The sequence below is a fragment of the Triturus cristatus genome, chromosome 2_2 (assembly GCF_964204655.1).
Source record: "Triturus cristatus chromosome 2_2, aTriCri1.1, whole genome shotgun sequence".
Classification (NCBI taxonomy): domain Eukaryota; kingdom Metazoa; phylum Chordata; class Amphibia; order Caudata; family Salamandridae; genus Triturus; species Triturus cristatus.
Window position 1 is genome coordinate 799,569,598 of NC_140582.1, and position 288,358 is coordinate 799,857,955.

Consider the following 288,358-nt stretch of genomic DNA (forward strand, 5'->3'; position numbering starts at 1 on the left):
AAAAGTAGCAGAGAGGCAGGAAGCTCAGTTAGCGCAACAAGCGAATAGTACAGGCCCGAGACAAAAGTTAATTCCTGGGAAAGGTAAGGGAAATTTTAATATAGAAGAAGCTAAAAAGAAAATCCCATGTCATAATTGCAGTAAAATAGGGCATTGGAAATCCGAGTGTAAATTTCCCCCAAGTACTAAGAATGAAAATGCATCATTGAATCCACAGGTGCAGAATGAGGTGAGTGGTCAACCGCAGCGACAGCAGCAGGTTGTAACCCAACAGAATCAGGTGCCAAAACCGCCTTTTCCACAGAGCAAAAACTCCCAGAAATATAGTAACGAAACAGGATTCTACAACGAAGAACAGGTAAATAAGCTGCCACGCGGTAGCGCTGTTTCGCAGTATTGGCTACAACGCGGTGAGAGTGATTCAGAAGAAGGTTATTGATGGTGCGAAGGGAGGAAGAAGAGTGCGTACTTGGTGCAACTCTAGAAGTAGACCAGACAGGCCCATTTGTAGATGGGAAGATAAATAATGAAAGTATTACTTTCCTAGTTGATACTGGTGCTACTCGATCAACTGTCAGGTCAGCTGATGTTAAGAACCTTCCTCTCTCGGATGAAACGATCCAAGTAGTTGGTGTATCCAACAGACAGATTAAAACTTATCTTACAGAGCCAGTGAAAGTTAGCATAGGGAAATTTTCTGAAATGCTCCGCTTTGTCGTCTGCGATATCAGTCCTGTGAATTTATTAGGTAGGGATTTGCTGTGTAAGATGAATTGCACTATATTCTGTACCCCTGATGGGATAGCTTTTGAGACCCCGGATGAAGATGTGTTGTATAAAATGACAATGGCAAACAGGGAAAATGAAGTTACTGAAACCTATGCTGTAGTTAACCCTGATGAATTAACTAAAGAATTGAAACAGTCTGTAAAAGCAGAAGTTTGGGATTTCACAGGAGAAGATGTGGGATTAATGAGAAATGTAGATCCAGTAAAAATAACAGTGAAGGAAGGAGTAAGCTATCCAAATGTCCCTCAATATAAATTGACACCTGAAATAATTGAAGGATTACTCCTGTGATTGAAAAAATGGTAAAACAAGGCATTCTGAGAGAAATAACGAGTAGTCCATGTAATTCACCGATTATGGGACTGAAAAAGCCGAATGGGAAGTTTAGGATATTACAAGATCTGAGAAAGATAAACAAAATTGTTGTGTCTTGCTGTCCTATTGTACCAAATCCATCTGTGATTTTGTATCATATTCCCCATGATGCAGAATGGTATACAGTGATTGATCTATGCCATGCTTTCTTTTCCATCCTATTGCACCATGACAGCCAGCAAATTTTAGCGTTTCGTTTTGGCAAACGTATTTTGGCTTGGTGCCGAATTCCCCAGGGGTATACAAAAAGCCCCTCAATTTTTAATCAGCTATTGAAGAAGTCTTTGGGAAGTCTAGAAATGCCCGAAAATTCAGTGTTAGTTCAATACATCGACGGCCTACTTGTGGCGTCGAAAACCCGTGAAGCTTGTGAGATAGACACTATAGCCTTGCTGAATCATCTGGCAGATGGAGGACTTAATGTGTTACCATCAAAATTACAATTTTGCAAGAAAGACGTACAATATTTAGGCCACAATATCGAAAAAGGACTGAGAAAGATAACAATAGACAGAATCAGGATCATAAAAGGAATGAGAGCACCCATGACCCAAAGAGAGGTGAGAATGTTTCTTGGAATGGTTGGATACTGTCGTCAATGGATCAGCAATTTTTCGTTGATTGCAAAACCTTTGATACGATTGACAAGAAGTGATGTGAGAGATCCCATTGATTTGAACAAAGAAGAATTGGCAGCTTTTAAACGATTGAGAGATGGGTTGTGTGAAGCATCTGCATTAGGTATGCCTGATTATGAGAAAGAGTTTGAGTTGTACTGCAGTGAGAGGAATAGATGTGCACTCTCTGTTCTAATACAGAAGCATGGAAAACTGAGGAGACCAATTGCATATTTCTCATCAATGCTGGACCCAGTAGCTGCAGCCCTGCCTGGGTGTTTGAAATCAGTGGCTGCTACCTGCCGGAGTTTGGAACAGAGTGAAGGAATTGTAATGGGAGATCCTGTGAAAGTGTTTGTACCTCATGATGTGGCAATCCTTTTAACAAGGAGTCGCACTCAGTGTATGACAGATAGTCGGCTGACTAAGTATGGGAAAGTCATATTAGGTGCAACAAATGTAAGTCTTGTGAGATGTTTGAATGTGAATCCTTCAACATTGCTGCCTGATGCTGAGAATGTAGAAGTCAGAGATGAAGCAGATCATGACTGTCTAGATGTACTCGATTTCTGTACAAAACCATGACCTGACATAAAAGATGTACCTTTACCAGAAAGTGATTTCGTCATGTTTGTGGATGGGTCTTGTTTGAGAACAGATGATGGAGTGTTGAGTGCAGCATATGCGGTATGCACAGTTGCAGCAGTGATGGAAGCGTCCTACCTGAAAGGAGTAAAATCGGCCCAAGTAGCTGGACTTGTCGCTTTGACTAGAGCATGCAAGATTGGGAAAAGTGTGAGAGTGACTGTGATAACTGACAGCCAGTATGGCTTCGGAGTCGTACCCGACTTCGGTCAGATATGGCTGCAGAGAAGATTTTTGACATCAAGTGGAACTCCCATTAAGAATGCTGAAGTGGTTGGAAAATTGCTTGAGGCGATACAGCTGCCTAGGCAATTGGCTGTTGTGAAGTGTGCTGCCCATAGTCAAAGTGGTGATTACATCGCCACTGGCAATAAATATGCCAACGACATGGCTCAATACTGTGCACGTAATCAGAATTCCATTAACAGGGCCAAGGAGAAAGAGGTGATTTCTTGTTCTTTGATGTTTACTAACATTGTGGGTACCTGGGAAGAAATGAGACAATTACAGGAAGAAGCAGGAGATGAAGAAATGAAGCAGTGCGTAAAAGCAGTATGTGCACCAAGAGTGAAGGATCATGTGTGGGTCTATCGGGATGGAAGACCAGTTATGCCTGATAGCATGATGTCTGCCATGGCACGGATGTATCATGGTCAGGGACACATAGGGAGAGATGCTATGATCAGGTCATTTAAGCAGACCTGGTACAATGCAAAATTCTGACTTGTAGCAGAAAGTCTTTGTCTGAGATGCCTAATATGTCAGCAATACAATCCTGGAAGAAAGACAGTAGTGAGCCTATGAACAATAGGTCGAGAAGGAGGGCCTTTTACCAGAATGCAAGTGGATTTCATTGAGATGCCTCCCTGTAACAGGTTGAGGTATGTTCTAGTTATGGTCTGTCTGTTTTATAGATGGGTGGAAGCATTCCCAATAAGAAGAAATGATGGAATGACAGTGGCAAAATTACTTTTGAGGGAATTTATCCCTAGATTCGGATTCCCAGTAACAATTGAATCAGACCGAGGAGGACATTTCCATAATGAGATCATAAACTTGTTTGTGAAGCATTGAATGTACGGCAAAAGCTACATTGTGCCTACCGTCCAGAAGCTTCTGGTGTGGTGGAACAGATGAATGGTACTATCAAAAACAGGATAGGGAAAATGTGTTTAGCCACAGGTATGATATGGCCTGATGTCTTGCCTCTGGTACTCATAACTATTAGATCAATTCCAGACAGAACTACAGGGTTGAGCCCCCATGAAATTATCAAGGGATGGGCGATGCGACATGTATTCATACCAGTCAACAAGCTGATGACTATTACTGATGACATGGTGTTGGAATACTGTAAAAGCCTGGCTGACGCAGTCATTCTGTGTTTCATCAGGTTGGAGCGGATGTCACCACCCTTGAAGAGAAGAAAGCCCACGATCTGAGCCCAGGGGACTGGGTGAGAATAAAAGTACACAGAAGAAGAAACTGTTTGGTTCCACGGTGGGGAAAACCACGACAAGTCATCTTGACCACAACAACAGCTGTAAAGTATGCTGGACTGAAAAACTGGATTCATGCAAGAAAACCCTGAAAGGGGGGAATCAGAACCAAGTCTAACATTTGTCCCCAGAAGTATTTCCTTGAGAAGAAGGTTACAGATTTCTGATACCAGCTCAGACTCAGAGACTGAACACGGAACTAAATGTTCTAGGAAAAGACAAGGAAAAGACAAAGAAAAAGACAGTGAAGAGACAATATAAGAAATTACTGAAAGAGAAGTTCCAGATGAAAGATTGAGAGAAATTCCGCCGGAAATAACACATTTAGATGGACAGGTGCCAGATACAGAGAGAGAGGGAAATATTACTGTGGAAGACCGCAGAGGAGGTGTAGGGAACTCTAACATCCAGTTAGAAGTAGGGACAAGAAGTCAGCAGGAAGATTGCGTGCCGGAGATACGAGGAGGGACAGAAGTAGGGAAAACAAAAGAAGTGGTGGAAAAAGAAGCTGTTGAGAGTAAAAAGCAAGTTGAAACAGAGTCAGAGGAAAGCAAAGACGAGGTACCTGAAGGTCGAGTTCTAAGAAAGAGAGCTTGGAGAACTGAAAAGAATGATAAAGGAAGTAAATTGAAAAGAGCAGCAAAGGACGCGGTTTAGCCGAATAAAATAAAAAGATTGAGATATCGACTGACACGAGTAAATTCGCCAAGGGCTGAACAGGTGAATGACGTGACGAGTCAGGAGAAATCTAGAGACGAAGAAACCATTGTAATTAAAGAAAGCAAAAGAACAAGAAAACCTAACAAGAAGTATAAGTCACCAGATTGGACATATGTGGCCCTGCCTGAAGTAAAAGAAGAGGCGGATAGCCAAGGAAATCCGGAGGTGATTGTACCAGAAGTGGTTGAGGAGGACGAAGAATCGGAAATCCTGAGAGTTAACTTGTCCGATATTGGAGAAGAAGCGGATGTTCAGGACATTCTGTATTCAGATCACGCAGGAAAAGTGAAAGATGATGAGATGCCAAACTGAATGAGACAAGAAAGCTGCTAATGAAAAGACAATAAAATACGGAAAAAGACAAAAACTGGTAGAACCAAGTAGGTGTTTAGAGCCTTGCGTTAGAAAAACTAGTTGTGAAGTAGAAGAGGCTAAGTCAAAAGACACTGTCCATTTTAACAAAAATGGCAAACACAGATAGTAGAAAAGGTAGATGTATATTTTTGAGAAGATGGTGTAAAATGTGTTGTTGTTGTACAGGATTACTAATGCTTCTGTGGAGCATACTTGCTCTCCTGATCTCATTTAAGGTTACTATAGATACAATAGAAGGACATAGTGAAAACAAAACTAATATAGAAAAGATTCAAAAGGTAGTTCCGACTAGAATAGATAAAAACTCTTTACATAAAGACAGGTCTATAACCGATTTTTCAAATAACGTGTTTTCGAAATTGTTGTAAGAATATGTAAAGACAATGGACGTAAGGGACTGCTACGTTTGTATGCAGTTACCTGCCTCTGTATCAGAGGGAGTGATTTATCACCACCTTCCAGTAACTTATGGAATAACATGTAGTGTAATAGCTAGTTTATTTTACCAAACAGGGAAATTAGAGTATTATTTTTCAGATGTAAATAACATATTTTCACAAGTACCATCAATTAACAAGCTAAACAAGGTAAAACCTTCATAGGTATTAGGGGAATTTTTCTTAGAGACTAAAGAACTAACATTATAATATATATTTAAAAACAATTTGACTTGCAGTTTAAAGAAAGAAAAAAAGACATTTTTAGATATGGTTGAAGAAAGGAGACTGAAGATGCAAAGAAAGGCATCTGAAGGAAAGGTGGAAAAGACAGTCTGGGATGTAGAAATGGAAAAACACGTGAAAGGAGAAGCTAGTGCAACTATGGCTTTAGATTGGCCTCAGAAAGGGAAATTGTGTATTAGAAGGAATCAAACTGCATATGATAATTATTTTGTAGGTAATAGTGAGTGCCATGATACATACCGAATCATGGGTGGATGGGGATTTACAGGTGGAAAAGATCCACTTTTTCCTGGGTTATATTTCATTTGCGGGAACAGGGCATATTATCGTTTGCCAGACCATTGGTATGGCACATGTTATGTAGGCCTGGTTTTCCCGAAGATTTTTCATATGGATAGAGGAGAAGATGGTGTACATAATTTAGGTCGTTATTTAGCATGTAGTAAGAGAGATACTTGGTCAGAAATTGTAGGTGACATCTTTGGAGCATTGATACCAGCAGTGGGAATATCTCTGAATGCAAACAAGATTAGAAGGCTTTCAACAGTAGTGAATCGCTTGTCAACAAGCACCGCTGGAGGATTTTTATTGGTGAACACTGAAATGGTTGCCATGCGTGCCATGGTAATGCAAAATCGACTTGCCCTTGATATATTATTGGCAAAAGAGGGTGGAGTCTGTGGAATGCTGAAAGTTCAACATTGTTGTACTTACATTCCAGACGAAAGTAAAGATTTGAAAATGTATATTAAAAATATAACTGAACTGCATGACGAAATTGCACCACTGGAGGTTGAAGGTGTTTGGGAAAAGATTGGAACGAAAATATCAGCTATTAAAGATTTCTTAGTAAACTTAGGTAGTACCTTTTTAGGTAAAATCTTATTTCCATTAACATGCGTGATTTTCATAGTATTAATAATAAGATTAGGATGTATCTGTCGTAAAAGAATAAAAGTCAGAAAAAGTTAAAAAGGGAAAATTTAAGGAGAAAAGATAAGAAACAAGAGAGAGAATTTGAAGAAATGGAATTAGAGGAAGTTAAGGAGAGTATGTATAAGTCAGCGAAAAGAGAAGAGACAGGGGAAACTGAGTTGTGAATAAAAGCAAGAAATCACTTTGAAACTCCATAAAAGAAATACAAAATTTTGATGGTGTGGTGATATAATCACCAAAGGGAGGATTGATGGAGCGGGTAGTACACAATTTTGTATACCCCCCCCATTTTTGCATAGTCATACTAATTAGAATAATCTATTAATTGTAATAATATTAATCTATTTGAGTGATACCTTATCAACCTTACTAATGTATGAATTACACGTGGGATTTGCATTTTGCATGGCTAATATAATTTGTAAACTAATATACGTAAGCATACTAATACTAGAGAAATAGAATATTGCATGATATATGTTGCTTTTGCGACATAATTGTAAGTTGCACCAGATGACATCATTGGGTGAATATAAACGCTTTAAATGTCGCTATTATGCTAGATAATTACATACACATAGGGGAATTAGTGAGGGTTAAACATTTTATTCGTTATTTCCATGTTTTACTTTTTGTGTTTGTTTTACTTAAGTTGACCTATTGGGCCTAAGACAAAATGGCCGACCGACGTACACGACGAGACAGCTACCATTCCATGAGGTTTCAGACCAAGTACGCATGTCCCAGGCTCCTGTACAAGTGGCCTCAAGAGGACCTACACGCTTTGACAATGGACAATTTTTATAAGCGGATGGATCATGCCTGACAGTGTGACATCATAGACTTTGGGAAACCGAAACGGACGATCTTAACCAACCAATCAGAAGAACCCAAAACTAAGCAAATGTTACATTTTGACATCAATTTTATTATAAAATGATTGTAGACTAGTGAGTTGCACGAACCTTTTCCTTTTCCTGACGTTATGCTGATGGAGAGGAAGGTGACACTGCTGGACAGCTGTTTCCCTGAATCTTTGACAGACTGAATTTCCTGCCCAATTTCCTGATGAATTGAGGACTCTCGAACTGATGGGAATTAATTGATACGTACACGCTTATGGTCCAGACCCAATCTTTGGGACTGTAGCGTGCTGCATGACGACTTGATTGACTTACAGGACGACTAATAGCCAGATTAGGTAAATATGGTGTTCTGTGGTTTGAATAACGATTTATTAAAATTTGCATTATTTAGATAAACAAAATTATTGAGTAACAAGAAAATGTGTTGGGTTATTTTTTGAAAGGAAATAGATTAAGATTTGAATGTAGATTAAAGGGGATTAAAATCACTTTTTCCAACTCAACTAATTTGATCTATCGACCAAGTGGAAGGAATATCTCGAGATTCAGGTTTTAAGATGTGCTGGACTAAGGATATTTAGTATATGGTTATGTAAATAAATTTCCTTTAGGTAATAAGGTATTCCTTTCATGTCAGCGTTTGGAACACTCATCTCTCCTGTAAGAGCAGATCAATGAAGGTTGAAGTGGTAGTGTTGGTGTTATGGGCCCCACCAATCAATGCATTGAGTAAATGTGTTAGTGTGAAATTTGGTCGGTGACGAAGGGAGGATTTGAAATTCCACGCTGCATCAGTTGTGATGGTTGAATGTCTAACACGTTCTTGGAGTCTGGACATGGTCCATTAGCTGAGAAACGATACCCGAAGGACTCTATGTTATCAGTGAGAAACTCACACTTTGCTTTGTGGAGTGTAAGGCTCTGGATTAGTTCTAGAAGCAATCAGAGTCTCTCATTGTGCTAGTCTGTTGATGTGCCATATACCAAGATTTTGTTCCTTACATTGGGCACCCCGCCTAACCTAGATAACATCTCTGTTATGCAATTATGGAACACTTTGATGGTGCTGGAGAGGCCAGAGTTTAGGTGATCATAGCGTCTTAGTCCCACATGGGTGATGTTGGAAGGGGCGTTCTCCGGGGGGGCTTCGGAATACGTTCCTGACCACCCGTTGACCCACCTCTCCCAGAGTTAGGCCGAGCACTGGCGGGGAGGCCCTTCCGGGAAGGGTCTCGTTCCTAGGATCGTACACGCTGAACTTACACTCTCTGACAGAGGGACACCACACAGTAGTTCTTAGTATACTTTATCGAGAGGTCAAGGGATATTTATGATCCGTGATAAAGCCGTTAGATCAATGCTGCAAGCGATGGGGGTATTGGGGTAGCGGGACAGTCTTTAAGTTCAGTGTCTCTGTAGAGTATCCTTCGCACAGCTCTCAATCCTCGAGCTGGGGGATTTGGGTTCACTCGGCAATCTCCGCCGATCTTTCTGAATAGGAGCGCCGCGAGTCTCTCAGCAGGCACAGGTGGTTTCGGGTTCTCGGGAGCCGCAACAGCGTCAGCAGGGCTCAGATGGTTCAGAGTTCGGGGAGCCGCTACAGCGTCAGCAGGGCTCAGATGGTTCAGAGTTCGGGGAGCCGCAACAGCGTCAGCAGGGCTCAGATGGTTCAGAGCTCGGGGAGCCGCGACAGTGTCAGCAGGGCTCAGATGGTTCAGAGTTCGGGGAGCCGCGACAGCGTCAGCAGGGCTCAGATGGTTCAGAGTTCGGGGAGCCGCGACGGCGTCAGCAGGGCTCAGATGGTTCAGAGTTCGGGGAGCCGCGACAGCGCCAGCAGGGCTCATGTAGGTCCAGGTCTTCTCTGCCTCCCGTCCCTTCAGCACCCCTTCTTATACTCCCCCTCCTCTTTGAAGTCCGGAGTCCTCGCGGAGAGGGGTCTTGGTGCCTGGGGGCGGTGTGTCGGGATTTCCGGCCGCTCGGCCCTTTGATCTATTCAGGTTAGTCTGGGAGGGACTCCAGACGCCCAGCATGCGAGGCGCCCGCTCACCGGGGGCCTGGTGGCCAATCGAAACCCTCCTTGGGGAGGAAATCAGAGGTGTGACCGTGACGGCGTCTCCTGGTCTTGCTTAGGGGTTTCCCGCTCCCTTGGCGGGCATGCGTGGTAGTGTTGTGGGTTCGGCTGGGGCCCCGGCCGGCCATCGGGTTTGTTGGGCCATGGTGGACGGAAGTCTGTGACATCGGGGATCAGGTGCGGTTGCAGGGTTGCTTGCTGGTCGGGAGGGCCCACGCCACGAGGCCGGTCTCACAGGTGAAGAACTTTGTGAGATGCCTGGATCCTTTATGAAGCTTCATTTTGTGGTATCCTGATTTTAAATCAATCTTGGAGAATCACCTGGTGCTATTTTTTTCTGAAATTACATTGCTTACAGTTGGTGTGATATGATGTTCACTTTGATTCAGTTTATTTGGCACTCTCATATCTACTCATATACGTACTTTGCCAGGCTGCTTTGGGTTTCTGGTGACCACTATCAGGGATGCACAGGGTGTGGGTCTTTCGACCTTCTCAATAATTCCTGTTTCTTCCAACTTGTTCAGCTCTTCCTCCAATGAAGTATTTGTCGGTGTCGCAGAGCACAAGGTTGTAGTGACAAGTCTACATTCGACTTTACTGTCCCCCCCTGGAGGCAGCCAATACCTTTAAAAATGTCTTCATGCTTTATTAACATGTGTGCAACTGTTTGCTTCGGCACTCCAAAGGCAAAACTGATGAGTCTCAGAGCTTCTGCTGCTCTACGGCTAATAAGGGCAGTCCCCTTTGCTTTGGTGACAAAGAACTGGCCAGATATTGAACAATCTTCATGTGCTACTTATGTGCTAAACACCCCTGCAAGCAGGATGGGCGGAGGAACTCCCTTATGAGTAGATCCGGATATTGGTGAGTGTAAAGGCTTGGATGGGGTACATTTTCGTGTAGTCATTCCTTGACATGATGTACGCAGTTGCACCATTGTCAATGAAGCTCATAACTCTTCGTCTGTGGATGATTTGCTTCCATTGAGGTTGCAACTTTGTGTTTTTTGGCTGTTGCATTTTCTACTACCGATATCAGAACGAGTTTGTGATCTGAAGATGTGGTATCATCTGAATAATCAAATGTTTCTTGGCTCTCCTTGGCTTGCACTTGCAGGACCCATCTTTTTGATTTGGTGGGTAGTTTCTCAAATGTCCTTGTAGACCAGCATACTTGGGCAAAATGATTCACTTTGTCACAGCAAGCCCAAGCTTTTCCTTGGCTGGGAACTGACAACCTTGGTGTTGCTATTTTCCACAGTACCCACTGGACCTTATGGGCTTCTTCTTCGTGTTCTTCTTGACGACTGTATGTACGTCTGCTCCTGGTTCATTCAGTTTGGTCTTGATAGTTTTGGTATCCAGAGACGATTTCATGTGGGCAACCTGCGTATTTGTTAGTTCCTGGGATTTCCTCCAGTATAGCATGTCCTTCAGAGGTTTTCTGGCAGTGCATATAATGTACTTCCTTGAGTGCGAAGCGTATAAACTTTTAATTATTTGAGCTTTCATCTCTTCAACGACATCTGCAAATTCACACGTGCTTGCTTGGCCATGTATCTGGTCATAGAGTGTGTCTATGAATTCCATTGGGTTTTGTTTTACATGGTATAGTATGAAGCACTTGTAAACTTGTCTTGTTTGGGTGCAGAATTGGCCTTCAGTGATGCCTGGGCTGCATTGTCTGTGCGGACGCCGGTGTTGGACAATATCAGGAACTTCTTATGTACTTCTGCGCCAACCAAATGCAGAAGGATGGACCTTTTCACTGCATGGTTGGTCTCTTTGGTGGTAGCGATGTATTTTACAAAGTTTGTCACCTACGACATCTGCTTTGCAGCAACTGACGAAGGTGCTGAGAGCATGTTGAATGGCTGGACGCGCAGGCAACATTGTGATGCATGTTTGCCCTCTGTAAGGTTTTCGAGAGGCTGGTGTTGTAGTCGAGTGTGGGGTCCCAGTTTGGGATTCTGTTCAGCTGGTGAGATTTGCAGCCACTTGCATCTATTCAGTGCAGGGTTTTGCACGTGGTCTAACCCCCCCTTCTCTTGTTCTTGCTGTTTATGTTTCTATTGTTAGATATGGTAACTTTTATCAGGGCGCCAGTGGCACGTGTAGTGCTTTGTTGTTGATACGTTTTTTGGGCTATCAGGTTTCTTACATGTAGAATCCTCAGTCTTTGAAGACATTTATCAATATTTTGTATTTCACATTGTTGCCTGTTCTGGCTTGGCCTCGCACCTACTGGCATTTGTGGTGCGTGGCACTGGAGACATACACTTTTCCTCTCATATGCCAGTTGCCACTAGCCTCTGCTCTTTAGTCGATCAATCGGGACAGCTGGCCTCACATCAGCTTTTTACAGGTTCCCGGGCTGCCCATCTTGAATGCAATGTGGCACAGGCCTTTGTCCTTTGGGGCATTCTATTTGCGCCTTCTTCCATCGCGATGACTGTTCCACATGCACCGACCGTCCCTGGGGTAACATGGCAATGGTGGGTTCCGGTCTTGCATCTGGATAACTGGCTAGCATTCTGGGGTCCTTATCAGCCGGCTCTTGTTGGGTGTGCTGAGGAGAGAACCTCTCTTCATTTTCACAACACGCAAGGACGTGATGTGCCTAGATGGTCTAAACCCAGCCTTAACAGACAGGGACCGTTTATTTATCCGCCTCGCTACATTGGTGCAGTTCGGGTTATTCAATTACCCCTTGCTTCCACGGACAGAATGATTTCTCAGTCACACGCACATACACACATCACACGCTGGTGGGGCCCATATCACCAACATTCATTCTCTCAAACTATCCGTGCCTACAAAGGGACATCAATTCCGAACCACAACTGTTCTCTTTGATAGAGGAAAACCACTTCTCCTGAATTACCCTAATACTTCCTCCATCAAGAGGTCGACTGAATCATTTAGTTGTTTATTAGTTCAATGATACCTTAACACTCTAACGGTTCAATAAACATTTCAATGAAATAATCACCCGACACAATAATTCAAATAATGATTTTCTTTTATCTAATTTAAATGCATGTTAAATCTTAATAATGCAATATTATCTTTTGTCATATTTACCTATTCTGGCTAATTGTCGTTTTCTAAGTCAGAAACTGGTCCTTAGTAAATCGTCAGAGTTCTTGGTCTATCATGTAGAGTCACCGTCCTCTCCATCAGCATACCATCAGGATACTAGAAATGACGTTCAAGAAGTGGCGCTTTTACCTCTCTAGTCTACTAATATTTATACTAAAATTTACATATTATCTGTTACATTTCACATTTTCTCGTCCGATGATTGGTTGAAATCAAATATATCTCAGTACATTAGGAAACATTTTCAAATTCTCTCATGGGGAAAAAGTCTCCAAGCATATGTATGGGAACGAATGTTCATGGTCCTAAATGTAACAGTTTGTTGAAACAGGTTGGGTTCGATAGTTCATTTTCCTTCTTTTACAACATTTGCTGCACGTTCAGGGGCATTGGCACCTCGCCCAGAGTAGTCTTCATGGGCATGGTCTGACAGGTCACACAAAGGACACGAATGAAGTCAGTGCAGGCACCTTTCTCCATTGTTCAAATGGTGAAGTAATGTACTTTAGTTAAGCTTCAGTCGGCGGCCATCTTTTGGTAGGCCAGAATAGTCAACTTTAAGCAAAGAAACACAAAATCGTAATTAATAGATATAAATGATTAAAAAAGTGTTATTCCCTTGCTAATACCCTTATGTGTATGCATTTATCTAGCCATATGCAACATTCAAAGCAGTTAATGCTGGTTTATTTAAGCGCAAATCACAATAACATTACTCAAGCAACATTTATAGTTTTAATATGCATACAAACTTAGTTCACTTATTATTTTAGCCATGCAAATGCATTCCCACGTGTATTCTCTCCGTTAATAAGGTTGGTTTAGTACTTTCACATCACACTATTAATTATTATAATTATTCATTAGTTATTTTAATATAAACATATAGAAATGGATTGGGTATATAAAAAGAAAACATTTTACCCGCTCCATCAATATCCCACCTGGTCTGTACCAAGTGTGCGACAGGGTAGGTGTTCCCCAGCAGACGACACTTTAGGGGACCAGATGCATACATACAAACATTTTAAATTTGGAAAGTGAGAGATTTAAAAAAAAAAAAAAGTCACAGTGATGTATTTTCCTCATTGAATATGTAGAAGCAGAGGCACTTTTAAGCAGGAGCTAACTAAAATAAAGATTTTTTGGCTTCCAAAATTGTGCGTCTCCCACACGAATCAGGTCTGAAGGCATTTGTGCAGTTGGAGCCTGTTCCCTAGCAGTTTTCTCTGGTCTTCCCTTGGGCCACACCACCAAAGCCTTTTGAATGTACCAGGTGGTGACACAGAACTGCACCTTGTCAGATACATTCATTTGTCTAACTCATTTTCACTGTAAGCGCTATTTTGCTTTTAATGTATAGAGCTGATTTTGTGTGTGTATATATATATATATATATATATATATATATATATATATATATTCACTGAAAAAACCAAAGGTTTCAGGGGCGTTATAGTTAGGAATTGGCATTTAAAAAACCTTAGAAATTCACCAAAAAAAACATAGGTTTCAGGGGCGTTATAGTTAACTGGACATTTCCCTCGTACAAAACCCTAGAAATTCCCCTGTTATAGTCAGTTCAGCTAACTATAACTCACGCCCCCGCAATGCACTGCTGATGACGTCACATATTACATCACGCATGACATGGTCAGTGAAATCACTGATAACATCACTGATGACATCTCAAATGACATCACTGATGACATCACTGATTACATCATCCAGTGAATGTGTGTTTTTCTAAAAAGTTTAAATATGTTTTATATATTTATAGTGAAAGGCCTATGGAAGAATGAGTGGGTGTATAAGTGTATGAATGGGTGATTTTCTAGCTGCGTAACTGACTCTATAAGTGGATTTGGATTTTGGATTTGGATTTGGATTTATAGAGCGCATAGCTACCCTTGGGCATCCCAGCGCTGAGAGGACTTAGTTTATTCCCCGTGGGGTCGGAGCAGGGAAATGTTTAGGGGAAGAGCCAGGTTTTTAATTTTTTCCGGAATGCCAGTAAATTCTGCTCACTCCTCAAGGGTAGTGGGAGGGAGTTCCATAGTTTAGGCGCGTTATAGGCGAACCTGCGGCCACCCGATCTTGCCTTTTTTATTCTCGGGATGGATGCCAGTACAAGTGAATCAGATCTTAGTTGACGACTAGCTTTGTGAGGTTTCATCAAGGAACGGAGTATTGGGGGGCCTTTATCTTGCAGAATTTTGTGCGCTATGCAGAGCGTTTTGAATGTGATGCGCTCTTTTACTGGGAGCCAATGTAGGCTCTTGAGGGCAGGTTTCGCCGAATTCCGTGCTTTAGTTCCCGTGAGGACTCTAGCTGCGGCGTTTTGGGCGACCTGGAGTTTTTGAGTGACTGATGCAGGGGCTCCCAAGTATAGGATGTTACCATAATCAAGTCTTGAGTTGACCAGTCCCTGCATCAGTAGCTTCCTGGAATGGAAAGGGATCAAGTGGAGGATCTTACGGGCCATACGGATTAGGCCGAAGCAGGTCCCTGATGTTTTCCTGGCCTGGGTTTTGAAGTTAAGGTCCTGGTCAAGCCAGATGCCTAGACTTTTAACTTCTGTTTTGGGAGTAGGGTAGGTGCCCATGCAGGCAGGCCAGGAAAGGTTGACGGGTAATTTATGTTGATTGCCCAGTAGGAGGATTTCGGACTTGTCGCCGTTAAGCTTGAGTCTAGAGTCCGACATCCATTGTGAGATCTCTTCTAGGCAACTGGCCAAGTTTCCTAGGCTAGAGTCAGAGTGGTTAATGGACACAACCAACTGGGTGTCGTCAGCGTACATCACTGACTTGACACCAAAGGGAGTGATGATGTCTTCGAGAGGTGCCATATAGACATTAAAAAGTGTGGGGCTAAGGGAGGAGCCCTGAGGGACCCCACACTGCATCGGTAGGGGTTTGGACATGGAGAAGCCGTCTGAAACCTGGAATGATCTTCCCTTGAGGAAGGATTTAATCCATGCGAGGGCCGAGTCAGTGATTCCCAGTTGGCTCAGCCGGTGGACCAAGATGGAGTGGTCCACCGTGTCGAAGGCGGCACTTAGATCGAGGAGGATCACTGCCACTGATCCTCCTGCGTCTAAGATGGCTCTCGCCTCTTCGACAACTGCGAGCAAGGCGGTGTCGGTGCCTTGACCCGGTCTAAAGCCAGTCTGGGAGTCGCGTAGTAGGTGATTGGACTCCAAAAAGGAGGATAGCTGTTTGTTAGCTATTCGTTCCGCCACTTTACTAATCCCTGGGAGGAGGGAAATCGGCCTGAAGTTGGCGGGGTCTAGGGGGTCCAGGTGGGGTTTCTTCAGGAGGGCCTTGACCGTCGCCTTTTTCCAGTTGGCTGGCACGGTGCCACTCCTGAAGGAGGCGTTTATTAGATAGGTGAAGGGTTGGGCAATGGTGGGGGCGACCAGTTTCATCTTGCTGATGGGGGCAGGGTCCGCTGGTGAGCCACTTTTAACAGCTTTCAGGGTTTCTAAGAAAGCTTCCGTGGAGATTTGATCAAAGGCTCGCAGGCAGGAAGCCTCCGGCCGACGGAGGGGTGCGATAGGATGAAGAGGAGCAGAGGGTGAGGGGAGTGAGGTGAGTATTTTGTCGATTTTTGCGGAAAAGAAGTTGGCCATTTGATTACATCTCACGCCTTCAGGGTCAGGAAGGGGGGGAGGGTCCTGGATTTTGGTGAGGAGCCGAACTATGCGGTATGTTTCCCTCGCTGAGTTAGCAGCTGCCGCAATCTTTCCTTCGAAGAAGGTGGCCTGGGTGGATTTAATTGCGGCTTTGTAGAGCTTGATAGCGGTTCTGTATTCGATTTTGGAGGCTGTGGACCAATTTTTCCTCCAGGCGCGTTCTAATTTTTTGCAGCTCTTTTTTAGGGAACGGAGTTCCTGGGAATACCAGGGATAGTTGGTCGATTTGTTCCTGCTAGGCATTGGTTTGGGTGGCAGAATGGCATCAAGGGATTGATGGATCCAATCCTGTAGCTGAGTTTCTGCTAAGGACGGGTCTTCGTCCAGGAGAGGGGAGGTGGAGGATAGAACCTGAGCCCAGGCGCTTTTGTGCAGTTTTCTCCACGGGCGATCTGGGGGTTGGGGAGGGGGCTTACCCATAGGTTCTGTGGATAGCAGTAGCTCGAATGGGACCAAGAAGTGGTCTGACCATGGAGTGGGGATAGGGGGCCTAGCTGTGAGACGGGGGAGGTTGGAGAACACAGGATCCAGCAGGTGACCTTTGATGTGGGTCGGGAGGTTGTTAAGTAGTTCGAGACTAAGCGAACCTAGGTCGGCTTTGAGGTCCATTGCCGGTTTGTTGGAGGGGTCGTCGAGATGGAGATTTAAATCTCCCAGTATCGTAAAATTCGGCGTAGTACAGGCCAGGGAGGAGACAGAGTCAATAAGAGACTCGCAAAAGTGGCGGATTGGTCCAGGGGGGCGATAGACTAATAGTCCCGAGAGTGTGAGCGATGGTGGGCGACTCACTGAGAAAAGGATGTTTTCGCAGTCCAGTATGGGACTATCTCTGAATTGACATGCGAAATAGTCTCCGTAAATAACAGCGATTCCTCCGCCGATGCCTACAGGTCTGTTGTGAAATTTAATCAGGTAATCCGGTGGGAGTGACTGAACGATATCAGGCTCTGATCCTGCTGCGAGCCATGTTTCCGTAAGGAATAGGATTTCAATGTCGGAGTCTTTCAGGAGCAGATTAATTTCCGTTTGATGCTTTGGGAGGGATCTGCAGTTAAGCAGGGCCATATTGAGGGAAGTGTGTTTCGACGTTGGCTCTGGATGGAAACTGTACGAGCATGAACGACAGCGAGAGTTCCCTTCAGCGAGCGAGATCGAGTTACTGCAGGAGGGGGTTGGGGGAGTTCGGAGTTCCAGCAAGGTGTCCCTGGAGTAAGTGGTGGTCTGGGGAGGGCGAACCAGAGGTCCGGGCCCTGGGCGCGGTCTGGCGCGGACGGGCCCAGACGGGCTTGCCTTAGGCGCGCCTTCGGCGCGCAAACGGCGCTCCCGCTGCGCTCGTCCGCTGCGCTTCCTGAATAGACACATTTTAGTAGAGAGGGGGGGCGTGGTCAGCGAGGTGGGCGTGGCCTGAGTGCCCGACCAGGTGTCGTCAATTAGGCAAAGTTCCCAGCGTCAGCGCTAGGGTCCGCTGCGGGGGGATGCTCAGGGAGATAGGCAGTGGGTTAAAAACACACACAATATCAGGTGACTCCAATATTTAAAAAACAGGCAATCTCCCGGCTTCCGCCTCAGGAGCAACAAACAGTCTTCTGGGCGCGTTAGTGATCAGCGCGCCTTATGTACTGAATGCGGGGGGCGTGGTCAGCGAGGTGGGCGTGGCCTGAGTGCCCGACCAGGTGTCGTCAATTAGGCAAAGTTCCCAGCGTCAGCGCTAGGGTCCGCTGCGGGGGGGTGCTCAGGGAGATAGGCAGTGGGTTAAAAACACACACAATATCAGGTGACTCCAATATTTAAAAAACAGGTAATCTCCCGGCTTCCGCCTCAGGAGCAACAAACAGTCTTCTGGGCGCGTTAGTGATCAGCGCGCCTTATGTACTGAATGCGGGGGGCGTGGTCAGCGAGGTGGGCGTGGCCTGAGTGCCCGACCAGGTGTCGTCAATTAGGCAAAGTTCCCAGCGTCAGCGCTAGGGTCCGCTGCGGGGGGGTGCTCAGGGAGATAGGCAGTGGGTTAAAAACACACACAATATCAGGTGACTCCAATATTTAAAAAACAGGCAATCTCCCGGCTTCCGCCTCAGGAGCAACAAACAGTCTTCTGGGCGCGTTAGTGATCAGCGCGCCTTATGTACTGAATGCGGGGGGCGTGGTCAGTGAGGTGGGCGTGGCCTGAGTGCCCGACCAGGTGTCGTCAATTAGGCAAAGTTCCCAGCGTCAGCGCTAGGGTCCGCTGCGGGGGGGTGCTCAGGGAGATAGGCAGTGGGTTAAAAACACACACAATATCAGGTGACTTCAATATTTAAAAAAACAGGCAATCTCCCGGCTTCCGCCTCAGGAGCAACAAACAGTCTTCTGGGCGCGTTAGTGATCAGCGCGCCTTATGTACTGAATGCGGGGGGCGTGGTCAGCGAGGTGGGCGTGGCCTGAGTGCCCGACCAGGTGTCGTCAATTAGGCAAAGTTCCCAGCGTCAGCGCTAGGGTCCGCTGCGGGGGGGTGCTCAGGGAGATAGGCAGTGGGTTAAAAACACACACAATATCAGGTGACTCCAATATTTAAAAAACAGGCAATCTCCCGGCTTCCGCCTCAGGAGCAACAAACAGTCTTCTGAGACTTCTGAGTCATTAAATGTATCTTACTGCAGACTAGTGACTAAACTGTGTGAATGTCTGTATGTGTCTGTGTGTTGGTGTATACGTGGCTGCATGGTTTTGTGAAAAGCTATATGAGTGTCTATATGGGTTATTGATTGGTTGTCTGAGTATCTGTATGGGTGCCTGAGTGTTTGTGTGGATAGGTTGTGTGTGACTCTGTGCATAGATGTGTGAGTGGGTGATTCAGTGGGTGCATGGTTTTAAGAGTGAATCTGTGATGGACTGTATGGTTGGGTGACTGTATGTAAGGGTGTGTTAGTGATTGAATGTATATCTCAGTTGTACATGTGTCAGTAACTACATATGTGAAACACAGTGTATATGTGTGTAAGAGTATATAACTATTTATATGTGAGAGTGTGTGATTTTAGGAGTGGCTGTATGGATGAGTGTGTGCTTGTATCAGTAATTGTATAAGAGCGTCAGAATTTGTTAGTATTTTTATGAGTAAGTGAACTTGAGTGTGTTTAACTGTATAGGTGAGTAAATTGGACTGTAATAATTATTTGCATGACTGACTAGGTGTGTCAGTACCTCAATGGATGATTGGCGGTGTGTGAGTGTCTATACAGGTGTATAAATGCATATGATTGTACTGTACTGAGTGACTGTAAGTATGAGTGACTGTACAGGTGAGTGAGTGGTGGTGTATGTAGACCTAAGAGTCAATGAGTGGGTATGTAGTTATTGGTATTGGAGTATCTATGGTTTTCAAAATGGCTGTCTGAAATTTTGAGTCGGTGTATCAAAGGTTATATTAGGGTGTGAGAAGATGTACTAATTTATCACATGGATGACGTCATCAGTGATGTCATTTGAGATGTCATCAGTGATGTCACTGACCATGTCATGAGTGATGTAATATGTGACGTCATCAGCAGTGCATTGCGGGGGCACGAGTTATAGTTAGCTGAACTAACTATAACAGGGGAATTTCTAGGGTTTTGTACGAGGGAAATGTCCAGCTAACTATTACGCCCCTGAAACCTATGGGTTTTTTTGTGAATTTCTAAGGTTTTTTAAATGCCAATTCCTAACTATAACGCCCCTGAAACCTTTGTTTTTTTCCGTGAATATAGACATAGACACATACATATACACACACATATATATATATATTCACTGAAAAAACCATAGGTTTCAGGGGTGTTATAGTTACCTGGACTTTTCACTTGTACAAAACCATTGAAATTCCCCCGTTATAGTTAGTTCAGCTAACTATAACTCGTGCGCCCGCAATGCACTGCTGATGAAGTCACATATTACATCACTCATGACATGGTCAGTGACATCACTCATGACATCACTGATGACATCTGAAATGACATCACTGATGACATCATCCAGTGAATGTGTGTTTTTCTTAAAATTAAATATGTTTTATATATGTATATCTCAAGGTCGGTGGAAGAATAAATGGGTATATAAGTGTCTAAAAATAGATGATATGTTTTTGAAAAATTGATTGTGTAACTGACTGATTAAGTGTATCATAGTGAATACATGGCTTAGTGAGTAATGTTTAAATATGTAAATATCTGTATCAGTCTCTCACTTTGTGTATACGTGGCTGCATGGGTTGGTGAGTAGCTACATGGGTGTCTATATAGGTTATTAGTTGGTTTTTTGAGTATCAGTCTGAGTGTCAGCATGGTTCGGTGGGGGGTATTACGTAGTGCATAGGTGCATGAATGAGTAACTCACTGTTTGTATGTGTTGAAGACAGCATGTGTGCAGGACTGTATGGGTGGATGAGTGTGTGTATGGGTGTGTTAGTGAGTGAATGACTGTCTCAATAGTGTCTTTATGAGTAACTACATATGTTTTAAACTAGTATATGTGACTATTGGTGGATATAAGTGAGTATATGTGAGAGTGAGAGATTGAAAGAGTTCCTGTATGAATAAGTATGTGTTTCTATAAGTGATTGTTTAAAAGACTAAGTATGTGTAAGTTTCTGTAGAAGTAAGTGTGGTGGTGTGTGTATAACTGTATATGCAAGTAAATGTATGTTTGATTCTGTATTAGCATGAGTGACTATGTGTGTGAGTAACTATGGATGAGTGGCATTGTGTAACAGGATGTATAGGTGTATGAGTACATATGATGAGTGAGTACATGTATGAGTGACTGTATAGGACTGTTGGTGAATGAGTGGATGTGTATGTGGATCTTAGAATTACTGAAGAGGTTGTTGTAACTGGTATTGGTATGTCCATTGTTTTGGAAATTTGAGTCTCTATTTTTGAATGTGTGTATCAAAGGTTATATTAGGGTGAGAGGAGGTCTGCCACTCTATCACAAGGATGATGTCATCGGTGATGTCATCAGTGATGTCATTTGAGATGTCATCAGTGATGTCATGAGTGATGTCACTGACCATGTCATGAGTGATGTAATATGTGACGTCATCAGCAGTGCATTGCGGGCGCGCAAGTTATAGTTAGCTGAACTAACTATAACGGGGGAATTTAAATGGTCTTGTACAAGTGAAAAGTCCAGCTAACTATAACACCCCTGAAACCTATGGTTTTTTCAGTGAATTTCTGAGGTTTTTTAAATGCTAATTCCTAACTATAACGTGCCTGAAACCTATGGTTTTTTCTGTGAATTTCAAAGGTTTTTTAAATGCTAATTTCTAACTATGCCTACAGAGATAGGACATGTGAAGAAAGAAGAAAAAATGCACAGAAAGAAAAAAAAGAAGTGCAGAAAGAAGCAACAGAAGTCCTCAAAGACGAAGAAAAGTGCAGGAAGAAGGATAACGTGCAGAAAGAACAAAAAGAAGAGCAGAAAGAAGCCTTGTTGCAAAATCATCCTGTACCCTCAACTTTTTCAGACGGATACTGGTGGTAACTGAGTCTGACTAACCAGTCCTAGAGCCAGTGCTATGAAAAGACACTTAGAATACAGTGGAAACACCTACATACACTAGGGAACATTATGCGTTGGGGTCCCCCTGTGATTAGCATGACCTCCTCTGTAAGCCCCTAGTATATAATAGGGCAGGGGGATTAAAACTACCTCTTAAAACAGGCCACAGGGCGTTTTTGCACACGTTAACTCAGGCCCCGTCCCCTCCCTTCACCACTGTGTAAACACGCCTTGTGTCCATTTTTAGTTGGGAGATTAAATTCATTTGAATCCTGAGGGTCCCTAGGGTCCAACTAGCCCACTAGGTACCTCCAGTAAGTGCCACAGAGCAGCGTTGCAGAGAGGTGTAAAAAGTGGCACGGCCTGGACCACCTCTCTGCAATGCAGCTCAGTGGCGCTTACTGGAAGCACTTGGTGGGCTAGTTAGCCCCCAGGGGCCCTCAGTATTGAAGGGAAATAATATCCCCAATTTAAAACGTGCCATAGTGCGTGTTTTCACACGTCACCTCAGGCCCCGTCCCCTCCCTTCACCACTGTGTAAACGCGCCCTGTGGCTGTTCTAAATTGAGAGATTAAGTCCCCTTGAATCCTAAGGGTCCCTAGGGTCAAACTAGACCACTAGGTACCTCCAGTAAGCGCCACAGAGCTGCGTTGCAGAGAGGTGTCAAAAGGGGCTTGGCCTCAGAACACCTGTATGCAGCGCAGCTCCCTGGCGCATACTGGATATGCCTGTTGGGCTAGTTGGCCCTCAGGGACCCTCAGTATTGAAGAGGAATTAATTCCCCAACTTACAACTGGCCAGGGGGCGTGTTTGCAGAGTGCTGCAAGGAGGGGGCGTGGCCTCCGGCGCGATGCCGGTCTTTTATTTATTTTATTTTTTTAAGAAGGGGGGCTGTGTGGTTCCCCTTCTTCTTCTAATTTATTGGTCCTGATGACCCCATCCCCCAGGGCCTGTCTCCTAATTATATTTTTTTGACCCCAATCCCCAGGGCCGGCCACTGTTTATTATTATTTTTTTAAAATATATATTTATAGACACACCTAGGACATACTGGACAAACCGTACGTACCTATCACCATGACGATTTGCGTGATATTCATTAAAAGACGACTATGCATACAATGAATCCACGTGGAATTTATTTACACCACTAGTGAAGCTCTGACATGTCTGATGCCCTACCGTGCCTAATCCCGGTAGACACCCTTGTCGTTTATTTATACAAACATGGGTAGCTATTGACGGGCACATTTAATACACATGCACACCAAGCCATTCAAAGGGGATTCGACAAAAATTCGACCAAAACTATGCAAGAAACCCCCCTCACGGTTAATAAAACACACATCCACTGCCGGATGTGTAATACTTTTTATTTTACTCTCTGGAAAGGGGACGAACATCACTTGAGAGTCACAGCGCGCTCCTGGCAGAGCCCAATGCTGTGTTACACCCACCATTGCCTGCTGAGTGCCACACACCTCTGTGTTGTATTCCACTAGCTAGTGCATATGCTATGACACTCTCTAGCCCATGTGCACTGTAACACCACCCCGTGAATATGTCATGCCACACTTGTCTTCGCACGGGTTATATTGCCCCATCTAACGTGCCTTCCTCGATGCCTATGTTATAACGCACAGTGCTATGCCATACATATTACAATCTGGGATCCATATCTTTGTCACAGTGCATATGCAACGTTACACTCCCCAGCACATATTTTATGTTACAACTTTAGAGACTAGTTAGGTTACACAACACTGCCCTGTGCATATTACACTCCAAGGCGCATATCACATAGCACGCGCTAGTGCCTGTGCTATCTCGCGCTCTCCAATGAATCTGTCATTGCGCACAATGTATTGCATATTATATTTCCCACCCGGTTCATCTTATATCACACTTTTTGGTGCATAGTTTATACCATACACTATATCTAGTTTTCATTTTCAATCGTGCTCTCAGGACTATGTTCTATATAACACTGTGTTCACCTACCCTTTTCACGGGCATTACATTTTGCGATAGGGGGTGGAGGGTCAGGGGGTGTTTCTGCCAAGTGAGCCCGGAGTCACAGTCACAAACGTCCTCTTCTTCCTGAATAAAAGTGAGATTATGCTGCATACTTGTTCATATTTTAAGTAGTTCGCACAGACACACATTTTAAAAACAATAAAGTTCCTAATACCCGCCTTCTCTGAACAGTTAGCTTGCTGCCCCATCCCTCTCCTCCCTATCCTCTGTTGTGTGAATCCATGGACTAGCCTCCTCCCTCCTGCCATGCATGGTCTGATGTGCTGCCACTGCCCTCAATTTAGTATGATTTACCAGTCTACTCCTCCTGCCCTCCATTGCCCAATTCTATGCCCCATCATTGACCTCCTGCTTAAACTCTGTGCTTAGCTTGCTGCCCCTATTCTCCTTCCCCCTGCCCTCCGATGTCTTTGTGCATGCCCCTGCTCCATCCTTTTTGCCCACCATGTTCCATGGAGCTGCCACTCCTATCTACTCTGAGTGTTCTGTTGAACTGCCACTCCCCTCCCACCTGCCTAGCATTGTCAGATGACTGTAACCTGTCCCTGCCACCTCCACCCTGCCTGTCCACATGCCATGCCCCTATCCTCTTCCTCCTGTCCTACATGGTCCATTGTACTACCACACCCTTCTGCCCTCCCTGGTCTGTTATGCTGCAACTGCTCCTCCTGCCTGCCCCGTGTGGTCTGTTGTGAGGCCCCCTCCCCTGAACTTTCTTGTCTGTGCACAGGTCCTGACCCTCCCTTCTATCCTCCATCGTCCTTTGTGCATGCCCCTGCACCCTCCTTCTTGCCCATCATAGCCATTGTGCTGCCACTAACCCTCCCACTTGCCATGCATGGTCTTCTGTGCTGCCATGGCCCCTCCCACCTTCCCTGTCTGGTCAGTTAGCTGCCCCTGACCCCCTCCCACCTTCCCTCCATGGTCTGTGTGTATGCCATCACAGTCTCACTGTTGCTCTTCATGGTTTGTCTTGCTTCTAGTGCCCATCCTGCCTGACCTCCATGGCTATCTTGCTGCTCCTGCCCTGCCCCCTTGCCCCCAGCCCTCTGTTTACATGTGCAGACCCCTACTCCCTCCCTCCTGGCTTGTCTGTTCCATTGTAATGCCCCTGATCCGTCCCTCCTGCCCTTTATGGCCTGTAATGCTGCAGCTTTCTCTCCTGTCTGTCCATTATGGTCAGCTAGCTACCATTGCCTCTTGCCCCTCTCTTGTTCTCTGTTGTCCATGTGCATGGTCCTGTCCCCTCCCTCTTGCTTTCTATGGATTATTGTGCTGCACTCCCGTCCCGCATGCCCTGTGTGGTGTATGGTGCTGCTGCAAACCCTGATGCCTGCCCTGCAGGGTCAGTTTGGTGCACCTCTCCATGTCCCTCCTGTCCTCTGTTATCCAAGTCCATGTCCCTACCCCATTTCCTTCCATGATCCAATGTACCATACTTGCGAACATTTTGAACTTGGTAAGAGGGAGATTTTGAAAATAAACTGGGGTATTGATTTTCCCCTTTGAGTTACATTGAAAAAGAGGAGATTGTAGACAGGAGACAGATCAAATAAAGCCCATTTGAGCTTAAAAACATTGGACGTTTCCTGGCTGAATCGGGTCTGTTAGCATGTATGGTTGTACTACCATTACCTCTTCCTTCTGCCCACAATGGTCTATTACATTGCCACAGCCTCTCTTGCAAGTCCTGTATTGTTGGTTTGTTGCCCCTGCCCCCCTTTCCACTGCCCTCCATAGTCTGTTGTGCTGCCACGGCCCTTCCTGCCTGCTCAGTGTGGTTAAATTGTTGCCTTTGCACCCTCCTACCTGCCTTCAATTTTCAGAGTCCGTGCCCCTGGCCTCTGCCTCTCAACAGTATCCTAATGAACAACTAGATTGCTAACATTCTATATTTATTACAAAAGTGTGGAACGCCTGACGTCATCTTGATGTAATCAAAACTGTAATACCTAGAGCATTTCCTTTAGAAATTACATATATGAGAGGGTCTTATTGGCATCAAAATTATGGTTAGTGCTCTAAAAGACTAAAATAAGGACATATTTTCTGAGTTTTCAAATAGCGACAAAGCACTTTTAAATTATTTATTATCTTTATGTTTTTTTATCCAGTTGACCACTTGATTAAATGTTGCAGTTAGGGGAGAGGATGTGGTGTTACTTCCAGAACTGCAGACTTTGCAACTGGGGAACCAGGTTGGAGTTTCTGCTTCAGCTCGACATTCTGTGATTCTGGTCAAATCACTTAGTCTCCCCATGTCTACAACCAAAATGAATTTGTTCTTGTGTGATGTACCCAATGCTCATGTAAAGCACTCCAATACCTGACAAGTCTGCACTATATAACACTGCAAAAACACAAAATAATAAGTGTTTTGCACACTTCTGTCATTGGGCTATATTTGGGCTACATCTGGGTGATTTTGGGCTACATTTGGGCTCTTTTGTCTCCGGTGGCCATCTTGGGAGATTTATTTGTTATGAAGTTTCCTAATTTCCTCATGTACTGCAGTCTCCTCAGTAGGAAATGCTTTCAGTTTTTTACTTTGATTCCATCATGAAGGTATTCAGATATGTCACACATTTGCCATAAATTCTGAATGTTAGCACTCTAGTTGCTGATTAGATCACTGTAGTAAAACTACTGTTCACCATGGAAGTCTGCTCCTGGTATTAAAAGCGCATGTTTCAGTCTGCATGTCAGAATGTTTTAATGAAATAGAAGAGGATTTGAGAAGTCACTCAAAATGTGCCCTCATTTTCTTTCTTCAGAATTAATCATAATTTCTATGGCAAAATGAACCCCCTCAATGTGTTCCTTTTTAAATTAAATGTTTTAAGTGTTACCAGTTTATTCCAATCAAGATGGCTTCAGGTGTGCCATACTTTTGTCATAATGAAGACAGTAAGCGCTCTAGTTGTTTTTAGGAACACTCTGGGACATTCTGTCATTGGGCTATACTTGGGCTACATCTGGGTGATATTTGGGCTACATTTGGGCTCTTTTGTCTCTGGTGGCCATCTTGGGAGACTTATTTGTTATGAAGTTTCCTAATTTCCTCATTTACTGCAGTCTCCTCAGTAGGAAATACTTTCAGTTTTTTACTTTGCTTCCATCAAGAAGGCATTCAGATGTGTCACACATTTGCCATAAATTCAGAATGTTAGCACTCTTTTTGCTCATTAGATCACTGTAGTAAAGCTACTGCTCACCAGGGGAAACTGCTGCTGGTATTGAAAGTGCATGTTTCAGTCTGCATGTCAGAATTTTTTAATGAAATAGAAGAGGATTTGAGAAGTCACTCAAAATGTGCCCTAATTTTTCTTTCTGCAGCACTAATCATACTTTTTATGGAAAAATGAACCCCCTCATTTTGTTCCTTTTTAAATTAAATGTTTTAAGAGTTACCACTTTAATCCAAGCAAGATGGCTTCAGGTGTGCCATACGTTTATCATAAGTAGGACTGTTAGCGCTCTAGTTGTTCTTTGGAACACTCTGGGAAGCTGCAATAGAACACAAAGGAATCAACTGACAGTCTCTGCCCTTGTTGGGTGTACATGTTTTACTGAGAATGTCAGATTTCATTCTCACATGACTGAGAAAGATAATGTGAATTTACAGAAAATAAGCTCTCAGTTTAGCTTATAGATCACCTTCCAAACCTCTGTGGGAAAAGCATGAGAAAATATTTTTCTCTCAATCATGATATCCCAGCAGAAGGCTTTTTCACATGATGAAATCACCTTAGAACATACCACAATTCCTAAAATGAGTATGGTACCATCAACAAATGATTTATAATGTAACTAAAGTCTTAAAACCTTCTATTAACTGCAATGCTTTTTAATGAGGTGCTATCATGTATATTGGTCCCAAGATGGCTGCCAACACTTCTTGGATGAAGTGCTGACAGCCAATCAGATCTCAGGATGAGATGTGTGGTTAGGCTCCGCCCACATATATATATGATTTTACTTTTGATTTTCTGAGGAACTACTGAACAGATTGACACCAGACCTGCAAACGGCACATCCCTGACCTGAGGACTACCTCTCTGCCAAATTTCAAGTAATTCTGTTCAGCCGTTCGGGCTGTACCTTGGACTAAAGGTCCCTATGGAAAATTGCATGGGAAAAATGTGTTTTGGGACCCCCCTTTTTTCTCGGCCCCCGCTTAACGAATCACCCCGAGACTTTCAGGGTAGGAGCAGAGCGGAGCGCCCCACCTGTTTTGAAAATTTTGCGAGGATTCGTCAACCGGCGCCAAAGTTATTCCAAATAGAATGTTGTGGATTTCCTCTGGAAACACGGTCCTAACTATAACTATCTACTGGCGACCGCCAGTAGATAATATATAACCTATCTATACATATATTCGTATTAATGAATGCAAAGTCAAATTTAAAACATTTCCAGAATTTTTTTCTACGTGATATATATACAAACACGCACACACTTGGCAATTGTCAAATGTGTGTGCCCCCCCGCCTAAAATTCACTTCGATCCATCCAGGTGTAGAGTTAGACAAGTGGCATCTGCTGTCAAGGGAAAAGCACGGGTCTGTGACCCTTAATCTCGCTAACGCTCAATCGCATCGGATGCAAAACGTGGAGTTGTCCAAGGTGCTGAGTAACTGCACCTTCCATGCTTTAATTGATACTTTCTGCCCCTGTCAGAGCTCGCGCCCGCTGCTTCCGTGACGTCATCGACTTGCGCTGCAGTCGACCCAGCTCGCGCCGTTGCCGGAGTTTCGCTGGTGACGCGGCGGCGCAGGATGTTATTGTTTGCAGGTTCCGCAGATATGGCGGAGCAGAAGGCAAGGCGAGGCAGGGCCATCCGGCGGCCTTGCGCTGCTACCCCTTGGTCCCACTGTGCTTGAGACCACCTTACCGTCGCTATGGCGGACTTCGACGAGATTTACGAGGAGGAGGAAGAAGGCAGCGAGGAGCGTGCCCTCGAGGAGCAACTGCTCAAGTACAAACCCGACCCCGTGGTGGTGCGGGGATCCGGGCACGTCACTGTGTAAGAGAAAGGGGGTTTAATGGATAGAAGGCTACAGTTGAGTGGCGAGTGTGTGGATACAGAGGGAAAGAGGACGAACTCTGGGGGTTTTATAGATGGTTGGCGTGACCTGAACTATAGTTAAGAGGTGTGGGGGAAGGGAGAAAGTGTGAAAAATGGAACGGTAAAGTGTATCTTACATATTTGTATCTGTTAGTGCACTGTGATATCTCGCATTCATGTTTTGATTTCCAAGACACTCGAGATTCTTTGAAACTAGAAGGCAAACAAATGTGTATGTTATGCTAGCTAGATTTGTATGCATGGGGGCGAAATATGTTAATGCAGTTATTGGGCTTCAAGCTGGGACACGGATATTAGTCAACTCCCCCAACACCTCCCCTTTCCAATGTCAAATGTGTTGTTTCATTTCACTTTAGCCTAATAAGACTAGTGCCCGTGACGTGCGTCTCTTGACTACTGCTGCTGCTGACCTTGTGACGAGTACTCTTAAACTGACCACAGAGCACTGGTTCGAGTATTGTAGACTGGTGCTGATACGGCCTTCTCTATATGGCTGATTCATGCCTTCTGCTGCTGTCCCTCTCAGAGGCTAACTGTAATTTATTATCTGTGTTTAGGTCACAGCCTACCATACAGAGCAGCTGTTGGTTGCATAGACATATGGGGGACATGCTGTAAGCTTCCCAAAGAATGTGTTCTGCCCATTGCTGACACTGGCTTTGTCTTTTGTAACTCACATTTGTTTGCTTTCTATTTGCTGGATTAATTTGTTTTAGGCTGCCCAGCATATCTTAGCCCCTCCCGTGTATTATAGCCTGTTTGCGACCTTTGTGACTGGCTCCTTGTATTCTTTCATGACTGTTTGCTGTCTGGGAAATCTTAATATACCTTTTCTTTACTTTTCGAGGCACTTCAGGAGAGTACGAGTGTTTTCAGTTCTCTCCCTTGTATGCTAGTTCAGGAAGCAGTAAACGTGCTGTATTTCTTTGAAAACATTGCCTGCGTCATCTTTCTGCTTGACTGATACTCCTTATCTCTGCCACCATCAATCGGCACATGCCTGTGAGGAATAATGTTCTGTCTAGGAGCCTGTTTGTTTTGGTTATTGTACTTTACTATTAATAGTATAACTTGTTAGGCTCTGTCTTCCCAGGGATGTTGGTGTTTACTTTTCTTTCTCTGACTGCAAAGTAAGAGTATTTATGTAACAGGCTGTGGAATGTCATGCTTTTTCTAGCACACAACCACATTTAAATGCTTGTAAATTAACTACAAACATTTCACAATATATATCGGAATTAGGGTGGTACAACTGTAGCATATTGTTTTGTTATTCTGGTGTGTTGTGGAAACAAATATTTTAATAGGATCAAAACAAATCAATGCACTAGGTGATGCTGATTTTTACACATTATCAGCCACTCTGCGCCACTTCACATTACAGCACTCTACCCCAACTTTAACCTACTCCTCTCTATGCCACTCCACAATACACCGCTCTGACACCCTACTCCGCTCTGACACCCTACTCCACTCTGCCACTCTTTGCCATGCCACTCTGTTCCTCCACTCTACAACACTCTATGCCAATCTATTCTGTGCCACTCCATTCCACTATATGTACCCGCCACTCTACTCCACTCTGACAGTCTGCGCCACTCAACTCTATGCCACTAACTCTGTGGCACTCTACTCCACTATACACCACTTCATTCTCAGACACTCCTCTCCACTGCCCCACTCCACTCTACGCCACTGCACTCTACATCACTCCATGGCACTTTACTCCACTCTACGACACTCCAGTCTACAACACTTTACTTCACTCTACGCCACTCTGCATTACTCCACATCACTGCAGTGGGTCACTCTAGCCTATATCACTCCACTCTATTCCACTACACATCACTTCACTCTACGACTCTCCGCTACTCCACTCTACGCTGCTATATTCCGCCACTCTACGCTGCTATATTCCACCACTCTACGCTGCTATATTCCACTAAATGCCACTCCTCTCTACTCGAGTCTGACACTCAAGTCTGACCCTCCACTCTATGACACTCCAACGCTCTTTTCTTGCCCTGCTGAACAGCAGCTACGCCGACGCACAACATGGCTAAAACACATTGGCAGAGCCATAAGCTCTCACGTAGGTATGACCTATTGGCTTTAACAGTGCTTGTTGTAACTGATCTCGGGGACCTACGACCCAGATGATGTGGGTGTAGCTGTCTGTCTTTGAAAGTACAGAGTTTCATGAACAGGCCGGCTGGCTTGTTATTAAATATTTACTAACTGTGACCATCACTACTAGCTATCCTGTCGCTTCCTACTTCATGGGTTGCCCAGGTCTTGCTGCCTATGCATTTCAGATGTCAATCCCTAAAGCCATGACTGCGCTTGACAGTTTTCATAGGAATGATCGAATTGACCATTTCTTGTTCTCATTAGCCAGGGATAACACATTGTTTAAATGTTGAGGTGCCAGCAGTCCTCTAGCGCCCTGTGTCTGAAGGCTTATAATTTAATTAGTTAATATTTATTACCTTTCAGGGGAAATAGAATCTGACAACTGAGTTCATTCATATATGCAGGAGACATGAAAAGTATGTGTGAACCTCTGCTAAAAAGGAAAATATACATTCTGAGACAACCTACATTGGTGTAGGTTTCCAGAAATGTATTCATGTAGACCTGAGTTAAGGCTCCCTAACCCGTAACATAAAGACTTTCCCAACAACTGTCGATTTTAGCTTTGCTCTTCAGCTTGTTTGAAACCCAGAGCAGCAAAATCACTTCTCAAACAACTCTGCTTAATTGACCAGGTTGATCTATGTAATGTGATATAATTTACCCATAGACACAGTGATCAGCAAGGGACTACGCCACTTTTGGAAATTAGCAATCCTGCTACAACCAGTACTAGCTTTGCCATGACATCTTGAGAGCTATTACTGTGTACTACATATTACTCAAAACTTATTTTTGTAAGCATCAGTCTGCCATTTCAAACTGGTTTGCCTTTATCTAGTCAGATTCATTCTGCCCTTAAAAATCAAATCCACTGTTGTATTTTGCCTGTATGTTGAACTTTAAAAGTGCATTTGGCTCTACTCTTCCCAAGATTGAAGCTGGGTTCTCCTGAAGAGCTAGTGAGGGATAGAGCATTGTTATATATTGCTACATACTCATCATTGTTCTTTGGGGGAGGGGGAAGTGGAGCGAACTACATCCACTGTGTGATTGCTGTCTGAGGAGTAAATCATAGTTGCCTCTTCGCCCCTCCTTTATTCAGTGTGTTCATCTCTAACCATTGCATCTTATTCCTTTATGTGCCATAAATTTCATTCTGATTTAAATGGACATTCATGTCACTTTACCATTAATCATTTAAAAAAATTGACTCATTGCTTACAGGTAGTCTATATTTCGTTTCAAAATATTTACTTGCCCTGTAAGTGAATCCCCATGTGTGATGACTGAAATATCCTCTGCCTTTTTAGGCCTAAACATTATTCTTGCAGGGTTAATGATGTAAGATGGCGAATTAGTTAGACCGAACTGTTGCTTACTGAATCGCTAAAGAAACCGGCTAAGGTGCACAGTGTGCTGTGTTTGCCTTTAATGTGCAAAGGCTCTTTTCAGTGAGATCTCATTCTCCAGCGAAAGGAAGCTGAACATGGTTATAGGTTTTTCAAAACAAAACTCCTTTCACCGTGAAAGTTTTGATTTTGATCTCCCTTGACTTATCAAGCAGTTGCAAGACCACAATGGTTCAGGGATCAATTCAACATACACATTTAAACCAAGCACAAAGTACCCACACATAAAGAATTTCTTCAAAACAAAGAATTTTGTTATTGAAAAACAATAATTAATATGTAGACTGTGTGCTCACCGTGTTGCACTAGAACTAACGCATATAAAGTAATATATAGTGTAATCAATAAACAATGTCAAAGGGATAACAATATAATATGGTTTGTCCGTATTATGACTGGAACATTATGCAACAAATGCTTATTCCTGATTAGCCAGAGAGGCGTCGACGACGTTTCGAAGTTTGTAGTTTATCAGGTCATCATTAAGGCACAAAACAATCGATTTAAGAGCAAACATGAAAGAAATAGCATATACGGTTTCAAGTTATTTTAAAAAAAAAAAGAAATGAGCAACTAACCCTAAAGTAACAATGGTCAACAGGGTTGACAAAATTCGTATCCTTATGGAAAAATTTTTTGTGGCAACGTGTCTAAACTGACTGCAGTTAACCTTGGGGTAAAACTTAAAACTTCCCAGTGCTTGCAGTCTCAACAGAGTCAAAAGAATCAGATTTTTAATGAAATTTCTGGGGAACAGGTTCGCCTCGGACTGGCGCACTATTACAAATGAAATGCCCAAGATTTATCAAGCAGCATAGTCTGTGTTTGCATTTACTGAACTAAGGGTGGAAATGGCAGTCAAAGCTTGTGAACAGAACACCAGATGTTGATGGTACTGTGCATTTTTTAAGGACATTGATCCATTTATGACGAGACATTGATCAAGGCAGCGGGCTGTCTCTGTCTTGGGAGCAGTGCTAGACGTCTGCCAGTTATATCCTGAGCCACTACAGACCCTTGTCAAAGCGTTGTTCCTCCCCTGAACCATCAATATACCTCCACAAATGTTTAACTTTTTTTGTAACAAATAAGAGCATAATTTTTAAGCAAGCATTGACATATTCTATAGTTCTGCCTTTTGTAAGTGTGCAGCTTAAAAAATATATATTTAGGGCACATGCAGTATACAACACATTTGGCTTAATTGATTTTATTGGATACCTGGATATCTGGGCACACAGACCTCGAATCAAACAAATAGGCTGTGAGCAACACAATGCAACTTAATTTAACCCTTGGAGAAACATTGCACTCCAAAGTATAGATATTGTTAGCTCCTGGAAATTTGGGAATATCTTGAGTCCTTTAATTTAATTTCCGTGACGTCCAGAAATGGGGAAAGCACAATGAAAACACGCCAGCAAAGGTTGTGGAAAACTGTCAATTCTAACTCAACCCAAGGTTCAAAGCTATTGGTCATGCTGAAGGGGGACACTGGGGGTTCCAGAATACTGGAAAACTCTATGCCCTTTCAAGACGGGACGACAATACCACCAATAACCCCGTTCTTAAGAGCGGCAGCCATAGAGCATAGGCTCCACAGCCAAACTTGCAGGTCTGTAGTGAGCAGGTATCTCCAGATGTAATTACAGACCACCCTCAGTCTGCAGATGACCGTAATGACGTAGTAGCCGAAAAAACAGTTGAAGTCAGACAATAGAAGGACCTCACTTTAATGCATGACCAATCACAATCTGGGCCACCTAGTTCACATGACTGCTTGGCCTGCTTAAAGCAGAAATCAATCTTAACGTCTATCTGTAACAATTCAAAGCATTCTTTCAACAATGGAAGTACATCATTGATCGGGCACACTGGAGGGGCAGGAAAATCCAGTACCCCAAGAATAAAATCTTGCACTGATATTGATTTAAGATCCTGATCTGATTTTCAAGACGACTGATCACTCAGGCTGAGGTGCATAGAGTCTTCGATATATCGAAACACTACCTTACAGGTTCTGAAAGAGATTCAATTTAGTGGAGAGAGGAGATTAAGGAGTCTCTTTCCCAGGATACTCTGGCCCCGATATCGAGTCATAGCTAAGTCTCTGAACAACTTAAACTAGTTGCTGCCCAAAACTTAAATCCTGTTACAAACGTGCAAATGGAGTTAGCGACTTCTCACGACAATTCAGATCTACTGATTAATATCCCAACAAATCAAACTAACTTTCATTCCTTTCCATCAACAAAGGCCAGAGCAACAGTCTCTGAGTCTGCAGGTCAAGATCATTTATTTGAAAAGGATTCAGAAACAACTCCAGTATATCCTGTTTTCTCTGCTATGGGAACAATTAACACCACTCTTACAACAATGGGGTAGGCCTTGGAATTTCAGTCAGCCCATGTTAGTGAGCAGGTTACACTATTAAAATCAATCCAAAAAAAGTAAACTACTTGGCATTCCCTCAACAAACCTAAATTAGGGTGGACACACAGCTCTCAACATTAATGGAGAGCACTTCTAAATTCACGAGGATTGATGGCTTAATTAGCTTACAACAACTCTTCCCAACAAAGATATGCTCCTGCTTAAAATGTTAATTAATAACAAACAATTTAAGTGAAACCAACTTCACTTGGCTGCATGGCTTAGAATTAAAGTACACCGAGGAATGATGAATTAAGTAGCCTACTACAGCTCCTCTAAAGAAATCTATGCTCCAGCTTAAAATCAGAGTAAAATCTGAATTAATAAAACATTTAATGAAAACAAGTTCAATTGATTGCATTTCTAGTTTCCTCAGCGAGAACGCACACCATTCAAGTAGGTTAGATCTCGACTCCTCAGTGGCGTAGCAAGGGGGTAGTCCACCCTATGCGTCACGAGTTTTGTGGTCGGCGGCCTCCCCCGCTCTTACTTGTGGCTGTGTGGGGCAGCAAACGCAGGATTCCTTCAGCAGCAACCCATGCCCCCCCACTCTTAAGGCCGCAGCTGGGCAGCAAAGACGAGGACCGCCACAGGCAGCAAAAGGCCTAGCTATGCCACTGCAACTCCTCACTCCTGAAGGATTTTACTTTTGGATTCCAGATTCCTGGTTTTCTTCGAACCTCTGAAGGCTTCATCCAACATGGAGGCATTTACATCTTTGACTTTTTCCTTCTGAGAAGGTGTCTGCTTGTCAAGGGCACTTGCCAATTACATATTTGAGTGTGTGGTTTAATCGTGGCTTTCAAAAAAGTAACCCGTACATCAGACAGAGGAAGAACCAGGCAAAAGTATGGGTAAGCATCCAGACTTAAACGGTAGCTGAGGTTCAACAACGACTCGTAAAACTTCAGGCTTTGTCATCTCCATGAAGAAAATCTGAGGCATATTTTATAGATTTGCCCTAAGCTGTTAATTGAACGCAAGGGTTTGCTGCGATGAATTGTTAACCAGAATGGCATCGGGGTCCGGTTCTTCTCTCCTGCCTTCTTCGCCGTGTGGGGAAACGGCTGGACTACCCTTCACAGCAGCCCTGCACACGGTGACGCTGCACATGCACCTGGAGGCGTGTTAATAACACCACCGACCTCCCGCAGCGCGGGACGCTCAGGGCCACGGTTCTTCTCTCCTGCCTTCATTGCCGTGAGGGAAAAGTGCTGGACTACCCTTCCCAGCAGCCCTGCACCCGGTGATGCTGCACACGTGCCTGGAGGCACACTAAAAATACCACCAACCTGCCGTAGTGCGGGCGAGCCCGTCAGCGACCGTCTGAGACCGGACCGGTTTAACTCTCTTTAATTTAGATATCACCATGGGTAAGCGAAAAGACTAATGTTCCGCAGACACGATTAAATCTAAGACAAAGATACCACGCAACTGTGCCTCTATTATCTCCTACCTAACCACAGCAGTGGGAGCCATAACTAATGAGATTCAGGATGTGGAGGCTCGGTTGGGAGTTGATGGTCTGGCGGTCAATGCCACTGACGACGCCTTATGTTTAGATCCTGTCCCCAGCTTAACCATAGATGTGGTTGCAGATAATATTACCAGAGACAATGATCCCATCAGGGACAATTACATTTCTTCTATTTCTCACCCTAAAGGAAAACCGGAGGGCAGGGGGAGCTCGGAACTGTCAAGAGATATGGCTGTACCCATTGCTAAAAAAAAGAGGAAATAATGCCAAAAAACAGCCCCCATTATAAAGGACACATTAACATGGAAGGGGGCGCGCAGATCATCGGACAACAATGGAATCCTCATCCCCTAATCAGACTAAAGTAAATGCGGACCCGGTCCTCTCACACATCGCCTTTGGCTCACTTAAGGAAGACTTATTTAAGTTTGTCAAATCTGGTTTAGATTGTGTGATGGATAGGTTAACTAAAATAGAGTTCAAGCTTGATGAACCCAATGTGGGAAGGAGTCAGGTTCACAATGTAAATGTTGCAGGTAATATATTAGGTAAGGCTGAGATTGGTACGAGCTTACAAACAACTCAGAACAGGACCCCTGAAGGAGGAAGGTCTCTGACTAGGACACCTCCGGGGCCTATAAAAATAAATTAGGTATGTAATGGCCCAAGCGGCGGTATTGATAAGGGAGCTGTGAGCACTTCCCAGGGGAAGCTTAAAAGACCATTTTTGACAGGGCCAAACGTAATACCCGTAGAAGCACCTGTCAAACAAGGAAGGCTGAATCTGCCACCTGAGGCCACTCCTCTCGTAGCGGTTCTGGTAGGAGTGCCCCCCCCCCCCCCCAACCCCCTCAAAAGCAACAATATTGAAACAACTGAGGAACTTATTCGCAAAGTCATGTTTTGGTGTAGTAGGTTTTCTGAGGGAGGCTGTAGAGCATCCACACACATCATAATGGCCAGGCGGGTAATATGGGTGGGAACTCGCCCTAAAACTGAGGATGGTGACTGCATCGTGATTAACTTTGATCGGACCGACGTAGCAGGCTGGCTCTTCCCGTATAGCCCTAACCGGGGTTGAGGAGGCATCACAGCCTTACCCCTGGGCTTCTTCTCTCCGCCAGTAATGGGTGACTGGGGTAGAGATAGCAAGGGGCCACGGAGACACACTGCAGGAAAAGGGCCGTTTAGACCTATTGTTAAAACTGCGTATAATGCCGGTCAATCCCTCTGTGCAAATACCATTGACCCTCCTCAAGTTTGTCTAAATGTCACTGTTAGAGCAAAAAATAGAAATAATGACAGTAGACCTGCGATTTCAAATAGATTTGCTCCTCTGAGTCAGTTGGATAGTAATGACTAACTAGACCCTTGTTCTTCTATCGAAGGGCACAGTAGAGATGGAGATGGAGATAACCATATGAATTGTACTTTTAAACAAGCACAGGGGGAAGAGAATAATTTAGGGCAGCATGTTAAGATACTAAGCTGGAACATAGCAGGACTCAAAAATAAGCTAGATGGCGATAGGTGGAAAGTCTTTTTAAGTGAGTTTGATATGATTGGGCTCAGGAGACCTGGGATACTGAGAATAACCTACGGATGGATGGCTATACCACTTATTTGGAGCAGGCTAAACCACCAGTAGCTGGCAGGGCAAAGGGTGGCTTATTGACCCTGATCTCCTTAAAAGTTGCAGGTAATCATTGTAAACTGGACTCGCGTTCACCAAATTGTCTAGTAGTAACAGATTACTTCCATTAATGCACCTAATTTGCTCATCGTAAATTTTTATACTTCATTTGATAGAACTATCGTAAATGAACATTTGGTCAGTCTGAATCGTTTCATTGAGTTGTACAGTGGGAAACAAATTCTTCCTTATTCGGTTATTGTTTTAGGTGATTTTAACATACATAGATGTCAATTGAACTGTCGTGTTTTTGACAGCCTAGGTCCTGATAATCATTCAAAGATACACTTTGAACACACACCACAGGGTGGATTTTTAGAGGGTACTTTAGCGGATCATGGTTTATTCTATCCCAATACAACGCATGATATTGATGATAGGCTACACCACCACGTGGTCTCAGTTTAGTGACCACAACCCTATACATCTGACATTGGTGGGCGGTCTTAAAAATAACCGAAAAATAAAAAGATGTGCTTGCACTTCTAATATAAGACCTAAAGACCAGGCCCGTAGACTTGAGGGGAATATGGTAGTGCCGGGGGATTTTCTAGCGCACCTGTTGTATACTGTTGGAAGGGAGATGGACCTCTGCTCAGATGACATTAAGGGGTAAGAGGTCCTTATAGCATACACCAAAATCTGCACTCAGGTGGCTTTTGACCTTAAACGCCCTTTTAAGGAACATATAGGGGAGAGGTGGTTCGATCATAACTGCTCAGTAGCCCATCGAAAGTTGCTGGCATCTTTAAAACTTAAACCACAAGATAAAAGTGCTATAGCAGCTTTAAGGAAAAAATTTAAACTGGCAATAAATAAATGTAAAAAAGAGATCAAACATGAGGCATGGAACGATCTACTGTCCACTGATGTTATTAAAAACAGTGCCAACTTCTGGGAAATTGTAAACAAACCCTTTTTTCAAGAATCTATGGGCAGTCCTCTTGAAAGTAATATACAGGAGCAGGACTGGTTCAACCATTTTAAATCTATATATGATGACCAGGAGACCCAAGGGTCTTCAGCTACTGTATTTGATGCCAAGGCATATACTATGATTTTTACAGAGCTTGAAGTAGCAGAGGCAATAACCCAAATGACAAGTAATAAAGCTCCTGGACCAGATGGCGACCCAGCCGATCTTTTTAAATCTAACGTAGCATTTTGGTCCAAACTATTGGCCAATGTTTTTAACATGGCTTGTAAATTAGGTCTACCCAGGTCATGGTCTGAGTCAGTTATTGTGCCGATCTTTAAAAAGGGTAATAGAGAGGACCCAAGCTGTTACAGACCAATTTCACTTGTAGACCCTACTGTAAAGGTGCTTCGAAGGGTGGTACTTAGTAAACTTATGGCTTGGTTAACCGAATCTAATACCCTATCAGACCTTCAATATGGTTTTAGGAAAGGAAGGGGCACCACTGACCAATGCCTGAACCTGCACCTACTAATTGGGTAGTATACCATTGCCAAGAAAGGCACATTGTATTTGGCATTTTTGGATCTTTCCTCTGCCTTTGTCCAAGTGAATAGATCCAAGTTATGGGCTATACTTATCAAATTAGGTGTGGATGAAAACATTGTATTTTTTCTTGCCGACCTGCATAAGGACCGGACCGCTACAGTGAGGTACGATCAAAGGGGGAACTGTACCCAGGGAATATGTATCGCTAATGGTGTCAGGCAGGGATGTATTCTGGCTCCCCTACTCTTTACTTCAATAACCTGGATCAAGTTTTAGGGGAAGCCAGTAAAGATATTCCGCGTGTGGGGGAGCGATTGATCCTAGCACTCCTATACGCGGATGATGCCGCCCTATTAGCAAGAACAGCGGTTGGTCTACATTTTCCAATGCCTGGGAAATCTTTAGCATAGCGAGTTTCCTTACTGCAGCAGTGAGAATAAGGAGGAAAAAAGTGAGCGTGATCTCTATGACCTAGTCAATATTAATTACGTTTTAACAGATGGGGTTCTCGATGTTGTATTTTAAATTTGTTCGTTTTTGTCTATTTTATCTTTATAATATAGTGCAATATTATCGCTGCTAACAAATGTTATATGAATTTTGATATTTTTTGTATAGAATGCTTTTATGGTTTTAATTAACCGAATAAAGTATTTTTTGACTGACTGACTGACTGGCGCAGGATTAAACTGCACCAACTCAAATCTGCGAGAGAACCCCGAGCAATTTGATATCAAGCACACGTGTGTTATAAGATTAAGTAAATTGCAAAAAGTGTTTGAAATTTTTACCATCCGTGGAGGAGAAGATTGCAGCAACCTTGGAAGAAGCGCAAAGAATCAACGCAAATGACCCAAAAGCACCCTCAGAAACCTTTGTAAGCAAACGACAACTGAAAAAGCTGAAAAGAGTAAATATAAAAACAGGGTAACGTAAAGGCTAAAGAGGTGGGCACAGATACTGTCAGCAGTCAATCGGGGGTGCGAAAATCATTTCGGATTTTCAAGGAACATAATGAGTGTCAATACTGAGTCCCCATCTGCTTCACAAAGGCCGGCTAACGAACATTTAAGTATATAGCTACTATGCTTCATAGCAAGGATAACTTTAGTGCTGCTTATTGCCTAGCATCAAGTTACAGTCAAGTAGTAGCTGGAAACACTTTAACTACAGCCAGTCAAACAGTCCTCTCAGTACCACATTTGAAGCAACATGTTGGCAACATGCAGAACTATCAATACAGGTCCAAACATCCTTGGAAGGTCCTGAACAAGTTTCAGATAATACAACGAGCATTGCTTCAGAGGGTATCTCGGAAATTATGTTATAAACATCAAAAGAATTTACTGAACAATATAAACAAACAACAACTTCTTATAAGGATATCAAAATGCTGCTAACACCCAGGATGCAAAGTTAATCAAGGGCGTGGAGCCAGCAATAAGTCAAGTACTGATCCCGCCTATGATGAACTTGTTTTGCCGATTGACAGATGAATTTGTAATGCTGGTTAATAAAATTTGTATGCAAAGTCCCTTCGAGGCCGATCTAAAGGATAATTGTAGCTCTTCAGTTTCGTGCATCCTAAGGAACCCAGACCACTCTCCAATGCAGCTCTGCCCTTACCCCAGGTTAAAGTAACTGGTTCCTGTTACTACTTCAGAAATACAATACATATATAACCAGGTTACAATTTCACCTTGGAGGCAAGATGGCGTCCGTGGAACGGACGTGTGTGTGAGGAGCTTCCCGTTTGCTCATCCTTCCCTGTGGTCTGACGTAGCCTTACTGGTGGTAGCAGTGCTTTCTCGAGTAGAAACCTACCTGGACAGGCTGGCGAGACTAGCGCAACTAGCGAAAACTGCCGAAAGTTATTGCTGACAAGCGGCGTATCGCAGGGGCAGTGCTCTAACTTTTTGGTTCCGTGTGCAGAGGAGGCGGCTTGTTTGATCCCTACGGCGAGGGCAGAGTATGTGCTACTGCGCCGTTCAGGCTCACAGCCAGGGTTCGAACTGTGTGAGGAGGTGGTTTGTTTGATCCCCTACGGCAGCGGAGAGGGCACGGAACGGTGACTTTTTTGATAGTTTTCATCCTTTTTGCTACATGTTTCCAGCGCTGGATTGAGGCTGCAAAAACTGTAAGAGAACAGTTTTTATATTTTCCCGAGTGCCCGGGGAGTGTATCAGCGGCTGGCTCGTTTGGAGAAATTAGCTCTTCATAACAATTAGTTTTTTTTGGGTGGTCGTGGGGGGTGTAGAGGGTCACATGGGGAGTAAGGGGTTGGGTGGGCACTTGTTAACCCCTTCAGCGCTGGGCGAATTCCGCCGCGGTGCTGAAGGGTTCGAGCGCGGGCGGGCTCATGACGGAACGGTTCCGTCATGAGCACAGCTCAACCGTGGCTCATGACGGAACCGTTCCGTCATGAGCATGGAAGGGGTTAAAGGGGAAAAACTCAGTACATAGTATGTGTTGTAGAAATGATAGGACATATCCTTATATATTGATGGCCACGATTTTTACATAGTAATGGCAGATAGGAGGCTGCGTATATGTATTTTTAATGTTTGCGGGTTGAATAATGTCCTCGAGGAAACGTGTTATAGCTGATCTGCGGCTCATAAATCCAGATATTCTTTGTTTGCAAGAGACGCATGTCCCCTGGTCTAATCGAAGGATATTATCTGAGTTGGGCTTCACTTTGTTAACAACTTCCAGACAGTCTACCATGAATAGGGGGGTGGTGATTCTGGCCCGTGGGATGGTAGGCACGGGTAGAGAGAAAGTTGATAATCTGGGGAGGTGGGCCATTACAGAGTGCACTCTGGGGGGACCAAGATCGTGCTCTGTACAGTATATGGCTCAAATCTGGATGAGGTCGAGACTCTGGAGTTTTTGAATGTTGAGCTGGCACTGTGGGGGACCCCATTGATATTATACGGGGATTTTAATATACATGGTGATGGCCAGACTTGGGATTCTTATTTTGCAAAGTATACTGGGCGTAAGCCCAAGGTATTTAGGGCTCTACAACAGCTGTTGCAGAATCATGATTTGTTGATGAATTGACTGCTGTGAATCACGGCAATCCAGGGTAAACATATTATTCATCCCCACACAATAAATTTGTTCAGTTAGACTATATTTTTTTACCTCTGCTGATGACCGTTGGTGCAAAGATGCAGGTATGGCCCCGTATTACATCGGATCATGGACCTGTGATATTTGATCTTGTTAGCCTTGGTCTTTCAAGGGAACAGCGATCCTTTACATTTAATAAAAAACGTCTACGAGATGAGGAATTTATTTGACCTATTCGAACTTGTGTTACACTGTTTATGGAGAGTAACAGAGGGTCAGCTACCCTACCAATAGTCTGGGATTCATTGAAAGCAGGTCTAAGGGGTGAAGCGCTCAGTTATGTATGGGCTAAGCAGAGACGACAGAAGGCTAGAATGCTTGGTTTGCTTGAGGACCTAAAGAAAGCTGAGCAGGAAATCATACAAGCGGTTAGTGCTAAATTTGATAGCCAAGAAGCACAAACTAAGACTGCATGCTGTAAGGCCAAGATCAATGGGGTGTGGAGTCAGGAAATTGCCACTCAATTTAAAACATACAAGGAAGAAAGATACGAATATGGGGAAGCAACTGGCAGATGTTTAGCTCAGAGAATGCATGGTAGACAAGCTGCCCAGTGGATTGAAATTCTCGAAGATGGTAAAGGTGGCACAGTTGAGACTACGGCAGGAATACTGGATGTATTCCATTCTTACTATAAGGAGTTATATACTCCAGATCCAGTCGAGCGTGATAATATATTGAGGTTATTACAGAATTTCAACTTAACTGAGCTTGGGCTAGTAGAACGAGAAGCACTAGAAGCCCCCATCACTATGTTAGAACTTCAGACAGCATTGGATGGTCTAGTGCCAGGGAAAGCGGCTGGGCCGGATAAACTTCCATTGGAGATATATTGGATAATTTTTTCTATTATAAAGGAAGATATGCTGGCTACTTTTTAGAGGCTCAGCATGGGAACCCTCCACCGTCTTGGGACACCACCAATATTGTGATCTTTAAAAAGAAGGACAAGCCTCCTAGGCTCCCGGGGTCGTATAGACCCATATCACTAATAAACGCAGACGGCAAGGTGTATAAAAAAATTCTTGCAACTCGGCTGTTGCAAGTTATACCTCCGTTGGTATCTAGATATCGGCATGGCTTTTTGCCCGGTAGGCGTACTGTTAATCATTTACATACGGTGATAGTGCTGTTAGATTATGCTACCATACAGCAAAATCATATAGGCCTAATTTTCTTAGACGCTGAGAAAGCGTTTGTCCGCGTACCGTGGTCATTTCTATGGGCTACAATGCAAAAGATGGGGTTTGGACCTCATTTTTTTGAAAGCGCTGCAAATCATGTATAAATGTACACGGGCTAAAATCTGTGCGATGGGGATGGAGTCATCTTTTGTATATATAACTAGGGGAACCCGGCAGGGATGTCCCTGTTCGCCGTTACGTTTCGCTATTTATAAAAACCCACTGCTGCAAATGCTGGAATCAACGAATGGCATACAGTCAATGGTAGTGTAGGAGCACTAAGTGTGTGTCCTTGCTTACGCTGATGATACAGCCGTAATAACATCTGATCCCGAGCAAGCGTTAGGGGAGATTGAGAACCAGACACAACATTTTGGGGCAGTGGCCGGGTATAAGTTAAACATCTCTAAAACCAAGGTTGTATGCACCGAGGGACTCTGTCCTGGAGAAGCTTGTGTTACACCAGAAGCGATATATTTGGGTATTAAGATTAAGATGTCACTCCAAGAGACTGTTGAAGTTAATTGGGCAGACATATTGTTATCGACAAAAAGACAATTGGAACCGGTTGAGTGTCATCATTTATCAATGGTTGGGCGCTGTAATGTTTTAAAAATTTGTATTCTGCCTAGGGAAATGTATTATTTTAGGACGGTACCGCTAGAGCTGACACAATCGCAATTATTACAGCTTCAGTCTCTGGCAGATAGGTTTATATAGGGCCAGAAGAAAACTCGGCGCGCTTCAAAATATGTCGTTACCATTGGTTCGTGTGGAGTGCCGAATTTTACATATTATTATTTAGTTTGTTTTTTACAGAATATGCAGTATTTGGTGACCAAGATGGAAGTGCGACCATTTGAAGCTCCCAATATATATCAAATGCTAATGGGGACTCATGCGAGTGAGGCTTTATTCAAGTTTTATGAACCAAGCTACTTTAAAAGAACGCGATTTAAAATAACCTGGGCTGCACGCAAGGCTTGGAAGGCGATATGTAAAAGGATATCTATAAGTCATATAGGTTATTATACGCCTTTCAACTCTACGGAAATATTCCCCTATGTTTTTTGGGATATAAAGATGGCTACCTGGAGGGTTAAGGGGATACGACGCCTAGGGGACATCTATAGTGCAGGGATAATTGTTTCTTTCTCAGATTTAGTCGAACAATATAAGCTACCTAAGAACGATTTCTTTAAATTTTTGCAAATTCGCGATTTTATTGTCAAACATTGTAGATACATGCCTATGACACCCAATGATATAATAGAGGCCTGGATTAAACGAGTTAAGATTGGGGTACTGGGGAGGAGCTTAGCGCGCATCCAAGATGGTCGCGTGAGCACAGGGCTCCCCGGACCCTCGCCACTCCTCGCAATTTATCCTGATGATATCCTGATTTCTTGGACGGGCTTTTGAGGGTGAACCTAGACTGAGTCCATAACTCCTTTCAGAATTTGAATCGGACTTGGGGGACCGAAATTACAGCATTTTGAACTTTCGAGGCCCATCTCGGGGCAGTGCCGGGGACTTGGTGAGCTGTGGATCCGGGACGTAGTTGAACAACAACGGCATTGGGACCTCACCAGTGGGCGTACCCCCACTTTCACTTTCGCTTTTGGTTTCTGGCACGGCCTGATTGAGGGTCTGTTCCGCTCTGCCGTGGACCAGTCCAGTCTGGTGTCATCCCTGCTTTCTCCCTACTGAGTACTGAGTCAAGTCGTGACTTACTCCGGACCCCGCGGCCCAGCTTCTCGGCCGACCGGCGGCCATTTTCACTCGGTCCTGCGGGCCCCTCCGGGGTGCATCTCCCGCCATGACGGGCAGGGGTGAACCCGAGAAGCGGAAGACCAAGACGTCTCTTCGTGGGGGACAGTTCCAGACAAATGTTATGGACCGCTACACTCAAGCCAAGGGATCCCCAGGGCTCTCCAGCAATACCCCGAAGGATGCTAGAGACGGCTCATCTGTCCCTGTCGACTTGTCCCTGCAGGACATTATGGGCGCCATTACCGGTATGAAGGAGACCATCGGCCAGCAGTATGAGGCCCTGGCTCGTAAACTTGACACGGTCGCCATCGATGTCACTTTAATCATGGCTGACCTGTCCAAAACTAACGAGAAGGTGAAGTCATTGGATCTGACAACCTCCAGTCTCACGGCCGATGTGTCGGAACTTCGAACAGACCGTGGCGCCCTGAAATCGGCAAACGACTTGATGTCCCATCGGCTGGATGATTTTGAGAACCTGGCAAGACGCAACAACATCCGCGTCATAGGTGTTCCGGAGAATCCCGAGACTCGTTCTGTTGACCTCCTGATCGAAGAATTGATCCTCACCCATCTTGCCCCGTCTGGACTTAGCAAGTTTTTTGCTGTGGAGCGTGCACATCGTGTCCCGGGCGGTAAGCCTAGGCCTGGCGCTCCCCCGAGGCCTATCATCGCCAAGCTTTTCCATTTCAGGGACCGAGATGCGATCTTGCAGGCCTCGAGGGTGCACGGCCCGGTGAAATTCGAAAACTCCTCCAGTCAAGTTTTTTCCCGGACTTCACTCAACTCGTTCAGAGACAGAGGATGGGCTTTCAGGGGGTTAAGCGACGTCTTCGGGACCTGGTCTTGAAGTATGCGATGCCCTTCCCTGCCAGGCTTCGAGTGGAACATGAGGAGCGGACCTTCTTTTTTGAACGACCGGACAATGTGAGTGACTGGTTGGATTCCCTGCCTGGTCGGGGCGATCGAGCGGGGCACCCTGGCGGTGCCGAGGGTGGTGAGCCTCCACAGAATTGACTTTTCGGTCCCTAACCTTGATAATCGGACATTACTCAGTTGGGTTCTACCTCTCTTGGATACTTTGTTTTATAGTAGCTCTCGTCTGGGTGGCGGGTGGTGGCTGGCCTTCCTCCTCCTCCGGGGTCTTTTTGTAGAATGGGATTGTTAGGGCGACAGGCACACTGCATTTTGGGGTGGCTTTACAGTTTGCAGGGGTACAGGGAAGGGGGAGTTGTAACGGGTTTCGATGGGGGTGTTTGTGTTTGGGGGGGGTTTTTCCTTTTTCTCTCAAGGCGGCATATTAGTTCTTTCTTTGTTTCCTGTGTCCTGTTTTCTGTGGGGAGACTCCTGTTACTTCTGTGGGGATGGGGGGTAGTGGGTTGAGGTTGTTAACTTGGAACGTCAATGGATTGGGGGATCGTATCAAACGTGGTGTTGTACTACAATATTTGCGTCGTCTGGCGCCTGATGTGGTACTCCTGCAGGAAACGCATTTGGTTGGCAATGTGTGTCATGCTATGAATAGGTGGGGATACCGACTGGTTGCACACTCCGGGTTCACCACCGGTTCCAGGGGGGTCGGTATTCTTGTTCGGTCTTCCCTCCCACTAGAGATTGACAATGTCATCCTTGACGACAGGGGGCGTTATGCCGCCCTAACTGGGAGGTGGGAGGGTAGGACCCTTTCTTTAGTCACGACATATGTCCCCCTGGGCCTCCAGACCTCCACTTTCTTTGATGTTGGTCGGATGTTGCTGGAACTCCCGGATGGTCTTCTCTTCATGGGTGGTGACTTTAATTCTGTGCTATCCGGCGCCCTGGATCGTCATCCCCCCAGGGCCCTTCCCGTTTCCCAATCATGGCTTGGTGGGTTCTTGGACATTTTTGGGCTGGTGGATTGTTGGAGGTTGATGCACCCGGCGCAGTGTCAGTACACCTTCCATTCCGGGGCGCATGGGAGTCTCTCCAGGCTTGATTACTTCCTTATGCACGCAGCCCAGGCCACCCACATTGGTGAGGTGCGACACTTGGCCCGGGGCATCTCAGATCACTCCCCTGTGTGGCTGCATTTCGACACGGGGATGCAGGCCGCGGGGCGGATCGCCCCCATTAACCCTTGGCATCTCCGTAGCCCTAAGACTCGCGATAGTTTCCTGAAGTCGCTCAACCACTACTTCTTGGAGAACGAGGGGTCTGTCTTGTCCTCAGTGTCCTTGTGGGAAGCCTTTAAAACGGTCCTACGGGGCCAGGCCCTCTCTTTAATAGCTGAGACCAAGAAAGCTAGGAATGGGGAGGTCGCGGGGCTTGAGGCTGAAATACTGGAGTTGGAGGCTCAGCTAGACTCGGGTGTTACTCATGAGGGGCTTCATGCCCTTAGCTTGAAACAGTTTGAATACAAATCCCTTGTCACTGATGCCGCCAAGACACTGTACAGGGAACAGCAAGGTAGACTGTATGATGTCGGGGATAAGGCGGGTAAACTGATTGCTTGGCTTGATAAGAAGGAGAGAGTGAATCGCGTGGTCCCTGTGCTTCAGAACCCCAACGGGGTGCGTGTGACTGACCCTGGCGAGATTGTGGAGTGTTTTGCTGACTATTTTCGTGTGATCTACTCCCCGGTGTCTGACAAGGATGTTGCTGACTCTTGTTCCCTGTTGAGGGCTATTGCGCTACCTTGCCTGTCTGAAGAGGATCGAGAATGCATGGATGCGTCGTTGTCAGCCGACGAGATCGCGGCCGCGATTCGTTCCCTTCGTACTGGTAAGGCTATGGGCCCCAATGGCTTGCCCATTGAATTGTATAAATTATGCCCTGATAAAGTGGCGCCGTTTCTCCGTGATATGTTTTTGGAGTCGCGTGAGCTCGATTCCCTCCCTAGTGACCAACGTCTGGCTACCATAGTTGTGATTCCTAAGGAGGGCAAGCCTTGTGATCGTTGTTCCTCATACAGGCCCATTTCCCTATTAAACGCTGAACCGAAGATTCTTGCCAAGGTCCTCGCTAATCGCTTGCTCGCTGTTATCTGTGACTTGATTCATCCGGATCAGTCCGGTTTCATTCCCCACCGGAACACTGCTCTCAACCTGCAGCGTTTGCACGGCGTTCTCGCCAGGGCGGAGTTTCTTTCCGAGCCGGCCATCTTGGCTTCGTTGGACGCCACGATGGCCTTTGACACGATCGAATGGCCATACCTCTGGGCCGTACTGGCGAAGTTCGGTTTCGGGCGGGATTTATCAGTTGGGTGAGACTTTTATATACGGATCCGCTAGCTCAGGTTGTTGTCAATGGGAGGGTGTCCCAGCCCTTCGCTCTCGGGAGGGGCACTAGGCAGGGGTGTCCGTTGTCCCCCCTGCTTCTTTGCTCTTGCTTTAGAACCGCTCGCAGCCTGGCTCCGATGGGAACCGTCGATAAGGGGTATTCAGTGGGCCCCTGGCTTTGAGGACAGAGTTTCGTTGTACGCCGACGATATTCTCTTGTACCTCACCTCCCCGCGTGAATCCCTTCATGTTCTTTTTGATGGCCTCACTTCTTTCGGGAAAAACTCCGGGTTGACTATTAATTGGTCCAAATCTTGTGTGTATGTCATTTCCGGTGGCCTCCCCCCCCCCCCCCCCCCCCTGCCGAATAGGTTTCCCATCCAAATTTCGCAATCCGGTTTCAAGTACTTGGAGGTCTATGTATCGTTGGACCCGGCGGTCCGCCATGAGTACAATCTCCTTCCTCCTCTTCGGCGCTTGAAGTCGGATGTGGCCCGCTGACGTAGGTTGCCGTTATCGCCACTCGGTCGGGCGGCGCTTTTCAAAATGATGTCACTGCCCCGATTTCTCTACGCTCTCCAGAACTCCTTTGACGTTTTTCCGGCGGCTTATTTCCGGGAGGTAGAGGGTTTGCAGAGGAGCCTTATTTGGGATGGTCGCGCTCGTATAGCTCTCGCAAAACTGACTCTCCCCTGGTACGACGGGGGCATCGCGCTCCCGGATATCAGGAGGTATTATTGGGTCTCCCAGCTGTCCGCTATCAACCATGCTACTTACGCACCGGGTCCGAATCCGGCCTTCGAGATGGATAAATACCAGTTGCCGGGTGGCGACTTCAACAGAGCACTCTATTCTCGGGCGGCTGGGAGGAACCTAACGGGACCCACTAAGATTGCAGTACGTGTGTGGAGGGATGCTAATGTTGCCATGGGTTGGAACGAGCGCCTGACACGAGCGACCCCCTTATTTGCGTCGGACGGATTGGGATGCCTCTGGACAACAAAAGGCTTTGAGAACTGGGATATGATTGGCATCAGCAGAGTGGGTGACCTCTGGGTGAAAGGTGCGGTCAAATCCTTTGCGGTGCTTCAGAGTGAGTATGAGTTGAGTGAGAGGGAGTTCTTCAGGTACGTACAGGTTCGCCACGCTCTGCTGTCGGCCTTTGGGGCAGGTACCACGATCCCCGCAGCTTTCCCACTCGAGGACCGTATACTTGATGGTCATCTGCCCGATAGTACGATTTCCTTAATTTATAAGAAGTTAATTAATAATCGGGCAGACCTCCTTGTGCGTCTTCGGGAGGCCTGGACCGGAGACGGGTTGGAGTTGGACGAGGAGGACTGGCAGTCTGCACTGTCCTCCCCGAAGGAGGTCGCCATCCCGGCCCGTCTCCGTCTTGTCCAGCTTAAAATTCTTCACCGTGTGTACATGACGGGTCCTCGTTGGTTGTGATGGGTTTTTCTTCGGATGGGCTGTGTAAGCGCGGCTGTGGATTGAGTGCCACCTTCCTTCATATCCTTTGGGAGTGTCGCGAGGTCGCGGCTTATTGGCGCCGTGTGCATGCGGTGATGGAGGATGTCACTGGGGTCGCTCTGTTGCCTGAGGCTCGTCGATGTCTGCTGAATGTATAGGAGCCTAATGATTACAACGTTGCCCAGGCCCGGTGGGCGGCACTTGGGAACATGATTGCAAAGAGGGATATCGCGCAGCTTTGGGGTTCCCGACGGGCTTCCACCGTGTCAGTGTGGAAGGAGAACATGGATTGGTGCATGTTTAGAGAGAAGACGGTATATCTGGCTCGGGGCAAGCCTGGGGCGTGGGGTAAAATCTGGGGTCAATGGAATGCCTACCGAGGGCACATTTGCACGCCCTTTTTTGACGATACTTCTGACATTCCTCTGTCCCCCTGATCCTGGGGTTCCCGGAATACTGTACTTGTTATGTGGATGGTTCTGACTTCCCCGCTGCCTCCCCTCCCCCCCGGGTTGACTTTATTGACCTCCTGATTCTTTATCTGGTATGATGGGTTCCCCCGTCGGCGCTCGGCACCATTTAGATTGTTTCTCGCCTTGAGTTTGTTTTTTGGTTTGTTTTTAGTTCTCTTCAAAATTTAAAAATGTCTGTATCCTGTCTAACTCTTGAGTTGCCGAGAGTAATTTTATATTCCTGCTGTGCCTTTGGAGATCAACTGCTGCTCTGCGACGCTATGTAATTGATTGGCACACACTAGCGGCCGGCCCTGGTGGTTGTAGGCCCATGTCTGTAATTTTGACTCTCTGCACAATAAAGTTAAAAAAAAAAAAAAAAAAAGATTGGGGTACTGTATGATATATTGTTGGAGACTCAACGGGACGATACCGGGATGCATGATGCAAAGTGGCGCGAGCTAATTGGGAATACTGGTTCCTATGTGCAACAATCAATAGCTATGTCTACTAAAGTCATGCTGACCGCAAATTTATGTACCCAACATTATAAAACTGTGTTTAATTTATCTTATTCCCCTGTGAAAATGATTAAGTGGGGTGGGCTCCACGATGGGAAATGTTTTAGGTGTTCGGCGGAGAACGCTGATATTGTACATATATTTTTCGATTGTATAGTCTTAAAACAGCTCATAAGGAGCATCTCGGAATTCTTATCACAAATTACAGGGGTTAATGTGTGTATCTCTAGAGAGATAATGTTAGTAGGTGTGGGTGAGGGGTCTGAACCCACTCAGAGATGTTATCCTTTTCGTTATCTTTTATTTATGGCTTCTGCTGTTGCCCGACTATGTGTCGCTTCCCTGTGGCTCCAATCAGAGGCGCCATCATATGAAATGCGGCGTGCAAAGTTTTACAATGTATTTAATTTGGAATTCAGCTTTTATCGTATAAAATCGCTGAGGAAGAAACAATTAGGGATGCAAATTTGGCAGCCTATGCTCCAACATATGGAGATGTCGTTTTGAAATTAATTGTTTTTTGCTTGCTGTTTTATGCTATCTATGTTTTGGTGCTACCACTTGCAATGGGTGATATTCCTACATTATTGATTAAGAGGATTGATGTATAAATCTTGTATCCTATGTACTGAATAATAAAGTATTAAAAAAAAAAAAAAAAACAGAAATACAATACATAATGATCTGAATCAAGGCTCCGGAAATCAAGGAGCACAATTCCCCAACGTCAATAGTAACCCAGTAATGGCTAGCCTTGTCTTGGGTTTTAAGCCTCTATCAGTTGAGCGGGTCTCAAGGCATTTTGAATCGGGAGAATCTTCTAAAAAATAATAACTTATTTCCTGAATCTCAGGTCGGTGACCTATTGAGCTCACCATAGCAGCTTGGGCAACTGAGGAAATTGTGCTCAAGATCTGGGCCAGGAAAGAAGAAAAAGGGGAATGGGGTGTCCTCTTAGAAGAGATGGTCAAACCTAAATATGGGCCTGTGTTCGCACAGCTGGGTGCAATGTTTTCGAATAACACTAGCTCCTACTTTAGAACAACGTGCTTAACAGTCGGAGTACGCTACCTAACTATGGTTCTTTTCCAAAAGACGAACATCAACAATCCATACAGGTTTGTTCCTGAAATATTGTGGGTATCTTTCGCCAATAAAAAATTCTCAAAACACAATTTAACGTCTTTTCTTAAAATGTTCCATGTAGTATGTCATGGGAAGATGACTGCTTTAGGATATCCAACTTTTCCACCTTCGAGATAAAGGTCACATTCGGTCACCCATCAGGAGGATTGCTTACGTAATTAACCAGTGTAAACTAAGATGCAAAGATATTCCATCTTCCTCCAACCAAATCCTGGTTCTAGGACGGGTAATTATAGGAATGAATGGTTGTACATTATGAACATTTACTTACCATATTCTAGGATTGACTTAGCAGCCTTTACCAGCTAGAACATCTAATAGAACACTAGAGGAGCCACCCCTTCATTGTCACAGGGGACATCAACTAAGACCTCCTTGGAGTATTTTCAGATTTGAGTCCCTCCAAAGAAGGACCAGATGCAGAGTTTTTAATTCCTCCAACCGTATTTTTTAATAAAGTGAGAAGTAACTCGTGCAAATTAAAATTTCTTAGACCTTTCTGTAATGGAATCTGGCCTTCATTGTTCTAATAGTTGCTTCACAAATGTTCAGCCAGCAAGGAAGAGGTTCCTCTCGTCAAACTCAAGTTCTACCAAAGATTTTTCTATGATTCATTTTACTACTTTTCACAAGAGTGAAAACTATTCAATTATCTCTGGAGAGGAAAGTGTCCATGATTCCCAGGCCATTACATTAAGATATGCAGGCTCCAGTTTTCACATGCTACACTATATACCCTGTCAACTCAAATGCCATAAACAACAAAAAAATAGTATGGAACGCCAAATTATCAGTCCAGGTCGGAACGCTAGGAATCTGCTCCATGTTAAAAGAGATGATGGAAGAGTTCAGTCAACTCAATGGGATGAATAGCATATGGAAAGAAATGTGGGACAACATTAAAAACAAGCATTGGCATAGCCAATAGGTCTCGCCTTTGGGATCTTATAAGTGTTTAGTCAGAGCTATTGGCTGTGCCACTGTATTTAAGCTATGTTGTAGAGTAGTGTGGCTGTTGTGCAGCACGTTTTAAAGTTATAATATATAAACCTGCCATGGTTATGTTTTCCTTGAGCAATCCCCAATATAAAACACCAAACGTGTCTGGAGCACGCAGCAATATTGTACAGACAGTATATGACGTCATATGTGCTACAAAAGTTATAAAATGTATTCACAAAACATGAAAATGTACAAAAACCCATGGAAATGTAGGTACGAATCCCATATATGAAAATACAGTCAAATTTGCAGCACAAAAAGAGGCATGGCAAGGGGGTCGGTAGAAAGAGAAGGACAGAGGAGCGAGCAGTTGAGGACAGTGGAGGGGGACTGGTAAAGGGGAGCACTAAGTTGAGGTGAAGTGTGCGGAGCTGGGAAGGGAGAGCAGAGACCCGAGGATGAGATACAAGAGGGCAGGAAGAGAATGGGACTGAGAGAAAGGATCAGAGAGAAGACCATAGGAAAAAACTGATTCGAGAGAGCGAGTGAGGACAGCGAAGGGGCCTTGGGTGGAATAGGAGAGAGTGGGGACTGCCAGGGGGGAGGAGAAGAAAATGTGGTGGGTGGTGAGCACTGGCAGCGAGGATAAAATTCGAACCCATATGTGTAAAGGTGGAGGGGGTTTGTGGGCTGGCTGGGAGAGCTGCCTCAAAGAGAGACCAGAGGGACAGAGAAAGAGGTAGACTGGGGGGGGACCAATAAAGAAGAAGCGTAAGAGCCAGGAGCACCATACAGAGGGATAGGGCGGAAGTAGACGATACAATAAAGGAGGGTGTGCAGGGAGCTGGGATGCGTGAGCATGGGCTACAAGGAACAAATGCAGCGAGATTGGGCTTCAAAGAGTATTATAGGAGAGATGGCAAGTGAGGGACGAAGTGCTGTGACAGGGCAGGGGGGCGATGGGGGGTGAGGGTGAAGGGCAAGAGAGAGATGCGGGCAGCAGAGGAGGAGTGCGGCTGAGAAACGAGTGCTATTAATCCGAAAAAGGAATAAATAATACGTGGTTAGAAAGAGAGGGCTTATGAGTGAGAAAGGAAGAGATGGGGGTGAGAAATAGACACGACAATGTCGAGCGAGCTAATCAATAGGGCGTAGGATCACAGAGAGAGATAAAAGATTTATCAGAGAGAAGGGATAACTGAATAAAATAAAAAATAAAACGACTTCGCTATCGCAAAATACAGGAAACTAGATGGAAGACATGTGCAGCCTGAGCCGTTGGGCTGTGTGAGCTCCTCCCCCAAGCAGCTTCTTGATAGTAGGTCTTGTAAACGCCGAAGCCATGTGCCTTGAGGACTGCCCGCCTGGCTCTTGGAGCTTGACAGTTTCAGTTCAGCCTCAGAGGAGCGGCACCAGTAACATTAACAAATGCAGGGGCCAACCAGGGGAGGTACAGCGCAAGCCATGCTGGAGAGGGAGCCGCGTGGGCGGGCACGCGCGTGTCCCAAAGGTTTAGAGGAGCGGGGACTGGCGCCGCATCAGAGGGTGGCCGGAAGTAAGATAAAGATTTGTTTGAAGCATTCTAATAAAACCTTCTAATATAGCCATCAAATTAAGGGTGATTTATAACCTGTGAAATAAACTGAGGCTTTTCTGATTTTTGGTGCACTTTTTAAATAACTTGATTTAGAAGTGTGTTCAATGTAGATTTGTTTTGCACTAATTGCACAGACGATCAAGCAAACCTCCTGCCACCACAGATATGTTTTTAGCGGTCTCTAAATGAAGCGGTCTGAAAGACGAGAGCCTGAGGTGCACATTAACAGACTTTTCAAAACATGCCAACAAACACTCACCGTAACAAATGTCATACGGTTATGGGGACATCCCTGAGCAGGATGCGTGGAGTATTCTGTGTGGTCGGATTAGGTGTGCAGCAGCTGTGATGACTGCATTCAAATAGGCTCAAAGACAAAAGCCAAAGACCGGTGACGTAAAATGACACGGTCACGCTGATGACGCAATCGGCTCGGTACAGTTGTGGAAAGAGTAGCCGGAGTCTCGAATAAGCACAACACAAACAAGCATGGGGGCGGGCATGCATTGTTGTGGGAGGGGTGAGGTGGTGTGGGGGACGGCACAGGGAGATTGAGAGGTTAAGTGAGGAGGCCAAGCTAAAACAAGCTGTCGCCACGCCATTGCGCAACAAAAACAACCTTTATTCAAAGCAAGCAAGACACGCGGCCTCGAGTCGCTCTCTGTGGTGGGGGAGGGGGAGGAACGTTGAAGCATGCGCTGGGGATAGACAGCGAGAGGAAAGCCAGATGGCGCCTGATCGAGTGATGCGAGTAATGCGCGTTAATGTGCGCGTAACCGCACGCTCTAGGCCAGCAAAAGCTTGTGGTAGGATTTCTTAAGCCCACTCACTAAATGTCTCGCCAGACAGTGCATGCGCTGGCTCAGGCGAGACCTAAAAATATCTCATCTGTCCCAAAGAACTGGGCTAGCACTCAACTTAAGAGGACAAACCTACAAGTTCTCAAGGGAAATATCAGCTATAATGAGGCAATTTAGGAGATCCATGCAACTTTTATTAACGTTTCAACAAAGTATCGAACGATCCAACGATAAAAAGCAAATAAAAGCGACATACAGGGAAACAGTAAGGGGGATCAAAACTGAGAAGACTAATATGAAATGGGCTAAACTACAGAAAATAATTGGGTAAAAAGACACATAAAAGTTCTGGTATTTAGTAGGGACTGCCTCAATATCACATAGGCTGGCAACCAATTATGATATTCCATCTCACAAATGGGAAAAGTATATTAAATTTCACTACACAAGCTGGGACAAAAGAACCTTTGAAGCACATCTGTATGTCAACAAAGAGAAGACCACATCAATAGATTGAATATCTTCACTAATAATAAAAAAGCCAGAGTTCTTGAGCCCCAGATCCCATTGGTATCCCGATTGCCATGAAGAAACGGATCCTATGTTGGGGAGTAGTTAATTGAAGCAGGCGTTCAACCTTGTCTTGCTGTCATGAGAAATACCGGAATCATTACAACCACTTCTCAAAAAGGGAAGCCGAAAAGACCCTTTACATTTTCACGAAAAAGACTTGAGCGCAGTGATAGGCAGCCCTAAAGCAAAGGCTGTTCGCTCCGGCACCCAATCATACCACACTAGACCCACGTGGGGGCCGCCAATCAAACTGCTAAACTAGATATCAGCCTGGCCGCGTCCTATCAGAAGGTGCACCTCACAGCTGAATAGTGCCTAATTGAAGACAGGCGCGTGCCTTCACTAGCAATATCTGCGCTAATGCACAATCCGAATAGAGGCACATAGTAACTAAAGAAACAATTATCCTATCAGATACACTGCCGGCGCATTCTCAGAAATTGCGCATTCCATGAATATTTGGTATTTAAACACCCAAACTCCCAGGTCCAGATTAGCATGCAGACTGTACGAGGAGGATCTCTAGGTGTACCAGAGGGTGAGAGGCCTTGATAAATTAAGGTGGGGTGGATGGGTCTCCTACAGGATTCTTTTAACTGATTCAAGTATTAGCGAGATAGTTAACCAACACTGTAAGCATATTTCTTAGTGTTACTACAGGATCCACCCCCTCGAAGCGATCCATGTTTGAAGAAGCGCTGCACAACAAGTATGTTTTATTTTAGGCACTACACCTTGTTTTAAAAAAAAAAAAAAATGTCACACAGCCATTATACACCCTGAAGAGAGACCTACAATACACCCACGGCATGATTGAAATGCGGTGGAAAAAGTCTAATTAGTGCTGGAGGTTCCAGCATGTATGCAACATAGTGTATGACCTATGTTGCGCCCCAATGTGGTACTGCTTGTGCTTCATATAAAATGTTTGCCTAACCATGATTTTTCTCTTACTAATACTGTCTTGCAAGAAATTCATGCAAAGGACAAACTAAATAAAACGGTGAGTTTGAATCAAAGCTCACCTACGCGTGTCTTAGTGTGCTTGCGGTGATTGAGACGGTCCTAACGAAAGCCATATGGACCCTTCTGGGCACTTGGATAAATGACTAAAACACATTGACTATATTAAGGGGTTCAGGAGACCATTGATATCTCAAATGGCACCCAAACACTGTTTTCAAAACTTGACCAAGGTCTCCAAGATTAAAATGCCGGTTGGGTAGGTGACTTTGAGTCACTTTTAAATCGCTTGCACTTTCACTTCTCTAAAACATGCAGCTCCGCTGTAAACAGCACACCTTGGAGGCATTTGGTTTCCAGGGTGGGAACCCAAAGGTAAAGCATGTCGCCAACTAGGCTGGTGAGTGAGGGTTCTTTTAAAACCCCTGAGGGTCCCTGCCCCCATATGGTTCTGTAAGTGAGAGCCTCCATAGGGTTTTAAGTTAGACAAACAAGTACTCACTCTTGTTTGGTAGATATAGCCGAGGGAAGATGAGCGAATAGTCTTTATCTCTCTCTTTTTCCTGTTTATGATGTTTACTACTTATGCCACCATTGGGTGGCTTGGTAAAAGCTAGAACATGCAGCACTTGAAATGGCTCTCTTTATTCTAGGGCTCTCTTTATTCTAGGGTTGATGGAACACAGGATGACTCAGTACTAATAATGTATTTAAAATCTTTGCTGATAAGTGTAGGGTGCCATATGGCTTGTCTCTTTTTTTCCTCAGGCAAAGCACTTTTTGACTTTTGTATAGCACTTTTACACCAAAATACTATTGTGACTCTTTAAGTTGGAGTATAAACAAAATACATGTGTGAACAATGCAGACATTTTAGACTCTAAAAAGGTCAGGACAGTTATGTGAGAAACAGCAATAAGGGCATTCTTTTTGGAGAAACCGATGGACAGTTGGGTCTAAATAAAGGGTTTGAGTTTTAGGCCAAGAGGAGAAGAGTGCCAGAAAGCAGTTGCTGCTCCTGTCAAGTCTAATTTATTTGCTTGGCATTATGAATTTTAGTACTTCTAAGTACAGAGGTATTGCTCTTGGCTCTTTGTCTGCCTAAGATATTGACTAGGTTTGAGAAATAAACAAGTTTGTTTTAATTCATAACTTCATCTACAAGGTGGTGTATTTTGAATGGGTTTTACGCCTTGATGGGTAGCAAGTGTAAACTGCTCAGTGCTGGGTTGATTTGGTCAAAGCTTTGTATTGGAAAAAAATAGTTCTGGTTGTGAAGTGTAATATAAGACCTTGTTTATATAGGAAACTTGCCAAACTCAGTGTGGAGTAGATTAGGAAAACTGTCAGGGTTTATGATTTTGCACTATTGCCAAATGAGGAGCTTCAGGCTATATTCTTGACAACTAAGATTTCTGTTGTACTTGTTAATTACCTTTAATCATTCATTTGCATTTGTCAAGGATTTTTGACATCCAGTTGGTGAGGACAATTCAGCACGTTTTCACTCAATGGTTGTACTATGTGCTTTGTTTATGCTCCGGTAATATTGTCACACTGCCTTGCTCTAAAATGTGAGTTGGATTGGTTTCTTGGTTGAGGTATAGTAAAGACTTGTGCTTCATAGCCTGATTTACAAGTGTATTGTTGCTGGAGCCATCATACTGCTCCCATCCTCTTTCATTATAGGTGTGTGTGGTATTACATTAAAAATCTCTTGTACCCCTTGATATTCCTGTGTATCGGTAGGGTCCCCCTCAGGGGAGCACATGCTATTGTTTCCGATTGCGGGTTGCCTTGTGGACTTGTTTTTTCGTTATTTATATAAAAATGAAACCGTTGTGTGGGGTCCGGATGGTGTGGCTGCCAACGCTTCTCTCAACTCCTGTGATCTCCCTTCTGTCGCAGCGTGTGTTCTACTGTTTGTATTATATGCTCTTTTTGTTTGCTAGCGGCCGGCCCGAAGGTTGTAGGCCCATCTTTGTATATCTTTTGGATTCTGTAATAAACGGTTTAAAAAAAAAAAAAAAACATCTCTTGTAGCCTAATTGTTTGCAATCAGGAAAACAATCTTCTCATGGGACACTCCTATATTTGGAGGTTGCTTCCTTCTTCAAGAGCCTATTTGTTATACCTTTATCATGAGTGCTTAATTGTATTTAGTCTAACGAGTACTCTTCCTTTCCCCTTTGTTTCTAGATATTTTAGTCAGCAAATTAACTATCGGCCAAATGCACTGTCCATATTTCATTTAAAAAACCTTTGCATCCGAGTGTGGTTCTTTTTAAGGTTCATGTATTTCCCCAAGGTACACCTCTTACAGTGCATAACATCACAAGGTTTAGATTGTGTGATGGATAGGTTAACTAAAATAGAGTTCAAGCTTGATGAACCCAATGTGGGAAGGAGTCAGGTTCACAATGTAAATGTTGCAGGTAATATATTAGGTAAGGCTGAGATTGGTACGAGCTTACAAACAACTCAGAACAGGACCCCTGAAGGAGGAAGGTCTCTGACTAGGACACCTCCGGGGCCTATAAAAATAAATTAGGTATGTAATGGCCCAAGCGGCGGTATTGATAAGGGAGCTGTGAGCACTTCCCAGGGGAAGCTTAAAAGACCATTTTTGACAGGGCCAAACGTAATACCCGTAGAAGCACCTGTCAAACAAGGAAGGCTGAATCTGCCACCTGAGGCCACTCCTCTCGTAGCGGTTCTGGTAGGAGTGCCCCCCCCCCCCCCAACCCCCTCAAAAGCAACAATATTGAAACAACTGAGGAACTTATTCGCAAAGTCATGTTTTGGTGTAGTAGGTTTTCTGAGGGAGGCTGTAGAGCATCCACACACATCATAATGGCCAGGCGGGTAATATGGGTGGGAACTCGCCCTAAAACTGAGGATGGTGACTGCATCGTGATTAACTTTGATCGGACAGACGTAGCAGGCTGGCTCTTCCCGGATAGCCCTAACCGGGGTTGAGGAGGCATCACAGCCTTACCCCTGGGCTTCTTCTCTCCGCCAGTAATGGGTGACTGGGGTAGAGATAGCAAGGGGCCACGGAGACACACTGCAGGAAAAGGGCCGTTTAGACCTATTGTTAAAACTGCGTATAATGCCGGTCAATCCCTCTGTGCAAATACCATTGACCCTCCTCAAGTTTGTCTAAATGTCACTGTTAGAGCAAAAAATAGAAATAATGACAGTAGACCTGCGATTTCAAATAGATTTGCTCCTCTGAGTCAGTTGGATAGTAATGACTAACTAGACCCTTGTTCTTCTATCGAAGGGCACAGTAGAGATGGAGATGGAGATAACCATATGAATTGTACTTTTAAACAAGCACAGGGGGAAGAGAATAATTTAGGGCAGCATGTTAAGATACTAAGCTGGAACATAGCAGGACTCAAAAATAAGCTAGATGGCGATAGGTGGAAAGTCTTTTTAAGTGAGTTTGATATGATTGGGCTCAGGAGACCTGGGATACTGAGAATAACCTACGGATGGATGGCTATACCACTTATTTGGAGCAGGCTAAACCACCAGTAGCTGGCAGGGCAAAGGGTGGCTTATTGACCCTGATCTCCTTAAAAGTTGCAGGTAATCATTGTAAACTGGACTCGCGTTCACCAAATTGTCTAGTAGTAACAGATTACTTCCATTAATGCACCTAATTTGCTCATCGTAAATTTTTATACTTCATTTGATAGAACTATCGTAAATGAACATTTGGTCAGTCTGAATCGTTTCATTGAGTTGTACAGTGGGAAACAAATTCTTCCTTATTCGGTTATTGTTTTAGGTGATTTTAACATACATAGATGTCAATTGAACTGTCGTGTTTTTGACAGCCTAGGTCCTGATAATCATTCAAAGATACACTTTGAACACACACCACAGGGTGGATTTTTAGAGGGTACTTTAGCGGATCATGGTTTATTCTATCCCAATACAACGCATGATATTGATGATAGGCTACACCACCACGTGGTCTCAGTTTAGTGACCACAACCCTATACATCTGACATTGGTGGGCGGTCTTAAAAATAACCGAAAAATAAAAAGATGTGCTTGCACTTCTAATATAAGACCTAAAGACCAGGCCCGTAGACTTGAGGGGAATATGGTAGTGCCGGGGGATTTTCTAGCGCACCTGTTGTATACTGTTGGAAGGGAGATGGACCTCTGCTCAGATGACATTAAGGGGTAAGAGGTCCTTATAGCATACACCAAAATCTGCACTCAGGTGGCTTTTGACCTTAAACGCCCTTTTAAGGAACATATAGGGGAGAGGTGGTTCGATCATAACTGCTCAGTAGCCCATCGAAAGTTGCTGGCATCTTTAAAACTTAAACCACAAGATAAAAGTGCTATAGCAGCTTTAAGGAAAAAATTTAAACTGGCAATAAATAAATGTAAAAAAGAGATCAAACATGAGGCATGGAACGATCTACTGTCCACTGATGTTATTAAAAACAGTGCCAACTTCTGGGAAATTGTAAACAAACCCTTTTTTCAAGAATCTATGGGCAGTCCTCTTGAAAGTAATATACAGGAGCAGGACTGGTTCAACCATTTTAAATCTATATATGATGACCAGGAGACCCAAGGGTCTTCAGCTACTGTATTTGATGCCAAGGCATATACTATGATTTTTACAGAGCTTGAAGTAGCAGAGGCAATAACCCAAATGACAAGTAATAAAGCTCCTGGACCAGATGGCGACCCAGCCGATCTTTTTAAATCTAACGTAGCATTTTGGTCCAAACTATTGGCCAATGTTTTTAACATGGCTTGTAAATTAGGTCTACCCAGGTCATGGTCTGAGTCAGTTATTGTGCCGATCTTTAAAAAGGGTAATAGAGAGGACCCAAGCTGTTACAGACCAATTTCACTTGTAGACCCTACTGTAAAGGTGCTTCGAAGGGTGGTACTTAGTAAACTTATGGCTTGGTTAACCGAATCTAATACCCTATCAGACCTTCAATATGGTTTTAGGAAAGGAAGGGGCACCACTGACCAATGCCTGAACCTGCACCTACTAATTGGGTAGTATACCATTGCCAAGAAAGGCACATTGTATTTGGCATTTTTGGATCTTTCCTCTGCCTTTGTCCAAGTGAATAGATCCAAGTTATGGGCTATACTTATCAAATTAGGTGTGGATGAAAACATTGTATTTTTTCTTGCCGACCTGCATAAGGACCGGACCGCTACAGTGAGGTACGATCAAAGGGGGAACTGTACCCAGGGAATATGTATCGCTAATGGTGTCAGGCAGGGATGTATTCTGGCTCCCCTACTCTTTACTTCAATAACCTGGATCAAGTTTTAGGGGAAGCCAGTAAAGATATTCCGCGTGTGGGGGAGCGATTGATCCTAGCACTCCTATACGCGGATGATGCCGCCCTATTAGCAAGAACAGCGGTTGGTCTACATTTTCCAATGCCTGGGAAATCTTTAGCATAGCGAGTTTCCTTACTGCAGCAGTGAGAATAAGGAGGAAAAAAGTGAGCGTGATCTCTATGACCTAGTCAATATTAATTACGTTTTAACAGATGGGGTTCTCGATGTTGTATTTTAAATTTGTTCGTTTTTGTCTATTTTATCTTTATAATATAGTGCAATATTATCGCTGCTAACAAATGTTATATGAATTTTGATATTTTTTGTATAGAATGCTTTTATGGTTTTAATTAACCGAATAAAGTATTTTTTGACTGACTGACTGACTGGCGCAGGATTAAACTGCACCAACTCAAATCTGCGAGAGAACCCCGAGCAATTTGATATCAAGCACACGTGTGTTATAAGATTAAGTAAATTGCAAAAAGTGTTTGAAATTTTTACCATCCGTGGAGGAGAAGATTGCAGCAACCTTGGAAGAAGCGCAAAGAATCAACGCAAATGACCCAAAAGCACCCTCAGAAACCTTTGTAAGCAAACGACAACTGAAAAAGCTGAAAAGAGTAAATATAAAAACAGGGTAACGTAAAGGCTAAAGAGGTGGGCACAGATACTGTCAGCAGTCAATCGGGGGTGCGAAAATCATTTCGGATTTTCAAGGAACATAATGAGTGTCAATACTGAGTCCCCATCTGCTTCACAAAGGCCGGCTAACGAACATTTAAGTATATAGCTACTATGCTTCATAGCAAGGATAACTTTAGTGCTGCTTATTGCCTAGCATCAAGTTACAGTCAAGTAGTAGCTGGAAACACTTTAACTACAGCCAGTCAAACAGTCCTCTCAGTACCACATTTGAAGCAACATGTTGGCAACATGCAGAACTATCAATACAGGTCCAAACATCCTTGGAAGGTCCTGAACAAGTTTCAGATAATACAACGAGCATTGCTTCAGAGGGTATCTCGGAAATTATGTTATAAACATCAAAAGAATTTACTGAACAATATAAACAAACAACAACTTCTTATAAGGATATCAAAATGCTGCTAACACCCAGGATGCAAAGTTAATCAAGGGCGTGGAGCCAGCAATAAGTCAAGTACTGATCCCGCCTATGATGAACTTGTTTTGCCGATTGACAGATGAATTTGTAATGCTGGTTAATAAAATTTGTATGCAAAGTCCCTTCGAGGCCGATCTAAAGGATAATTGTAGCTCTTCAGTTTCGTGCATCCTAAGGAACCCAGACCACTCTCCAATGCAGCTCTGCCCTTACCCCAGGTTAAAGTAACTGGTTCCTGTTACTACTTCAGAAATACAATACATATATAACCAGGTTACAATTTCACCTTGGAGGCAAGATGGCGTCCGTGGAACGGACGTGTGTGTGAGGAGCTTCCCGTTTGCTCATCCTTCCCTGTGGTCTGACGTAGCCTTACTGGTGGTAGCAGTGCTTTCTCGAGTAGAAACCTACCTGGACAGGCGGCGAGACTAGCGCAACTAGCGAAAACTGCCGAAAGTTATTGCTGACAAGCGGCGTATCGCAGGGGCAGTGCTCTAACTTTTTGGTTCCGTGTGCAGAGGAGGCGGCTTGTTTGATCCCTACGGCGAGGGCAGAGTATGTGCTACTGCGCCGTTCAGGCTCACAGCCAGGGTTCGAACTGTGTGAGGAGGTGGTTTGTTTGATCCCCTACGGCAGCGGAGAGGGCACGGAACGGTGACTTTTTTGATAGTTTTCATCCTTTTTGCTACATGTTTCCAGCGCTGGATTGAGGCTGCAAAAACTGTAAGAGAACAGTTTTTATATTTTCCCGAGTGCCCGGGGAGTGTATCAGCGGCTGGCTCGTTTGGAGAAATTAGCTCTTCATAACAATTAGTTTTTTTTGGGTGGTCGTGGGGGGTGTAGAGGGTCACATGGGGAGTAAGGGGTTGGGTGGGCACTTGTTAAAGGGGAAAAACTCAGTACATAGTATGTGTTGTAGAAATGATAGGACATATCCTTATATATTGATGGCCACGATTTTTACATAGTAATGGCAGATAGGAGGCTGCGTATATGTATTTTTAATGTTTGCGGGTTGAATAATGTCCTCGAGGAAACGTGTTATAGCTGATCTGCGGCTCATAAATCCAGATATTCTTTGTTTGCAAGAGACGCATGTCCCCTGGTCTAATCGAAGGATATTATCTGAGTTGGGCTTCACTTTGTTAACAACTTCCAGACAGTCTACCATGAATAGGGGGGTGGTGATTCTGGCCCGTGGGATGGTAGGCACGGGTAGAGAGAAAGTTGATAATCTGGGGAGGTGGGCCATTACAGAGTGCACTCTGGGGGGACCAAGATCGTGCTCTGTACAGTATATGGCTCAAATCTGGATGAGGTCGAGACTCTGGAGTTTTTGAATGTTGAGCTGGCACTGTGGGGGACCCCATTGATATTATACGGGGATTTTAATATACATGGTGATGGCCAGACTTGGGATTCTTATTTTGCAAAGTATACTGGGCGTAAGCCCAAGGTATTTAGGGCTCTACAACAGCTGTTGCAGAATCATGATTTGTTGATGAATTGACTGCTGTGAATCACGGCAATCCAGGGTAAACATATTATTCATCCCCACACAATAAATTTGTTCAGTTAGACTATATTTTTTTACCTCTGCTGATGACCGTTGGTGCAAAGATGCAGGTATGGCCCCGTATTACATCGGATCATGGACCTGTGATATTTGATCTTGTTAGCCTTGGTCTTTCAAGGGAACAGCGATCCTTTACATTTAATAAAAAACGTCTACGAGATGAGGAATTTATTTGACCTATTCGAACTTGGGTTACACTGTTTATGGAGAGTAACAGAGGGTCAGCTACCCTACCAATAGTCTGGGATTCATTGAAAGCAGGTCTAAGGGGTGAAGCGCTCAGTTATGTATGGGCTAAGCAGAGACGACAGAAGGCTAGAATGCTTGGTTTGCTTGAGGACCTAAAGAAAGCTGAGCAGGAAATCATACAAGCGGTTAGTGCTAAATTTGATAGCCAAGAAGCACAAACTAAGACTGCATGCTGTAAGGCCAAGATCAATGGGGTGTGGAGTCAGGAAATTGCCACTCAATTTAAAACATACAAGGAAGAAAGATACGAATATGGGGAAGCAACTGGCAGATGTTTAGCTCAGAGAATGCATGGTAGACAAGCTGCCCAGTGGATTGAAATTCTCGAAGATGGTAAAGGTGGCACAGTTGAGACTACGGCAGGAATACTGGATGTATTCCATTCTTACTATAAGGAGTTATATACTCCAGATCCAGTCGAGCGTGATAATATATTGAGGTTATTACAGAATTTCAACTTAACTGAGCTTGGGCTAGTAGAACGAGAAGCACTAGAAGCCCCCATCACTATGTTAGAACTTCAGACAGCATTGGATGGTCTAGTGCCAGGGAAAGCGGCTGGGCCGGATAAACTTCCATTGGAGATATATTGGATAATTTTTTCTATTATAAAGGAAGATATGCTGGCTACTTTTTAGAGGCTCAGCATGGGAACCCTCCACCGTCTTGGGACACCACCAATATTGTGATCTTTAAAAAGAAGGACAAGCCTCCTAGGCTCCCGGGGTCGTATAGACCCATATCACTAATAAACGCAGACGGCAAGGTGTATAAAAAAATTCTTGCAACTCGGCTGTTGCAAGTTATACCTCCGTTGGTATCTAGATATCGGCATGGCTTTTTGCCCGGTAGGCGTACTGTTAATCATTTACATACGGTGATAGTGCTGTTAGATTATGCTACCATACAGCAAAATCATATAGGCCTAATTTTCTTAGACGCTGAGAAAGCGTTTGTCCGCGTACCGTGGTCATTTCTATGGGCTACAATGCAAAAGATGGGGTTTGGACCTCATTTTTTTGAAAGCGCTGCAAATCATGTATAAATGTACACGGGCTAAAATCTGTGCGATGGGGATGGAGTCATCTTTTGTATATATAACTAGGGGAACCCGGCAGGGATGTCCCTGTTCGCCGTTACGTTTCGCTATTTATAAAAACCCACTGCTGCAAATGCTGGAATCAACGAATGGCATACAGTCAATGGTAGTGTAGGAGCACTAAGTGTGTGTCCTTGCTTACGCTGATGATACAGCCGTAATAACATCTGATCCCGAGCAAGCGTTAGGGGAGATTGAGAACCAGACACAACATTTTGGGGCAGTGGCCGGGTATAAGTTAAACATCTCTAAAACCAAGGTTGTATGCACCGAGGGACTCTGTCCTGGAGAAGCTTGTGTTACACCAGAAGCGATATATTTGGGTATTAAGATTAAGATGTCACTCCAAGAGACTGTTGAAGTTAATTGGGCAGACATATTGTTATCGACAAAAAGACAATTGGAACCGGTTGAGTGTCATCATTTATCAATGGTTGGGCGCTGTAATGTTTTAAAAATTTGTATTCTGCCTAGGGAAATGTATTATTTTAGGACGGTACCGCTAGAGCTGACACAATCGCAATTATTACAGCTTCAGTCTCTGGCAGATAGGTTTATATAGGGCCAGAAGAAAACTCGGCGCGCTTCAAAATATGTCGTTACCATTGGTTCGTGTGGAGTGCCGAATTTTACATATTATTATTTAGTTTGTTTTTTACAGAATATGCAGTATTTGGTGACCAAGATGGAAGTGCGACCATTTGAAGCTCCCAATATATATCAAATGCTAATGGGGACTCATGCGAGTGAGGCTTTATTCAAGTTTTATGAACCAAGCTACTTTAAAAGAACGCGATTTAAAATAACCTGGGCTGCACGCAAGGCTTGGAAGGCGATATGTAAAAGGATATCTATAAGTCATATAGGTTATTATACGCCTTTCAACTCTACGGAAATATTCCCCTATGTTTTTTGGGATATAAAGATGGCTACCTGGAGGGTTAAGGGGATACGACGCCTAGGGGACATCTATAGTGCAGGGATAATTGTTTCTTTCTCAGATTTAGTCGAACAATATAAGCTACCTAAGAACGATTTCTTTAAATTTTTGCAAATTCGCGATTTTATTGTCAAACATTGTAGATACATGCCTATGACACCCAATGATATAATAGAGGCCTGGATTAAACGAGTTAAGATTGGGGTACTGGGGAGGAGCTTAGCGCGCATCCAAGATGGTCGCGTGAGCACAGGGCTCCCCGGACCCTCGCCACTCCTCGCAATTTATCCTGATGATATCCTGATTTCTTGGACGGGCTTTTGAGGGTGAACCTAGACTGAGTCCATAACTCCTTTCAGAATTTGAATCGGACTTGGGGGACCGAAATTACAGCATTTTGAACTTTCGAGGCCCATCTCGGGGCAGTGCCGGGGACTTGGTGAGCTGTGGATCCGGGACGTAGTTGAACAACAACGGCATTGGGACCTCACCAGTGGGCGTACCCCCACTTTCACTTTCGCTTTTGGTTTCTGGCACGGCCTGATTGAGGGTCTGTTCCGCTCTGCCGTGGACCAGTCCAGTCTGGTGTCATCCCTGCTTTCTCCCTACTGAGTACTGAGTCAAGTCGTGACTTACTCCGGACCCCGCGGCCCAGCTTCTCGGCCGACCGGCGGCCATTTTCACTCGGTCCTGCGGGCCCCTCCGGGGTGCATCTCCCGCCATGACGGGCAGGGGTGAACCCGAGAAGCGGAAGACCAAGACGTCTCTTCGTGGGGGACAGTTCCAGACAAATGTTATGGACCGCTACACTCAAGCCAAGGGATCCCCAGGGCTCTCCAGCAATACCCCGAAGGATGCTAGAGACGGCTCATCTGTCCCTGTCGACTTGTCCCTGCAGGACATTATGGGCGCCATTACCGGTATGAAGGAGACCATCGGCCAGCAGTATGAGGCCCTGGCTCGTAAACTTGACACGGTCGCCATCGATGTCACTTTAATCATGGCTGACCTGTCCAAAACTAACGAGAAGGTGAAGTCATTGGATCTGACAACCTCCAGTCTCACGGCCGATGTGTCGGAACTTCGAACAGACCGTGGCGCCCTGAAATCGGCAAACGACTTGATGTCCCATCGGCTGGATGATTTTGAGAACCTGGCAAGACGCAACAACATCCGCGTCATAGGTGTTCCGGAGAATCCCGAGACTCGTTCTGTTGACCTCCTGATCGAAGAATTGATCCTCACCCATCTTGCCCCGTCTGGACTTAGCAAGTTTTTTGCTGTGGAGCGTGCACATCGTGTCCCGGGCGGTAAGCCTAGGCCTGGCGCTCCCCCGAGGCCTATCATCGCCAAGCTTTTCCATTTCAGGGACCGAGATGCGATCTTGCAGGCCTCGAGGGTGCACGGCCCGGTGAAATTCGAAAACTCCTCCAGTCAAGTTTTTTCCCGGACTTCACTCAACTCGTTCAGAGACAGAGGATGGGCTTTCAGGGGGTTAAGCGACGTCTTCGGGACCTGGTCTTGAAGTATGCGATGCCCTTCCCTGCCAGGCTTCGAGTGGAACATGAGGAGCGGACCTTCTTTTTTGAACGACCGGACAATGTGAGTGACTGGTTGGATTCCCTGCCTGGTCGGGGCGATCGAGCGGGGCACCCTGGCGGTGCCGAGGGTGGTGAGCCTCCACAGAATTGACTTTTCGGTCCCTAACCTTGATAATCGGACATTACTCAGTTGGGTTCTACCTCTCTTGGATACTTTGTTTTATAGTAGCTCTCGTCTGGGTGGCGGGTGGTGGCTGGCCTTCCTCCTCCTCCGGGGTCTTTTTGTAGAATGGGATTGTTAGGGCGACAGGCACACTGCATTTTGGGGTGGCTTTACAGTTTGCAGGGGTACAGGGAAGGGGGAGTTGTAACGGGTTTCGATGGGGGTGTTTGTGTTTGGGGGGGGGTTTTCCTTTTTCTCTCAAGGCGGCATATTAGTTCTTTCTTTGTTTTCTGTGGGGAGACTCCTGTTACTTCTGTGGGGATGGGGGGTAGTGGGTTGAGGTTGTTAACTTGGAACGTCAATGGATTGGGGGATCGTATCAAACGTGGTGTTGTACTACAATATTTGCGTCGTCTGGCGCCTGATGTGGTACTCCTGCAGGAAACGCATTTGGTTGGCAATGTGTGTCATGCTATGAATAGGTGGGGATACCGACTGGTTGCACACTCCGGGTTCACCACCGGTTCCAGGGGGGTCGGTATTCTTGTTCGGTCTTCCCTCCCACTAGAGATTGACAATGTCATCCTTGACGACAGGGGGCGTTATGCCGCCCTAACTGGGAGGTGGGAGGGTAGGACCCTTTCTTTAGTCACGACATATGTCCCCCCGGGCCTCCAGACCTCCACTTTCTTTGATGTTGGTCGGATGTTGCTGGAACTCCCGGATGGTCTTCTCTTCATGGGTGGTGACTTTAATTCTGTGCTATCCGGCGCCCTGGATCGTCATCCCCCCAGGGCCCTTCCCGTTTCCCAATCATGGCTTGGTGGGTTCTTGGACATTTTTGGGCTGGTGGATTGTTGGAGGTTGATGCACCCGGCGCAGTGTCAGTACACCTTCCATTCCGGGGCGCATGGGAGTCTCTCCAGGCTTGATTACTTCCTTATGCACGCAGCCCAGGCCACCCACATTGGTGAGGTGCGACACTTGGCCCGGGGCATCTCAGATCACTCCCCTGTGTGGCTGCATTTCGACACGGGGATGCAGGCCGCGGGGCGGATCGCCCCCATTAACCCTTGGCATCTCCGTAGCCCTAAGACTCGCGATAGTTTCCTGAAGTCGCTCAACCACTACTTCTTGGAGAACGAGGGGTCTGTCTTGTCCTCAGTGTCCTTGTGGGAAGCCTTTAAAACGGTCCTACGGGGCCAGGCCCTCTCTTTAATAGCTGAGACCAAGAAAGCTAGGAATGGGGAGGTCGCGGGGCTTGAGGCTGAAATACTGGAGTTGGAGGCTCAGCTAGACTCGGGTGTTACTCATGAGGGGCTTCATGCCCTTAGCTTGAAACAGTTTGAATACAAATCCCTTGTCACTGATGCCGCCAAGACACTGTACAGGGAACAGCAAGGTAGACTGTATGATGTCGGGGATAAGGCGGGTAAACTGATTGCTTGGCTTGATAAGAAGGAGAGAGTGAATCGCGTGGTCCCTGTGCTTCAGAACCCCAACGGGGTGCGTGTGACTGACCCTGGCGAGATTGTGGAGTGTTTTGCTGACTATTTTCGTGTGATCTACTCCCCGGTGTCTGACAAGGATGTTGCTGACTCTTGTTCCCTGTTGAGGGCTATTGCGCTACCTTGCCTGTCTGAAGAGGATCGAGAATGCATGGATGCGTCGTTGTCAGCCGACGAGATCGCGGCCGCGATTCGTTCCCTTCGTACTGGTAAGGCTATGGGCCCCAATGGCTTGCCCATTGAATTGTATAAATTATGCCCTGATAAAGTGGCGCCGTTTCTCCGTGATATGTTTTTGGAGTCGCGTGAGCTCGATTCCCTCCCTAGTGACCAACGTCTGGCTACCATAGTTGTGATTCCTAAGGAGGGCAAGCCTCGTGATCGTTGTTCCTCATACAGGCCCATTTCCCTATTAAACGCTGAACCGAAGATTCTTGCCAAGGTCCTCGCTAATCGCTTGCTCGCTGTTATCTGTGACTTGATTCATCCGGATCAGTCCGGTTTCATTCCCCACCGGAACACTGCTCTCAACCTGCAGCGTTTGCACGGCGTTCTCGCCAGGGCGGAGTTTCTTTCCGAGCCGGCCATCTTGGCTTCGTTGGACGCCACGATGGCCTTTGACACGATCGAATGGCCATACCTCTGGGCCGTACTGGCGAAGTTCGGTTTCGGGCGGGATTTATCAGTTGGGTGAGACTTTTATATACGGATCCGCTAGCTCAGGTTGTTGTCAATGGGAGGGTGTCCCAGCCCTTCGCTCTCGGGAGGGGCACTAGGCAGGGGTGTCCGTTGTCCCCCCTGCTTCTTTGCTCTTGCTTTAGAACCGCTCGCAGCCTGGCTCCGATGGGAACCGTCGATAAGGGGTATTCAGTGGGCCCCTGGCTTTGAGGACAGAGTTTCGTTGTACGCCGACGATATTCTCTTGTACCTCACCTCCCCGCGTGAATCCCTTCATGTTCTTTTTGATGGCCTCACTTCTTTCGGGAAAAACTCCGGGTTGACTATTAATTGGTCCAAATCTTGTGTGTATGTCATTTCCGGTGGCCTCCCCCCCCCCCCCCCCCCCCTGCCGAATAGGTTTCCCATCCAAATTTCGCAATCCGGTTTCAAGTACTTGGAGGTCTATGTATCGTTGGACCCGGCGGTCCGCCATGAGTACAATCTCCTTCCTCCTCTTCGGCGCTTGAAGTCGGATGTGGCCCGCTGACGTAGGTTGCCGTTATCGCCACTCGGTCGGGCGGCGCTTTTCAAAATGATGTCACTGCCCCGATTTCTCTACGCTCTCCAGAACTCCTTTGACGTTTTTCCGGCGGCTTATTTCCGGGAGGTAGAGGGTTTGCAGAGGAGCCTTATTTGGGATGGTCGCGCTCGTATAGCTCTCGCAAAACTGACTCTCCCCTGGTACGACGGGGGCATCGCGCTCCCGGATATCAGGAGGTATTATTGGGTCTCCCAGCTGTCCGCTATCAACCATGCTACTTACGCACCGGGTCCGAATCCGGCCTTCGAGATGGATAAATACCAGTTGCCGGGTGGCGACTTCAACAGAGCACTCTATTCTCGGGCGGCTGGGAGGAACCTAACGGGACCCACTAAGATTGCAGTACGTGTGTGGAGGGATGCTAATGTTGCCATGGGTTGGAACGAGCGCCTGACACGAGCGACCCCCTTATTTGCGTCGGACGGATTGGGATGCCTCTGGACAACAAAAGGCTTTGAGAACTGGGATATGATTGGCATCAGCAGAGTGGGTGACCTCTGGGTGAAAGGTGCGGTCAAATCCTTTGCGGTGCTTCAGAGTGAGTATGAGTTGAGTGAGAGGGAGTTCTTCAGGTACGTACAGGTTCGCCACGCTCTGCTGTCGGCCTTTGGGGCAGGTACCACGATCCCCGCAGCTTTCCCACTCGAGGACCGTATACTTGATGGTCATCTGCCCGATAGTACGATTTCCTTAATTTATAAGAAGTTAATTAATAATCGGGCAGACCTCCTTGTGCGTCTTCGGGAGGCCTGGACCGGAGACGGGTTGGAGTTGGACGAGGAGGACTGGCAGTCTGCACTGTCCTCCCCGAAGGAGGTCGCCATCCCGGCCCGTCTCCGTCTTGTCCAGCTTAAAATTCTTCACCGTGTGTACATGACGGGTCCTCGTTGGTTGTGATGGGTTTTTCTTCGGATGGGCTGTGTAAGCGCGGCTGTGGATTGAGTGCCACCTTCCTTCATATCCTTTGGGAGTGTCGCGAGGTCGCGGCTTATTGGCGCCGTGTGCATGCGGTGATGGAGGATGTCACTGGGGTCGCTCTGTTGCCTGAGGCTCGTCGATGTCTGCTGAATGTATAGGAGCCTAATGATTACAACGTTGCCCAGGCCCGGTGGGCGGCACTTGGGAACATGATTGCAAAGAGGGATATCGCGCAGCTTTGGGGTTCCCGACGGGCTTCCACCGTGTCAGTGTGGAAGGAGAACATGGATTGGTGCATGTTTAGAGAGAAGACGGTATATCTGGCTCGGGGCAAGCCTGGGGCGTGGGGTAAAATCTGGGGTCAATGGAATGCCTACCGAGGGCACATTTGCACGCCCTTTTTTGACGATACTTCTGACATTCCTCTGTCCCCCTGATCCTGGGGTTCCCGGAATACTGTACTTGTTATGTGGATGGTTCTGACTTCCCCGCTGCCTCCCCTCCCCCCCGGGTTGACTTTATTGACCTCCTGATTCTTTATCTGGTATGATGGGTTCCCCCGTCGGCGCTCGGCACCATTTAGATTGTTTCTCGCCTTGAGTTTGTTTTTTGGTTTGTTTTTAGTTCTCTTCAAAATTTAAAAATGTCTGTATCCTGTCTAACTCTTGAGTTGCCGAGAGTAATTTTATATTCCTGCTGTGCCTTTGGAGATCAACTGCTGCTCTGCGACGCTATGTAATTGATTGGCACACACTAGCGGCCGGCCCTGGTGGTTGTAGGCCCATGTCTGTAATTTTGACTCTCTGCACAATAAAGTTAAAAAAAAAAAAAAAAAAAGATTGGGGTACTGTATGATATATTGTTGGAGACTCAACGGGACGATACCGGGATGCATGATGCAAAGTGGCGCGAGCTAATTGGGAATACTGGTTCCTATGTGCAACAATCAATAGCTATGTCTACTAAAGTCATGCTGACCGCAAATTTATGTACCCAACATTATAAAACTGTGTTTAATTTATCTTATTCCCCTGTGAAAATGATTAAGTGGGGTGGGCTCCACGATGGGAAATGTTTTAGGTGTTCGGCGGAGAACGCTGATATTGTACATATATTTTTCGATTGTATAGTCTTAAAACAGCTCATAAGGAGCATCTCGGAATTCTTATCACAAATTACAGGGGTTAATGTGTGTATCTCTAGAGAGATAATGTTAGTAGGTGTGGGTGAGGGGTCTGAACCCACTCAGAGATGTTATCCTTTTCGTTATCTTTTATTTATGGCTTCTGCTGTTGCCCGACTATGTGTCGCTTCCCTGTGGCTCCAATCAGAGGCGCCATCATATGAAATGCGGCGTGCAAAGTTTTACAATGTATTTAATTTGGAATTCAGCTTTTATCGTATAAAATCGCTGAGGAAGAAACAATTAGGGATGCAAATTTGGCAGCCTATGCTCCAACATATGGAGATGTCGTTTTGAAATTAATTGTTTTTTGCTTGCTGTTTTATGCTATCTATGTTTTGGTGCTACCACTTGCAATGGGTGATATTCCTACATTATTGATTAAGAGGATTGATGTATAAATCTTGTATCCTATGTACTGAATAATAAAGTATTAAAAAAAAAAAAAAAAAAACAGAAATACAATACATAATGATCTGAATCAAGGCTCCGGAAATCAAGGAGCACAATTCCCCAACGTCAATAGTAACCCAGTAATGGCTAGCCTTGTCTTGGGTTTTAAGCCTCTATCAGTTGAGCGGGTCTCAAGGCATTTTGAATCGGGAGAATCTTCTAAAAAATAATAACTTATTTCCTGAATCTCAGGTCGGTGACCTATTGAGCTCACCATAGCAGCTTGGGCAACTGAGGAAATTGTGCTCAAGATCTGGGCCAGGAAAGAAGAAAAAGGGGAATGGGGTGTCCTCTTAGAAGAGATGGTCAAACCTAAATATGGGCCTGTGTTCGCACAGCTGGGTGCAATGTTTTCGAATAACACTAGCTCCTACTTTAGAACAACGTGCTTAACAGTCGGAGTACGCTACCTAACTATGGTTCTTTTCCAAAAGACGAACATCAACAATCCATACAGGTTTGTTCCTGAAATATTGTGGGTATCTTTCGCCAATAAAAAATTCTCAAAACACAATTTAACGTCTTTTCTTAAAATGTTCCATGTAGTATGTCATGGGAAGATGACTGCTTTAGGATATCCAACTTTTCCACCTTCGAGATAAAGGTCACATTCGGTCACCCATCAGGAGGATTGCTTACGTAATTAACCAGTGTAAACTAAGATGCAAAGATATTCCATCTTCCTCCAACCAAATCCTGGTTCTAGGACGGGTAATTATAGGAATGAATGGTTGTACATTATGAACATTTACTTACCATATTCTAGGATTGACTTAGCAGCCTTTACCAGCTAGAACATCTAATAGAACACTAGAGGAGCCACCCCTTCATTGTCACAGGGGACATCAACTAAGACCTCCTTGGAGTATTTTCAGATTTGAGTCCCTCCAAAGAAGGACCAGATGCAGAGTTTTTAATTCCTCCAACCGTATTTTTTAATAAAGTGAGAAGTAACTCGTGCAAATTAAAATTTCTTAGACCTTTCTGTAATGGAATCTGGCCTTCATTGTTCTAATAGTTGCTTCACAAATGTTCAGCCAGCAAGGAAGAGGTTCCTCTCGTCAAACTCAAGTTCTACCAAAGATTTTTCTATGATTCATTTTACTACTTTTCACAAGAGTGAAAACTATTCAATTATCTCTGGAGAGGAAAGTGTCCATGATTCCCAGGCCATTACATTAAGATATGCAGGCTCCAGTTTTCACATGCTACACTATATACCCTGTCAACTCAAATGCCATAAACAACAAAAAAATAGTATGGAACGCCAAATTATCAGTCCAGGTCGGAACGCTAGGAATCTGCTCCATGTTAAAAGAGATGATGGAAGAGTTCAGTCAACTCAATGGGATGAATAGCATATGGAAAGAAATGTGGGACAACATTAAAAACAAGCATTGGCATAGCCAATAGGTCTCGCCTTTGGGATCTTATAAGTGTTTAGTCAGAGCTATTGGCTGTGCCACTGTATTTAAGCTATGTTGTAGAGTAGTGTGGCTGTTGTGCAGCACGTTTTAAAGTTATAATATATAAACCTGCCATGGTTATGTTTTCCTTGAGCAATCCCCAATATAAAACACCAAACGTGTCTGGAGCACGCAGCAATATTGTACAGACAGTATATGACGTCATATGTGCTACAAAAGTTATAAAATGTATTCACAAAACATGAAAATGTACAAAAACCCATGGAAATGTAGGTACGAATCCCATATATGAAAATACAGTCAAATTTGCAGCACAAAAAGAGGCATGGCAAGGGGGTCGGTAGAAAGAGAAGGACAGAGGAGCGAGCAGTTGAGGACAGTGGAGGGGGACTGGTAAAGGGGAGCACTAAGTTGAGGTGAAGTGTGCGGAGCTGGGAAGGGAGAGCAGAGACCCGAGGATGAGATACAAGAGGGCAGGAAGAGAATGGGACTGAGAGAAAGGATCAGAGAGAAGACCATAGGAAAAAACTGATTCGAGAGAGCGAGTGAGGACAGCGAAGGGGCCTTGGGTGGAATAGGAGAGAGTGGGGACTGCCAGGGGGGAGGAGAAGAAAATGTGGTGGGTGGTGAGCACTGGCAGCGAGGATAAAATTCGAACCCATATGTGTAAAGGTGGAGGGGGTTTGTGGGCTGGCTGGGAGAGCTGCCTCAAAGAGAGACCAGAGGGACAGAGAAAGAGGTAGACTGGGGGGGGACCAATAAAGAAGAAGCGTAAGAGCCAGGAGCACCATACAGAGGGATAGGGCGGAAGTAGACGATACAATAAAGGAGGGTGTGCAGGGAGCTGGGATGCGTGAGCATGGGCTACAAGGAACAAATGCAGCGAGATTGGGCTTCAAAGAGTATTAAAAGGAGAGATGGCAAGTGAGGGACGAAGTGCTGTGACAGGGCAGGGGGGCGATGGGGGGTGAGGGTGAAGGGCAAGAGAGAGATGCGGGCAGCAGAGGAGGAGTGCGGCTGAGAAACGAGTGCTATTAATCCGAAAAAGGAATAAATAATACGTGGTTAGAAAGAGAGGGCTTATGAGTGAGAAAGGAAGAGATGGGGGTGAGAAATAGACACGACAATGTCGAGCGAGCTAATCAATAGGGCGTAGGATCACAGAGAGAGATAAAAGATTTATCAGAGAGAAGGGATAACTGAATAAAATAAAAAATAAAACGACTTCGCTATCGCAAAATACAGGAAACTAGATGGAAGACATGTGCAGCCTGAGCCGTTGGGCTGTGTGAGCTCCTCCCCCAAGCAGCTTCTTGATAGTAGGTCTTGTAAACGCCGAAGCCATGTGCCTTGAGGACTGCCCGCCTGGCTCTTGGAGCTTGACAGTTTCAGTTCAGCCTCAGAGGAGCGGCACCAGTAACATTAACAAATGCAGGGGCCAACCAGGGGAGGTACAGCGCAAGCCATGCTGGAGAGGGAGCCGCGTGGGCGGGCACGCGCGTGTCCCAAAGGTTTAGAGGAGCGGGGACTGGCGCCGCATCAGAGGGTGGCCGGCAGTAAGATAAAGATTTGTTTGAAGCATTCTAATAAAACCTTCTAATATAGCCATCAAATTAAGGGTGATTTATAACCTGTGAAATAAACTGAGGCTTTTCTGATTTTTGGTGCACTTTTTAAATAACTTGATTTAGAAGTGTGTTCAATGTAGATTTGTTTTGCACTAATTGCACAGACGATCAAGCAAACCTCCTGCCACCACAGATATGTTTTTAGCGGTCTCTAAATGAAGCGGTCTGAAAGACGAGAGCCTGAGGTGCACATTAACAGACTTTTCAAAACATGCCAACAAACACTCACCGTAACAAATGTCATACGGTTATGGGGACATCCCTGAGCAGGATGCGTGGAGTATTCTGTGTGGTCGGATTAGGTGTGCAGCAGCTGTGATGACTGCATTCAAATAGGCTCAAAGACAAAAGCCAAAGACCGGTGACGTAAAATGACACGGTCACGCTGATGACGCAATCGGCTCGGTACAGTTGTGGAAAGAGTAGCCGGAGTCTCGAATAAGCACAACACAAACAAGCATGGGGGCGGGCATGCATTGTTGTGGGAGGGGTGAGGTGGTGTGGGGGACGGCACAGGGAGATTGAGAGGTTAAGTGAGGAGGCCAAGCTAAAACAAGCTGTCGCCACGCCATTGCGCAACAAAAACAACCTTTATTCAAAGCAAGCAAGACACGCGGCCTCGAGTCGCTCTCTGTGGTGGGGGAGGGGGAGGAACGTTGAAGCATGCGCTGGGGATAGACAGCGAGAGGAAAGCCAGATGGCGCCTGATCGAGTGATGCGAGTAATGCGCGTTAATGTGCGCGTAACCGCACGCTCTAGGCCAGCAAAAGCTTGTGGTAGGATTTCTTAAGCCCACTCACTAAATGTCTCGCCAGACAGTGCATGCGCTGGCTCAGGCGAGACCTAAAAATATCTCATCTGTCCCAAAGAACTGGGCTAGCACTCAACTTAAGAGGACAAACCTACAAGTTCTCAAGGGAAATATCAGCTATAATGAGGCAATTTAGGAGATCCATGCAACTTTTATTAACGTTTCAACAAAGTATCGAACGATCCAACGATAAAAAGCAAATAAAAGCGACATACAGGGAAACAGTAAGGGGGATCAAAACTGAGAAGACTAATATGAAATGGGCTAAACTACAGAAAATAATTGGGTAAAAAGACACATAAAAGTTCTGGTATTTAGTAGGGACTGCCTCAATATCACATAGGCTGGCAACCAATTATGATATTCCATCTCACAAATGGGAAAAGTATATTAAATTTCACTACACAAGCTGGGACAAAAGAACCTTTGAAGCACATCTGTATGTCAACAAAGAGAAGACCACATCAATAGATTGAATATCTTCACTAATAATAAAAAAGCCAGAGTTCTTGAGCCCCAGATCCCATTGGTATCCCGATTGCCATGAAGAAACGGATCCTATGTTGGGGAGTAGTTAATTGAAGCAGGCGTTCAACCTTGTCTTGCTGTCATGAGAAATACCGGAATCATTACAACCACTTCTCAAAAAGGGAAGCCGAAAAGACCCTTTACATTTTCACGAAAAAGACTTGAGCGCAGTGATAGGCAGCCCTAAAGCAAAGGCTGTTCGCTCCGGCACCCAATCATACCACACTAGACCCACGTGGGGGCCGCCAATCAAACTGCTAAACTAGATATCAGCCTGGCCGCGTCCTATCAGAAGGTGCACCTCACAGCTGAATAGTGCCTAATTGAAGACAGGCGCGTGCCTTCACTAGCAATATCTGCGCTAATGCACAATCCGAATAGAGGCACATAGTAACTAAAGAAACAATTATCCTATCAGATACACTGCCGGCGCATTCTCAGAAATTGCGCATTCCATGAATATTTGGTATTTAAACACCCAAACTCCCAGGTCCAGATTAGCATGCAGACTGTACGAGGAGGATCTCTAGGTGTACCAGAGGGTGAGAGGCCTTGATAAATTAAGGTGGGGTGGATGGGTCTCCTACAGGATTCTTTTAACTGATTCAAGTATTAGCGAGATAGTTAACCAACACTGTAAGCATATTTCTTAGTGTTACTACAGGATCCACCCCCTCGAAGCGATCCATGTTTGAAGAAGCGCTGCACAACAAGTATGTTTTATTTTAGGCACTACACCTTGTTTTAAAAAAAAAAAAAAATGTCACACAGCCATTATACACCCTGAAGAGAGACCTACAATACACCCACGGCATGATTGAAATGCGGTGGAAAAAGTCTAATTAGTGCTGGAGGTTCCAGCATGTATGCAACATAGTGTATGACCTATGTTGCGCCCCAATGTGGTACTGCTTGTGCTTCATATAAAATGTTTGCCTAACCATGATTTTTCTCTTACTAATACTGTCTTGCAAGAAATTCATGCAAAGGACAAACTAAATAAAACGGTGAGTTTGAATCAAAGCTCACCTACGCGTGTCTTAGTGTGCTTGCGGTGATTGAGACGGTCCTAACGAAAGCCATATGGACCCTTCTGGGCACTTGGATAAATGACTAAAACACATTGACTATATTAAGGGGTTCAGGAGACCATTGATATCTCAAATGGCACCCAAACACTGTTTTCAAAACTTGACCAAGGTCTCCAAGATTAAAATGCCGGTTGGGTAGGTGACTTTGAGTCACTTTTAAATCGCTTGCACTTTCACTTCTCTAAAACATGCAGCTCCGCTGTAAACAGCACACCTTGGAGGCATTTGGTTTCCAGGGTGGGAACCCAAAGGTAAAGCATGTCGCCAACTAGGCTGGTGAGTGAGGGTTCTTTTAAAACCCCTGAGGGTCCCTGCCCCCATATGGTTCTGTAAGTGAGAGCCTCCATAGGGTTTTAAGTTAGACAAACAAGTACTCACTCTTGTTTGGTAGATATAGCCGAGGGAAGATGAGCGAATAGTCTTTATCTCTCTCTTTTTCCTGTTTATGATGTTTACTACTTATGCCACCATTGGGTGGCTTGGTAAAAGCTAGAACATGCAGCACTTGAAATGGCTCTCTTTATTCTAGGGCTCTCTTTATTCTAGGGTTGATGGAACACAGGATGACCCAGTACTAATAATGTATTTAAAATCTTTGCTGATAAGTGTAGGGTGCCATATGGCTTGTCTCTTTTTTTCCTCAGGCAAAGCACTTTTTGACTTTTGTATAGCACTTTTACACCAAAATACTATTGTGACTCTTTAAGTTGGAGTATAAACAAAATACATGTGTGAACAATGCAGACATTTTAGACTCTAAAAAGGTCAGGACAGTTATGTGAGAAACAGCAATAAGGGCATTCTTTTTGGAGAAACCGATGGACAGTTGGGTCTAAATAAAGGGTTTGAGTTTTAGGCCAAGAGGAGAAGAGTGCCAGAAAGCAGTTGCTGCTCCTGTCAAGTCTAATTTATTTGCTTGGCATTATGAATGTTAGTACTTCTAAGTACAGAGGTATTGCTCTTGGCTCTTTGTCTGCCTAAGATATTGACTAGGTTTGAGAAATAAACAAGTTTGTTTTAATTCATAACTTCATCTACAAGGTGGTGTATTTTGAATGGGTTTTACGCCTTGATGGGTAGCAAGTGTAAACTGCTCAGTGCTGGGTTGATTTGGTCAAAGCTTTGTATTGGAAAAAAATAGTTCTGGTTGTGAAGTGTAATATAAGACCTTGTTTATATAGGAAACTTGCCAAACTCAGTGTGGAGTAGATTAGGAAAACTGTCAGGGTTTATGATTTTGCACTATTGCCAAATGAGGAGCTTCAGGCTATATTCTTGACAACTAAGATTTCTGTTGTACTTGTTAATTACCTTTAATCATTCATTTGCATTTGTCAAGGATTTTTGACATCCAGTTGGTGAGGACAATTCAGCACGTTTTCACTCAATGGTTGTACTATGTGCTTTGTTTATGCTCCGGTAATATTGTCACACTGCCTTGCTCTAAAATGTGAGTTGGATTGGTTTCTTGGTTGAGGTATAGTAAAGACTTGTGCTTCATAGCCTGATTTACAAGTGTATTGTTGCTGGAGCCATCATACTGCTCCCATCCTCTTTCATTATAGGTGTGTGTGGTATTACATTAAAAAATCTCTTGTACCCCTTGATATTCCTGTGTATCGGTAGGGTCCCCCTCAGGGGAGCACATGCTATTGTTTCCGATTGCGGGTTGCCTTGTGGACTTGTTTTTTCGTTATTTATATAAAAATGAAACCGTTGTGTGGGGTCCGGATGGTGTGGCTGCCAACGCTTCTCTCAACTCCTGTGATCTCCCTTCTGTCGCAGCGTGTGTTCTACTGTTTGTATTATATGCTCTTTTTGTTTGCTAGCGGCCGGCCCGAAGGTTGTAGGCCCATCTTTGTATATCTTTTGGATTCTGTAATAAACGGTTTAAAAAAAAAAAAAAAACATCTCTTGTAGCCTAATTGTTTGCAATCAGGAAAACAATCTTCTCATGGGACACTCCTATATTTGGAGGTTGCTTCCTTCTTCAAGAGCCTATTTGTTATACCTTTATCATGAGTGCTTAATTGTATTTAGTCTAACGAGTACTCTTCCTTTCCCCTTTGTTTCTAGATATTTTAGTCAGCAAATTAACTATCGGCCAAATGCACTGTCCATATTTCATTTAAAAAACCTTTGCATCCGAGTGTGGTTCTTTTTAAGGTTCATGTATTTCCCCAAGGTACACCTCTTACAGTGCATAACATCACAAGTTGATGTTAATTACATATTTTGACAATGAAAAGTGTGTCAAAAAGGACACCTTAAATTGAAATATTGGCTATACTGTTGTTGAATAGCAGGTGCAAACTAATTGTAGTTATGTGCTCCAGTTTCATTTCTGTCCTCCAAGTAAGCTCTAGTTTTCCTGCTGTCATTTGTGAAGCAAATGATATACTTCATGCTGCTTACATGGCTAATTAGCATTTTTATTTATGTTTTTGGCAGTATTGCAGTCCTTTTCTTTAATATAACCTCTTGATGTGAGGGAGAAACGGACAGAGACTATCCCTTTGGTGAAAAAGGATAATATACAGGCCTCTAGACTCACTTTTGATTTAGGAGAAAAGGGCTCCAAAGTCAGTAATTGTTGGTGACAATTACAATTTTCTTGGCTCTACTAATTTCAGGCAGAAGGAAGTTTGAACATAAGCTGTGTAAATACAACCTAGTCGTTTAATGGAACAGAAATAACTGTTATCATTTTTCTAGCCTTAATTTGCAGCCGGATTAGTTGAGCTCCCCAGTTCTCTCCTCCCCCAAGTCTGTGTCCTATCCCATTGTCTCTCTCCTGTCTGACTTTAAAAAAATAAAGTTATCCTTGTGTGTATCTTTCATTTCTTTAGAATAGATCTTTTAATTTGTTCAATTATAAAATTCTGATTTGACTTGCTTCCCATCCGTCTTTAGCTGCCCTATTGATTCCTCCCCCATTTGGCGTGAATGGAAATCACAATCCTTATTGCCATTGGTTGGGTAAGCCTAGTCCTGTCTATAAAGCATCAATAGAGCAATAAAACAGTTGTTACGATCATTACACTCTAGTCCATGTTTGACATATTGTGGAGGGTAGGAGCAGCAGCAAACAATTACATTGCGGGGTGTGTGGCCAACCTTCATTGCCATGATCCACTGAGGCTCTGCAAAATGCCCTTCAGACCTATCATATTCTTATGCTATCCATTTGATTTTCAACCTCCCAACGGGATGAAGACAACTGGGGAAGTCGAGTGCTCCGTTTCAGCCCCTCTGTTGGTGAAATTCTACTCTGCTGCAATGGCTCGACTATGTAGCCTGCAGCAGCATAGCAACAGTGTAAACTGTAACGTGGCAGCGAGACTGAAATGCTCCAGGGCATCTAACTGCCCTTGATGGGAGAAGCGATCCCCAACAATGTACACCTTACCGGGAGGGGGGGGGGTAAGGAGAGCGGGTGCGGTCCCTTAGCAGGATGAGCTGCCATTTCTTCCCAGCCCGGTCCCCTCAGCCTACAGCAAGATAGCATCCGGGAATCCTGCACCAGGTTCCGGCTCGTGAGGAATGGCCCGCTGAGCCTGTGTTCCGTTCCTGGAAGACTTGCGTTCCCTGTGTATGGCTCCCATGATGGAAACCCTGTTATGACACTGGATTGATCACAGGTTCCTTGAGTAAGGTCAGAGAAAATTTGACCTTTCTGCATGGTGGAGTAGGCCTATGCAGGATGGGGGTCCGCACCCAGCTAAGGGGAAATTCTAGATGTGCTCCTTCCATATACTTCCATGACACTCCAACTTAGCTGTGGGACAAGTGATCCATCAACTACTCTCAAAACATTGCAGCCCTGAACTTTTGGGCAATTCTTGCGATGGCTGTTACTCCCCTATGACTTTTCACCTTGCAAGCCTCAGCTGCCTATATGCTTCCAAAGAAAACCTAGATTAACAGAGTGTCTAATTACTTCACCTCATCAAAGACCAGGACACCAATTCCAAAGACACCAGTTATTGACCCCTCCCATGATGCACCAATGGCCTTAACCAAGTGCCAGCTCCTCTCTTCCCTACGGGACTTTAAGAATGAACTTAGAGAGGAACTCAAGGACAACATCACCGCCTCCTTTGAGTTCTTCAAAGCCGATATTAACTTCTGTATGCTGTCCATCCAAGCGGATGTCAACTCGGTCGGAACACGCACACTAGATCTACAAATGAAATATCAAGACTGGGAATAACTCTGAAGCCCGATAGTGTGCACGAAGAGAACATCTTCACTCTCAGTTACAAACAGCTCTTCTAAAATACAAAGTCTTAAAATACCAATCCAGGAGACAATATCCGAGTTCGGGGCCTAGAGGAGGGAGCAGAGGGCCCTGATCCAGAGGCCTTTATTGTTGGCTTGTTTTCTTATGTGCTTGGCGGCGACAATCCAGAGGTATGACTGGAGATGGTACATAGATTGGGCCCGCAACTCTCAGCCGGAGGGAAGAGACCTAGAGACATACTCGCCAAAACCAAAGAACTGATCCTCCAAGCGGTGAGACACTATCTCTTTTCAAGGAGCGACATGTTCCTCTACCAAGACCTTGCCCCACCTACTCTAGCACGACACTGGCAATTACTTTAAACCAGTAACAGATGCTCCTTGACTAGATCCGTTAAAATATCAATGGACTTATCCTTTTAACTTCGCTTTTGAGCTTCATAATAAGCTTCACCATTTAACGAATTTTGAGGGTGCAACTTCTTTATTGGGTCTCAGTTTGCCCGCGCCACCTGGCCCTGACTGACGAGGCGAGGGGACCTCATCGGATCCCATTGATAAAACTAATACAGGAACAATGGCACTCACAGAGGAAAGGAAGACACGATGTCAAGAAATGAACTCTACATCCTTGTACTTCTCTTTTGCAATTGACAATTTTGCATTCTGAGAGGGAGCTACTCCTGCCACATGCTTTAACTTTCCCTTCTCCTATTCCGAAACAATGGTTTGTATGCCGTATGAATGTCTGTTGTGGACTATTCCTCAATGACATATTTTTTGCCTTTACCCTAGCTAATGTTGCACAGATTGCTTATCCTTTGCCTGAGCATCAGACATTTTTTGATGATTAGATGCACTCTGTGAGGTGTTTTGGCAGGTTGGTGTCCGTTGTGCCCGCACAATTTGCATTCCAGATAGATTTGCTAGTTCAGAGAGTGCAAACTCCCTAGTTCTTGTTGCTTGTTTTTTTTATTTTTTGTTTTAATTTCAGATTGAGGGTGGGGCTCGGGTTGTGGAAGACTGAAAGTGCACTGGGTGGCATCACATGACCGGGGGGGGGGCCAGAGAGTCGATTGGTTACCCCTTTTGCTTCTATGGAAAGTGACCTATAGAACTCACACGTTTTAAACCCTTATATGGCTCTCAACTCCTTAACATGGAATGTGAAGAGGCTGAACTCTCCCACTAAACGGCGCTAACTCTGGAAATATATTCTTGATAGACGTCTTGACACCATAGCCCTCCAAAAAACACATTTCAAGCAGAACAAAGATCCCAGACTGCACCACAAATCATACCACCGAATCTAAAAATCGTCTCCTACCACAAAACACAATGAAGTCGCCCTGCTCTTCCTCTCCTCAGTGAAATTTCAATCATGGGTAGCAAATCGGATAAACAAGGAAGATTTCTGATGGTCAAGGGACTTATCAAAGGCCGTCTTTTCACTATCGCTATGGTTTACACCCCAAATTCATTTCAATGCGAATTTCTCCTTTCCTTCCTCTCCCTGCTGGGTGGCTTCACTGACGGGATATTATATTGCTTGCTGACTTTAATCTCACTTGGAATCTTAACTTAGACCGTTCTCATCCTCACAGGACACAGGTCAGGGATTTTACAAAAAATACCAAATCGGCTCTCTGACAGCTTGGCATAATAGACGCCTGGAGGGCTATAAATCCAACACACACAACTACATCTTATTCTCCCACTCCCATCGTACCTACTCCAGGCTTGACCACATTTTCATTTGTCAACTCTTACAACCTACTGTTTCAACCGCTTCTATACATCCCATTGCTCTGTCTGATCATTCACCTATGTCAGTGGTACTAGATTCGCACCCTCCAAGCTCCACCTTTCGTAGATGTTTTTTTCCTAAGATACTTACACATGATCGTCTTATTCCGAGATGAGCTTCATAAAACCATCAGAGAATAATTCCAACTGAACAGACCTGAAGATACCACTCTCTCAGCGAACTAGGGTGCCTTCTAGGCGGTTATTCGAGGAAAATGTCTGTCACTGATGACCATCCTGACACACCAGAAAAACAAGGTAAGACTAGCATTGGAAGCTGAACTTCTCCAAGTTGAAAGAGCACATAGTGCCATGCCAAATCTTCTCCTCCAGAGGAAAGTCACAGCCTTTAAGGGAAGAATCAAAGCTATATATGCCAAAAGAGTGGAATTCACTCTCCTATATCTTTAAAAGACTATCTATGAGCAGGGCAATATAATTGGTTCACTCCTAGTGAGACAATTGATATCTAAGCAGGAAAACAAATACATAGGTCAGATACAAGAAAGGCTTGGAGATATTTAGCATACAGAGGAAGGGAAAGCTCAGTATTTTCGAGATTTCAACAAAAAAACTATATCTCAGGTCCTGGGGATACTGAAGAACGTCTAGCTTACCTAGATGAAGTTGTCTTGCCTCAAGTTTCCAGACCTCTCCGTGAAACCTTAAGTTGCCCCGTAACAAGAGAAGAGGTACAAACACCTATAGACACCCTCAAACTCCAAAAAGCACCTAGCCCTGACTGATTTAACGCCCACTTCTATAAAACCTTCAGTACAGATTTAGTCCCTCATGTAATGGGCCTCTTTATCCATATTGCAGATTCCCACGCTGTAACTCCCTCAATGGGAGAGGCCCTGATCTCGTTGATTCCAAAGCCAGGGAAAAATACACAACATTGCGTATTCTATTGGCCAATTGCCCTACTTAATCTCGATCTAAATTATACACCAGAGTACTCTCCTATAGACTAGAGGATATTATGCCAGATGTAATGCTTCCGGACCAATCTGGCTTTATTTAAGGGAGGCAGACTCATGACTACTTAAGACGAGTGGTGTGCTTGATTGTGAAAACTACAAGAAAAGAATATCCCAACAATTCTACTGGAGCCATAAGCCGAGAAAGGTTTTGACCGAGTAGACTGGTCCTTCTTTGCTCGCACATTTCGCAGTTTTGGGTTTCGAGAACGTTCTATTACTAGGATACAGGCCAATTATGCATGCCCCCACTCTAGGGTACTAGTGAATGGGATGGTCTCTGAATACTTCAATTTAGCTTGAGGAATGAGACCGGATGCCCTCTCTCCAGTATTGCCTTTTGCCCTCCGCATTGAACACCTGGCTGCAAAGGTCCAAACTATGCCCTCTATTCATGGTCTTTCCATCAGCTCAGTTGAACACTAAATTTCTCTGCGGATGATAGCCTATTGGCACTTACTTCTCCCCAGACATCGCTCCCAGACCTACAGGCTGAACGTCACCACTAGGAATCTGTAGCTGGATTTCGTATTAATCTCCATAAATCCTTCTTGATTAATTTGACCGTTCTACAAGGAGAGATGGTGAAATAAGCGGCCGCCTCCCCCTTTCAATGGATGAAAAAAGAAATTACTTATCTAGAAATAAAGATCACTCCCAGACTGATTTATATAAAGCAAACTGCTCTCCCTTATTACGCCAATTAAAAGCAGACGTAAACGTTGAGCACCTTAATATTTGACTGGGTTGGACACATTAATTTGGTCAAAATAATAGTGCTACCTCGCATCCTTTATCTCTTCCAGGGGCTTCTTATCGAGATGGGTGGAGACTTTTTCTGTACTACCTGCTCCATGATGATATTTATTTGGCAAAATTGCTGGGACCGTCTTTCACATAAATTGTTGATGCTTCCTCAAGATGTTGGTGGTTTAGCCTTGCCTGACATGTGATCCTACTGTAAAGAGTCCCATCTGAATGGTCCCTCACGGAATCTGACAAACATTGGCTCCATATGGACAGAGCAGTAGTGGGCAAGACCACTGACTTATTGTCAGTGAAATTGCTCTACCACCCTCGTAACTTCACCATCAAGTGAGGCCCTCCTGAGCCCCTGCACTCTCGAGTGTTGGTGTTCGAGGCCCTCCTCCACCCGCAGGCTATACCTGCGCCTCATCCCTGGTGGTCCAGTGGACCTCTCACGCCTTCTCTCGCCCCCTTTCTTCTGCTTGCTTTATTCTTTCACATCTTTCCTTTCACCTTCGTTTTTCACCCTTTAACTGTCACTTTCTATCACTTTCCATACTCCTTTTTACTATTACGCTGTTTTCACTCCATATTCTGGGCACCTCTCCCGTTTTCCCTGCTGCTGTTGCCCTCGCAGCCCCCCCGTGCGACCAGCCCAAGCCAGTTTACGCTCCCAGCTGTCCAGCCTCCCCGACTCCTACTTAATGGCGGCCATGCTCTGCTGGCGTGCCAAAGGCAACCCCGTCTGTGCCCCGAATGCAACAAGCACCAGGAACCCTGGACCTCCGAACCGCCAACGCTACAACCCAGCGGCACTCTACGCACTCAACCCAGGTCGCAACAACAACTGCAAGCTAGCATCACCAGCTGACACCCACGGACCCTTCAGTTGTCACCGCTGCCGCCACTCCATCATCACTGCCAAGACCACGGATCCAGCATCCTCCTCAATGTCTGATCCCTCCACAAACACTCCACCGAAATCTGGGACCTCCTCGACAGCACCACACGAACATCGCATTCTTCACTGAAACCTGGACCAACACCACCTCGGGACCTGACATCGCCATTCTCCAAGGATACAAGATCTCCAGAAAGAGCCGGGAGGGTGGGGGGAAATCTTCATCGTCCACAAATCCACCCTCTGACTGACTACACTTTCCGACAAGCTCACAGAGCTCATGGAACACCTACACTTCATGATACCGGCCAGCCCTACCACCACCCTCCGGGGGACCCTCATCTATCGACTCCCCCAGACCTCGCGGACCATTCAACTCCATTATGGACAGCATCACCCTGTAGGCCATCGCGCCCACCAACTACACCTTGCTGGGAGACCCTAACTTCCACCTCAACGACCAACAAGACCACACCTGGACGACCTCCACAACATAGTACTCCGCCAGATCGTGACTGAGCCCACACACTCAGCAGGACACACCCTCGACTCCATCTTCACAACAGGAAACTCCATCACTTTCAGTCACACCACCAAACTCCTGTGGACAGACCACCGCTGCATCCACTTCACCTTCAGAACACCCACCATCCACAGAACCCAGCACCTGTTACCACGCAGAAATTGGACTAAAATCACAGATGACCAGCTCACCACCTCACTCGTCAACTCCACCACAACCATCGCGGACTAGAGTGACCCAACACGGCAGCCCGAACCCTGCATAGATGGATCTCTGACTGCGCCAACACCATAGCCCCCCTCAAGAAGAACAACACACACGCCAAAAATGCCAGCTGGTTCACCACCGAACTCCGAGAGTCCAGACGCACATGACGCCGCCTCAAAAAGGCATGGAGAAACTCCAAATCCACAGAAGCCCACAACCACTTCAGAGCCACCACCACCAACTCATCAGAAATACAAGAAAGAAAGTGATCAAAGACAGAATCTCCACGCACGCGCACAACCGCAAATAACTCGTCAGCATCATCAAGGAATTCGTCCAACCGATCAGCGAGTCTACCGACATCCCTCCCTCACAAGACATCTGCGACAAACTCAGCACCTTCTTCCACCACAAAATCAAGAACATTTACAACAACTTCGACGAAGACAGCCAACACACAGAACCCTCACCAACCAGCCCGACACCTTGAAGCCAACTATTGACACCTGGACAGCCCTCACCACCAAAGATACAATGAAGACGATGAAGTCAATCCACTCAGGGGACCCCTGCCCCCACCACATCTTCAACAGATCCGCCGACACCATCGCCTCCATGCTTCGCCAAACAATCAACTGCTTCCTCACGAACGCCTCCTTCCCCTATGACTGGAAGCACGCCGTCCTGAAGAAACCCTTGGACCCCACCGTCCTCAAGAACTACAGACCCATCTCCCTGCTCCCGTTCCCAGCGAAAGTCATCGAGAAAGCCATCAACAGCCAACTCGCCACCTTCATCGAAGAGCACAACATCCTTGACGACTCCCAATCCGGCTTCAGAAAGAACCACAGCACGGAAAACGCCCTCCTCGCCACAACAGACGGCATCCGCTCCCTCCTGGACATAGGAGAGACAGTAGCCATCATCCTCTTCGAACTTTCCACGGCCTTTGACACAGTCTCCCACCGCACCCTAACACGCAGACATCACGACGCAGGGATCCGGGACAAGGCCCTAGACTGGATCCCCTCATTCCGCTTCGGCCAAACACAGCAGGTCAGACTTTCTCCTATCCTCTCGGACCCTACACCGACCACCTGCAGAGTCCCCCAAGGACCCTCCCTCTGCCCCACGTTGTTCAACCTCTACATGGCTCCGCTCGCCCTCATCGTCGGAACCCACTGACTCAACATGGTTTAATACGCAGACCACACCCAACTCATCCTCTCCCTATCCAACTAACCCAACGCAGCCAAACACAATTTTCAAGAAGACAAGGAAGCAGTTGCCAAATGGATGAAGAGCAGCTGTCTACATCTCAGCACGGACAAAACAGAAGTACTCATCATGGGCCCACACCCCGATGCCTGGACCGACACCTGGTGGCCCCCCTGCCCTCGGAAGCCCGCCCACCCCCACAGACCACGCACGCAACCTCGGAATCATCCTGGACTCCGAAATCAAAATGGACCGCCAGATCAACTCCATCGCATCCTCCTGCTTCCACACCCACCTCCTCCTATGCAATACCTTCAAATGGATCCCCCTCGAACACGGAAAGACCGCCCCTCATGCCCTTGTTACCAGTAGGGGTGGGCGGAATATGCGTAGTCACGCTATGCAAAGCTCAGAGAAACGGTAAAAAATCTCCGCGAGCATGCAGACTTCCACGAACACTCGAAATTGCTTGTTCCGCCCATTTGTGATGCTTTTTTCCTGTTTGCGAACGATGTTTGCGTGCTCGAGGAAAAATATCTCGCAAGCACGCATTTTCAAAGCGCGAACAAGCAAAAAAAATCCGCGGATCGCCCAATTTTTGGCATTTACGCATTCTCCGCGGAACGCAGAATTACCCAAATTCCGCAAGCAGAACGGAGTTTACCGCCCAGGCCTAGTTACCCAGCAGACTTGCTACGGCAACGTACTTTATGCCGGAATAAAAAAAAAACTCACCGCAAGCTTCAAAACATCCAGAACACCGCCGCCAGACTTATTCTTAACCTGCCACATCAACCAGCACCTGCGCACACTCCACTGACTCCCCATCGGGGCAAGAATCACCTTCAAGATCCTCACCCACGCACACAAAGCCCTCCACAACACCGGACCAGCATACCTGAACAGCCGACTCGCATTCCACGCACCCCAAAGGACCCTACGATCAGCCCAGCTCTCCCACGCCGTGGTCCTTCGCACCAGGAAGTCCAGATCGCAAGGCCGCTCCCTCTCCTTTCTCGCGGCCAGAGCCTGGAACGCCCTCCCGCTCCACCTCAGACATACGACATCACTCCCCAACTTCACGATGGGACCTCAAAACATGGCTTTTCGATAGAGCTCCTCATTGATGAACAGGACCCAGCCCCGCCCCCCTCCCCAGCGCCTTGAGACCCTTACGGGTGAGTAGTCACGCTTTAACAACCCCTTGATTGAATATGGGATGTTCTGTGGAAATCCAAACATGATCGCCCACAAAATTCCTACTTAAGCACCCCAACTGCCACCACATTAAAAGTTTGGGACAGTGTAACCTGATTAAATGGCTTGGCGACCTTCCCCTCTCCCTACACAGCGGCATTCCAGCCAGCCAGCACCAGGCCTTTTGATTTATGGCGGGAGAGCGGATGCCTAACCATGTCAGACCTATTCCATGGGTGGGACATACTGACATTTGAGAACTGCTGTTGCGACTTTAACTTAAAGGCAACGGACATTTATCACTACATCTTACAATTAGCTTTACGATTAGCAGCAGCCAGAGATCGGCTCCCTATCGAGCAATATGTGTGGGTATATCTTTTTTTTTTTTTATTCACACCTGATGTCCACCACTGCATCTCTACTCCCCGCCACATTTTATTCTGGGAGCATATACATTGGGGATACCTGTTACTGATAAGCAGTGGTTTACACTCTGGAATAACAGCTCCAGGTTTAACCGTTCACTAGGGCTCCAAGATGCGCACTAGAAAGTTCTTTATGACTGGTATATGCACCCGGCAAAACTGCAAAAACTCTCTCCAGCTACATCAGATCGTTGCTGGATAGGTTGTGGGCTGCTGGTCAATTTTCAACATATTTTGTGGGACTTTCCGACCATGCGGCCCTAGTTGGCCAAAATCCTAGTTCACATAAAAGATATTCCGGGTTACTCAGTCCCCTGCAATTGAGCGTTCGTCCTGCTAGATCTCCGAGACCCGTCCCTCAAACATTATTTGCACTGAGATCGCTCTATCCTCTGCCTCTGCTTGGGTGCAGCCAAGATGGCACTGGCCTCTGCATGGAAGAAACCTAAGGCCCCCTCCATGTCTTAGTGGTATGCTCTCGTATGACAGGCCCTCATGATGGAGCGTATGGCTGACATTCTTGCAGATTCCCGCAAAAGTTTTAATTCTATATGGGGACTCCTAGTGCAATTCCTTTCACGTGGCCTTCTGCTATTCTCCTAACCTACTTTTACAAGAGCACCCAACATCTTAATGTTCCCCACTCTTATGAATATCCAGCACCATTCTTTGGCATACCCCAATATCACATTCCCTATCTGCCACGTCTGACCCTCTCTACTTTCCCGTCCATGCATGTTACATTGGTTTTATTCATAATACCTTTATTCTTTGGTTAATGTATTTCTGATTTCTAGGACAGAAGGCAATCAATTGTTATAGGTCCCTCAGCTGATTGATAGTGTTATACCACTATCCTTCTTTCTTGTTTCACTCATGAATAGAATTGTGGCCATGTTTTGCTTGTTCACTGCTTTCTAAATAATAAGCAGTTGCGCTACCTGATATATTTTTTTATTTACCTTTCCAACTGGGTGTCTGCCGTCTTGGAACGGTAAATGTAAATGAAAAATGGCTGCTACACCATCATGACATACACGTACATAAGTGATGCATGCACAAGTATAGATAATCACACTTTTTTTTTTTTTTAATCTACCGTCTCTTTTCTGCATTGCCAAAGCAAAAAGCAAGACATTGGCTATTATAATGTTATTTTAAAAACGTGGCTTTTCAAATAATTGTAATTGGTCTTCTCTGCTCCCACTGTTTTTTTTATGTTCCTGAAGCCCAACAAGATAACCCTAGTGGTACAGTATAAAACACGATGACAAACTTTCAATCACTCAAGTAGTTTATTGCAGTACTTTTAGGTGATTTCCGCTGTCAGTGGCATTATTTGCAATGTTAAAAGTTGCATTTGCTAGCAAGATTATCAAGCATGTGGCCCAGTGACTGTGCTTTTTAAATGAAGAGCAGTGGCTCTTTTGAGGAAGAGTAGTCGAAATGTATTTCATATGCTGAAAGTTTTCCTTTATGTCGAGAAGGACGATTGCCTCTGCTTCGAAATAATGAACATTTTTTGTCGGTTCTTGAGAGAAATAAGTGACACCTTTTTTCATCTCTTAAAGAATTTAGAATATCGCCGTTCTAGTTTCTTTTTAATATTGCGTTGTAATGTAGAGTGCTAAACATAGTTGTCTCTGCTTGATGGGCATTTATGACCACCAATCACCATTCAACTATCACTAAGAAAGATTTTTGGTTATTTCAGATATTTTTCTAGAAGTGTTTTTCCTCGCTTGTGACATTAGCTATTTGACACATGGACAGCAGTTTTTAAAAGAACTGTTATGAGTTGAAGCTGGTCTTCAAAGCAACTCATTTTAATCAGTATGCTGCATTTTCATTTTTGGAGGTTTTCTAAACTATATATTTTCATCTTTTACGATATTTGTTTGTCTTCTTAAGCAAGTGCTTTCTGCTTTACAATATCCATATAGTTATCAGTCCGTAAAATGTATTGGGTTAGAAAAAAGCATTCTGGTTCCCTTTCTTGAAGGAACAGTAAGTGTTAAGTATGACTCAATAATGGTGGATAACATGAGGTCAAATATTGCAATTTCCTCTTGTGACATCCCCCAGTTTGCTAGTCCAGGCTTGATAGCATGCAACATTGTCACAGATCGGATTCTTACAGCTGTTTAGTATAGGTAGTTGTATCCCAAACATTAGCCTTAGCACACTTGACCTAATGCTCGTACTATCGTGCCCTAAGAAGTGAGCTCGAGTCCCCTTACCACTTATAATTTTGAAAATCGAACTAGTTTTCCTAACATGTTGAAACAGTCTTAGTTTTCAGTTTCAAATTTTATTCTTATTGTGATTATACCATTATTCTTACTGTGAGAGGTAACGATTGTTAGAATATCAGTCGGTGATAGGTTCTTTAGCGCATGGGGATGCGCTGCACACAACCCATCAGCTGTTTAGTAAAGTTCCAGTCCAGATTTTCTGTATAGTCTACGATTGATCACTTGATTCAGGTGCTCTGCATCAGTAGTCATTTCAACCAGCACATATATAGAGGGGACGGTTAGGGATTCCTTTAGCACTGGGTCGATATTAATCCCATGAAGAGCATTACTTCTACATTTTCTTAAGGTGAGAGTGGGACCTGGACTATTTATTATCAACTAGGTTTAGTTAAAGTAGCATAACCTTTATATTTTATTTTGTTTTTAGCCTATTACCCCCAAGTTGATGTACGTTTGCTCTACAAGCGATTTTGTACTATTCCTGTGAGCATCTCAACATGATCTTACTAATTTAAAACTGACAAAGTGATTTGTTACGGGCAATTATATTTATTTTAATCAATGTATGTCTTTGAATAGGTTATCCATCCTCTTGGAAACACATACGTAGTAACTGGGAGCATTATTGCTAGGAATTTCATCTTAATGTGAGCAGGAAACCTCATTAGCTCTGTATACAGGGAACACATTAGCAAGACAAGGACCACGGGTTCAATCCTGCTGTCTAATTGTTGAAATTATTTCCCTTCCAAACTTTTATTTTCAATGTTTGTCTTATTTGAGAAGATAGATGCTTCAGTACCTAGTGGGAGTATTGGCTCGCCATTTTTTGAATTTCGTATTGCTCGTACATTTTTATGAACGTAGTTCGAGCTGCAAGGACGATTCCTATTGAAGCTTCTAATTTTTAGACCCGATAGGGATCACTTTAATAGCTTTAACCGGTTTCTTAGCAACGCGCTTACTAGCATCCCTTTTCTAGAGTTATTTCAGCGTGAGCAGGTAGATATACTTAAACAATATATCAGGTCAAACAACCTATAAAATGTAGAGAGCGGATCCCTTTCCGGTCATGAACCAATCAAACCAACCTTTTGGAATAACTTGGCAAGGTCTACTTGAAAACTTGTTGCGTAATGTAATTCAACCCAAATATTATCACACGAGCAGGAATCACCATAAGCTCGCTGTATACGGGGAACACATTAGCTGCCGGTTCGATCCTGCTATCTACCTGTTGAAAAGATTTCACTTCCAAACTTTAAAAAATATATATTATTGTCTTATTTGTGAAGATATACGCTTCAGCACCTAGTGCGTTCGTTGGCTCACCGTTCTATTTTATTTTATATTGGATTGTTCGTACATTTTTCCATTTCACATTGAGCCGCAGCGATGATTCCTGTTGAAGCTTCCGCCTCTATCCTGATTAGAACTAAGAATCACTCTTGATCCATGCTCCCCTCTTATTATCTAGATTGAGTTAATCACTATAAGTTATATCATTCTTGTGGGAATTCTTTACTATATATATCTCAAGTCGAGTATTTAAATATAACTTTTTGTGTTTTATTGATGCATAGTACCCATGAGACCACTTTTAACTCTACCTACAGTCAACTTCCCTACGCTCAACCTATTAATTAATGTTTATTGTGAAACCTTTTCGTAAGATACTCTACAGACAAATGTAACTAGGTGAGTGAAACCACCAATAGATTATATGCAGTGATTTCTATGAGAGAGTTGTCACTATTGCTTTTCAGCATTCCTATGTTCATTTTTATTGGCACTTTAATAAATCTGAAGAAGGGCCAAGATAATTCTTATTTGTATTTTGTCTGAATAGTGTTTTGGGCAAGGTATTTGTAATTTGATTGCCTTCAAGACATGTTTTTCACCATTAACATGAATAAATGATGAGCAGTTATAATTTTGTCAACTGTTTAGTTCAAATCAAATGAATGCAATTCCAAAATGAAAATGTATATTTCTTTTCAGCCCTGAAGAAGCGGTGTAGTCTGCCGTGAAATATGGGTTGGCTGAAAGTTGTCAGATTGGCTCAACACAATAGTGATACTAAGTTATCTTTATTTTGTAACCTTGGATGTTTGCTATTTGTTTTAAGACCAGAATGAATGTATAATTTAATGAGAGGAATATATAGTTTATACATAAGAGTTCTACATTTCAAATGAAAGGAGTGAACCGTACTGATATACTTTGGATTATTCTATGCGCCCAACAAATATTGTTACTATTGTCTTAATTTATCATCCAGGTAGTGCAACTGGCGTTTGTTGAGGCAGCTAGCGCAGGGCCTGCTCATCTTTTTGCCATACATCTCTATTTCTATTAGAACTTGGTTTAGTGCAGTGGTTCCTCTAATACACAGACTGTAAAGTTAACAAATCACAAACCTTCAGAGTCCGCACTAGCTTCTGCCTAAATGCCTTATCCAAAATCAGACTACCTCCTCACTGGAAAAAAACTCTTTAGTTTAGCTGTAGACAGCAGATTGTATTAATCACTTGAGTGGTTTCCATCTCACCCTGCTCTTGGCATAGTTGATTTTATAGGCATTTTCTGAAAATTCTGATTATCTTCCTTTTCATCCATTTGCACAAAATGCTTAATTTACTATTGGTGCTACTTTTTTGAGTTCTCTTTATTCAGAAAATAAGTTACTTAACGTTTTTTTTTCTGCCAAGTACATTGACTTGATTGTGAAATAGATTGTGTGTTTGTGGATCAGCAAATCTAGCAAAGAGTGGTGGATGTCAGTGTTATCTTCAGTTTAAGCTAATGTAGTGAAAGTAGTTTTTAGCCTATCATATGTCAAAAGTAGTTAATTGGTGAATGCTATTTCATAACTAAAATTCAAAGTAGCAGTAAACAAAAATATACTGTAGTTCCCAGAGTATGTAAATCCATTATTAACAAAGTTATATGGGTGGAAAGTGCAAAGACAATAAAAGGGTAGTATAGAAGGAAAATTGTCTTTGCCTAAATCAGAGATATTTGTATCTCCAAGTCATTGTCCAGTACCTTGACCTGACAACTAACTGATCTAAGTGCTGTTTCTTCGCATAGTAAAAAAAGGTGTTGGAACCTTGGTATTTTAATAGTTCTCACCTTCCATTGATGCTATAGTAGTGTAATCATTGCGCTTGCTTTGTCAATGTTGAATAATTGATATGATACCTAAATATCGGTACTTACTCCGTTTAACTTGTCACAGTCTTTAAGAAGCAGAACATTTCCCTGAAACAGGCAACTGATTTGCCCCTCACAAATTGAAAAATATTTATCCAAGCTTTTAATTAGGATCAGAATATTTAATCTTCTTCTATTCATGTCTTCTCATTTCCTATGTAAATCATGAGGACTCCATCACACCGGTTTGGATACCTCACATTCGTACTCTAACCCATGGACCTCTGGTATGACATATAAGGAAATTGATGGGGAAACCTTGATTGTACAATAATGAATGACATCTTCATTTACAGTCCTTCCTGTATTCGGGGATGCCAAACAGTTGATGACAGTGTTCTTTCAACATAACATGAGAACAGCATATGGCGAAAACAACAAGGTGGACTGTTATCCATATTTCTCCTGAGTAGGGCTTCATTAGTTGAATACCTGTTGAATGATCAAACACCTCCAAAAACAGATGTGCATACCCTCACTTAGAAAGAACCGACTTTTCTTTGAAGTATGTTAGTTTCTGTTGGTTTCCTGTCATTGCAAGAGCAGTAATATTCCAAACCTCTGCCTTGCTCCGTTATTGTGTATGAATGAGGATCTACCATAGAGATCCCAGTGGAGATTGAAAATCAAGACTATTCAAGACTTGTACTCTGTCCCCCATCTGCTAAAAGTGGGATTGTCGATTGCACAATTTAGTTGGACAACATGCAGATCTTGCACAATTTAGTTGGACAACATGCAGATCTTGAACAAGAATGGATTATAATTCTGTTTATAGATGTACTTTTGAGAATCTATTTTTGAGCTGATCAAATTGTCTACTAAAAAATGTAATTAATCTTGGCAGGAATTTGTTGACTCGAGCAAATATTAGATTCACCAGATTTGACATTCATAGCACGTAGTATCATCTTCCAAACAACTGTCATTTTTCTAGAACATTTTTGGTGGCATCCCAGATGTAAACCATCAGGACTTCCTTCTGATAATAAGTCTATCAAGTAGAGCCTTTAATGGCCTTGCTAAAACCAAACCCAGAGAGGTTGAAGAATGGTAAGGATATCTTCTCTTAAAGTCATAGGAATAGTAAGGGAGAAAATTGTGGCTCTCCATAAGGCGATAAGGCAAGTATGAAACAAAAGAGGATGACCGCCATCCAAGCAAACTCAAAATGGAATACAAGACCATCACTATCTGAGGATTACAGCCAGAACAGGGACCATCTCAGTAGGCTTAATTACAGATTTCACTTTGCCCTGTAGAAAAAGAAAAAAGGTCACAACTCCAAAACACCGGCCCATCTTCAACACACTTCCTGTGTTCCAAAGCTGTGACAGCTAGTGTGTTTGAAACATTTATAACAAATGCAGCATCCGTAATGATGGAACTGTTCAAAATGGCATTGTGCATTTTCTACTTCTTTAACATATCCAACATACACAAAGTACAGCAGCAGACCATGGACACCCCCCTCATATGTTTGGCCATGTAAGTAATTCCTACAGATATGTCTGCATCCTAAAAGGAATTCTAGTTCTGTGCCAAAATAGCCCTTGCAACGAACAGTTGATCATGTAAAGGTATGTTGAGAGCAGAAAAAGAGCGCAGCACAGGAAACACTGCAGTGGCCGTAACAGTGCCTCTCTATAACTTTTAGTGCAGTACTGCTGGGCATGAGGGTGAGTAGGGAACACCAGGGAGGATACCCTTTTATCCATCCCAGACACCGCCCACTGAAGCCTAAAGCTGCCCTCACCACCCAAATAAGTCTACATTGCGGGATAATCTACATTGGTTGTTGGTCATCAATGTCATTAGTTCTGCATAAACATCCCCCTAAAGGGAGTGATATTGTAGAAACGGCAAAAAAAAGCCTTTGATGTCGCCAGCCATAAGTATCGCTTAAGGAAGATGATGGGTTAAGATGATTGCTGAGGGGCTATCTATCTTACTTGTGTATTTGTGTTTGATGAGGCATAGGTAATGGAAGAAAGTATGGGATGCTATGGCTGAAGCCACACTGTCCCTAGATCTCCGTGACTCAATCAGTCAATCCTTTGTTATAAAGTACAACTTATCACCCCAGGGTATATCCTGGCACTGAGGAGTGGAGAGCCTTATTTGAAGAGCCAGGTCTTGAGTTCCTTCCTGTGGTCTGGTCTGCTAGTGAGGAGGAGGTATGGAGGTCGAGTGGGAGGTCGTTCCAGGGCTTGGCGGTGAGAAAGGAGAAAGAATGACCTCTGTTGCGGCTTCGCCAAATGCAGGGGAGGTGTGCGAGGAAGTCGGATTGGAGTTGTCTGGTCAGCTGGTGGAAGGGCAGGTGCTGGTTAATTCAAGTGGGTCCAATGTTGTGAAGAGCCTTGAAGGCGTGGGTCAGCATTTTGAACTGGCATCTCTTGTGGATGGGGAGCCGGTCGAGGCTTCTGAGGTGGGGGGAGATGATGGTCTGTTTGGGGAGGTTGAGGATCAGTCTGGCTGAGGCGTTCTGTATAGTCTGTAGTCATTTGAGGAGATGGGAGGTTGTTCTGGCTTAGATTGTTTCTGTAGTCCAATTGGCTGGTGGCGAGGGTTTGGGTTACTGTTTTCCTGGTAATGACGGGGATCCACCAGAAAATCTTGCAAAACATGAGGGTGGTGTGGTAGCAGGAGGCGGCTACTGCATGACCTGGCGCTTCATGGAGAGATAGCTTTCCAGGATGATGGCGAGGTTGAGGGCGTAGTTAGTGGGGGTAGATGAGAGTCCGAGTGCAGTGGGCCACCATGTGTCATCAATGAGGAGGTATTCTTCCTGAAGATGAGCAATTCCATCTTGTCACTCTTCAGCTTCAGACAATTGGATCTTATCCAGTCGGCGACGTTGGTCATGACGTTTCTGGAAGTTGAGTTTGGTGGTGGTGGTGTCTTCTGTGAGAGAGAGCGAGATGATCATGAGTTGGATGTCATCAGCGTATGTGAGATGTTGATGAGTCCGTGGGTGCAGGCGATGCTGGCAAATTGAGTCATGTAGGCTTTGATGAGGAGCGGGATGAGGGAGGATCCTTGTGTGGCTCTGCAGATGATGCTCTTTGTTTCGGATGTGAAGGGCGGTGGGCGGATGTTTTGTGTGTCCTGTGAGGAAGAAGGTGATCCACATGAGGGCGTTTCCTCTGATGCCGATGTGGTGGAGTCTGTTGATGAGGGTGTGATGGGATAGTGTTGAAGGCCACTGAGAGGTTGAGGAAGATTAGGGCTGCTGTCTCGCCAGGGTCAAGGATGGATCTGATGTTGGTTGCAGCTGTTAGGGCGATCTCGGTGCTGTGGTTGGAGTGGAAGCCAGATTAGGTGTCATTGAGTAGGTTGTTACCTTCCAGGTGGTTAGTGAGCAAAATAGGGTGGTAGTTCTTGAGCTCGCTGGGTTCTGCACTTGACTTCTTCAGGAGAGGTTTTCACCTCCTTCGTGTTTCCTGGCGTCGGGGAAGGTGGCCGTGGTGATGGATGTGTTGAGGATGTCGGTGATGTCCTGCTGATTTCCTTCTGTCACAGGTTGAAGGCGTGGTAGGAGCAGGGGTCAGTCGTTGCTCTAGAGTGGATGGAGGTCATGATTGCTCTGGTGATTTACATGGTGACCAGTGTCCAGTTGATGACGTGACTGTGGAAGTTGTCTTTGTGTGTCAGTAGGTGGCTGAGGTCGGTTGGCTGCGTGTCGAAGTTGCTGTAGATGGCTGTTATCTTGTTTTGGAAGTAGATTGCCAGGCAGTGGCAGAGGGCTTGTAAAGGTCAAATAGTGGTCTCTGTGTCAGATAGGCAATAGAATTCTTTGAAGACACTGAAGATTTCTTCTGTGTGATAAGTCCTAGCTTTAATGTAGTAGGTGAGTGCGTCCTATTTGGCTTCCTTGAGGCGGTGGTGTATTTGCGGAGGGCAGGCTTGAAGGCGGATAGGTCTAAGGGGTTCCTGCCTGCACGCCACTGTCTCGCCAGTCGTTTACACTCATGTTTGAAGGCGCGGAGCTCGGGGATGAACTTTGGCATTTCCATGTGTGCAATTGTGTTGGTGGAGTTGGAGATCCAGTTGGAAAAGTTTTGGACGTCTAGCTGCAGGTTGCTGATGGTGTGGGGTCTGGTTGTGTTGAGGGCAGCTGTCCATTGGGTCTCGTTATTTTGTTCATCTGCAGCGGGCGGGGTGATGTGGGAGTGGGTTGTGCTGAGCCTGCGGTGGAGAAGTGAACGATGCTGTGGTCTTTCCAGGTGGGTTCGGTGTGTGGCTGAATTTGAGTCCGTCTCCGACTGTAAAGATGTGTGTGGGACTAATGACCAGTCGCCTGAGTCTGATATTGCTCATACTTTTCAGGAGGTTTGCGGAGTTGGTGTCAGTGGGGTTGTCGAGGTGGAATTGGAGGATGTAAAGCTTGGGGCCTATTGCCAGGGAGGCGATGAGTTCGGAGATGGCGGTTGTTTGTAGACTAGAGTTCCTCTGACGGTATTGTTGGCCTCAAATAGTCCCATGAAAATTAACACGGTTGGTTGTGTTAATACCTCTTACCTCTCCCAAGAGACTTCTCATTCTGCCCCGAAGGTCAGTGTTTTGACGGGTATAATATCTCCTATTACCTACATATGATGTGTTGTGTTTTGAGTATGTGAATCAAGTGAGAGTGGAGTTGCTCATGTAGTTGCAATTCGCAGTGAGTTTACATGATGGTAAGCTAAAATGAGAGATGCCTGCTTTTGAAAGTGTTCAGTGAGTTTGCACCGATTGTGCTAATACAGTGAACTGTTATCCCCATGCTTGCCCTAAGGGTATCACAATTTACTAGCACTTTATGAGAAGTAAGAATTCTTTCTGCTACTCATCCGTTGCCATTTAAGCTTAAACTGTAAACCAAAACTGATGAATGTATACATTAAAAATAGAAAAGCTCCCTTTATTAGAACAGTTGGATAGCAATACATATTTTAATCATGCGTTTGTTTTCTTTAGGTTTGGACTAAGCAACAAATTTGAAGCAGAATTTCCATCTTCATTAACTGGAAAGGTGAGTGGCACTGAGGTCATCAGAATCCTAAAATAATTTAGCTTGTGGGTTATGTGTATTATTCAAGAATTCATCATATGAGTCACACAAGTAAAATACACTTGTTCTTTGCATAGTCTCACTTTCTGCAGTCTACAAAATGGAAATTGCAAATTGAAGTATAAATTGCTTCTGTACTCCTTATAGTATATCAGGATACTGGTTTGTTTGACCTTGATTTTTGATTTATTTTCCCTTATCTTTTTATAAAATGGGAACCGGAGTCCTGTAAATGTTTTTCCTAAATAGCATAATTAAATAACCACTCTCAAGGTATTGGAAAATTCCAGGATGGATGTTTGGAATTTCAAATATATTTCAGAAATATAATTTTCTAATATGGGACATTTACTGATGTTTATTGTGTATCTCCACTCACGAGCCCGATTCCAGAACTCTTTAACTGAAGGGAATAATGGCCTTTCATTTTTTTAAATTATTGTTTTTTTCATGTCTGTACCCATCTATATACACCTGTGTATACCCTTGCTTAATTGATTGTTGACAAAAACAGAAGTGCTAGTCTCCTAATTTTCAGTGCTGTTTTGTTTTTAGAAATTGTGTAAGAATGAGCAGTTTTGCATCCCATTTGAACCCATGCCCAAGGTGTCTTTGTAACACTAATTTTAATAGCTGTTACACTTGCGCACAGGTTTAGTAAAATGCATGCCCTAAGCGTCAATGTATGTAGCTTTTCCCCTATTTCTGAAAAAGCTCTTCCTAAACTTGATGCCATAGGAGCATTTAGAGACCATCTTGGAAAAACAAAGAACATTATGAAATTCAATCAGTTATTTTTCAGTTATGGCCCTAACATGTAGAAATGGCCACATCTTGTCAGTGCAGAACTTATTGAATTATATTCTCTATTATTCTGTAAAGGGAAACCCCATTGCATAACTCTCCCTACAGCTCTTCCCATTGCAGGAATTTGCAAACAGCACCTAGAAATCAGTTTATATTTTTACAAAGCATTACTGCCTAGTAACCTGAAACCCAAGTGGGTCAAGCACCACTGAAAAATCATTTGGCTGAAATATCTGAAAAAAATGCTATATCTTTCTCTCATGTTGAGATTTCTCACATAACTTATTGTAATGAATTTGCCATTCTGTTCATTGTCTGTGTATACGCATAAGGGCCCCAAAACTGATGCGTACAAGTTACTTGTATTCCTTCTGCTCCAGCTTTAATGGTGTGCCAGAGCTAATGTCAACACAATGCCAACAATATAATGAGAAGAGCTCCGGGTCAACCATTGGTTGCATTGGAATAATTGCTAGTGAAGTTTCATAAATAATTTGGGCCTACCAGTGGCCTTTCACAAATGTATACATTTTGCCCCTTCACATTTTACATTGGAGACTGGCCTAAAAAGTAGTCCCTGTGAGATATCGCTTAGAATGAGCTATAGCATGTGCTCGCAGTCTCTCAGCTCCTGAGAAGGGGCTGGGTGAGTGGGCCCATCACAGTGTGCGGTCCTACATCCTCTTTGCTGCTGTTCTTGCCAGAAACACCAAGAACGTACAGCGGCAGGAGCAGTCACATGAGATATGGTGGTGTGTGACAGAGAGGTATCAGATTCACACTCCAGCGCTCAGCACCACAAGGTGCTGCACTTGCATCAGCGATGTCATCATAAGATGGGGTGGTGATGATAATGTTGTACACCAGACATTAGATTTGCCAACGTGTTTTTATAACCGCCATCACGCTAGATAGGCCCCTGCATAGAAGTATAGAAAAAATGCTAAGAAAAACAAGCCATTTTTCACTTGCGTAAAGTGTCTGGTATCTACTTGTGGAGATATTTTGTGTTCATGAATTCAGTAGTGATTCCCATGGTGGTGCCAAACATACCATGAGGAAGTAAAGACAAATTTGTTGGTTGAGCCTGTTCCTCAAATGTAGTCCCTTTTCCAAATGTATTTTTATAAAGGTTATGTAAATATAAGTTTGACACTATGCTGGCCAATTCCAAATGTAACCAAAACCGCACTTGGAATGCCTCTTATTTATAGTACTTACAGTTTCATGGTAATTTGTTTTGACCCATGTCATTGTTTCTTTTCCACTTTACTATGCTTACTCACATTTATATCTTGTTATAATAGATGCATTTGCCCCAGGTTCCTTACCTGGACTCTAGAATAACTTGCCACTGTTGATTCATTGTGAATCAAACTATCTTGTGTTTCGTAAGCTTCTAAAGACTTTCCTGATCCCTTAAGTCCCCTACCGGCTCAAAGGGTTGCTGCAAAGCGCTGGGATGCTCGAGGGTAGCCATGCGCTCAATAAATGCCTTTTCATTCATTCATTTGACTGTCAAAGGTCAGGCTGGATCTGGTATCTTCTTCCCCAGCAGTAGTTCTCCAGCACCACTAGGTGGCGTCATTTGGCCTCAGCCATGACTTTGCCTCTATCAGATGTGACAATCATGGTGTATCTTAAGTTCCAGCCGGGAGGCTGGTTTCAGTTCCTGATTTTCGATGACTCATCGAGGCTGGTCTAGAGCTTATGTCTGTGGTCTCAAATGTCCTCCAGTTTTTTTACAGCAGTGAAGTCAAATATTCCTTCCTATCATTTCCGGGTTTAAACCCTTTCTCTGATGCCGCGGAAGATGTCTTATTTGGTTTTACCTGACCCCTGCATGTGGTGTCTTGAATACAAACACAACTTGTCTGCATGTCACTTGTGTTCTTTAATACACTCAAACTCTATTGGGTAAGAGATTTTATTGCCAAGGCTAGAAGTGATTCACTGAACTGTCCCTTCTCCTTCAGGCAGTTCTCCTTACAGGGAATGGCCTTCCAAAATATTTTCCCACAAAAAAAATGCAAAGTGCCATAGGAATGAAAATCCTCTTCTTCAAAACCCTGAAAGTTGGCTAACATTCATTTAGTGCAAAAGCGAAGAAAATGTATGTTGTGATGACGAGCTGTTGGCGAAGCCTCTTTCCAGAGCACTGAGATTTGCCCTGATGAAAGAAATTTTGGGGTTTAAACTCAATGCTCTTGTCATGCCTGATAAGGACAGCCATACAGAGGACGAGGATTTGAAGGCTGATAATCTCCTCCCCTTTACTGATCGTGGACTTTACCTGGATTAAAAAAATGCAAATGATTTGAAAACTTCTCCATTAGAGAATATTAATTGCTCATCTTGCCCTCTTTCTGAGGAGGTATCTTTTGTTATTTATTTATTTATTTGACAGTTTTATATAGCGCGAACCAGACCCGTGAGGGTATCAGAGCGCTTTACAGGATTGAGGGGGGAGTAAGACGTAGGGACGGGAGGGATCACACTGGGAGAGAAAGGGATACAGGGGGAGATTCAATTTCAAGTTCAAGCTACCTGAGGGAGAAAAATTAAAGTATGCAGAGTAACAATACAATACATAGTTTCCAATCCACGAGGTGCATCCTAGCTGCAGTTGATGCTACAAATGGGATAACAAGTTTGAGCAGGCAGTTATAGGGCACAAGCGGCAAGTCTGATTGTAAGGAGTTCGCTAGATGAGGTATTTTCCCATTAAGAACGTTTTGGTCTCCCTCTTAAAGTGTGCCAAGGACGGGAATCTTCTAACGGAGGGTGGGAGAGAGTTCCAGATTCTTGGAGCGGCTCCAGAGAAGGCTCGATTGTAGGTTTTTTTCTTCCGGAATTTTGCTGGCTGCAACAGCAGGTTTTTGGCAGATCGGGAATTTCTGGCCTGTCCGGATATCACGAGTTTTTGTGCTAGAAAAGTCGGTGAGTTCGCGTATAGAGCTTTGTGAGTTATGCAAGCCAGTTTAAATTGTATTCTGGCCTCCAGGGGCAGCCAGTTCAGAGCTTTGAGGTGGGGAGAGATGTGGTCAAATTTTTTTGAGCCCGTTATGAGTCTGGCAGCGGAGTTGAGGCAGGCTTTCAGTGGGGCCAGAGAGTTCTTGGGTAGCCCTGCGAGAGTAGAGCATCCATATTCAAGCCTGGAGATGACAAGGGCCGGGGTAGCCATTTTAAGGTCGGACCTCTCGAGGAAGGGTTTTAGGTTTCTTAGGTAGCTCAGGTGGAATCTAGCCGTTTTGGCCATCGCGTTTATATGGCTGTGCATATTCAAGCTGCCGTCAAGGGTTATTCCCAGGGATTTTGCCGAGACAACAATGGTAGGCGGGCAGTTTAGTGCCGTGATTGTCTTGATCCATTCCTGGATATCTGGAGTAGGTTTGGGTGGGGAGATCAGAAGGAATTCGGTTTTGTTGGCGTTGAGTTTAAGCTGGTTGGCAGTGAGCCAATGGACTGTTAGCTTCAGTGCCATGTTTAGGGAGAGAATGTCCTAGGGGGAAGAGATTTTAATGTAGACCTGTGTATCGTCGGCGTACATAAGGTATGAGATGTTGGCGGCACGCAGAACCTCGGTGAGAGGTTCGAGATAAAGGTTGAAAAGGGTAGGGGATAGGGTTGATCCTTGGGGGACTCCCACGGAAACTGGAGATGGGTCGGATAGATCGCCATTGATAAGGACTCTTTGTGAGCGGTTTTGGAGGAAGGATCTAAACCATTCAAGGACGGTGCCCTCCAGCCCCATCCTGGATTTGAGGCGTTCAAGGAGAATTTCGTGGTTCACCGTATCAAAGGCGGAAGAGAGGTCTAGAAGGATTAGGAGACAGGTTTTGCCTAGATCTAGGGCTTGGAGAGCGTCGTCAACAATGTGGAGGAGGGTGGTTTCTGTGCTGTGTCCCGGTCTGAAGCCTGATTGAAAGTCATCGAGCAGGTGAAAGTTGTTGATGTGATGGCTTAGCTGCTGTTGCACACATTTTTCCAGAACTTTGGCAAGGAGTGGGATGGTGGAAATGGGTCTATAGTTCTCGGCGGAGGCAGGGTCCAGCGTAGGGTTTTTTAGGATGGGGATAACTTGACCCGCCTTGAGCGAGTCAGGAATTGAGCCCTGTAGGAGGGAGGCGTTGATTATTGAGGTCCAGAAAGGGATGATGGCCTTGGAGGCGGCAGCTAGGCAGTTAGAGGGGAGAGGATCGTTAAAATGATTGTTCGGTTTAAGGGAGGCAAGAATTTTAGAGACAGATTGATCGTCGTATAGATTAAAATTGGACCAGTGTGCTAGGTTTTTGGGTGAGGTTTGGGTGGACAACACAGAGAAAGAAGGTGGATCTGGCTGATTTTGATTTTGGTGGAGGGTTGCAGATTTAAGCTCATTTCTTAGGGCCGAGATTTTTCACAGAAGAAGGAAGAGAATTCCTCACTTGATATTAAGGGTTTCGGTATTTCTTTGGCAATTTTCACTAGTTTGTTGGATTGGTGTTTGACCAGGTTGAACAGCTTGCGGGGCCTATTTTTCGCATTTTCCAGTTCAGTTCTGAAGAATTCTTTTTTTGTGTTGAGTATTTTCTTGTTGTAGGCATTTCTGGCCTGGCGAAGGAGATTTAGATGTGCCGCAGATGGGTGTTTTTTCCAGATTCGTTCAGACTGTCGCAGGGATTTCCTCTCCTTGTTGAGGGATCCACTGAACCAGGGGTTTCTGTCTTTGATCTGTGTTCTTTTTAGTTTTAGCGGTGCCAGGTCATCAAGAATGTCGGATATGGTGGAAGAGTAGTGGTCCGCCAGGTTTGAGACCGTTGTGCACTGTGGAGGGGGGGGGAGGTCAGATTCACAACGGGCTGCCAGTTTCTCGTGCTCAAGGTTCTTGGTGTCTCTGACCCATCGTTTGGGAATCGCAGGTTGGGGGGCCCATGGTTTGCGAGTGTTGGGCAGGAGGAAGGTGATGGCGTGGTGGTCAGACCAATCACAAGGATCAATGGAGATAAGTTTGACCGCTGATTTCTTAGCAATGATCCAGTCGAGGGTGGCACCTTTCGTGTGAGTGGGGAGGGTGCAAGCTTGGGTAAGGGCTAGATCGGCTAAGAGGTCTCTGATTGCATTGACCTGAGGATTTTTAGGGTCGTTCCAATGCAAGTTAAAGTCACCAAGAAAAAGGTCATTAGAGCTTGGGGACACCTTAGCAGTGAGTATTTCCATGAGGAGGTCCGTAAAGCAGTCATTTTTGCCAGGGGGGGTGGTAAAAAATTTGCAATTTGCACAGCTGCGAGGTGTTGTTGGAGATGGCGAGTGCGAGGTATTCACAAGAGTCCGTGGGGTCCACCGGCAGTTCTGTCACAAGGAGGTTGGAGCGGTAGATACAGGCAATGCCGCCCCCCTTTTTCTTTGAGTGTCTGTCCAACCTTACAATGCTATTGTTGGGTGGGACCAAGAGGTCAAGGTAGGGTGATGAGGAATCCTTGAGCCAAGATTCAGTCAGGATTGCAAGATCCGATTTGTGTTTCATGATGAGGTCGGCGACATCGGATGCATGCTTTACAGCTGATCGGCAGTTTATTAGGAGGCCGGCTAGGGAGGGGTAGGAGTGGGTGTCGACCGTAGCGGCAGAGGTAGGAACTATGGCTAGGTTGCTATTTACCACCCCTCGGACGCGGCGGGTAGCAGCTCTGTTAGGGTTGGTTGCAACCGTGCAGATAGGGTGTTCTCCCTCTGGGTCTAATGGCCATGGGGCTATGAAGGCAGAGTCGTAGCTACGTAGGAGGTCAGCTACTTCTTCCTCCGAGAGTTCTGAGGGATTGGGTTTATAGGTGTAGAGGAGAGCAAGAATTTCCTCTTCAGAGAGGAGGCAGGGTTGCTTGCGAGGGCGTAGGTGTCTTTGGGATAGAGGTAGAGGGTGAAGGAGGGGCTTCGTGACGGGGATGTGAGTTTCAGTCTGTGAGAGCCATAGTTTGGAGAAGGTGAGTTCAGTGATGTGAAGGAGGTGCTTTAGGTCCAGAATCGATTTGTGGATGCTCAGTGTTAATTCTGAGGATCTGCGGTGGAGAATATCAATATCATAAAGAGAGGTGAGTTCTGGAAGGCCTGCGGCCCGTTGACGGGGCGCAGTTTTGATGGTATGTTCAGGTGACCTAGCGGTGAGATCAGGCGGGTTGAGGACTGGTGGTAGGTGAGCTATAGGGAGACACTGGACCGTTCTGACGGTATGTTCCGGTAGACTCGAGGCGGGTTTAGGTGGGCTGAGGGCTGGAAGCTGGTGTGCTATTGTGATAGAGTGAAGGGGGTTAGGATGGTCCGTGTCCCTATGTGAAGAGGGGTCTTGTGGGCAAGGGGCCAGGCGGGTGGGAGCGATTTCGCCAGAATGAGAAAGCAGCCTGGCGGAGGGGTTAAATCGACCAGGGTTTTGGGCCAAATGAGGTGTTTCCAGCTCGGTATTGCAATCCCTAGCAGGGGTTACAGGGGGCCGGTGGCCGGAGGTTAAGGGTTTGGGGACGCTTCTGGTGAATGCTGGAGGTGAGATGGAGTGGCTGGGTAGCCGAGAAGGGGAGATCCTAGGGGGAGCTTCGGTGTTCGATGGCGAGGGGTTTCCTGGGAGGTCAGGATGTGGAGGTAATGGGGCATAGTGGATGGCAGGCATGGGTGACAGGGAGGCAGGGCAGGGACCCCCCAAGGTAGGGCCACTGTCAGGGCCAGGTACCCCCAAGTCAGGAGTGGATGGTAAGATGCAGGGTATACTAGGCGGAGTGGGTGCAGGGAGGAGTGGCCGGAGTGGGGACTGAGCTGGGTTGTGAATATGTATTTTAAGGAGGGTGAAGAGGTCTGCAAATTTGATGAGATTTTTGGGAGGCCCTTGAATCAGGATGGTGCCGCTGTTGTATAAGGAGATGGTATGGTCTGCACGCAGATTTGCAGAAGGAGTGATTGTGAGTTTTTTTCCGTGTGGGATGACCCTGGTTTCTTGTACTTTGAGGAGGCTTGAGAAGGCATTGCACCAGAGGGACAGTTTTCTGGAATGGAAGATGAGGTCGTTGATGACGGTGCCCTGGTTAGCGCAGAGACGATGGTCAGATATCCGCGTTTCGGGATGATTTTTCAGGATAGAGTGCTTAAGGGTTTTGGAGGCAGATTTGGAGAGCTTGGGAGGATAGGTAATAGTGTAGTAGTGGTCACCCGTGGAAGTCAGGTGGGGCTCTGCCATGCTGAGGAAAGTGATGAGACAACAACCCAAGCGGTCGGTTTGCGTGGTGGGATAGATCAGTAGCTTTGCCCTACCATCCGGGTTAACTTAGGGAATGTGCTATCATGCCGAGATGCCCCATCTTAAAGGAGCAGCGAAAGAACAAATGCCCGAGCTGTTAATCATATGCCCATGCCAAGGTGGGGGGTTTACCAGGTCTCTTTCAGCAGAATAAGTTAGAACTATGCCCATATCAAGATGGCTGCTGCAGAAGTCCTCTTTCTGTAAGTATGGGGGGCTTCAGGTACAGTCCCCTTTCTATTGTTGTGAAAACTTAGGTCAGTCCTTTTTCACTTACTATGAATAGGGTGAGGACAGGATCTATCCTGCAATGCAAGAGCATTCAAAATGGACGGGCCAGTAAACAAAAGGGACAAGATGGCCCTCCAAATCAGGCTCAATCTCAAAAGTGCACACAGCTTAAGCTCTCTCAGGTGTCCAAGCCAGCGCATAACAAAGTCAGCCACCAAATGTTCACAGTGTGTTGCTCACCGTCCGTTAGGTCTGGGCAGTCAAAGGATACATTACAGGCAGGCGCGCTGGGACCCGAGTCAGCAGGTCTCGCCCGAGACGTCCTGCGGTGCGCTCCCGGTTCCTTTAGTCCATTCGGGACAGGGCGGACCGCCGATTTCCGTAAACCTCAGAGCACGATCGTCCGCACTTTGGGGAAAACCCACAGCCGAGCCGCGCACCATCCGGCTCCGCGCTGGGGCGCCGTGAGGAAATCGGCGCCGTGAGGAAATCTGCATCGGAGGCGGGCTCAACACCGGCCTGGGTCTCAGGTGGACAGGGGCTGGGTTCCGCCAGACATCGCGGGCTGACTTGGCAATCAGGATTAGTCGTGGCCCCAAAGCCCCGCGGCCAGCGTGAAAAGGCAGCCTCCTGCAGTCGGGGACTTGGTCAGTGCCTCGCCGGGCGTCATGCAGGTTCAGTCCGTCCAGCTGAGGATGTCACTGCAGCTCAACTCAACACCGGGGCACCACTAAACGCCAAGGCGCTGCGGTGTCTCCACAGGAAGCGATCCAGACGGTCGATGTCAGGGCGAATGCCGCGACCTTCCCATCGCGATCTCCGATGCAGGTAAGCCAAAATTTCTCAGGCTTGAATGTTCAGAATCGCGGCTTGCAGTACTTCAGTGTAGTGCTGCGGCAAGGTGTGGATGGCCGGGTTTTCCGGGGATAGTTACCGATTTTGGTGATCCCCAACCCGTTCACTTTGGAAACTTCAAAAAGCAGCAGAAGCATTGTTGCTGACCTTGTGTTTTGCTTAGTCCAAATTTAACATTTTAATGGAAATCATGCAGCCCTTCTCTACTGCTTCAGAGCTGTATGCTGCCTTTCAATATGTCTCTAATGGAGCACGTACTGGCTGCCTGGGAGAAGCCCTTCTTGGGCCCAGCAGTTCGTAGACAAATCAGTAGACTGCACAGGCTTGCTGTGTATTATCCAAAGTTATTGTTGTCATAACCTTCACAGGAGAGTCTAGTGGCCCTTACACCTAAACAAAATTAAACCAAAATGCTTTCACACAACCCCTTCAGACTGAGTGTCCAAGAGTCTTTGCTTTTGACAGTTTTTCTCACGGCTACCGCTACAGGACTCCTGATGCGATGCGTCCAAGCCAATTGAGAATTAACAAAACTGACCATCCGTCTCACTGATCCTATAAAGAGGTGCTTACAGCTGTCTCTACACTGACCGCCTCCGCAGCTGATCTAAACATCCCACCAGATGTAATGCTCCTTTCGGGGCATGGGTGGATCTAGCATATGCCATAGCCAGCAGTAACAGTAGATCCAGGCCCGCCAATTTTTTTAGGTCTCGCTGAGGCAGCGCATGCGCTGCTCTGCGAGACATTTAGTGTATGGGTTTTCAAAGTGCTGCCACAGGCTTTTGGTGGCCTAAAGCTTGCGTGCATGTGAGCGTGCACGCGCGCTGCCGCCATCTGCCTTTCTGTCATGGCTCATTAAGCCTTCCAGCGCGTGAATCATGCTCCTCCACCCCCTTGCTGTCTGCTCTAACTACCCCCTCCCTTCTCCCCCCTCCCTTCTCCCACCTCCCCTCTCCTCCCTCCCCTTTCCCCCTCCCTCCTCGTTAGCTTGTTATTCTTAGCTTCAGAAGCATCTGATATGAATTCTTCAAGGAGCAATTCCCTTCCGACTAAGCCAATGCCGCCTCATACAGTTGCATTTTCTGGTGCTTGTTCCTGTTTTCATTGGTTCCATGGACTCAGCTCATGTTACTGTTTGCTTACGTTGCACGCTTTATGGCCACCTTATCTTTTAGTATTGTATGCTCCGGCCAGACTTCGGTGTCAGAGCACGCTTTAACCCTCTACACCCCAGCACAAAGCCATCGAGAGCGAGCAACAAATTACGCCAACACACAGTCCCTTTTGGGAACATAGACTGTGAGAGTAACACTGCATCTTAAGTTTCACCTACTACCTCTCGTTTTTAAAGTGGAATTGCCAGATGATGTCCAAATATTTAAGAAGCCCCCAAAGCTTTCGTAATTATAGCCTTTGTTTGGAAATCCTGGGCAGGACGGGTTTGAGCGGCGTCCTCTGGCATATAAATGTGTAACCAGCTCTTCCCAGTTACCCTTTACCCCTCCCTTGTGAGAAGTTTCAAGGTATCGATAGCTATAGCAGGCAGTTGCTGTTTTGCCATCAGTTTAATCCCTTACAGTGTAACTTCGCTTGTGAAACAGTAACATTTCACAGGCTGACTTCCGAGTGCGTAAGCTTGAATGGAGCGGCACGGCATACATAAAAGGAACAACAGTAACGGTGACAAAAGGTGGTCATTCAGCAACATGAACTCTTCATCAATATTTCTTGACAGCCAGCCAGCCGCCACCCTTCTGGTTTTGAAGCCAGTACCCGGAGGCAACACTTGATGTTTTGCACATTGATTCTTTAATAATGCAACATTCGAGCAACTTCAGAATTATGCTGATCTGTAGGGATACGGCACTGCATAAAGGATGTAGGGAATATTGGCTGTGAGTTGCCTTTTTAATGCCTTTTCACTTGCCTACCTTTAGTGGTGTGAAACACACTGGTACCAGCATGCTGTACAGAGGATGGACGCATTCTTTAAGCTGCAGCTCTTTTGCTGTTTCGTACACACACTCACCTAGCACTATTTTCATGCACAACAAGCATTGGCAGAGCCAATAGGTCTCGCTTTTGGGACCTTATAAGTGTTTAACCATGCAACAGTTAATGTTTTTGCACCAAGGATATTGTGCTGCATAACTAAATACTTATAAGGTCCCAAAAGTGAGACCTATTGGCTATGCCAATGCTTGTTTTTGACTGAAGCTGCTGCCTCAACCTCTTTCACTCCCCCTGTCTCTCAAGACACCATCTTACTGATATGGGGCGAGGACTAGGCAGGTTTTCTTATTTTATTTACACCAGTTGAGAGACCTTTGAACTTCTGGGGGAACGGAACGAAGGCACCTAAGGCAAGCCCGTCTGCGCCCGGTCGTTGCCAGGAGCCAGGTTCTCTGCATGTTTTACGTCAGGAACCTGCCCAAAGGTTATATGCGCCTACACTAACCAGAAACTCCAAACAAAGTAGCCTAATTAAATGCCTCTATCTGGCAAAGGCTACTCCTTGTACCCCTGCGACACTGGAGGGGCCCTTTGCATGTAGGTCCTGTAGATTTCAGAGCTTGCAATTGACACGGCACCCTTCAGATAAGGCGATACCTGATAATAGTAACAGACAGCACAGCCCCCAAGCAATGATAGACCCCTCTCCTCAGAATCATTTGGGAAACCAAAACTGGAATTGCCTACTTAGCAATGTGAGATCGCCGCCTAAACACACAGTTGAAATCTGGGACCTTCTATCTTCCAAACTCCCCAACATTGGTTTCCTGACTGAAACTTGGCTAAAACCCAGCTCCACCCCAGCCCTAGCAATGGCACTACCAGAGGGATATTGCATCCTAAGGCTAGACAGACTAATTAAGGTAGGGGTGTATAGCTTAAATTCAGAAGGATTTCATTAAAGTAACAATACTGGAGCAATTAAGTAACAACAGTATTAAAGTGCTACTTTTCAAAATTGACCTGCACCCGCAACACAGCCGAAAAGGAGCCCTGGTTTACCATCCTCCCGGCCCCCTCCGAGACTTCTCACTTCAACTAATGGAATTCATGACCTCACATGTTATTTTTACAAAAAAATTCCTTCTCTTGGGTGACTTTAATGTTCACAGCAAAGTCACCTCGAATCAGGATGCTTTGTAGCTCCTAACAGATTTAATCACATTAGATTTAAATAAGATCAACGATGGCCCCACTCACTCAACGGGACACACGTTAGATCTCATTTTGACCAACTCTTCTAATCTGCTTTACGGAGCCACCTGCCCTCTCAAATGGACCAACCATTCACTTATAGAGTTCCAAATTAGGGGCCCCAGGATACACAACGCTCCTTCTTCAGCCCCCTTGAGCTGGCGCAGACAGTGGCACAAAATCACTCCTGACCACTTTCAGGATTTTAACTCCTACCTCTTGGATCCTTGACGCTGAGAATATAGAGGACGGCCTAGCCCGCTACAACTCTACTATAAAAACTGCCATTGACCTTTTGGCCCCTTTGAAGTAATGCACTAGCTCAGCTAGGCGTACTCAGACAGCATGGTTTTCCCCCAACCTCAAGACAGAAAACATTCACTGCAAAAAATTGGAACAGCGCTGACGCCTTTCCCACAAAGTGCTAGATAACGCAAACTATAAAACTTCTCTGACTAAATATCAGAAAAATATTTTAAAAATGCCCGCAAAGCCTATATCGCATTGCAGCTAGAGCAGGCTGGGAATGCCCCTAGAACTATCAGATTCTCACATCCAAAGGCATGTAACAATGAGGAAGCTCCTGCTTAAGCTTTATGCAATAAAATTGCTCTAGGCCCTTTCCGCTCTGAGACCATTGAACTGACAAAATGAGTACTCTAGGGATCCTGTCTCAGTCCCATCTATGTTGTGCCCTTGGCAGGATTACTCCGGAACTTAGGTTTCATGCCCATCTCATATGCTGATGATACTCGGCTCATACTCTCCTTCGATAAAAAATTATCCCAATGCTCAGTCCATCTTCTCAGAAGGTATGAACACCATTGCTAGCTGGATGAGGTATAATTTTCTCCAGCTCAATGCGGTAAAAACAGGAAATTATGCTGTTTGATGGCGCATCTATGAGATGGTCCCCGAGCTGGTAGCCTGCGGAGCTGGGCTCCACACCGGCACCCAAGACTGCGGTCATAAACTTAGGCGTCCGCCTGGACCAGAAACTAATATTGAAGGAATATGCTGCAACCACAGTCAGCGCTTGCTTCCATGTGCTAAGCACCTTAGAAGGGTATTCCCCTTTCTCCCTTTGACCACTCGGCAAACCCTTATCCAGGCACTAGTGTTAAGTCACCTGGATTATTGCAATGCTCTGCTGATTTCAGCTAACGAAGCGTCACTGAACAGATTAATTCTGAAGTTCGACTGGTCTCAAATGCCCCCCTCCTTACCCTCTCCCTACCCCTCTTGCAGCGATTGCATTGGCTCCCAGTGCGGAAGCAGATCGGATTCAAGATCTGTTGCATTGTGCACAAATCTCAGAACGGCAAAGGTCCCAGTTATCTGGCAGAAAAATTCACAAAATATCTGCCACTCAGGGTGTTGCGCTCAGGGACCAAATCTCTACTCGTGGTTCCAATCTCAGCGGGGAGGTAAAGCCTTCTCCCATCTAGCCCCTACCTTTTGGAACCAATTACCTATCCATCTGCGGTAGTGCTCTGATCGCCTGCAGTTCTGTAGGCCCCTTAAGGCTGCATTGTTTTAATCTGTTCCCCTTCTCTGGCCAACGAAAGTCGTTCATTAGCGTGGAGATACCCCTTGGGTGTTGATTCAGGCGCTTTATAAACCAACAAATATCATATCATCACGGCAAATTGCTGGGTCTTCCAGCTGATTCTGAAAGGCTAGACACTTCAATTTCTGTCTCTTCTCAGGACTGCCCACCTTCAACTAGATTGTGCTCTCTTTTGAATTCCTTCATTTTGGAGGCAGAAGTTCATGCCTTGCTGAACATAGGAGCAACAGAGTTGGTGACTTTTTTTTAAAAGAATTGGATGCTCTCCATGAAACTCGTAGGTCTGAGATCCATCCTTGACCGTTGCATCATGTACCTGTCCTATCAGCAGGGCAAGTTCAAGAGGCTCTCCCTGAGGCAGGTCCTGCTCGCAATAGGGGTTACTAGCTGACATCTGTGGGTCTTTAGGGTGCCTCTTTCTATCTGCCATCCGGCCCTGCTCACAGACGTTGTTTGAGATTAACTTTGGTGGTCCCAGCACTGTCAGTTCAGGGGCTTGCCATTTGGACTGCTAACCGCAGCATGTTTTCATGAAAGTGCTGGCAGCTGTAGCAGCTTCACTGAGGAGGTCGGGAATCCATTTATTTATGTACTTGGATGAATGGCTTATGAAAGCGGAGTCTACAGCACTAATCCAGAACATCTTCAGTGCTCAATGATCCTTTTCAACAACTTACGCTTTGCTATGTTTACCAACATCTTACACCCACACAGAAGCTGACCTTAATTGGTTTGGTACTGGACATGAACTACTTGAAGGCTTTTCCTCCTCTTTAGAGGATTGCCGTTACTCCGGATATGATTCTGATGTTTGTGACTCCTACATGGATCCAGCTTCGGCAAGTCCTAAGTCTGCTATGTCTGCTGGCCTTGTACATCCTGTTGATGTGACTTGCCAAATAGTGAATGAGAGTCTTTAATTAGTCCCGGAGACAGCAGTGGCACCAAAATAATCTTTTGGCTTGTGTTCTGATTTCTTAATTTGGCCTCCCAGATCTGCACTGGTTGGTCTGTTCATCCACTCTGTTGGTAGATTGTTCCTTTAGTCCTCTGCAGGTGCAGGCTACTGTGGTCACTTAAGGTTCCTTGTTGGGCTGGGATGCCTATTGAAGCGACATCACATTCCAGGGTATTTTGTCCACTGGAAGCTGCTGAAGCTGTAGGCGATCTATCATGCCATGAAGGTCCTCATCCCTCCATTTTAGAGAGTATCATTCATGTTCCTCCCAACATCAAAACCATCTATTATATCAACACACAAGGGGTGTGGAATCATGGACCCTTTTTTGGGAAGAGGATTTTACTGTGACTGTGGGGCTCATCCAACAGCATAATTTCCCAGTTGTGCAGTCATACCTTACAGGCTCCCTCAATATGGAAATGGATGCTCCGAGTTGCCTCTTAGAAACCACTAATGAGAACTTAAATCTGAAGTGATGGCTATTACCCTTTCCAAATCAGGATCATGTTTTAATATTTTCACCTAAGCCCAGAACAGGAAGTGTAAATAAGTATATGCCACACACTTGTTTGTGAGTGGTTCCTACCAGTAAGCCTTCAAGTTCAATGTGCTGGAAGATCAGGCACATTTGATCTTAATTGCTCCAATCTGGATAAGGATGATTAGGTATTCTGATCTCTTGGCAGTCAGTAATCTGCCTCTCTGTCTTTGATTCTGATTATTGAATTCCTGATATATGTAAATGGGTACCCCTGAGTCCACCATAAAAGTTGCAATAATCAAAGCCTTCTGTTAGTTATGAATAGTAAGAATAGGCGTATTATTTTGGCTTGGACTCAGGTGATCACTTAGTTGATTTGATGATTCAGCACCGGTTAGTCGTTAAATTGAACTCCCAGGTGTTTTTTTTACTGGCTTGAACTAATATGTCTGGTCAGGAAAGTGGGATCCATGTCTTGCAGTCGAACAGGTTCTGCATTCCCACCCCGCTCCCCCACCAAGGCACCACAAACTGAAACAGTGGTAATTACGTTTGGCCGCATAGTGGTGCGTCTGCCACCTTGAGGTGTACCAAGTGATTCTACCTGCTGGCTAGCACCTACTCTTGAAACCCCGTATTTATACTCTCATGCACACACTTGTCCCCACTCTCACCTTCTGATCAGCCCTCTCAACCATGTGCCTCACGCATGTAACAATAAGCCACTGTTCTCATGTCTTCCTACAGCCATTAGCTATATTGCAGTGCCACAAACAGCCAATTTGTGTACACATTCACACTTTCTCTCAACTTTGTACTTGCTTCTATCTCAGCCCACCTGCACATATCATAAAAAACCTGGCAGGTGACCCCTACACTATCCTCCCTTATTTTGTCGCAGTACCTTTACCATCTTCAAATTTCTCATGACTACTTCTGCCTTCTTCCAGCGTACGATTGTTGACTTTTAAATTGCCTTCATCCATTTACATCCTACCTACAACATCAGACCGCCCCCTCCCTAAAGGGCACGTAAATACCCTTCTTCACCTTCACACCTCCGCAATCCTTCCTTACGCTTCAAAATCTACATCACATTCCATATTCTGGCATAATTCCCTTGGATCATATTCTTCAGTCCCTTCTTCATAGCCTCTGTCTACATAGCAACACCCTTTCCAACTGTCCTGCCTTGTGTATGCATATTCAGTTTCCTTTAATACCTTGCCTGTTATGCCTTCCCTCTCATCTTGTCATCCCTCAGTTGGCTTCATCTCTCCCACAACACCCCGTCTTTTCAATCATAGTAGACTTCACAATGCTCCTAGAAAGGTATCTTCCTGGTTTGGAATGAAGTAATTAACCTGTTTATTCTGCTACATTGCATACCAGACCTCAGTCTGGTATATTTCCCTCTTGTCTAATCTGCTCATGTGATAAAATCATCAAATTTTTTAACACCAGTTGCATAAATATTTTGCGCTTGAGTGCCTATAGTACTCTTTGACAGATGGTCCTAGGCAACTGGCCAATACCAGACCCAGTGGCCCATACCCTTCTGCCCATTTCTTATCCAGAGTAGTGGGGATAAGTGAGACCACCATCTGCTTGCCCATGTATGGGGAAAAAATCAAGACTTTTTTTAATAAACTACAATAAATTACACTGTCCAAATAAAAAAAGGAATCCATACCCCATAAAACGTAGGAGGAGGAAAAAAACACATTTAATGCTAAAAAACAAAACTAAAATGGCTGTTATTTGGCAGATAAGTAAAATACACATGCACCACTTCCTCGTTAGATACAGCAGTGTGGAATTTTATTAAATATCAAATTTCCCAAGGAGCACAGTGCTTCAAAAATCTACTTGTACTGTAAAAAATCCACTTGTCCCTTTTGGTACCATGCAGTGAAGTGACAAATTATGGCAGCATTCTCATTATATCAGATGTCTAATAAGTCCCTTTGATTCTGCTCATAATATATTCGTGTTTGAACTCTAGCAATGCTTTGATTTTTTTTTTTCTCTTATTTTTGCAAATGTACATACATTGTCTGGAAGTGCGTGGGAAGCGGTATTTGCAGGGTCTGAATACCCTGCGAGTCTGTGCACTCCCTCTAGCTTGCACATTGAAATGAATTCACCAGCTCCTCTCCAATCTCTTAACTCATTGGAAAATGTTGGACATTTGGTCATGGCATGGGCAGGAGTAGACATTTTTCCAGGGTGGGTAAAAAGGGGGTGTAGAAAAATTGAACTTTCAGTTGCTAAGTGGCTTTTCGCTTGAGCAAGTATAACCTAATGTGTATTTGTAAAGCGCATGTTCACCCTAGGGTCTCTTGGCGCAGAAATAACAGATGTTGATTGTCACCCAACCCATGGTACTTATGTCATCGACCGCTGAAATGCTGAGCGGATCCACCTGTATTTAAACCTTTGGCCATGTGTATTTGCTCATCTGACAATGGAAGGAGAATAAAGGATCAGGATTTATTTTTTGAGTATTTCCTCCACCTTTGCTTTCCCAAACAATTCTTTACTTACTTCCTGTGGACCTCCTTGTCCTGTCTTTGTTTATTTACTTCATGATCTTAAACCGGCTCAGGGCAGCAAGACTGGCTCGGTCAGCATTTGTATGGTGGTGTTCTTTTTTGTGTGCAAAAGATCTCAGGAGGTCGCTCTGCCTTTATTCAGATATACTATGGCGGTATTTCACAGGGATGTGCACATGCTCCCATTCTTATTTGACGTGAATGTCGAACTTCAAGAGGAATTGGTGTAGTCCTTCGACTGCCTGACATTTTCCTATGCTGATGATGCTCGTCTCAGTCTCAGATTTAGGAAGTCATCTACTAATACCATTAGTCATGTGAGCGAGTGTCTCTGTAGGTTGGTGGATATTCTACAGTTGACAGACACTGGACTCGTACAAGACCAATATTCCTATTGATCTGCTGACCACTAGTCTTATTGTGTTGAGACACTTTCCCACTCTATCAGTACTTTCAAAATCTAGGTGTTACTTTTGATCCTGGGCTTATCTTTGAGTCAAGTGAACGAGATTTGGCTTGCAATTTTTTTTTCAACTTAAACCGCTATATAAACCACTTTCTTTTCTGCTCCATTCCATACACTCCACAGTAGCCGAAGCATGTTTACTCCCATATTTAGGCTACTAGAATTTTCAAGTAACCTAGGCTACCCTGCGAAGGCTGTTCATAAACTTAAAAAAATCAGAACCTGGTAGCTAGACTGGTCTATTGACTTAAGCGCTTCAATCATCAATCAACTACTGTGAATTGCTTTTAAAATCGCCGATTCTGTTGATCCCTCGCCACTCAGCTGATTGCTTGCTGACGTGGACAAGGTCTTCCAGCTGCCGCGACGTGATTGGCCTGTTGCCAGGACACGCCCACTAGCGAAGCCACGCCCCCTTTAACCCCTCCCCTCCTCCGCCACATAGCATGAGCCCCCACCGGAAGCGCAGCGGACGAGCGCAGCGGGCGCGACGAGTGCGCGCCGAAGGCGCGCCTAAGGCAAGCCCGTCTGCGCCCGTCCGCGCACGACCGGGCCTAGGGCCAGACTACATGCCTGTCTCAGCCGCCTTTAAGGTAAGCTATTCCCGCAGAGAGCTCCTCAGCCTTAGACCCACTAAAAACAGCTCATGTCTGGCACTACACGACCCCACTGTCCCTTTTTGCCGCTGTGACAAATGCAAACCAGGCAACCTCTCTCTTCCAAAGCCCCCCGCCCCTCCCCCTGTCCTTAAAATCTCGACCCTTAACTGCAGATCACTTCCCAAACATGCCCTGCTTATCAACCATCTTATTGTCGACCTTAAATTGGACATACTTTTCCTCACAGAAACCTGGATTACGGAGCACTCCAACGCTGACGTCGTCCTAGCTCTCCCCCCGGGCTTCCTCATCATGTCTCAACCCCGTCCCCTAGGTAGAGGAGGTGGATTAGCCATTATCCACAGGGACCACTTTATCTGTCGATCCAAAGACTGCGCGATCCAAGACTCAGAGAGCTGCCTCTTCACGATTCAGCTGTCTTCGACGAACTCCCTGTCAGGCCTTCTAGTGTATCGGCCGCCCGGCCACTTTGGCCCCTTCACAGCCGCCCTCCTGGAAACCGTTTCCTCCGCGGCACACCTGTCACCTAACTTCCTTATAACAGGCGACCTTAACATCCATCTCGAGGATCCCCTTGACACTGGGGCAACCGACTTTATTGACGACCTAGCGGCCTTGGGTCTGCTTCTCGCCAACTCTGAACCAACTCACACGAAAGGGCACCTTCTCGACCCGGTGTTTTCCAACATCCCTTCCCTCCTTTTCATCAACTCCCAACCCCTCCCGTGGACGGACCACTTTCTAGTCACGACCCATCTCCCTGGAGCTTTCAAAAAGCCTCAAAAACCCCCCACCTTCACCAGAGATAGAGCGTGGGCCAGACTCTCGGTGGAGGATTGGTCCACAGCCCTGGACGCTTCGACTCCCAGTCTTTCTGAGGACCCCTCCACCGCCGACTCCCAAGTCAGAGACTGGATATCCTCCACTCTCGATAATTTTATCCCCATAAAAAATCGGGAGATCAAAAACAGGATAAAAGGCCAGGCCCCCTGGTACACTCCTGACCTCAGGGATCTACGCAAAGAGTGCAAAAAGGCCGAGAGGCAGTGGAGAAAGGACTGGCTCCACAGTAACAAAGACCTCTACAATAGTGCAGTTAGACGCTACAAATCAGCTCTCAAACTTGCTAAGGCAGGATTCTATGACAACAGAATACAAAACGCCACCAATTCCACAAAAGAAGCGTACCTGATTGTCAAAGAACTCCTCAACATTCCATCAGCACCTACCGTTTCCCATGCCCCCCCAGACAGAAGTAATGACTTTGCCTCCTTCTTCGACTCTAAAATCTCGCGAATATTGGACTCTCTCCCCAGTATCACCCCCCACATCTCCACTGATACTGAGGTCTGTATCAACAGCCCGCGGCTGTCCTCCTTTAGAGCAACCTCCCTCATTGAGGTCTCCGCCACGTTAGCCAAAATGAAAAGCGGCTCCCCTCTTGACCCAGCCCCGGCCAGACTATTAAAAGCTGCCGTCCCCAGCATAGCTTCCACCATCAGGGATCTCATTAACATCTCCTTGCGCCAAGGCACAGTGCCGCCCAATTGGAAAAATGCGGTTGTCAAAGCCCTGCTAAAGAAACCCCATCTGAATCCTGACGATATGTCTAACTATAGACCCATATCACTCCTTCCCTGCATCAGCAAGATGGCGGAGAAACTAGTTAATTCCCAACTCTCCCAATTCCTTGAGACCAACAAAATCCTGCGCCCATCTCAAACTGGCTTTAGGCCCGGCCAGGGCACGGACACAGCCCTCCTCTCCGTCATTGAGGAATCAAGGCGCATTCTGGATTCAGGAGGATCAGTGGCAGTGATCCTCCTGGACCTCAGTGCCGCCTTTGACACGGTGGATCACCGTGTCCTTCTACATCGCCTGGCCAGGGCAGGAATTGTGGGCTCAGCACACGCCTGGATTAACTCCTTCCTATCAGGCCGTTCATTTCAGGTGTGGGACGGCAACTCTCGCTCAGACCCCCTTCCACTCACATGTGGAGTCCCGCAGGGGTCCTCGCTTAGTCCCACCCTGTTTAATGTCTACATGGCCCCTCTGGAAGACGTCGTGACCCCCTATGGGATCAAAATTGTCAACTATGCTGACGACACCCAACTTGTCGTCTCCCTCTCCCAGCTGGACAAACACCCAGACAGCCTGCGGAACTGCCTCCAAGACATCTATTCCTGGATGTGCGAATCTTCCCTAAAATTGAACGGTTCTAAAACCGAAATTATGCTCTTGGGCAACAAATGGTCATCAATCCCCGCCTCGGTGTGGCCGGACACCTTTGGTGAGATACCCACTCCAAAGTCAGAAGTCAAAACGCTAGGCGTTTGGCTGGAACCTAGCCTCACCATGAAGACCCAGGCAACCAAGACCGCTGGATCATGCTTTGGCCTTCTGCGGTCAACCCGTAAAATTCTCCCTCTCCTTCCTCCTATATCCAGGAAACTGCTGGTTCAAGGGCTCATCCTAGCCAGACTCGACTACAGCAACGCCGTCTACCTCGGTGCACCGGAGTCTACCTTAGCCAAACTCCAACGGGCACAAAACGCTGCGGCACGGGTTATAATGGACCTCCCCCCCAGAGCCTCTGCCAAATCAGCCCTCAAGGCCCTGCACTGGCTCCCTGTCCGCCAACGAGTTGAGTTTAAGGCAATGTGCACCAGTCACAAACTCATCAATGGTGCCGGCCCTGCCGCCCTGAAAGACCTTGTCGCCCCCTACAAAGCCCCTAGGGCACTGCGCTCGGACGACGAGCATTTGGCCATCGTCCCTAAATTTAAGAAGGTTCGGACCGGTGGCCGTCGCTTTTCGGTCAAAGCCTCCTCAGGCTGGAACGCACTGCCTCGCCATTTGCGTCTGGAACCCTGCCACGCTCTCTTCCGGAAAAAACTAAAAACTTTCCTATTCCCCAAATAATCTTCCGGTCCTTCCTCCTCTTGGGTTATCATAGCTATATAGCGCGGGGATGCCTCCGGGTCACCAGGCGCTTTATAAATTTATAAATAATAATAATAATAATAATCATATCCTGGCACCATGGCAGGATCTGCACCGGCTGCTAGTCAATAGATGCATTTAGTTCAAGTATCTGGCAATTTTAACAGAACTGGGTTCGGGTATTTGTCTAACCTATTAGTTCTCTACATCATATCATAAAGGTGTCTCATATCAGAAGATCAACATTTTTGTGGTATCTTGTTTTAAGCTGTCCGGATGCAGTGGTAGATCCTGTAGAGCTATGGAATATTGTTTCAGTAGGTCTGCAGTGCCTCTCGGATTTGTAACAGTTCTGTAGGAGCCTTATAGTTTTATTGTTTAACTGACCCCCCTCCCAACCCACACCCGCCACTCTTTTTTTGTGTTACTTTTAGATTTCCTAGCGGCAAGATACCTGCAGACAAATGCTAGCTATATAAATAATAAATAAAAATGTAAAAGACATACACGTGTCTAATTATTTCGCCGCAGTGTCTATTCAAAAGAACCATGGTCTGCCCAGTTGATTATAATCTGCCTCTTCTAGTGAAACAAATTATTGCAATGTTTTTTTAACGTTACTTCAACTTGAATGCTGACATGTGGAAAACAATGGAGGGCCTGAAGCGTTTTAGAATTGGCTTTAATAAATGTGTACTCATTTCAAATTTAAAATCTGTTTACATGTTTGTCATGGTTTTTTAATAATCTTTTTTTTAATATTTGGACTGGAATGATCTGGTATAAACTGCACATGGTGTGGACCTAATTTTGGTTACTGTTTTTATTCTCAGGTTGCACCAGAAGAGTTCAAAGCCAGCATAAACAGAGTAAATAGTTGTGTAAAGAAAAGCCTTCCAGTAAATGTTCGGTGGCTTCTCTGTGGCTGTCTGTGTTGCTGCTGTACATTAGGTTGCAGTATGTGGCCTGTCGTTTGTCTCAGTAAGAGAGTAAGTTGACCTGTTCTTGTTATTTCTTTATGATCTGTGCATGGAGGTTTAGAAACCTAATTTCAGGGCTTTGTTTCTTGCATAGTCCATGTGTACTGCAAATAACTTGGAGATCTGCAATAGTTTTCTGATTGCCAGAAAGTCAACTACAACACTTACATAAATATTCTCATTAACTAAATGACATACACATTTTACTTTTCTAGTATGATCTATTGTTATGATGAACTTTTGAAATTGGAGACAAAGAAAATACTGAACGTTCCCAAAATGTTAGCAACACTGTTTTTATTACAAATGTTGTTGTGACAAAATGGAATGTTAATTAGTCATTGTAAACTTTATCCCATTTGAAAATTAAGAGTTGAATTTACATGTAAAATATCAATTTACTTTAGTAATGATTTGTAAAAGTACTTCAAGTGATGTGTACGTCTCCAGTGTAATATTTTCTGTTTTCAAAAGCTAATAGAATATACTGTATTGCAGGTGGAAAGAAATATAGCATGCTTGTGACTACATTTTCAATAGTAGAAGTCAAATATACTACACTGGGTGTGTTTGAAAATTCAAGCCATCCTTGCCGTTTACTATACTTCTCTTTTTTCTGTTATGACTTTCTCACATGCTACCTCGAGCTTTTGATGTTTACACTTTGTTTTCCGTTCTGCTTTTTCTGTAGAGATCAAACTTGGTCTTTTATTTGTAAAATATTTGGCTAAACAGTACGTTAGGACTGCTGGGACTGATCCAGCCAAGCAGCTCTTTTGGTTCTGTATTTTATCATTTTCTCTCAGACCTTGACAACCTGTTTTAAATTATATTTGCAGTCTAGATGCATCACCTTTATATATTTCGGTATTGGTGATTATCGATTTCAGGTAGGAACCTATGTTTTTTTCATCTCAAGAAAAAGCAAATATGCCCTTGCCTAATGGATTTAGTGGTAATACGATGTGTCTACTGACAGGGTCAGAAACCAGCAGAATAATAAAGGTTAATAGGCAAGAAAGATAAGAACGAAGAAAGTAAGGAAGAGGAGATCAAAGAGGACCCCTACCCTTTTAATGGCAGATTGGAAAGTGAGATCAAGGTTCTGAGGATCAAAGGGCAACATGTCTGCATACCATACTCCTCAAAATAGGCACTTATGGTTGTACCTATATTATGGGCTGAGGTTGAGAATATGGTTAATTGGCACTTATATTGCTTGGGGATTGCACTGCGGTGTGTCAATGCAATGGTCCACCGACTATTGGCATGATAACATATACTACAGCCTGGACGTCTGTACCATATTCTTTCTTACAGGTAATTCCCTCTATAGTTGCGACAAGTATACGCCTGTCTTTAATTTCTTCCACATGCAAATTGCAAACACACGTTACTCGCGTCTTCGGGGGAAGTGGCTTCTTTGCTACCCACCCTTATGAAAGCCCAGGACCTCAAATAGGCCATTAGGTAAGCGCTGAAACATGTTGGTGTTCTAGGGTCATGGGACCATTGCATCCTGTAGTCCTATTTACTATTTTAAACACTCCCTCCCACCCCGCTAATAAAGGATACTTTTGGAGTGGGGAGGAATTTCATCTTTAAAGTTACATCCCCATACACTCTATCTTCATAAGTGCGCTCTGAAATATGGTTGAGCCCCCCCCCGACCTTTAGGAGTTGGGGTGAACCCAATGATGAAACATGTCACTACTAGAGTGAGTGAGGGTTATTAAAAGAAAAAGGGTCTTTTTCCTTTCCCACCCACAGTCGTGGGTGTGGTGCCTTTTGGCGTAACAACCACCCCTTAATCTCTTCTCTGTTTCCGAAGGAACCAGTCTTATTTCAGGGAGAATACTTTTTGTTTTTTTTTAACATATGTCAGGGAGGACTTATCCCTTCCATCCTCTTAATTGAGGACCTCTCTACCCTCCTAGGGTCCCCATCCGGGATCCCAAACCTTGTGTATAAGGTTTCCACTCCTTGCCCTTCCGTTAAATTTTTGGCAGCAAACTTGCCTCCCACAAGCAAGTGACCAAACCTGTTTTGCTGATTGGAATTGAAGAGTACATGATGTCAATAGGCTGCCACTGACATGTACCATTCTGGGATTTCTGCGACCAGTTGTTTGTTTTTAGTTAGTTAGTAAAGATTACTTTCTCTGAAATTCCTACCTAATAAGTGCTAATGTTGGTTAAGTTTAAAAACTAAAATATGTCTCATCCTGCCTTTAATCTTTCTATTGTGTTGTCTATATGGATGTGGGTGCCAAAGAACGTTGCTGTTTCTTTGTTTTATTGGGGTGAGCAATTTGCCCTTGATTTGGATTAGCAGAGTCTGGCATATCTTTGGGGAATTAATTAATGCCACGATTGTTTAATCTGTGTAGAGGTGGAGAGTAATCTGTACACTGTACAGTAGTTTAATTTTATGGCAGTATGAGACTTTGTTTGTTACAATATAAATGTATTGATGTTTCTGCCTGTTATTCGTTATTTGGGTTTTTGGATTTGGACCACCTCGGACCTGAAATCAAAGTGCCTTTACAACTTATTCCACATGGAAGCATGGCAAGAGTTAACTCTGATGTTAATTGTCTGCCAATAGTCAAAGAGATACAATGCTGAGCTAGGCAGTTGAAGTGAAGAGATAATGAGGACAGCCGCCACAAAAGAAGACTTTCAAGCGCCACCAAAGAGAAAACTTTACTGGACATGAATATAATCAATTTCAGTTCTGGGAATAGAATAGAAACGAGAATGATTTTTAGCAAGATTTGTTTTGTGCTTAGTTCATAATTATTTTGTACGTGTTGAGTTCATGATTGATTTAGTTTCTGATCAATGCGCTGCCAGCATGTGCACAATAGAGGATACTGAACTTTAAACATTTCTTCCGACTGCCTTGGTTAGAAGTTACCTGTCGGGTCCCTCCTGGATTTCAACTGCCCCCTCCAATATGTAATGTTTATTTCCATTCCTTGAGGAGTTTTATTTCCTAGCATGAGCTGATGTACCTCTCGGACACTGGCTATATTGCTTCATAAAATTTATTGAGACAAAGTTTGAATTATCAGTCTGGCAAAAGAGTGTACCCCTACATATCTCTATCACTCTTCCCCCCCCCCCCCCCCCCACCAACCATTTTTGGTCATGCTTCTACAGTAAAATCCAGTCTCCCCAATTTAAAAGTGCTGAAAATTCATCTCTTCATCATTCCATATATGTTCCTTTTAAACCAGCATCTTGGAGAACCCGGGTTTTTAAAACCATTTTATTGATTTTGAACATAAAAACATTGGAGAGTTTCACAGCCTTCAGTCTCTGCTACTGAAACAGACATTCGTGCGCAGGTCCTGGCCCATAACCGCCGCCGATATTTTTACTTCAGCAGTTATTATTTTGTCTGTGCTCTCAATAATCAAACATAAGTGTTGATCTTCTACTTGTCTGGTGTCTATTTGAAGCACACAGGTTTATGTGGAAGTGCACTATGTAAATGGTATTTCCTTCTAATCCAAATTGCACTGGATTTCATAGCTGATGAAATTTTCTATTGGCTGGTAATCCCACACAGGCCATGTCGGTGATAAGGGGCCTGCCTGCTTGAGGAAGGTTCTCCAAAGACTTCACCCGAGTTGCCTGCTGCACTCCGCCTAGGTCCCCAATTTAGCAGAGATGCACCGGATTGTGTTTTGGTGGCTGTTTATTCCCAAACTATTAACCAAACTATCGTTGCATATCAAGGAGGAAAGATAATCATCATACATTTTAAATGCTCTAAAAAAAAATAATAGCCAAGCATCTCCTCCTAGCTTTGCATGGAATTGGAAATTAGCGCAGGTTGCAACCTTGTTTTCCGTTTTCAATTTACGAGATTGCCTGTCATGTTCCAGTTAGTGATGTTATGCCTTACTCAATCGAAGTCTTGGTTTACACCAACTATTTTTGTTGACCTTAACAACCATTGTCAGAATATTCCCAATTCAAATAAATACATTTTACTAATATTCGATTTTCATATATAGTCACTTTAGTCATCTATAAAACAACCAATAAAATAAAGGTAATTGTACAGTTTGGCCAGAAAAGCTCTTTGACACTGAATTAAAAGTACAGTAGCAGCTTAATTATATTCCCTACTGTAACCACGGTTTTCAGCAACCTGTTTCTGACATAACCTTGGTTTACAAGGTTTGTAGATGTTCCCATTACTGAAATCCTGCCCCTTCTGTGTCTGTAAACTGTGCACATGTGACCACTCGCTGCAGGTGGTGAATTTCATGAATACCTGAGACCGGTACAGCCACAGGTCAATCAATCTGAATTTGTAAAGTGTGGCTAATCACCGTGAGGGTATCGAGGCACACAAGGCTATACTTCTTACCAATCCAGGGACAATTCTGGCTATCTCCAGTAGATTCCAAGGCTACCTCCAAGATAAGTCTGGGTAAACAACCAAGCTGATTTACGTTAAGCCAGTGGCCACCATTACTAATGAGGGGGTGCCAGTTTTCTACGGTACCTCATCACCATGGTCAAGCGCATATGACTACTCCAAAGACTGGTAACCAGTTTCATCTTAGTATTTAAGTACTGGTTGATGTTGTCTTTGTGAAATCCATCTCTTTAAGATTCAAGTCATTCCACTGTGTCATTTACTGCTGTAGTTTATAGTGTCTGAATGAAGACCTGTTACTCCAGTTGATGATTAAGCACCACCCGAATCCCTTAAGAAATATTTCTGCAATACGCCAGTCTTTGCAGCAGGCCAGTTGCAGTGGAGCTCATACGAAAGCAGGGTCCTGATGGGCTACTGTGCCAGCTGTCTGCAGCTGTGGGCCCAGATGGAGATGAGCTAGGCAACCATACATGATGAGCCGCTGCTACACTTCATGCTGTGCCTGACTCCTGGGGCCTTGCTGACCCTGCAATGCCACAACCTTTAGAAGAGGCTGTCCGCTCACCTCCCAAAACCCTCAACTGCCACCCGTCACTGGTGTTGTTTGCAGGTGGCAAAGGTACATTATCAAATGCTGGGTGACACTGAGGCTTCCACAACAAGAATCTGCTGCTCAACGTATTGCTTCTCAATAAGCAGCACCACTTTGATAATGTGGAATATGAGAAGGAGGATGGCTGTGCAGCAGGGAGAGGAGGTGGTGCACAGAGGGAAGAGCTTTGCGACCCTAAACAGACCTCCGAGCCTGCCTCACATAAGCATCACCCAATGAGCTCCAACTGCCTCATTCGAGCATCTCTTTGACCAGAGACATTGCATCACTTCAACTCTTTCATTCATGTTGTTTACATCTCCAGCCCTAGGAAGCTCGTGCTCAGTTGATAGTGACCTCTTGTGTCCCTCCCACTATTCTATTGGGATTCCACTGAAGCTGCAATAAAGTGCCTTGATCTCACTAGCGACTAGACTGCCATTTCACTGCAGTTACCTTTGTTCACTTGGTATGAATATGGAAACCATGTTGGTATAACAATGTCTCCCTATCTGTTCTTTTGTTGTCTTTAGTTTTAGTCATCTCAAATCCATATGATAAAGACTACAATGATGCTTTAGGATTGTTTAGTTGTGAGAGGTCTAATGTTGCTGTGTTACTTGTGAAACTGTTCATGAGTCACTGTTCTTTTGTAAACTGCTTGTATGCAGTAGTAGCTGGCCTTATGTAAATTCTCAGTATTTTTAGTTTGTATTTGTTGTTCGTAAGACTTTAGAAGTCTTGCACCACTGCAGTTTGGGTTGATTGAGCGGAATGTCAGAACATGTCTTGTGCTAGAGCTTTTATTAAAGAAAATTAAAAAAACTATCTGGGTGGTGCTCTGGGCGGTGCACCAGCGCTCCTCCTTTAAAGTAGTTTTAAATGAAGGATGGAGACCATTATTATTTACTGCAGGGTTGTGACTCTGACTGACATACTAGTGAGGCCTGGAGACATCTACAATGAGACTGTGCTAGCATGTTATATATTTATTCAAGCTTCCAAGGTGTGTCCGCGAGTGGTCTCTCTGTTTTTGCTTGTGCACACGGTCATCGGCACTCAACAGGTTCACACTCGCATCCTAGAGGAGAAGAGACTAGTTAACATTCGATACAGTACTGCTCAATAAACACGATTCTTTAATTTACTTTTTTGTGCTGTTTGTCCGTGGTTTGTGTTTTTGGTCGTAATGGTCGTTTAGTAGATAAACAATTTGACCAATGATTTTCCGGGTATGTGGTGTGCGTGAACTTTGTTAGATTTCTGTGGAATGCTTTACTAGAATGTTCTGCGTGTCTTTGATACATAGATGTGATATGTAATGTGTTATGGTATATGTTATGTTATGCAGATTTGTAGAGTGTGCTATCATCCGGGAGGGTATCCTGGCGCTGAGCAAGTGTGAGTAGTACACCTAGGGCCTAGTGAGACTACTCGAAAAGCCAGGTCATACGCGTCTTGCAGAATTCCAGAAGTGAGGAGGAGGATCTTGTGTGCAGCAGCAGGTCATTTCATGCTTTAGGAGCGATGTAGAGGAAGGCTCGAACACCAGATCTGGTTTACCTTGCCCGTTGGACTTGTGCATGTAGATGTCTGGATGAGCACAGTTTTCTGGCAGGATTCTGAAAGCAGATGTGACTGTTGAGGTATGCCGAGTCAGTGTTCTGTAGTGCCTTGAAGTTGTGGGTGTGGAGTTTGAATTGTGCTTTTTTGTGAATGGGGAGCCAGTGGAGCTCCTTCAGGTGTGGTCTATTGTAAGTGCGGCTTGGGAAGTTGAGAGTGATTCTGGCTGCCAAGTTCCGAATGGTCTTCACCCTTCTGGTAAGTTTCTTGTTGATCCCAGCACTGATGGTGTTTCCATAGTCCAGCATGCTTGTGAGCAGGGTGTGTGTGTGTGTGACAGTTTTCTGGGTGCTGACTGGGAGCCATTTCAAAACTTCTTCAGCATTTTTAGGGTATGAGGGGGTGATGGCATTGACTTGGGCCATCATGTTGAGTTTGTTGTCGATGATGATCCCGAGCTTCTTGGTATGGGTGGGTGTCATTCCTAGCTCTGTTGACCACTAGGTGTTGACTCACAGTGATGTGCTCTTCCCAAAGATCATGATTTCAGTCTTGTTGTTGTTCAGCTTTAGACAGTTGGTATTCATTCAGTGGGCGATTTCAGTCATTCAGGTATTGAAATTAATCCAGGTACAGGGTGTTTTGTCCATGAGGGAAAGAATGAGTTACGTGCCATCAGCATAGGAGAGGACGTTTATATCAGGAGTGGATGATGCTGGCTAGCGGTATCATGTAGGAGTTGAAGAGGATCGGGCTCAGGTAGGATCCTTGCAGGACTCCGTGAATGAGGTTGTTGGCACCCGAGGTGTATGGTGCCAGGTTGACTGGGTAATTCCAGTCAGGAAGGAGCAGATTCATCGGAGTGTGTCTTTGGATTCAAGTGTTTTGTAGGCAATGGAGTAGAATAGGGTGGGCAACTGTTAGATGATGTAGAAAAGTCCAGGAGGATGAAGGCTGCCGTGTCTCCGCTGTCCTTAGTCATTCGGATGTCATCTGTGGGGAGCAATGAGGGCAGTTTCCGTGCTGTGGTGGGGTCTAAAAGTCGGTGGTCATTGAGGTATTCGATGAGGTGGGTTTTAATGATTTTCTCTAAGACCTTGGTCGGGATTGGTCGCAGGGATATCGTTCTTTAGTTGACAATCGTTAAAAGGTCCGCTGAGGGTTTCTTCAGCAATGGAAGGACAGTTGCTTGTTTCCAAGCACCTAGGAAGGGCGCGGAAGAGGTGTGGCATTGTGTACCATGGTATCGATATAAAACGCCTAAACTGTGCTGGATGTATTAGAGGTGTCCTGTCTAGTGTGTTTTGTTGAATGTTTGTCTATGGCTTATATAGGGGAAAGGTGCAGTTATACGTCACATGGGAGCCTGTTACATAGAGTGCTTCAGCTTTATTTGGTGAAAATGTGTTCTATTTATTATTTCTCATTGGATATTGGTGTATGTTGTTCTGTAGTGCTGCTGGAAGCTGCATGATGACCAGATCTTAAGGTGTCTATTGCATGGTTAATTTATGCCAGTTGTTTTGATGTGTTATGCTGGGTGTTCAATTTTCTTGTCGGGACAATGCAAACTGTTTATCTCTCCTTTCCCAGATACATAGATCTGCATAGTTCGTGCCACAATGTGAAATTACCATGCTCTGTTCAACTGATACTGACATGGGCTGCAATAGAAAGGTCACTAGTCACGGGTTCTACACATGATGGCAAGAAAAGCAGCTGGGAATCAACAAGGGTAAAAAAGAACCCAGGTGGAAAGAAGGTGGATGTGAGGGTTCTGTGCCAAGGGTGTAAGCATCACTGCCACCTTCCATACTGTGCAGCACCATCCTCCCATCCCACAGCTTTTCCCAGACACCATCACAAGATAAAGTGCATATAGTTAGCCTGCTGATGAGAAAACACCTGCTGACTGTCAGTGGACCTAAGTAATACTATTTTGCTACACTTACAAGCCTATCATGGAGTTTAACCTCAGAGTGTAACTCAGCAGGCCTACCCGTCACCTGCCATTTTTGTGCCTCACAAAGCGAAGTCAGTTCAGCTCCTACAAGTCTGGACTGTGTCAACATCACAAAATGTAGCTATCCTTTAGGTTACGCAGAACCTGCAGGATTTTTTTCAGACAATAGAGTTACAGTCAGTTACATATAATAAACCTTTTTGATTAGGCCTCGCGCAGCAGATCTATCTGCCAAATGAGAGTGAGTAACAAAAATGTACAAGCTCGTTTTCATGCATATAAATTGTATTGTATATTTGTTGGGGTCGTCCTGTATTTTAAGGGGCAAGGTAGGAGGGAAAGGGAAGGCCTCCATGGACCAGGCCAGTAGGGACGTTTGTAGATTGGGGTGCGGGGGGTTGGGACCAAGGTACAAGAAGGTATGGAACACAATGGTTGAGACAGAATGTGGTGATCCATGTGGCGAGTTAAAGGATAGACTACTGAGCCTAGACTATTTAAAGGTTACATTCTTCTTGTAATATATTCTAGCAGGTGGGGCCCTGAACTGCAAATAATTTTTCACGCTGCTCTTTGCTGAAGATATTTGGCATCCTAAGTTCACTTTTTCCAGCACATCCAGGGGCACCATGGTCAATACCTAGGGGTTAGGTCCACCTATAGTACTGTGTACTATGCAAATAATTAAAAATGTTTTCCTCTTCACCAGTTAACGTCTCATTAGATAGGAAGAATGTGCTGTCACGATTTGATTTTCATGATGGTCCATGGTGTCTTGTTTGAATCAACTGAAGTTTCCTGAACCTTTTCTCTATGAGATCCCTTGGGTGTACAATTACAATACTTTGATCTGGATTATTGCCTTTGGTAGTAAGTGAGGGAAAACAGGAGGTGGCGAGATAGAGAAGACAGGAGGTAGGTAGGCAAGCTTGGGGGAAAGAGATTGAGTTACTATTACTTTTTTTTTAGACCGTTTTCCTGATTTAGCAGTGACTCTTATAGGACGCCTTATGAACGGTCAGATGTAATATAAACCATAGGTAACATAGTCACAACCCTGCAGGTTGTGCCCATGTGTATATTATAATAAATGGCTTTGCTTTTGATTTCATTGAAGAATGTTAGAGATTTTGTTTTAACAAAGTCAAGGATAATGGAAATATTAGGATGAGGCTTTATTTGTTGGTACAGTTATGTGTGCAAGAAGTGCTGTTTTGTTTTTAGTTTATTGGATGATAGTTTGATTACTTGAATTATATTAATTTTAACGGATTAAACCAATCGTTTTGGGTTGAATATAAATGACCTCTCTTTCCTACTAAATAAGCATTTACAACATTATAATAATAATACTGCTGTAGTAAAATCATTTAAATAAATTCTGAAAATAAGGTATGATGATAGTTATCATTTCATAGAAAGGTAAAAGCAAGTTAAAATTATTAAACTGTCCACTCTGTCATCAATGTGCACTTGTGCTGATAAAAAAGAAAGGTGCTGAACATGGATCCTTCAGAACCTCATCAGTTTGGATCAGATTTCCTAGAAGAACAATTCTTACCTGCTGTCGTTTCTTTTAAGAACAGTGTCAGCCAGGCTTTTACTGTGGCATGGTCGACCTTGTGAAATGCATACTTTGGCTCAGTAGCAAGAGAATTGACTGTAATCTCTGATCTGAAATTCGGAAGAGCTTGTCTTAATAACTAATGGGCTTGTTTTATACCAACCTTTACTGAAGCCTTGATGTAACAACCATTGCCAGCATCTTTAATTTCCGTGCTAGACAAGGTTAGCACAGAGATTCCCTATTATTCTGTATTCAGCTACAATTGCATTTGCTTAGCTGAGGTTGTCCTAAAGGTCTGTAGGAATACCTGAGCAGGCTCCACAGGAAAATAAGTCAAACCCCGGATCTGAGGAGTCTAAACATCTTTGCTTCAAAATCCTCCGACTTGGCTCCGTGGACAGAATGTATTTTTAAGCTCACTTTCAGAACTATAGGATTACATATTTTCTTCTATTTTTACTGGTCAACCAGAGAGTATAATCCAGTATTATGTGTCTGACAAAAATATAAGCTCCCAAAGCAGGGCATATTAAACTCCCATCTGTGGTCCTAAATTGGGAATGTTCCAAAGAATACATTAACCTCTTCAGTGCCCATGACGAGATAGTCTCGTCATGGAGCACGGTTGCGCTGTGCCCATGACGAGACTATCTCGTCATGAACCCCACCCACTAGTGCAACGCCCGGCACAGGAGGGGGAAAGGGCGTGGCACTGAAGGGGTTAAGGCACCACAATTCCCTGTCCAGCTCATTTTATCTTTTACAAATGCCCGGATTATGGGAGTTGTCTCTACCTCTCACAAACCCATGCTATCCCCAACAAGGGGACTAGTCTCCTAGTGCCCTGCTCAGTAATAGCAATAAAGTGCTTGTGTTTCTTCCACATTCACAATGATCACTCCTTGATTCAAATGTTCTTATCCGTCACTTGAATTTTGTTACACTTTCAATGTGATATCAATTTCATATTGAGTTTTTCAAGAGTCATGACTGCAGTGAAAATATTTCATTACAGCCTCTACCTCTGTTTCAATTTAATACAGTCTTGACCAAATGCAAGCTCATTCATTCGAACTAGATTCTAAAATTTGGCACACTTCAAAAGCACTTTATTTGTTATATTCTTTCACGGACGTCTCAACCATATTTAAAAGAAATTCTAGTGTTAAATCTTAAAAAGGACGTTGTTAGTTTCAGCCAATTCGATATTTCGGAGATAAAACAATAATGGAGGCCCTTGACAAACATGCAATGCTGCAGGCTCCGCCAGTATAATTCTGAGTCTTCGACCAACATCCTATGCAGCTGCTGCAGCCTGAGTAGAAAACACGACACCTTATTTGTCCCATCCTTTTGACGACGGAGGAACAGATCTTGTGCCAGATATGCAGTTATCCAGTGGTTTTGTGAAGTTAATAAAAACGCACTAGCGCAATTGGATGCCTATTCTGAAATTCAGACTCTCAAGATGTATTATGGGCAAAGTTCTGAAATTTGAATTCAGCTAGCGAAACTTGTTACCAGTGTAGTGACGACATGTTGAATTGTTTAGGTCCTCAAAACTTGTAGAGAAATTGCTGGTCTTAAACTGTTTTTTAGTTAGTTTTTTTCTCAATATTGTATTCATTATGTGGATGCATAAATGAGTTTTGCCAAAGGCTTTTATTAACTATGCAATAAACGTAGTATTATAATATTTATTCTATTTTTAATAAAGGCGCTTGCTATTTTCAATAAAAATTTGCTTGTTTGAAAAAAGGAGCTTTTCCTTTCTAACTTGAACAGACAATGTCATACAGAAAATACATAATGGATAATATGCATTATTATCAGGCCCACTAGAAAGATAACTAAAAGATACACAATTGATGGACGGAATGCAGAACAAATCAAAACCTTCACCCCTAGTCAAGAGTTAGTTTAATCACAATCGGACTATGGTGATACCTGCAACTTCCTTAAGAAAATAGATTGATATGCATTCTGTCCACTGTAAGGTTTGGGCATGTCGCAATTAGCACATATTACTGGGGTAACGATGATGTATTCATAACATATTTAACTTATATGAAACCCTAGACCAGCTGTCACAAGCGAGCCATTGATATGAGAACTGCAGGATAGAAATACTACCACACTTGGTGACCTATGTTCGAAGGGGGGATTCCCCCGTTGGCTAAATATTTGCAGAGGGGACTTTCAATACCCCTTGATGTATTCCTATGTGACAGATTGTGGGAATCTGTTATAGTAACCTTCCCTACGCCGAAAGACTGGAGGGTGCTCGGTCTCCTTGCCTCAGGTAGGACCCCTAAAAGAACAATCACTATAATGTATAATGAACCATGATGGATATACCTGGCGAGACAAGTAGGGCCAGGGACAAATTGTTGCATTATTTGGGACACCAACTAACAGACATGCAGTGGAAATACTGCTGAAGGCAAAAATGAAAGAAAAGAAGTCTTGAAAAATGACAGATATAAATTAATACACCAAATCCAGGAAAGGGGAGTTAAGTTTCTAAAGTGGGTTCCCTCCACTTCTAGCTGTTTTCAATATACCACAAAAGAGAGAACTCACTAGGGTCTGTGTTTTTCTTTCTCATTCATGCTATATCCTAGGAATTTTTTCTTTGTATAAAAAAGGACTCGCCCACTGGAAATGCCAGTGGCCTGCTTCATCATAGTCCTCACCCAGATACTGGCAGTATCTGGGTGTGCTCAACCTTAAACCACATGGGAACTCTTTTGTGGTGGGAAGGGTAGTGTAGGTTAGTGAAATAAAATTGCCTCTAAAACCCAAAATAGTACTTATTATGGTATCTTGTGGAATGATTAAAAACAAGACAGATGGAGCTCGTGGAGTAATTAATGGAACTCCAGCATCTAGAAAAGTCTAGTGCCCAAACATTATCAAATGGCTTGTATCAGGACAAGTGACCCTAAACCATAGTAGCATGAAAGTAATAGTGTATAAATAATATTGCTGTAAACTTTGATAGGCAAGTTCTCGCATGTACTGATCAGCTAAAAAAGCATGCAATTCATGAACATCCATATGAGGCACTTCCTCATCTAAAGGGATTTGTGTGGTTGCTTAATTAGGCCACATGAAGTCTTCGAGTCGGACGAATCCTGTTGTCGCACATTCGTCAAGGGAGTTGGTCCGCAAGCTACCTATATTGATGTCTCCAAGCTCCGCTGAGAATCGCACTGACGTTAGCAAGTTCTCTATTTTGTGGTATATAAATTAAGACTCTACAAATTCCTTCATCAGTCGTGTTAATACACCACTTACAATGTTTAAATGCAGTGGGGGGGATAACGCCAATTATGCAAGATGTAATACCCCAGAGGCTGTTTTTTTTTTCCATCTAGCATAGGAATATCTATTTATTGATGTGTATTGGAACCAGCTGTTTAGAATAGTGAATGAGGTAACAGAATCATCATTACAAGTAGAACCCCTAACCGCGCTATAGGGCTATGTAAAAAATGTGCCAATCCATAGTAGGAAACTTGTGAGCATATCCCTACTGCTGGGAAAAAGATGAGTGGCAATGACTTGGGGACCAGCTACTACAATGGTATAAAGCAGCCACTACAATGGCATTGTGTACGAGAGACTTAACCTTATGCAACACAAACTCAGACCTCTATTGTACGGTCCTGCCTAGGATGGCTTGTCCCAAAGATACATGGGAACCACTTTGACGATATCTTGCAAATCAGATTACAGACTAAAAGAGCCACTTGAGCCTCACACACAGGCCGAGACTCTAGAGGAACAGTAGCAGAATTAGACAATAACTGTATAATGTTTGAGTATTACAGGGAGGAAAAGTCAGGAATTGATTACAGTATTTTGCTATATATGACGTTTGTATGTGAATAATACCTGATCAGAACCGTGATAATTGTGAAAAGAGATGGCTATTACATTAACATGTAATAATCAGGGTGTTTTTTTTTCAATTTTTACAAAGGATATGAAGGTACTCGAAAAAACAAAATGCTGAAAACACTTAACTTTGAGCAGTGGCAGTTCAGCAAATTACATTTTTTATTTCCATCCAATGTACTCTCTAATCTCAACAAAGTGACTTTTAATATGCCAGTGCTTTATTTTTTCTAACTAAAAGTCTGCCTTTTAACTTTTATATCCCACTCTGTAAAGGCCATACCTGTTAAGGCATAATGTTGCTACCACAGAATGTATATAATTTGCATAATCTAGAATAACGTCAAACATGTCTAGCCATGTAACATATTCTGAATCACTTAATAAGATACAATGGGGTAGTCTCACATCTCTTGTGGGAGGGCATTCTAAGAATACATTTACAATGTTGAGGAGAGTGAAAGTTTTACTTAATGGAAACCATTTTTGCTATCAGGGAATGCGGCAAGAAAGTTAGCTGATGGTGTCAGCACCTGGTTTTTTAAATGATAATGGGTAAGGAAGGTTAACTCCGAGGCTGATTTTGATAACCAGGCCGTTTTACATTTTTCTCACTCTCGAAGGGAACATGATGGATAATTTTATCCATGCCATTGTCACTAAGAAGATCAGTATTTAGCTATCTTCACAAACATGCAGGACTGACATTGGATTCCATAGTTTGAAAATGTCTCCTGCTGATTGCGCGGGTTCTATGACCTACGAAACCTTTATCCTGCCTGTTAAGAGGTCCCACTCCACAATGATCTTCTTACCAATGTTTGTTTTTTGAACGATATGCTCCACTACTGCCCTAGGCGCCTATCGCTGCTATAATATTTCTGACCCAAATTCCCTCTGCAATGGTATTGTTTTCTCTGCTCTTGTCTGTTGGAATCATGTGTCTTCCCCACCCTGCAGTTCGACTAGCACATGTCATCGTTCCCCTTCATCAATATTTGTGGTGGCAGTAGGTCCCCGCATAGGTGCTTATTGGCCTGCACCATTGCAGGGTAACTTGTTTCTGTCCTGCTAGATTTGAGTAATTGTGCTGTGATATGGGAAGGAGTCATTAACTGTTCCGTCTCCAGAGTGGCCTGTATTTGTCTTGCTCACTGCGAGCTGGATGCTTTCTAGGAGGAAGATGTGTATTATTTGATATTATTGTCAAGACATTGGCACAAGGTGGTTTCATTTTGGAGATTACTGACATTAGTGCCATAGTTTACTTGCCTGATCTCTCATTTATTTGTATTTTTTTAAACGTGCACTCTTTTTAACCATTTGTATAGTCTGATTATATAAATTCTGGATTACAATGTATACAGTATGCTCATCCTTTCTAAACCCAAACTTCTGCACCAGGTCCCAAAATGATTCTCTAAATTCACTATCTTCCTTCTTGAAATCTTGTTTTGCATTAACCCCTTGTGTGCCACGCCCTTTCCCCGCCCTGTGCCGGGCGTTCCATTAGCGGGCGGGGTTCATGACGAGCTGGACTCGTCATGGGCACAGCGCAACCGCGGCCCATGACGAGTCCAGCTCGTCATGGGCACAGAAGGGGTTAATTCCATCTGATTTTGTTTTGCTTGCCCTCCATTTATAACCATGTCCACTAAAACCACTTTTCTTTCTCTATCCTTCCTCACCCTCACATTTTACAGCCAAAAATCCTCATATCTTGTAAGCATGAAAGTTGCGTATAGTTACCATTTTGGGAAACTTTGGAAATTCTTTTCACAATCTTCATTGCCTCCCGTAGCTTGAATGAGGCCCACTAAGAGGAGACCACCGTGTGTTGCTCATGTGTTACTAAACTCCGAAGGAAAATTCAATTTCTCTTAGTGAGAGCTATTTGCAAGTTCCAGAAGTCATTAGGTTTTTCTTTTGTAAATTCATTGATAATCTAGTGCAGCTCTCCATTTAGTACTATGATCGATGGTAGGGTTCTACCTGTGAGCGCCGCAGAGTACCAGGCATCAGGGTTCACCTCCATGCAAAGGATACCTTTCACCTGTTGTTCAGAGAGCTTGTAACCACCATTAAGTTGGTCAATTTGTTTACCTAATGTGTTGAAAGTTTGGTTTCTTTGCTGTGTTAGAAGAACAAAGAGTTTGCTTCTGTTTTTTACATTTTGCATTCTCTACTCTAGGCATGCATTATGTTTCTGGTAAAGTTAGGCTTTTTTGCTAACTTCCGCTGTATTCCTCAAAGTTTGTAGTTCCTCGTTGAAGTTTGCTTTTCTTTTTATCCTCTTCCTGTTTTATTAGGCTTTCTTTTCGGATTGCTAGGTCTGTCATTTGAAAGAGCCAGGACTCCCAAAGTAGATATGGTCTGTAATAAGGCTGACAGTAATTTTGTTTATCTGTTAATATCCGTTTTTCACTTATTATGGTCTAGCTGCAGATGCCATTTCCCTACCTTCTAATGCTGATATCTGGCACCATTTTGAAATATATGAGAGAGTGCCTGTATATGGTAGGGCGGGGTGGAAATGCCCAAGGTTATTCGTTGGTCCCTCAGTGGTAGATATTACATGTGTAACTGCTTGCAAATTAGGGTATTTTTTGGAAATTCAAACTGTGTTGTTATTGTGACCAAGATCACATGCCACCCTAGATAATCCGTTTTTGTCTCTGGTATTTTCCAACAGTGAAGCCTTGTTTCTGTTGTAAATCCTACACCTCCTCTTTCTAGCTAAGATATGTGTCCCTCACAGCTGCCTAAAGTTCAACTGCTTCTGTTCCAGGTTACTTTGCATCTCCTCCTCCTAGAATAAGGTTGGTTGCACAGTCCCTGCCTTAGACTCACAAGTCTCCCTTTTCTCTGCTGGCCCTTCCATAGAGTCTGCAGTACTAATCTCTTTGTTTCTTGGTTGTAAGAAAATGAGTAATTTGAAGATGTGAGTCCTTCCAAAGTAATAAGTTCTAAATCTTGTCAGGTAGAACACACCATTCCAATAAATAAGCCTGGGCTCACCCCAGGTAGCTATGACACAAAGCAGACAGACTTAAATTAATTGAAATGTGTTGCGTTTTGAGCAGAATCTGAAAAATTAGCAAGTCAAAACACAGCACAATAAGAAAACCCACAACCAGTTTTGAAAGATATAGAATTTCTTAATCCGGTATATTATTAAAATCTAATCAGGGGAAACAAAGACATATTTTTTTAAAGCATTAAAAGCAGCAAAGCTCTGTTGGTGTGGTTGACCAGCGACCTAGGTACAAGTTGACTTTGACCATAATGCACCTTAGGCTTGCAACCTAGTCAAAGATTTTACTTTCTAGCTTAGTCTTTTTTTCATTTACAGAATTAGAAAGCCTCCTGTTGTGCAATCTTCAAGCCTGTACCCAATAAAGTCCTCTTGAAGTCATATAGCTATTGGAAGAGTTTCTGCTGGAGCTGTTGGTTTTGGCGGGAAGAACTCCATTCAGGAAAATTCAAATTTAGCACCGGCAGAAGTCCTCTCACTGGCTGAATACTTTTTGCACCTTTCCCAAGCCAAGATTTCGTCTTTGGGTCTTAGTCTCTTTTTGAAGCTCAAATACCTCCAGCTGGGCAAAGGTTTTTTTTTGTGCTGCAGTTCCTCTTGGTCATTTTTAAGGTTTCCAGGACTCAAGCAGAGGCGAACCGGTCAGTCCAGCCACTGTCCATTTTCAATTGGACAACTAGTCACTCTAGGAAATGGCCTCTTGCAGCTTTTGATGTCCCTGTAACCACATAGGTCATCAAGTCGGCACTAGGAGTCCACTTCTTGTACAAATGCGTGCTGGTCAAGCCGTTAGGGTCTCAACACATCTCACAGACAGCAGACGTCTTCCTCTTCTGACGTTCCACAGGTCCAGGTGTGTTCAGAGTAGCTGAGAGTGAGGTACTTCTTTCATATAGTTTACTACTTAATTGATTGGGTTGACCCCTGAATACTCCCTAGCCATTGGGTAAAAGTTCCCAATCACAAACCTTACCCCTTTTTCAGCGAAAAGTGTTTAGCTTACTACAAACTATCTCACAGTACTCCATTCTAAGGGAAAATAAATATGGCAGAACTTTTCCCCCGATGTCAGCAGCTTGTCGTCCACCCAGGGGTGTGTCTACGGTAATGAACAGTCCCCTTCTGGCTATCTATACCGAACTGGTTCTGGAAGCAGCTTCTTTGCTCTTGTGAGTGGAGTCAGGAAGGTTGAGTGCGCCCTGGGATCAAAATGGCCCTCTTTCGCTGATCTCACTTTACATTAAATCATAAATGGGCAGGCCTCATCCTGGTCCCTATTAAGTTTATGAAATTCCTGAGCCCTTCCAAATGGCCCTTCCTTAGCTAAGCTGCACACTATACTTCACACATAGGCTATCTTGTCAAAATGTCTAAGCCATTGTGTCTACTTTCGGAGCCGTTTACACCTCTTCAGGGGGTGAAGCACCCTCAAGGAGGATAGCTTTAGGCAGACTATTATTTGCTACTAGAGCTGCAGGCGTGAAAGTTATACCTTATAGAAATCACTTTTTCATGTATATTTATTAAACACCAAACTTCACCATTGAATTTGGTTTTAATAAGTATTAAAACAGTGGTTGAACGGACTTTGTAGATATATTTTCAAGCCAAAGCCAGCAAAAATAGCATTTTAATTGTATTTTCCCTTTTTTGAGAGAAATGCACCAGCACCTATGCAGTGAAAATAGCTTTTAGGGGCTCGTCTCTGTATGAACATGCCAACTTTTTACATTTTCCACTTGTATATACTAGACACCCTAGTTGATAGACTTTAAGACCTGTTTAGGGATGACTTAATATCTAAAAGTAGGTTTCTGTACTGTCAAAAACTATGATTTTAGACAGGCCTGACTGTAGGTTCAAAAGCTGCTGTCAGCCTCGTATGGCATAAAATGTGCTGCAGTCTACAGGTGACCTTTAACATCTATGCCATGGCTGTATTTCTGGCAAAATATAATATGGCATTACCTGAAAGCAAACTTTTCTGTTTGTAATCAGACAATTTTACCATGCTTTTAGGGTTCAGAGTTCGTACATTGGGGACTGGGCAGCAGTGCCCCAGTGTATAGACTTTACAAACCAGCATCATCGGTCACAAAAACGTGATGACGAACACAACCGCAAAGAGGCATTTTCTCCCATTGGTGTCTTGGGAGATCAGGTAAAGGTCAGGTCCTGGGTAATGCATCCTATCATTCTCATTCAAATTATTCATTCTACCACGTGGCTGGATCAATAAGCTTATTAAGTACATATCACACTTTTTTTTGCTTTCAGTGCTGATTGAAGCATCAGTCTGTTGACCCTGATACAAACATTGAAAAACGTGTGATTTTTGTTTCTTGTATCCCATGTAGAACAAAGGATCACCCAAACAGATGGTTCGTTCACTCAAATTTCCAAGTGTAATATAGAGCAGATTACCTTTTGAAATGTTCTATGACTGCAAGTCATAGTCTCCTTGATCAGTACACCTGCCTGCTTCAAGGGTGCTGCAAACAGATATTCTCACATAGTTGTGGTACGAATTAAATAGAATAGTTTATTTTTTCAGACCCTTCCCAAGCCCGCCCCCCCCCCACCACCCTAGTCACAGATCTGGGTTGAATCCATCATCGTTCTTTAGCCTACTTTGCATCCCCAGTTATATGCAAGGGTGTGGGTCCCTTGCTCACTTTGCCACTGGATTCAAGATAGCCTGGCTGGTGAGGGGTGTTACCCCGAAACCTTTCCCAGGATTCTTGTTTCCGGGCAAGGGAAGACCTGAATTGGCAGTTAGGACTATACTGTTACCATGAGTCACAGGGTCATGGCTGATTTGCATATAGCTGGGTCTGAACTGGGGTGGCGAAGTGGGCTAAAGAACAATGATTGATTCAACCCAAATCTGTGACTGGGGTGAGTGAATGAAAGGTTTCAGTGGTCTGTCCATCATCTGCTTGTGTTTGTTTTGTTCGCCCTAAGTTGACAGGGTATGCCCAGACGTGGGTCCCTTGCTCACTTTGCCACTGGATTCAAGCTAGCCTGACTGATGAGGGGTGTTACCCTGAAACCGGTTCCAAGATGCTGGTTTCCGGTCCAGGGAAGACCTGGCTTGGCAGTTCAGGCTGGACTGTTCCCATGAGGCACAGGGCCAAGACATTTGCATATAGCTGGGTCTGAACTAGGGTGGCAAAGTGAGCTACTGACTGGGGGCGAGTGTCTGAAAAGTTTCAGCGTTCCGTCCATCATCTCCTTGTGTTTGCTTTCTTTGTACTATCACAAATTAAGTACATCTGATGTAGCTATTAATTTATAATTACATTACTTCAAGCTCTGAAACCTGTCCACTCAAGAGAGGAGAGTAGTAATATACATTGCGATTATTGGAATGTACTGTAGTTGGCCAATATGTACTGTTTTATGGTCTGCGATGGCTTTATATAACGTGTATAGTAAAAAAAAAATAGAATCAAGGAGCCAAGCCACGTTATCTCATCTAGTATGCTAGACGTGTGTCATGTGTGTGGCATGTCCTCACTATCTAGAGTTTGTGTGTGCGTTCGACTGTGTGCTGAATGTGTTTCACTCCAGTGAGGGTGTTTCCTCGTCACCTGCTCCTCTCTGTAAATTAGCGCCATGTCAAGTGTGCGATCATTATTAAACCTGCACGTGCGAGCGCGCTTTTCTCCTCTGTCAAGAGCGAAGGATAACTTCTCTTGTCTGCGATAAACTGCTTCTGTCGCACGCGTTCAATTTCTCAGGGATGTTCATTCGTGGTTTGGTTCCAATTTTTCATGAATAGCGTAAGTGATAGTTTGCAATTTTAAAGAGTTTTAATAACATTGTTACTTCTCGTAGCTTTGCACGAGCAGGGGTTGAGTAGTTTCCAAGTATGCTACAATTAATTTGGTTGTTAGGTTTGGTGTACAGCTTTGGGGTTGTACTTGTTAAAGAAGGCGTATGATTTACTCGGTTCTCACATCAGTAATGGCAGAGAGATGCATGTGAGCCTTTATACTCTCTCAAAAAGAGCTAGAATGTATAACATGTATCAAAAGTTTTGTTGCAAGCAGTGCAGTCCCTTTAAATATTTACATATGATTAGAATATTTAGCGCAGATGGCGTGAAACAACACGCATTTTGACTGAGTGCTATTTGGTACGGGAAGGTAGGCCGGGGAAAGCATAAAGGAATGCTTTTGCCAATTAAAATGTTCCTTGAAAGGCCCCACAAAAATGGTCGGTGCCCGGGTACATTGCTTTTCACTTCGTTTCATAATGAGCAGGAAAACTTGAAACCTTGACGCAAACTTTGTATAGTGATCTTAATCTATTCTCTAAAGGTATTAGGGGAAAGACAAGGTAGATTTAAGCTCCTGAATCGGGCCTGCCATTGGTCGAGCGACGGGTGGGCAGGCAGATGCATGCGCTGCGCCGAGCCCATTGCCGCTGCTCGCCATTGACAGAGTAGCCTTTCAGAGTCAATGAGCCCCTTCAATGCAGGCTTGTCAAGGCTACGACTTCATAGACCTGAGAGGCGGTTTGAGAGGTCAGCCCCTTTCACGTCCGCTGTGATGCAAATGAACTTTAATGCTTAAACAACTATTGGAATTTTTATGTCTGCTTCTTGTTCTTTTTTCTTCACGGAGTCATTGACGAGACATTCAGTGCTTTTTAAATTGGAAGTTGCATTGTGCTTAAGACCTCGTACAGATTTACGGAGGGCTGAAAGCAGTTAGATCATGTTCTTTTCATGGTGCGATTAGAATCAAATCGATTTCCCTACAGCCTTCAGCCTTCAGATGGCAATTTTAACAAAGCTCTGGGGCTAGACAAGGGACACAACGACTGAACTGAATGTTAATTACACTCCGCAGCCTTATTTTCTTTTGATTTGGAGCTGACTGGCAACTAAATTAACAAAAAGTGTGACCATAACTGCTGCCCTATTTTCATCTAAAAGGAGAACAGTCTCTAAAAGACTGTCTTCACAAAGGAACAAGTGAGGGCTGCGCATCATTGTTGCAAGGGCAGGGCATCTTTTTCAGAGCAAAAAGAGGCTGACCTCAGAAAATGGATGCGATGAGGGTAGTTACTTGGCACAGCAAAATCTTGATGTTTCTGAACTTTTATAGTTTTGTAACATGCAAGTAAACCACACGAGTAATGGTGAACAGTAATTCCTAAGTGCATGAAAATTCCTTACTCTTTTGAAGAAATGTAGCTTGCACGTTGCTTTCAGGTGAATCGTTCACTGTGGAAAATGCACGTTTTCATTTGTTCACGACAGACTAATAACGACCATTTTTAAGATATACATGTTTTAACTTTTCAGGGGCTTTTTCTGCAGAAGAAAGTCTTTTCTTTTCGCTGTACTTTTACAGTCCTTCTTTCAATCAAGGATGCCTTGTTGAGTGGCATATTCATTCTGTTCAACTCGCACGTGCTGCAGCTGCACTAAGTTGTTGTGCATGTTTGTAGCTGCACATAGTGCCATAGCACCTGCACCTGTGTCGCACATCCTAACACCTGGCATCGTGCTTTGTTTTTCCATGCCCTCTCATTTACTCTTGCTCTGAAGAAAAGCAATTGGTCATAAACTCAATAGGGATGTGGTTGCCAGCAAATTACTACAACCAGAGACATATTGTTTTCCAAGTGAAACTAAGGTACAGGAAGATGGTTTGGAAGGGATTAATGTAAAAAAAAAATAGTTGGAGCTGTTTCTTCGGAGGCGTGAACCATTCAGCTAAAATTCACCGATCTTACACTCAAGAGAAAGTGGCTGTAACCGTTTTTTGTGAGTGCCTAGATAACGCAAAAATGTACAAACAAATACATTTTTCTCTGGACATTCTCAGGGATCAAGACCTTGACATGGAAGTGAGGAAAATGCTCTGTGTGTTGAGAGGTACTTATTGCTTGATAGAAGAGTAAGAAGAGGATTGAAGAGTAGGTCATAAAACTTTGTTCTGCTTGTAAATGAAGACATCGTCCAAAAATCAATAAGCAAATATCATATGGGTTGCATAAAATGACTGAATGTTATGAAGACTCTTGAATTGGCAAGTTGTGAGTCAGTTACCAGTCCTTTACTTTTCTTTGCATTACTGAACCTTTCTTACCCTTATCCCCATTCGCTAATATTATGCCGCATCTTCCTCCATTTTCACTGTTCACCATCTGCCTGTGCCTTCCTTATTTCTTGCTACGGTTTGGTATATCTTTTCGGCGTAGGCAGGCCAGTAATATCAACTGACTCCTGGGGTACCAGAAATAACTTGGCCTCCCCGGTGCATCTGCAGATGACCCAGACATACACACGCACCTCCCACCCTGCTGCTTTGTTATTATCTCAATACTTCTTTTCCATTTAAGGTAAGTTCCTATTCAATGTAATACAACACAAACCATAAAGTAGTGTATCATTGACAAAAAGGATGCACTCGCTAGTAAAGCTTTTTTTGTCACTACTGTTAAAATTAAACTAGACTTATTGCATTATTTTACTTACGTTCTAGTTCACTGTAAAACATGACTATTTGTATCACCCAAGCTTTATTTATCATGCTCGGTACACCCTTTTGCTTAAAGCATATGTAATAAAAAAAGTCTGCCAATCACAAAACTGTGTTTTATTGTGAGGTATGGTGTGCATTCTGCATTGCATACCTTAACTTAAAACTGCATATATTTGCCATGTACCTATGCCACCCTATTGGCCATGCATAGCGTGGGCTCGCCGCATGGCCTGCGTATACCCATCTGTGCATTCTGCCAGAGCTTTCACTCAGCCGATTGTTTAACCTTTTGTTTTGTTACAATTTGCAACCTCATGGAAATCGTGAATTTCAGAATTTGAAACTTTTCTCAGAATTGGCAAATTTAGGAGACTGAATGTTTCCTAATACAAAATGTGAATGCATGTCGACAAATTCTGTCAAATTTGTGATTTTACGGTGGTAAATTAGATTTTGTGTTTTTCAGGAGGGTGCAGGGCACATTTTCCCTTTCAGCTGCCAGTCAACTCTTTAAAAATTCTAACATTATTTAGAGAATGTGTATATTTAGACAAATTTGCAGTTTTAGCCAACGATGTAAACAAAGAGTTAACCTTTTCACGCCCATTCTACATCTTTTTGTAATTCTAATTTCCTAAAAAGCACTAAATGGATTTAAAGTTTGACAAGCACGCTATTAGTGAAGTTCTACATTCATGCCAAGTTTGGCTTGAATCCTTTCAAGCGTTTTTGCGTAGTGATGACCAACTTTTCTATACAAACTAAAATGGAAAACACATTTTTAAACCACTTCAACACGTTCTCTTTTACAAAACTGCATGCGCACTGGCATGCTAAACCTTATCTTCATATACTGAAATAGTGGAAAATTTTGTGCACTTGTGTCCCCAGGGAACCTAAATTGCAGATAAAAAAAAAAAAACTCTCCAATGAAAAGTTATTCTCAACCATAACTGTGCAGTGGCAACCGCTACTCTGTCTGTAATCACACGTACTTACGTTATGGTGCATGTGTTTCAAACCATAATTGGTGCGTTTTAGTGGTTTTGTTAGTTTGAACCGCAGTCATAAAATTGCCAGTTATGGATAAAAAACAAAAACACTTGCACAACACACGGCATAACTCGCACAGGCCACTATATTGTTTTCCTGATAACTGTTTTGGGTTTTTTATAGCGTTGGCCAATGAGTGTTTTGAGAATGGGTGATGCCACAAAATATGGCATTTGCTGTGTGCTATGTTAACCATCACTGGTGAATTTCAATGGTTTGTCACATTTGAGCCGGAACCATAACTCGTCTTTTAACTTTTTTTCCTCTAAATTCCAATGTTTTCATTTTCTTTTCTACTCTGAGAGCACTAGAGCTGCATGTCCCTTCACTTAACTCTCCACATGCTGGCACCACCTTGTGCAGGGCCTTTGGCTATGCACATCGGGGTTGAGCGCAGGGCCAATGCCCAAGAGTTTGCCCTTTGTGCTAGGCCTTTTGCCACACCTTTTTTTATATAAAAAATATGTTTTTACTGAATTTGCAAATATGGTGCAAGTGTCACACCCTGAAGCTTGCCTCGATTTCCAAGTCGCATTTAAGTAAAAGGGGACCCCAATGGGGGTCCGGGCGGTCCGCTCCACTATGGTCTGAGGCTTGGGGTGTCCCTACCTTGTCCCCCTTATGTGTCCTTTTCCCCTAGGAATAGAGTCGGCATTGGATTACTGATGCTGTTACATACAGGTATCTGTAAAGAGGCAGCCACAGGCACTCTGATAGTGTTCAGATAACTGGGCGGTCTTTTAGATATCTATTTGAGTGGAAGGACTTTTTGAGAGGAGGCCAGCGGCCCAATGAAAATACAATGCCATATAATGTGCAGTGGAATTGAATCCCCACCAATATTGGTTGGGTATTACTAGCAGGAATCTAGGTGTATTGTTGTGTTCCGCAGACTGTTTAATTCCAATGTGTCATTCATCACAAAATAGAGTGATACAGCATGTTTGAGAGCTTGGCTAATTGAATATAAGATAGCCAGAAGAATAAGGCAAGTATAGTAAGTCGTAGGTTAGTCCAGATATTTAGTCAAGTGGGTATAGCAGGCTGATTTAGGACAAATACATAGGTATTGGATTTGTATGGGGTAGCAAATGTTTTATGTATTCTAGTTAATGGACTAAAAAATATTAACGTTTTAATGGCAGGTACCTGATTAGATGCAGTATAGGTTCAAGATTCAGCACGAGGAACTAAGATACAATATCTTTAAAAATATTTCAGTGTTCTGCAAACATTTGCACTGTAGGGTCACTACATGTTGTGCCAGTCATTGTGACTGTTAAAGATTGTGTCTACATTTGTGATGCCCATCCTCTTCCTCCATGTTAGCAGTCAACACGATTGACAAGGCCTGCCTCTAAGCAGTACAGCAGCCCCTCCTAACTGGACTCGTTAATTGATATGAGAAAAGTACAAAAAACGGATGCACATGAAATGGGAGTAGGGGGGTTGTAACCCAATTACAGACAGTTGGATTAATATAGTATCTAAAGAAAAGCAAAAACTAGAAGAATGCTATGGTAAAAAAGGGCTTTTTTGACTATCTGGAAAATAAGTCCTGTGTTACAGACTAGAAGCCATAGGACAGAAAAACAAGAAAATATAGATTTGCCTTTAAAATATTTTGCTAATCTGTAAAATGCGTCAGACTGTTCTCTCGGTAATCAACATATCGTGCTCCAATAAGAAGATGCATTTATGAATATAATGGTAATATTTAACCAACTCCATTACTCAGGAGAGCCAGATACCCACTACCAGGTTGTTTCGAGATGGAATTTAGATACCATTTAATTTGTCTGCTATGAAACAGTCCATGCAGTGAGTTGCTTATCTTTCATTTCTGGGTGGAATCTATAGCGCATTTACCCTAGTTACAGTGGACACTGTGGTCTTCTTGTGGGTCAATTACTAACTCCTCTGGGGCAGTATTTTTGTAAATGATTTTTACAACACAATATGTCTATCAGACTATACTTTATGTATGATATTCATGTACCATACCATCTGCATGCCTCAACGTGACCTTCAGCTCTGACTGTCTGTAACCATATATGTTCCTTGTTTCTCTGTTTCTCCTGTGCATGTCATATTATTTACCACACCTTCCTGTATTCAGGTCCTACCTATGGCTTGCTCACCTTTAGCGCTAGGCGAGACAATGTAGATCATATGCCATGGTTGCCAATATCTAGTGCTAGTTTCTGGTTTGCTCACTGCTGCTCTTGGATGGATCATTTAGGTCATCACTATGGATGCTTATTACCAGTATTTGCTTATAGTTTTCCTTTATAACTTCTAGGTAGACTCTAAAAACTGTTTTATATGACTATCTTAAATCAAGTACAGTCCTGTGATTTAATTCTCTTGATCTTGGGTGGTCTATGCATGATTTGCTTGGCTGCTTTTGATGAGTACATTTCTGGGAGCTGCTCGTTTGCCATTCAAATCCAACCAAGAAGCAGAGCAGAATCGATACACTTTCTATGATCTCCAAATATGCATCTCTTTCACACGCTTTACATTGCTGAGCTTAAGAAGAGGTGCATTTTGATACAGAAGTTCTGACCTCGCTCAAAGTCCTGGGTTTTGTCCTGCAATAAGAAGTCCGAATCGAAAACCTGCTTTGAATTCAAGAAAATCAAGTGGGACTCCTCTCCATCCGGCTATTGGAAGTCTGTCAGGAAGTTGCACGTGCGTCACTCTAAAGGTCAGTTCTCACCTGACTCTTGGCCGATACTCTGCACGTGCTGAATTTCCTTTGCCGTCACCAACCATGGAGAAATGCTGCAAATTTTACATACTCTACCAGCTCCCTTTTGTTGCTTGTGGGCACAGCAGAGCCACGGGGGCCACCTAGTTGGGCCTTCCACCAGTGGGTTCTCCCCTGACCTTTACCTCGGGCCCTTTTCCTGGGCCGGTATCAAAGCTTGCCTAGACTTCCACTCTAGCCTGTTGGTCCACACTAGTTCCTTCCATGCCCGCACCAATGGCAACTCTGCCGGTACTAGACCCACTTGTGATACCGGTCTCTGACCCCTAAGTAACATCGGCGTGCTCCAAGCCTGTGTCGCTCTTGATATAACGAAGGAGCAACCTGTAGTTATCCAACCAGACCTTCAACATGCAAATCTGTACTGTTGTAAATTAGTTTTTACTTGTATGTTATTAAAAGATTATTCCACGAGCATGAGGCCAGGAGCTTAGCTCCTCCTCTCTATAGCACCGAACAGTAGAGAGCATGTTAAAGTTTTTTGCATAGATTCCCAGTCTGCTAGCGGCTGGAACGTGCAACCATTTAATAAAATGTACAAAAAGACCATCTATGGCAAGATTCAGGGCTAATGGATGGCTAAGGAGACCCATAGTCATTTGTGTGGATTAATAGCAAACTAAATGCTAGATAAAGATTCAGCAGCGCACCCTAACAAAGCTGGGATTTGCTTGGTAGTCTGAAAATGTTTTCAGAAAGACAAAACCAGAGTTTCATTTTTTGCTACAAAATATGTGATTAAAATAACTCCCACCTCATAGGAATTTATAAACTAACTGTTGGTTTTATCATGCGAGCGCTATAGCACTGTATGCAATCAGTAAAGTACTATGGTGAACAGCCTCACAGCAGTCCACCCCATAAGGACAGAAAGGCATAACTGCTCCCCTAAACTGCCATACTGCCCGGATGACTGCCAGTGAACCACAGGAAACCTTGGGGCCTACCTACACCTGAGTATAAGAAAGACCAAGACACAGGTTCCGCTGCCATGGTCGCTTGTGACTTTGTGGTGCAAAAACCACGCTAAAACTTTGACAGGAATTCATGAACTGTGAGCAATATGCAGAGGATCCTAATTGCTGCTTATACCCTAACATAGTGAAATATAATCTTCCCATTTACCCAGCACACCAACCTCCAGAATAAAGAGTTGAAGCAAATGCAATATTAATGAAGATAAGTTGGTCTCCAAGGAAGCAACTAAAATAGCCCAAGTCCAGGCAGAGTCAGTACTTGGGACACTATGGAATAGATCTGTTTTTCAATGCAGTTGTGGAATGAATGTAAAAGTTCTGCCTTGAATTTCAAAATAGATTGGTGATATACTGATTCATGATGACAAGGTGTTTTGTGAGGAAATGAGCAGAGCTATACTGTCTTTCAAGACGAACACATACACTGCTAGGGCTGGCACAGACCGTTCTAGGCCTGCAGTCTTTTTAAGGCTCAATGTGGAGGACAAACTTGGGCAGGGATCTTGTGGAATATCATTCTCACTAACGCGTACCCAAATTAAACTAAAAGTGGGACAGTAGAGTGCCCAATCCTATAAACAACCATTATTTCTGTGTTCATTTTTTTAATTTACCTTTGGCACCCCATGAGGACGAAATGTTTCCATTTCCAAGATCAGTGAGATGACTTCCAGCCAGACAATTGTCTGCCGCCATTTCTTATTAAAGATGCCAATAGCCCATGCATGATAACAGCTTTGTAATATCAGAAGTTTGAGAAAGATTCTGAAGCTACCAGAGAAATGTGCTAGAGGGACAGCGCCAAACCACATGATATCAAGAGAGTCTACTCCAGTTATTTCCTGGTAAGATCAAAAAGAGGCGATTCAAGGTTTGTACAGGACCCTTGGAACAATTCTTGAGGAAATCAATCTTTTGTACGTTAACTCAACAGAACACCATACCCTGCTACAAGAGATGTTTGATTTCCTAGCCAATGTAGACCTTACTGCCATGTCTACTTGTTAAAAGCGCAGGAAATTTCTCAGGTTTGTGGTGAACAGCTGCTATTCCCAGTTCAGAGTACTTTATTTTGTCTTCAGACACTGAAGGATTTGGAGCTAATGGTAAGTAATTTTTTTCTAATAATGCAATTTCCCTGCCTGTCTCTTTACAAGGTTTATTTTTTGGGCTAGACCAGTCCTCACATACCATCAGTGGCAAGATGCTACTGTGTAGTAAATGGGCAGAACAAAAAGTGGGACTGCTCTTTGCCTACTTTCATGTTTTTGTCTGATATGATTAAGTCACAAAAGTGCACATTTTATTTTCAAGTTATAAATACCACCAATGGTGTTATTGAGTGCAAAAAGGAACATTTTTGAAAATTATACCATAGTGAGGATACATATATTTTTCAGGGTGAACTTCTAGATTCGCATACTATGCATTATTCTGACATCTAGTGGTTGGGGCAGGAAGTGTATTCACTAGCTATGACAGACTGTAAGCACACAGTGCCCTATTTTAAATTCTATTTTGTACTGGTTGCTTTGGTGGTGTTCTTGGAGAGCTCCCATGGGAAAGATTACGCAGTCAAGGAAGAAGATTCTGGGATCAGAACAGACGTGTTCGAAGCCAGTTGAGTAATCAGTGATTCAAGGAAACTTGGATTTTTTCTGTTATCTTTGACCGGGCCGGAGAAGGAATATGGAGAAAGTTATCTTTAAGGTTAAAAAAAATTACAATTTTCAAGAACTTGTCCATGCTAAGCTCGGTCCAAACTGCTATCGGACTTTCGCCTTAAACAACGAACACCAAGGTGTGTTTGTGTGTTTTTTGTTCCAAAAGACCGCAAGGAAGCAGACTTCTGTTGGACATTTGCCCTTTTTTGCAGAGTCACCCTGGAGTTTCTTGCCTTTTTGCTGATCTTTGTTTTTGTTGCTTTTATAACTTTGTTTACTTTACGCCTCCTAACCAGTGCTAAAGTGCTCGTGCTCCTCCTTTCAACATGATAAAATGTATATACATCTAATCAGCATATTTAACGTTCCTAGAAGTCCCTAGTATATAGCACCAAGGTGTACCAGGGCCTTTAATTCAATTGTGACAAGTGGACTGCAGCATCCTTCATTATGGTGACGAATTAAATATGACTGCAGGCATGCCCCCTGTAGCCTGGCTGTGCAAGTTTTAAACCGCAAATACGGCCTGTCAAAATAACCCCTTTTTTACAGGCCGAAGCCCATCTTTCAAATGATTTTAAGTCACGCTTATGTAAGCTTTACTAACCATTAAGGCATGGTGCATTGTATTTAAAAGTAGGACATGTAAAGGCTAATATTAAGCATATCCTAATAGAGACTACCACCTCAAAGCTATTTTCGCTCTTGACTTGTACACAAGAAATCATTGGGATGCAATATTCAGTTTAATAGATATTATCTTTGCCTAGGAAACAGCTAAAATATCAATTTTGTTCTTTTTGAAATATTCATTACTAGCCCAATTCAGTGTTGAAGTCCGATTTTAATTAATATTTTGGAAACCTGTCTTTAAAATGTCATCTTTGTCCTGCCCTAAGTCATAGGAAGCTAAATCTGCATTTTGTTCTCTACCTTCTGCTCGTTTGTAATTGGCATTCTAGTGGGTCTGAATGCAGTGTGAACTTGCTCCCAGGACAGTGACAAAAGGTCTTGGGTGTGGGGAAGTGTTGTTTTGCCTTTAACAGGACGGCCTGTGGGCTGGGCCCAAGGGCTTGATTAACTCAGAGGCCTACACTGTCTCAAGCATATGTAGCTTATATTCAGTCCTGCATCCTTCTTCTGTCCCTCCAGCCAGACAAGCTCTATCTTAGTGGGATTATTGTTGACATCACAGTGCTGGATCCTACTCGAGTGTCAATGACCTGCTTGACATGTCTGATGTGGTTTTCATATGACATTGGAGCGCACTCCAAAGGATGAAAACAGAATGGCAAAACAATTTCACCATCCTGAAAATGCCCGAAGTGGGTAGGGTTAGCACTGGTATACTTTATCCCATTGGGTAGGGTGTTACCAAGAGGTCATTCTCCTGCACAAGCTTGTGCCAGGAATAAATGTGGGATCTCTAGGTGCCCACTTCAGATCTCTCCTGGGCCTGTGGAAGAGGAGAAGAGGACTCAGCCTGCTGTTCGCGTCATGAGAAGAAGCTAAAAGTCTGGACCTGATTCCCCTTATGTGCCCAGTACAAAGAAGTGGACACCAAGAGCCATATTCTGATCTGTTAAAGCTGCAGAAACACGAAAAGGTACACGGGCCTTCTACTTTTTATTTTTGCAACTGCCCAGCTGACCAGTGGCCACTGCCTGGCACCCTGTAATTGTCTAAGTGCCTCCCGGGGCAGGGGGGAGAGGGTGGGAGTTCTTTAAAAGTGTATACTCCTGTAGTAGATTGGGACTTGAAGGACTAAAGTCAGAGGTAACATCTTTGACCAGGATGAACCTGGTTAGTGTATCTGTCCCCGCACGCCATTGCGGTCAGTGTTTAATTGCGTCTAGGTTCTTCTACCACGACCATTAAGTATCATTTGCACTCTTTCCTTCTAGGTGCTGTTTCTACTTATAAGTGTAAAAATTCATATCTCCGTACCCCTTTTTTGTCATTTTGTTTATTGAATTTTACTTTGTATTGCATTTCAACTTTTTTGCTGTTTTAGTACTGCATAAATACTGTCCATATTGCCTCTAAGTTAAGCCTTTCTGCTCTGTGCCGTAGCTATCAGGGCTTGAGCTCAGATTTATTTAGTGGTTCACACTGAAAAGAATTGTGATTATTACATTTGGTAGGTACTTATCCCACTCCCAGTTAATCACTGTTTCATCCAAAAACATTGAGACAAAAGTGGTCTGGCTGACTAGACAGAAATGGGAATGTCGGAAAAATCAGCTCTCTCTTTGCAGAAATAGACCCTGCTGTAAAGGAGAGGTTTCCAGAAGAACCTAATTTAGAGGAATCCTAGGCGGCTCAGGGGGGACATCAATCCGATCAAGTTGGAGGACATGTCCACACTCGAGCCACATGAATCTGTCCCTCCAAAAATTCTTCAGAGTAACACTAATGACTTTAAAACTGCAATGTCTCAGAAGTGGGTTCGGAGCCAAAAGACACAGCTTTCAAGGCAATCCACTAGACGTCATTAGGTTTGCTGATCAAAGACAAAATGGACACTCCATTTCTAAACATAAGCCAGTCTAGCGGGATATCGAAGGATCCAGCCTTTCCGTGTCCACACCAAAGGCTTCCAGATCGATCTAGCCGAAATGCATTGACCCATCCTCAGAAGATGATAGAAAGTTGAAAGGGGAAGCAAACGTATCAACCTTCTAAGAGAAGACTGTGTAATGAAACACATTGAGCCACATTAGTTATTTTAATTGTCAAAGCAGAACACATTTTTAGGTCTCGGCTGCGAAGGCTGCGCATGCGCAGTCTTGCTCCGAGATTTAATGTTTTTCAGAAGAGGGGCTTTAACCCGCCCCTCTTCTCCATTGGCTGGCCTCTTAAATGCTGGTCAGCCATTGGAAAAGAGCTTTGTCTCTCCAAACAAGCCCCGTCTTTTTCGCATTCGGGGGCGTGTTTTTTCGCGTCTTTCTCGTTTTTTACTTCCTGCCCCTTTTACACGTGGTGGGCGTGGTTTTTTTTTTGGTTTTTTTTTACCGTCGGAAGGTTCGTCCATTTTATGCGCGGTCCGAACGGAGCGGGACGTGGGGTCGCCTCTTCCTTGCTGCAAGGCTGATCTCGGCGTTTCCTGGATCGGCGTTTCAAGTCCGGTGTTTCCTGGCTCGGCGTTTCAAGGCCCCTTTCAGGTAAAAGCACTCACTGATTTCTGAATTTACATTTGAAAAGTAATAGTTTTTGAATTGCCAGAGCACTTTGAAAGTGGCACTTTTAGATCCCAGTTCACTCGAACTTTTAACAAGGTACACCTGCCCCTTTTACACGTGGTGGGCGTGGTTTTTTTTTTTGGTTTTTTTTACCGTCGGAAGGTTCGTCCATTTTATGCGCGGTCCGAACGGAGCGGGACGTGGGGTTGCCTCTTCCTTGCTGCAAGGCTGATCTCGGCGTTTCCTGGATCGGCGTTTCAAGTCCGGTGTTTCCTGGCTCGGCGTTTCAAGGCCCCTTACAGGTAAAAGCACTCACTGATTTCTGAATTTACATTTGAAAAGTAATAGTTTTTGAATTGCCAGAGCACTTTGAAAGTGGCACTTTTAGATCCCAGTTCACTCGAACTTTTAACAAGGTACACATGTTAGTGGACGCAACTGATTTTAAATTAGTCCAGGCAGCTGTACCTTGCAGTCCAACTTACTCGGTTGAGATTGCATATTCTGAAAATCCTGTTCACCACATCACAGTCCATTGAAGACGACATGCATTCCACTTGTATGGGGCCGTACCTCAGCATCCCTTCTTCCGGCCAATACTGTGGGCAGCCCTGCAACAAAGAAGCACGATAAGATGGTGAGGGGAGGTGCCGGTTCGAAGACGTGCAGCCGTAGTCGTACACTAATCTCCAGAAGTCCTTGACGGTGTTTGGCAATGGGTGCTGCGTGACAATGAAAGCAGCAGGCTGCCTGTAGCTCTGTAATACAAAGGCGTAACAACAAAGAGGTGAACGGTGGCAGGCTTTCAAATAAAATCACCTTTATGCAGCATAAAATGGCACATTCAACAAGCACCTCCAGAGCCGGTTAGTAATCAGCTGTATATTTAATGTCTGTGCATATGTGTGGCACCGGAGTGCCCTTTACCGGGATTGCTTCCTGGTCCTTCCATCTCAACAGCAGGAGTCTTTACGTGCTGCTTACAATTCCGACCTTTAAACATGTCGGAGATGGAAAACTGTTCTTCTAGATATCTGATCGACAACCTCTTTTATAACAAGGCTTTAGTTACACAAATTGCTAATGATTAACACGCCTGACCAGTTATAAGTGAGTTTTTAGTGAATTAAAAACGAAAATACATTATCAGATTATTGAAGCAACTTTTCTTTTTTTGTACCACTTAACTGCTTAGTTGCTATTTGTCCTGCTCACGATTTTCCAATAGAAATATTGAAATATGCTGTCAAAACAAGGTCTTTAAGGTGAGGACTAAATATACTTCTTCCAAGCTGCGCCTTTACTTAGGTTAATGGTTCCGTTCCGAGATCTGGAAATAACGCATGTTCTCATCTAACCCTAAAAGACTGCAACAGTCCCGCATTCTGCAAAAGATTCCCAAAGTCCTTCTGTGAATAGACCTGTCATCCATACCAGCAGGACAACTGGATATCATCCGCGGGTAAAGCAAATGTGAATCCGGCATCCTGAGCTATATATTCATGCAGACTGTGCTCGTCCTCCATATCCATCGCCCACTGAAAGACCAGCCACTAACCACAAGCACACGTGAGACCAGTGCACTCTGAAGTAGCTGGCAACCCACTAAATTCCTACCTAGAGACTAGTAAGCATACAATTTCGACTAAAGGCAAAAAGGGAAGAATATGAGGGAACCAGGTTCAGCCTTAATAACCAGTCCACCAGACGACTCTGCTGAGAGAGCACAATCCCATGCTAGACCTTAGAAGGCTTCGCAAGACCTTAGAAGCGCTGGTGTCTTAGCACCAGCAGGTGGACCCTAGCACTGGCAAGTCTGGGTTAACCTTCAAGGGTTTTCCACCACAAGCCGTACTGAAGTTCACCTCCAGTCTTGCTAGCAGGCCTATGAAGCAGCACAGCCAAGAACAACAGTGACTCTGTCACTTAGGTCACAGGACCCTTGAGAAGGGCCAGCTCTAGGGCAGTGCAACCGGTGAGACCAGGTGCTGACTTTGGGTGGAGACATTATGTTTGCAAGTAAATTAAGGTTTTAAAAGCGCTTGCTGCCTCCTTCCTGGCCTCCGGCAACAATAAAAATGTCATGATGACTCTGGTGTTTAATGTTCTTGCTAGAGAGAGATCGGAGTTTTGTCTAGTGGAAGTTTTGACTCCTGGAAAGGTAGTACATAGGGTTAATGTGCCTGCAGCAAATAACATGTACCATGCAGATCACAAAGTGCACATAATGTAAATAGGTCAGTGGGCTACTGCATGTGTAGGTGGTTCTGTGGGTGGCTCTATTTGTGTGTGGGTTGCTCTATGTGAGTGGCTCTGTGGGTGACTGTGTGTGGATGGCTTTGTGTGTGTGGGTGCAAATGCAATAGGTCTCGCATTTGAGAGCCATTAAGCTATTGACATTGTAAATAACAATGCCGTTTTTAAAATATTTTAAAAACAAAAACATATGTCATGAGCAATGCCAATAGCTCTAACTTTAACAATGCCGAGACCATTGCATTGTAAATGCTTGTTAAAAAAGGCATGCAATGCTGAGTTGACAGCGTTGATAAAAAAGAAGCAATCTTTTGAGAATGCTTCTGCCTCATACCATTTTTATAGACTAGCAGGAGTTAAAAAGCCCATGATGGTTCTAAACGAAACGGTAATAATCAGCGAGAGCAGGACGAACTCAGTTTAATGTTGATGATAAATGGAGGGATACAAATATAGATGATGAATATGTAGATCACAGTACCTAGGAGGAGGAAATGCAGAACACTCCAGAGAAAAAGAAGCCCATGTGGCAGAACGCAGGCATTGCTTATTCTCAGAAAAATTACCCCACCAGAGCTTTGCCATCAGATGACATCACCCTGTACAAGCAGATATGATGAGCTACAAACGGAGGAGGCAGTGGTAGCAAGAATTTAAGAGAAGTATAAACCTTCATCCTGGGTTCCACAATATATAAAATCTCATGTCGATCTGGATTCATTGATTATTTTAACTGCAAGAAAGTGAGCCCCAACAGTTATCATTTAAGGGCCATCCTACAGACAGATTTAGTAAGCTTCTGGAGGCAGTTGGGGAAAAAAGATTGAGAGATTGGCTACTACACAGTTGGTCATTTAAATTCAATGCCCAATTGAAAACATGAATGCCAGCAGTGGGAGCCAATGAATGATTTAAATCAACCTCTCCGGGAGGAGTATTAAGAGGGAAGAATATATAGTCAAAAAGGAAAAGAGAATTTCATAAACATCTGCTCTGGACTCTGTGGACACAGCTAGCTAACGGTTGTCTACAGGAACTACTTTAAACAGACATTCATGGTTAGGTATCTTGTGTTAAATTTTGTAAAATATGTTCGTTGCATAGAATGTAAAAAAAAAAAGAAAATCCTCAATTTAAAATGAAACCGGCAAAATTACAAGCTATATCCCATAAGTGTACTCCAGAAAAGAAGTAGAGATGGGGCTACTATTATGGAAGCAACTTCCTGGTACCAAAACAGGTTATGACTTCAAGACCATTACTGGATCCACAATTTGTAAAAAAAAAAAAAAAATTGGAAAGATGCAAAGATTCCAGATGACAACTATACACAAGGTCATACCATTATTGGAGCGAGACAGTTTTCTGGCGGTGATTGTCATAAAAGATGTGCGCTTTCACATAAAAATACGCCCATCTCATCAAGTATTTTCAGGTTTATCATGTAAGATGTTTAATATCTGTTTGTGGTCCTACTTTTTGGCATTAAGCATGCACCAAGGATGCTCACAAATTGTCTGACAGTCGTAGCCGCACATCAGTCCTTCAGCTTTACATGGTAAGCAATGCTTGGATGGTTGGCTGGTGAAAAGGAGTTTGAATAATGTTTTAGCATTTTGGAAACAAGCACTTGTGCTGTTATTACCAAAACAGGCCATAACAGGTAACATTAAAAAATCCTCTCCCATTCCTTACAGACAAATGACTCCTGGGAGCAGAATATAGATGGTCAATGGCCACACCAACGGTAACGTTATGACATTGCAGGGTTAAGTTTTTTATACCAGGTGTCTCAATATCCAACAATGAAGACTATAACAAGACTTCTGAGGATGATTGCTTTATATAATACCAAATCCACGTCTTGACAAGAAACCAATTCAGGAGTGGTTAAGCTGTGATTCGGTTCAGTCGTCCGATCAGGAAGGAGTGTAATATACTTGCTTCCTAGAGTTTCAAGCTATGTATCTCGCAATGAATGGCTTTTACAGTAAAATTCACAACATGGTATTCCATATTCGAACACAAAATGCAACCAAATTTACTTGTTAGTCATTCATATAATCTTTATTCAGTTCTTTTCACAACCATAAAAGAGAACATCGAATATACATAACAGACAATATAATAAAATTAGTTAAACAATGTAGACTTCGTGGTAAAATCACATTCCACAGGACAGCATCAGGTCATAGGCTTCCGGATGTTAAATATAAAAACCAATTCCAATACATCAAGCTTGTGTTTTTGACCACTCAGAAATAAGTAAAGTACATAATGCCATTAAGTAAAAAGGGAAAAAGTAATAAGTACACAATATAACGATTTCAGTAAATACATAAAAAATTACCAATATCAAATCGGTGAGTATCACATAAATTTCAGGGAGCATGATAAAAAACCATAAAGTTCTAAAATTAAGATCAAAATACATTATGCATCCTTTAAAAAGATGTACATCATATAGCGATCTAGAAATCTTCATTTCCTAACTAAATTGCGTAAACTAACTGCTGTAGAGATGAATCAAGTTCAGTATCACAGTACGCCTTGTGGGGGTAAGAAACCAACAAATGTGCGATGCTAAACCTGAATCTAACAAGATAAAACCTTTTTTGAGTGGAAAAAAGAAAGCTAGGCCTCTGGACGTTCAGGGCAAACTAGGGGCAGATATTCCGCTACACTCTCCTTCACAGTCTCCAAGCACACCCTGTTATTGTTTAAAATAGATAAAAGATCCCCTTTCAGGTGGGTATTCGGAATGTTGACAATACGTTCAGGGTTGTAAAAACAGTCCACTCTCCCTTCTAGCTCCACCTGCTTTTTTATGTAGCTAATCCATGGTGTTTTCTGCATATGATCAAGGCTCATACAGTCCCAATATTCTAGCACGATTAAGGGTCGGCTCATCCTTTGCCCATAACGAGTGCCATAACAAAGTTGGTGAAATTTGTATAAGATGGATTAGAGGAGTCAGGCTTAATTCCATAGGACAAAGTATGATTGTGAGACTACTAGGAACTGGTAATAATCGCCTAAGAAACTAATTCTCTACCGCCTGGAGGGGGTGATGAGTTGCAAAAGCCCCAAGGTCCTCCCCCATACAGAATTACAGAGCATGAGCTCTCCTTATAAATGTTAATTAGCGTTTCAATTGGTCTGGATCCTAGTTTCCTCACAAACCTGAATAATGCTTCCAAGTTTTGGTTGAAACATCTTACCCTGGTTTCAACCAGGTGGTGCCAAGATCCTTTTTGGTCAAAGGGAAGACCTAGGTAGGAGAAATCTGGGACATAGAGCATCCTATCTTCATTAATAAAACAGAACTTTAAGATGGGAGGGGTATTCCCAACCCCCATGGCATAAGATTTAGCCGTATTGGTCTTTAGACCCAAGTCGCACATAAATTTGGTTAAAAGCGTTTGCAGACCCACACCAGTCCTGGATATTAACACACAGTCATCAGCATAAAGCAACACCAGGAGATTTCTAGTCCCTACCCTTGGAACGTTGACCTGCCCTTGGTTGAGCTAGCTCTCCGGGTCATTAATGTATAAACATAATGAAAAAAGGGCTAACATGCACCTCTCGCATACTCCACAATTAATTTTAATGGGGGTGATGAGTTCCCCAACCGCCCCATGCCTGCCTCTCCCAGACACACCCTGGTGCATCTGTGCTAGAAAGTGAACTAAAGAAATATATATGCTTATGTCTAACATTTTTTTCCAAAGCTTCCCTCCTACCACCCTGTCATGTGGATGTTAAATCCATAAATCCCATATAAAGGGAACCATTCTTTGCTAGTGTATACTTATTATGACCAGGTGGAGGTTGAGGCACTGCTCAACAGTATCCAAGCCACTCCTGAAACCATACTGTATGTCAGAAAGTTTCCCTCTTCTCCCCAAGCTTCCAAACGATTCAGTATGACCCTGCCCATTAATTTGCATGTGCAGTCAGTCAGTGAAGTTGGGCAATAACACTGAGGGTCAGACCTGTTTCCCTTTTTAAAAATGGGTATTATAATCCCGTTCAACCAAGATTTTGGCGGGCCCAGGTGTGCTAGACCGCTCAGGATTTTGGTTAACAGTGGAAGTCAATGATCCGGGTTAGCCAGGAAGAAATTGGCTGAGACACTGTTTTACATCAAAAGAAAAAAAAACAAGGAAAGGGTGATATCATATCCTGTCAAGTCTAGCACAAAAGATTTAGCAATGGGTGGTTGCCAGGAACATCACAATTCTAGCACACCATGTATCAGGATTGGGAAATGTACATGCAGAAACGTTAACCAGGGTGATTGGAATGCTAGAGGGTGGGAAATAAGCAGTAGTCAAGAACATGTTCACAACATGGTAACTCCAGACCTAGATCTCTTTGCCACAAAAGAGTACAGAAAATGCCAACTCTTTGCATTGAACATCCTCTGTCACAGATAAATGCACTGTCAACAACTTGGTACTATATATTTTCTTATACAGTCCCCCGATTCCTTTGATTCCAATATTAACGAGCAAGATCAAAATGACAATAAATCTCATTGTACCCAGGTGGGTATGCCAGACTTGATACTCTCATCTTATTCCGTTATCACAAGACACCTTCATAAAAATACCTCTGCAAAAAGATTTATTATTAATTGAGGAAGGAAGGTTGTGATGACCACTCAAATCCTAGGAGCTTACAACTAGTAGTGTGGTCCCTGAAATCTTAGAATAATATGTTCTCAGAATACTAAGATTGTATGAATTTTATTTAGAAGGCAAGAACACCTTCTGGAAGACGTTGTGCTTCAAAAGAGTTAAGGTTAATGATTATGGACCTGGTTCATCAATAATCATGACGGGAACATCACAGATGAAACGGTTGTAATAAGGTGTCTCATGTTGAGGGGGGGGGGGACTACCAATCTCAAGTACTACTAACAGGCCTTGTTACGGTGAATCACTAAGATGAATTGTTATGGTGTCCAGATTAATCTGAGTTTAACGCTTTGGTAGCTATGGCATACATCAGTCCGGCTTAAATTAGAGACATATAAAGTATTTATGCAATACCAAAGCAGTAATTAAGTCGGAACACAACACAAAAAAAATCCCAAAACAAATTCAGAAAAATAGAGTACATTTTAATGCATAAAATGACACCAAAATGACGAACAATAGGCGGAAGCGGGGATATGAACTGTTAAAATTAAAAATAAACATAGCTCCAAAAATTTTAAGAGCCGACCAGAGTCAACACTGTAGACTGGGAGCTAGGCAGGATTTGAGGCCCTGTGTGGGTTGTCTACCTAAACCTGGTCAGAAATCTTTCCTTCAGACTTCAGGCCTAATTTATAGTTTGGTTGAGAGGGTATCCTTTCCACCAAACTGAAGGTCATATAGCATCGGGAGGACCTTCAGTATGTCGACGGCAAAGACTACTCTGTCTCCACCACCAATATACATCTCTGACGGCTCGAAAGAGTTTGCCATTTGTCTGCTCACCCTATTTAGAGTGGGCAGACAAATGACCAGTTTTCACTGTCTGTCACCGAACGGTAAAGCCTCGTAGTAAGGGACCGTGAAAACATCAAAAATGTATATCTTAGGTTGTTTCTCCTTTTCATATCAATCAAGCCATACATTTGCCCTTTTTTTTACCAAATGCCAAGTACTGCTGCAGAAAAGGCTTTCTATTCATTAGATGCAAGAAGGGTTGTTATGCACTAGAGCCTTTTAGTCCGCTGCTGTTAAAGTCTCTGAACCAGAGTTATAAGCACGAGCCATAGTCGAGAGCCTAAAACGGGGGAGATGGCCTATAACGTCGGAGAGGGCCTTTAACAACCCGTACAGCTCACAATAGAACATTTCACCCACTTATGGTAGAATGTTCTAAATTAGAAAAGAAGAAACTGAAAAAAACATTGCAATATTGGAGCAGAAGGCTTACAACAGCCATTATTAACTCTGAGCTACTTCATTGTCTTCATTGGAGCTCACAACAGTCTAATTTTCTAATAAATCATAAACACCTGGCATTTTTCAAAAAGTTAGAAAAACAGAATAATTATTTTGTGGCATATGCATCACAAACCTTATGGAATTTGGTTAATAAATGAACTATTGCCAGATGGATTGTACAGACATGGCTGAACTGGATGCCAGAAACAGCCCTGACAAAAAATATTCATTCAGCCCCACACTTCAGGAGACTGCAAGTGGTGGAATAATGCACACCATGCGAATCTAGAACAATTCTAAGCCACAAAACTAGAATTACAGGTAAGTAAACCAGTTTCTTCCGTAAAAGACCAAACATTGGCTCCCAACTCATGATGCCAAAGGTGTGCAATTGAACCCATTAGTTAACAGTGTTAAGGTTATACTCCATTAAGCAACTGCATTGGACACATTTTACTTTGAGTAAGTAAATGACCTGGAAACCTTAATGCTGTGGAGGGGCTTGTTACTCAGTTTCCTCTTAAATTACATGCTGGGCCAGCCTATCATCCTATCCGTTAAAAAATTCTTTACTTGCCTTAAATGTGGGCACGTTTCTAGAGTTCAGCAGCTGGAAATCTACAGATCGTAGCTGCCTTGTTGTCGTCTTTGGATTTCTTTAGAAGGATGCTGCCTACATTCCGTTTGCTAGACCTTTGGGTACAACATTTGTGAACTCATCCTTTCTTCCCCTCTCAAATAGCTCTACTTTCCTTTATTTGTTTTTCTTTTCTCCTGAATTTCTCAGAATTTTAAATTCACACGTTTTCAGGTTGGATGTTAACCCAGGAAGGCACTCTTTGTACTTTTTCCATGTCTGTGGCGTCAGTCTTTTCACTGAGCTCCACTTAAAACCACCATAGTTTCTTTTGATAGTGGCTGTTAAAAAGGTACCTGGATTTAGTTTGGGTTTCTGGGGGTGGTTGTGATATTTTGTTGATTCAATGCTACTTTGTTGTACATTACATTTGAAATCTTCCTTTGAAATGTTCTTGGTTCCCTTAAGACTGAAGCCCAGAATGAGGAGTCCTATAAGGTTTGCACACTGGCATGAAGAGCGTTAATGCCAGTAATTTGAAAGTATTAATTGTTCCTGCTTTATAGATAACGCAACAGGTATTGAAAGTTAAGATAACCTGCAGGGGCAGCCAGTTCAAGTCTGTCAGGGTGCCAAAGATTCTGCCGTACCACTTTACCACTTTCATTTGAGCATAGGTTTGCTGGATGGCACTCTCTAGTAGGCACAGAGAAGTGTCAGGGATGCTGGCAGATAGCTTTGCATCCATCCAGCTAGGGAAGAACTATTGTTTGTTTGATGGTTCTAAAGTCCAATTCAGAATGATCTTATTCTGTGCAGAAGTGACAACAGACACCAGACTATAGACCGTCTTTGTGAGATGTGAGTTTTGTCAGTCCAAAGGATTTTCTGTCAGTCCTTTATTTGAGCCTCCTTGGTCCTTTCGTGATGAGAACGAATATTGTGTTCCTTTGTTTGGTTTTAAGGTAGGTGCTGGACAACTTTTCTTAGATGACCCAATCTTTGAGTCAGTTAATGTCCATGTTTGTGGAGACTTGCAGCTAAAAGTCTTACATCACCTTTGTACTTTTAATTGTGATTTCCTCGTTAATTAGAAGAACTCAATCTCCATGTTTTGAAGTTAGAACACTGGAAAGCGGCTTGATCCTTGGAGTACGCACCAGTTCACTAGTAGCTTCTGGCATCTGGCAGTACACATTTGGTTGAGTTGATCTCTGCTAGATAAATAGTTGTAAAGTCAGCATAAGTATCATTTGTTCAAATGCTGTGAGTGATCAGAATGCAGGTGGGGTCTACAACGACAGGCGTTGCCATTTTCTGTGATTAGAGAGGCACCTTTTACAGATTGGATGTTCCTCGTTGTCCAGTAGCATCGTCTGAAATTGGATTAGTGATGTAAATGTTGTCTTGTTTTATGAATATTATATACATTTCAGTAGATGTGTTTTTGTAGCAGTAAGATTTATTATGTTTGTTCTGTCACATTGTATTATTTGTGGTGCATTTTCTGTCAGTGTTATGGCTTCACCGCACCAGTCCTGTTCAGTACCTTCCATTACTGGTTTTCCAGGATTCCATGGAAGCCCAAAGCCTGGTATTTTCAGGTTGTGATAAGTAGTAGGCAGTATAAGGACATTTTGTTTAGTTGTTGATAGACCAGTGTTTTATAAAAGCTTGAGTGTGGCCAGAGTTCTAGCCCCGATGCTTACTACATTATATGGCTTACACATTGGTAGGTAGTCACAGAAGTGTGAACTGAAGGAGTTTGGTGGTGTAGTCTAGTTTTCATTGCATCCATGACTAGCAAAGTGCGAGACTGTCGTAGGCTGCTTAGTGCTATTGATGTGGTTAATGATGCGTCCATTTTCACAGTGAAGGAATAATTTATAGAGTTGAATTTGTAGTTGAGTGGGGTATCGGAAGAGGTGGAAGGAGGGGGCGGGTCACATTGACAGCTTTGTAAATCCCTGATTTTTCGTATATCTACTCCAGTTTGAGGGTGCACAGAAGAATTATTTAATCACCGATGTCCCAAGGAAAGGAGCATGAAAAACAACAGTTGTGAAAAGTGTCTTTGAAAATATCCAGGTGTAGAACGTACTTGGCAGTTAAAGCATCTGTGATCTGTCGCTTACTTCACAAGGGATTTAGACCTTCTGTATGAAGACATTTCCTTATAGACATTGAATAGATTAAAAGAACTGTTGCATGAATGATTTCTGACCACTGAGAAAGTAGAGGAGGATTACACATTGCTCGACCGTGTCTGCCTCTATTCCAGGTTCAAAATGAGAGCTTGCATCAGAGTATAGGAAGATCTCTGGAGTGCAGTGTTGAAGAAAAAAGCATTTGTTATGCATTCAAAACATATATATATATATATATATATATATATATCATCACGCTCCTGGGGTGTCCAAAAATCGAGCCTCACTCTACGTGCGTGTGCCTTCCCCAAAGCATTTCATCTGGTATGGGGAGAACCGTTGATTCGATCCTTTAAAAGCATCTGATTGGCCTGACGCGTTTCGCAATTAGCTTCTTCAGCGGCCGTCAGAAAGAGTGCATGATAGTGACTCATTACCATTCCTTAAAGAGATATTGTGCGCGGCAACTCCCCTCAATCCATCACGTACGTTACACCTTGAGGGGAGTTGCCGCATTCGAGGCTCATGTGAGAGCTTTTTTACTGAGCAAAAATCTTGGGGTGCATCCATACAGGACTGAATAAAGACTCAGTTTCCCAAAATGCAATGTGTTGAGTCATATGACCTGCCCATCCAGGGCGCACAATATCTAGACACTTATAGCAAAATCTGCTGCACGGAATTACGCCAAATTTGGCAAAAAGGTACTGCTTGGCTCAGAAAGCGACCTTTTTAAAAGTGGTGTAAATCCGTGCATCCTCCCGATTACGAGCTTCATGCTAATTGGCTGTCAACACTTCAATCCAGGAAATGTTGGCAGCAATCTTGTGCCTCGGTAGAACCGAGGCACAAGAAAAGCGAAAAACAAACGCGCAAAACACGGAAAGGAGGCAGGGTAGAAACACCCTGACCCCCTAGGCCTGCTCGGGGGGTTCCACAAGGACCCCCAGGGCCAAGAAAAGCTTTTTTTTTTTTTTTTTTTAAACTCTCAGATCCGGATGCGAAAATGAAAAAAACGAAGCACGGGCTCCCGCACTTCGTTTTTAATTAGCCCACGGGTGGGCCAAGTCCCAGGGGCAATGTTTAGATTATAATGGGGGCCCAAAGGGGCCCCGAAGACCGCCACCCCCTGGGGCTTTTCAAAAGTATTTGCGGGGGGGGCTCATGGCCCCCCCCCCCACTGGCCCGGGTTCCGCCACCCCCGGGGCTTTTATCTTAAATGGGTGGGGGGTCTCAAAGGCCCCCGCAAGCCCCGGGGCTTTTATAAAATAGTGGCGGGGGCCCCCCACACGCCCCAGGGACCGCCACCTCCCCGGGCTCTAATTATTAAAATTGGGGGGTCCGTGAAGGACCCCCAAGCCCCAGGGACCACCACCCCTGAGCCTCGCGGCTCCCGCCCTGCCATAGCAAACTCTGCTTTGGTTCTTGGAAGAGAGAGCAGGAAACCTGCTCTCTCTTCCAAAGCCAATTGCTTTTCCACACTGGGAGCTGCATCTTAGCAGCTCCCCATGTGGAAAAGCAATGCCTTCTCCCGCAGGAGGCGGGGAGCTGGCGGGACAGTGGGGGGGGATTGGGGACCCCTCCACGGTCCCCAACGGAGAGGGCCAGCCCCGGGGGATGGGGTCCCTGGGGCTAGAAGTGGCCCGGGAGGGGGGCCATGCGGCCCCCTCCTCAAAAATGAGAAAAATATATATATAAATTAAATAAAACAAAGGCCGGCCCCGGGGGACGGGGTCCCCGGGGCCATAAATGGCCTAAGGAGAGGGGCAATGCAGCCCCCCTCTTATTAATTTGGAATGGTCATGCCCTGGGGGATGGCGCCTCCGGGGCCGATTATGGCCTGGGAGGGGGGCCATGCGGCCCCCTTCCAATTTAAAAAATAAAATAGTAGTCAGACCCTAGGGGATGGGGTCCCCAGGGCCAATAAAATAGGAACAGAAGGGACAGTCACTGGATGATGTCAGTGATGTCATGAGTGATGTCACTGACCATGTCATGAGTGATGTAATATGTGACGTCATCAGCAGTGCATTGCGGGGGCACGAGTTATAGTTAGCTGAACTAACTATAACGGGGGAATTTCACGGGTTTTGTACGAGTGAAATGTCCAGCTAACTATCACTTTCTCTAAAACCTATGGTTTTTTTCAGTGAATTTCTAACGTTTTTTAAATGCTGATTCCTAACTATAACGACTCTGAAACCTTTTATATATATATATATATATATATATATATATATATATATATATATATATATATATATATATATATATCCACACAAGCAGGAAAGCCCCAAAGGAGTTCATCCACACGAAGATAATTTGTTCTTGTCGTTTATTTTGAGAGCTTGCAAGCAGGCAGAAAACAGGCTGCAGACATCAGTACATCAAAATGCCAAACGCGTTTCAGGAGTCCAATGCTCCCTTCCTCAGTGGCACAGCATAATAACCAAAAGCAAAGTTTTTGGCGCACCTTTTAAATTCATGTCACCTGCCTCAGTGGGCGTTGCCTTTCTCAAAGCCTCCTGGTACATGTAGTGCGTTGTATTCTTCCTCAGTGGGTGTGCTCTTGTGTCTATGCAAAATAAATTAAACATGTTACCACAGTGGGTTTGTGCTCTGTCCTGTAAAAGTGCCTGCCCTGCTTTACAGCATCCAAAATTGAACACGCTGACACCAGTCCTGCAAGGCGCCAACTTCCTTCGTCCCATATCTCGCAGCACCATCATAGCGCCACATGGACCCGCTGTAAAGCGGTGAGTCGAACTCCACGGCTGGGCAACAGCCGTTACAAATCCACACAAGCAGGAAAGCCCCAAAGGAGTTCATCCACACGAAGATAATTCGTTCTTGTCGTTTATTTTGAGAGCTTGCAAGCAGGCAGAAAACAGGCTGCAGACATCAGTACATCAAAATGCCAAACGCGTTTCAGGAGTCCAATGCTCCCTTCCTCAGTGGCACAGCATAATAACCAAAAGCAAAGTTTTTGGCGCACCTTTTAAATTCATGTCACCTGCCTCAGTGGGCGTTGCCTTTCTCAAAGCCTCCTGGTACATGTAGTGCGTTGTATTCTTCCTCAGTGGGTGTGCTCTTGTGTCTATGCAAAATAAATTAAACATGTTACCACAGTGGGTTTGTGCTCTGTCCTGTAAAAGTGCCTGCCCTGCTTTACAGCATCCAAAATTGAACACGCTGACACCAGTCCTGCAAGGCGCCAACTTCCTTCGTCCCATATCTCGCAGCACCATCATAGCGCCACATGGACCCGCTGTAAAGCGGTGAGTCGAACTCCACGGCTGGGCAACAGCCGTTACAAATCCACACAAGCAGGAAAGCCCCAAAGGAGTTCATCCACACGAAGATAATTCGTTCTTGTCGTTTATTTTGAGAGCTTGCAAGCAGGCAGAAAACAGGCTGCAGACATCAGTACATCAAAATGCCAAACGCGTTTCAGGAGTCCAATGCTCCCTTCCTCAGTGGCACAGCATAATAACCAAAAGCAAAGTTTTTGGCGCACCTTTTAAATTCATGTCACCTGCCTCAGTGGGCGTTGCCTTTCTCAAAGCCTCCTGGTACATGTAGTGCGTTGTATTCTTCCTCAGTGGGTGTGCTCTTGTGTCTATGCAAAATAAATTAAACATGTTACCACAGTGGGTTTGTGCTCTGTCCTGTAAAAGTGCCTGCCCTGCTTTACAGCATCCAAAATTGAACACGCTGACACCAGTCCTGCAAGGCGCCAACTTCCTTCGTCCCATATCTCGCAGCACCATCATAGCGCCACATGGACCCGCTGTAAAGCGGTGAGTCGAACTCCACGGCTGGGCAACAGCCGTTACAAATCCACACAAGCAGGAAAGCCCCAAAGGAGTTCATCCACACGAAGATAATTCGTTCTTGTCGTTTATTTTGAGAGCTTGCAAGCAGGCAGAAAACAGGCTGCAGACATCAGTACATCAAAATGCCAAACGCGTTTCAGGAGTCCAATGCTCCCTTCCTCAGTGGCACAGCATAATAACCAAAAGCAAAGTTTTTGGCGCACCTTTTAAATTCATGTCACCTGCCTCAGTGGGCGTTGCCTTTCTCAAAGCCTCCGGGTCCATGTGGCGCTATGATGGCTTACCCGCAACATTGACTGTTTTTATTGCCTCTTACTTTCATTTGCACATAATGTTATATATGGTAATTGTGGCCTTTATTCAGACACGATATGCTGCCCATACTGGACGACTTGGACTGTATACTCTCACTTTTAATGTGTTCTCAGATGTTTTGTTGGTACTCGCACCTCATTAGTTGTACAAACGGTGACAGCCCATAATCTGTGGAACCTTCACTATTTTTTTTACAGTCATATTTGACATATATGTGAATTTAATGACTAACTATAAAAAAAAGTGTCCTTGTGGCTGGAACATTCCCTTAGTGTGCAGGTCCAGGCTGAAATACAAACGGCGCGTTCATAAATGCATACCAGCTGAAGCCGTCTTTACAGCGCCTCTGACGGTTCAGTTTGCCGTGTGTTTTTTTTGTATTTTGGGAGCGCGGATGTGTGTACTGAGTGCTGTTGACATTACCAACTCACTGACATTTCTATCTCGAGCGCAAACAGTTAAGCCACGAGGAGTCGTTGGCGAATGAGTAGCGTTCGGTTTCCTGTAGCCGCTGTATTCTATTTTAAAAAATCGATCATCCCAGTTTGATTAACACAAATCTGTGAATTCACGCCAGCCTCCCAGGTAGCCCACCTTATGTAAGGTACTACTAAGGTTGCGCTTACGAATGGCCTCCAGTATACACGCTAGGTAGGGGTAAAGGAGGCCCTTTGTCTAGATGGTCAAAGAGGCCCCCCCCTTCCGTGTTTTACGCCTAACTAAATGCTGTTCCACAAGCGGGTTTTATTGTTTTTTTTAAAAACATACAAAACGAGCCAGAGTTTAAATATCCCTCCTTTGCTTACTTCAAAATGTGTGTTTTACGAGGGGTTTCACTTTATTTCATTTGTAAATTTTTCTGGAGTGTGACACGTTTTACAACGCCACGTGTAAAACCTTTTTTTATTACATTTTATTTGTGTTTACTCCATTGTGACGTGTGATTCTACAAGTATTTCTAGGTTAACAATTTTCAGTCTTCTCTTCTAAGAACAAAATGAACAAATATGTATAGCGACAGAATCGCGTATGATCAAATAGTTGTAATGTCTTGTTCATTGTTGGTTTTAGAAGCATTTACAGATGTATGGGACTTACTTGGTTTAGGAAAAACACTAGTGGGACCGTTCCTTCATTTGTGCCACCGTGTTGCCTTCCTATCAAATGATCTATTTCGTAGTTACTGTTTAACACCCAGGAAGCTTTGATTCTGCCTCGGACCACCCTGCACTCCGTCACTGTCCCTCACCTCTCCCCTTTTTCACACAAAAGCAGCTGCAAAACACAGTTGTTCGAAAAGCAGTGAGGAGTAAAATGATTTCTCATTTGTCTTGCAGACACGAAGATCGATTGAGAAGTTACTAGAATGGGAAAACAATAGGTTATACCACAAGGTGAGTGCCGCGGGGAGCAGCTTCGTACTGCTGGGCTCTGAATTGCACAGTATGGAAACAGATGCTTTTGTTGGAGTAGAAAATATGAAAGGTGGACAAATGGGATGGCTTGTATGGCTCCATAAAATAGACCTCATTCCTCTTTCTTCTCTCCCTCCTTTCCAGCTGTGCTTGCACTGGAGGCTAAGCAAAAGGAAATGTGAAACGAATAACATGATGGAATATGTAAGTTAAAGGGCTGTTTTGTGAGTTTCTCTATTAAATGACCATTTATTTTGCTTCTGATCTCATTCTTTGCACGATTATTAATCAGCCAAGGTGTCAAACGCTTAATCGCCTGAGTGGAAAGATTTTCTACGGTTCTGCAGATGCCCAGTCTCATGCACCGAGCTGATTTATAAAGTTATGAATGACCTGAAAACAAGGCTTCACTGTGCTGTGAAAAATAATAAATTAATTGCCAGAATAAAATGGCTTCAGGCGTGCATTGATGGGGTGTGAAATTTTTGATGCTGTATAAAGAAGAATCACAACTTTGGTTACGCAGCAAGTCGGAGACTTGATTAGCATTTTATAAAGCGGCCATATCGAAGTATGGGACAAGACCTTTTATCCTAAGCTGCTGGAGTTTCAGAAATAGTGCCCCTTCTAGGTTTTATCAGCTGCACGCCCCCACTGGCTAGATAGTAAGTCTAACACCGAATGTAAAAAGCTTTGTTATTTAAAAAAATCTTATTATCAAATGAAATCCGTAAATAAACTGCTAGTTGTAGCTGCACCCATCATTTCAAGATGTGCATTACAATAGGTTTGTGATTTTTGAAGACCAGCTTGGAATTGGTTTATATCGTTGGCGCTTCGATTTTTTAATTTTTTCTTTATTCCTGTGGAAGCTGTTGAAAGGTTTAGGTTAAGGAAGATTGCCTTTAGGAAGCATTTTTTAAGCTGAGCTTAGGTGTTAGCTTCTGAGAGTTGTTAAAGATGCCATGCCCTTTCCCATGGTCGTTGATAAGTTTAAAGGGTTAACCCCTCTTACCTTTATAATAGAAGTTTGTGACATTTAAGCTGCCTGCACACTTTTTAATCACAAGATTTGTGTTATTCATTGAAACAATGCAACCGCCATAAAGTGCATAAAAAATTCAATTAAAACTACATTTGATGGTTGAAAATTGCCTTCAAATAAGCTTTGCTCTGTTAACATTTCGCTTTTACTATTGAATGCTGTGCACTCCTATTTCTACCCTTAAACATAAAAGACTTTTTTTCTCAAGTACAGCCTTTGTACCGAGCATCGTCATTGAAAGGGAAGAATGCTCTAGGGCTTTGTAATGGGATCTATTATATCAAACATGTTAATTTATGATGATGAGAGATTTGATTAGAATGCCTTCAGTAGAAATTGATAGATCTAAGAAAGTTTATGGGTTCAGGTATTTCTAGAAATGGCAGTCGCATGTCTTTATTATTGACCAAAATGTTTTTTTCCCCTTATTATTAAAACAGTCCACATTCATTAGGTTATTTTGCCAAAGCAAATTTCAGATAAGGGGACCTCTAATAAAGTAACCTGATAGCTTGAAAAAATAGTCTTTCTTAATTATTTGAAAGTGGTCATTGTTAACTGTGCCATTCGAGCAATGATTTCACAACTGGTTGAAAAGCTTAACTTACATTTTGAGAAGCTTTGTTTGTTAAACGTTAGATGGGCCAAGGAGCCCTTGATAAGGAGAGCAACCTTATTTTGAACGCTAATCTGCCATAATTGACGCGTTTTTTGCCCTGGGTGACAACAGTAGACTAAAGAGGATCACTGAGGGGGAAAAGTGATAACGCAGTAAGTTATTGTTGCAAGACTTCCTAATCCATATTTTGCTTTCCGCTTATGTATTTCGCTGCAAAGACAGCACTCTTCATGTAGTTTTCTAGCTTGGGTGCTTGTAATTGAGGTCTCTGTTTCAAAGTCAATATGAATAATTTACTAGATATTTCCTGTAAAAATATCAATGATGTTTATTCAGGCTTTGAAAGCAAACGAGGTCTTTATAACAGATGCATGCCAAAATTTTGTGGTCGAAGTATGGACCTGCAAAAATATAGCATTTTACAATATTAACTACCACCAGGTGGGATTTTTGTTACTCCAGCCTAATTTCCTGCATTTCCCGTTATGCTTGTTCCTAAAAATCCCCCAAATTATTAGTTTTCCCGTAATTAAAAGCAGTTAGGGTAAAAATCCTATTGCGAGATCACAGGAACAACGCAGAATTCAAACGAATGGCTTTTTTTTCGGCATGTTTTTTTTTTTAACAAATTTTCAACGCAAAATGTCAGATTTGCATTAAATACAATTTTGCAGAATTGTTCCAAAATCTTGCCGAATTACACAAAACGAAATTATGCGCATTTCGTGTCCCCCTAACTACCACCATGTTGTCAAAGTAAGTATCTATAGGAAAAAATGGATTTACTGTTCTCAATTACACATTGCATTTATGATACAGTAGTAGTCGATGTATAGCGATATTTTTACCAGTTGATATTTCAACCACAATATTGCAACAACGGCTAGACCCACTGCTATTTCTCACATTGTTGCACTATGAACAGATTTGTGAAATGTGGAGAATTAAATGCCAGTTAACAACTGAATATCCGGTAACTGTTATGAATTTCTCTTTAGATTCTCGAAAAAAAGTGCCACAGGCCCTTGCATCTTTATAAAACGGGCATATTTTTCTGATTTGATGTAAGCCATTGGTGTGTCTCTTATAGGTGTTTTTTTTACTTTCAGTTCTACAAGCTCCTAACTATATGGCTAATGCATCATTCTTTCTAAGGAGTAGAAAAGTGTTGCTTTGTTTGCGTCAAGTTATTAACATTTGTAAAGCATACTTCTGCCGTTTGTATGGCCCCTTAGCTCTTTCGTAATCTGTGTGACTTTTGGCAGCATCCAATAATTCTCCATTTATTTTATCATGGTGGATTGTTGCTATTGCAGTTGGTCAGTGAAGATTAATCCAATGATTAGAAGTCTTGATCCGATATAATAAATATGATGAGCCCAGTCCTGCCAGGGATCATTTTTGTGTGGTTTGTGTGTGAGTGGTGATTTTGCTGTATGTGATATTATAGAGATTTAGAATAGTTTTCTTTTATGTTTAAAACTTTTTTCCAAGAATATATTTGCAATTTACTGACTTGATGATAAAGAGTTCAATTTGTATTGTGGCATTTTCAGAATGTAAGTTGAGAATGCGCACCACAACCAAGGACATAAAAGTCGGGAAGTTTTCTTTTGCTTAAAGTTTTCATCTGGTCTCTTTTCCATGACCGCATGCAAGCATAGCATAGCATAGCAAAAGAGAGAGAAACCATGCAAAGCTGCTTAACACCTCATAGTGTGTTGGTTTATGCAACATTCCGAAATGCGGTAGGATATTGGCTGTCCCACGATGAAAAGGGTAAAGCCTGTAAGAAATAGTCTTTGCTGCTTTCTCCTGGGTCACTTCCCACGTATCATGGAGATGCAAGAAGGTCCTCTTCAGTTGCACCCATCTAGTAGGGATCCGTGAAAAAGCAAGCAGCACAGCCAATACATAAAACATTTGAAAGGCTTCAGTCAACATTTTGGCTTTGCTAGTTCTTATGCTTTTCAGTATCTGCAAAGAAGATGCTTGTTGTTAATGCTTCTGAACACATCAGCCAAAAAAAGTGAAAATGGCATCTGTAATAACCAAAAAGGGGAGGGTCCGAGGGAAAATTTAAAGACCAAGACAGACTCAATCCCCCATCCAATATACTAATACAACAAAGGAATCTGTCAGTCTGAAAAACAAGGGCACAGTCGCTAGGAAGTTTAGAATAAGCGAAGAGTTTGAAAAGGGAGCCTCAGAGTGCTGTAGGATTCATTAGGATTTCCATCAAAAACCAGTGATTGGTGTATATCATCATCTGGATATCCACTCCTTCCCACCACTGTGATTCACTCCATCTTGGAGTTTCATTCGTGGTTAGTTAGTAACCGGAGCACATTTTTATGAGGCCCATGGAAAGGGTAGGAGAGAAGGGGAGAAGGACAGCCAAGCCACTAGTCAGGGCAAGGTATGATATATATACCAAAAAATGATATATAAGTGGTGCAGTGCAGTAAGGTGAAATGTTAAAAAAGGATAAGGAGGAAAAAAGAAAGTTTATTGAAAAATATTCCTGCCAGTCCTTAACTAAAAATGGTGCAGAAACAGCTTCTAACAAATAGGCTGTTTGACAATAGGGTCGACATGTTTCAGCCTGCTTGCCTGGAGGGTCAAATGGCTTTCGTCAGGACCTTCATTTTATTATCGCTACTGCAGCAAAAGTGAGTGGGAAAATTATAAATTGTGAGACAGTGTTGAAAAATACAACCTTATTATGGTGTACAACTTCTTCGTATTGTCAGTGTGTTTATGAACATCTGTGGAAATACGAAAAGAGAATCACAAAAACAACACAGTCAGTGAAACTATCTGACAAATTTTCGCTTGAAACGCTGTGCCTTAATCTCAAGTGCTTACCTGATCAGCACGAGAAGTGAGCCTCACCTCACCCGGTAAAGACTCAGGGTAGAAGGAGGCCCCGCCCTACAAAATTGAATAAGATGTGGGGAAAATTCAGTACAATGAACCATGAGATACGATGGTTCAAAATCTATAATTTGAGACATTCTTCTGAAAGTCCGTTGTATGCTCAGCTTTGAACGCTGAGGTGACTTCACTCAAGAAAACAGAACCACAACTAAAATGATAGACTATGCAGACGCGCAAAAACTAGGGCACCGGTGGAACACGCAGTGCTCAATTGCGCCGCATCTGTTACAAAGAATAAGAGTTTCAAAGTTTTGAACTCTAGATCGCTCACCTCTCCGTCGGTACCTCGATGTGGAATCTGAGCCGTTTGGGAGGTAACCGGCAGCACAGGTGAGAGGTGTTAAAAAGCATGCCCTTTGGTTAAGCGACGACCTGATTCGTCAACGCTGGGCCAATGGGTTACTGTGTTTGATTTGGTATGGTCTCTGATTGGGCCCTGGAAAAGCCCGAGGTCACGCGGGATTTCGAGAAAAACTACAAAGTGATGTCAGCGTGTCAGGAAGGTGTAGTTCCAATGAGGTCGAGGAAAACTCGAGGTCACGCGAGACTAGAGAATGACTACTGAATGACATCAGCGTGTAAGGAAGGTGTAGTTCCATGTATCTGATAAAGCTTTATCAATCAGTGGGACGCAAACATACTTTCATATGAAGGATAGAAGGGGTTTAGCAATTAGTGCATATCTAGATGAGGTAGTCCCAATCTTTGATCACTATCTCTGGATGAACCTAGATCAGTGGAGAGTTATAATGAGCTCCACGGAATATCATCGTTCAATCCTGTTTGAAAAGTACCAATTTTAAACACCCAGCGTTGTTCCTTTAAAAACAAGAAGCGAGATGTGTCACTTACATGTGATGGAATAAAGGGTTTCTCTAAGACTGTCCACCAAAAATCATTGGCTTGGTGCTTCACTTCATGGAAGTGGCGTGTCAGTCTCGTATTGGTCTTGTTGCAGCGAAAGGTGCTCTTGTGTTCTAGCATTCGCTGTCTGACTTTCCGAGTGGTCATCCCTATATACCGGAGTTTACAGGGGCATTCAATCATATAGATTAAATCTTCACTGTTGCAGTTGGTAAAAGATCTTTGCTCCCATGGTTTGTTTGTGCCTATGTCTAACGTTGTGGAATGGCTAGTCTGCGGGCATATTGAACACGTCCCACATGGGTGGTGTCCTTGTACTGCGGGTAGGTCCCATAGAGTCCCAATGGGACGTGGTCTTGCTTCACGAGGTCGTGTATGAACCACTTTGTCTCTAAGGTTGCTTCCTCGTTTGAGAGAGAACAAAGGCAGAGGTATTTTCTCTTTGCATGAGTTCAGAATGCGCCAATGCTTCTTCACACTCTTTTGAATTCCATTAGTGAGCGTGCTGAATGTGTGGACGAAGGTGAGCCGCTCCAGTGGTGGTTTTGCAATAGGTGGCTCTATTAGTGCTTCTCTGTTGTTATTGGAGGCGCGTTTAAACGCTTTCTTGATCAGGGATCTCGGATATTGTTTAACAATAAGTTGTTCAGTGAGATTCTTTGCATGCACCTGGTATTTTTCCGATGTGGAACAGTTGCGTCTTACACGCAAAAACTGTCCGTAAGGAAGATTGTCTCTCAATGATTTTGGATGTTGACTATCATATCTCAAGAGAGAGTTACGGGACATTGGTTTCTTATACAGTTCACTTTCAAGGCCAGTTATAGTGCTGAAGATAGAGAGATCAAGAAAGGCTAATCTCTCTTTGTGAGCTTCCACTGTGAACCTCAAAAAGTTGTTTCTGGTGTTCAACCAATCTAGGAAGGGTTCATACTGACGACAAATCCCCGCGCCAGATTACCAGGATGTCGTCAATATAGCGCTTCCATAGTCGGATCGAGTCACTGAAAGGGTTGTCATCGTTGAGCACATGTGTTTGTTCGAATGAATGCACATAGAGATTGGCTAAGCTAGGAGCAAAAATGCTCCCCATGCTGGTCCCGGAGACCTGCAGGTAAATGGTGTCTTCAAATTTGAAAAAATTTTCTTTCATAGCCAAATGTGCAAGGGTCATGATGAAATGAACGGGAGTGATGGTATCCAGATCTGCATTGTTCAGGATGGAAAAGATGGTTTCAAGGGTCTCATCCTGAGGAATAGAGGTATATAATGATTCCACATCAAATGATACTAGAATGTCTCTATCGGGATCAAAGTCAACTGTGGGCAAAAGACGTAGAATATCTTTCGTGTCCTGCAGGTAAGTAGGCATCTCTTTTACTAGAGGTCTTAAGAAGTGATCAACAAAGGTAGATAGAGGTTCTAGTAGTGATCCTTGTCCTGATATAATAGGTCTCCCTGGTGGGGGCCGTTGGGCCTTATGGACTTTGGGAAGGGTGTAAAAGTAAGGCATCACAGGATGGGGGGTATTGAGAAACGATGCTTCCTGTGAAGTGATCCATCCATTAGATGATGCTTCCTCTATTGCTTCAGTGATAATTTTCTGAATCCTCTTGGTAGGATCTTGTTGAAGAGGTTTGTAAAATCTTCCATCCGCCAGTTGTCTGAGGCACTCTTGGCGATATATTTCAATATCTTGGATGACCACTGCTCCGCCTTTGTCGGCTGGCTTTATTATGATGGTTCGGTCTTCCATAAGGGCTTTCAAGGCCAAGCGTTCTTTCTTAGGTAGATTGCAGTAGTGATCTGATCTTGTTTTGTTCTTACATAAGGTGGTGATTTCCTCGGTTACCGCTTGTTCAAAGGATAACACCTGCGGTGGTACCTCATGTAGAGGGGGATTAAAGGTGGATTTGTTTTTCAGGCCGGTGTTAAGTTCACTCGAAGTACCTTGGGTCGTCTCTTTGTTCTTAAAGAAATAGTGTAGCCTGATTTTGCGAAAAAATTTTGCCAGGTCACATCGTACTTCAAAATCATCTCCATGAGTGGTGGTCACAAAGCCAAGGCCTTTGTTGAGTATCGATGTCTCATCAGCTGTCAAGATCTTGTTGCTCAGGTTCAGTACTAGATCGTCTCGGTACTCGTTCCTGGTTGTGGTTGTCCTCTCTTGGTTTGGCTGCGGGTGTTCATTTGTTGGGGCACTTGTGGGGGCAGGTTCATTTGATGTGGAATCATTATATACCTCTATTCCTCAGGATGAGACCCTTGAAACCATCTTTTCCATCCTGAACAATGCAGATCTGGATACCATCACTCCCGTTCATTTCATCATGACCCTTGCACATTTGGCTATGAAAGAAAATTTTTTCAAATTTGAAGACACCATTTACCTGCAGGTCTCCGGGACCAGCATGGGGAGCATTTTTGCTCCTAGCTTAGCCAATCTCTATGTGCATTCATTCGAACAAACACATGTGCTCAACGATGACAACCCTTTCAGTGACTCGATCCGACTATGGAAGCGCTATATTGACGACATCCTGGTAATCTGGCGCGGGGATTTGTCGTCAGTATCACCCTTCCTAGATTGGTTGAACACCAGAAACAACTTTTTGAGGTTCACAGTGGAAGCTCACAAAGAGAGATTAGCCTTTCTTGATCTCTCTATCTTCAGCACTATAACTGGCCTTGAAAGTGAACTGTATAAGAAACCAATGTCCCGTAACTCTCTCTTGAGATATGATAGTCAACATCCAAAATCATTGAGAGACAATCTTCCTTACGGACAGTTTTTGCGTGTAAGACGCAACTGTTCCACATCGGAAAAATACCAGGTGCATGCAAAGAATCTCACTGAACAACTTATTGTTAAACAATATCCGAGATCCCTGATCAAGAAAGCGTTTAAACGCGCCTCCAATAACAACAGAGAAGCACTAATAGAGCCACCTATTGCAAAACCACCACTGGAGCGGCTCACCTTCGTCCACACATTCAGCACGCTCACTAATGGAATTCAAAAGAGTGTGAAGAAGCATTGGCGCATTCTGAACTCATGCAAAGAGAAAATACCTCTGCCTTTGTTCTCTCTCAAACGAGGAAGCAACCTTAGAGACAAAGTGGTTCATACACGACCTCGTGAAGCAAGACCACGTCCCATTGGGACTCTATGGGACCTACCCGCAGTACAAGGACACCACCCATGTGGGACGTGTTCAATATGCCCGCAGACTAGCCATTCCACAACGTTAGACATAGGCACAAACAAACCATGGGAGCAAAGATCTTTTACCAACTGCAACAGTGAAGATTTAATCTATATGATTGAATGCCCCTGTAAACTCCGGTATATAGGGATGACCACTCGGAAAGTCAGACAGCGAATGCTAGAACACAAGAGCACCTTTCGCTGCAACAAGACCAATACGAGACTGACACGCCACTTCCATGAAGTGAAGCACCAAGCCAATGATTTTTGGTGGACAGTCTTAGAGAAACCCTTTATTCCATCACATGTAAGTGACACATCTCGCTTCTTGTTTTTAAAGGAACAACGCTGGGTGTTTAAAATTGGTACTTTTCAAACAGGATTGAACGATGATATTCCGTGGAGCTCATTATAACTCTCCACTGATCTAGGTTCATCCAGAGATAGTGATCAAAGATTGGGACTACCTCATCTAGATATGCACTAATTGCTAAACCCCTTCTATCCTTCATATGAAAGTATGTTTGCGTCCCACTGATTGATAAAGCTTTATCAGATACATGGAACTACACCTTCCTTACACGCTGATGTCATTCAGTAGTCATTCTCTAGTCTCGCGTGACCTCGAGTTTTCCTCGACCTCATTGGAACTACACCTTCCTGACACGCTGACATCACTTTGTAGTTTTTCTCGAAATCCCGCGTGACCTCGGGCTTTTCCAGGGCCCAATCAGAGACCATACCAAATCAAACACAGTAACCCATTGGCCCAGCGTTGACGAATCAGGTCGTCGCTTAACCAAAGGGCATGCTTTTTAACACCTCTCACCTGTGCTGCCGGTTACCTCCCAAACGGCTCAGATTCCACATCGAGGTACCGACGGAGAGGTGAGCGATCTAGAGTTCAAAACTTTGAAACTCTTATTCTTTGTAACAGATGCGGCGCAATTGAGCACTGCGTGTTCCACCGGTGCCCTAGTTTTTGCGCGTCTGCATAGTCTATCATTTTAGTTGTGGTTCTGTTTTCTTGAGTGAAGTCACCTCAGCGTTCAAAGCTGAGCATACAACGGACTTTCAGAAGAATGTCTCAAATTATAGATTTTGAACCATCGTATCTCATGGTTCATTGTACTGAATTTTCCCCACATCTTATTCAATTTTGTAGGGCGGGGCCTCCTTCTACCCTGAGTCTTTACCGGGTGAGGTGAGGCTCACTTCTCGTGCTGATCAGGTAAGCACTTGAGATTAAGGCACAGCGTTTCAAGCGAAAATTTGTCAGATAGTTTCACTGACTGTGTTGTTTTTGTGATTCTCTTTTCGTATTTCCACAGATGTTCATAAACACACTGACAATACGAAGAAGTTGTACACCATAATAAGGTTGTATTTTTTAACACTGTCTCACAATTTATAATTTTCCCACTCACTTTTGCTGCAGTAGCGATAATAAAATGAAGGTCCTGACGAAAGCCATTTGACCCTCCAGGCAAGCAGGCTGAAACATGTCGACCCTATTGTCAAACAGCCTATTTGTTAGAAGCTGTTTCTGCACCATTTTTAGTTAAGGACTGGCAGGAATATTTTTCAATAAACTTTCTTTTTTCCTCCTTATCCTTTTTTAACATTTCACCTTACTGCACTGCACCACTTATATATCATTTTTTGGTATATATATCATACCTTGCCCTGACTAGTGGCTTGGCTGTCCTTCTCCCCTTCTCTCCTACCCTTTCCATGGGCCTCATAAAAATGTGCTCCGGTTACTAACTAACCACGAATGAAACTCCAAGATGGAGTGAATCACAGTGGTGGGAAGGAGTGGATATCCAGATGATGATATACACCAATCACTGGTTTTTGATGGAAATCCTAATGAATCCTACAGCACTCTGAGGCTCCCTTTTCAAACTCTTCGCTTATTCTAAACTTCCTAGCGACTGTGCCCTTGTTTTTCAGACTGACAGATTCCTTTGTTGTATTAGTATATTGGATGGGGGATTGAGTCTGTCTTGGTCTTTAAATTTTCCCTCGGACCCTCCCCTTTTTGGTTATTATTACTGTGCAGCTGATGGCTGCGGGTCCCGTTTTTAACCCATACTTGATGGTTTGTTGAACTGACAGTTCACCACCATACAAGTAATTGCACTGTTTGTTCTGCTGGTGACTTCCTCTTTTTAACAAAACATATAACTCATTCTCTGTATGATGGCAGAATTTAGTGGTTTATCCTATGATGACTCCACTCTCCAATCTATATTAGACAGTACACCTAGTATATTAGACACTACATTTACCTTACCAGGCACCAATATTGATGATTGGAGTAAGATAATTACATTAAAGAAATCACACACACGCACAACAATACACGGTGCGATTATGGCTGAATACTTACGAGGCAACTGTGCCCCCACAGGCCTAATAGTTACCAACGCACCTCGTTTATTTTTGCAAGATAAAAGATTTCTAAAAGATTGGTCCCTCATAGCGTGGCGCTGCACGCGTGATTGGCTCATTTTGATCATCAGTACATCTAAACGCATTGCAGACACCATCCTCCTAGAGATACAGACTTTGGAAGCCCAAATCAAAGTCACAGTCACTGCTACAATTTTCAAAAAGAACCAGGATGAAGCCAATAAAAGTAATAAAGATTTAAAAGACGCTATACTGGTCTCCAAAATAGAAAAATTCAAAAAAGACCTTGCCAAATTTAAACACGAGGTGATATATCCTTACACCAGCGATTCCTACGTAGCACCCGAGTTCAACAACAAAGGGCGCAGATATGGGTCCAATTACTCAGGGAGCAGTTCGGATGATGACAACTACGAGTATGAGAATGGAGGTCCACAACCCAACAAACCACAATACAGAGGTCGAGGGAATAGAAGAAACTGGAGAGGACAATATACTCCGAATTTCCAACAATGGTGGCCTCCGACACCGTGGGGATATCCCCCACCACCCCAGGCTTTCCAGCCTTTCCAACCAAACCAATTCTCAATACACCAGCAGGACCCTAATTTCCAGCCTTTTTTAGGGTCGGGCCGAGGGAGGCCCAGGGCAAAAAGAAGAGGTCAGCAACCACAGGTGCATTGGAACCTGCCCCCACAAGTGCCCCAACAAATGAACACCCGCAGCCAAACCAAGAGAGGACAACCACAACCAGGAACGAGTACCGAGACGATCTAGTACTGAACCTGAGCAACAAGATCTTGACAGCTGATGAGACATCGATACTCAACAAAGGCCTTGGCTTTGTGACCACCACTCATGGAGATGATTTTGAAGTACGATGTGACCTGGCAAAATTTTTTCGCAAAATCAGGCTACACTATTTCTTTAAGAACAAAGAGACGACCCAAGGTACTTCGAGTGAACTTAACACCGGCCTGAAAAACAAATCCACCTTTAATCCCCCTCTACATGAGGTACCACCGCAGGTGTTATCCTTTGAACAAGCGGTAACCGAGGAAATCACCACCTTATGTAAGAACAAAACAAGATCAGATCACTACTGCAATCTACCTAAGAAAGAACGCTTGGCCTTGAAAGCCCTTATGGAAGACCGAACCATCATAATAAAGCCAGCCGACAAAGGCGGAGCAGTGGTCATCCAAGATATTGAAATATATCGCCAAGAGTGCCTCAGACAACTGGCGGATGGAAGATTTTACAAACCTCTTCAACAAGATCCTACCAAGAGGATTCAGAAAATTATCACTGAAGCAATAGAGGAAGCATCATCTAATGGATGGATCACTTCACAGGAAGCATCGTTTCTCAATACCCCCCATCCTGTGATGCCTTACTTTTACACCCTTCCCAAAGTCCATAAGGCCCAACGGCCCCCACCAGGGAGACCTATTATATCAGGACAAGGATCACTACTAGAACCTCTATCTACCTTTGTTGATCACTTCTTAAGACCTCTAGTAAAAGAGATGCCTACTTACCTGCAGGACACGAAAGATATTCTACGTCTTTTGCCCACAGTTGACTTTGATCCCGATAGAGACATTCTAGTATCATTTGATGTGGAATCATTATATACCTCTATTCCTCAGGATGAGACCCTTGAAACCATCTTTTCCATCCTGAACAATGCAGATCTGGATACCATCACTCCCGTTCATTTCATCATGACCCTTGCACATTTGGCTATGAAAGAAAATTTTTTCAAATTTGAAGACACCATTTACCTGCAGGTCTCCGGGACCAGCATGGGGAGCATTTTTGCTCCTAGCTTAGCCAATCTCTATGTGCATTCATTCGAACAAACACATGTGCTCAACGATGACAACCCTTTCAGTGACTCGATCCGACTATGGAAGCGCTATATTGACGACATCCTGGTAATCTGGCGCGGGGATTTGTCGTCAGTATCACCCTTCCTAGATTGGTTGAACACCAGAAACAACTTTTTGAGGTTCACAGTGGAAGCTCACAAAGAGAGATTAGCCTTTCTTGATCTCTCTATCTTCAGCACTATAACTGGCCTTGAAAGTGAACTGTATAAGAAACCAATGTCCCGTAACTCTCTCTTGAGATATGATAGTCAACATCCAAAATCATTGAGAGACAATCTTCCTTACGGACAGTTTTTGCGTGTAAGACGCAACTGTTCCACATCGGAAAAATACCAGGTGCATGCAAAGAATCTCACTGAACAACTTATTGTTAAACAATATCCGAGATCCCTGATCAAGAAAGCGTTTAAACGCGCCTCCAATAACAACAGAGAAGCACTAATAGAGCCACCTATTGCAAAACCACCACTGGAGCGGCTCACCTTCGTCCACACATTCAGCACGCTCACTAATGGAATTCAAAAGAGTGTGAAGAAGCATTGGCGCATTCTGAACTCATGCAAAGAGAAAATACCTCTGCCTTTGTTCTCTCTCAAACGAGGAAGCAACCTTAGAGACAAAGTGGTTCATACACGACCTCGTGAAGCAAGACCACGTCCCATTGGGACTCTATGGGACCTACCCGCAGTACAAGGACACCACCCATGTGGGACGTGTTCAATATGCCCGCAGACTAGCCATTCCACAACGTTAGACATAGGCACAAACAAACCATGGGAGCAAAGATCTTTTACCAACTGCAACAGTGAAGATTTAATCTATATGATTGAATGCCCCTGTAAACTCCGGTATATAGGGATGACCACTCGGAAAGTCAGACAGCGAATGCTAGAACACAAGAGCACCTTTCGCTGCAACAAGACCAATACGAGACTGACACGCCACTTCCATGAAGTGAAGCACCAAGCCAATGATTTTTGGTGGACAGTCTTAGAGAAACCCTTTATTCCATCACATGTAAGTGACACATCTCGCTTCTTGTTTTTAAAGGAACAACGCTGGGTGTTTAAAATTGGTACTTTTCAAACAGGATTGAACGATGATATTCCGTGGAGCTCATTATAACTCTCCACTGATCTAGGTTCATCCAGAGATAGTGATCAAAGATTGGGACTACCTCATCTAGATATGCACTAATTGCTAAACCCCTTCTATCCTTCATATGAAAGTATGTTTGCGTCCCACTGATTGATAAAGCTTTATCAGATACATGGAACTACACCTTCCTTACACGCTGATGTCATTCAGTAGTCATTCTCTAGTCTCGCGTGACCTCGAGTTTTCCTCGACCTCATTGGAACTACACCTTCCTGACACGCTGACATCACTTTGTAGTTTTTCTCGAAATCCCGCGTGACCTCGGGCTTTTCCAGGGCCCAATCAGAGACCATACCAAATCAAACACAGTAACCCATTGGCCCAGCGTTGACGAATCAGGTCGTCGCTTAACCAAAGGGCATGCTTTTTAACACCTCTCACCTGTGCTGCCGGTTACCTCCCAAACGGCTCAGATTCCACATCGAGGTACCGACGGAGAGGTGAGCGATCTAGAGTTCAAAACTTTGAAACTCTTATTCTTTGTAACAGATGCGGCGCAATTGAGCACTGCGTGTTCCACCGGTGCCCTAGTTTTTGCGCGTCTGCATAGTCTATCATTTTAGTTGTGGTTCTGTTTTCTTGAGTGAAGTCACCTCAGCGTTCAAAGCTGAGCATACAACGGACTTTCAGAAGAATGTCTCAAATTATAGATTTTGAACCATCGTATCTCATGGTTCATTGTACTGAATTTTCCCCACATCTTATTCAATTTTGTAGGGCGGGGCCTCCTTCTACCCTGAGTCTTTACCGGGTGAGGTGAGGCTCACTTCTCGTGCTGATCAGGTAAGCACTTGAGATTAAGGCACAGCGTTTCAAGCGAAAATTTGTCAGATAGTTTCACTGACTGTGTTGTTTTTGTGATTCTCTTTTCGTATTTCCACAGATGTTCATAAACACACTGACAATACGAAGAAGTTGTACACCATAATAAGGTTGTATTTTTTAACACTGTCTCACAATTTATAATTTTCCCACTCACTTTTGCTGCAGTAGCGATAATAAAATGAAGGTCCTGACGAAAGCCATTTGACCCTCCAGGCAAGCAGGCTGAAACATGTCGACCCTATTGTCAAACAGCCTATTTGTTAGAAGCTGTTTCTGCACCATTTTTAGTTAAGGACTGGCAGGAATATTTTTCAATAAACTTTCTTTTTTCCTCCTTATCCTTTTTTAACATTTCACCTTACTGCACTGCACCACTTATATATCATTTTTTGGTATATATATCATACCTTGCCCTGACTAGTGGCTTGGCTGTCCTTCTCCCCTTCTCTCCTACCCTTTCCATGGGCCTCATAAAAATGTGCTCCGGTTACTAACTAACCACGAATGAAACTCCAAGATGGAGTGAATCACAGTGGTGGGAAGGAGTGGATATCCAGATGATGATATACACCAATCACTGGTTTTTGATGGAAATCCTAATGAATCCTACAGCACTCTGAGGCTCCCTTTTCAAACTCTTCGCTTATTCTAAACTTCCTAGCGACTGTGCCCTTGTTTTTCAGACTGACAGATTCCTTTGTTGTATTAGTATATTGGATGGGGGATTGAGTCTGTCTTGGTCTTTAAATTTTCCCTCGGACCCTCCCCTTTTTGGTTATTATTACTGTGCAGCTGATGGCTGCGGGTCCCGTTTTTAACCCATACTTGATGGTTTGTTGAACTGACAGTTCACCACCATACAAGTAATTGCACTGTTTGTTCTGCTGGTGACTTCCTCTTTTTAACAAAACATATAACTCATTCTCTGTATGATGGCAGAATTTAGTGGTTTATCCTATGATGACTCCACTCTCCAATCTATATTAGACAGTACACCTAGTATATTAGACACTACATTTACCTTACCAGGCACCAATATTGATGATTGGAGTAAGATAATTACATTAAAGAAATCACACACACGCACAACAATACACGGTGCGATTATGGCTGAATACTTACGAGGCAACTGTGCCCCCACAGGCCTAATAGTTACCAACGCACCTCGTTTATTTTTGCAAGATAAAAGATTTCTAAAAGATTGGTCCCTCATAGCGTGGCGCTGCACGCGTGATTGGCTCATTTTGATCATCAGTACATCTAAACGCATTGCAGACACCATCCTCCTAGAGATACAGACTTTGGAAGCCCAAATCAAAGTCACAGTCACTGCTACAATTTTCAAAAAGAACCAGGATGAAGCCAATAAAAGTAATAAAGATTTAAAAGACGCTATACTGGTCTCCAAAATAGAAAAATTCAAAAAAGACCTTGCCAAATTTAAACACGAGGTGATATATCCTTACACCAGCGATTCCTACGTAGCACCCGAGTTCAACAACAAAGGGCGCAGATATGGGTCCAATTACTCAGGGAGCAGTTCGGATGATGACAACTACGAGTATGAGAATGGAGGTCCACAACCCAACAAACCACAATACAGAGGTCGAGGGAATAGAAGAAACTGGAGAGGACAATATACTCCGAATTTCCAACAATGGTGGCCTCCGACACCGTGGGGATATCCCCCACCACCCCAGGCTTTCCAGCCTTTCCAACCAAACCAATTCTCAATACACCAGCAGGACCCTAATTTCCAGCCTTTTTTAGGGTCGGGCCGAGGGAGGCCCAGGGCAAAAAGAAGAGGTCAGCAACCACAGGTGCATTGGAACCTGCCCCCACAAGTGCCCCAACAAATGAACACCCGCAGCCAAACCAAGAGAGGACAACCACAACCAGGAACGAGTACCGAGACGATCTAGTACTGAACCTGAGCAACAAGATCTTGACAGCTGATGAGACATCGATACTCAACAAAGGCCTTGGCTTTGTGACCACCACTCATGGAGATGATTTTGAAGTACGATGTGACCTGGCAAAATTTTTTCGCAAAATCAGGCTACACTATTTCTTTAAGAACAAAGAGACGACCCAAGGTACTTCGAGTGAACTTAACACCGGCCTGAAAAACAAATCCACCTTTAATCCCCCTCTACATGAGGTACCACCGCAGGTGTTATCCTTTGAACAAGCGGTAACCGAGGAAATCACCACCTTATGTAAGAACAAAACAAGATCAGATCACTACTGCAATCTACCTAAGAAAGAACGCTTGGCCTTGAAAGCCCTTATGGAAGACCGAACCATCATAATAAAGCCAGCCGACAAAGGCGGAGCAGTGGTCATCCAAGATATTGAAATATATCGCCAAGAGTGCCTCAGACAACTGGCGGATGGAAGATTTTACAAACCTCTTCAACAAGATCCTACCAAGAGGATTCAGAAAATTATCACTGAAGCAATAGAGGAAGCATCATCTAATGGATGGATCACTTCACAGGAAGCATCGTTTCTCAATACCCCCCATCCTGTGATGCCTTACTTTTACACCCTTCCCAAAGTCCATAAGGCCCAACGGCCCCCACCAGGGAGACCTATTATATCAGGACAAGGATCACTACTAGAACCTCTATCTACCTTTGTTGATCACTTCTTAAGACCTCTAGTAAAAGAGATGCCTACTTACCTGCAGGACACGAAAGATATTCTACGTCTTTTGCCCACAGTTGACTTTGATCCCGATAGAGACATTCTAGTATCATTTGATGTGGAATCATTATATACCTCTATTCCTCAGGATGAGACCCTTGAAACCATCTTTTCCATCCTGAACAATGCAGATCTGGATACCATCACTCCCGTTCATTTCATCATGACCCTTGCACATTTGGCTATGAAAGAAAATTTTTTCAAATTTGAAGACACCATTTACCTGCAGGTCTCCGGGACCAGCATGGGGAGCATTTTTGCTCCTAGCTTAGCCAATCTCTATGTGCATTCATTCGAACAAACACATGTGCTCAACGATGACAACCCTTTCAGTGACTCGATCCGACTATGGAAGCGCTATATTGACGACATCCTGGTAATCTGGCGCGGGGATTTGTCGTCAGTATCACCCTTCCTAGATTGGTTGAACACCAGAAACAACTTTTTGAGGTTCACAGTGGAAGCTCACAAAGAGAGATTAGCCTTTCTTGATCTCTCTATCTTCAGCACTATAACTGGCCTTGAAAGTGAACTGTATAAGAAACCAATGTCCCGTAACTCTCTCTTGAGATATGATAGTCAACATCCAAAATCATTGAGAGACAATCTTCCTTACGGACAGTTTTTGCGTGTAAGACGCAACTGTTCCACATCGGAAAAATACCAGGTGCATGCAAAGAATCTCACTGAACAACTTATTGTTAAACAATATCCGAGATCCCTGATCAAGAAAGCGTTTAAACGCGCCTCCAATAACAACAGAGAAGCACTAATAGAGCCACCTATTGCAAAACCACCACTGGAGCGGCTCACCTTCGTCCACACATTCAGCACGCTCACTAATGGAATTCAAAAGAGTGTGAAGAAGCATTGGCGCATTCTGAACTCATGCAAAGAGAAAATACCTCTGCCTTTGTTCTCTCTCAAACGAGGAAGCAACCTTAGAGACAAAGTGGTTCATACACGACCTCGTGAAGCAAGACCACGTCCCATTGGGACTCTATGGGACCTACCCGCAGTACAAGGACACCACCCATGTGGGACGTGTTCAATATGCCCGCAGACTAGCCATTCCACAACGTTAGACATAGGCACAAACAAACCATGGGAGCAAAGATCTTTTACCAACTGCAACAGTGAAGATTTAATCTATATGATTGAATGCCCCTGTAAACTCCGGTATATAGGGATGACCACTCGGAAAGTCAGACAGCGAATGCTAGAACACAAGAGCACCTTTCGCTGCAACAAGACCAATACGAGACTGACACGCCACTTCCATGAAGTGAAGCACCAAGCCAATGATTTTTGGTGGACAGTCTTAGAGAAACCCTTTATTCCATCACATGTAAGTGACACATCTCGCTTCTTGTTTTTAAAGGAACAACGCTGGGTGTTTAAAATTGGTACTTTTCAAACAGGATTGAACGATGATATTCCGTGGAGCTCATTATAACTCTCCACTGATCTAGGTTCATCCAGAGATAGTGATCAAAGATTGGGACTACCTCATCTAGATATGCACTAATTGCTAAACCCCTTCTATCCTTCATATGAAAGTATGTTTGCGTCCCACTGATTGATAAAGCTTTATCAGATACATGGAACTACACCTTCCTTACACGCTGATGTCATTCAGTAGTCATTCTCTAGTCTCGCGTGACCTCGAGTTTTCCTCGACCTCATTGGAACTACACCTTCCTGACACGCTGACATCACTTTGTAGTTTTTCTCGAAATCCCGCGTGACCTCGGGCTTTTCCAGGGCCCAATCAGAGACCATACCAAATCAAACACAGTAACCCATTGGCCCAGCGTTGACGAATCAGGTCGTCGCTTAACCAAAGGGCATGCTTTTTAACACCTCTCACCTGTGCTGCCGGTTACCTCCCAAACGGCTCAGATTCCACATCGAGGTACCGACGGAGAGGTGAGCGATCTAGAGTTCAAAACTTTGAAACTCTTATTCTTTGTAACAGATGCGGCGCAATTGAGCACTGCGTGTTCCACCGGTGCCCTAGTTTTTGCGCGTCTGCATAGTCTATCATTTTAGTTGTGGTTCTGTTTTCTTGAGTGAAGTCACCTCAGCGTTCAAAGCTGAGCATACAACGGACTTTCAGAAGAATGTCTCAAATTATAGATTTTGAACCATCGTATCTCATGGTTCATTGTACTGAATTTTCCCCACATCTTATTCAATTTTGTAGGGCGGGGCCTCCTTCTACCCTGAGTCTTTACCGGGTGAGGTGAGGCTCACTTCTCGTGCTGATCAGGTAAGCACTTGAGATTAAGGCACAGCGTTTCAAGCGAAAATTTGTCAGATAGTTTCACTGACTGTGTTGTTTTTGTGATTCTCTTTTCGTATTTCCACAGATGTTCATAAACACACTGACAATACGAAGAAGTTGTACACCATAATAAGGTTGTATTTTTTAACACTGTCTCACAATTTATAATTTTCCCACTCACTTTTGCTGCAGTAGCGATAATAAAATGAAGGTCCTGACGAAAGCCATTTGACCCTCCAGGCAAGCAGGCTGAAACATGTCGACCCTATTGTCAAACAGCCTATTTGTTAGAAGCTGTTTCTGCACCATTTTTAGTTAAGGACTGGCAGGAATATTTTTCAATAAACTTTCTTTTTTCCTCCTTATCCTTTTTTAACATTTCACCTTACTGCACTGCACCACTTATATATCATTTTTTGGTATATATATCATACCTTGCCCTGACTAGTGGCTTGGCTGTCCTTCTCCCCTTCTCTCCTACCCTTTCCATGGGCCTCATAAAAATGTGCTCCGGTTACTAACTAACCACGAATGAAACTCCAAGATGGAGTGAATCACAGTGGTGGGAAGGAGTGGATATCCAGATGATGATATACACCAATCACTGGTTTTTGATGGAAATCCTAATGAATCCTACAGCACTCTGAGGCTCCCTTTTCAAACTCTTCGCTTATTCTAAACTTCCTAGCGACTGTGCCCTTGTTTTTCAGACTGACAGATTCCTTTGTTGTATTAGGAAAATGGCATCTGTGTCATGACACCACGTTTGTGTTTTTTACTTTGAGTTGCCCGCTCAGAGCAGCAGTGGCGGTGTTGGACAACAAGATGTCAAATTTACTATTCTAAAACCTATCCTAGACTGTTAGGAGAAAGTGAAACTTCCCTCAAAATTGTCCAATAGGCTTATTTACTATTCTAGCTCCAGTTTTGGAAAAGTTTCAAGAAAGTTACAAATTCCCAAAGTATTTTAAGAAACCGCATAAAAGTGGCAATTTTGTAATGATCAAAGTGCTATACTGATTGTCGCTCAAAGCAAAAAAAATAGGATTTTATTTATTTATATGTTCCAAGATGGTGAACGCCCATTAGTTAATTAGAAATAAATAAATAAAAAGTTGTCAAAAGACCTATAGAGAAAGAATTCAGCTGCTAGAACACTCCCGAAATTTTTTAAGAATTGAAATTAAAGGAGAAAAAAGTTGAGGGAAGTAATGGACAGGGTGATTTAATATATATATATTTTTTTTGGAAAGGTGGGGGGGGGGGTGTCCAATATGGCGGACGGATAGAACATGCCTTTCCGTCCTTCTGTTGCCTGTTGCTGTCGGGGCCTGCCATCCACTCCCCCCGAACATCCCTTGGGCCCTCGGGTGCAGTACTACCATAGAGACTCCAACGTGCACCAAAGGGCACTGGCCGGGGCTTCCTAGAACCCTCGATGGCCTCCAGGGAAAGACACAAGATGGTGGCAGTCGCAGCATGACTAAGCTTGTCTGCGCACTGCCCTGCATGTGAGGACAGCTGCCGGAAACCCTTATGTGAGGGCCGGTGGCAGTTCCAGGATCACCACGGGAAGCAGCAGGACGAACAGGCTGTGGCTGAGAGCTCAGTGGGGGCGACTGCTAATCCACCCCTGTTTCTAACAATATGTCGCAGAACATCGCAGGGACCAGCTGCACGAAGCCCAAGGTGAGAGCCGTGTGGGGAGCACGTGGTGGCATCAGAGGACACTTCTCCTACCGGTCGAAGCCTGCCTGACAGCATCGAGCCCGCTGCTTCTTCCTCTGACCACACGTCTGCGGTAAGCACCTGAAAATCTCCCGCCACCAATTCTCCCTTAGTGCCAGGAGGCTTCCCATGGTGAAAGGGAAGGCACTTCAATGCAGCACCTAGTCATAGGCGGGTTATGATGTGCTCCTGCCAGCCACCCTCCTTAGACAGAGTAAAGCACCGTTAGTCTTTGGCCGTATGTCATACTCCAGGCCTATAACAGACTGCGGCTACAGTAAAGATTGGCGAGTCGCTCGCTCCCTACATTGATCACTGCTGATGGAAATTGGCAACTTTCGATCCACCACTGTGCCAGTGTCTCCCCATAGCGCATGAAGAAACGTGCAGGCTTATACCAGGGGCACTGCACTACTGTTCCGGCTCTGGAGCCAGTGACCTGTTGGCCGTAGGAGTGCTTATGCTGGGCTGCCTGCTGCTAACAGGGTCCTGACTCGTGATCAGCAGCACCTGTAAAATTGAGCGTGGACTTATCAGCAGGTTGGGCTGCATTTAAGACCTGCCCCAGTGATACACGAGGGCCCGCAGTCAGAGGTGGGGTGTCGGTGCTACTGTCCTGGTGACTTTGTCTGTAACTCTGCCCCACCCGCGAGTGGCTACATGTGAGGGGCCTACGGGAAGCGATCGATCAAAACTAGACCCGCATACCAGTGTCGTGTCTGTTGCCTCGCCACCAGACGGGACACTCGCAGGAGGTCCCCAGCCCCCATCCAGAGGATTTGTGCCGTAGAAGGGGGCCAAAAGTGGGGAGGATAAATGAGGAGCACGCTCGCCCACCGCTCTGCTGTGCCATGACGCTGCATCGAGTGCAGTCAGGTAGCCAGGTGTCATTCCACACCTTAGGATCGCTCATCCCCAGGTGGCAGACCCACGACAACTTGCAGTTTTTGTGACCAGGGAGGACAGCGGTGGCTATAACTTGGCGACCATAGCGGCGGCTCGAGTGAGGAAGGAGATATCCCTCAAGGAAATGCTTATCAAACCGGCTGGAGGCTCATCGGAGAGACCACCTCCTCCACAGCTGGACTAGGCGGTGGACAGAGATGCCGGCAAGGGACCGGTGACAAGATCATTCCTGGAGGCTCTGTTTGCCTCCCTCCAGGTAGACGTTCAGATGGTAAAAAAAGGACCTTCCTCTGGACTTGAAAGATGTGGGAAACAGAGTATTAACCCTTTAGGACCATAAATCCACCATAGATGAGGAACTTAGACCACTTCAATAGGAGGTAAAACACCTCCATGAGCAACAGATTGACCTGCAGGCACACGCAGAGGATTTGGAGAACCATTTGCGAAGAAACAACTTCCGCATTTGGGGAGCACCAACCAAAACGGAAGGTACAGACATTGATGCTTATGTGAGAGCCCTGTTCTCGAGATCCTCAATGCACCAGCTGATACAGAGATACAACTTGTTGAGTCCACAGTCAGCCCACCGCGACAGGAGAATGCCCGTCGCGCTGCTATTCCTTTGCAATTCTGTGGGCCTATGCCGACACTTTTTCAAGATCTTCCGGCCCTCACACTACAAAAACACAGACCCTTCCAACAGATGAAGACGTCTCCTTTTCCTGGGGGCAACGGTTCCACTTAGTCTTCGATGGAAGGGGAAACTGCATCAGCTGCAATCCCTAAGGCATGCCGTCTGCTGAATATCGCTGAAATGGAGGAGGCGAGCCCGCTGCAGAGCCTGGTGATCGAAATGCCCGGAAATGTTGCCGCCGGCATAGCGGCTCGGCCTCCCCGAAAGGACTGCGCTCAGACCGGGCAACCGTAGCCATGGAGTGGCAAGCAGTGTTGGACACTTGGCTAGCGAACCTGCAGAGCTGGAAATTACATGAGGCACCTAGACCTGCTGATCTTCGACACTACCAACAGGGGGTAAGGGGCTCCCTGGGTAGGAGGGATGGGGAGAATTGGGATGGGGAGGGTAGGCTCTTTCAGGAGAAGTGGGAGGTACTCTAATGACCTGGGATTCCTTCTGGGCATTTCTGGCTTCGGCCAGTGCAGTAAATACTAACGGGATTGAGTTAATTCATGGTAAACAGTCGAGGTTCTTGTTGTGGGAGTAGTCACGTTCCACATGGGTTCATTATGCTTTAGGTCCTCACACACATACAGCCCTCCTGTGCACATTTCGGCTTCACTGGCAGGAGATTCATCTAGGGACCTGGTCCGCTGACATTGCGTCATCTCACTGTCCCTTCCCCACAAAATAAGGTGAAGGTCCTCACCCTTAATGTGAAGGGTCTCAACAACCCAATCGAGCGCAGCGCGATTCTGTCTTAACTGGATCCGACTGACGTTGACCTTTGTCTTCTGCAGGAGACACATTTAGTACCTGGTGATTGGCACAGGCTTAAATCTTGGGACTTCCTTCAACAGTTTTCGTGCTCCAGTGCTACAAAAACCGATGGGGTGGTCATTCTCGTTTCCCATTCCTTTTGAGGCATTGTGGGCTCTAAATTGGCTGACATTAAAGAGAGACTGTTAGCAAATTGGATGAGTTTGGGAGACCACCTTTACTTTGGCCTCTTTTTACGCCCCCAGTGATGGTCAAGAACACTTTCTCAAGCGAGCTGTGGTGGAGGTGATAGCCTCCCAGAATCGTATGTTTTTGAGTTTGGGGGGATAAGATGGGGAGAGGACCTTAACCTCGCCTTCAATATTAACCTGGACAGATCGGCGCAGCTCTGCGGGCATACTGGGGCCCTTCCCTGGTAGGGGGCATTCTAGCTGCGGAAGATGGGCTTACTGGACATCTGGAGGGACCACAAACACAGGATTACACCTGTTACTCGTATGCCCATAAGACGTATGCCTAACTCAACCATGTTTTTGGAGACGGGTGAGATTGAGCCGAGATCCTTCGGACCACGCGTTGGTGACTCTCACCCTTAGGGTTCCTCCGGCACAGCGAGTCCCACTTCCGTGGTGACTGAGGAAGAGTTGTGGTGACTCAATACTGTGCGACACATTTCACAAGCAATTGCTGATTTCCTGGCATTTAACAAAACCGCCAAGACCTCTATTGCCACTCGGTGGGAGATCCTACAGGTAGTTATCTGGGGAGAATAGATTGCAATATCAGCGGTAGACAATAAACTCTGCTTAGAAAAGCGGGAGGGCCTACAGAGAGGTTTGAGAGCTGGAATGCATTCATAAGCACACTAGGACCCTGCCCCCCCCTCCTCCTCCTCCTCCTCCTCCTCCCAGAGTCTGGCGACAGCTAGAGGTGCCACGCACACAATTAAATTGCCTGGACTTAGGGCAGCAGCCTTCCGAGACTATTATAAGACACTTTTATTCCACGCAAGAACTTTCTCAAGAGAGTCCTCATAATTTTCAGGGGGTGCGCACCCCTCAACTGATGTCCGTACAGGCAGGTGCTTCGGATAGACTGATCCGAGTGGAGGAAGTGATCTCAGCCATTGCTAAACAGCAGCCCCTAAAATCCCCGGACCCTCATGGCATCCCTGCTCTTTTATAAAACATTCTCCACCACTTTTGCCCTGGTCCTAACTAGGCTTTTTAACTCCTTAGCTGCGTCCGGTACTATGCCGCCAGCTGGAGGCCTCCATGATGATTTCCAAGCCAGGGAAAGACAGGATGCAATGTGGCTCATACCGCCCAATATCCCTTCTTGGCGTGTATATTAAACTGTTTACCAGCATTATTGCAGCACGGATGGGCCCATATATGCCAGATTGGTGGACCCGGACAAAGACTGGTTCTATCCCCATTGTTGATGCGACAACAATACTAAAATGATTGTTCACCTAATCGACAAGGCTAAACGCTCCCGGAGGTATATTGGGCTCCTGGCCAACAATGCTGGGAAAGCATTTGACCAGGTACATTGGCCCTACTTGGAGGCAACGCTTTGGCTTCGGGAAGCGACTTTGCACCTGGCTACTTAGTAACCATGGAGAGTCGCAGGCGACAGGCGGGTCAATGGCCAGACCTCAGCCCCCTTTCCTATTAGTAGGAGAACATGTCAGGGGTGCTCGCTTTTGTCCCTGCTTTTTGCTCTATACATGGAGCCCATGGTCCAGAGAGTACGCGACAATCTGTATATTTCCGGGGTGTGCTTCGGAAGGTAGGAACACACTTTTGGTCTCTATGCCGGTGACGTGTTAATTGTGCTCGAAGATCGGCTGAGAGCATTGCCAGCCTTTTTGATAGAGCGTGGGGACTTTGGAAATGATGTAGGTTTTCGGATTAACCACCAGAAGTCCAAGCCCTCAACCTCTCCGTGTCGCAGGCAACATCGATGTTACTAATTGCCCAATACCTCCTACAGTGGTTGTCTACCTCAACCCCTTACTTGGGGATCAAATTGACCCCAACAGTAAAAGGGATGCTGGCTATTAACTATCAGACTTTGCTTTGGCTGGTATGGAGAGATTTGGCCCATTGGAAACTATCGTCTTTCTTGGCTTGGCTGGGTGGCGGCATTAAAGATGATTACTCTCCCAAAGGTCCTGTTCCTGTTTAAGGCCCACCCGATACAACCCCTCCTTGGGCATGCTTCAGTATTTGCAAGGGGAAGATAAATCGTTTTGTCTGGTCCGAGAGGAGACACCGCGTGAGCCGGGAACAGAGCTATCGATCGAACCGGGAAGAGGACCTGGGGGTCCCAAGTCTCCTACATTACTACTCCGCTCCACTACTTAGTAGAATGGAGCTGCGTCAAAACCAAGAACACTGGCTTCTCATGTATAGAGTGATGGCGGGTGAACACCTGTGGAAGATCCCGTTCTTGCACTGCGCGCAAAGGACATGGAGCCTATATTCTTCCCCCATTACTAGGGCCACTCTTGAGGTGTGGGACCGAATGGCTACGTGAAAAGCCCCAACATCGTTCTCATCCCCGCTGACCTCAATAATAGCTAACACTGACTTAACACCTGAGTTGGATCACACCACCTTTCTGGTATGGCAAACGGCAGGCTGCAGATCTATCAGCCACGTCTACGAAGAAGCGGGCGCCATCTCTCTCAAGCAGCTCCGTAAGGACTTTGCGCTGTGAGGTCTGAGAGGAGACGCTATCTAAAAATTCACTATTGGCTCACTCATCCAACCATTTGCACTGGGGCAAACACCCGCTTAAACCCTGTGAAAAAATGGCTTGTAACTAAGAGTATTGTCACCCGCATTAAAACTAAACTCTAAGCTATACTTCAACTGGCCAAACCGGTGGTTAAAACCTCAGAGCAGAAAATGGGAGAGCTTAAACTGGGACAGACCCTGACGCACAAAGAGTGGGACGAGAGGGTTTTTTACAGGACGAGGCATACGGCATGCAACACTGCTAGAATTGAGCCCGCCAATAAAATAGCTACCTACTGGTACCTCACCCCAGTACAACTCCATAGAGGTAATCCTACACACAGTGAGGATTGCTGGAAGGGCGGCAGGTCCCCCGGGACTCTGCTTCATCTTCTGTAAGATTGCCTAAAGCTTACACGTTATTGGCACACTGAATTGTCAGACATAGACACCTACTTTGACGCAGCTAATCCGATTTCCTGCATATGTTATCCGGGGTCTACCGAACCTCCTCGCTTTCCCGCCCAAATCTCGCAGGGGGCGGCACACTAGTCTAGCGCTAGGAGCTGCCCTTCAAAACATTCCCGCAGGCCAGGGGCACTGAGAAACTCCCATCCCATACTGGATGGCTCCACAGGCTGTGGCGCATATTGGTGAATGGAGAGATTAACACTTACACAGACTGACCAGGGAGACTCCTATGGAGTGCTTTGGCGCCCTTACATCGCTCTTCTCTCTGCCGAATTTGGAGAGCTGACCTGTCCCTGATAACTTCATGTGTTGCACTTGACGGAGCCAGACACCTTAGAGCAAGATTAGGAGGGATCCCGAGGCATTTGGGGGCACTTAGTTCTTTTTAAGCTAGACCTTTGGAGTGAGTCCTCAGATGGAGGGGGGATTATTTGTTTATTTTGATATTGATGTGCTTTATTATTGGAGCAAGCTTTCGCTTAACCGCTTCGATGCGGCGCACATTCCCCTGCTGCGCGGGAGAATTCCATGCATGCGCAGAACGGACGGCCATCGGCCGCCCTCCGCACACGCCCACCGTGACGTCGGACGGCCAGGGGCCGTCCAACGAATGGAAGAGGTTACAGTTTTTCTTGTTTGTATTATTGAAATGGAATACAACAGTTTTGAACCTAAAAAAAGGTGAGAAGCAACAGACGAACTGGGGCTAGAGAGCAAGAAGAGGCACTCATGGCGCGGGATGTGTATGGGGAAGCAGTACACAGAGGAGAAAGCAAGAAAACGCAATCAGTGGAATAATACAAGTCATCCATACAAAAGGATAGTAAAGAGCTGTGCTCCAGAAGAGGGACAAACAATAGAGGAGGAAGGCAAGCCATTGAATAAGAATAAAGCAACTAAGATTAAGAGGAAGGCCAACCAAACATAAGAAAGGGTCTGACCTGCAGCTCACTTTAAAGTATTGATATTGTAGACAGTAGGTCTTTTGAAAGACAACGAAGACATATATATATCGCCACCCCCCCTTATCTAAAGTGAAGTAGATACACAGGTGTGTTTATTCTGCCTTTCCATGTGTATTGGCTTCTGGATACCTTTGACACTGATGTGATGTATTGCTAGAAACCGCACTTTCAATGCCCAGACTCCATTAGTGTGATGTTGCAGCAAAAGAGATAATTGGTAGGTAGTCATGCATTGTTCAGATATTAGTTTTCTTTTTGTTTAGTTTATTTTAGACGATGTAGCTTTTAGACGATGTAGCTGGGCTCATTCCAGGGAGCACAGTTTTATAATCGCTGCCTGAGATATCTGTGTCTACCTACTTTTAGAAAGCACTATGTTCAGAAGACTGACTTTTTTGTTTTTGGGTTATGTTTATTGTGGACTGCTTTATGGATGGCTCTAAAGTTAATTAATGCATGTTCGGGAGATTCAGGTTTCAATCTGTTTAAGGTTCTTCCCCTGTCTGATTCTGTTGTTAATAGTAGGCCTTCAACTTCAGTGTGTAATCTTCTGGTTCAGCAGATAATGAAAGTCGGAGAGGCTCGATAACCTAGATAAGGAAATGCTCGATCATAGTAATGAATTTAAGAATAGTTTATTGTAGTGCAGATCCACAGCAAATGTAACGGATGGCGACGGGATCGCTTTTCAGAGCAGATTAAAAAAAAGAAATCACCTGAGCAGTACTTTATTAATATTGGGAAGTAGTTGGTGAACCATCTTTTCATCATGCCAGTGGACATGGCTCACATACAGGCAGAGTTCTATCGCTGTTTTAAGAAGAATATCCTGAGTGTGTTTCATGGTTTGCCTCTACCTGCGAAAGATCTGCCTTTTACTCTCGAGGTCTACTCGGGCGTACTTCAGGGCCGCCCCTATTCAGCCTAAGGCACATGAATAACTGAGAAGAGTCTAGGGGCCTTCACTATTTTTTGAAGGGAGGGCATCTTTTGCATTACACCAGTGGATGTACACCGTTTGGATCCAAAGCCGAGGAGAAAAATATAGGTAGTGTTTAGGAGATGTATTCTACAGAAACACTGTTTATTTGAACAGGTTTCAGTTCTGAATTAGCTAGTACATTGGGTAAAGGCCACCATTAAATTCCACAGCAGTGATAGGTGTGATGAGGTCAAACAGAATTGGGTTTGTGTTGTGCATTAACAGTCCAAGAGAGATCCGTCCTCATGTCCTAAACACACAGCCTAGTACTTGTCCCTTTGCCTGATCGACTTTATTTTTGCCACTGAAACAGATTTCGTTGAAAAATGGATTGTTTGCGCAAAATACACAAGAAAATAGTAACGTTTTAAATACGAGGAAGAGAGCAATTGTAAAAGTAAGCAAGCGATAAGTGTGCAGTGTACTGCATCATAGTCTGGGCTCTAGTTAAGAGCATGTATTAGACCACTGGGGAGTTAACTGCAAAAGAATTGCTCTCAAAGCAATTCCTCTCCCTTGCGATTCGCACAACGTTACATACAGCCTAGTTGCTCTTTTCTATTACTTTATAGGTACGCAGTTCAGTCTCTTTGTGTGCCTTTAACTCAGGATGACCTTTTTGAGCACGTCATTTAATTATTCTTACATCTTTCTTATTCTCAGCTTGTATAATCTATTTTCCTGGCGGGACTGACAATTGCTTTTATAACTGGTAAATTAGAACTTTGTTTCTCTGCACCATAGATGGTATGACTCTTCCCTTCGCATTTGGGTGCTTCGCTAGTTACCCTTTTTAAACCAGTTTCTATCGGAACCTGATTTTCGTATGTTCAACAAGTTATAAAGCAGGCCCTATCCTGAATACCCATTGATCTTAAAGTCATTTTTTTTGGTAGCTGTTTTTTTATTTCCATCCTCTAACCTCAGCAGATGCTATTTATGCAGCATTATTCTTGCTTAACTCCAAATCTTCTACATCCCCAACTATTTGAAGCAGACAAGCTGCAAAACCTTTGTTTGTCTTGCATGGGAACTGTGCTTCTTTGCATATGCGCTCTGTGTATGCTACTGTAGCAGCGTTCTCACGGACATATCAGCAGAAACTTTGAATTTAGTCATTAGGAAGAGGGTGAGTACAGCTTCTTGGCAACCAGCCTCTGTGACAATTTCCATTTGTACTGTGGACACTAGGCCCATCTACACAAGTGAGGTGCTGTTTTTAGGTCGAGCATGGGCAGCGCATGCTCTGCGAGGCTTGCTGTTTTAGAGTATGGACTTGAAGCTCCGCCCACTCTCCGCCCATTTTTTTCATTGGCTTGTGTCTTTGTCCTTTGTAAATGCAGGCTTCAGAGTTGGTAGTTGGCTTATTAGTCCCTCCTTAGTACCCCCTTATCTTCATTTGTAACCTCCCATGAGGACTGGTACTTCTACTTCTGTTGTTACCCGGTCTGTTATTTAGTCTGTAAGCACTATTTTCTTAGTGAGTTTTGTCTTACTGCAGGCCCAAAGTGCTTTGCAGCAACATTCAGCTCGCCATACACGCTTTCACTTTCCAAGCTGCCGGGACAAAGGTGGCCGCTTCTTTGCAATGCAATAGGTCTCGCATTTAGGCGAGTTTGAGCTATTGGCATTGTAAATAACAATAGCCTAAACTCTCGCAAATGCGAGACCTATTGCTTTGCAAATATTATTTTTTGTTGTTGTTTCCAAGTGCCCCATGCTGCACATGCACTTAATAGCTGCCACACCCCTTTCTTTGGACGAGTCACATCTAAAGAAAGGGGCGTGGCCATCAAAATAAAAGCGCTTTTGGGGTTACTCTTACAAAACATTTATTTTTTAAACAAATGCCTTTTTTGGTAAAACTACTCCAAAAAGCTCCTTTATTTTGATGGTGGCTGCGCCCCTTTCTTTAGACACGGCTCGTCTATAGAAAGGGGCATGGCCTCTATTAAGTGCAAGCGCAGCATGGAGTGCTTGAAAACAAAAAATATGTGCTATTCAATAGGTCTCGCATTTGCGAGAATTTAAGCTATTGACATTTAGGGTGCCAATAGCTCTAAGTCTCGTAAATGCAAGACCTATTGCATTGCAAAGTCAGTGCCCTAAAAGAAAACGTGTAAATTTAATATAGACACTCTTTAAAGCATCATATTGGCAGTAGGCATGTCGATTTTTTTTTTTTTCCAAAATTATCAGATCGCCAGGCCTGGCGTGGTAAGGAAGGATGGCATTCTGAGTTTTGTCCTCTAGTGTCATGGTGAGGGAAAGCGGGCATGGTGCGTCAGTGGGTCGGCCAAGAGGTGGGGCTTAGTCTACAGTCAAGCATGTCTGTTACTTTTGCTGTAGTGTCATGTAAGAGATTGTGTTGAGACAGCACAAGCTTTTAGTCCGCAGAGGATAATACATGGTGATGTAAAAAGATAGCTACCTACTTTGTAGTGGCTGGAGTGAAATTTAAGACTGGGTTTTTTGGGTGGGGGAAGGAGCAGATAAGTTCTTTTCATAAGCATTGGCAACGAGGTGCATTATCTGCTGCTTGAGTCAGACTTTAAAACTTCAGGTAGGCAAACCACTTATTAGAACTCCATCACTGGGGACAAGCTTGTTCCATAAAGAGTTGCTTGTTTTCTTCCACTTTATTTTAATCTTTAAATTGCAAAACAGCATAAAAATGCTTAACTACAATCTTGTGGATAGCTGGAAACTGCTTGTTGCTCCTGTTTGTTGATTTCCTTTGGTAATTGTGCTGCCAGAAGTTCAGAACTGCCATACGCATGCAACACACACTAGGAGCTATATTGCCCTAGGCAGTTCTTTGGGACAAATATCCGTGGTTCGTCTGTATGAGAACAGCACAGGAGGAGGAGTGAGCTGCCTCAATTACTTTGAGCCAGAAATATGAAAATTTGACCATCAGATTGCAATGCCATCCAACTTAGTGACAGAAAATGCGCCCGAATTGGCATTGCTTTGATATGATGTTCCAGAGGTCGTCCTGCATGGCAAAAGTGGAGCCAGGGCTCGTCCAAGGTATTTAAAGTCAAAGCCCGTGCAAAGAAAATAGTTCATCTCCAAGAAGAATTGGCCAGGTTATCCAGAATGCCTGACTTTTATGCAAGCTGAAAACAAAAGTAGACCAGCCTTCAGCCAGTGGCTGCACTCAGAAAAAGTTCAGCTTAAGCCCAAATAGCTGTGCGCCCTGAGTTGATTTGTGCAGAGGACAATAATCACTTTCAATAAAACAAAAATTGTGTCAGAGGAAATTTTATTTGCTCCATTGCAGACCAAAGTCTTTATCCTCTCACCGGCGTAAAAATCAAGGGAATGTAAACCACTTAACTAATAGACTCTAATATTCTAATGCACACACCAGTAACTGCACATCACAGCAGATACAAGGAGAAAAGCCCACACCAAGCATCACATTCAGCCATTAAGCATAGTGCCCCCGAATTTTGCATACCCACAACTCCTAGCAAGGCAGATATCTTGAAACCTTGCAGAGACACATCAGCAGTTGCTAACCAATGTCTCGGGGTGCTGCTACAAAATCTGAGAAATATTCTGTATTAACAAATGTTACGAGTGTGAAATACAAAGAACCATGGGAGGTGGTGGTGACGTTGGGTTCAGTGGGGCACCTGGTGCGCTGGCTGTACCTTGCAATATTGGAGTTGAGTCAGAGTTCTTTATCAAGCCTTAGAGAGCGATGGGAGGGGACCCTGCATAGGAGTCTGCCAGACAAAGAGTGGCAGAAAATCCTGGGGGGCCACAAGAAAGTCTCGAGGAATACGACCTTTAAAGTCCTTCAATTTAATATACTCCATCGAACATATCTTACCCCGCACAGGTTGAATGTGGTTTATAGTAGAGTCGATATGTCCTGCGCCAGGTGTCTGTTGGAAGATGTGGACTTCGACCACATGATTTGGTCCTGCCCGCTGATCTCTGCTTACTGGGTTGGAATATTGGAAATTGTTAATAGGGTGCTGTCCCGTACGTTGGTGTGTGCTCCTGAGGTTTGCCTGTTGGGCCTTTTCCCGAGACCTAAAGCCCGTAAGTTAGGACACAGGTTTGTTGATCTGGCCTTCCTTTTAGCTAAAAGACGGATAGCGCTTGGTTGGAGATCTGCGCATCTCCCCCCCCCCCCCCCCCACCCCGGTGACCTTATGGGAGGCTGATGTCTCATGTTGGGCTAGAGCAGAGGAGCGGGCCCTGATTGCGGAAGATAGGAGTTCGAGGCATGTGGGCTGCTGAATTCATATCTGTGCATAGATCGCCGCCTAGTGTTGGGTCCGGATGTTTGCACGTTGTTGTCCTGGAAGAGTCTTCGAAGTATCCTGGGATAGGTGACTCCTCCCCTGGACTACAGTGCGCATGGGCATCCTCTCCATCCTCAGATTGTTTTTTTCCGCCATTGGGTTCGGATGTGCTTATCTTGACTCAAGTTAGGAAAAACTTTTTACAGGCCAAAAGGCCTTTAGTTCGCGTCGGTACTGTTCCTGATCGGTATCGATAGTTTCTTTGTTAGTTTACTAACTTCAAGAACAACATTTTCGCATCTTACCCGACATCGACGATGGAATCGAGGACACCATTCAAGCGGTGTCCTGTATGCAATGCGAAATATCCCCATGTCGACATCCACCCGGTGTGCAACAAATGCCTTTCACCGGATCACGACGAGTCCACATGTATGGCCTGTGCCCGATTCCGATCCAAGAAGACTCTCCGGAATCGACGAGCAGCGAGACTTGAAGCGCAGCAAGCGGCACCGGCCCCGACCAACATCTTCAGCGCCGAGGACGAAGATGTCGAAGACGTGGAGAACCTACCCTCCAGCCCCGCTTCCGAACACGACTCCGGATCGGAAGACATCGAAGAACGACTCTTTCACAGAGATGAAGCCGACACCGAGGTAGGAGACTACGATGAGGCCTTAGGGGCCGAAGAGAGTAGCTCCGGTGACGAGCACGGCCTACCCGTACAGACTGAGGATATCCCAGTGCGCCAGTCTATGGCTCCGGTCGAGGGATCACCTTCGGGCCTTACCCAAGACCTATCCCGCAGTTCTTCGGCCCCGCCCTCTGGCCCGGCCTCGGACATTCAGCGGCAGCCATTACTACCCAAAACGGCTGGTTTCCCTTCTTCGAAACCGAAACAGAAAGCTGTATTGGTTCATCAGAAACCGAAACCGAAAGTGACACTGGTCGGATCGAAGTCCACCACACCTTCGACGCCAGCCAAACCCGTCGGCACCGACCGCACCAAACGAGACTTCGGTGCCGAGCTTGCAGCAGCCGACGTCGGCGCCGACACACGGAAAAAGACCTTCGGTACCGCCAAACCTACTCGGTTCCCGGCACCGAAACAATCGGCTCCGGCCCCAAAGGTCAAACTGGTTGCTGCGTCTCACACCGCTTCGAAAGCAGCACCAAAGGCACAATCATCGACGCCGTCGACGGCTACTACCTCTCCTCGACTCGATGACCCAGTGGCGCCGAAGAAGTCCACGCCCGCCTCTACAGAACCGGTCGGCGCCAAAGAACCGGCGGCACTCCAGGTGCGGCAAGTTGCAGCGTCCTTGCAACGCATCAAAGACAAGGCAGTCCTCCAGGACACGTCAGGCTCCGAGCCGAAAAAAGCTCAAATAGCTTCTCCGGCACCAGCCAACATCACTTTTGGCCTGCCACCATCCACGGCCCCAAAACTGTTCCAAATCAGAACACGTGTCACCCACACCACGATCACACCTGCCGAACGCTCTCCTGCAGAGACGTCACCATCACACATCATCGATGCCGACACCGGCAGAATGATTCTCCACAAGAGGAGAATAACTTCCGAGCCAGCTTTGGACTCATACCGGATCCCTCTAAAGAAAAAGCTGCCAGTGGCTTCGGAACCAGTTCTTTACGAACCTCTCCATTCCTCTTACCAAGATCCACAGTCCTTCTCTCCCACACACTCCGAAACAGACGTTTTGGAGGACTACATAAGTGACCACGTCCCCTACCCCGGAGAGATGGACCCTGAAGGCCAACAGGACCCTGACCAAGCTTGGGATGACCCTGTAGACCCGGGTGCACCTATGGATACACAGGACACGCAGCTATATGGAGCAAAAACGTCTCCCACAGAGGACACTGCCGTATTCAACGCCCTCATTGAACGTGCTGCGGCCAATCATGGTGCGCAACTCCACTCTGACACCGTCGAGGGCGACTTTCTCATGGATACTTTCGCATCCTCAGAAAGGAATATCAAAACTCTACCCATGTTGAAAGGTGTCCTCAAACCAGCAAAGGACATTTTCAAAGAACCCTCCAGGGCAAGAGTGATAAACCCCAGGATCGACAAGAAATACAGGTCGGCGCCTGGGGACCCTACCTACATTAGAGGCCAGTTACCTCTGGATTCCATAGTAGTCGCGAATGCTCGCAAACGTGCACACTCGCAAACGACAGGGGATGCTCCTCCCCCGGACAAAGAGTCCAAGGTGCTAGAGACCTCCGGCAAACGGGTCGCAGCCCAAGCAGCTAACATATGGCGTATTGCCAATACTCAGGCGCTCCTAGCTCGCTACGATCGCGCACATTACGACACATTAGAAACATTACTCCAACATCTCCCTGACCAATTCAAAGAGGGAGCAGAGATCCTCATCAGGGAGGGACAACTCCTCACAAACGCATCCATTAAGTGTGCACTGGATGCCGCGGATACAGCTGCCAGAGCCATAAACACTGGCGTCATGTTGCGACGACACGCCTGGTTACGAATCTCCGGATTCAAACCTGAGGTACAAAATAACATCCTCAACCAGCCTGTCAACCCCGACTACTTATTCGGGCCAGAGGTTGACACCACCCTAGAAAAAATAAAAAAGGACACAGACACTGCAAAGTCCATGGGAGCTCTCCAAACGCAGTCCTTTCGGAGCGGCTCCTTTCGTCGCCCCGGAAATAGAGGAGCAGGTAGAGGACAGGGGTCACAGCAAACCTACAACAAGGGAAACACACAAAGTTCCTACGATAAAAACACCCGGGGTGGATATCGTGGCTCAAGCACAAAGGGCAGAGGACGCGGATACGGCAACACCAGGTCCTCCCCCAAGAACAAACAGTGACGCCCTCTCCCTTCCTCCCGACCACATAACACCTGTCGGGGGAAGGCTACAAAGGTTCCTGTCCACGTGGAACTCCATCACCACGGACAGGTGGGTCAAAGATATTGTCAAACACGGTTACTGCCTAGAATTAACCTCAACTCCACCCACAATACCTCCAAAACACCGTCCTATGTCCTCAGAGCACTTAACGCTCTTACAGCAGGAAGTGCTAAGTATGCTACTAAAAGGCGCAATAGAGGTCGTACCCGTCCACGAGCAAGGTACGGGGGTGTACTCCCTGTACTTTTTAATACCGAAAAAGGACGGGTCACTCAGACCTATACTAGACCTGAGACCCCTCAACCGCTACATTCTCTCCGAGCATTTCCACATGCTCACCCTCCAGCAAGTCCTCCCGCTGCTCAAACAGGGAGACTTCCTGGCCACACTGGACCTCAAAGATGCGCATTTCCACATACCCATTCACCCCTCACACAGAAAATACCTCAGGTTCACTGTTCAGGGGCAGCACTACCAATTCAAAGTCCTTCCCTTCGGCGTGACAACAGCACCCAGAGTTTTCACAAAGTGCCTAGCTACTGTGGCTGCACATCTACGGAGGCAACACATACACGTCTACCCTTACCTGGACGACTGGCTTGTTCAAGCAAAGTCAGCCCAGCAATGTGCCAGCCACATGTCCCGCACCATTCACCTTCTTCACAGTCTGGGGTTCTCACTAAATTACCCAAAATCACATCTCCAACCCGCACACGTACAACAGTACCTAGGTGCGACCATAGACACTCTGGCGGCCACAGCTCAGCCAAATTTAGTGAGAATCAACAGCATGCAAATGCTGATTTCCAAGTTCAAACCACAACACTCCTTTCCTGCGCGAGTGTTCATGCAGTTGATAGGCATGATGGCCTCCTGCATTTTCATAGTCCCACACGCGAGACTACATATGCGCCCGCTTCAGGAGTGCTTAGCACGTCAATGGAATCAGGCTCAAGGACAACTAAAAGACCTAGTGTTGGTGAGCGGTCGGGCATACAACTCTCTGCATTGGTGGAAGCCACAAAACCTTTGCAAGGGCCGACCGTTCCAAGAGCCTGTTCCACAAATAATACTGACAGCGGACGCGTCTCTCCAGGGATGGGGAGCTCATGTACTCAATTACACAGTGCAGGGACTATGGACAACACAACAAAATAAGATGCACATCAACCTTCTAGAACTGATGGCAATCTTCCTGGCTATGAAAGCATTCAAAGTACACTTGTGCAACAAAGTCGTGTTGATCCGGACGGACAACATGACCGCCATGTACTACATACAGAAGCAGGGAGGAACACACTCTCCACAGTTGTCTCATCTAGCTCAGAGCATGTGGAAGTGGGCCATTCAGAGGAACATGTTCCTCATGGCGGAACACCTCCCCGGCAAGGACAACCAGATGGCGGATCTGCTCAGCAGACACAGCCACCAGATGCACGAGTGGGAGTTACACCCATCAGTACTCCAGCCGTACTTCCAGCAGTGGGGTCATCCAGAGATAGACCTATTCGCCACAAGCGAAAACGCAAAATGCCAAAGCTTTGCCGCCAGGTTCCCACATCCGCAGTCGCAGGGCAATGCGATATGGATGAACTGGTCCGGCAGATTTGCGTACGCTTTTCCCCCAGCACCACTGATACCGCTGGTGGCACGCAAACTCAGACAACACTCACTAACACTCGTCCTGGTTGCTCCAACGTGGGCACACCAGCCATGGTACACCACCTTTCTCGAACTTTCCGTGGTGCCGCAGCAAAGGCTGCGAATCAAACCCGCGCATTTGACGCAGAACCATGGAGAGATTCAGCATCCAGATCCGCAACAGCTGAACCTGGCAATCTGGCTCCTGAAGTCCTAGAGTTTGGCTACCTAAACCTGCCACCTGACTGTATGGACATCATTAAGGAGGCCAGGAGACCCACTACCAGAGCTTGCTATGCAGCCAAATGGAAAAGATTCGTCATCTATTGCAATAATAATGACATTAACCCGCTAGACGCATCCATACAAAACATAATTTGTTACCTCTTACACCTATACCGATGCAATCTGGCATACACCTCAATACGTGTCCATTTGACCGCAATATCAGCCTATCTCCAGAACAGGCAGCACCTCTCTTTATTCAGAGTGCCTGCCATCAAAGCATTCTTGGAAGGACTCAAACGAGTAATCCCTCCACGCCACCCACCAGCTCCAATGTGGAACCTCAACTTGGTCCTCACACGCCTGATGGGTCCACCCTTCGAAACTCTACACTCATGCGAGATTCAATTCCTCACATGGAAAGTAGCTTTCCTAGTAGCAATCACTTCTTTGAGGAGAGTTATTGAACTCCAGGCACTAACCGTTCAAGAGCCATTTATACAGGTTCACGCCAACAGGGTCGTACTACGTACCAACCCCAAATTCATGCCCAAGGTGATATTGAACTGCCTGTTTTCTTTCAAAACCCACAAACTGTCGCAGAAAGAGCACTCCATACACTAGATGTAAAGAGAGCCCTCATGTACTATATCGACAGGACTAAAGTCTTTAGGAAGACTAAACAACTTTTCGTTGCCTTTGCCCCACACCACAAAGGTAACGGTATCTCCAAAGCAGGTATAGCCAGATGGATCGTTAAATGTATTCAAATTTGCTATCAAAAGGCTAAACGCACATTAACGATTCCCCCACGAGCCCACTCAACACGTAAGTTAGGGGCCTCCATGGCTTTCCTGGGAAACATCCCTTTACATGATATATGTAGAGCAGCCACCTGGTCCACTACACACACATTCACCAAACACTATTGTGTAGATGTGCAATCAAAACAGCAGGCAGCTGTAGGACAGGCTGTTCTCAAAACTCTTTTTCAGACCGCTGCAGCTGGCACTGGTAGCCGCCGCTAATAGAGGGCACTGCTATGTATTCTATGCACAGATATGAATTCAGCAGCCCACATGCCTCGAACTGAATATGCTACTTACCAGTATGCATCTGTTCTTGGCATGTAGGGCTGCTGACATTCATATCGCCCTCCCTCCTCCCCGGCGCCTGTAGCAGCTGCAGCTCTCAGAATTACTGTAAGCATGGTCATCACTTTCTGTATCTACTCCATCACTGCCACAATGGCGAAAAACAATCTGAGGATGGAGAGGATGCCCATGCGCACTGTAGTCCTGGGGAGGAGTCACCTATCCCAGGATACTTCGAAGACTCTTCCAGGACAACAACGTGCAAACATCCGGACCCAACAGTAGGCGGCGATCTATGCACAGATATGAATGTCAGCAGCCCTACATGCCAAGAACAGATGCATACTGGTAAGTAGCATATTCATTACCAAACGGCGTTGACCGTATGCGGAACCATGAGGTGATATCCTTAGAGCCTGGGAGGCCTGACATGTATCAGACCGTTCTGAGGGAACCAACACGCCGGAGTCTGCTGTCTAGGATGTTCTGGGAGTTTGTCACTGGTGGATCCCATTTTCCCCCCTCCCGCTTAGGGTGGGGCGTTGTGTCCCCGCTCTCTCCCCCCCTACCTCTGCTTGGCTCCATCCCCCCCACTCCCCCCTTTCTCTCCCCCCGTCTCTATCTGGTGAATCGTTACATATTTTCTCTCTCATATAGGAGCACATGGACCCCTGGCAGTTGTTAGATGTTTTGTTTAGTTTATGTAAGTTTAATTTTTGATAGTTGTATAGATGTGAGTCACTCTTCAGATTTGTGTGGTTTTTAAAAAAATGTATTGCATTTTAATTTGCTTTGGGCTTACATTCGAGGGCATGATGATCCTTCTGGGTATATTTTTTCCTTTTTTTATATATATATGTAGACAGTCGCGGGTGGATTAGCCTATAAAAGATCAATATGTGGTCTCAGCGGAGAATGTTTTGCAATATTTATCACATTGTTTGCACTTCTTAGCTTCTCCCACTCTCAGGTCCCACAAACTATCTTGCTTTTGTGGCTGTGAATTGCCAAATAATGTGGGGGTATTCCTATTTCAAAAGCATGTTAAACTGTCTATTATAATGGATTTTCTTTTTTGTTTGTTTGTGCATGAAAAGTAAATAAAACAGATTTTCAACCAAAAAAAAAAGAACCATGGGAGGCATCACTGAAAAAAAGCACTTGGACTAGTTGAGAGCAAATTTGAGTCCAGGCATGGTTGCTCTCCAATTTGATGATATTGGAAAGGGTTCATATTGAGGTATGGAGCCCAATTTAAGATTGATTCATAGTAGGCTGTGGCCTCGACACTCTCCGAGGAATACTGAAGAGAAACGACGAGATGACAAGAACCCAGTCAAACACTCAAATTGCCAAACTATGTTCATGACTAGAAAAAATGTTTAAAGATCAGCCAGCAGTCCTCTAACCAAATAGTGATAGGTAGTACCACTGCTATAGTATGAATAGGCTGTGCGGTTTTAGATTTAAACCTATAATAACTGATAAAACCCCACTGAAAGAGAAATAGCCCTCACCAGTGAAAACATATAAACACTGAAAAAAACACCTGCACAACCACAAACTAAATGTCATTCAAAGAAAGGAAAAAGAGAGTGAAAGAGTAATTTGTTTTCTTCCTGAAGGGGCCAATACAATGTAACTTAGTTATACAAGCTAGAAGTAAGAAAGTGTGGGCTAACATTTTTCTGCTTGAGTTTTGTTTAGGGATGCCACTAAAATATTGTTTCTTCTTCTTTTAGTTTTTTCCAGTTTTGTGGTCTTTCGCCTAAAGATGCAGGGTTTAGAAGCATGTTTTAGGTCTCGTTTCATTATTTTATAAATTGTAGGGAATCCAATATCAAAATCATATTTGGTATTTTGGCTGCGTTTGATGCTTTCACTAATATGTAAAATGGCTGGTTTCATAATAATCTTTCCTAATATGTATCACATTTACCCGCAGAGAATGGGTAAAAACCCTTAATACATCAGCCCCCAGTTTCCAGTGAGTCAGTATTGATAGTAGGCGAATTGCCAACACCTCAGGCTTTAAACATTCAATGCAAGGTAGAGTGACAAGTATTTGTGAAAAGTGCACTATCACCAAGCATCTGGGATAGTATTTAAAACATGACACCAGACTTTTGGAAAACACGGAACTCCGTGTCACTTGGAATGCGCTGCAAATAAGGTTCTTTCCAAGTTCAAGAAAGATTGGAGTGATATGTTTTGTATTTGCAGTGATTCAGCTACGTATATGAAAAAGTTGTGTGATGACCTGTCAAAATTGATACCTGAGCTGAAGTGCTTCCCTGTAAGAGATCCTTGCCACCTGTTAGATGGTATGCTTCTCAGTCCAAGGGGTTATGAATGCTATATTATTCATGTGGCAACCGTTCACAGAATTTTGCTGAGCGATGATGCCGAAGGCAAGAAATGTGAGGATCTTCGATCACATATTGAGAGTAATGTGGAAAAAAAAAGTACACTCTACTGCATTCTTAGATTTTTACAGGAAAACACAACTGCTGTAGTGGACATAATAAAACTAAAAAACTGGAGTCTGAAAACACTCTTGTCTGCCAAGTGTTCAGCATAATTGGTGAAAGTTTATGAAACATCTCCTTGAGAGTAGGCTGGGCGACACCTTTAGTGTTCTTTGGCACTGCAACATGTTCCATGTTAGAGTGCTTGCCACTTGGTAAGCAAAACAATGGTGAAGAGCAATTAAGGAACTTTTATTTCACAGTGTATGAGAAATGGCTTGCAATGATGCATAGAAATGTCCCTTCACCACCAATGGCATTTGAAGTCAATGAAACCTCACTGTGGTACTCTGTTCTAGATCCCTTCCGTAAAGTCGAATTTCCTCCATAGTTTCAAAAGTGCTGCTTATTTTTGACCACTTCAATAACCCTGAGGGCATAAGAGCCCAGATCTGCGCAAATGTTGCAGAACTTGCCCTGAGAATCGCAATCTTCAAGTGAACCAGTATTGGCATGTAAAGCTATGTCAGTGGCCAGAGTTAACAAATTGTGTACTGGCTGTTTTGGCGTTGCCCATCTCAAGTGCCAATGTTGAGAGGTCCTTTTCACAGAAGTTTACACGGGAAGGAAAGAGCGAGCGCACATGACCAAAGACTCACTGAAGAAGTATTGTATGGTGTACTACAATAAGTTCAATTTGCAAAAATCTATTTGGACCTCATATACACCATACTTACGCTGTCTATATATCATGCACTATCGGTGCAGAAAGCAAGCAATAATATAAGCAAAACATTCCATAAACACCGTAAAAACACTGTTTCTGTAGTTTTTAATGGCGGGAAAATGTGTAACTACTGATAACCACTGTTTTTTTAAATTATTGAAATCACTTGAAAACACCACCAGAATTTACCAGAAATAGAAACTGAAAACAGGAAAGCCTAAGTATGAACCACCAAAAATGGCAAAGGTTCCTCAAAAGCATGCCTCAAGCGTGGCAACCAGGTAAGGAAGGAAGGGAAATTATGACAACATATTTTTTTTACAAATAACGATCTATACACAGGTAAATCCAAATAAATCCGATGCCAAAGGACTAAAGCTACTAGAAATCCCCCCCCCCCCACCCCCCCCCCCCCCCCTCAGGAGGTGAGACTGGAGAATAAGCAGAGTGTTTATGTGAATCCTCATCCTGGATCATTATGCAACAAGAATTGTAGACTCCACACTGGCATTCCGAGAATCTCAACTGGCTCACGAGATCAGGTAAAAAAAGCATGATAACAAAATAAAGACCAAATCGTCAGATAAAAGTTAGGATGAGAACACAAGAGGAAGCCAGCATCACTTCCACCATAAAGATATTGTATTTAAGCTGCCGGAAATTTTTATCTTGTAAGGATAGATTGAAAGGTACACTCACCCAAAAATAAATCATTCTAAATTGTCGATACTGAGAGAAAAGTGTACTGGAGACAAAATCACTTCCAAGGCCATATGAAGAAAATTCGCCCTTGACCATAGCACATCAAAATTGGGAAAAACTGAAGTTATTCTTTGCCCTAGAGGTGAAGAACACATAGGTCATTATTCAGATCAGATTATATTTGGAGTTTGTGCACGGACACTTTTCTACCTCGAAGGTAATAAATAGCGGCTGTAAATGTGCGCTTTTAGAAAGCTTGCTGGGAAAGATCAAATGTTAACTCATGTAGAGCAATTGCCCATCTGAGTAGTGGAAATACAGATGGCAACAACATAACCAACAAATATTTTCACACCATTGTACTCTTCTATAAGAAGCCATGATGTCTTGAAGAGGAAAACGTTTTGAAAATAATTACGACATTTCCAAATCTGAAACGTGTATGCTCAGAAGATTCTATAGGTGAAATCCCTGGAAAAGAGATCGAGTTAGCAAACTGAGCCTACAGAGACTTTATGGTCTAGTTACATCTTGCTAAGAGAAATCCTGGCCAGTAAAGATGCTTTTGCTGAGTAGTGCATACAAATCCTCACAACCATAGAGAATTTGTACCATTGATTCCTGGAACAATTGGAGAAACAGAATATAAAACACAACGGGTATAACACTAAAGTGGATTTTGGATTTGTTAATGTCCCCACTTTTAATTTTGCAGCTGTAAATGACCTAACTAATTTGAAGGTTTCCCTTCAACACGAAATAGGAGAGAAAGCAACTATATCAGACACCCCAGCCAGGGAAAGAAACCGAGAAATAATCGTGCAAGCCAGATCTATTATATTTTTATTAGCATTACATGATGGCACCTTGTCAGTGACACGCATGTGTGAATTTGAAAGTGATCATGATCCTTTAATTGTAATACTTCTTATGTAGGACCCAAAATTCATGCACCATTACGTAGAGACCAGCTTGACATCCCGTAATATGGCAAAGTCTTGACTTGATTGAATAAGTTGGCAACCGACTAGTGTGACTATTCAAAACTTTAATTTAGATGAAGCCTTCAAGGAAAAAATGTGAATCGATCAGTAACCTAGGGAAAAATGCAGGGATGGCAGCAGAAACCATGTATTCTTTTGAGACCCTGATAAGCTTGGTCCCCATCTAAGGCTAAAGGATACCATTCTTAGAAACCATGTAAAAACTAATGTGAGTAACCAGGAGTAGTATGGCGATTAATATCTAAAGGAGAAATGGGTATTGAAAGAAGCTCTGAGAAGAAACCTTCTAAATTGATGGCAGAAGAGAAATTCAGGGACTGAAGTAAAGGCTATAAGCTTCTATTAAAAAACGATAATAGACAATTGTGACAAAAAGCACAGGGCATAGCTACATCTTTTTGTAGATCAGAGGGCTCAAAAAATGTTGGTACTTAGTCAGATGGGGTTATTACGGCCCTTCTTCAAACTTCACAAGAATTGCCCCTGAACGATTGCTGGAACACTTTTTTTTCTTCATACCGTGTCACAAGTCCTTATAAACCAGAAAATGGCAAAGGATATCAAATGAAATAATGTTGAAATACAGTTTTCAATTTAGGATTGACTGAAAATGAAGTAATTAGGGCAGCTCATAGCCCATAAAGTCTTGGACCGGACAAAGTTCCCTCTGATCTTTACTTGTCGAATATCCCATTTTGGCCACACATTTAAAACCTGCATTTAATGCAACAGAGAAAGTAGGGGTGATCTCCAGCTCGTTGAGAGCAGCAATTATAATCATCTTCTTCAGAGAAGGTTTACATGCAGTTGCAGAGAATTATCATCCAATGTCACTATTGAATGGTGTTGGGAACGTTTCAAGGAAACCTTTTCTGAATTCAGGACTGGATTGAAAGTGATCTGATTCTCTTGAGCCTCCTAGCTGGTTTCAGAAATGGAGGTTGGACCATGGAGCAGGCCATGTGACTATTTCACATGTATCAAATACAAAACACTGAGAAAATCAATAAATGGCAGTAGCCTCTTTAAAACATCACCATCATAAGACTACTGCCAGGGTCAGATATGATCCAAAGGAGGAATGTACATCAGACTTCCGAATACCAATTGGAGTCTGTCGAGGCTGTTTATTAACACTAGCATTATTCGATTTGTATATAAATGATATGGAAATTATCCTTGTGGATCTGAACCTGCACGTTCCAATGATGGGAGTTAGGAAAGTCACCCTCCTTCTATTCGCAGATGATGTAGTATTGCTGGTAGAAACAGAGGTAGCCATGACAACACCTACTGAAGGGCTTAGAACGTTTTTGTGATATTCAAAAAATAACATAAATGTCATCAAAACAAAATCTTGGTATTAAATCTGAACACTGTTGAAAAAAGAACATTCCATGCCAGAGAAGAAGCCTTGGAGCGTGTTTATACCTTTTGACTATGTAGGCATTTGGTTCAACCACAAACTATCATGGTTGAGGCAATTGGAAGAGAAAGCTACAGAAATGAGACGGAATGCCAGAGCCATATTGTGCTGCAAGAATCATTTTGGCGGTGAGTCAGTAAAATGCATGCTGCAAGTATACAACCTGAACTTAGAAGCTGCATCCTTGTAAGGAATGAAATTGGGGAGCTACAGACCAGGGCCCCAGCTACAAAAAAAAAAGAGAACCGCTTTTTATGGCAGATGCAGGTACAAGGTACTCCGATTGAAGCACTAAATTTAGAATTGGGTGTAACCAGCATTGAGCTAGCAGTTCATTTAAACTCGTATTGGGGTAGACTATGGACGAATCCTGGAGTCCAAATTTGTCTAAAAACTCTTCTTGACGTCCAGGAAAAAAAAACAGTAATTCAGAATAGAATGGCTGCTTTATGTCAAATGTTACTTGGGGATCAAAGAATGACCTGATTGATAATTTGATTACCCAGAGTCTAATGACCAAATCCAGTATTGCAACAAATTAAAAATCCGCCTCTGGAAATAGTCTTCATGGTCACCCTTACAACATCTGGTGAAAGGAAGCTGACTTATCGTATTTGGAAGTCAAATCCTCAAGCACTTATGAACCTTATATGGGCCAGTTAGCACCAGAGCTAAAAATAAGTCTTTACCTAAAATTTACTCTAGAAACTCTTCCAGTTCTACCTTGTGTTTTAAAAAAAAAAAAAGGGTCCACCATTAAAGACAGCTCAGAATATTGCAACTGCAAACTTGGTGAACGAGAGAACTCATTTTATGCTGCTCTGTTCTAAATCTCTGGTTCCAAGGAAGCAGTACCTTCGACCCCTGTTTTTGAAGTACAACATAAGATCCTGTAGATAGACCCTGGTTTTGTGCCAAAGGAGTGACTTGGAAAATATATTTTCTCCGGTTGCATCTTGTATTTTCTCTGCTTAGAAACTAATGAGATTCGATTTTAACTTTTTCATTGACTTTAAATGCTGCATTTACCTTTTAAATATTTACCTGGTTGTTGGACCTATTTTTGTATGGCATATTAGCTGGAACAAGTATAATTGATTGATTGGTAACTCAGATTGTCCTTAAATGTAACTGCCTTTCCTTCCGCTACCTGAAAGTTTCTTTTTCCACTTAAGATAGAGCCGAATAATTTCCCTCCAGAGTGCGCTCAAAGTTGTGTTGATAGCCCTTCAACATATAAGCAGATGACGGTCTATCCAGTTTACTCATTAGCCTTGCTAAGGAGTCTTTTTACAACAAACATTTCAAAGATGATGTAATCTGTGGAAACACGTCATGTCTTTCGGGCCAGTATCTCAGGCTATCTCTCACATCTGTGAAGAAATTGGCCCTTAAGGCAGTCAATCTCAACATACGTGATAGATGTGGCCCCTTCCAGTTTTCTGTATTCTTTTTTCTGAGCTGTGGTACTCCATCATAGCTTTTGTATTCGAAGGTCAACTTGGTGTGCAGTTTATGGATAAAGATGCAGAGATGGACTGCTTTTAAAATATAACCCTAAATAGAAGTGTCAAAGGATTACTGAAGTGAACTGTCCATCGACAATACTTGCAAATCTAATTTAAAAAAAAGAATAGGTAATGAAAGTTGACGGATCTATAAAGACTGGACGCTCACCTCTGTTTCTTATTTTCTTATCTCCCTTAATTTCTGCCCCTTCCATTTATTTCTCCATATCCTTTCCAGTCGCTCAAGGATTTCACCATCTTTAATTGTAATAATTTCCTTCTTTGCTTATTTTAACGTTTACTTATACGTACCTTGTTTGATGTTAGCATTTCAGATGTATCAAAGACCTAAGTGCCCAAAGCACGTTTTTTCAATACACTTGTGGTTCAATTTACACTTGCTTAAAAGCAATGCGGTGTTCGCACCAGTGAAGAATACATATTTTGTCAATATAATTAAGTGAAGTACCTAGAACCGTTTCGGTGGCACTGCTTTTCAGAACAGTATTCTTCCCTTTAAATCTGTACAAATTACCACCTAAATGTAACCTGGTCAGAGCTATCGTCTAAAGGCATGTGAAAAAAACTGGAGCGCTATCGTCCAACAGCATAGAGTGCAGACAGATCTGATCTCATAATGGTCTCCAAATTAATTATTCTAGTTTATTATGCATGCTATATTGATCTGTGCTTTCTTGCTTGTGTGTTTCTTCCTAAACGTGTTTTTCAGGATACTGCATATGCATGTTTTCTACAATTAAGCTGTGTGACAAAGGTGTTAACATAGTGTTAAATTCTTCTTTTTCAGGTCATCCTCATAGAATTTTTACCAAAGACTCCAATCTTTCGACCAGACTAGCATATTCCTAAATTTCTAGAGACTTTTCCAAGTATGTTGTCTTTCCAATGGTGCCTTGCTAGGTGCTCTCCTGGTGGTGACATAGCATTGGTTCTACAGAGTCGTGTGGTCTTTTTTTAATAGATCGTCCAAAGCATGGATGTGTCTCAGTCTGATTTTATGCAAAATGACAGATAAATACAATGTTCCTAATGGAAATGAATTCTGATGCACATAATATGCACATATTATTTGGCCACAAATATCTTACCTGTGGAAGTAAGCAGCCAGAAGAAGCCTTTAAGTAAATGTGCTGCTCCATCTCCATGCACTTAAAGGAATTACAGATCTTTGAGGATCCGTTTGATGAAGTGGGACTATTGCAATTTAATTGTTATCATGGGATTTTTATTCAGTTTGTTTTGGAATGCTTACTTTAATAATTTGATTTTGGTGCCGACCAGTCACTAGTAGTGAGCTACATTTTGTTAAGTAATATTTTGGGGCAAAAAATATCACAACATATGGAATTTAGTCTTTGATAAGGGGATCATGTCAGCTGGTTCTGCGTCGGTTCTACTTAAAATAAGGTAAACAGTCTTTAATTGTACAGGAAATGCTGGCCTGCAAATCCTGGTTTCTAGGACTGACGATTCCAGGTTTGCACTAGGATTGCAACTTACTATAGTGGCCAGGTTAACACCTTGATGACACCTCACATATTTACTTCCCACTGATGGCGTTCATTTCTTGTGTTGAGAGTAGTACAGCTATTTCTATTGGTACAGCCAGTAAAGGTAATTTCTTGTATTGTCTTCTGTCCTAAGGAAAATGATGGATGAGAAATGTTGGTAAAGATGTCTTTCCATTGACAGAAGCCATACAGCATCTCACAAAGCTAACATTTTAACAGGGTAACTGCAGTAATGCAGATTAGACCTTTAGAAATAAATTGGACAACGAATATATTTTGAATCCTAGATTTTGTTAGGTTGTGTAAACTGTATATATTGCACACAGTTAACGCATTTTTATTAAAAATGTGGCTATGTAATGTGGGCTTGGGCCTGGCCAGTTATATTTCTGTGTATAGCAATCTTTTTTTGTATAAGCTGTATCTCCACGTATTTTAGTAGCCTAATGGACAATTGGTTATCCATTTGTATGTTATGCTTGAAAGTCTGTAATAATACAAAAAATGTGCTGAAATCTCCTGGTGATGCAGCAGTACTGTTCAGCAACAACGTGAAAATGTTTTAAACAAATATGCTTTGCGCAAAATTCAATGTAGCCATATATTTAACACCACTACAAACATACCTTCCTCTTCATGTGTCTACTTTTGTTTTTTAACCGTGTACGTTTGGGTGCTTGGAAAACATGCGTGTACTTCTTATCCACCAAACATTGCATCTTCTTTAATTTCTCACCATTAACAGTGAAGTCACTTGTCCTTATTCCATGGTTGTTTGACAGGAGGCACTAGCTAGAAAGTTTACAAATTTTCTTTTGAGATGCCTTGTTCTTGGTTTACACTTATTCTGTATTTGGCTAAATATTTTCACTTGCAAAGTGCTGTTGCTTTTATTTCTACTCCAATATATTTGTTGAGTTTAAAAACTTGTACATTTTGATGTCTTTGAAATTCTTCTGTTGACTTTTGTTTGTTATCCTGTTAATCACATTGAGGCTATAACATACTCCGAAGTGAATATATACCCAATCCTAACTGGTTTATTGTGATTACGAACAACTCACATTTGTATTATCATTTATTTTAAATTGAATAAAAAGTGTCTATAAAATGGATTTCCCTTGGTGCCTTAATCATTCCTTATATTGACATGTTATGCACAAAAGACAGTTATTATAATTTATTTCTGTTTTCTGTTACGGGACCAGTTTCCTTGTTACCAGTCAAGTAAGTATGCATTAAGCTCAGAGTTCTTAGCTCATTTAACACGGTTATGGATGGGTATGTAATAACACTTTCTGATGGATACATCTGCCTGTGGATTCCACACCTTTTGAATATCCCCCGTGCCAGCATTCCGCAGAAACTTTTTTCCTAGCTCTCCTCGCCGACGAGGTCGTCACAATGCCACAGGTCTCCGCTCGCGACTCCACATGACGTCACCGGAGCCATAAGAGAGCCTTGTCGTGTTAAGACGTCCGTTCCCTTTCTTTCCGTGCCATCGACGCGTAACGGTTGTCTGGGACTCTCCGTACTTCTTTCGTGTTACTTTATTTCTCCAGGTTTACCTGTAGCTGTACGATGGCGACTTCGAGAAAGTCGGGATTTAAGCCCTGTAGAGTGTGGGGGTCACATGTCCATCACTGACCCCCATGACGACTATTTGTGGTGTTTGTCATCGGACCACGACCTGGAGGGCTGTTCATGCTTGCGTAAATTGAACCCGAAAGCCTTGAAAGAGCGTGCGGCCAAGCTTTTCATGGCAAAAGCAAGAAAAGAGAAGAGGGTCCGGAAAAGATCCAAATTGAAGTCATCTACCTCGCATGCTTCGAAGTCGAAAAAACATAAAAAGAAGAGGAGGCATGGTTCTCGGCGTCGTTCGTCGAAGGGAAAGGCTTCGAGGTCACCTTCTCCAGCACCTCGACTTCGACAAAAGGACTCTGTGTCTCCATCGCCTTCGCCATCTCCTCAAGCAACCCCGATTCATTCTCCTTTTTCTAAAGGTTCCCCGGTGCGGTCGCTGGCACCAAGTGGCTCTCCGGCTTTGGAGGGCATACCGGTTCAGGATGAGTCTTCCTTTCGTAGCCTATGACAGCCTCAGCAACTACAGCAACAAAACCCTCTTTACAAGTCTTACAGATGGAAAAACGGGTCGCCCGCGAGGGTCAACCTGTCAATTCTCCTCCACCTCCCCTACTCCCCCTGGTAACGCAGGAAAGCAGCCCTAGATCCCCCATCCTGGAGCATGTGTGGGGTCGGCTGTCCCATTTTCTACAGGATTGAAAATCGGTCACTACAGACCTTTGGGTTTTGAATCTAGTAGAGAATGGATAGGCCCCTCCCTTCTGGGAATTTCTTCCTCCTTGCCAAGGATTCTGTTTGGAGGATCATTTGCTCCTTCTCCAGAAGGAGCTCCTTGCTTATTGCAAAAAGGTGCGATAGAGGTGGTCCCGGAGCAGGAAAGAGGTCAGGGATGCTACTCCCGGTATTTTCTGATTCCCAAAAAGGATGGCAGGTTACGCCTGATCCTGGACCTCAGGGTTTTGAATTTTTACCTCAAACAGGAGAAATTCAAGATGCTGACCCTTGCTCAGGTTCTTCAGGTGCTGCATCAGGAAGACTGAATGGTGTCGATCGATTTACAGGATGCGTATTTTCACATCCCCATCCTGAAGTCGCACTGGAAGTATCTCCGTTTCACTGTAGGGTCGCAGCACTACCAGTTTGCGGTCCTTCCGTTTGGTCTTACTACTGCACCTCGAGTCTTGCCAAAGGTGATGGCAGTGGTGGCAGCTCATTTCAGAAGGGCGGGGATTCCAGTTTTCCCCTATCTGGACGACTGGCTGCTCAGCAGTTGTTCAACTTGGGTTTTTCAATAAATGTGCCCAAATCTCACCTGGTGCCCTCTCAGCGCAACCTGTTTATAGGGGCGGTACTGGATACTACTGTGTGTCGAGCTTTTCCGCCTCCCCAAAGGATTCTTGACATTCAGGAAATTATCCCTTTGTTTCACGATGGAGCGGTTGTTCCAGTCTTGAAGGTCCTTCGCCTGCTCGGTCTGTTTGCTTCCTGCATTCTGTTGGTCAACCATGCACGCTGGCACATGAGGTCTCTCCAGTGGTGCCTCCGCATGCAGTGGTTTCAACACAACGGAGATCTCAGGGAGACGGTCAGGATCTCCAGAGACACTGCAGCAGACCTGACTTGGTGGAGCGTGGTGTGGTAAATATTCTTTTTACCTTGACTGAATTTCATGCGGAATCTAAAATAAAGTAAAATAGCTCAGAATAACAAGAGGCAGAATCCGTGGTATAAGAGATTTTCTGAATGGGCTTTATTCCAAAATGGCCGACTCGAGTGGCGGCCTTCAGGTTCCGTCACCACGAGGGTTCAGGAAGTGAAGTACAATACTTTATTGACAAGAAGTAACTTTTATAGGTCATACATTACAATGAAACGAATGCAAAAGGCGTAACAATTGATAAGAGAAATGACATAGTGGTACGTAATCGAAACTAGGCGTAACAAGGAGCAGAAAGAAACATGATTGGCTCTGATTATCATACATAGGTGGATCTATAAGATAATACTTAACATAGATGCGCGCGCAGCAGCATGACGTGTGATTGACGTGCAACTAGGGGGTGAAGGGGACTTGACATTTAGCTCTACATGTGGAGACGAGAAGTCTGGGGGGTCAAGTCAACCTAATCCCAAATCATATCTAACATCCTATGTTTAGAGAACTATGTTATCCGCAAGGAAGGACTCTCGGACAGAATCTATTCTATACTGACTGTGTGTGCGTGTACAAGCGTCTAAGTGTCTATATGAGATGCGAGGGGCAAAAAACTTTCCATGGCTACAGGGCTATGAATTACTTGCAGGAGGACGGAAAGGCCGAGTCCTTTGCTTGTGAGCTAAAGGAAGTGTTTACCTAAATCACTAGACAGGAATGCATCGGCTGAAGAGCAAAGTAGATAATTCGAAGGTGAAATACAGCTTCTTGGCAGGCAGGCAAAACTGGCCGAGGCAGGCACCGTTAGCTGCACAGGGAGTAGGACAAAGTTCATGGATACAGATGCGAGCTCAAGCTGAAGCTGTCAGAGACAGAGAGCAGGGAAGGCTTTGAGGACAGAATCGGGCCTACTTGCCTGAACTGTAAAAATGGAGTAACTTAGCCATATAAAGTCGGTGGCCTTTCATACTTAGGAATCGAATATCCAGCCCATTGATGGCGGATCTGACAGAGAACATGTTGACGGTGGACGCACATATGTTTGCGTTTGGAAACTGGAACTGGAGGGAACATACATGTACTTGTGACATGCACATAGAACCGTTGGGGTCCAAGATAGGGGACATAACTGATCAGGAAAATCCACATTTCCACATTCCCTCCTTGTCCCCTACTTGCCCTTCAAGAGATATCAATCTTCATCATTCCATCGATTTGCTCATGGAGCATCATTTCTTCTTCCTTCTTCTTCCGGCATTTTGAACGAGAACTTTGATATGGAATGCATGATGTGGCACACAGACCACAAATCGCTGGTCCACATTGCAGGCATAGACAACAACTGAAGAGCATAAGAAGGCCAATACCTAGGAAGGATAGAACTCTCCATCCCCAGGCTGATATCACACTCCAAAACCACCCGGACCACGTCCAAGTGCCTGGATTCTCGTGTATCTGGCTCACAATCTTATGAAGGCGTGTTATAGCTTTATATACAGATGGCGAATTTTCTGGTATGAATATGCAGCAGCTGGATCCGATGACCCTGCAAGCTCCGCCCCTATCGGCCAGGATGACGTCAAGGACAAGACGATTCTGGAGAACAACAATTCTCATCACTGATTGTTCCTCTGTCAGATTGCCTAGGGCGGCTATAGTCTCGTTTACTACGGCTTCAAGAGTCTTGGTTAGTCTGCGTATCAGCTTACTATTTGATATTGTACCTATATAGGGAAAGATGCCTTTATTGAAATCTACATACTTGTCCCATGCCGTTTCAGTATAATCGACAACTGGGAGATCTCTTCGCTTTCTATTGTGTACTAAATGAACATTTCGATAATAATCAGGAGGAGCTAGGAAAACAGGTGGCAAAAGGAATGCTATGTAACAGGTACCATCCCAATCTAGAGGCAGACGCATATATGCCGTCTGACCACATATAAAGTAAGAATGGCGAGAAGCTCTAAATGAAGATTTACCTTGATCACTATATTCTACTGTAGTAATGCATTGGCTATGGCCCATATGTATGGAACCAACTTTTCTTACACATAATTCACCCTTAACTGGAAATACTGACATAGTGGGCAGAATTAGTTCAACTTCGGATTTGACATTCAGAATCATAAGATTAGGTGTAAAATTACCTAATTTATACACTTCATTTTCTAGATCAGTTCCTGTTCTACTGGGGTGACCCTCCTTATTAGGATGACAGACTTTGAATAAAACTAGATTCAGATTTCCCCATATCCAATGTTGTTGATAAACTGCTGTGTCTGGGTCTATGGAATTTAGTAAACTAAACCATGCTCCACAGGAGCCATTATGTGTGAACGGATGTGAAAAGAGAGGCAGAACTCCTTTGTTATTCTGATAGGGAGGGAGTCGGCCACACACCCAACAATTGGTGGCATTACTAGTCTGATGGGAATGATGTAACATACTAATGAAAGTGTTATTGCGCAGCGCAAGTCTATAAGATAATTCATGTGGCGGTAGGTCACTAAAAGAATGTTCAGCAGCAACATTATAAACATGTCTAGAAATAGGATGATATATGTGCAAAATCACACTCGTAATAATTATTAAAACACTCAATAAAAACAAAATTAATAATGTCCTCATACAGTAGCTACGCAGTGATTTACAATACGCCTGTCGTTTCAACATTTCTCGGGTATTTTCTCTACTCAGGTCCAAGGGATACATGTCAGAGACAATTCAACCGCTTCACCTTGGAGAGGACTTAAACAATCAAATTGCTCGACTGTTTGGGCCTAAGCTTTAATTTATAGTTCTGAGAGTCGTTCTGCTCAACAAAGGGAAGTTTTGAATCAGTCTGTGAGGTATTGCAGGGCACAGTGTCTATATCCGAGGATAGTCCATGAAATTTCTTAATGTGGCTGGAATGTATCCAGCCCTTGCGGCCCTCAACTTTCACGGCTGTTCTTGTGGTCAGCAGGACTAGCTTCGGTGCTTTCCACCTGGGCTCCAACTGGGTCTTCCGATCAAAATTTCTTACAAACACCAGATCCCCCGGAGCAACGTCATGGGGTTTCACCTCAGTGTTGTCAGGAAAAGCTGCAGCTACCTGTGAACGACAAGATTGTAGTGCAGACATCAAGGAAGCCAAGTAATCTGTCAGCATATTACAATTAACATCAGTTATTTTACGTGGTATAGGCGTCCCCCACATATTTGGTGGTCTTCCGAAGATCACCTCATACGGGGATAGCCCTGTTCGAGAGTGTGCTACCATTCTTATGTAAAATAGTGCAACTGGTAAGGCTACTATCCAGTCAACACCTTTCTCCTTACATATTTTAGACAATCTGATTTTCAAAATTTGATTATGTCGTTCCACGAGACCTGCTGCCTCGGGGTGTCGGACACAGTGGAATTTCCACTGATATCCCAACAAAAGTGAGACATGTTTCATTAATTCGGATGAGAAAGGCTGGCCGTTATCTGAATATACAACACGTGGTAAACCGTACCGTGGGAAGAATTCTCGGACTAACTGTTTGGCAGTAGTCGGGGCCGTGTAATCTGATACTGGGTACGCCTCAGTCCATCGGGAGAGAGCGCAGACAACTACCAGAACATATTTGAATCCTCGACATCGTTCCATCTGGATATAATCCATTTGGAGCACTTCAAAAGGATGATCAGGAGTCTGGAATCCACCCTGTTCTACGGGAACACTTTTTCCTGGGTTGAACTGACAACATATCATACAGGTACGGACTTTTTGTTTAGCTGCTGCTCGTAAATGTTTATTGAACCAAATGTGTTGAATGCTATCTAGCATAGCTTTCTCTCCTAAATGCGCCGGGCTGTGAATTGTAGCTATAATGGCTTGGACCATAGAGTCAGGAAGAAACCATACAGATTTCTCCTTCGTCATCCATCCCTGATCTGTCTGGATCCCTCCTAGTTCAGTCCATTTCTTTAATTCTTCTGCAGTAGCATGTGTCTGTATGTCAATTACATCAAGTGCGGGATCCTTAATTGTCATACACTGTGTTGGTGTCTGAACTATTGGCTTTGTCATGTCTAATGTGCGATTCTGAGCAGTCTGTTTAGCTGTTCTGTCAGCTAAATCATTGCCTTGAGAAATGATATCAGTAACCTTCGTGTGTGCTTTACATTTCATAATCGATATAGCAGTGGGTAGATGTATGGCGTCTAACAAGGCATGAATGAGGGGTCCGTGCTGAATGTGGGCACCATGGGAGGTTAAATAACCTCTCTCTCGCCACAGCACGCCGAAGTCGTGTACAACTCCGAATGCATAACGTGAGTCAGTGTATACATTAACTTTCTTGTTTGTAGCTTGAATACAGGCTTGTGTTAGAGCAATAAGTTCTGCTGCTTGAGCTGACAAAGTATCTATACAGTTTGTCTCAATAACTTCAGTGTCTGTTGTGACTGCATACGCGGCCACTAAATCTCCTGTACTTGTTCTCATGCACGATCCGTCTACATACAACGTCAGGTCTGGATCTAACAATGGAACGTCTGTCAAGTCTTGTCTAGGTTTCGTCTTTATTTCAATAATTTCAACACAATCATGAGCTAGTGGGTCTGTTCCAATTACAGGTAAAAGTGTAGCAGGATTCAATGTATTACACCGTCGGATCTCTATGTGTGGTTGAAACAATGTCAGTTCATAACCGGTAAGTCTTGCTATGGTCAAGTGTTGTGTTTGTGTTCGGTTCACAAGAACTTCTACTGCATGTGGTACTTGTACTGTCAATGGATGTCCTAACACTATGGCAACGCTTTGTCTGATTGCTAAAGCTGTTGCTGCCACTGATTTCAGGCACGCGGGCAAAGCCTGAGCTACGGGATCTAATGTACTGGAAAAATAAGCACATGGCTTGCGTGATCCTGCTTGTTCCTGAGTGAGTACTGACAAGGCAGTACCTTCGCGTTCTGTAACAAAGAGTGTAAAATGTTTGCTATAACATGGTGTTGCTAAAACAGGTGCTTGACATAAAGCTTTCTTTAAGCTTTCAAAAGCTTGTGTATGTTCCTGAGTCCAAGGGAGAATAGTCGATGTGGCTGCCTCCTGTGTTGTTAACTGAATGAGTGGCTTTGCTAGAAATGCGTACTGAGGGATCCACTGCCTACAATATGAAGTGAGGCCTATGAAAGCCCGCACCTCCTTTTGTGTCTGGGGTATTGACATGTTAGCAATTAACTGGATGCGATCTGGTGTAAGCTGCCTTCCCTCCTTGGACAGCGAGTGACCAAGATAAATAACTCGCTGGACACAGAATTGCAGCTTAGAAGGAGACACCTTGTGCCCCTTGTCGGCTAGAAAATGTAAAACTGTCAGAGAAGCCTTTTCACATTCAGGTTCGCTTCTCGCGGTGATCAGCAGATCATCGACATATTGAAGCAGTGCAGTATTGACTGGCATGTGGATACTGTCAAGTTCTCGTTTCAGTGCTTGGCTGTAGATGCTGGGGCTTTCTGTGAATCCTTGGGGAGCGCGTGAGAATTTAAAGCTGCGCCCATTTAAACTGAATCCGAACAAATATTGGCTTTCCGGATCTATTGGGACGCTGAAAAAGGCATTCTTGAGATCAATTACAGTAAAGAATGTTGCTTCGGAATCAATTGCTGTCAATAATGATGATATATTGGGAACCACAGGAAATTGTGGCACAATGCACTTGTTTAGTTCACGCAAATCAATAACCAATCGGTATACTGGCGGAGCAGTAGGATCAGTTCGTTTAAGAATCGGAATTATCGGTGAATTACATACATTGGAGTCTGTTTCTACAACTACTCCTTGGGCAATTAGCTCATCAATGATTTTCAACAAAGCCACTACAGCATCTTGCGGTAACTTGTATTGTCGCATTCGTGGTAATACCACTCCTGCCTTGAGTGTAACTCGGTATGGTGTAATGTTCATGTAACCAACATCAGTAGGGCCTTGTGCCCATAGATGCGCTGGTAAAGTCTGTAGTCGGGGATCCATGTCTCTAGACACATAGTGACCTTTAAAATCACGTAAAAACAACCTTACTCCTTCCGGAGAACAACATATTATGGCTCCTAGGGCTTTCAGAGTTTTAATTCCTAACAGATTTTCTGGGCATGATTTAGTAAGCAATAAATCTGTAGTTCGTGTCAAAGGTCCTATCGTAAGTGGAAGAGGCTGCGATACTTCATTAACAATAGGTTTTCCTGAAAAACCAAGGGAAACATTTTGAGAGCCTGAGAGGGGTGCCCCTGGAACTTCACTACGTTTTATAGTTGTTCGACTTGCCCCTGTATCGAGTAAGAATTTTCTATCTTGACCTAATAATTCACTATGTACATAAGGTCCTTCTTGATCTACAGGAATCTCGATAAGGGGTAAGTCAACTTCCCTCTCTAGGCTGGTTCATGCGTAACGCTGATACTCAGGATATTCATACTGTGCAGTCTGATACATTTGTCGTGTTGTGGTTTGTGTGGCAGTAACAGGCAACGGTGGTGCAGCTGGCACAAACTGTATTGGCTGTTGTGCGGCTGGCATGGCCTGGGAATGCGGCATAGCTCCTTGTTCATTCTGATCTTGTCTGAGTGGCCGTGATCTTTCTTGTGTTTTACCTATGGCGATATTATGCTTTAAAACTGGACAATCGTGTACGTAATGACCTGGCTTTTTGCAATAATTGCATGTCCCTTTTACCGGTCCTGCTGAATCGGACTGTGTCATACCCTTTTTATGTCCTTCAGCCGGTACTGTCTGAGACACTAGCATTTTCATTTTTGTATCTTTCATACGTCTTTGTTCGTGTTCTTGTTCATCTCTAATTCTATTGTGATGATACTGTAACATTTGTAGCATTTGTGACGGAGTGTTACTTTGCCAGGTACTCTCGAATTTCAATATTCTATTCTTTACTGGAGGTAAAGCATTTTCTACTAATTTTGTCACAAATAAATGTGGATACGACTCACTACTTGTTTTTATACCACTATTTATTCCAAAACATTTTTCAAATCGGGCATAATAGTCACTTGTGTCTTCATCATGCTTTTGTTTACAGGCCGTGATTGCACCCCAATCTTCCTTTTTCGTAGTTAATAAACGTGGCAGTACTTGTACTAGTAAACCTGGTAATGCTTTGACTTTATCCCCGAGCCCTGAACCTGCAGCTCGGGCCTTTTCTTCCGTTTCTAATGCTGTCCAATCTATCTTTTGGTCTCCCACTTCCCACTCTTTTTCTTTCAGTTTTTCATAAATGCCAGCAGGTAAGAGTACCTTTAATATCGTCATAATATCAGGATAGGTATACTCTCCCATCAGCAACATGTCCTTAATTTCTCGGTGGAAACCCGCTGGGTCTTTGTCATGACTTGGTACTACTTTCTTCATTTCTAACAATTCAATTTTTGATATGGGTGTGTATACAAATACACGGTGAAACTGATTGTCTTCGCCTTTTATTGGGTGCACTTCTCGTAAGGGATTTTGTCTATCCATACAATACGGCGTTCTTTCTCTGCGGGGCAGCGGGAAAGAATCCGGACTTACAAAAAGGACATACTGTTTACGTGACACTAATATTTCTTTAATTAACTTGTTACTGGAACCTCTCCACCTGTTCGTGAGTAGTTCCGTTAATATATCAGGTAAAGGACCAGGGTCAGCATGTTGGCTCTTATATAATATAAGGAGTTGCTGAATCATATAGATTCCAGCTAAACGTTGTTCATCTGCACTGAGGTTAAAAAACGTGTGTGCTACGGTCTCATCACCGTATTTTTCAGGACTGTCAATCCAGTGAACGGCTGATCTGGCTAATTCTTGCTCATCCATGGAATCGAGGAGGTGGTAACCCCTTCGTTCTCGTAGTATTTTATCTGCGGCTTGAAACAAATGTTCAGGAGACTTCAGATTTATTACAGGCATCGGATACGTTCTGCTATTATTTGGACATACAGAGTGTATGGGATCGGAAAAGCATCTAGTATTATCACAGGATCTTCCTCTGCCTACGTAGGCTATGGTCTCTGACTGTCTTGCGGAATTCCCTGATTCGGACACTTCATCTTGCTCGAACTCGTCTGTTTCCAATCTTTCTTCATGAATACGTTCTATTTCTCTACGGATTTTTCGGCACATGGCTATTATACAGTTTTTCTTATCGTGTCTCCCTTCTGATATATTCTGGCTCCATCTTGTAAGAATAAGCATTGTATTCGGGTCTACCCCCGGACGGTCTTGATTTCTGATCACACAGTTTATGAGGAAACGTAACAGTTCCCCCTGTATCTCTACTTTCTGGAATTCCATAGCTCTGTTAATACATTCTGGGTCTCGCCCTGTTTGGACAAAATGATATATTTTATCTAGATGCGTAATCATTCCTGGTAACCTCGCTAAATACTCTGCGGCTCGTCTGATACGTAATGATGCCAGGACCATTTCGTCCTCTTTACCGACCACCGGGTCATATCTACAATCTATAAGGAGTTCCTTAAGCGTACGTTCACTTACGAATTTGGGTGTACGTGAATGCGCTGATTCTTGAAAAACAAGTTTATTTATTCTAGGTGGCGTAAAAGTATTGCTTGCACCTCCCGTGGCCCCTTCAGGGGCGTCGGGTGTGAATGGATTCGTCGAACGTGACACAGCAACTATAGGTGCCGATACCACTGTCGGATCGATTGCGGGGACAGATGAAACAGATTTGCTTGCCGGAGCTTGTGTCGGGACTTGCTGTTGCACGGGGACAGATACCTGGTCCTGACGTTGAACCCCTCCGCCAGACGGTCTATGTGGTGTGGGGTTAGCATACTCGGGAGCTGCGTCATCTAGATATGAGGAAAGAAAAACATCTTCTGCGGTTCGGGGATGCCCTTTTGGATGTACCTTAATTGGAAATAATGGGGGTGGCAAGTCTTTTGGCATCTCTGGAACAGCCTTAGGTAGTCCTTCGGCTAGGAGGGGATACATACCACTCATAAGAGCGTTTCTTTGTCTATCTACTTGTTCTGATTTCACTCGGATTCCTTCCTCAATTAATAGATTTTCTTGAACTTCCTTTGAACTTTCTTTACTCCTCTCTTCTTGTCTACGTGCTTTTTCTGTACGTCTATGAGATTCTTTACGCCATAACTCAACAGCGTCTTTCTGTGACTGTCTGACTTTTCTTTTCCATAACTCTTCCTCCACTTTCATGATGCACTCTGCATCCCAGGTTCCCGCTGCGGGCCACCTTTGACTTTCCGGCAATCCCTTGGTATAATCTACCCATAAATCAAGGAATAATATGGCATCTAAGCCATGCTTGTGATACATAAAATGCCCTGGGGTGTCCCTAGGAGGAATAGGAACTGCTTCTTCAAGCACCCCTTTTCTGGTAGTAATCTGTCTTAACTTCGAGAAGAGCGGCATCTTGACAACTGATCTGATACTTACTCTTGAATTCACTTAATACTAAAAACACAATAATGAACGGTGAACAATGAACAATCATTCATACCACAATATGCAAGACATTTGAACACTTTAAACATTAAACATTTAAAAATGACCGACGATGATGACAGTCTGCATAACTAATCACCAAGCTGAATTCTTGACAATAACTGAATACTTCGGAATACTTGATATACTGCTAAACAGTACATATACACTGCTAAACAGTGCAGACCGGATTTGTGTACCCAAATCCGTCTTGACCGGCACAACCTATGTGCGCGTCAACACGCCTCCCCGGCGACGGTACTCACCGAGTAGCTCCTTGAAACGGAAGGCCTCAGAGAATGGACGGGACTCGATGACTGCGGACAGCGGACCCTCTGGACATCGGGATTTCGAAAACCTGGTGGGCCTCTGTATACCTCGGATCTTGCTCTCTCAGCTAGGCTCTGGTCGGGATACTTCGCACTTCTCACCGCCTCGTCTGGGTTGATCGCAGCCTCAGTCGCCCCCGCTTGACCGGAGGGAGCTACAGGAAATCCTGCTGGTACGCGTTTATGGTCCGTCCAGCTGTGGCAGGAGACCGGGCCTGCAACGCACCGCCGGCGCGTGAGATGAGAAAGTGTCCCTGTTCGGGCGCCATTATGTGGTAAATATTCTTTTTACCTTGACTGAATTTCATGCGGAATCTAAAATAAAGTAAAATAGCTCAGAATAACAAGAGGCAGAATCCGTGGTATAAGAGATTTTCTGAATGGGCTTTATTCCAAAATGGCCGACTCGAGTGGCGGCCTTCAGGTTCCGTCACCACGAGGGTTCAGGAAGTGAAGTACAATACTTTATTGACAAGAAGTAACTTTTATAGGTCATACATTACAATGAAACGAATGCAAAAGGCGTAACAATTGATAAGAGAAATGACATAGTGGTACGTAATCGAAACTAGGCGTAACAAGGAGCAGAAAGAAACATGATTGGCTCTGATTATCATACATAGGTGGATCTATAAGATAATACTTAACATAGATGCGCGCGCAGCAGCATGACGTGTGATTGACGTGCAACTAGGGGGTGAAGGGGACTTGACATTTAGCTCTACATGTGGAGACGAGAAGTCTGGGGGGTCAAGTCAACCTAATCCCAAATCATATCTAACATCCTATGTTTAGAGAACTATGTTATCCGCAAGGAAGGACTCTCGGACAGAATCTATTCTATACTGACTGTGTGTGCGTGTACAAGCGTCTAAGTGTCTATATGAGATGCGAGGGGCAAAAAACTTTCCATGGCAACAGGGCTATGAATTACTTGCAGGAGGACGGAAAGGCCGAGTCCTTTGCTTGTGAGCTAAAGGAAATGTTTACCTAAATCACTAGACAGGAATGCATCGGCTGAAGAGCAAAGTAGATAATTCGAAGGTGAAATACAGCTTCTTGGCAGGCAGGCAAAACTGGCCGAGGCAGGCACCGTTAGCTGCACAGGGAGTAGGACAAAGTTCATGGATACAGATGCGAGCTCAAGCTGAAGCTGTCAGAGACAGAGAGCAGGGAAGGCTTTGAGGACAGAATCGGGCCTACTTGCCTGAACTGTAAAAATGGAGTAACTTAGCCATATAAAGTCGGTGGCCTTTCATACTTAGGAATCGAATATCCAGCCCATTGATGGCGGATCTGACAGAGAACATGTTGACGGTGGACGCACATATGTTTGCGTTTGGAAACTGGAACTGGAGGGAACATACATGTACTTGTGACATGCACATAGAACCGTTGGGGTCCAAGATAGGGGACATAACTGATCAGGAAAATCCACATTTCCACAGTGGAAGGCAACCTGTCACAAAGAAAGCCATGGTGGCCAGGGTGATTACGGATGCCTCCACCCCAGGGTGGGGTGCACATCTGGAGGTTCTAGAGGTCAAGGGTCTTTGGTCTCCAGAGGAAAGGTTGCTTCATATCAATCTTTTAGAATTGCGGGCGATACGTTTGGCACTCAAGGCCTTTCTTCCCTCCCTTCGCGGTCAGTCGGTTCAGATTTTGACGGACAACACTACTGCGATGTGGTGCATCAACAAGCAGGGAGGAGTAGGGTCATATCGTCTCTGCAGAGAAGCTCTAAGACTCTGGTCCTGGGCCCAGTACCACCAGATTTGTGTGAAGATTTGTGTGATGGCAAATGATCTGGCAGGGGTGCTGAACGTGCGCGCGGACAGTCTCAGTCGGCAGTTCTCGGCCGATCACGAGTGGAGGCTTCATCAGGAGGTTGTTCATCACACCCTCCAGATGTGGGGGATCTTCTCAGGTGGACTTGTTTGCCACTCACGAGAACGCGCACTGCCCATTGTTCTGCAGTCTCCAGTATTCAATGCAGGGAGCGATGGGGGACGCGGTTCAATTGGATTGGATACGATTTTATCAAGGCAAGCTATTCTTAGGACCTACTGGCCCATTCTGAGCGCACAAGCTGGCAAAGAACAGGTGTTCTATTCGTTCAGAAAGTGAATCAGCATAAAGATGCCTTCAAACCTTGTTTTTCTCTGGTCATATTCGATGTGCGTAGATGTAAGCTTATGTCTTCTTCCAAATTGCGCCTGGCAATTGGTGTTTACATTTCTTTTTCTGACTGCAAAGTTATGTATAGTGATCTATCAAACAATCCTGCTGGATAACATGCAGTGTGAAATTAATGACTCTAGGATGTCAGTTTTAAAAAAAAATTCTTAGTACACATTTAACTAGCTTGTAAATGAACTGTACAAATACTTAAAAAGCAAATAAACCACACATTAGGAACGCACTTTTTTCGTAATTCTGAAGTGTGATGAAAAAAGATTTTAATATATTCCAAATAAATTGGAACACTACTTGATGATGTGCAAATTATGAGTATCTGTCCAAACCTGGTTTACACAAATTGTTTCTACACTATGGGGTCGATTATGATATCGTTCGCAAAGGCTCATAATGGCATTCGGTTAGTCCGAATCCAATTCCGAAGCCTTGTTTCCGACCGACTCGGAAACATTTCCGAACGTCCGATTATGATGTTCGGAAACTGTTCAAACTGTCCGATTTGGTTCCAAATGGCATTCGGAGTAATCGAGTCATTCTGAGCCGACTCCAGACCGCGTTTCCAAACAAGCAATTAGGATGTCGGATTCGGACAGCCTTTCCGAATTGGTTGTTCTGACACGGATCGGCTGTCTGAATCTGACTTTGGGGTCCCATAGCAGGCCCCCCTTCACCCAGGGGCCTCCGAATCAATCCCATGGGGGTACACAAGAGACCCCCCTTTCCAACCATGCACAGTGTGGCGGGCACCCCACACAGGGTGCATGATTTTCTACAACCAACCCATTCTTCAATGGGAGCCTGTGTAGTCGGTTGGAACACACGCTCCCATTGAAGTCAAGTCAAGTCAAGAAATACTTTATTCGGTTCAATTACAAAAACCATAAAAGTAGACAGACAACAAGAACAGGTCCCCTAAAAATACAGTAATTTTCCTTTTAAAAGAGAATATAAAAACAAACATTATGTAGAAAAACCATTCTAAAAAATGTATCTGACCAAATCAGTAAAACAACCCAAAAAACCCGCTAGGCTACTCTCTTCCAACTTATCTTTTTACTCAATCTCATGGCTATGGTCAGAGAATTCGCAATTTTAAAAATTTCCCAAATATTTGACAACAATTGCAGGTACAAAAGGGCCGGTTTAACCTGTCTAAAGCCTTTATCCTTAATTAATGGTAGTATAATCTTTTTCCTTATTGGGGTAAAATATGTGCAAAAGAACAAAAAGTGCGTAGTGTCCATGATGGAAAATCCATCACAAGGACAAATCTCTAGGTCTTTCGCATTTGTCCACCCTAGGCGGCCTGTAATAGGAAGGTGCATTTTGTTTAATCTGAATCTGGTCAGCAAAAATCTATGGTTGGAATTATTGACCACTCTCAGATACAGTTCCATCTCCCCAGAATTTATTAACAGCTGATAAGCTCTTACAGTAGGTTTAGACAATTCTTTGTCTTCCCTTTCTAGTCCCATGATGAGCCTATATGTATGTTTTACCCATTTCACATCCCCCTTAACTATTTTGGATGGCTGATTATACAATTCAGGACGACCTAAATAATCTGCTATCTTTTTGATGTAATTCAGCCACGGGATGGAATTACATCGGTCAAGTGCTAAGCAGTCCCTTAAAACCTCATGATTTAATTCTAGGTCTGCATTCAACCACACTGTAATCCATTTTAATAGTGGTGCAAGTGCAATTCGATCCACCAGGTATTCCACCCCACATTCTTGGTGGGCAATAAACCCCGGGGTGGAATGGGGTACAGACAAAATGCTTTTTAGGAACTTATCCTCCACACACTGCAACGATTTTGCATCTTTAAAGCCCCATAAATCTGCACCATACATAGCCAAGGAGACACATTTAGCGTCATACACCTTTAAAACTGCCTGCAGTGGTTTCACACCTATTTTCCGTGCAAATCCTAATACTGACAGAATGGCCCTAGAGAAGACATTACGCTTGGCTGCCATTTGAGGCAGCCATGTGGAGCTATCATCGAAAATGACCCCTAAGTATGGGAATCTAGAGACTTTAGACAGGACATTTCCGTTACAGTACAAGTTCTTCGTTTGTTTGCCATTTGGTCCCACTGTCATTACATGGTATTTGAGGTAGTTAACACTTAAATCTAAAATATTCATAAAATGAGTTTAAAAGCCGCTGTAAACCTACCATGGTACGTGCCAAAAGTGCGGCATCATCGGCATAAAGTAGTGCTGGTATAGTAAACTTACCCGCCCTTGGTATGTCCTTACATACTTTCCCTAGGACCACACCAAGGTCATTGACATAAAGGGTAAACAGAAGGGGGGCTAAAATACAGCCCTGCCTGACCCCACTCAGAATCCCGATCTTACCCGTACAGTTACCCTTGCGATCATACCCAACTGTAGCAGTAAGGTCCCTGTGAAGATCTGCCAGGAAGTACACTATGTTTTCATCAATGCCTAATTTTAAAAGTATATCCCACAACTTTGATCTATTTACTCGATCAAAAGCTGATGAGAGGTCCATAAATGCTATGTATAGTGAACCCCTTTTGGCAATTGTGTACTTCCCAATTAAGAGTTGGAGATTGAGGCATTGGTCTATAGTACCACGGCCCTTCCTAAAACCAAATTGAAGAACCGAAAGGATATTTGTTTCATCCAATTTTTCACAGAGTTTACTCAGGACCACTCGTCCTAGGACCTTTACTGCAGAATCAATGAGCGAGATCGGGCGGTAGTTACTGGGATCCCCTCTGTTACCTTTTTTGAATATCGGCACAATGACTGATTCTGACCATGTGGTTGGAATACCAGATTTACACTCTATTATAAACATTTGCTAAAACTACGGACCATAGCTTGACATCTGATTTGAAGAGGTCAGCAGGGACGCCGTCTGGGCCCGGGGCCTTATTGCTAGTCATTTTCCCTATGGCGTCTGCCACCTCTTCTACCGTAACCGAAAAAATGTATGGATGCAGAGTGACAGCGGGTGAGCCCTCCTCACCCGAGTTTGTTACTTCATAAACTGATTTAAAATCCAAAAGCCATGACTGTTCCTGTATGTTGCAATCTAACACATGATTGCCAACATCATTAAAAAAGGGTTTATTAACAACGGACCAGAATTTAGCACTATTCTTCAGGACATCAGTGGAGGTCAAGTCTTCCTAGGCTGTTTCCCTAATCTTGCGCTTTCTAATCTCTATAGCCCTTTTATAAGATTTCCTTAGGGAAGCCACGAGTGTCCTATCTACTGGGTTCTCCTTCAGGGCCATTCGTAGTTTTTGGTTGGCGCATGTACATTTATGGTCAAACCAACCGACCTCCTCTGATGCTTTTACTCGACCTGGACATTTGAGGTCAACCCCTATTTGAGTGCAGACTATTTGGTATGCATCTAACACCTCCTGATCCCCTGCTTCCAAATCCCTGCATATGTCCAGCTCCCTACCTACATTAGCCCTGAGATTGCTTAAAAATTCCTCAGGGACAACCTTGCACCATCTTAATCTTCTCCCCTGATTCGTTGGGACGATATCTTTCTTACTAGCCCTATTCTGACCTTTCTCAGGAACACAAATGAGATCCATGATTCTAAGAGTAACTGGGTTGTGGTCACTAAAATGGGACCATTCCGCACTGTAACTCTTGATGTGATTCCCTAAGGTAAGGCTGATAAAGATGTAATCTATATTTGAGCCCCTTCCTCTACCTTTAAAGGTAGGTATATTCTCATCTTCCCTTTGTGGGAGCATCAAACCATGGTCTGCCAAATTTTTTTCAAGAAGTACCCCCTGTGCTGAATGCTCAAAATGAACTTCCCCTAGCTCTATGGGTCCCATCTGGTCCAAAGAAGAGCAATTTTCTGGGCAGCCATGAATGTTAAAATCGCCCAGGAGAATGATTGAACAATGATGCTGATTAACCTCCCTATATTTTTCCAAAAAACAATCAAGAGAGGCCAATTGGTCAGTCAGGCCTGATCTATCAAAAGAATTATAAAAATTCACAATTAAAATATTACATGCCCCGTCACGAGCAATTTGTACTGCTAAACAGCAAGGGAGACCGGTTTCTATCTGCCACAATTAACGTCACTAGCCCCCCCTTTGCCCTCCCCATAACCGAGGCTATTGCCGGCAAAAAATAGGTGGAATAGCCGTCTATACTTAAAATATTTTCTAAGTCCCAGGTTTCTTGTAATCCAATGATATCCACTGTCCCCATGAACTCTCTCCAGATGGGATCGTCCAATTTATTCCGTAGACCCGCAATATTCCAGGTTACGATTTTTATAACGGTAGTAGTCAGGGAATGTACTAACCCATCTGAGACTACCATCGTCCCCACTAGGGTATTTACATCATCATTTTGAATCGTAACATTTGGGGGCAGGGTCTCACCCTCCTCCCGGGAACTGGGTATAACTCTGTTCTCTAAGCCATGCCATAGTCTATGCAGCCTAGGTTGGACAGAGCATCAAACTGATTAAAAACCGGGACATTGAAAAAATTGTCTGGTCCCAAGGTATGACGAGAGTTATGTTGGGGATAACCTTTGTACAATAGGGGGATGGGCAGTGTCTTTGTAAAGTGCCTCCTTTGAGCACCATTTCTCCCAGGAAATTGCATAGAAAAGTTCTCCATGCCAGCCATTTGGGGGGGGCCATGGGTAGAAATAGCTCCGGTCAAAGGTCATAATTCCACCCCCATTATTGTGATTCGGGAAACCGCTAATGAACTGGACCATACGTGGGTTTCTAAAGTTCACTATAATGCAGTCGCCCTCAATGTCCTTTGCCTTTTGGCCTACCCAACAGACCTGTCTCACATTTATAATTTCCCCATATAAATCTCGACTTAATGGCCGGTTTTTCCCTAACCAAAACATTACCTTCTTTTTTATTCTTGATAAGACTCTGCCCTATTGTTCACACACTCAGGAACCCCCGCCAGAACAATCACAAATGGATAAGACTCCTCAGGGAGATCAATTCCCTTATGATTGCTCAGAGCATTTGTTCCCATAGGCACCGCTTTAACTTGAATGTTGTCAATTGTCTGTGTGCCTTTCGGGGTTATCTGGCCATGATGTACAGCTATATTGCGTGTCACCAGCTACCTGAAAAGGCATACCCTTAGTTTCCCCCCCCCCCCTCCCCCAGGATTAAGATGTACTCTACTCTCTTTAACCAATTTTTCCTTAAAGCAGGACTTCTGGCTGGTTTTTGGAGGATTAACTAAAGTAGACACACTATTTTGTGGCTGATGTACTTCCCCCACCTTATTAGGCATATTTAAATTAGCAGAAGTAACAATTTGAAGGGCATCTAACTGCGAGCCTATCCTTTTAAGTCGTTCGACTATTGGGGAGATTAATGATTTTAACAAGCATTCGAACTTATCCAATAAATGAACAATGTCACCAGCTCCATCAGCAACATCAATTTTATCAGAAAAAGAGTTAACTTGGGGGGGCACAGGAGTCACCTCCTGTAAAGAGGTATTTTTACTACCTCCCTGAATGCCCCCCTTGTGGCCGGATGGTATAACTTTGGATCTCTTGCGGCTCCCCCCCTTCAATGCTCTATCACAGCGTTTACGCTTTAAAGCTAGCGCTGGCGTACTTTCAAGGGACTCGTGTACCACTCGATGTTCTAGTACTGGTACTGGCTCATTACTTTTCCTAATCCCTTTATCCGCACTTGGGTAAGCCATAAAAGAAGCCAAGCTAGCATCCACTCCACTTATATCCGAAATAGCGGACTGCTCCATGATTATGTGATTTAAAGGAGCACTCTGGGTCAGTGTAGAAGGTGGAGACACTACGAGTGCAATGTTCCCAAGAGAAGATCTTTTTTGAAGAGCGGGGTCAAGAGATAGACGACGGACCGTTTGGTCGATCTCCTTTTCCAGGGCCGAAGCAGCCATTGTAATAAAGGCGTCTATGGGACCTATAATCCCCCCTGACCCTCCCTTAATACTCAGTTTCTGGCCTTTCAGTGATTTTGATGCCATGCTTACTCCCACACAGGCTACACGTTAAACTTATCAGATGACTAACAGACACTCTGCAATTGGGAATAATAAATCAGTACTTTACGTGGGACTCCTATTCCCCTCACCAGCACACTATCCGAGTCCGTCAACCAAAGGGTATGGCCCAGTCCACTCTCATTCAGTCTCTGACTGTCTCAGACTGTCCGCCCTTTGTCCGGGCTTCGTCCCGCGCGCGTCCCGCTGTACGCGGGTCCAGTGATGATTTTATGCACCTGGTCCTGGTGTGCTGGGCGTGGCCGAGGTCCCCACAGCCTTGTGGGCACTGTAGTCCTCTCCAGAGGTGTCGCCCCAGTGCAGGAATGAGCGAGTGTTTCCCGCAAAGCGGGAAACACAAGAAGTTGGTGCAGGTCTATTAAAGGGCTTTTCCCAGTCCAGTCTGCCCTGATCCGCTACACAGCCAAACACGATTGCCAGGACTCTCCCGCTTTTCCACCGGTGCAGTGGTGATTTTATGCACCTGGTCCTGGTGTGCTGGCCGTGGCCAAGGTCCCCACAGCCTTGTGGGCACTGTAGTCCTCTCCAGAGGTGTCGCCCCAGTGCAGGAATGAGCGAGTGTTTCCCGCGAAGCGGGAAACACGAGAAGTTGGTGCAGGTCTATTAAAGGGCTTTTCCTAGTCTTTCCAGTCTGCCCTGATCCGCTACACAGCCAAACACGATTGCCAGGACTCTCCCATTGAAGTCTAACGGTGCTCGGAATCATCATAATAGGTCAGTCCGACTCCCAAAATCCGATTCGGTCAGAAACTATTCAGACACCGATCAAGTCGGAATGCTTTCCGAACGACATCGCCATCAGCCCCTATATGGTTTGAGCATCAAAACTGTATGTCAGTGGACAAGTTTGTGGACAGTTCTGTTGACAGTGTGCTGTCTGTAAGTGACTGTGCACTACCACATCATGTTTAGTAATATTTTTATTGAAAGTGGGAGTTTTTAAACATGACCCGAGAAACATTGCTGCCCCTGCCCTGATGAAAATGCTATTAGTGAACATAGAGGCAAGACAAGGGTCATGGGTACCCTATATGTTGTCTAGATTCTTATTATAATTATACATGGAGCAAAGGTTTAGTCTATTGAATCAAACAAACAAGTTTTTCGTACAGCAAAGAGAAAAAAAGTATGTGTCTAGGTTCACACAATTTGGACTAGTTTATGGGTCAAGTGCATTACATTTAGGTCAAATAGATTATTCAAGTTGATAGGCATGCAGATTTGTTAACATTTTTATTATTATATATCCCTGATGTGTTGGTCAGCACAGTACTTAATTACGAGGGTCTACTGCAGCCATATCTAAGGCCACTTTGCAAGAAAAGGACATGATTTTCTTAGAGTGTGTTAACCCCAAATGGAAAGTGCATATTTGATTGAAAATCATGTCTTTTGAGAAACTAAAATGCTTATGTTTGAAAACCAACTGAGGAAAATCGAAAACATATTTAAGCTGCTCTTTGAATGATAGTTAAGAAAGAGCTGGGGCAATTTATAGCCTTTAGTATTTCCTTTGTGACAATAGCCACTTAACTGCGGTGGGTGTTATTTCATTAGGCATGTGGAGGCATTTTATTATGATAAAAACATTTCTGACAGTGCTGTTAGTAATCCCCTCTTATGCGTCGGGGTGGTTGATGTTCTACTACAATACTGAATGTTCAATATTATGCAGCCAATACATTGCATCCAGAATATAGATTACCAATGTATCATGAACGCAAGTATACATTGGTCAGAGTACTTTTATTACTTTCTTAATTGCTCATATATTTTTCTTTAAGATATACATATCTTCAAGGCACATAGATGTGGAACTTAGAATAGTCAATCTGTCCTTACCTATATATGTACCTTCATGGTATTAGTCAATTTTCTGAATATATTTTGGTATCACTCAGTTAGTGTGACATACATTTCATCAGTCATCGAGCAGATGTAGCTCTTGTTCTGGAAAAGGTTGGAGACCCCTGAGAAAAAGAGAGAGAGATGTAAATATGTATGGGTTTTTCCCTTCAATTACAATAGCAACAGTTGTATTTCTTCCTACATTTTTCAGGACAAAATAATAAAGAGAGAAAAAAGTTAGTTTTTTGTTATTTTGGTTCAATTTTGGATTTGCAGATCCACTGCAAGGCCAAATGCCTGGCCATACAGTCCCATGACCTTGAACTTTCCGTTTTGGACACTGCAGCGGATCTGCTGATCCGGAGAGGTTTTTTTTTTTATTCGTTTTTTTTTCCGTGCTGAGTTCTTCATATAAGAGGTTTATAGACTGGGTACTATTAGTCACATTAAACTACAATATTGTGTATCTGTTTGTGGCTTTATCTTTGTTTTCCTAATATTTTACAGATCCACTGACCTATTGCAGCATATCTGTGAATCCTCTGCAAATCCAATGACCCAACCAAAGAACGTTTGGGATTGGTTGTAAATTTAATTTTTATTTTATTTACGGAGTTTTATATAGCGCGAACGTGACCCTTCGGAGCACTCTACTTGAGTGTTCAGTTCATACATCAAAGAGAAAAAGCAAGAAGGCATATGCAAGAAGCAATAAAAATACAGATACGATAATACCAATCATCCTGGTAGATAGAGGAACCAGGAGTAGACCACTTGCAAATAGGCTGAGTGACTTTAGGGCAGCTCCTGAAGGTATCTATTAATCAGAAGCATTAATACTTATTTTTTTTAAGGTGATGGTAGAGGACTTTTTTCTAGATTCAGGTGGCGGAGTGTTCCAAATTCTTGGGGCTAGACCGGATTTGGGTCACTTGTCCTGATAAAAGCAATTTGACCCATTTTGGGCACTAGACCTTTCTAGATGCTAGAGGTCTATTAATTACTCCACAAGCATCATTAGTCTTGTTTGTAATCATTTCACAAGATACCATGATAAATTTGGGTATTCTTGGAGACAGCTTTATTTCACTAACCTATCACTAAAGAGCTCCTTTGTGGTTCAAGGTTGAGCCCACCCAGATGCTGCCAGTATTTGGGTGAGGACTTGACGAAGCATGCCACTAGAATTTCCAGTGGGTGAGAGTCCTTTTTTATAAAAAAAAAAACTCCCTAGGGTATTGCATGAATGAGAGAGTCATACATACCCTAGTAAGTCTCCATCTTTTCTGCCAGGAGGTTCCTACCCTTCCAAGTCATTTGTGTATGGCACTAAGGTGGGAAGACATGCAGTAGTCATTCCTAAAGTATTTTGTTGCCATTATTTTGAGTGCTTTTCAACTGCTCGGGTTGCAAATGGATCCGGTGCAGCAGAGAGACCAAGGGGAGGATGAGGATGATGTACCACCCAGAAAAAAAGGAATACTTTGCCTGGAATTGTTTCTCTATTTGGCTAGAGAAAAGATAGTCATTACAAAAATGCTGCAGTGCCCTATTTGTTATAGGAATTTTTCCGGGGCACAGGGAAGAAGTTACTTGCATGGCACATCAAGCATGTGAAAGCATATGCGTACCATCCACACCAAGCACTTTGCTAGGGCCTACCTTGAAAGAGCAGGATGCAGCTGAGGCCTCAACTTCTACTTCCAGACCATCATTGGCACCAGGAGACTCCGTGCCACCCAGTAAATAAGGACTATCATCCCATGTGTCGGAAATGCAGAAGACGGTCACATTCTGCTCAAAATACAACAAGGTGATCAGTATGGGCGAGCAATCACTACCAGCATTCATAAAAGCTGTGGAAAATCACAATTGTGGAACATTTTTCTTTTACTTTACCATCTCCAAGTTGAAGTACCCCTTTTCATTTTATTATCCCAGTTTTTGAAAAGCAACACAAAGATTAATTATCAAAAAAGATTAGAAAATCGTTGTTTCCAGAACCTCATTTTTTGGGTTCAAAGAAAGAAAAAATACATGTTTTTCAATATGTGACTATTAATGTTTTATATTGGAGATGTGTGTGTCAGAGGGACTCTTGAGGTGAATGTGAGAAAGTTCTGTGTGTTCAAAGATGTGTGTGTATGTCTGGAGTTGTGTGTCTGATTAAATGTGTGAAGGTGTATGTATGTGTGTAGAGTGTGTGTAAGAAAATGTGTGTAGAGGTTTGTATGTGAGTCGGTCACTGCATATTTGGAGGTGTATGTGTGTGACTGAGTGTTGGTGAAGTCTGCGTGCGTGCGAGGGAATGAATGTGCAGGTGTGTAGCTGAACATGTCTGGCTCTGTGTGACTAGTGTGTATGTAGGTGTTTGAGTCTCAATGTGTGGAGGTGTGTGTGTGAAAGACAACAATTGGGGGTCTGTGTGGATGTGTGTGACACTAACTTGGGGTTGTAGTGTGTGTCTTAATGTGGAAATTGTGTAGAGATGTGTATGTGAGTGTGCATCACTGAATGTGTAACGATGTGGGTGTCTAGTATGTATGTGTGTTTCTTTGTGTGTTTTCTGATGTTTGTGTCTGTGAATTGACTAATTTTGTGAGCACTTTAAAAAAGTTGGTCACTGTTTATAGTTTGTCCTTAACACCACCTGCATTTTCAGTATGTATAGATAGAAGGGTTATAATGAAAACACAATTATTATACAGTGAAGGAAAGCAAACCATATTTCACTAAAATATCTCTACTCCTTCAACCACTTTAAAAGCCATTCTTCGTCTTTAAAATGTTCGTCTGCTACTGTTTGCAGCAGTTAAACACTATAAAAATGTAAACCTCATCATAAATTGTCAACTTTATTTTCTCATGTTTCCAAAATATAAGGTAAGAATTTTCAGCAGCAGCCCCCTCTGTTTTGTAGTTGACAATCCAAAAGAATGCTCTTTAGTGCCCTGAAAAATACATAAAAACTGATGATTTATAATGCATTTATTTTAAATTACAAGAACAAGTTCAGAGTAGAACTTTGGTCAGGTAATGGGACGTCTATAACATGAGTAACTGACATTATTCTTGGATCATTTAAACAGATTATAGGGTCCATATACTAGATACTTACACCTATAATGGTATTTAATTTTGGTGAGACACTAGCCTCTGTATTAAGAACTGTGCTTAAAACTAACTCTGTAGATCGTATCACTAAGCCCATATAGTATGACTATAGTTCACTAAAAGTCTAACTTTTCCATAAAAAATTGACTGGAGCAAACGCATAATGTCAGTTTGTGAAGCCAAAGTATTACCAAGACTAGTTCGGTTGGAATGGCGAAATAAATGTATTTGTGTCCAATTTACCGTGTTGGTTATGTTTTCCTTAAACCATGGGCTTGTTTTACAACCATTATTGGCCCTTCCCCACATAACCACCATATGCAAACAGAAATATACAGTATATCCCTCTGTATATAAGCATCTATTTGTACTATAGATATGTACCTATATATGTGTATCGCTTTTTATAAACGTGTAGAATTGTTAAAAAAAAATATATAAAGGTTAGTTCTGCTTAACAAATGTACATATTACTGATAATGACATTCTGTTTTTAACATGCATAAAAGTGACTGCGTAAATAAGTAAATCTTTTATCATAACTATCTACAGTTGCTTCACTATTGAATTACAGCTCACTGGAGGGGTAAAGCTGTGTATAGTATGAGCTTGCCCAACTAATTGGTGTTCTGTGTGTAAAGCAGTGGTTTCTCCATAAATCGTTCTGTATTGAGTTATACCTGTTGGCACTTGGACCATGGCACTAGAATCAAGGTTCACTAGGACACACACTGGCATCTTTCAGTACCATTTTGTACACTATATGCAGTACCTCATTGGTAATATGATTGGACTTTGCTGTGGTGTTGATCTGGGCTCTCTATGAAGACCTCCGTCTCGAGAAAGCCTGTATGTAGAAAAAGCATCACCAACTCATAGGGGACAACTGTGGTGAAGGACTGTACTCTTGAAAAGATAGCTTCAGAGTGACATCACGACTTGGCCTACTAATGGGACATAACTTTACCAAGAGTTTGGTTTGTCTTTCTATGACTGCACAAGGTAAGCACTGTGTGAAGTGGTTTTTTGGACGCATAATAATGCATATATGTGTTGTGAGACAGGGCTCTCCATGATTGCCTCTATAAAGTGGAAACTCTTTGTGTAGTATGATCTAGGCCACATACTGGAACAGTGCTCACCCTGTGCAGAGCGTTGAAGGACAAACCAATGCCTCGGTACACTTACGTCCTAAACAGAGCTCCTCATGCAGAGGCCTGTCCAATACCACAGACATAACCTATTAGTTGGGCAAGTCTCTTATAAACGCTACTTTTACCTTGAACAGAGCTCTTCACGGACATTCTAGTCGCCCACCAAAAACATCACGTATTTGTTGGCCAAGCTTCTTCTACATATAGCTTTTGCCTTGAACAGAGCACTGTACAGAGGCCAGTCTCCCTCCAGAGACATTACCTATTAGTTGACCAAGGCTCTTATACATGCAGTTTTAAACTGAGTAGAGGTATTCAGGGAAACACCAGTTCCCCACCACAGACATCACATTTAGTTGGCCAAACCTCTTCTACACAGCATTCACTCTCAACAAGCTTATTTATGGAGAAACTACTCCCTCGCCCCAAAGATCACCTTCTGCTTGATCAACCCTCTTCTACCTATAGCGTTTGCCTTCAATGGAGCTCTTTATGGATACACCAATGCCCCCCACAGACATCACCTATTACTTGGCAAAGCTGCTTCTACATAGAGCTTTTTCCTTGAACAGAGCTCTTCAAGGACAAATACATTACAGGATTTTCCCAAACACACATGATGTTGGGCCACGCCATGTTTGTTGTTGTAGGCTGCACAACAAGTGTTTTTTGCTTGTGCAACCCATGACGCTGCAGAGTAGGTATTTATATTTAGAGCTGTGTAGCATGCCGTTTGTTGTAAACCATTTTAGCCTTTAAATTAGTGCTCAATCTGAGCTGGGATTTTCTGGTGCACACGACAGCAATTAATTGTTAACACCTGCTTTTATAGCAAAAGATTCACCCAAACATAGTAAAGTGAACTCAAATAGCAGCAGTTAAGGCCATAACATATGTTTTTACATATAAGGAAACTAATTAATTTGCCCAGGATCACAGGGTGTTGGGACCACGGCAATACTCAAACTAATCCCCAGCTTCAAAGTTGGCATCTTTCTCACTTTATTTTTGCCATCGTTTTTATCGTCCTACTTCTGTAATATACTGTTTCTTTGCTAATGTAAAACGTAGTTCTACTCTAGTTTAGCTAGATATATATATATATATATATATGTTTTTTTTCATCTTCTTTATTCTACACAATGTTGATTTGGTGCGTGCTGTATAATGTGCGTGTTCTGTAATATGCGGTTTATCTTTTATAACACCCAGTACTAAAAGTAATCTGTGTTCTACTAACCATTTAGGTGACACTATATATTGCTTTTCTTTGCAGTGTATTATAAATATGCAGTTACATTATTTTTACACTTTAATTCCTATAACATATTTATGTTGCAAATTCATATGAATTTTTTAGCCACATATGGTACTGCACCCTGTGGCATGGCTTAGAAAAAAAGCATTTGCAATGCAATAGGTCTCACATTTGTTAAAGTTAGAGCTGTTGGAGTTAAAAATGACAATGATTTTTACTTTTACATACCAATGGCAATAGAACTATGCAAATATTATTACTCAACTGCAAATAAAAAATTAAAAAGTAAAAAACATTGTCATTTTCAACACCAACAGCTGTAACTTTAACAAATGTGAGACCTATTGCATTGCAAATGTTTTGTTTTTTGTTTTTTTACAACCAAGCCAGACACCTCTTCGAAGACCGCCAAGACGAAGAGAAGGAGGCAACAACGGATGAATATCAGGACGGTAGGCACCAGTGGAAAAAAAAGGTTTGCTGCATAAATGAGAAATTAGAGCATATGAGAAATAAACAGCAAAACAAGAGGCACAAATAAGGGGTGAGAACAGGTTAATAGTTAGTAATTTATCTACCCATGAACTCAGTAATGAGGAACTTCCCTTTTGCAGCTAGGGTTATCTTTTTGACCTATCACAAATTTTGACTATTCTAGAACTCGTATAGATCTGTTCCTGTTCGTCAGGAAATTGAAATTGTTAAACGCTTTTACTCTATAAAAAGAGAAGCTCTGGGTTGGATGCGTCAATGTTGTTGGTATTGTAAGAGATTCTTCTTATGTTTACCTTTGCATTGGTGATATTGAAGGCCTGGTTGCATTGAGAGAATTTGAATATGGTGGTAAAGATTGGGAGACTCCGTGAGAGCTGTTTTGTAATTTGGGCATTGAAATAGACAAAACCAGCAGGAATTACTTTAGACCAAGATCGGAATGTAATCCTGTAACCCCGCATGACAACATTGACACGTCATTAGATAGTGACCCACAAGCTCTTGTGAGTGTGGACGATTAGCAGTAATGATTTTGCTAAGAACCTAATGCCAGGGCAACGACTAGCCCTGTTCACTTTGAGTAAAGCAACCACATTTGTCATCAAGCCTCCTAACAGGTGGCAGTGTTGTCCTGTGGGATGTAAATACATACACACAGGAGGCCAGAAGGTAGTTAGAGATGTCAGGAAGTTATTACAAGGCTACTATAACAATATACAAACAAACTATTACACAATACATCACTTTGCTTTACAACTGGCGTGGATGTGAAAGAATTTCAATTTCTAATGATCAAAAAACCTACAGCACAGTGTTTTTATATGTAGCCGAAAATTCATAAACATGACACAGACACACCAGGCAGGCCCATTATATCTACCAATAACATCCTTTTAGAGAACACCTCTATATACCTGGTTCTGATGGATACTTCTGCCTGTGGATTCCTCACCTTTGAATACCCCCTGCGCCAGCCTTCCGCTGGAAAATTGTTTCCTAGCTCTCCCACATCGACGAGGACGTCCCAATAGCACGGCTCCGCACGCAGCACCGTATGACGTCATCGGAGCCACATAAAGACCTTGTCGGCGTGCTGACGTCAGGTCCTTTTTTTCCATGCCGTCAACGCTCAACGTTTTTTTCAGGGCTCTCCATTTTCATCGTGGAAAACTTTGTATTGTAGTTTGTCAGAATGGCTACTTCTAGGAAGACCGGATTCAAACCCTGCAGAGAGTGTGGCGGACACATGTCTATCACGGATCCGCTTGATGACTGCCTGTGGTGTTTATCCTCGGACCACGATGTCGAGGAATGCAGGAGCTGCAGGAAAATGAATCCTAAGGCTATCAAAGAACGTGAAGCCAAATTGTTTATGTTGAAAGCCAAGAAGGAAAAGAGAGGTAGGAAGAGGGAAAGTCTTCGTCTTCTCAGACTTCAAGGTCAAAGAAGCACAAAAAATCCAAGAGGAGACGTACCTCTCGACATCTTTCTTCGAAGGCCAGAGTCTCGAGATCGCCGGCTGAGTGACCTCGGAGAAGGGACTTCATCTCTCCTACTCCTCCTCAAGTGACGCCAGTATCATCTCCGGCTGCGGCGTCGCAGATTTCAGAGGCTTCTTCGCTTCATGAAGAATCACCGGCTCCAGCGACGTCACCGGCGCCGGGAGGATCCTCTCCAGGCCGTGTGGCTTCACCTGTGCGGGCGCCGTCCCCGGCTCCGCAAGCTCCAGTGTGACCTCAGGTGAATCCCCTACAGGAAGATACGGATCCATATCCTCCTTTTCCTGCTCCTGGGGCTGACTCTTTGCATTTTCTCAATGGGATGTTTGGTTTATTTACAAGAGCCTCGACTCCATCCGGTGCGCCTTCAGGCCCCGTGAGTCCTCTGGCATTCAACCTGGGTGTGCCTCAGTTCTATCTCCAGGCACCTTTTATGCTGTCTACTCCGGCTTGGCATTTCCCGGCGCCGAGATAGTCTACTCCGGCTCCCCGGACTTCTTCAGCTGCGGAGTATGCTCCACCTCGAATTCGATCGAAGTCGAGGTTCGATGTTGAGGCTCCGCCATCGACGCCGCTGGTGTCTACTCCAGCGCCACATGTGGCTCCACCGACACCGTTGCCTAAGCAACGCTCCAGGAGAGAGGCTTAGAGATTTGCTTGAGGAGGAGTATTTGCAAGAACCGGAGGAAGGAGAAATTGTGGACTCTGTGGATGAGTTTGAAGGCCTTCAGGAAGATAGTGGCCTAGATACTTCCCCTGAGTATGGCTTACCATCTGCAAGTGGATGTGTTGTGCAGGACATTGCACCTTACCATGTAGTCCTAAAGAACGCAGCTGATTTAGTGGGCCTCAAACTTCCCTCTGCTGAGATTGTCAAATATACTGACGGAAGTTTTGAATACTTCTTCATCAACTTCTGAGCCCCTACTTCCATTCACAGGTGCCTTAACATAGCCAATTCTGGAGGTTTGGCAGAAGCCTTTGTCTGCTCCGGCTGTATCTCGTTCTATCTCGAGAAGATACAAGCCTGCCCCTAGTGATCCGGCTTTTTTGTCATCACATCCAACACCGGAGAGTCTAGTTGTCCAAGCTTCTTGCTCAAAACAGTCTTCTTGTGCCTTTCCTACCATTTTGGGTGACCGAGACTCAAAAAAGACGGAGCAAGCTGCGAAGAAGATGTTTTCTTCTGCGAGTATGGCTCTAAAAGTCAACTAATGCGTCTTGCCTTCTTGGACGATATATACATGCATTGATGGACTCTGTTGTTCAATTGGCTCCTAAGTTGCCTGAGGAGGATCGTGCCAACTTCTTGGAAGTCCTTTCAGATTCGCAGGTCGCAGCACAACAAGTGATTCAGTCAGGAATGAATACTACTGACTCTGTGGCTCGTGTTATGGGTTCTTCTGTGGATACAAGGAGACAGGCAAGGCTCAAGTCTTCAGGGTTTCGGCTGATGTGCAGGCGACCTTGTTGGATTTGCCCTTTGATGGGTCAAGGCTCTTTGGTTCTAAGGCGGACTCAGCCTTGGAACGTTTCAAAGACAGTAGAGCTACCGCAAGATCTTTAGGCCTCCAGGTGCAGTCTAGAGTTCATGGGTACAAGAGATATTGGGGCTTTGGGAGATCTGCTTCCTTTTGTGGCCGCCAACAATTTCAGCAGAGCCATCAATAGCAAAATCCCTTTTACAAATAGTACAGAGGGAAGAATAAGAGAGGCCTCAGGGGTGCAAATAGTCAACAGGCCTCCTCCTCTTCCTCTTCCTCTACCTCCCCTCCTGCCACCGTTGGTACATCAGGAAACCAGTTCTAGATTCCCCCATCTTAGAACATGTTGGTCCAGTTGGAGGTCGGGTGTCTCACTTTCTACAAGATTGGAGACTGATCACATCGGATCGTTGGGTCTTGAATCTTGTAGAGAATGGGTACGCCCTCCCATTTTTGGAGTTTCCTCCTCCTTACCCTCCTCGCCAGGGTGGTTGTTCAGAAGACCACTTGCTGCTTTTGTAGCAGGAGGTTTTTACATTACTCCAAAAAGGTGCGATAGAGGTGGTTCTGGAGCAGGAAAGGGGTCAGGGTTGTTACTCCCGATATTTCCTGATCCCCCAAAAAGGATGGTCGTTTGAGACCAATCTTGGACCTCAGGATTTTGAACCTTTACCTCAGGCAGGAAAAGTTCAAAATGTTGACCTTGGCTCAGGTTCTCCTTGCGCTGCAACATGAAGACTGGATGGTGTCCATCGATCTGAAGAACCGGGGTTTAATCCAGCGGCGTCAGGGGCACGCCTAAGATCTTCGAGTTCACCTGTCTTGGTATACAGAGACACGGAATACTTCTGGATGGCATCAGAGACCAAGTTTATTAGCTGCAGCTAGTAACAGTGATCCTAGAAATACATCACGGTGTAAATTCTCAGGAGACTGCTCATTTTACTAAGGCGAGACGTCTCCTTTTATACCCAATATTCACATTATAAATGTACACCCACTGCACAAAATTCTAGCCAATAAGGTACATTTTCAAACAAAGTGTCACATAACAAAAACTCAATTTACAGTATCCCAACCCAAAAGTTAATTATTAGGAATGTCCCAAATTCAATCTCCACAAGCCGGACAAACCTATAATTGAAAGCATAACCCATGTAATGAAGAAACATAAAAAAAAAAAACGTAACAGATGCTGAACAAGATAAGGCATGTGCAAGGAAACTAAAAGTTAACGATGTCCTGAACATTGATTGGCAATCTCAGACAAAGATCGATCAAGGAAATTGGCTTTGCGGGGTCAGTTTCAGGTGCAGAGGTCAGTTTCTTACAGTTCATTTCAGAGTCAAAAAGAAACCTAGTTAATGTATACATGAACTAAGAAGGCCAGGCCACTTTATTCGCCAGGCTACCTTCGCAGGCCTACGTGAGGGCAACACAAAATGGTGGCACAGAACAAAATGGAGTCAGACTCGAGAATTACAGAACCTCAGACCCTCCTTTTGCCATTACGTAGGCAATAACCTAAGAGTCATGTTAATCTGAATCTAGGTCTATGTCGATATTCATTAGGTCATCAAGGTGTTGCTGTAGCATCATTTTATTATTCTCTACTTCTCTCGGGACAGGTCTCCGAACACACACAGTAGCACAAAGACTACAAGTGGCGGGACCACACTGGATGCAAAGACAACAAGAGAAAAGGATGGTTAAAACCATACCAAGGAATGTTAAAATCTTCCATCCCCATTTGGACAGCAGTCCCCAAAACCATCCCGTCAATGACCAGTCTCCTTCGTCTACATGGATAGACTCAGAGATTTTATACAACCTAGAGATGGCTTGGTACACTGTAGGAGCATTATCTGGTATGTAAACACAGCAACTGGATCCAATCAATTTACATACTCCTCCTCGATCTGCAAGTATGATGTCTAATACCATACGGTTCTGCAAAGTCATAAGGCGGTCCGCTTGAAGCTCAGCTGTAACATTACTAAGAGCACCTGCTGTCTCATTAATAGTAGCTTCAACAACGCGAACAAGCTGTCGAATATGCCTACTATTGATCATAGGACCCCAAAAGGGCAAGAAGCCCTTGAAGAAATCTCCTACTTCGTGTGCTGCGGTATCTTCCTTATTGAAGACACCTCTACCATATCTCATTCTATGATAGTCTGAAGCAGTAGTGTATGTAGGGGGAAGTAGAAACGCCACATAACACGTTCCTGAAAAATCAGGTGGCAACCATGTGTAGGCTCTGTCATGACAAACAAAATATGTGCCTTTAGCTGGCACAAACGGTGGAATAGTCTGAGATGAATAGGCATAGATTTGAGCACACACACTCTTACCTAGCTGAGATTTCGGATTCCGACCATTACCTTGAAAACAAAAGTGGCCTCGGTGGGGTACAATCCAAATAGGGGGAGACCTTTTTCGTCTCTCCTTCTCTGTCAAACTGGTACTATATCCAGTCACGTTCCAACCAACGTAAGCCTGCACCTCATCCTTAGGGATAGCATTATATGCATCAATATCTCGGATCATAGCTACTATTCCCCTTATTAAGGCACTATTGCTCGAGTTATCTTTAAGGGAACGTAAGGGGCGTACCTCATTTGCATAGATAAACATGGTCTGAAAAGCCCACACAGACCCATTATAAGAAAAAGGCAAAACCAAATATGGCATACCTTTATCTGTCGTATGAGGCATAAGACCACAAACCCAACAATTAGTGGTATTTACTACTAACTGATGCTGATGCAACAACTGTATAAACGAGTTGTTGACAAATTCTTATCTCCTTGTCTGTTCATGTTCAGGCAACATATAAAACTGGTGCAAAGAAACAGTAGTGAAAGAAAGCATAGGTTGGGAGGTGGGTGCAGATGTCTGTTGTGTAGCATAGACAGTCCAACCCACACAAGCTAATGTGATACTTAAAAACATCAAAAAGCACAATATTATAAAACATTTGCTATGTATCAATGTACAAAATCTTGTCTTAAGATCTATTCTCTCAACATCTCTTTCAGTTACAACAGACTCCATCCTCTAACGTGCTGCTCGCGGCAATTTTCCTTCTTCACTCAAGTGTGCGTCCAGGCGTCCTAGACGTCCCTAGAACCGCAGACCTTTCGTCAATACGCGGGCCACCCCTTAAGTTCTTATACCGTGACCCTGCAGCTGAACCCGGATGGTGGTTCGAAAAAGAAAAATAGTCTCTTGTCTGAAAGAGTGTAACTCACAAAAAAATTCTAATTTTATTTGTCCTTTTTAGACCTCAAGTTGTAGCGTTCTTTACCAGGCGCAGTTTGATCCTGAAAGAGTGTCTCTGGGTGCGTAGTATCAAGTCTCAAACACGGCGGCACAGCTTCTTGCAAGACTTTATCATCCGCACGTTCTGACTGAGTCCATTCCAGATGTTCATCGCTAAAAGGTACAAATCTCGGAACCCTTTCACTCTCGGAATCGGCAACACCTTCCCGGACCCACTTATCGTATGGTAAGGGCAAAGGTATCTTCTTACAATGGGTACCATGTACCCAGTTTTTCTTGCCGAACACCTTAATAGCAGTCCGAGTTGATAACAGGACTTGGTATGGACCGGTCCATCTTGGTTCCAAGTTCTTTGACCTCTGGAAATTCTTGGTTAGAACCCAGTCGCCAGGTTGAATCGTGTGGCCTGCGTCTACAGAAACTGAAGGCAAAGTGTCATGGACCTGTTGGCGAAGAACACGCAATTTAGCAGTCAAATCATGTAAGTAGTCAACCAACATAGGGTACTCGATATCACTGTACTTCTTAGGCCTCGGCATACCCTAGACATTCGCCGGGCGTCCAAAAATCTCGTATGGGCTAAGTCCCACGCTAGAATGTACTGTCGTTCTCGTGGACAAAAGTGCCAATGATAAGGCATCGGGCCATGTAAGACCAGAGCTCGCTTGCACCTTGACCAACTTCAGCTTCAGAGTGCCATTATAGCACTCGACCAGGCCTGCTGACTGGGGTGATTCGCAGCGTGAAATTTCTGTTTAATACCCAGACCCGCACATACTTTCTTCATAATCTGACCCACGAATTCACTTCCATTATCACTCCATACCATCCTCGGCAAGCCATATCTGGGAAAGAATTCTTTAAGCAAAACCTTGGCTGTAGACAAGGCAGTATTATCCTTTAGGGGGTAGGCCTCTATCCATCTGGAAAAGGCACAAACAACCACAAGGGCATACTTCAAGTTATTGCATCTTTCCATATGAATATAGTCTATCTGCAGCACCTCGAACGGATACGTTGGAGGAGCAAAATGACCCGCTGGAGTTGGGGTTCCCTTTCCAGGATTATGCATCAAGCAAATCATGCAGTGTTTAACCAAATTCTCAGCACACTTAGGAATTCCACCATTCTGCCATACCGGAGCCAACAACTTATCGCTTTTGAACTAATGTGAGCCAACCCATGAGCCATAGTAACCACCGGAAGCACATATGCATCCGGCAACAACCATCGCTGGTGCTCTGACAACTCAACCCAACAGCCTGTTGAATCCAACATTCCCGTACTCTCTCTCCACATATTCAATTCTTTCTCAGTAGCTTCTGCCTGAATCATCTTCACACTTTCTGTTGTATCTTCACACATTCCTCCTTCCACAACCCATCTGGCAGGACCTGCAACATACATCCGACTCTTCACATCTTTCGCCGTTTCTCTCGCTACTTCATCTGCAAACGCATTCCCTTGACCCACATCATCCGTAACCTTCTTATGCGCACTACACTTCACTATCGCAATTTGGGTCGGCAAAGTAAGTGATTTAAGAAGTTCACTCACTAATTGTCCATGCTGAATTTTCGTACTATGGGAAGTAAGAAATCCTCTCTTTCCACAAGCGACAAACTGTGAGCCACGCCAAATGTGTATTGGCTATCAGTATAAACATTCACTCTTTCCTTTTGACAACACACACGCTCTAGTCAATGCTATCAACTCCGCTGCTTGCGCTGAATTCTGTGCAATACGTGCTGTTTCAACAATCGTGTGCAAAGTTGTGACACAGTATGCTGCAGTCGTCTCTCCATTCGGAAGCTTAAAGCACGAACCATCTACACATAGGGTACCATCAGGATTCGAAAGAGGAGTATCTTTCAGATCAGCTCTACCCTTCGTTTCCTCCTCTGTCTGGAGAAAACAGTCATGCTGTTTCTGAGCATCTGTCTCTACAAAAATCGGCAACAATGTAGCTGGATTCAATGTGTTGCACCGCTTCATGTGCACATGGCTAGCCAAAAGCGTCAACTCATAACCTGACAAACGCGCACTGGTAAGATGTTGAGTCTTCGTTCTATTCAATAGGGTATCCACTGCATGTGGGACCATCACAATCAATGTATTATCCAATACCAAACCAGCAGACTGTCTGATAGAAACAGCCGCTGCCACTGTAGCTCTTAGGCAACTAGGCAACGCCCTAGCTACCGGATCTAAAGTAGCTGAAAAATACGCACATGGGCGCTGCTTGTCTCCAAATTGTTGCGTCAACACTGACCACGCACAACCTTCTCTCTCGTGTACATAAAGTGTAAAAGGTTTACTGTAGTCAGGGGTAGCCAACACCGGAGCAGAACACAATGCATCACGCAATTCGGAAAAACTCTTCTGACATTCGTCAGACCAAGGAAGAGGGTGTGGTGTGTCCTTAAGAGTAAGTGCCAACAAAGGTTTCGCTAGCAAAGAAAAAGTTGGAATCCACTGTCTACAATACGAGGTGATACCTAAGAAGGCACGCACCTCTCTCTGTGTGCATGGCACAGTCATTTGGTCAATCGCTTGAATACGCTCTGGGGTCAATCGCCTTCCCTCCTTCGACAAGAGATGACCTAAGTAGGTCACTTCTTGGTGGCAATACTGCAACTTCGAAGGTGACACTTTATGATGAAGGTCAGACAGGTATCGCAACAAAGAAAGAGTAACTTCTTTACAAATCTCTTCATCATCAGCAGCAACCAACAGATCATCAACATACTGGATAAGAGTAACACCAGAAGGCAATGCAAGAGTATCAAGCTGAGTTTTCAAAGCCTGACTGTAAATGGAGGGACTCTCACAATAACCTTGAGGAGCGTGCTTAAACCGGAAACTGCGGCCTCCTAAAGAGAAGCCAAAAATATCCCTACTTTCCTCAGCAATCGGAATACTGAAGAAAGCGTTTTTCAGATCAATAACAGAAAACCAATCAGCTGAGGCAGGGATCATAGTCAATAAAGCAGTAATGTCCGGGACAACAGGAAACTGTGGCACAACGATCTTATTGACCTCTCGAAGGTCGATCACAAACCGATACACAGGTGGCTGAGAAGAGTCAGTACGCTTAAGGACAGGCAGAACAGGACTGTTGCACACATTACCTCTCGTTTCTTCAACCACACCTTTCTCAACCAAATCATAGATAATCGCTAAAAGAGCTCTTTCGCCATCACTGGAAATTTTGTACTGGGGAATGCGAGGTAATTTAGCATTCAACTTAAGGTTAACAACATAGGGTGGAATCTGCAAGAGACCAACATCATTGGGACCTGTAGCCCAAAGTGTATCAGGGAGAGAACGCACTTCCAGTGGAAGGCGATCCTTAGACAGATACATCGGGGAAATCACTTTCTTACCCACCGTAAGATGTACTCCCGAAGGAGAACAATGTAATGTCGCATGCAATCTTTTCAACAAGTCCAAACCCAACAAATTCTCACCACAGCCCGTCGTTAGAATAAGGGGAGCCTCCAGTTCACAAGGACCAATAGAAAGGGGCAAAGGACGAGAAACCGGATTACAAACTGGGGCACCAGAAAATCCTACTAAAACATTGGTCAAGCCAGACAAAGGTGTGCCGGGGAGTTTAGAGTGCATGATAGAACTCTTTGCTGCACCAGTATCCAAAAGAAAAGGTTCTGCCACACCTGATGTAATCACTTCAACATAAGGTCCACTCTGGTCTACTGGAACTGACACTACTCCCTCCCTTTATCCATGGCTGTCCTAACTATCATTAAAACCAGCACTCTCACTTCCAACATAATAATCATCAGTGTAGTACTGAGCGGACTGGACGGTCGGAACATTCTGTCGGTCAAAATAATTCATGGAATTCTGAGGGGAAAAGGAACGTTCATTCTGGGGAAACGTACCACGTCCCCTACCCCTAGGTACTTGTTGGAAACCACCACGACCTCTCAGACCAGACATACCATTCGCACGCTGTAGCAAGATCGGGCAACTATTCTTGAAGTGACCTTCTTCTTTACAATAAGCACTCTGATTAGGGCCTAGCGGGAGTCGCGAAGCAAAAGACTCAGGCTTCTGCAACAGTTGCTGAAACTGTGGGGGTTGCTGAAACTGGGAAGGTTGCTGAAACTGACGCTGATTAGGGCGAGGCGGATAAGCCTGCTGCAGAAGAACTTTCGTTTATAATTCTCTAGTCTTCTTCTCTACTTTATCCTTCTCATCTTTATCTCTATTCTCATAGTATTGTGCAGTAGCCAATATCTGAGCCGAAGAAGAAACAGCCCATGAACTCTGAGTCCTTTAACTTATTAGAAAGTTCAGGAAGTAAATTAAAAACAAACTTATCTACAAACAACCTCTGACCACCTTCTGTACTCATATCCTGACCACTATGATCAATGAATGTTTCCTCAAACCTAGTGAAGATATCAGACACACTCATCTTTCTTTTGTTTGCATGCTGCTAACTTGTCCCAATTCACCCGCAGAGGAGGCATCATAGTTTTCATTAAATTAATAATCCTACCAGGTAGTTCTGCAACTAAGGGTTCAGGTTTGGCACCTCCTACCTGCCGACCATCTGCAGCAGTAATATTAACCCACGTATCTCCTAACTCTGGCGCGTGATCCTCGTGACAGATCTTCGCCCACAAAGGTTGAGGAACTACATTACCCATCAACATATCTAGGTCAGCTAAATTCATAACACACGCATCAACTGTCTGAGACAACTCCTTATATTAACCAGCAGGATTTTTACGGGGGTCAGGCAAAGTCTGCTTAAGAGCCAGGACCTCAGCTCTCTTCCAAGGGACATGCACCCACACTCGCTGAAAATGAGCCGGTGCAGCCGCAATACCATGAGCGGCATCAGCCACAACTGCCTCTCTCCATACAGGGGGAACCTCCCTCATAGGATACTGCTTCACTTTTCTCCTAATAGAAGGGTCAGGTTCGAACAATGACTGAGGTGGAAGTCTAGACCTAAAAGTGAGTAGTGTCTCTACCGCTTCCTCAACATCGGAACCCACTATCGTCCCTTTAGCAAATTCAGACTGAACATTAAGCAATTCCAGTGGAATTGAACCCAACTCATTATCTTCCCACTCCTGACGAAGGAAGGTACACATGACATCAAAAACATACCTTTGTTTTGGTGCCTCCCACTGTAGGAAGATATCCATAACCACTTGTGGACTGTACTTGGAGGTATTCGAAACCCATCTTCGAGCAAGGAGATGTAACACTGCCCGCTCTTCGGGACCAGGGAGCTGACTACGTCTCTGCTTACGTTCAGAAACAGGGGTCATATTCAGTGACCCAAAGAAAGGAGACAAAAGACTAGTGACAGTCTCAGTCATTCGTTGCCGAGCAGAAGGAGAAGAAGTTGACATGAGGACAGGAAACAAAGTGTTTTGAGGTGACAGAGACGTAGGGACAGAAATAAGAGAAGTCGAAGATAAAGGAGTGTAAGGCAAAGGAGTTTGAGACATGGCTGGTGGCAAGGCTGGCGGCCCTGGAGGGGGCTGCGCCGGGGGAGGAAGAACCGCCTGTGAAGCAACGGGTGGCTGAACTACAACAGGGGGTTGAACGACAACAAGGGGTGCAACAACTGGAGGTAACGGAGGTGCAGTAGCACCCTGCACATAAGGGGGTGGTAATCTCAGTAAATGTGACATCAAAGGATCCTTTTCAGGGTCTACAGTCACATTTGAAAGGGGAGGTGGCAAAGCCGGGTAACATTTGTCAATGGCCATGCAATGTTGTCTATCTGACACTTCAATCGCACGATCTTCTTCATCTTCCTTAAACTGCCTAGCAGCTTGCATTACCGATATATTCCTTTCCTTCCTATCTCTCTTAGCTTGCTTAATTTCTCGCTGTTTGGCTTCCTTACGCCAAAGGCGGAAAGAGTCAAACATCGCCGGCCGGGCTTTCTTCTTAAATAGCGCAACTTCTAGGTTATCTAAAACATCTGATTCAAAACTACCATGTTGGGGCCATCGTAAAACACCATCTTTCCTTGTATAACGGACCCATACTTCATTAAAGGTAATGGGATCTACACCATGCTTTGAATAGAGCTCATAAGTTGGAGTTCCAACCGGAGGTATCGGACACGAGTCCTCCAATCGGGAATCCCTATTACAACTACAACAAAACCATTTCCTAAATTTGCTAAAACCAGGCATCTTTTAGCTCACTAGTCTTGCTTCAAACTTCAAGGGGTTATCAAAAATGATACACTCGCAAATATACGGACCCCCCCGGCTTCGACTATTGCAATGGCCGAATCTAAACCAAGAAACAAAACAAAGTCGTGGGAGCGACCCACTTATACTTAACCAAAATGTCTGTCACGCCACCGGAAGACCGTCTAACATCTCGCCTTACAAATCATCACAAGAGGGTCCAAGACAGGGCGACAGTCAGGGCAGCAGTCCTTCGCAGCCATCGGAAAGGGGAAGCCTCGCAGAAAAAAAAAACTTTGGTCCACGTCGACATGCAGGGGTCGATGTAGTGGCGGCCGTCCTCCAGAATTTCATCACGGGGCTCCTCACAATCTTCGGGCTTGGACCAGTACCGCTGAAGTCGCCCCACGTTGGGCGCCAGTTGAAGAACCGGGGTTTAACCCAGCGGCATCAGGGCATGCCTAAGATCTTCGAGTTCACCTGTCTTGGTATACAGAGACACGGAATACTTCTGGATGGCATCAGAGACCAAGTTTATTAGCTGCAGCTAGTAACAGTGATCCTAGAAATACATCACGGTGTAAATTCTCAGGAGACTGCTCATTTTACTAAGGCGAGACGTCTCCTTTTATACCCAATATTCACATTATAAATGTACACCCACTGCACAAAATTCTAGCCAATAAGGTACATTTTCAAACAAAGTGTCACATAACAAAAACTCAATTTACAGTATCCCAACCCAAAAGTTAATTATTAGGAATGTCCCAAATTCAATCTCCACAAGCCGGACAAACCTATAATTGAAAGCATAAACCATGTAATGAAGAAACATAAAAAAAGAAACGGTAACAGATGCTGAACAAGATAAGGCATGTGCAAGGAAACTAAAAGTTAGCGATGTCCTGAACATTGATTGGCAATCTCAGACAAAGATCGATCAGGGAAATTGGCTTTGCGGGGTCAGTTTCAGGTCCAGAGGTCAGTTTCTTACAGTTCATTTCAGAGTCAAAAAGAAACCTAGTTAATGTATACATGAACTAAGAAGGCCAGGCCACTTTATTCGCCAGGCTACCTTCACAGGCCTACGTGAGGGCAACACAAAATGGTGGCACAGAACAAAATGGAATCCGACTCGAGAATTACAGAACTTCAGATCTGCAGGCTGCGTATTTTCATCTTCCCATCCTGAAGTCGCATCGGAAGGATCTCCGGTTCACGGTAGTATCGCAACATTACCAGTTTGCGGTTCTTCCGTTCGGTCTCACTTCCGCGCCTCGAGACTTTACAAAGGTGATGGCGGTAGTAGCGGCTCATCTCAGAAGGTCAGGGGTTCCTGTTTTCCCCTACCTGGACGACTGGCTGTTGAAAGCGGAGTCCCCAGAGTTGGTTTCACGCCACTTGCAAGTGACAACTCATCTGTTGTTCAAATTGGGTTTCTCTATAAATGTACCCAAATCTCACCTGGTGCCTTCTCAGCTCAGCCTGTTCATAGGGGCAATACTGGACACTTCTGTGTGTCTGGCATTCCCGCCTCCGCAGAGGATTCTCGACATACAAGAAATGATTACTTTATTTCACGATGGAGCGGTTGTTCCAATCCTGAAGGTTTTTCGCCTGCTCGGTCTGTTCGCTTCCTGCATTCTGTTGGTCAACCATGTACGCTGGCACATGAGGGCACTCCAGTGGTGCCTCCGCAGGCAGTGGTATCAGCACAACGGAGATCTCGGGGAGAATATCAATCTCCAGAGAAGCTGCAGTGGAGCTGTCTTGGTGGAGTGTGCAGGGCAACCTGTCTCAAGGAAAGCCCTTTGAGCCTCCTCCGCCGGTGGCCACAGTGATTACGGATGCCTCCACTCGAGGGTGGGGTGCTCATCTGGGGGGATCTGGAGGTCAAAGGCCTTTGGTCTCCAGAAGAAAGGTTGCTTCACATCAACCTTCTGGAATTGCAGGTGATACGTTTGGCACTGAAGGATTTTATCCCTTCCATTCGTGGTCAGTCGGTTCAGGTCCTGACGGACAACACTACCGCGATGTGGTACATCAACAAACAGGGAGGTGTAGGGTCGTATCGTCTGTCGAGAGGCTCTGTGGTTCTGGTCCTGGGCTCAGGGCCAACGGATTTGTGTGTTTGCAAATCATCTGGCCGGTGTGCTGAATGTTCGTGCGGACAGTCTCAGTCGGCGTTACTCGGCCGATCACGAGTGGCGGCTTCATCCGGAGGTGGTCCATCGCATCTTTCAGATGTGGGGATCTCCTTGGTTGCACCTGTTTGCCACTCACGAGAACGTGCACTGCCCATTATTCTGCAGTCTCCAGTTTCCGATGCAGGGAGCTTTGGGGATGCGTTTCAGATAGATTGGAGCTCACAACTCCGTTGCGCGTTTCCTCCCATATCCTTGATTCCTCGGGTTCTGAGGAAGATTCGCCAAGACCGGGCCCAAGTTATATTGATCGCCCCGGATTGACCAAGAAGGGTGTGGAACACAGACCTACTTCACCTCTCGTCGCACCCTCCGCTCCATCTACCTCTCAGGGTAGACCTCCTCTCGCAGTCGCAGGGGCAGGTTCTACACCCCCACCTCCATAGCTTGCACCTTCATGCCTGGAGATTGAACGGGGCAACCTGAGTTCCTTCTCTCTCCCGCCAGAGATAGTGGACGTTATTTTATCATCCAGGCGACACTCCACTAAGTCTGTTTACTCTTCCAGATGGTCCAGATTTGTTAAGTGGTGCGGAGAGAGACATTCACACTTTGAAGGCTCATTTGTCTAATATTTTGGAGTTTTCTCTATCTTTAGCACAGCAAGGTTGTGCTGTAGCCACTGTTAAGGGCTATTTGTCGCCCTTTTTATGTTTTCCGGACCAGCCGTCTTTATTTAAGTCCCCCATTGTCATGAGGTTCATTAAGGGCCTTACAAATAGGTTCCCTCCCACATCTTTCATTATGCCTCAGTGGGATTTGAATCTCGTACTCACTTTTTTAATGGGTTCTCCGTTTGAGCCTCTTTACTCTTGCCTGTTGAGGCTTCTTTCTTTTAAAACGGTTATCTTGATTGCCATTGACCTCGGCTAGGAGGGTAAGTGAGCTTCAAGCTCTTAGTTCAAAACCTCCTTTCCTGACCATTCATGCTGATAAGTTGGTTCTAAGGACCAGGGCTGCTTTCCTTCCCAAGATGGTTACCCCTTTTCATATGGGGCAATCCATCACTTTACCCACCTTTTATCCTCCCCCTCCCCCTTCCAAGGAGGAAGAGAGACTGCATCGGTTGGACCCTAAGAGGGCTGTCAGCTTCTATTTGGATCGGACCAGAGATCTGAGGCTGGGCGATCAGCTCTTCGTGGGCTATGTTGGGAAAATGAAAGGCAAGGCAGTGCACAAGAGGACGCTTTCCAGGTTGATCATCTTGTGCATCAAGATCTGCTACGCCCTGGCCAAGAAGGAACCGCCTGAAGGTATCAGAGCTCATTCCACCAGAGCTAAGTCTACTACTTCTGCTTTGGCTAGAGGTGTTCCTGTTCTTGATATCTGTAGGGCAGCAACCTGGGCCTCCCTCCACACCTTTGCAAAGCATTACTGCTTGGACTCTGAGGTTATGAGGGATGGCCATTTTGCTCGCTCTGTTTTGCAGGATTTTTTGGTCTAGTCAGGTGGACACCCTCCTCCGGGAGAGGTACGGCTTTGGGAATCTATTCAAAAGGTGAGGAATCCACAGGCAGAAGTATCCATCAGAAGAACAAGTTACTTACCTTCGGTAACGCTTTTTCTGGTGGATACAATATCTGCCTGTGGATTCCTCGCGCTCCCACCCGCCTCCCCGTTGTCCACCTGTTTCTGTTTTATTTTAATATGTCTTAATCATGTTTATTTTGATATTGTGAAATGCTTTTTCTGTTGCTATTTCTCTATGTATTTCTTGATTATGCATTTGTGAATTTATATATATGTATATATTTGATATGCTATGTGTGCATTTAAAAATGTGTCGGTCCACCCGCCGACGAGGTCCTTTATGTGGCTCCGATGACATCATACGGTGCAGCGTGCGGAGCCTTGCTATTGTGATGTCCTTGTCAACGTGGGAGAGCTAGGAAAGAATTTTACTGCAGAATGCTGGCACAGGGGGTGTTCAAAAGGTGAGGAATCCACAGGCAGATATTGTATCCAGTCTTGAACAGGCTCAAACAGGCAACTGCTCTTATCCTCTCCGCCCTTAACAGTCTCAAACAGGCAACAGCCCTTGTCCTGTCCACCCTTAACAGGCTCAAACAGTCAACAGCCCTTGTCCTGTCTGCCCTTAGCCTCGACGCCCTAACCCTGGCCTTTTATAGCCTTAGTAATCAGGTGACCCCTCCAGCCAATGGGAACCCTAGCCCTAACTATCTAATCACAAATCTAAACACAATCCCTAAAATCTGGAACCAGTAGGAGACCAGTATCTTTCAGCCAATCTTAGCACTAGTCCAAGCAACCAATAATTTAAAAAAACCCTGATTTCTAGGTCCAATAGAGGCCCTAGCCTTACCAGTTGAACCCAACCCAAGTCCATGCAACCAATGGTTGCTTGGTCGCTTATCCTCTCCTGTTTTCTAGATCTGTGCTCCCATACCTCAGGGTGGGAGCCTCTGAGGCCAAATATAGCTCTATCGCGCCACAGGCTCGCTTACACTTTTATCCTGAGTTTTAAAATGAGGAAAGGCGTGAACACCAGTATCAGACCTCTAGCGTGCTGCTGCTGTGCAAAAACACATTTTGTTTCACAGTGAAAGTTGTCGGTGGATACAGGGGTGCTAGGCAAATCATGCCAGGGCATTGCTTCTGAAAGGCAGACGGGGCTGAGGCAGAGCAAGTTAGAGTTTGGGATTTATATCCTGCCCTGAGATGTACTGTGCTGTCTTCGCTGTTCTTCCCAGCCCTATTGCATTTTCACAATTAAAGGACTGCCAGGAAACCATCCCAATTTCCATGTTGGGAATTCTGCATTTGTCTTATTTCGGGAGTCCAGTCTTTACAGGAAAACGCACAAGCGCTTCGAAGCAGGTCGGTCCTCAACGTGCAGTATACACACCGGCCTTCTTATTTCCATAGGCCTTGGCTGGACAACATTCACAATGCTCTACAACACATATTAACAAAGCCAATAGCTCTATCTAAACACTTAAAACGCCCCAAAGGTGAGACCTATTGGCTATGCCAATGCTTGTTTTAATTTGGGATGATCTGCAGTAGTTATTGGATGCATTTCTTGGATTGTAGATAATGACTTGAACCTTAAATGTTCCCTTAAGATACACAGAACCACCATGGTTCCTTGATGTACTTGTGACAGTGAAGGAAGGTGCCATCCAGACAAGTCTCTTTAGGGAGAGCATGGCTGGCAAAAGTATTTTACAAGCCCACAGCCACCACCCACCTAAACATAAATGTAGCATTCCCTATGGGGAGATGCTCAGAGCTAAAAGGAACAGCAGCACCCCTGAAACATTTAATATAGAGCAGGCAAAAATGGTGGAAAGATTAAAGCCAGAGGTGGTGACACCGAAACAGAGGAAAAAGGAAGGAAGATAGATAAGACTCATCACGACTTTTAACAGTGAGTCCGAGTCTCAGACGAGTACTAGCCAAGCATTGGCACCGGATTAGATTGTACCAGGTTATTGGGGATCTGATTACCCCTTGCCCCCTTATAACCTTTAGAAAGAGCAGGTCACTGAAAGACGTTGGCACACAGCTACCCTATAAGACAACAGGCACAATCAGTATCGTGGCTTAGGGAGCAACAGGGGTTCTTTAAATATGGGAAATACATGGCAAGTTCGCATAGCACCAACAAGGAAACCTGGACGTTACCAACGGGTAGAGAAGTCATGATCCAAAAGTTTAGCAACTGTAACAGTGACATTTTGATATATGAACCGGCCTGCTGATGTGGATTACAATATGTGGGAACTATGTTTTTTCCAGTAAAGAAAAGGATACTAGAACATTGGATTGCAATACAGAATAAAGATCCTAGCTATCCTGTTGCACGTCATTGTCATCTGGTGCATGCTACAGACACATGAAATCTCCTTCTTTAGAATTGACAGAGTTGGAACGCACATGAGAGGTGGTGACGGGGAGCTCATTCTGAGAAGAAAGGAGTCTGAATACAACATTTTGCTCTACAGCAGCCATCCAGGGTACCTCAAGCAGGACGAGGAGCTGCATGTGCTTATTGATTGAGTGTCTGAACCCCGAGTATCTCTTTTTCTTCTCCTCTCCCTCTTTTCTAGTTGATAATTTTACTCTTTTGTCCATCATCAGAGGTTAGTTCATGTCATGGATCCTGAGCTTTGAAAAGGAGGGTGGTATCTGACTGTTCATTGTGTCTTATCAAATTTTCTTTCCTTATTTGATACGTTGATTATATGTTTTTTGTGTAACACAGATGCCTCTGCAATCAGCTCATGGTTTAGGAAGGAGGTATTGGCCGTACTAAATTTTGACCGTGTAGTGTGTTTTGATCTCTTCACTTTGTTGTACACTTATTTGAATTGTGTCACTCGTAATTTATGAAAATTGCTGTTTGGCATGAATTTGAAATAGTAATAATTTATGTGGGGTGACTAGCCCTGTACCTGTCGAAACTCTCAGTGACACTGCCGTTTTTGAAGAATATTTTCCCTTTTAATTTAAAATGCCCGTTGGCAATGGAACTGGTATCTTTTGTCTCCCTATCTGTTTGCTCCTTTGAAGCGATCACCCACTTGGCCGTTCGACATGTGCTAATGTAGTTCTGCCAGCATGAGTTTTTACCACCTGCCACAAGACATGAAATGTGAAGGTGTGTAAACGTTGTAACTTTCCTTTTTAGGTCTCGCCTACACTGTGCGCATGCACTGCATAGGAGACCTTTAGCCGCCGTGCAGCTCTTTTTCAAAGCACATACTCGTGCTTGTGGCGGCATACGCCTTGCGGGAGCACGCAGGAGTGCGCCACAAGCACGAGTATGTGCTTTGAAAAAGAGCACAATGAGAGCGCACGTACACAAGCACGCACCACTGCCGGACGTTCGCTTTCACTTTCGCGGCCGAGAAAGCGGCCAATGCTGTTTTTTTTTTTTAAGTCATGGTTCGACCTCCGCAAATAATGAATTGTATGGCGCGTGAACAGTAGAAAAAATCCTTGTCTTGCCCTTACAATTTGAGTAGATTTACACCACAAAACCAAATTAAAAAACAAAACTAATAAATTCTCCGAATTATTCTGCGTTTGGTTATTAACTTACCAGGATGTACTAATGTTTTTGTGTCAACGTTGACGAAAAGTAAACCTAATGTTTCCACAAACCAGTTTTGAACGGTTTATTTCACATTCGTATAATCCAGTATTGGACTTTAAGAAGGTTAACATTTTTGAGCTCGAAACTACAGCCCCCGCCTTCCCCCAGGTGTTAAAAACATGAACCCGGGACATGGACCTTGGCACAAAGTGGTCTTTGTTGCTTTCTGCCTTGCAAAACAATCTGACCCGTTAACATTAGTTGTAAACAACTTCTGGCGCGTTTCTAAGAAATGCAGTTAAAATAAATAATGTTTCTCTTATCAAATCATGTGGAAAAGTAAAGGGCAAAAGAGGGCTTTCTGTGCTCAGGAGTATAGCACTGCACCGTGATGTACAGGCTCTCAGTCACCCGGATATGTGTTTTATTCATTAACTTGAGTTTTTGTTTTAGGCAAGGTTTAAAAATAAACCCTTTCCCCGGACTTAGCCTAGCCCTTCTCGCATTACAGCAGAGCTCACTTAGGTGCTGATCTAGGAATTCACTGGCGTCTGACATTGCTGTAAAATTGGTGGGCCATAGGCGTGTGCCCTGATTGTAGTTGGTGCAGTGTAGATGGACATGTAGTTTAGTTGAACTTTGGAAGTAAGCTGCTCTTTTATGAGATTTTTGGAGCGTACCAGGATTTCCTCTACCATGTATCTATTATTTCCATTCTCTGTCGAGATTTTAACAGATCCCTAATAGACATACAGTTATCAATGGGTCCTTCTTTCTGATTACAGCAGAGAGAACCAAGATCTGTTTTTGAACTCTGGTAGGAAAAGACTGGCCGGCATTGCTGTTCACCAATGTGTGTAGATTGTCTTAAAATAAATGCCAGTGAGACTGAGGTCCGAGGAGCTAGAGACCGAGCTCCGCTATCGACTGTACCTTTCTCCATGTTTACCTACTTAACTTGTGAGACTTTGCCGCTTACCCTGTCACCCCACCTTACCCTGCATACAGTAACGCTCATCTGCAAATTTCTGGCTGGGTTCTTTGTCTTGTCTCACCTACCTCAGCATCATAAGTGAAAATGTGAGTGTTCTTGTGACAGACACTAGTTAAAGTAAATTGCATATCCATGTGCCTGTCTACCCCGAGGGTGACGCCCTCTTTTATTAATTATATAATAAACAATTATTGCGGAGAGGATGTGGCCTAACGGCTAGGGTGGTCGACCTCAAAGATGCGGAACCAGGTTCAAGTCTCGGCAGGGACGCTCAACATCCTGTGATTCTGGGCAAACCACTTACTCTTCCCGTACCTCATAAAACAAGCATATGCTTTATGTTTTAAAAACCAAAACATAAATAAAAAGGCATTGCCATTTTCAATGCCAATGGCTAAAACTCGTGTAAATGCGAGACCTATTGCATTGCAAGTGCTTATTACTAAGAAGGAGTAGCAGCAGCTGTAACTTTAAACCATCTTAACTTCAGCCAGTTGGGCAGGGGTACGTGTCCTTTACCATGCATAGGACTTTTCCGTCCCAACAACATATTTTGCGTCACAGGCTAAAAATTATCTGCAAACAAAATGCACAAACTCACCCAGGAGCCTGATATTCTTAAACAACTCAAAATGCAGATCGCCGCTAAAACACAAAGAAATTGATCATGACCCTATATCGCGAATGCAGACCAAGATTCCCCTAAGTATGTGCTCGGCCAGAGCTGGTTAGGACTCTGATTTGGACACCCCTCTCACTGGCGATATGTGGGAATACTACTTCTCCCAAACTTGTAAACTCCTACCAAATAGCTGATTGCGCCTACTGCACTACAGTAAAACTCAGGATATATTACTCACCTCTGACATTACACAAATGGGCCTAAGAGATATGACACTGCAAATGATGCAAAATAGAGGAGGCCGAGTTTCTCCCCTTGTCGTGGAGATGTATCAGGATTCAAGAATGTTGGAGTAAAATGATAAATGGGTTTCAGGAAATTATCAAGACTCCTGTTCAGGCGTCGCCACTGGTCGCTCTGTTGGGGGTGGGTGAAAAAAATACTGTATGCCAAAAGCAAATTTGCAGCTATCGTAGTTCTAGCCAAAAACCTGGTGGCTAAACACTGGGGTCGCGGACATGCACTCGAGAAAAAGCAATGGATTGCAGAAGTTACTTATTGCAAAGACCAACGAGGTCTAGCACAAACTACTTCCAGAGATCTCCTGCCCCAAAGATATTTGGTCACCCTTTCAGCAATGCTCAATATCATGTGCCAACACCACCTGATGCAGTGAAGAATATATGGTAAACGACCCTTTCCACCAGTGCTATAGGAGATGATGGTGTTCACATATGCTGAATATATTGAATGACAGGATAATTGCATTGTAAAATGTTAGAATTGTTGTTTTAATTTCTTAATAAATACAAATTCAACTAAAAATGTCACAGTATTTCTTGTGAGGCTGTTGCATGGAGAATACATTCCAGAAATATCCAGTTGCAACAAATACAATGTTAAACGAAATGAAATAAACATAATGCCTGGAGAAGTCTGACATAATAGTTTGATAGCCACCCTTCTGCAAGATGGTGTCTTTTGGAAAGAATTAAAATATCAGTTTTTAGGACCACTAAAGACTATCCAAGTCCTTTGCACATTTAGTCTTGATTTAGATAACCTCTTCCCTCAAGTTCTTTCTCTGGTGAATGGGATTGAGACGCTGTAAAGTGTCTAGTACAAAATTCAAACCACTTGCTTCAGTGTATAGCACTGATCCTCATCTCACTGTGGAAAACTGCAAACAGATCTTCTGCTACAATCGGTAAGCTGATTGGTACCTCTGCATATCAAATGCAACAAGAACAACATTTCAGTATCAGCTGTGGGACAATTGCCCAGTTCAGATTGTGGGGAATATGCTCAAATTTGAATAAAGATGACATAATTTCAAGACTCCATTAAGAATAGTCCTGAAACAAATGTTTATAATCTGAGTGCAGCAAAGCTCTGTGTGCTTATTTCAAGGCTCAAAAGGGTTTATTTATTTGAATTTTTGAATGGGTACACATAGAGGTTTATGACATGGAATAGAGCTATACTAACAAAGTCTGTCATTGAAACTGAAAGCTGGTGTTAGACCTGGCACCTTGGCGTGAGTCTCCCTTCCACTTTTTATCGCTGTGCCTCATGTGTTTTGCTGGTGTCAGCTGCTCAGAGCACTGTGCCACTGCCAACCAGTGCCACAATGCAAGTGCTTCCTCTATAAAATGTACATGTTGGTTGGATTCCATGATTGGCTTATTTGGTTTACTGTCAGACCCCAGTAAAGTGCACCAGAAGTGCCCAGGGCTTGTAAATACAAATGCTGCTGGTGGGCTTGCAGCACTGGTTGTGCCACCCACAGAAGCGGCCTGGTAAAATGTATCTAGGGTCTGCCATTGCAGAACCTGCGTGCAGTCTGGTACTGTCATGCTGACTGGGCAAGTGCACCCACTTGCCAGTCCCTAAACTTTCCCTTAACTTCATATTAGTCACCCCTATGGTAGGCCCATGGGCAGGGTGCATTGTAAGCATAAGGTAGGACAAGCCCTGATGTGTGTGGCATGTCCTAATAGTGAATTACAGCCATTTTCGTTTTTCACTATTGCAAGGCTACCTGTTCCCATAGGCCAGAATGGGCTGTCAGAATTGTTCCATCCTATGATCCTAACAGACCCAGGGAACATGGTAGAAATTCGAGTTTAGTATGCCTGAACTCAGAATAATAAAATACATCTTTTAGTAAAGTTTATTTTAATATTCTGTGTTTGCAAATACCACTTTTAGACAGCTGGTATTTGCTTGCCTAAACAATTCAGCCCGCCTTTGCTATGATGTGTATCTGCCTGTCTGGTTTGTGTGAGTGACAGGGCTGGGGAAACCCATAGGGGCAGGGCTAGGTAGCCTGGTGGTGATGAGAGAGATTGACATCCAGATGGGTGGGAGGAGTGCACCTGGACTCTGAATAGGGCTGTGCTCTGCCACCACAATGCTGGCTCCACCTCCTGTGGAGTGGCTGATGTCTCTGCCCTGCACCCTGAATAGAAAGTCAGAGTCATGTCAACAAAGTGCTCAGGATCTGGTTTGGACTGGGCAAAGGCCCCTCTACCTCAGAGGGTCAAAGGAATTAGGGGTATAAGTATTGGGACCCTGCTCCCAAGAAATTGGATCCTGCTTGACAAGAAGAACCACTGCCTGAGGAGAAGGAACTTGGGAAGCTGTAAGGAGGAGTACTGTCCCTGACCAGGGGGATTGGCCTGTAGTGGTTGCCTTGCTGCTGAAGGAGAGGAGAAAGACTACAAAGACTTTATTTCAACTTGTGCTTAAACAGATCTCCAAGGGCTTGGAATAGAGCTTGCCTCCTGCTGAAGTCTCAGGAACAACAGACTTCACCCCTAGCTCCCCAGAGTTCTTTGGAAGTGCCTGCTGCTGTTGTTGGGCCTTCTGAGGGACTGCGTGTCGCAAGGAGCTGGAAGCGCGACTCAAGGAGGAGAAGCGTGCCGTCGTCGGAGCTGTTTTCGTCGCATCTCTAAAGTGTGTCGCCGCTGCATCATTGCATCGAGCGGAAGCGTCTCGCATCATCCAGGAAGTGTCTCGCAACGCCGAAGAAGCGTGTCGCCATCGCAGCTGTCGCATTGCACCGCATCAAGAAAAGCGCCTCGCATCCACGGGGAAGCGTGCCGCCGTCGGAGCTGCTGTCGTCACATCGTGTAAATGGGTGTCGCCTCTGCCACATCACATCGAGCGGAAGCGTCTCGCAAACGTCGGAGAACTGTGCCGCTGCCAAGGCTGCTGTCGCATCGCGTTAAGGGTGACACTGCTGCAGCTGACGCGTCGAGTCTTCTCGCAACATCGGAGAAGCGTAACGCATCTGGAAGATCTTCACGTCTTTATTTCTTTGCACCAAAAACTTCATGGCATCAACAACGTTGCAACACTTTTGTTGCCCTGCGTATCGCATCTATAAGGTACGTTGACTTAAAGTGTCGCATTTAAGAACTTAAGAGAACTAAGCAACCTTCTACCATCTAAAGTAACAGTATTGTGTATTTTTGTCGTTTAATGGTCTTGTGGTAACTCTATATAAAGAATCCTTATTTTTAATATAAAACCTGTGTGGTGTCCATTTGTAGTGTTGTCACTTGGTTACTGTATGTGTTCACAAATGCTTTACACACTGCCTCTGAGATAAGCCTGTCTGCTCGTGCCAAGCTACCAAGGGGGTGAGCAGGGGTTATTTTAGGAGTGCACCCCCTTACCCTGACTAGAGGAAAGGTTCCCTGCTTGACACAAGTACCTACCTGTGCCAACCAGAGAACCCGGATTCTAACAGCTGGGAAATTCAAGGATCAGATATGTTACTTCCTGCATGTTTATGTTTTACTTAAAGGTCCAAAGCCACAACAAAGAATACAACTTGATTTGATTGCATTAACTGTAATGGTTATGACGAATAAAACTACAGCATTACCTCTTAAGAAAAGTCGAGAGACAAATACCGAAAATGTTCTGGGAACATTAAAAGTAATAGATAATGATTGGAGAATGGTGATGAAACAATTATATTCAATTTTAGAAATTACTTTTGTTGCTTTAAATTTTACGAAAGATGCATTCGGCAGAAAGACACAAACCTATGTTTACATTACCAGCTTCTTTACAGGAATTCAAACCGCACAGAGTTTCATGGGACTGAATTGGTGATGTTGAAATATATAAACCGTAAAACTTGAGTGGTCTTCAGAAAATACTAAATGCACTGGATTCTACATATGATTTAATCTCAGTGCAGGAGTTTGAATTGATGTCTCTCACTCCTTTTGAAAAATCATATACTGTGTAGTTATTAGTGTATTTATTATGAAACCTTTTAATGTTTTATAACTTGAACGGTGTCTTATGATATAAGATGCTGGATGGTAGACACAGCTACGAAATTCATTTGTTAAAATTATCTGGGAAATTCTGTAGTCAATATATTATTTGCTTAAGGAGTAACTCATGTTGTTAAGAGCAAAAGATTATTCAAGCCCTTTAGAAACATCACTTGTATGTAATCGGACAATTTTCTATAATGGATGCAACACAACATATGCAATGACATTTGTAAGCGGAAGGTATCACCAAAAACAGAAATCACTGAAATTCTAGAAACAATGAAGAATCGGTCATATATTATACGGTCAATAATGAATCAAATAGTATAAGGTTCACAGAAAACTGCTGTTCGCTCATGAGAGGTCACATGTATTTATTGACTGTCAAGTGAGTCGATTGAGTGTTGTGGTTATATGATACACTGCCAACACAAGCAGAAGTAGGTGGAATATGGCGCATTTTACGTTTGTGTAGTCTCTGCTCAGGATGCCAGCCTTGATTGTTCTTCCACTTCCATCCTCCTTCAAGATGTTTATTTATTCCGCAGTAGGCTGTATCCCTGCCTCTTAAAAGCAAAATTAACAATATGCTGTCTACTGCTTATGTCACCAGTTCTCATTCTACCCCATTTGGTATTCTTTTGCTCAATCAGTAGCATCTGTGCCTGGTGCATAACGCCATATGGATTTCTCGGCCTTCTCAGATAATCGCTCCAAGTCAGTCCACTTATCTCAGTTTTCCACACCTAAAATGGAAATAACGTGGAATAACCCAGGACTCGTCATTATCCCCTCACTTGTTCAACTTATACCTTCTTCCTCTACTTCGAGCACTGAAAGACAGGAAGGTGTGCACATACAGTTCAGCGGATGACCTGATCCTCATGTTTACTATCAATAACATACCTGACTTGGTGTCCGAATTCCAACCCTCTATGCTGCACATCCGTGACAGGATAAGTAGCAATCACTTAAAACTTAACCCAGACAAGACCAAACTCATTTTGATAGGAGGCGCTCTGAACCCCTGGAACTCACACTTTTAGCTAAGCGAGCTGGGCTTTCCACCACTCCTTCCCCTCAGCTAAGAGTCTCGGGGTGATTATTATTAGCAACCTTACCATGAAATTCCAGGTCGGATCCGTAATTTCCACCTGTTTCATTCAGCTGAGAATGATAAGGAAGATCTGTAGATAATCACTCGAGAAGCACTGGTCCAGGTTGTCCTAACTATGGTTATAGCACATATAGACTATGCCAACTCTTTATATTTTGGCATTCCTCTATACCTTACTAAAAGACTGCAACTGGTGCAGAACCAGGCAGCCAGGCTGACATTTCAGCAGCCCAGATGGGAACATGTCTCCCACCTTATGGAAAAACTACATTGGCTTCCCATTCCACAAAGATGTGCATTTAAAGTTGGTTGCCTTATCTTTAAGTACCTGCATGGCACAAGTCCAAAATTCATCTACAGCCTAATTCAAAAGTATAAACCTTCCCAAATCCTGTGCTCAGCACAAACGAACCTCTTGGCTATTCCCCCCTACAAACGGGAACGAGTAGGTGGATGCAGGTTTGCAGTACTGGCACTTAGATTCTGACACCCTCTCTCGTGGGACATCAGAACCTGCACCGATTTCCCGAGATTCAGAAGTCTTCTTAAGACCTGGGTATTTATCCAAGCATGTGCCTAAAATCTAAGCACACGACCAAACACGTAGTGCTCCGGCAAAATCCTAGGGACAGCTCCAAGAAACCAATCGGTGTATGTGCGCACTATAAGAAATTGTTAACATAACCTACCCTCCTTTTTGGGGTACGGGCACAGAGCATTCCACTGTGGCTAAGCTAGTTGGTCCTTACTATAATTATAATTTGTGTATCTGACTCTCACATACCCTCACTCATAACTCTGCCAGTTGCTGCATCCCATAACTCAATAACCGCACCAAAGGCGTCATCTCCGGGCCCTTCGTCGCAGCCACCTCAAAAGAAGACGCACAAAAAGTCTTCAGAGGTCCTGGCCTCGCCTCTGCCAGGGACTGCTTCTCCTCGGGATGTGCCACATACCTTTAAGAAGCCAGTCTCCACCCCGTCGACGACCTCTTCGACGGTGGCTTCAACGACGAGGAGATCTCCATCGACGGCAGTCTGTTACCTCGTCGACGGCGACAATATCTATTGTTACATCCCAATCTATGACTACGTCGACGACGACCACTCCATCGTCGACGGCTGGTAAAGCTATCTCGTCGACGCTAAAAATTAAAAAATCATCGTCGTCAGTTAAGCTGCCGACGGCAGCATCGACGACGACACCATCGACGAAAGCTCCCTCGTAGACGTCGACATCATCGTCGACGAGTACACCGTCGACGAGACCTTCGCCGTCGACGAAGAGACCGTCATCATCTTCGTCGCCGACGATGACCTCGTCGACGACGTCTCAAATGCAAATAATACCTGTTACACCGTCTACGACTCTACCGTCGACGGATATGGACTCTGATGTGCAAAGTACTTATGTTCACCTCAAAATAACTAAACGTGCACTGACTCCGGCCCTCACTTCACCCAGTAAGGTCCCAACCTTGCCTCCCGCTCAACTTTTTGACAAGGAAGACTCAGATGACGGCAGTATATTCCCTGCTGCGACAAGTCCATCGCAACTGCACGTAAAATATCAGGATATCTCTGACTATGAGGACATTGACCAAGAATATCAGGAGGTTTCACCTCAGGAATATGTGCAGCCCCACCTTCCATGGTTTGTCTGCCTGCGTCTCTGGTCACGGATCTCCAATTCCTGATATCTGATTATAAGCAACGGTTTCCGACGCCGGCACCTTCTCCGATGCCAGTTGGGCCTCCAACACCAAGGCCACGACCGCCTCCATTGGTTTTGCAGTCAGAGGCTGTCGCATCGCCACTTCGTCCCACCACAGATGACGAGGATGACGGGGAGCCTGAAGAAGGAGAGCTTCAGGATGTCCAATCTCACCAGGAAGAATGGGATGACTACATCCTTCCCTGCCCGGTTTCTCCTGCCCCTACCACGGCCGACTCGCCGCCAGAGGACATTGGCGGCTTTCATAATATCATAGAGAGAGCGGCCCAGCGCTTTCAAATTCCTATGCCCTTGCACCAACAGGACTGTTTCCTTTACGATTTTAAGGAACCTTTTAAGAAGTCTGTCCGTGCAATTCCTATCATAGACTACATTTGGGAACAAGGCATAAAGATTATGCAGAATCCTTCCTCGGTCCCTCCAGTGTTACCGCGGCTGGATAAAAAATATGAAGCGCCAGACACTGCTCCGGCTTGTCTCACAGGCCATCCAAAGCCGGACTCTGTCATTACCCAGGCCGCACAGAGGAGGTCAAACAACCCAGCTGCTCTGTTGACAGCTCCACCAGATAAGGAGGGTAGGCGACTGGAAAACATAGGCAAACGTTTTTCCTCGATGTCGGCTTTAACAGTGCGTGCCTCCAACGCCCTAGCACTGTTGGGACGTTACAATCGTCAGATGTGGGCGGACATTGCGCCATACTTTGCAGACTTACCAGAGGAGTCAAAAGAAGAGGCAAAGAAGATCTTGCTAGAGGGGGAAAGATCTGCCTCTGAACTTATAGACTGCGCAATGGATATTGCTTCGACCGGATTTCGACAACTAGCTGGCGCAGCGGTCCTTCGACGCCAAGGTTGGCTAAAGGCAACCTCCTTCAGGCCGGAGGTCCAAATTAAAGTGCTGGATATGCCATATGACGGCCAACTTCTCTTCGGCGCACATACTGATGAGGCATTACAGGGTATTAAGAAATATACTGATACCGCCAGAGCTTTGGGTACCTTACAATTTCGGAACCCTTCCTTTCGAGGTTCAAGAGGGAGAGGTCAAACTTCAACTAGGGGAGATTTTCAACAACGTTCTTCCTTCCCTTCCTCCCAGCAATACCGTTCCCAATACCAACAGTGACAGCAATCCTCATACCCAAAATCTTCCTTTCGTGGCAAGGGAGGAAGACAAAAGGGCGCCGCTCGACGGCAATGACTTTCAACTGCAGCCGGTCTCAAACTTCTCTCCACCCTCCAAGATTGGCGGAATAATTTCCCACTTTCTCCCAAATTGGCAAAAAATAACTACGGACCGTTGGGTCCTACAATTAGAACAATTCGGCCATTCTCTAGAATTCATACAGATCCCTCCTCAAACCCCTCCCCGCCAAATGCTTCACAAAAATCAACGTCCTTTACTCTTAGAAGTGAAGATTATGCTCCAAAAGGGAGCTATAGAGAGAGTTCCCCCAAGCCAACGGGGAAAAGGGTTTTACTCCCGTTTCTTCCTCATCCGAAAAAAGGAGAAAAAATGGAGACCGATATTGGACTTGAGGAATCTGAACAAGTTTCTGAAAAAGCAGTCGTTTCGTATGGTCACCATTCAGGAGGTATTACATCTACTCAATGCGAACGACTACATGGTGTCGTTAGACCTGCAAGATGCCTACTTTCATATACCAAAACACCACAACCACAAAAAATTCCTACGATTCATGGTGGCGGGCAGACATTACCAGTTTCTGGTTCTGCCGTTTGGACTCAAATCGGCGCCACACATTTTCACCAAATGTCTAGCTCCAGTGGCTGCATATCTACGCCATCATCATCATCAGGTCTTCCCATATCTAGACGACTGGCTTTTCTAGTCTCCATCTCTAGAAGGCGCGTCCAGGTCTTCCAACGCTTGTCTGAGGCTTTTCAATTCACTGGGGCTAACTCTCAATAACGACAAGTCCGTCCTTCAGCCGTCTCAGCGCATGAATTTACTGGGCGCTACACTAGACACCATACTACGGAAAGCATTCCCATCACAGGAACGCAAAGACAAACTTCAGTCGTTAGCGCTCCGGATAATGTCCAAAAAGACGTGGTCAGTGCGTCTCTTCAAATCCCTACTCGGGATGATGTCTTCTTGCATCCTATTAGTCCCGCATTGTTATCTTCATATGCGACCCCTTCAAGAAGCACTGTCGGATCAATGGGTCCAGTGTACAGGGTCCTTCGACGACATCATCCAGGTGACCCCTGTGATCAAAAAGGCTCTACGATGGTGGGTTTGCCCCCAGCACCTTTCTCAAGGCTTGCCTTTCTTGCTTCCTGCTGCTCCTCATATAATCACCACGGACGCCTCCTTAGAGGGCTGGGGGGCTTTCCTTCAAGAACTGCAGATAAGCGGTAAGTGGTCCCCTTACGAGAAGGCACTTCATATCAATCTTCTAGAGCTACGCACAGTCTATCTAGCTCTGGTGGCCTTCCTTCCAAGAATCAAAAACTCCATAGTGCTTGTCCGAACAGACAACACCACGACAATGCACTATTTGAACAATTAGGGAGGAACTCGCTCGCTAACACTCTCTCGCGAGTCGCAAAAAATTTGGAACTGGCTGCCCCGTCACAACATCTCTCTCCGAGCAGATTATGTTCCAGGCGCCCACAACGTGTTGGCAGATTCTCTGAGCAGAAGACAGGCCGCATGCCACGAGTGGGAGCTGGATCAACTAGTTCCGAGCAACATATTTGCTCAATGGGGCACCCCTCTTCTGGACCTCTTCGCCACCCAGCAAAACGCCAAATGCCAACACTTTGCAAGCTGGCATCCCCAACAAGGGTCTCTGGGGAACGCCTTTTCGATCGCATGGTGCAACGTCTTTGCGTACGCCTTTCCGCCGTTTCCCCTGATTCCCAGGGTGCTACGGAAGATGAAAGCAGAGCCCTGCACTCTCATATTGAGAGCTCCAGCTTGGCCACGCCAACACTGGTTCACAGAACTTCACCTCCTTTCCCTGGAACCTCCAATCAAATTGAAGCCGTTTCCATCTCTTCTAACGCTCAACAATCAGCAAGTTCAGCATCCGGATCGGGCATCTCTCAATTTATCAGCATGGCTCCTGAGTTCAGAGAGTTTCAGAGCTTAGACATTCCTCCGGATTGCAGACAAATTCTAGCTCGAGCAGATAGTACCAACAAAACGTATTCATTAAAATGGAAGCGATTCTGTATCTGGTGCAAAACAAACAGGTTACACCCTCTTTCTTCCACCCCGGAACAAATCTTGCCGTACCTCCTGCACCTGGCAAAATCTGGTCTTGCTCATGCCTCCATTAAAGTCCACCTAGCAGCAATATCACGCTTCAGGAGATCCTCTACAGGTCCATCTTTGTGGTCTCATAGACTTATTAAGCAATTCCTTAAAGGACTGTTTAGAACATTTCCTCCAGTAAAGCCTGTACCACCGGCTTGGCATCTCAACACGGTTCTGGCTCAACTAATGAAACACCCGTTTGAGCCAATACACAGAGCAGACCTTAAGTATGTATCCTGGAAGATTGCGTTCCTGCTGGCCCTTACCTCGGCAAGGCGAGTGGGGGAACTCCAGGCGTTCTCAATCCAAGACCTGTTCCTTCAGTTCAAACAGGATAGGGTTGTTCTTCGCACAAATCCGAAGTTTATTCCTAAAGTTCCATCTCAGTTCCATCTTAACGAACCTATCGTGCTACGTTCATTCTTCCGGAATCCACAAACAGTGGCGGAGAAAACTCTACATTCATTGGACATTAAGCGCTGCCTAAAGTTTTACATTGATAGAACGAAAGCATTTCGTAAGTCTAATCAACTCTTCGTAGCGTACAGTAGGCCTAGCAAAGGGCTACCGCTCACCCAACCGAGTATCTCCCGCTGGATTTCTTCAGCCATCACCTTCTGTCACCAGCAGGCAGGACGTCCACTGCGATCAACAGTTCGTGCCCATTCCACAAGGGCAATGTCTACTTCTATGGCACTGTTTGCAGGGGTGCCCATTGTGGACATTTATAGAGCGGCCACGTGGAAGACGCCGCATACATTCACCAAGCATTACTGCCTGGACACAGAGATCATGAAGGATGCTGCAGTGGGTCAAGCGGTACTCCGTCATCTATTTCAGTAGAGGTGAGCCCTTCCTTTCATCCCACCATCCTTGCCTCTTTACGCACATTTCACACTGTAATGTATACATTGGCTGAGTCATTGTTTTCTAGTGCTTTTATCTTTCACATGGATATGTTATTATCTAGTGACTGTATATTTACTGTACCTTTCGAAATGTGCTTATTATTGCTTACTACTCTGATTCAGGCATGTGAATCTATGAAAGATACCCTAATACTGGATAAGGAACGTGTTACTTACCTGTAACTGCGGTTATCCAGTATTGGTATCTTTCATAGATTCACATGCAACCCACCCACCTCCCCTGGAAGGGCTCTCTTGGATCTCTCAGTGATACAACTACTTAGCACTGTGCTTACGAAATCTGAGGGACTAGAGCTCCTTCCAGGAAGGTTCCAGAGGGTGGTGCTAGCTGATTGGCTACTGGCCAAACTTTGGTCCTTTTTACATAAGGACGTGGATAGCTTACTAAGCTAAGGCCTTTTGGGGCCTGTTACTATGTATGTCTACTAAGACATTGCTTTGTTATTTACCGGTGACTCCCATCCCGACGACGGGGAATGATTCAGGCATGTGAATCTATGAAAGATACCAATACTGGATAACCGCAGTTACAGGTAAGTAACGCGTTCCATGTTTCATACAAACAAGACCTATTAGAGCAGTAACTCTAGATTATGTGTATGTGTGTTAGGCTCATGGCCTAGAAAACGAATATTCTGATTGGTAACTAACAATGTGTGTGCTTATTAACCAGAAAGGCACATTCACTACACACCATAACCCTGAAGGGTCCAAATTACACCTGAATATAGTCTCCAGCTTAAACCTACCTCTTAAAAAATAGACAATCCCCACACATGCAGCATATGCCTCTTGGTTGCTCAGCTGTTGTGCCATCATTATGCTGCAGAATGTCTTTCTCTGTTGAAGGTATACTCTTAGAGGGCCCAGATGGCCGGGCGCCTGGACCTGGCCAACGCCATCTCCCAGAAGGCCTCTAATCGTTCATTGTAGTACGCAGCGTGTCATAGCCAATCTTTAATCGTAGGGCTGGAGCCGGGTCCCCAGTGCATTTCCCCTCTTCTCTTTGCCGTAAGTAACATCACAGCTATCAGTTTATAGACCCCTACCTGAATGTTCGCTACCTATCCCAGTAATGTTATGACTGGCGTCCCTGCAATACCTCTTACCAAAAGTCAGCTATCCACGAGCAGAGCCAATCCAAGTGTAGGAATCCAGCATTCAGGACCCTGTATATGGAACAATTTGAGTTGTCTCTTAGCCGTAGCTTGCATAAAGATTTAAGAGTGTAGTAGATTCCATGCAGGGATTTTATATAGAGTAATCTAACTTTATATTTGAATTGGAGTGCTCCTGTTTGGGAAATCAACTTTCACTGTTCATCTATGATGGGCAGAGCCTGCAAAGCACTCCACTTGTTTCTTGCACCAGGTTTGCAAATAACCTACCTTTCATTCATTCCCACCTTTTTCCCCCCTAATACCAAAGCGATTTTCAACAGACAGGGCCTCTATCTTGATGCAACAAGTGAATCTCCTGCTGCCAAAATACTCCATTCAGAGGGTGCCTGACTCTGAAAGGAGTCATTGGTGCTGTTTGCGCTACTCCCCTTTGCTGAAGGAGATAGGGATCAGACTTATACTGGAACTCCGGAACAAGTCTGTGAAGCAGTCCAAAAGAAGGTGCAGAGCAAGAGGGTGATCCAGGTAGAACGATCCATGAAGAGACTTACCTTCCTGAGTTAGAGAAAATAGCCCAGCCGGATTAGGAGGAAGCAACATTGGTACTGCAGAAAAAAGAAACCAGGGAGGGTTAATAAAAACTGGTGGGATAATATTTGCCTCCACGTCTTTAATAAAATATAGCCATTATAACACCGAGGCTAGGAAAATCTCGATTTTATTACAAGACCTCGGACTCATATAATACATGTTCAAAGCATTGCTGTAACAGAATCAGAGACATGTGAAATTGGTTTACAAGAAAAGGTTTTAAAGGTACTTACGTTGGACCAATCTGCAGATTTGAGGATGTAATGCAAACTTGTACCTGCCCAGAAAGCTCATGAGGTCATGGCACCTCTGGCTGAGTGGGCACCAAAAGAATCAATGTTAA

The 288,358-nt window shown here is 44.2% G+C and overlaps 1 protein-coding gene across 1 annotated transcript; it reads left to right on the forward strand.

Moving 5' to 3' along the window:
- The first annotated feature begins 28,643 nt into the window (after window positions 1–28,643).
- Window positions 28,644–225,519, forward strand: CHIC2 (cysteine rich hydrophobic domain 2). The gene is made up of 6 exons (XM_085642094.1): window positions 28,644–28,958; window positions 102,981–103,035; window positions 125,862–126,017; window positions 175,600–175,656; window positions 175,822–175,881; window positions 223,681–225,519. Exons 1-6 carry the CDS (start codon window positions 28,834–28,836, stop codon window positions 223,729–223,731), a joined length of 504 nt encoding a protein of 167 aa, XP_085498220.1. The 5' UTR covers window positions 28,644–28,833; the 3' UTR covers window positions 223,732–225,519.
- The last annotated feature ends 62,839 nt before the right edge of the window (window positions 225,520–288,358 follow it).

Bases quoted from the DNA above. Each gene is read 5' to 3' on its own strand.
- CHIC2 (XM_085642094.1), top strand. From the start codon at position 28,834: ATGGCGGACTTCGACGAGATTTACGAGGAGGAGGAAGAAGGCAGCGAG. The intron at 103,036-125,861 runs GTGAGTGGCACT...TTTTATTCTCAG, and splicing joins CATCTTCATTAACTGGAAAG to GTTGCACCAGAAGAGTTCAA. The intron at 126,018-175,599 runs GTAAGTTGACCT...TTTGTCTTGCAG, and splicing joins TCGTTTGTCTCAGTAAGAGA to ACACGAAGATCGATTGAGAA.